Source organism: Polypterus senegalus, chromosome 14, assembly GCF_016835505.1.
Source record: "Polypterus senegalus isolate Bchr_013 chromosome 14, ASM1683550v1, whole genome shotgun sequence".
Taxonomy (NCBI): domain Eukaryota; kingdom Metazoa; phylum Chordata; class Cladistia; order Polypteriformes; family Polypteridae; genus Polypterus; species Polypterus senegalus.
In genome coordinates, this window is record NC_053167.1 from 12,323,447 (window position 1) to 12,590,559 (window position 267,113).

General features: G+C 39.4%; 2 protein-coding genes across 4 annotated transcripts; both read right to left on the minus strand.

The window, feature by feature from the left end:
* Window positions 1–53,976: 53,976 nt before the first annotated feature.
* Window positions 53,977–99,629, minus strand: LOC120515014 (osteoclast stimulatory transmembrane protein). 3 transcript variants are annotated; one of them, XR_005630565.1, is made up of 5 exons: window positions 99,575–99,629; window positions 66,502–67,513; window positions 61,475–61,548; window positions 61,231–61,290; window positions 57,258–57,345 (listed from the first exon to the last, which is right to left on the minus strand). XR_005630565.1 is itself a non-coding variant. In XM_039735701.1 (4 exons), exons 1-3 carry the CDS (start codon window positions 99,607–99,609, stop codon window positions 61,507–61,509), a joined length of 1,089 nt encoding a protein of 362 aa, XP_039591635.1. In that variant the 5' UTR covers window positions 99,610–99,629; the 3' UTR covers window positions 57,258–57,345; window positions 61,475–61,506. The 3 variants fall into 3 exon arrangements, 2 of the variants coding, with proteins under 2 accessions (XP_039591634.1, XP_039591635.1); XM_039735701.1 differs by lacking the exon at window positions 61,231–61,290; XM_039735700.1 differs by lacking the exons at window positions 61,231–61,290; window positions 61,475–61,548 and having other exon boundaries at window positions 53,977–57,345.
* Window positions 99,630–114,699: 15,070 nt separating this feature from the next.
* Window positions 114,700–243,239, minus strand: slc13a3 (solute carrier family 13 member 3). Its single transcript, XM_039734979.1, has 13 exons — window positions 242,993–243,239; window positions 221,313–221,578; window positions 208,366–208,529; window positions 198,298–198,361; window positions 194,047–194,226; window positions 192,763–192,888; window positions 190,847–190,939; window positions 175,724–175,828; window positions 168,852–168,949; window positions 142,346–142,458; window positions 138,203–138,364; window positions 121,427–121,564; window positions 114,700–115,496 (listed from the first exon to the last, which is right to left on the minus strand). The coding sequence occupies exons 1-13, from the start codon at window positions 243,101–243,103 to the stop codon at window positions 115,308–115,310; spliced, it is 1,809 nt and encodes a 602-aa protein (XP_039590913.1). The 5' UTR covers window positions 243,104–243,239; the 3' UTR covers window positions 114,700–115,307.
* Between the last annotated feature and the right edge of the window lie 23,874 nt (window positions 243,240–267,113).

The window sequence follows — 267,113 nt, forward strand, 5'->3', positions numbered from 1 at the left end:
TTTCTTTGATGTCTTACTGTCTCTGTAAGCTTGCATGGATTTTCTCAGGTTATTCTACTTTCCACCTACAGGTCACTTTCCATTAACCCGCTGTGTGTGTGTCTAAGCTTATGATCTGCTAGTTGACCACCTCAGGATGGTTCCCATCTTTCATGCTGCTCTGAATGGCTGCAGTCCCTGCAATTATTTAATGTAATAAGTGAGTTCAGCAGAACATTGGAGGATAGACTGCCATACACAACTTGCATAATAAAAAGAATCAATTTTATTATGCAAGAATCTACTTCAGAAAACCACAAGTAATATGGCATAAATTTTAATCTCATGACATTTTCCATTTTCTAAGGAAAATATTTTTATAAAATAATTCATAAGTTGCCCTTTTGGATAATTTGCTACTCCTCCAGTGCTACTTACTTTCTTCTTTGACAACATCCTGTAACTGGAGAAGAACTGACAGCTAATTAATTTTATCTCATCAGGGGCCAATTACCACTCCTGATGTCTGTGTGCTATTAGGAAGACCATGGCACTAGCGCTGATATCCTTGGGAATACTAGGATTAAGGAAAAATGATGTTTTTAAAATTATGAATCTTTTTATGTTGAGTAAACCCAGCTTCAGTAGTTTAATTCAACATATTTATTAAAGAGGTTTAAAGTCACTTGAGTATGCCAATTGGGGAGAATATGATGCACTGGCCTGGTCTGTACTGCAAATTCCAGTTCTTAGTGTTTCCATTTCCATTACATTTCATATTTGAAAGCCTGGAATATGCTAATCAGTGTCAAAGAATGCCTTCAGATGTATTTTGCCTGAAGATGATTATCTCATTAAGGAAGTTTAAAAACTCTTTTCATTCTTTTGTGTTTTGGTTTCCTGCTTCCTTCTCAGTCTTTCTCAAGCAGAGATGATTTTGCCACACTGAGGCCTAGTGGATAAAGAGCTGGGGCCTCATGTATAAACGGAGCGTGCGCACAAAAATATTGCGTACTCCAGTTTCCACGCTCAAATCGCGATGTATAAAACCTAAACTTGGCATAAAGCCACACACATTTTCATGCTAGCTAGAACCCTGACGGTTTTGCAAATTAGCAGTACCGGGCATTAAAGCAGTGCTATTGTTCCAGCGTAGTTTCCCTTTCTTTTTTAGATCCACATTCCTGACACGGCTTTATAAATACACTGAAATTAACCACATACTGTTTTTTAGCTTAATGCATCTGATTGTAATTAACCTGTAACCTGTGGTCCACAGAATGGTCAAACTATTCTAAATTCCATAGCTGCTTTAGCATTGTTACTCTCACTGCACCTTCTTCTTCTTCTTTCAGTTGCTCCTGTTAGGGGTTGCCACAGCGGATCATCTTTTTCCATATTACTCTCACTGCACCACTCGGAGTATTTATATCACTGATTCTGAGTGGGGAATCACAACTCTACAGCAGCTGATTGAAAAGAGAATTATCGGTATATGGCATCAAGCACATGCTGCCTCAGCCATGTTGTCTATTGAACTGCTCTCATATGGCAAACACTTCACAGCCTTTCCTCACGGTTCAGAAACAGTTTCATCCCAAGAACTATAAACGCACTCAATCAGTCCATCAAGTGCTCCTTGTAGAACTGTTTGTACTTATAAGTACAATTACCTCACTGTAAACTTGCGATACGGTTATAATATTGCACAACCTGAGCCACTTTATAAAGCGCGTATTTAAAAATGACGACAATATCATTTTTAAGATGAAATGCAGCAAAATAGGTTTATTATGTTATACAGATAAAACTTTAACTTCATTGAAGATCGCGCACAATCACTGCGCTACCGTGTTCCCATGTTTAATAACATGATTTAACTCCTATCATCATGAAAATTATATCAAGTATACATCTCAGTATTTTAATTATTCAGAGAGCTGTAATATTACAAATGTAATGGATTCTGTGTCCTGTCGGAGGAAGACAAAGCACGGAAGCACATACTGATTCACACACATAGAGCACATACAAGATCAAATACAAAACAAAGCATTTAACACGCTGCTTTAGTTACAATGGGATTTGAGAAACTAGTAAATTAAACGATTTCAAGATGAAGTTTATGATGTTCTACTTTAATGACAAAATAAACTACGTGATTAAAGTGGAAATTTCGAGATTAAAGTTGACATTTCGTGCTTTTTTCCCCACTGTGTGCCTATTTTTTTTTCTCTGTACTCTAATAAGCTTTCATATCAAACTCAGATGGTGGGCTACGACTCGCCATTTTATGGCAAATTTGATATCTGCCAACTTCTTTTTTTATTTTGGGCACTGTACGATTTTGTGAACTTGAGCTTTCGAGTTTCTCCGACACGCTATGTCACTCGATCAACTTCCTTTTCTTGTTTATACCATTGTTTAAACCAACAAATAGTATGTTTTCCTTTGTCTCCACTTGGTATTCGCTGAAATTATTCTATTTTTCCTCGTGGTTTTGCCATTGTCTTTGCACAGAACACTGAGCTTAAGGGCTATTTATATTGATTTACAGTACTTATTCAAAGAGGCGTAATTCTGGGAGGAGACGGGGCGGGACAGCAGGCATGTGCACATGCGTTACTTTTCACGCTGACCAGGATTTATGTAGCAGAAGAACATGGAAGTTGGCGAATGCACAGATTTATGCATCTGGATTTTTTTGTGCGTAAGTACATTTCTGCTTTTGTCCTTACGTCATGTTATAGTGCAAATTCTATGCACAGTGTTATGCATGAGGCCCCAGGACTTTAGGAACATTCAAATTCTGACTTGACATGAATGGGATGGACATGCTTGTTGAGTTGAAGGTCCTGCTGTTGTCACAATTGTTCTAACTTTGTAATGTGTTGATTTCTGCAAGGACACTGAAAAAAGAGTATGTCCTTTGTGGAATGGCCATAATGCTAGGTGTTATGTTCCATTCTGAGAGTCGGTAGCAGTGCTTTCACAGTACAGATCAATAAGCAGTACAGATCATAACAGTACTGTGATATGATGATCAGGGTGCATTCAGCGTCCTCATGTATAACACTATAACACTTTTTGTAGAATTCACACTAAAACATGGTGTATGGAAAAAAAAACAAAAATGTGCTTATACACAAAAAAATCCAGATGCATAAATCTGTGTGTATGCCAACTTCCAGGTTCTTCTGCTACCTAAATCCTGCTCAGCATGAAATGTAATTCACGTGCACGTGCCTGCCACCCCATCATAACTCCTCCCAGAATTAAACCTTTTTGAATATGCAAATAAATATAAATAACCCCTTAAGTTCAGCGTTCTGTAAAAAGACAATGGCAAAAGCATGGAGCAAAAGAAGAATTTCAGCAAATACCAAGTGGAGGCAAGGAAAAACATACTATTTGTTGGTTTAAGCAGTGGTATAAACAACAAAAGGAAGTTGATCAAGTGACACAGAGCGGCGGAGAAACTCGAAAGTTGAAAGTCAGAAAGTCGTATAGTGCCCGAAATAAAAAACAAGTTGTCAGATATCAAAATCGCTGTTAAAAGACAAGTCGTAGCCCACTGTCTGAGTGTCATATGGAAGTGCATTATGTTACAGAGAAAAGAAAAAAAATAGGGATACAGTGGAAAAAAAAGTTAAAATGTCAACTTTAATCCTGAAATTTCCACTTTAATCACGTAGTTTATTTTGTCATTAATGTAGAACGTCATAAACTTCATCTTAAAATTTTTTAATTTGCTAGTTTGTCAAATCAAATTCTAACTAAAGTAGCACATTAAATGCTTTGTATTTTATGTTTTCTTCTATGTATTCTATGTGTGTGAATCACTATGTGCTTCTTAAACAGGCTTTCTCTTATACCGACAGGATACAGAATACATTACATTCATGATGTTAAAGCTCTCTGAACAATATAAATACTAAGATGTATACTTTATATCATTTTCATGATAATATGAATTAAAGCATGTATTAAACATGAGGGCACTGTGGCACAGTGGTAACGATGAGCTGGCACCCCGTCCAGAGATTGTTCCTGCCTTCCGCAAGATGCTTAATGTGTCATGCATGACCCTTAATGATAATAATTTATTGCAACAGTACTGTCTCTTTCAAATGTACTAACTCCCAATTCCTGTCCTTCCTTTTCTTTCTCTAACTAACCAATCGCCACACAATAAGCTCTGTAATAAATGTTAAGCCATCTGTAAACTTAGAACGTTGATTCTTCAAATCTTTTATGGTACATTGAAATATCTTCGTAGTACATGTTTAATTTTTCCATCCATCTATCCATCCAGGGTTGCGCCAGTCCCAGCAAGCATACAGCACGAGACAGGAACACTCCCTTAATGAGGTGCCAGCTCATCGCTACTGCTGCACCACCGTGCCTGCACGTTTAATTATTAACAGTATGCATTATTTAAATGAAGTTCAAAATGTATCTGTATAATGCAATATACATACTTTACTTTTTTCATCTTAAAAATTATAGCAAGAGCTCCAGGAAGATAGCGCTTGGAAATCTAAATCTACTTAGAAGCCAATCATCATCTTTAAATACACACTTTCTTCTATTGAATTAAATTTAATTCCTTTATTGTTATTTTATGATACTATGAGATTCAATATGCAAATTCTCCATAAACTTATTTTCCTATAAAATGATAAAATAACAGTAATAATAATAATAAGTATAGAGGTCTTGGGATGAAACTGTTTCTGAACCGCAAAGTCCCTACAGAAAAGGCTTTGAAGCCTTTGTCGTATGGGAGAAGCTGTAGAGCTGTGATTCCACACTCAAATAGAGTGGGTTATAATACTCTGAGCGGTGCATTGAGAGCAGCAATGCTAAAGCAGCTATGGGATTTGGAATAGTTTGGTCATTCCGTGGATCATTATATTGTTACAGGTTGATTACAATCAGATGCCTTAATTTAATAAATAATATGTGATTAATTTCAGTGTTATTGATAAAGCCATGAATCTAAAAAATAAAGGGAAACAAACCGGTACAGTAGTACTGCTTTGACGCTTGGTGCCGCCAGTTTGCAAAACTGAGCCAAAAACTTGCATACGCAATGGATTGAGCTGGTGTGAGAATGTGCCTGGCTGTACGCCATTTTGTTTTTATACATTTGGATGGGAGTATGGAAACAGGCATACGTAACATTTTTGTGTGTACGCACTGTTTATACATGAGGCCCTGGAAGCAGACAAGCCTGTTGCGATCTGTGTACCTCAATGAAAGTGATGGGTCACTACTGTTATTAAATGACCTGGCCAGCTGTCTGGATTTGCTCAATCATGTCTAACATCTATGGTGGAGAGCTCTTTATTTCACAAATACGCTACAAAATACATGAAAGAAGGAATATGTGGATGACATTAAAACAGAGCTAGAGTGGGATATAGTGCAACTTTTGGAAAGGTGAGAACAACTGTGGAATGCGCACCTCCCTAGGGAAATACGCACTAGCTTCCGATTGTCTGGCTCTTCTAAAGAACATTTAGAACTGTGGGAAAGGTCGCTTATTTGTCCCAACTTTATAACCCTCTCCACTTCAACAATTCAAGTGGAGTCCCCCAAGGTTGGTGAGTCCTATACTATGGAGGATATAACCAGATTTGTGGTTATTTAGCCTTGATAATGGTTCTGTTCCTGCACTTCATAAGGAACATTGTGCAAGAATAAAGTAATTTTTACTGCTATATTGTACAGTATTTCTAGGTGGCAAAGATAGATTGACCATCTAGGTCTTTAAAGAGGATTGCTTGTGTTCTGTTTTGTGTATTGCATTGCACCCCAAAAACGACGCTGAGTCTCAGTCCTTTAGCAAAACCAGCTTTATTCAACTGGAAGAATGAACAGCATGATTATTTATTGTAGCGGAATCTACCACTCTCCTATACACAGACACCCGCTTGCATCTGTTTGCAGAATAAAGGGGAACAAGGATAAATTGACTTTTAGTTCCGAGAAGGCTCTGTCACAGGCGTCAGTTTTTCAAGTCAGTGAGGGGGATGGCCTGATGCGCAAAATTGGAAAAGAAATGCCTGTAGTATCCCGCGATCCCGAGGAAGGCATGAACCTGCCTCTATGTTTTGGGATGGGGATACACAACCACCTCCCCTACTTTGTCCATTTGAAGCTTGAGGAAACCCTTCTCCATGGAATATCCCAGATAATGGCTTTCCATCATACCTAGCTTGCACTTCTTAGGGTTAGCCGTCAACCTGGCCAGCTGCAAACTGTCAAGCAATGCCCAAAAAGTAGACGAGATGAGATTCTTAGTCATTACTGAAATGACAAGTTCATCAAGATAGGCAACTGTTTATGCAGAATGGGGATGCATGATTTGTTCTGAAAAGTCAACGGTGCAGCATGGAGACCAAAACGATGTGCCATAACTTCAAACAGCCCATCTGGAGTGGCGAATGCGGTGTTCTTGCAACTGGACTCTTCCAAGGCCAACTGCCAATAACTCTTCGTGATGTCCAGGGTGTAAATATATGAGGCCTGCCCAGGCTTCTCCAACAGCTCATCCACAAGCGGCATCAGGTATGCATCAATCTCGGAAATCTTATTCAAACACCTAAAATCAATATAAAGCTAAATAGAACCATTGGACTTTGAGACAAGTACAATTGGGCTCCACCACTCAATTTTGTTGGGATGAACCATGCCTAACTGAAGCATCTTTTTGTATCACCTTCTTCATTACCTCTGGTAGGCGATACAGGGGCACCTGTACAGTAACACTGGGCGGAGTTATGATCTTGTGTTCCGCAATGTCCTAAAAGATGTCGGAGTTACTGTCGATCAGAGATAACAATTCTGCTTTCTGAGTGTCAGTTAAATCATTCCCCAAAAGCGACCTCAATCTGGGGAACCGCTGTGGACGTGACCATGACCTTGCATGGCTCATGCCACTCCTTCAGCAGGTTAATATGAAAAATCTGTATGGGCTTCCACCACCCTGGAATTCTAACTTTATAATTCACAGGGAATTTATGCTCTTCTATGACTACCGTACTATCCCCCTTTTTAAACTCATGAAGTTTACTCATCTTGTCATAATTACATTTTTGTGCATCCTGCTCACGCTGCTAGTGTTCCACTGCAATAGAAAATGATGTGGCAACCTGTTCTTGCAGCGAAACAACTAGGTCAACAAATCTCCCCCCATAGGGTGTCTCGTGAGTCCCTGTCCATTCTTCCCGAAAAATGCAACACACTTTTCGGTCGGCAGCCAAATAATAGTTTGAAAGGACTCAACCTGGTGGATGCTTGCGGGGACTACTGTATCCCAGGAGGTCAGGTTGTCATGGGCCACCTGCCAAATCATCTGTTTTAGGGTTTTATTAAATTGCTCAGTGATGCCATTTGTCTGTGGATGATAAACCGGGGAGTGTAACTGCTTAATTGCAAAACTTTCTCATAGTTGCTTCATTATGGGAGACATAAAGGTACTGCCTTGATCAGTCAAAATCTTGAGAGGGATACCAATCCGCGTGAACATGTCTGAGAGCACTTTTGCAATAGTCTGGGGGCATCCCCCAACCGCAGCACAACTACTTCTGGGTATCTTGTGGCATAATCAACTAACACAATCATATATTGAAAGACACTTTTACTCCTGGTAAGCAGGCTAACAATGCCTAATCTCTCAAAGGGGACATCTAAAATAAGCTTTGGTGCAAGGGGTCTGTCTGACGGGTCTGTGAGTGGAAACTATTTGACAGTCGGGACAGGCTTTACAGAATTGTTTCCCCATCCTGGCCCATATTCACCAATAAAAGCATTTCGAAATACATTCCCTCATCTTTTCCGCGCTGAGTTGACCCCCCAAAACATGACTGTGAGCTATTTTTAAAACCTTTTCCCTATGCCCACTTGGCACCACCAGCTACTCAATATGCCCATGCAATCAGAAATCACCTGACACAGGAAAGCATCCTTAAATAAAAAATGTGGTGTTTTAAAGTTTGGGTGCTCTCTCTCTCCAGATAGTAAGAATCATTTGTGACATGGGCTTGTCTGAAGGCGAAATCCAAGGTGCTATTGACTCGTTGCAAGTGAGCAAAGTCTGTCTGAATGGCAGGCACTGTTTCCTCTGTATTTGATGTAGCATCATGCTCACCTCCCACTGCTATTTTGTTTCCATCTGGGTCCAAGTTGGGTGTCTCGTCTGGGGAGGCTGTAGGTCTGGTGTGGAAAAGTCTGCCAGTTGTCTCTGGTCTTCACTTGAGGATTTGACCCCCTCCTGGATAACTCCATTTCAATTTTAAATCCTGTTCTTTGACTGACATTGTCTGCGGCAAACCCTTCTCTATCCACTATCCACTGCAGGGGGAGGCACTTTGCAGGTGGCCAAGACCTGCAAAAGAGAGCATTCCTCTTACCTATTAAGAGTGGCCAGGGTGAGGTGTCTGATACGGCATTGCAAACCTTAATGTTCTTCTCCTTAAATGTCAGAGGGAGTAATAAAGTCTTGTTTGTTTAAATGTCCCTTGCTCTGTGGTCTTAGGGATCTGCTAGAATGAGTTGAGACTTCCCACAAGGCCAATGTAATGTCCTCCTATAATCTTTAGAGAGAAACTTGCGAACCACATACCTTGGCCATACCGATGGTCATTGTTTGCGCAGGTGGGAGATGGAACTCCCAAGCCAGATGTCCCAGTTGATCACAGCGAAAGCAGCTGCGTTCAGTCCGCACTATGGTGTTCCCACAACAGCATCTTCCACCCGTGGCACTGCTGAGCCTAGAAGTCTGTTCCGGTTGGATTGTAAGCTGGGTTCAAGCCTGGGTAGCTCTGTTGTTTCCAGGTAGCTTGTGCGGCCTTCAGTCTGCAGGTCAGGTCTAGCAGTGAATGGAAGTTGTTCCGTAGCATTTCATCACAAAGGCTCTCGTCTAAAAGGACTGCATCAATAGCAACCTTCTCCATAATATACTCAAAAGTGTATCTATGGATCCAGCTGTACATCAGGAGTACTAATGTCCTGGATCTGTCCTCATATTGGGCACTCCAGATCAATATGCCACAGACGAAGCTGGCGCCCCTTAACAGTTATACTGTTCCCTGCATTTATAATGTTCCTTGCATCACCCATTGACGACGGTGCTTATAGCATGATCTCAATCGGCTCATAGTTGTTTCCGTGGCAGTCGAACCTACGGTTTCCTCAGCAACATACAAGCAATCTTCAACAGACATGGCAATGGGGGTTGGGGGATCCCAGAAGAGTTCAGAAACCTCACAGAATGTATCCCATTTTTTGACACCCATTGTACAACCAACCTACCTGGAAAGGGGTTTCTCTCTGAATTGCCTTATTTTCTTTCCTAGGAGGATTTTTTTTTTTCTTTTCTTCTTGTAGAGTCAGGGCTTGAGGGGCTGTCAAAAAATAAACATTCCTGAAGAATTCCTTGCGTGATTTTGGGCTATGCTGGTGAAAGGTTCTGTCTGTATGCAAACTGTGATGAGTCCAAAGAGGAGCCAACCTGTAAAGTAAGGCAAACAAGAACCAGCCCTCCAGACATTTTGCCTAGAGTGATGTAAGGCCCACTGGACAATCATCATTCAATTCAATTAGACAGTTATTTTTTGGGAAAGGCTAGATTTCAGAGCTCTTCCTTAGCTTCAACATGTTTTGCTATTTAAGGGATTGATTAAAAAGCTGACACAAGATTTGTGAGAGCCCTCCACAGCATTCTTTAAGGACCCTTCCGTTAATTAGATTAGTTCCTGGGGTTTTAAGAACCCAGTGAACTCTACAATGAAGACAAATATAACATTCTCAAACAAAGAGAGAAAATTCTACAATATAGAATACGTATAGAGTAAGTAATGCCTCCTTCTTAAATGTTGATCATTTGAGTTAAATATGTTCCAGGCAGAAAATCAAATAAAGAGCCGATGCTGCCCTTTGCTTAGGCCCTTCAGACTCAGCATCTATTCTCATAAAGCGGCTTTCAAATTAAGCAATGTCATATGAATTGAATTCTCCCTAAAGATGCCTGCGCAGTCCTCCAAATATTCTTCTTTTTGAGAGAAGCAACAGACCAAACACTTTTGTTAGTGCATTACTGCCACCTTCTGACATTAAAAGCATAGACTATGGAAGCACAATTTGTAATTCTACCCCATTTCAATTAAATCCATCCATCCATTCATTTCCTGGGCCCAATTTTATGATTAGTGTGACTACAAAAACACTAAATGATCATATTTTTTCAAGCATTCGTGAATAACACAAGCCAGTCTGTTGGGAGGGATGCCCAATGGGAGAGGAGAGCTACAGTATTTGCAGGAGCTGCTTCCTTTGATAAAGCTACACTCACATTTTATGTTCTGCTCTCTTTTTTCTGTGAAAGTAGGAAGACTGTTTATAGAAGATGTACCGAACTCCTATCACCATTTTGGGCGTGATACAAATTTTAACATTAATCTCCTTCACAACTAAACTCTTCCACAGGATGAAATCCTCATCCATTACCTCCAGAAAAGAGAGACCCAATGTGATCCTTCAGTTCTTAAAGCTTTAACCAACCCTCTAATTATGTGTTTCAGAGTGTAGCAAAACATTTCAGCCAGATTCTAAATGCCGCCCACCATGCTCTTAACAAGCCCTGTTTACATGTTAGCTATCCATTATCTTAGGTGGGCTCAACTCACAGCATTGAATTTGACATTTTGTGCTAATTAGCTCATCCCTATTACATCTCCTTACATCCCTCTCAGTCCCTGCTGCATTTTCCATAAAGGTGCCATAAAGCACCTTCCTGTATAGCAGTTTAAACACTAAATGAATGTTAGGTTTTTGCTTTCCGGAGGAATAAAAGTGAATAAAAGTGAAATCCATTTGAAGTGAGGCCTGGAGGTGGACTTTTCTATCTTTAAATTAGGAGACCATGCAGTAAATTTGAATGGCACCCTATTGATACTGAACTGTTTATTTTTCTGTTTTTTTTTTTTCATTTCTTTTTCTACCTACTACTGTATCTTCAATGGCTACTTCCAGACCTCTTGATCTATGATCTATAATCTCATGAGTTAATTCCTAACAGCGTAGGCTGACAAGTCTTTATAAACAAAATCATAATCTGTTTGGATGGCTGTTTGTTTATCTGTTTGTTTGTTCACTAATTTCACAAAAATAGCTGAACTGATTTTCACAAAATTTAACATGTGCCTTGCTGTTGGTCAAATTTAAAATATAGGCTATATGTTGTTTCAGGAAGTGGGGTTATAATGGGAGTGGGGCAACTCAAAAACCAATGCTGATGCGAGGCCTACAATTCTCATTAGGCAGCAGGAGTGCGCTGGGACTGATGAAGCCACTCATTGTGTAATCCCAGGGAACTGTGGATGCAATCATCACAGCAATGAGTGGTGGTAACAATGAAAAATGTCAGAGGTTTATGAAAACAAAATGGCATTTCAGTATAATGTATTATAAATGCTTGCAAAAGATTCCACAGGGTCAAAAACCCCAGAGATGACGTAAACTCTACCCAAATCCTTCATCAAAATCCCACAAAAAGCTATTGCATTTCAAGCATATTAGTATAAACATGGCCATAAACAAATTGAATGAGGTAAACAAAATGATAGACTGCCACATGTAGAAAAACAATTAATACATCTTTAGAAATCTTGAAACCCCAACAATTACAAGAGGAAAATCTTTCAAATTCAATAAAAATGATTCATTTGGTTTAAATAGCAGCACATAGCTTTAAGGATGCCCATCAATTTTTGATAGAACATCATCAGTTTCATATTTGGTTGCTGATTTAAAGGTGTTCCACTTTTGGTAAAAGTCACTGGGACAAACCAATACTAAAGCAACATTCAACTCTTAAGATTTAGTTCTCAAAAAAAATAAACCATAAGATCTTACACGGTATAAATTAAGACATGTGGTGAGTGATCTTGGCGATATTTTCCTCATCTGCTGTTGAAGATAAAATACATAATACTTTATAAAACTAGGGGGCTCTGCCCCCTGCTCGCTTCACTCGCCCACCTGCGGGTTTGGTTATCCGGATATACAATTTAAAGAGATTGTTATTTTCTTGGGAATTGTTACATACGCTTCTCCGTGATCATAAGAATACACCCGACCAAATTGTGTTTTTTTTTTCAAAATTAAACTTGTCGTAGCTTTGATTGTTGTGAGACCACAGATTTTCATAGTGTATAGTCCATTATTGTGTAAAATCTTCATTTTGAGCTTTGAATGATGCAAATGCGAAAAGATTATTGTAGACTCGGATATTTTGCCTGTAGTGTTTGTGGATTTCACTTTCACCAAACAACAAATCTTGTAATTATCGCGGATACGCCTCTTCATTGGGATTCAGCACTACTTTTCCCTGCTGGCAACACGAATTAGACGATGTTCATGTCTCCGACTTAAACTTTAAAGCCTTACAATATCTACATGTTTCTGAAATATCACCTATGTCCATATATTCGATCTCTTTTTGCTGTTCTGTTATTTCACCGAGTAATAATTTCCATTTGTTTGTGCTAATGCAATCTTTACTTTCTTTTTTGATACTTTCAAATTTTACTACTTTCATAATCTGTAACTTGCTCTGCATGTGTATCGCGCCAACGTTTTTGAAAATCTTTATGAAGTCTTTTTTTTCTGGACCTACTTGGTTTTCAACTCCACCGGGCTCATTATTACTTTTCTTATTTTCAGAATTTGCACATAGCTGCTCTTTCTTCTTCGCTTAGTCTTTAACGTGCCATCCAGAATGTATAATATTTGTAAGAGCTGGGTGCAAATGAAGTGTCTCTGCCAAAAGCATTCCAGCAACTGAGAGGTTGGATGTCTATGATCTTGTTTTATATAGTTTGTAAGTAGGGTGTGACATGCAAAAGTGACCATCTCATGGGTCTTGCTTCCAAAGGTTATAAAGTCTAGACTAATGGGACGTCAAAGTGTCTTTCCAAGAAGATCACATCTCAACCCAAGATTTTTTTATTATAATAGAATACTGTAAAAAATAGTTTAACATGGTACTGCATGTTAGTTAGATATGCATCCATCCATTATCCAACCCGCTGTATCCTAACTACAGGGTCACGGGGGACTGCTGGAGCCAATCCCAGCCAACACAGGGTGCAAGGCAGAAAACAAACCCCAGACAGGGCGCCAGCCCACCACAGTTAACGCGTGGCTCAAATCTTGGTGCAGGGTAGAAGGGTATAGGTTTATGGGGCATTGGGACTCCTTTTGGAACAGATGGGACCTGTTTCCCGGACGGGTTACATCTGAACCGGAGGGGCACCAATGTATTGGGGAGGCGTATGTGTAGGCTAGTCGAGGATTGTTTAAACTAGGGAATGGGGGGGCAGGGAGTTTAGGACAGGCCAGAATTAGATCTATACATGGAAGAACAAACAATGGTGTAGAAATAAAAATGCATAGTAATGTAAATTTTAAGCAAACACGTAAAGGTAGGATTAACACATTAAAAATAGCTTGCTAATGCTAGAAGTATCAAAAATAAGGTGAGTTGGAGTTGTATATAGCAGAGCATAATTATGATATTATAGCAATAACAGAAACCTGGCTAAATAGCAAAGATGGGGATGAGTGTAACATAGAGGGATACACATTTTTAGTAAAGATAGACAGAACAGAAAAGGAGGAGGGGTTGCTGTTTATGCCAAACAGGGTTTAAATGTAAGTCATCTTCAGTTGGATGATGAGCCCCATCTTAGTGAGGACATGTGGCTTCGCCTGGAAAATATTAGGGAAAAGGTCTTATTTTAGGAGTGTGTTATAGACCACCCAATTCAGACAGTAATTTCAACACACATCTTTTAGTAATATCAAAAGGCAAGTTTACAGGGGATATTATAGTCATGGGGACTTTAATTATCCAAATATTAACTGGGATAACCTTACAGATGGAGGAGCACAAGAGCAGGAGTTTTAGAAGTAATCAGCGACTGTTTTTAACACAGCATGTTAAAGCACCAACAAGGGGTGAAGCCTGTCTGGATTTAGTATTCTGTAATAATCAGGATAGAATTGAGGGTGTAGAGGTGATTGAACCACTAGGGTCAAGTGACCATAATGTAATACAATTCTCAGTATTTTGTAAGAGTACAGATGCAAAGACTAAAATTGTTAAGTTGAACTTTAGTAGGGCTAATTTTGAGCAGATGCGACAAAGTCTAAGTAGGATAGACTGGGATAAGCTTTTAAATGTGGAGACAGTCGAGGAGCAGTGGAACAGGTTTAAAATGTTTTACATGTAATGCAGGACAGATACATACCTAAATTTGGAAGTAATAGGAAACTAAAAAACTCCACGATGGATTAATAAAGATTTAAAAAGAAGTTGCAAAGGAAAAAACTGCTGTATAAGGCATATAAGACTAATGACTGCAAAGAGAACCGTAGCACATATAAGAACATGAGGGCAACCATTAAGAAGGATATCAGAGAGGCTAAAAGACAGTTGGAGAGGAATATAGCAGATAAGGCGAAAGAAGACCCCAAGAGATTCTTTCAGTATTTTAGTAGTAAAAGAACAGTTAAGGAGGAGGTCAAGTTCATCAGGAATAGTAAAGGGAATTAAAAGATACAGACAATGAAATAGCAGATGCCCTAAACTTACATTTTTCTGAGGTGTTTACAAGTGAGCAAGTGGATAACCTGCCAGAGGTAAACACAACTACTAAGGAGGTACTGAGGGATTTGGAAATTGTAGAGGGAGAAGTGCTGCTCAGATTAAATAAGATGAAATCAAACAAATCACCAGGCCCAGATAATATTTATCCTCGTGTTCTTAAGGAGGCTAGTGAGTACATATATAAACCCTTGACACATATTTTTAGGAAGTCACTGTGCACTGGAGAGATTCCAAAGGACTGGAAAATGGCAAATATCATCCCATTATATAAAAAGGGTGACAGGGCAGATCCAAGCAACTATAGGCCAGTAAGCTTAACAAGCATCACAGGAAAATTAATGGAAGGAATTATTAAGGATAAGATTGAGCAACACATGACAAGGACAGGAGTTATTCTGAACAGTCAGCATGGGTTCAGAAGAGGGAGGTCGTGTTTTACTAACATGTTGGAATTCTATGAGGAGGCAACAAAAGGATACGATCAAAGTGGAGCTTATGATATTATTTATCTGGACTTTCAGAAAGCATTTGATAAGGTGCCACATGAGAGGTTGGGCATCAAGTTAAAAGAAGTGGGAGTTCAGGGTGATGTTTTTAGATGGGTGCAGAATTGGCTCAGACACAGGAAGCAGAGGGTGATGGTGCGAGGAACCTCATCAGAACTGGCGATGTTAAGAGTGGTGTTCCACAGGGGTCAGTGCTAGGGCCGCTGCTATTTTTAATATATATAAATGATTTAGATAGGAATATAAGTAACAAGCTGGTTAAGTTTGCAGATGATACCAAGATAGGTGGATTAGCAGATAATTTGGAATCCGTTATATCATTACAGAAGGACTTGGATAGCATACAGGCTTGGGCAGATTTGTGGCAGATGAAATTTAATGTCAGTAAATGTAAAGTATTACACATAGGAAGTAAAAATATTAGGTTTGAATACACAATGGGCGGTCGGCAAATCGAGAGTACACCTTATGAGAAGGATTTAGGAGTCATAGTGGACTCCAAGCTATCAACTTCCCAACAGTGTTCAGAAGCTATTAAGAAGGCTAACAGAATGTTAGGTTATATAGCACGATCTGTGGAGTACAAGTCCAAGGAGGTTATGCTCAACCTTTATAATGCACTGGTGAGGCCTCATCTTGAGTACTGTGTGCAGTTTTGGTCTCCAGGCTACAAAAAGGACATAGCAGCGCTAGAAAAGGTCCAGAGAAGAGCGACTAGGCTGATTCCAGGTCTACAGGGGTTGAATTATGAGGAAAGATTAAAAGAGCTGAGCCTTTACAGTTTAAGCAAAAGAAGATTAAGAGGTGACATGATTGAAGTGTTTAAAATTATGAAGGGAATTAGTACAGTGGATCGAGACTTGTATTTTAAAATGAGCTCATCAAGAACACGGGGACACAGTTGGAAACTTGTTAAGGGTAAATTTCGCACAAACATTAGGAAGTTTTTCTTTACACAAAGAACGATAGACACTTGGAATAAGCTACCAAGTAGTGTGGTAGACAGTAAGACGTTAGGGACTTTCAAAACTCGACTTGATGTTTTCTTGGAGGAAACAAGTGGATAGGACTGGCAAGCTTTGTTGGGCTGAATGGCCTGTTCTCGACTAGATTGTCCTAATGTTCTAATGTGTCCTTCAATCGGCTCATGTGAAGTGACTTTGCAGGACTGGGAAAGGTAAACCCGTGCATGCAGTGTGTGATGTCTCAGATAAAGAGGAAGACGAGCTGTTTATTGATGCAGTAAGAGAGGAAGAACCCTCTGACGCTGAACAAGCCTTTGTAGACATATCAATAGGAAAGCAAGGTGTAAAGCTTAAGTTTAAATTACGTTCATAGACATGCTGTCGCTTAATACTTGCAGGCAAATCCACAACTTCATAGAGACGCTGTCGCTAAATACCCGCAGGTGATTCCACAAGTTCATAGACATGCTGCCGCTAAATATTCGCAGGCAAATCCACAACTTAATACTGGGAATGCCTGTTAAACATCTTAGATTCACGAGTACCGATTTGGGTAGTGAACACTTCGATGAATGAAACCGATTATCTTTACAACGGTTGACAACGAAGATGAGATGGTCAGGGATAGACAAGACAAACAAAGAATGTAACTTGAACACAACACGTCCTCCAAATACAAACCTGATTGAAAGAAATAATGATAATCAAATCCTTGATGACAGCAACACTCCTAACAGTCACAAAACAATTACATTGACAATCATGTCGCGTTATTTTTAAAATGTTTCCTTTTCGTTCTCATAACTTCTTTAACACACTACTTCTCCGCTGCGAAGCGCGGGTATTTTGCTAGTTTTTAATAAATTTTGACTTGATAAACGAGCGAGGTCTTGCAATACGAGTGGTACGTCTACGCTTTGTCTGCCGAGCGTCACGTGATCACAACTGAGCTGAAGGTTCTTCTCTCTCTTGCTGCGGGATTGTGGGTAATCATCAGTCGCCGTGCCTCACTCGTATAGTCAACATCCGTATGAGCGTATACAGTTAGTTGGCTATGCAAGTGATAATTTACTGTTGTCTGTACATCAAATGCAAAACTGAGATGCATTGGTGTCCAGTCCAGGGTTGGTTTCAGCCCTATGCACAATGCTATTGTGCAGTGCTATGCTGTTCATTGTCCTGTACTGAAGTAAATAAGTTCAAAGAAGAAAAAATTACAATTTTATGTGAAGGCATATGAGCCCTTCATTTATTTCTGTATTGATGCATAGATGGGCCACAAAAACATCCTGGGCTTCAATTCAAGCCAGGTCACTGTGCAGGTACAGACATCCAGTTTTCTCCTAGATGCCAAAGATGTACATGCTATGTTGATCAGAAGCTTTGAAGTAGTCCGGTGTGGGAGTGTGAAATGATGTGCCCTCCAATGCACTAGTGTCCAGCCTTAAGTTGCTTCCTGATTTCAGTAAAGTGCTGCCTTTATTTTTCTAGTTTCCCTTCACAAGAAGCTCAAGAAGCCATTATTTTGGTTGTCTTTAAGCCCATAACCCTCATTGTTTGAAGGGCACTTCAATCAGCCAAGAATGTAGCAAGCTCGCAAATCTGTACTTGAACACTGAAGTTGCACCAGTGCTCGTTATTAGTTAGGCATACATTTATCTTTCCATGACACATCTCCATCAGGTCTGTATAATTTTCTTTCAAGTAGCTTTCCTCAGCGACATGTAAAAAGAAAATATTTCATGGTTGTACTATTTAGAAATTCATACTTTGCACTACAAAAAGGTCATTGCTGATGTTCTTGGCAAGAAATTAAAAATAGATATATTTATTGAAATGTTACATTGCCAATAATTTTCACAAAGACAGGGAGACAATAATGAGTACTGCATATAATTACGTCATATAATTACGTGTTATGATGCTTGCAACTTTATTATTTTTTATTTCCAGTAATGTGTTTTTCTCTTTAAATTTTTTGATTTTCACATCTGGTTTTTGATTTGTGCATCTTTTATTGTTTGGATTTCTGCCTTGACCCCCGTCTTTATGATTTTTTTTCAATTATTTTGCCCTTTTTAATTTTTTTGCTTCTTTATTCGGCTTTGCCTTTTTTGTCTTCCCTGTTGATTCCTTAAATAAACAAGCTTTAACTGTTAAAAAGAACACTGGTTTTGTTTGTCCTTAAGATCAGAGGTTTTTAATGGTTTTCCTCTCCTCCAATTCTGATCATTTTTTGACATTTTGAGTTATAAAGGGCTTTGCCCCTATGCAGACCACAAACCTGCCTCTTTGATTTGAGGACAGGCTTTCTGTGGTGAAGGCTTTTAGTTGTCAAGCCTGCTCAACCTTTTTGCTTCTGTGATTTTTTTTTTTTTATCAGATTCTGGACATTGTTTAATTTGCTTTCCTTGTAACTGTTTTGGTTAATGATTCCATTTTCCTATTCCCTTTTGCTCTTGTGGATTGCCATTTTTCAACAGTCCTGGCAGAATAATAAGGATATCTTTCGCAGTTGTAGAAGGCTCAGAGAAAGAATGGACAGATGTTGAAGGACTTCACAGAGCAGACATACCTTGAGCACCCTCAGCCTAATGTCTCCAGGTCCAGCTGTCTTGCAGTGTAGAGCTTCTCTAGCTATTGTCCAACCTGATCAGCCAAGATAAATGGCCTATGAAAAAATGCGGTTGTGCACCAGAGAAAATACCCTTATAGGGGGAAATGGAGAAAAGTGAAGCAGCAGGCATTAAAATTAATACAAGGCTTAGGTGTGATCTTCTTATATGTTTCAGCAGTTTCCAGCAAAGTGTTCTGCATTCCAGCCTGAAAATTTTCTTCTAGGTCTAAGACATTTCTAAGGAAGGCTTTTTGATGTTCTTAATGACGTTTTACAGATTAAACATCCAAGTCTTTTTTCAGTACAGTACAATATTATTGTTTCACATTTAAACTATTAATAAGACAGTCTTGCTTCCCAAGAGGTTATCTAATAGCATCCCAGCTGATGATGCTGATCAAAAGCCATCACAAGTGTTGTCAACTTTATTAAGTTTACAGTAAAGGCACTGCATAAAATAATCATGAAAGCGAAATACACTTAAGCCATTTCATTTGTTGGAAACTGTAAGAACATCTGCCCAGTTTGGTTAAGTGTATGCTTAGTCTGATGTGAGCATAAATGGCAGTAATAAATTGAGCTTCTTGATTACAGTCATTCAAAATGGACTTGAGAAATTGATACCTTAGGCCAAAGGTCGCCAACTCCAGTCCTGGAGGACCACCATGGCTGCAGGTTTTCATTCTAACCCTTTTCTTAACGAGTGACCTGTTTTTGCTGCTAATTAACTTCTTAATTGACTGGCTCTTGAATACTCAGACCCCTTGTTTCTTTTTTCCTTAATTAGCAGCCAAACAATAATGAGATACAAAATGAGCCAAAACAACTGGTGTCCATCATACAATATCTGAAAATAAAGAAAGATGAAGGTCTCAGGAATGTTGGTCTGCTCAGGTTATCAAAACATTTGAATAGCACCCTTAGAAGAGAGGAAATCAACAATTTCAGAAATGTCTGCTATTGCACAATCAGAGCTGCAACAAGCCATGGAATTAAAGAACGAGTTTAATTAGCGACAAGACCCAGTGGCTAATTAAGCAGCTGGTTGGAGTGAAATTGCTTGGAGTTTGAGGCCCTGACTTAGTTGATCTTCTGTTGGCTCACTCACTTCACATTTCATTTCTGTTTGGGTGCTGTTTAAGGAAAAAATGAAGCAATTCAGAGGAACGATGAAAAGAAATTCAGGGGAACAAATCTTAAAAAAACAAGTCAATTAAAATGAATTCACAAGAAGTTAATTAACAGCACAAACAGGGCACTCATTAAAAAAAAAAAAGGTGAGAATGAAAACTTGCAGCCACAGTGGTCCTCCAGGACTGAAGATGGTGACCCCTGCCTTAGAGCAGTCTCTGCAATGCATCTCATTCAAATAAATATTATTTGATCTAAAATGAAATAAATAATCAAATGGAAAAATACAGCAATATATATAAATGGGTAGATAAATTGTGCAATAAGCACATAATTAATTAACAGTCACCTAAGTATTATGAAATATAATGTCTTCATTTTATTTTGGTTTAACAATGTATCTATCTTTCATTTAACTATTGTAGATTTTGTTTCAAAATGGTTTTATTTTGAAATTCCTTTTTTATTTAATAATTAAACTTTTTCAAATGGCACATTTCTAAATGACCATTTTAATGCCAGCACAATTCACTTCCGAATGTCACTTTTCACTTGTCAATCAAAACCAAAGGTCTAAATCTCTTACTATTGGTTTGTCATTTTCTGCCGGTTACTTTAAGTTACTAGTGCTACTTTCGTTATATTCAGACTGGCAAAAATATCAAGTAAACAGTTACCATCAATCAACATTAATTGTTCTTCTATGTGATTTCTTCACAATCACCTTCTGTGGGGACATGGTGCTCAGTCAGTCTTAAGCTGCTGCTCTTGTCCATGTGAGAATCTCCAATATACTGTATTGTTCATTCATTTCATAATGACACCACTGTTTTAAATTATCTCTATCTATTTTGTCTGCAAACCTAACTATCCCAGCTCTTAACTGTCTCCTGCTACCTGCAAAGCCTTTCTCAGCTGGAATGCAAGTAGTACTATTGATATTTGAAAGCCTGCTGCCTACAATCAAGAAAAGTAATCAACTGCAAAGGATAAACCAATGGGAACAGGTTCAGTCTTTTGGTCTTTGTCTTGATTGACAAATAACAAAATCATCATAGAAATTTGACAAATGAGAGGAAACCATTCAGTAGTGAAAAGAGGCGTTTTGAAATAAATAGTACTGGCATTAAAAGTGCCATTCAGAAATGTGCCATTTGGAAAAACTGCATTGGGAAATAAAAACTGACTTAAAAAAAAGCTTTTACAAAAGAGAAACTGCAATAATCAAATGTAAGGTAACTACATGAATAAACCAAAATAAAATTATGACATTGTACCTTCTATTCTCATTATTGACTGGTGTTACATTCCTGAAAAACCTAAAGGATACAAAAATTGCATATATTGAAGCATTGATCCCATGGGAAAAATAGACTTGGGGGTAGAACCTGCAGGGAGAGACAAGTTCAGGCAGACATAATGGCCTGTCACTGTTGCTCTTCAAGTCACAGTAATGTCTGGTTCACCCACAAAAACATGGTTTTATCTTTTACTTCCTCTGTAGTCAGGCTTGCCAAAGGCCACGAGCAATCGCAGCGAGGATGATCTGAGGATTTCACTAAACCTTCTAATCAGTAGTAGCGATGGGTGGTGTGCACAAAAGGCAGTGTGAGCTTATGACCTCACTGGGGATTCTCGTTCATGGGGAATTGCAAGCCCTGGTCTCCATCATTAAAAAAGTTCAAAAGCTTACCCACACCTCACAGCACCAGGTAGACACATTTGATCCATTCAGTATAGTGAGAATTTATTAGCTAAATTTATTAACCTCCATTTTGACCTTTGCTTTGCCCTGCCAATAATTCATGTCATGGGCCTCCTGTCTAAAATATTTTCTACACCCGCTCTTAAACATGTCAGGACACTGTGCAGCCAACCCTGTGGAGGCCCCATGCCCATTGGCTCAACATAAAGAGGAAAGGGAGGAACATAATTTAAGGAGAACAAAACCATTCACACAATAATTAATAAAGCAGAACAAGCCCAAAGAAAAATGGCTAAAAACAAAAACACAACTATTAACAAAAGTAACAAATCAATTTACAAAAAATCTTCAAAGAAAACAGGCTTCAAAGAGCAAAAGTCAAGGCAGGATCAGAGCCCTGGAAAAACCATGACACAAATATGTGAAAAGGTAAAAGCATGACATTAAATCATATGCTGGTCTTTCGGTGCTGGGGATGCAGCATTTTCTGTTTTCTTTGATAGGAGTCTTTGAACGCTTGTAACAGAACAAAACAGAAAGATGAATGTGTCTGTGATTGAGAGTAAGTGAAGTTTGTTTGCTACAGAATACCTGGGAAGGTCTTTGATCATCACGACCCTGACATATTGCCGATCTGCAAGCTGCCTACTTGGTTCGCCTTCTTAACTGAGAGATGATTTCTACAAAAGTTACGGAAAGTAAGGTTTTTATATGTATCGGTGAATAGCTGTAATGTTAAAGCATTCTGAGGAAACTGAAATGGCTTTATTGTTGGAGATAAAATTACATGTGCCGCAACATACAGTATGCTGTTGCTAAGTATATGCTGGTGTGGGCATTGACTCCACATTATAATGTTAACATGCACAAAGTGTAGGTTAGGTGCTCAGCAGTGGGAAATCAGGGATGAATAAAAGTCTCTCTAAAATTTAACTTCTCTTCCATATGGCAGTGAGCCTTAACCTCAACTTTCTCTAACAAGGTTTGGCCTTTTAACCTCCCCGCGTTAAACCTGAGCGTCACTTGGGGTGTGAAAACAGTGCTAAAAGCATTAGTCCTGGGTGTCAATCGAACTGGTATAGACGTGTCTCACATAAGCGTTAGACGCAAGGATTACCCAGGCTGTGAAAGTGTTGACAGCATCATTCCAGAGTGTAACTATTACCATTCATTTAATATTATTATTAATATTATTATTACTGTTACACTCTTCACTCTTATAACTTTGCAATTTTTGTATTTTGCATCTTTCTGACAGGTGTAGATGCCACGTGGGCTGGATCAGCATCCCGGCCAGAAGAAAACCCGGAAGCAAGGACTGGAAAGGGTGGACGGACAGCCCATTAAAAAGAGAAGATATCGTTGGGGTTTTTTTATTCCCCCTGCATGCTAGATGGCAGCAGCCCTGGCTATCAGTGCCCCGTGGGAAGTCAGCAGGGCATGCTGGCAAATGTAGTCTGGCAGGGCAGCCCTGCTGGGGTCACAGGGTACCGCAGGAGGGTGCTGCAAGGAAACAAGCTAGCTACTGTGATGAGGGACTTCCAGGTGACCCGGAAGTACTTCCACTGGCCAATCGCCCTGGCACTGGAAGTGCTGCCAGGTCTGTAATAAAAGGGATTGCACTCCCTTCTCCAGGCAAGTCAGAGCTGGGAGGTAGAGAGGCAACTGGAGGAGGTCAGTGCGGTGGTGAGAAAGAGAGAGTTATTGGGAAGAGAGAAAACCTGTCGTTTGTGCTTTTGTACCGTGTTGGAGGTTGTTAATAAATAACCTTTATTTGAACCAGGGAAGTGTGATTCTGTGTTCATGTCGGGGTTTGGACTTGCTGACGCCCGGGTATCCATCACACAGGATATATTAGCATCATTGTTATTATTATATTTATTAATTTCATATTATTATTATTATTATTATTATTACTATCTGTATCATTATTATACCTTTTACACTTCTGACTTTGTACTTTTAGTGTTTTTGAAGTTTCTTGATGTTATATGGTATTAGCATCATCATCATCAACATTATTATTATTATTATTATTATTATTGTTATACTTTTTACACTTATGACTTTGTACATGTAGTGTTTTACACATTTTTGACAGAAAATATGGGATTAGGATCGTCATTAATATTATTATTATCACTATTATTATTATTTGTGTTTTTATTGTACTTTTTATACTTTTTACTTTGTACTTTTAGTGTTTTGCACATTTTACAGTGGACAGATGAGATTTAATAAAAGTGTTGTTTTTCAAGTCAAAAAAAGGGAACATTTATTACATGTTTTTTCTAGAAAAAAAAATGTAATGCGAAGGAGGTTAAAATCTTTCCTGGGGTTACGTTCAGGACTATTCCAGGACTCGCTCTCCACGGTCAAGTCAGGGTGCTGTTGCAGATTATCCTTTAAAATAACAGCCAGAAAATGCCAGAGTTAATTGGGAGAGCTGAGTTTGTGAAGTGTGAGATAATTTGCATGACACAGTTGCACATTACACACGTTACATCATCTCACACCATGCACCTCCTTAGGATAGGCAAGTTGGTGGACACAGTTATAATCATTTAAGAGCCTCTTTTCAATGGACATAATGCAGGTAATAGAAGAGTTAAATTCTTTAAGAAAAACACCTCATTTGATTTTGCCAGCTCCATCTTTGATGTGGCAGGCATAGGAAGTGTTTTTGTGACACAGTTAATTATAAAAGCATAATGTATGAAAAAGGGAATGTTAAAGTTTAAACATGTATCTGCCTTACCAATAGGCACAGCCTGATTTATATTAAGAGTGGATATTGTGCGGTCCTTCCATTGTAAATCTTCGGCAATGGGAGTGGATTTCATAACTCACTAATTTATGTGCTCCTTAAAATGTATGTGTATGCTAAGCCTTAAAAAATTTGTATGCCTTTGCATGTGCACACCATAAAAGGAACTTTGCCAAGAGTATCAAAAAAAATGTACCTTGACATGAAAAGAATTTTTATGAACATCACATTTTGAAAAATGTGTTATGAGTGAGATACAATTTTTTAAATCAAAAAGCATGCAAGTATATACTGTATAGTGATTTTTAATACCCAAGAGCATTTCTGGATACCCATGATGATGTCATTTTACTTCTGGATATTAGTATTCATTATTTGCATTCTGCCATGTTATGAGTCCCATTGTTTGGTAGCCAGGGGGCGTGGTTTCAGATGTCATCAGGGTGACACTTTAAATGTTGACATGACCTTTCATTTAGGACCTAGATTAGAACTTTGTGTGTGTTTCTTTTTGAATTCTGTGTTTTTATGTTATGATTTTCCACTTTTGGCTTTGACTTTTGGTTTCTCTTTTACATAGATAATAAAATTAACTTCCTTTTGGCATTGACCCATTTCTGACTTTGACTCATCTTCTAGACTTTTAAACATTTTTTCCATCATTCTTTCAGCCTTTGTATGGAATAGGAATGTGCAAGCGACTCACTCACAGTGACCATGATGGCATTTAAAACCAAGTCTCTGGAGCTGCAAGGCAAAACTTTGAGCCACTGTGCTGCTCCATTTCCTTTAATGAATTTGTGACTCATTTTCATGGCTGTGAAAATGCACAGCCTGTCCCAATCAAAGTAAGTGCTTGGCAGAAAGCAGGGCAATTGAAATATCCTATTTGGCAAATCACTCTGGTCAGCTAGAAATTTTCAATGAGAGTCTATTTGGTGCAATCGACCTCCATCTTATGTGCAGATGCACAAGTGGTTTTTGCACTGCCAGGACATTTTGAGGTGTGTTAATGCCTTATTTGTAATGTGACATAAATCAGTTATTTTACTTCATTGGGAACATTTTTAAAAATGGTACAATATATGCCACTTCAAACTCCTGCATTGTGGATTCAGGACATTCATCACTGAGTGCTGAAAATTGTTCTGCACATGCCATCTTCTTTATAAGCAGCAACTTACAGCAAGGCCCAGAGAGGCACAATCCGATTAATGCTGAAGGATAATCAGTTTTGATGAATTGCTTTTATCAGCTCTGGCCTTTTAAAATAGTCTGGCTTGTTCTAAACAAGATTTTCACCTGCCATTACAGAGAGCTGAATTTATGGGAAATAAAAGGTTTAGAAGTCCACTTACCGTAGATGCCTGCTGACTGCCTGGAGCCAAAAACCTGGCATGGGACATGGGATGGTTATGCTCTATGAGAATGTTCTGCAATGCCAAATCAGTCTTTTTGCTGTGATAGTAACTCTTAAAACATAAGTGAACTGCAAAATGAACCCAAGTGTGTGAAGGGTTGTGTCGTGGGGTAATAGATCATTTCACTGAATAATATATAATGCTAATATTACACAGTATTTGTGTTTCCTTAATTGGATTTAGTCAGGGTGAAGTGCCTAGAATGCTGAAAGTATGGCCGACTAACACATAGGTGAGATTGCTGATATCCAAGGGGGACCTTCTTCCCCGCTTTGGTGATTCCATATGTGATCTACAGGGCATCAGTCTCCAAGGGGAGAGGCCCATCAATTTTATATGCGATCGGGAGGCACTCTTTTTGGGTGTTTATAGCTGAATCTGCCTATGGAGACAATGAATCCTTAAACCAACCCTGGCCAAAATAATAAGTGGCTCCATAGCAGCGAAGACGCTAGGGCTCATGACTTACCTGCAGCAAGCATCTATCTGACACCTACCGATGACCAATTCAGTTATGAGTTTCCAAAAGCCAGTGTTCGGTTGCCACTATGAGAAAGAGGAGTCAGGGATTAGGTGCTCATACAACAAATGGAGGAAACAAGAATGAGAATAGGATCCTAGTATGAGTAGCAAATGAATGCAGACTTTACCCGATGAGAATGTTAGCTCTGGAACACGTTCTCGTAGCACTTGCACACCTGCTTGCATCTGGGACACATTTTTACTTGATATTTACCTGCTGTAACTTCCACGTAGGTAAAAGAACAGGTGCTGGTTATAACAGGTTGAGGTTGCTGGTGTCTGGTGTGATTGGACAGGCCAGATTTGGGTGGTCCAGAAGAGGTCATTATTTCACAATGGAGAGTTTCGTTGTTAGTTTTTGAACTGTAGCAAATTTAATCATTTACAGTAAAGAATAAGGCTTGTGTTCAAAATACCTCTACATTCATTTGAGAGGAGAAATATTTTTTATTTATATTTATTAACTTTCTGTTCTTACTATTTTTACTTAAGGATTTCACTTTTCATTTTTTTTTTTTTGCTTAATTATTTTATTTGGCATTCATCATGCAAGCATATCTGTGATATGCCTTCTCATCTGAGGTAAGCACTACCACTCCGGGACACAAGGGGGCATGGTCACTAATGGTAACATCTCTTTTTTGTCCCAGATCCCTCGAGAAACCACCCACAGAGGGAAACTGTCTCCATCCCCTGCAGTCCCTCCATTAGAAAAACAAGACACTCTCAGAATGGTGTGTCTCACTCAGGAGAGAGCAGACTGGTGACTGGAGCTCCTGCATGAATATGAAGCACCCATGAAAAGAGTGAGGAGGCCTCTTGTTTCATTTTTAGTTAAGCTGTTTTTTCATTTTGCTTTATTGGACTTGCCATCGCGTGCCTGTTTCTGTGTAAGGACTGTTCCAAAGCGGCGACCCGGTTGGTGCCTCTACACTTCCAGTGACTAGTGTATTCCTTCGGTTGACATATGCAAATTGGTCCCGCTTGGATTTTTTGGTATTTTTGGAGGAGGATCGTTTTGACTTTTGGTTTATTTTTGACATTTTTTTCCTTCGAACACAGGGTCACGGGAGTCTGCTGGACTTCAAGATATCTTTTAATTTTGAAATCACTGTAAATATTTCAACTATTCATTCATTCTGCTTTCTTACATAAGTATTGAAGGACAGAACATTGGTTATTTATGACACAATATTATTTTGGACATTGTTTATCTTTCTATATAATAAAACAGAATTACTGTTTTTTGCCAGATACTCTGTGTGTGTGTCTCTCTCTCCCTTCCTAACTGGTTATGTTTGGTAGAAAACTACTAGGTGCCCTTTAAACCGTATGTGTTATCTTCCCACAACAAAGGGCACCACAGGTTGTCATCTAAATCTTCAAAGCTCCATCTACAGACAATGGGATAGGGCCAGGTAGACAGTAATAGCTGTGAAGAAGCGTGAAGAGAATTTGGAATAACAGGGCTTTCACCCAGAGATTTAAAACATTGCAAAGCACTGAGGCTTAAAGGTTCAGAACAAGTGACTGGAATTGACTGGCCTCCCACCATACCCACTAATCACACTATGGTAAAGTCAATACTGTCCACTTTGATATTTACCAATTTTCTGAGCTCATTACATGGCAGAGTCAGAGGGAGCTGGAGCCTGAAGTGGAAGTCATTAACCTTGGGCAGAACGTCCACATTTTCACTCTCACAGGAGCCACTTTGGAGATCAATCTAACATGAGCTTCTTTGTGATAAGATCATTAAACAAGAATGGCCAGAACACTGGGATTTGTATGGAGAACCCTGGTGCTTCAAGACAAAAGTGCTAGCAGATGAACTACCATGCCACATCTTTCCAAATTTATATTGCCAAAAGTAACTTTTAATAAAGACAGACTGTCATTGAGTTAAACTGTTAAACAGGAAAAATGTAAAGAAAAAAGCAGATAAAACAGCTGCTTGTAATCTTCAGCTAATGGTGATATACGTGACTGCTATAATTCTGTAGCTCTCAGTTGGAAATAAAACATTAGATGGATTGGAGTTTATTTTAACGGACTGTGCCTCATTGTCTTCAATATATTAAATCAGTCACTTGCCAGATATATCATATTGGTGGTTTAATATCAGAAAAAGTAAGATAAAGCATGGGAAACATTTTTTTAATAGAAAAAGAAAGGGTTAGGGATATGATATTTAAATTAGATGCCTCAGCTGAATTTTTTTATCCATCCCATCCATATATCTTTTAATAATTTTACAATTCACTTTGTCAAATTCAAGATCGGAGGAATACACAGCCAGTCTTGACAACATTAGACGCAGGATAGGAGCAGCACCAGCATGAACACAGTTTCATCACATGACACACTCATGCAGACAACCACACTCACTGTACTCACTGTGTCAGTTTAAACTCTCCAATCACAGGGGGATGTGAGAGGAAACTGGAATATTGGATTCAAGTTAATGAAAACACAGGGGCAACATGCAGATCAGAAACTGAACCCAAATTGTCAGGTTGTGAGGCAACAGTGCCACTCAGTGTGCCACTTTGCTGAATAATTCAGGAAGAAAAATCAGCAAAGGCCTTAGTTTTGACCTGAGACGCTCACTTGAAGCATTTCTTCAATGTGCACTTGGCATGATCAGGTCACAATCGGTGGAGTTTAGTAACTCACAGACTCAGAAACAAAGTGGCCAGAACAGCCGAGAATAATAACTTCACTATAGTTAAAACACAGGTGAAGACAGAGAGTAAGCTTAATGTATGAATACAAGTGATAAGTGAAACAATTTGTGCAAAATCTAATGCGCAGCAAAGACAAAAAAATTGAGAAAAAAGGAGTATTTCGCTTCCAGCAAAATCCATAAAATTGGTATAAGAAGAAAGGTTTTTCTTTCCTGAAAGTATTTTCATGCATTAATTCTGTATGTGAGAAAGAAAAAGCACAGGACTCATTTGTTGTTGTTTTGTTGAGCCAACTGACACAACGGATGCCCATTTTTACAAATTACGATGACAATAGTAGTGATAATAATCCTAAAGATACCTCACAGACAGAAATTAAATTTGAAACTTGAGCATGCATATCCGAAGCAATTCTATTAATAAACATTGAGAAGTCAAGCAAATTACACCTTTTATCAGCTGTGGCAGTAGGGGGCGCTAGTGCTCCCTTGAACCCTCAGGGATGACTCCAGACACCGGGTAAAAGTCCAAGACTTTTTATTCTTTTCCACCGTGCACAAAGCACCTTCCACACTATTCATACACTATGAAATACAACAAATAAACAATATTCTCTCTCCTCCTCACCCAGACACTTTGCTCCTCTCCCACCCAGCACAGCTCAGTGTCTGGACTGAGCCACAGTCCTTTTATAGCCCCTGACCCGGAGGTATTTCTGTCCCATCAGTCCATAGTTCTTAATTCCTTCCGGGTCAGGGCAATCAATCCTTTACTTCAACCCGGGAGCACGACATTTCTTCCCGTCACGTGACCGTGACGTACTCCCGGGTCATACGGCATCACAGAGCCCATAAGCCCCCCCACAGCGACTCCTGGTGGTCCCCAAGGTATCCAGCAGGGCTCTGTATAAACACTACAAAGTCCATAAGGCCCTGCTGGAACTCGGAGCACGATCCTGCTGTCGGGAGAGCTCCTCCTGGCGGCCTGGGGGTGAGGACCGGCATAGGAAGCCGGCGATCCTCCACACAGCTAACTAAAAAGATTACAATAAGCAAGTTTTCATGGCAACTCAGGCCCCTTCTTCAGGCAAGATGTAATACAGCAACCGGAGTCCCCTCTGTTCATATAGACACTAAGACGCATACAACATTGGAAAACCTTTAAGTGAGACATCTTAGATGTAAAAAAATGAATAGATCTCTCCAGGCTAAGATTCATTTAGCAAGAGAGGAGAACAATGTATAGTCAAGATCTTTGGACAGTTTTTTGAGATTTTTGATGAGTTTTTCAATACATTGTGGATCTGTAGTCAGGTTGTCTGTTTCAGTCTGAGAGATGTAAACAGTCCTCATATCTTGTTATAAAACTCTTGTCTTTGTTCAAACCATGTTGTAATGTGTTAATTTTTAGCATGAGTTTAACTTCCCATTCTTTTCTCTCTTGCTGTGTTCTGAAGTTGCCCATAAATCCTTAAAGTCCTTCTCACAGTGTCCATGGCTGCTGAAGTGAGCTGTTACAGGAACATCCGTATTGTGAAACCGGTGTAAGTTCATTCTTAGTTTCTCCCACATAGAATGCAGTATCAGGACATTTCATACAGAGAATTAGGTAGACCACATTAGATGATCTGCAGGAAAATGATCCCTTTATGTGATGTTCTAGCCGGCAGAGTGGTATACAGTAACTACACAATCTGTATCATAAATATAAGTACACGTTTTTCACCTTTTCTGTAGGCAGTGAGATGTGCCATTTTCTGTTGCCTTACTTAGGGAGCTGCAGGTTTGGCGGTTTTCTGTATGCCAGTAGGGGTGGTTCTGGAAATACATTTTTCTGCATTTCTTCATTATTTAGTATTGGCTATTGGGTATTGGATAAGTTCTACTATTATTTTATGAAGTGTTCTTGCTGTCCTGTGTTTGTTTCTATATTCCAAAAGGTTGTTTCTGGGAGGATTCTGGCAATCTTGTTGTACCCCACACTAACTTATACTTTTTGGGTGACAAGGCCTTCATCTGTATAATACCCAGGCTTTGAAAATTCTTTAAAGAAAAAAAAAAAAACTAAAAAAATTAAAACTCATCTGTTCAGGAAGGATTTTTACTTAAACTAACATTCTGCCCCTTCTTTCAATGTATCTGTCTGTTCTGTTCAGGATAACTTGTGTGTGTGTTATGCCAGGTTATGTTATCTGTTCAGGCTTTTCTTCTAGTATTGAATTTAGTATTTTACTTTTTACTTTTATATAGCACTTTTCTCACTCCTCAAAGCATTTTTCATAATGAGAGGAGAACCACTTCAACCACCACTAATATGTAGCATCCACCTGTATGATGCGATGGCAGACATTTTTGCACCAGTATGCTATGCTGTTAGGTGGAGAGATAGTCAGCCAATCAGAGACAGGGAATGATTAGGGGCCAGAATGACTAAGCCATGGTGGGCAACTTAGCTGGGACACTGGGATAAACTCTGCAATTTACGAAAGATGCCCAGGGGTCATTATAGAGAGTCAGCATCTCAGTTTTATGTCTCATCCAAAGGACACCGCCATTTTTACAGCACATTATTCCATCACTGCACTGGAGCATTGGAGTCCACATTCAGATCACAGGATAAGTGCCCTCTTCTGGCCTTTCCAACACCTGTTCCAGCAGCAACCCAAGCTTTCCTAGGTGGTCTCCCATCCAAGTACTGTCCAAACATGCTTAGCTTCAGGTGGGTGATCTGTGCTGAAGTGCAAGTGGTATGGCAATGACTTTCCACCACAGTTTCACATTTCCAAAAGTATCTCAAGCTCACCTTCTTTTGTGACAGCCAATAATGTGCTGCTGATTGAGCCGATGCCATGCAAAGTGTTTACAGGTAAGGCCAGTTCAATTACAATCTCAACCCTTGTTTTCCATTCAGTTCAGTAGTATGTAAAACACCAGCCATCAGACAGACCAGCCTCTGTTCGGTTCATGATTCCTCATTGCTGTATTATATGCATTGCACTTGGTGGTGAGTATTTATTTAATAACAGAGGTCACATGCACACAAACCCACCCTATTTGATTTTATCAGGGCTAGTGACAGACGACAGAAAAACATTGGAAAAGTCATTTAATGTCACATGGCTTTTACTCACACCAGGTCAGCCTGAAAGTTGACAATCAGCCTGTTCATCTAAAGGCCATGAAACATTACATGACTCCTCTGGTGACCCTCAGCCACAGACCCCACACACCAATCATCTCAGAGAGTCAGAGGCAGTCAGACACAAATTCCTGTGACTCCCACTGACAAAATCAAATTGTATCTGTCTGCTTTTAGTGTTGTATCCAATGTTATACTGTATATACCCTGCTGTTCTTTCTGAGACTCTGTGCAGCATAGTGAGCATAAGAAAGTTGTTATACAAATAAAAGGTATTATTATTATTATCCTCATCTGCGAAAATCATAAAAACGGCAAACGGTGGCTGCTAGGTAGGGAGGCAGCTTTCTATAAAATGAGTTTTCCTGTGAAGCTGACTAAGTATTGTACACAATGGTGTATTTTATTTTGTCTTTGTGTGTAAAATATGCATCATGTCACATTTGTGTAGCGCTCACTGCACTCCTCCATGGGGAAACGAAAAAGGAAGGATAAATGGAATTGATTTGACTGATGTGCTGCCAATTACCTGCATTATACAGCTGTGGAAAACAATACAGGTAAAGACAAAAGTGTGAACGAGGCTTTAGGGAGCAGTATTATTTGTTATCCACCCCAAAAATCTCTTTTTTGCAAGACTTGCATTTTACAATTGCCAAATCACCAGCACAATGAACGTTAGTGTCAGTCTCATGAAACGGTTTGCAAGGTTCAACAGTCCTGTTTGACTTATCACTACTGCTAACTGATTAAGTGGGCCCACCCTTTTTAAAGAAACACAACCAGCGAGACAGCTTGCCCACCTGCCCATAGCAAAACATTTTAGCACTTCCTCCATATTTCCTTAAGCTTTAGCCAAGCAATAACCTTCTCATTATGTATCTGCAGGGGACAGCTACTTCTACCTCATGTTGTGGTTAAATTACTTTATTATTATTAAGAATAATAATTTTATTTAGCAAATGCCTTGACCTTAGGAGAATTACAAAAGCAAACCATAATACACACAATATGAGTGATTTTAAAGTTCAAGGTAAAAAGCCATAGATGACCAAAATTCAATGTAAAGCACAAGTGTATTACAGCACCTACCTGGTCCCAATGTTAGATGAACATTTAGAACTCAAAATATATTCAAAATTAAAGTTACTTAAGTCAGAGAAATTACTTAAGGAGAGCACAGAAGAAGAACATCTAAGCATTCCCAAGATGCTTTGCACAGAGGCATGTCCTCAGGTTGTGCCTAAATGTTATTTGACTGGGAACAGTTCAGATGGTCAAGTAAAGCTCATTCAGAAGCAGAAAACCGAGGAGCTTTGGCCTCTTTCATTATGTCTGGGCAGAGAAGGACCAGTAAGAAGCAGGTTGAAACAGAAAGAAGACTTATTACATGGACATACGGAGAGACTAAAGGCTGAATGTATTGAGGAACAGAGCCATGGGGAGAGCTGTAGGTCAAGACAGGAGTTTTGAATTGAATTCTACCTGCAGATGAAAACCAATGGACAGAGCAAAGCAAATGAGTAGTGCGAGTGAAATGACAAACAGAGCACACCATTCAATCAGATGTATTATGGGTGACTGGACGGATTTTACAACAGTTACAGGAAGACCTGCAAGCAGGTAATTAGAAGCCTGAAAGGAAACAGAGTGAGATAAGGAGTGAGGAAGGGTGAAATCCTTTTCCCTTTCTGAAGAAGGAAACAACAGTACGAGTTACCTAAAAATGTACTCTTGGAACAAGAATAAATCATCTGACATCACAAACAGTGAAGGTGTGACATCATCGAGGAGAATACTTAAAGAGTTCTGTGGAAGATGAAATAGAAGGTAAACACAAGATTTAGAGAAGTTTAAGCTTAGAATGATGTTCATTCAGCCATGATGAGATGGCAGAGAGGCACATGGAGATCAGGCTTGAACTCTGAGTGTTGAAGTAAATTAATGAAAGGATAGTCAGTATGTTGGTAGCAGAAGCCATGAAAGTAATAAAGTGTGCCTATGGAATAAATGTAGGGAAGGAAAAGTCTCCAGCATAGATCCTTTAAGAAAACTTGTGTGGAGTTTCAAAGGAGAAAATACAGTTAAACCATTGTGGCCTGCAGGAGGCGTACCAGCGACCCAAACCCGACACAAGCAGACACCAGTCACGAGTTTAGCAACAAACCACGCATTTATTATGAGGGGAAACGCTTCTCGATTGTTCCATTCTGTAGCACATTACAAAGCACCAATAAATCACAGCACAATGCACTTTTCCTTGACTTCTTCTTGGCATTCCTTTCTCTTTCTCTTTCTCTCTCTCTCTCTCTCTGTTTCTCTATCTATCCCTTCGCCTCCAAGCTTCAACAACCTCCTCCTGATCCTGGCTCCTGAATTAAGGCAGGCGGCTCCTTTTATGCTGGGTGTTCTCCTGGTGGCTTGTTAGTGAGGTCTGGAATCACCCCAAGGTGTGGTGAAAGCCCAACAAAGCAGGGCTATGCAGCTCCCCCTGGCGTAACCCCTTGGAACCCAACAGGGCTGTGCCAAACTCCAAACTTCCATGGAATCCAAAGCGCTGCTGAAACCCAGGGGAGCTGCCGTCCAGTGCTCCCCCAGTTCTTCCTTACGATGGGAAAGGACCCCAGCTGTCCATTACACCATAATACATAGAAGTATCATTCAAATAGGTAGATAAACAGGGTATGGTTAACAGCATTTTAACCTGATAATGAGTCATTGGGACAAGGAGAGAGGAGTGAGACACAGCTCAGTCATTGCCATCTGTAATTTAGAGTAGGTGTGCAGTGATGCAGCAACACAAAAGGGGGTATTGGCCAACAAATACCACCAGCAAGACCAGTGCTCAAATTTATAAAACATTGGGATTTATAAAAAAAAACTTGACGATAAAATGTGTGCATATTTACAAAATATCTAACTCATTCATACACAACATTTTGGACAAACTGAGAAATGAGGACAACCTTGATCAAGTAGGAAACTGCAGCCAAACCAGCTAACTGACGACTCATGTATATAATAATTCCTATTACCATTCATATTATAATGTGTGTTAATGTGACAAATATATTATACTTCTAAATTGATAATTATTATGTACAGACTATTTTTAGTTTCTTTTTAAGACAGCCAATGCTGCATATTCCACTGAAGACCTTTTTTAGGTTATTTGTTACCCATTGTCACTTCTCAGGGAATTTGCAAACAGGTCATGAATATTTCAGGCAAGCTTCACTCCATTATGTCCGCTGTGCTGGAAGCCATTAACTGACCCATGAGATGATACCTAAATTTCCTATGTTGTTGGTGTACATACATAAAGCATAATATGTTTTTGCCAATATAAAAAGGAGATTTGCAACCGTGTCCATTTCTCCTAATGCAATCAGAGCCCTTTATGGTACTCATTTTGCAATAAATGAACCTAGTGACAATGAAGCTGCTTTTGTTAACCCTGAGCAGTTAAACTCCATTAATGTACAGTACAAGCCATCTGCATGTTAATGTGATGTTGCCATTTTCCTGTTTTTGGCTTTCACATTATTTAATACTCTAATCCATGCAAAGTTTATAAGTGAAACCCCGTGACTTCACTGAGTTTGACCTCAAACTAGGCTTATCCCAGGTAGCTGGGGCACCTAAACTCAACAGGAAGACTTTCAAGCCTGCACAGGCCCAAGATGGGGGCACAATATTTTAAAGTTCAAAAATAGACTAAATATTGAAAAACAAACAAAATCGACCTTCAAGAGAGAGGGTGATCATAAACCTCTGGCTTTATAAGACAAAGGTTATCCAAGAATCTTTATAAATGAACACTTTATTAATATAAAAAAGGAGAACAAAATTGGTAAAAAGAGCAATATAAGAGTGCAAGGAGATGCCTTAAAGGGAAACCCAAGGAAAAGAAGGCCATATCTAAAATCTAGAACTCAGAATCCAAGAATAAAAGTGCAAAAGCCATCAGAATCAAAAACAATGCTTAAAGAAATGATCTTCACCTCAATCACTGAACCTGAGGGACTTCTCCCAAGCCACATATAGTATTTACAATATGCAAATACTAAACCATGAATAAACAATGTTACACAAAAATACACAATAATACTGGAAGTCTTAGAATCAACGGATGTCAAGATTCTGTTGTCAGATTAGATGGCCCAGCACAGACTTTACTTTAAAATTTCCAGGAGGGAATGGAAGGCCAGATGGCCTAAATTGGATACAATTAGGATCCTTATACTGTGTAGTTTTGAACTAATCCGTACTTTGATTTGCGTGTTTTGAAATTTGAAAAGTTTGTAAGTGTATTTAACCTATGAACTCTTTATTGCACTCTGAGGTAGCACTCAGCAAAGATAATAAATTCACTTGACTTGACTCTCATGGAGGAAGCAGAGAGATTCACTCACCTGGGCAGTGTAATCTCCCAGAATGGAGATACAGAGGCAGCTGTCAAATACCATATTGGAAAGGTGGCAACCATTTTCTAGAGGATCTGGTCCTCACTGTCCACATCACTGAAGATGAAACTCCATTTGTTCACCTCCATTGTGGTCCCTAACAGCCATCTACGCTAGTGAGACCTGGAAGACGTCAGCAAACTTCACCAAGAAGCCTGACGTCTTTCAAAAGAGGTGCCTCCACCGAATCCTAACGATCAAATATTCTGACCACATCACTAATGAAGAGAAGATTCAAAGCAGTGGCTCATTCAAACTCCACAACATTGTTGGACGCCGACTGGCTGGCCACATCCTTCACATGGAGGACAATCGGATCCCTAAGGGGGCAATGAGGTAGACACCTCTTGGCACTAAATGACCATGTGGACTTCCTCGAATTACTTGGAGAAGAATTTTCATACAAGACCTGAAGGCTCTGACAACCACATGGGATGACGCTGAAGCACTCGCTCAAAATTGGAACAACAACAACAACATTTATTTATATAGCACATTTTCATGCAAACAGTAGCTCAAAGTGCTTTACATAATAAAGAATAGAAAAAAAGACACAATAAGAAAACAAAATAAATCAACATTAATTAACATCGAATAAGAGTAAGGTTCAATGGCCAGGGGGGACAGAAAAAACAAAAAAACTCCAGACGGCTGGAGAAAAATAAAATCTGTAGGGATTCCAGACCATGAGACCGCCCAGTCCCCTCTGGGCATTCTACCTAACATAAATGAAACAGTCCTCTTTGGATTTAGGGTTCTCATGGAAGGGCTTGATGATGATGGTCACGTAGACTTCTGCCTTTTAATCCATCCATCATTGTTGGAGCATCATGAAGCTTTGAGTAGGTGGTGGTGGCGCAGGCAAAAAAGAAACAGAAAAGAGAGTAGGGGTCAGTACGGATTTTAGAGCCACCATGAGTAGTTATTATAAGGAAATTGAACATACAGAGTATCAGGATTAAGTTAAATTAAATTAAATTGAAGTTATAGAAAGGCCATGTTAAAGTAATGTGTTTTCAGCAGTGTTTTAAAGTGCTCTACTGTATCAGCCTGGCGAATTCCTATTGGCAGGCTATTCCAGATTTTAGGTGCATAGCAGCAGAAGGCCGCCTCACCACTTCTTTTAAGCTTTGTTCTTGGAATTCTAAGGAGACCTTCATTTGAGGATCTGAGGTTACGATTTGGAATATAAGGTGTCAGACATTCCGATATATAAAATGGGGCGAGATTATTTAAAGTTTATAAACCATAAGCAGAATTTTAAAGTCAATTCTGAATGACACAGGTAACCAGTGTAGTGACATCAAAACTGGAGTAATGTGCTCGGATTTTCTTTTCCTAGTTAGGATTCTAGCAGCTGCATTTTGCACTAGTTGCAAACGATTTATGTCTTTTTTGGGTAGTCCTGAGAGGAGTGCGTTACAGTAATCTAGTCGACTGAAAACAAACGCGTGAACTAATTTCTCAGCATCTTTCAGTGATATAAGAGGTCTAACTTTACTTATGTTTCTTAAGTGAAAAAATGCTGTCCTAGTGATCTGATTAATATGCGATTTAAAATTCAGATTACAGTCAACAATTACCCTAAGCTTTTTACCTCCGTCTTGACTTTTAATCCTAATGTATCCAGTTTATTTCTAATAGCCTCATTGTATCCATTATTGCTAATCACTAAGATTTCAGTTTTCTCTTTATTTAACTTGAGAAAGTTACTATTCATCCATTCAGAAATACAAGTAAGACATTGTGTTAGTGAATCAAGAGAATCGGCGTCATCAGGTGCTATTGATAAGTACAGCTGTGTGTCATCAGCATAGCTGTGGTAGCTCACGTTGTGCCCTAAATGATCATCTGACCTAACGGAAGCATGTAGATTGAGAATAACAGCGGACCCAGGATAGAGCCTTGTGGAACACCATATCGGATATCATGTGTCTTCGAGTTGTAATTCCCACAACTAACAAAAAATTTTCTCCCTGTCAGGTAGGATTCAAACCAATTTAAGACCGTGCCAGAGAGGCCCACCCATTGACTAAGGCGATTTCTAAGAATGTTGTGATCAATGGTGTCAAATGCAGCACTCAGATCTAAGAGGATGAGAACAGATAAATGGCCTCTGTCTGCATTCACTCGCAAGTCATTTACTACTTTAACGAGTGCAGTTTCTGTGCTGTGATTTGTTCTAAAACCCGACTGAAATTTATCAAGAATAGCAGGTTTATTGAGATGGTCATTTAACTGCATAATGACTGCCTTCTCTAGAACTTTACTTAAGAAAGGCAGGTTAGAGATGGGTCTAAAATTTTCAAGAGCCGAGGGGTCAAGATTATGTTTCTTAAGTAGGGGTTTAACTACAGCAGTCTTAAGACAGTCTGGGAAGACCCCCGTATCTAATGACGAATTTACTATGTCAAGAATATTGTCAATTAGCACGCCCGATACTTCTTTGAAAAACATTGTTGGAATTGGATCAAGGATGCAGGTGGAGGATTTTAATTGAGATATTATTTTTGTAAATCAGGTAAATCTATCCTAGCGAAAGAGTTTAATTTGTTTATAACAGAATGCTGGGGTTTAGGAGGATCCTTAGTGTTGGAGGGATATATTATGTTATTTCTAATATCATTAATTTTTTGATTAAAAAATACAGCGATAGCCTCACAGGTTTTACTGGAAGTACTTAGGAGGCATTCCTTTGAGTTACCTGGGTTTAGTAGGCGATCGATTGTAGAAAATAAGACTCTGGGATTACCTGCATTGTTATTTATAATCTTGGAGAAATAACAGCGTCTCTCAAGACGGACAGTGTTATTGTATTCTGTTATTTTGACTTTGAACCACTGGAGAACCCTTGCTGCCCAATCTGCCACATAGTATGGTAGGATCTAAGTCTAAGTGACTCTTATGAGGCATCGCTGAACCCTAAACCCCGCAATGTTACCCTTTTATCCACACCAGATTCTGAAAGAGGTTCTTCTCTAGTCAGGAAGTTGTTGAGACCATCTTCTACATTCTGCTTTCCCTTCTGCATACTCTTTTCTATTACTGGTTGAAAGTAGTGGATTGTAAATTGAAAGGTTTCCAGAAATTCTAGGATAACCTGCAGGACACCAAATGCAAATTCACCTGCATATATCTGAGCTTATCACTTAACAGGCTTGGCATGATGATGTTGAATGCCCTGGAGAAATCCATTAACAGAACCCTCTTAATACTGCTGGCTTTGTCCAGATGGGAATAAGCCTTGTGGAGAAGACTGATAATTCATCCTTCATTCCAACCTTTGACCAAGAGTCAAACTATAGTGGATCCAAGTGTTCTGATGTCAGATGTAACAGCCACTGGACTATAGTCATTAGGTGAAGAGGCACCTGCCTTCTTTTGAAATGGAACAATACAGGATGTTTTTCATAGCAGTGACACTGTCTGAAGCCTTAATGACAAATTGAACAGGTAGCAGAGAACACTACAAAACTGGTCAGCATAGGCATTAAGAACATGAGGACTGGCTCCTGTGTGTGGTCTCCTCAGTTGTCTCCTCACTTGGTCATCAGTTATCATAGATATGAAAAGCACAGTACAAATGATAGATTTGAAAGAACAACACACAGAAACATATAAAGTGCTCTATTTAAAAATTACATTAATCTGAACGGCACTGTATAATCGGTAAACTTAAATAGCACTGTGTAACAAATAGATCTGAGAGGCAGTATATAATAAATAGATATGAAGAAACTAATAAAACATAAATCTGAATGGTGCTGTGTAATACTAGGCAGATCTCAAATAAATTATATAACAAATATGTACACCCTGAACATCACTATATGACAGATATATATATATATAAATCTTAAGGACACAATATTTGATAGATAGATAGATAGATAGATCAGCATGCTCTCTTTACAAATAAATCAATAATTCTGTAAGAGAAATATTGACTGTAACGGAAAGGTTTGTATGAATTAATCTCATGTCTTGTGAAGAAGGCTGGCTGGAAAATGAGATCATGCTGCCACCTAATGTTAGTTTCTAATAATGCAGGTTCTTCATGTGATTTAATTCTTGCCTTACAAAGCATTCTTTTCAGAATTGTGCTAGTGTCAAAAAGGTGTTTTACATTTTCTGAAACAGTGCAGTGATGAAAAACAAGATAGAGCTTTTCCAATGTTTGTTTGCTAAGGAAGCTGTCACAGAATTTAGGTAAGAGGTTATACTCTGGCCACTGTGACTGGAAACAAGCAGCTTTATTATTGAGTTAAGAAATGGACTAATGGATGACTGTTGATGTGTGGCTCTGCTACCAGATTTCTTTTTGCTTTTCTTATATCATGACACAAAGTTCTAGTAAGGAATCTGACCAGATTCCATAATGCCAGTTTGTCCCGCTGATGCCCAAATGATGTGTGTACTGCAGCCTCTTTAGTATATGAAACTGGTGTGTCAGGTTTCTGTCCTGGTCCCTGTGTCATAGTTCTCCTTATTTCAAGATATTTTATTCACTTTAAGAACTTAACTAAAATAATAATGGACTTTTCTGACCATAATTTGCTGTTTCATGTTATTTGTAGGTTCATTAGTATTGTTAATGGTGCAAAATAAATTTAAAATGTACCAGTAATTAATTCTCTAAAGGTTATAGCATTGTTCGCTTTTATCTTCACTATGCAGTATATGCACAAAGTGGCTCTGTTTGTGCTATAGAAGAAGTGTGCACTGTGGACACCAAGGGGGACCTATTCCCCAGACAGATCATCAAAGTCTAATAATACTAAGTACCCGCTATGCACAATGAGCGGCAATGTCTACCAACCCTGCCTAGGGCTCCAAATGAGCTTCACCAGCACTAGATTCAGATACACACATTGGTTCAAGTACATTGGTTTGAATACATCTGTTCAGATATATACTGTACATTTGTTCAGATACATTGGTTGAAATAAATATATATATTTATATATATTGTGACAGATTAGGGTTTTCTCGCACCCTTGTACCCTCAGACCACACGTCAGACACCAGGTAAAAGTCCAAATAATTATTATTTATTATAATAATAAGTGCACAAAGCACACTCCTCTCCACAATTCCCAATAACAATAAACAATCACAAATAACAATCCTCCTCTCCCAGACGCTTAGCCAACCTGCCTCCCAACTCAGCTCGCTGTCTGGGAGCTCCCACAGTCTTTTTATATCTCCTGACCCGGAAGTGTTCCTAATCCCCAGTCCATTTGGCTCTCAATCACTTCCGGGTCAGGTACAAGTTCTTTTCTTCACCCCGGAAGCACACGTGGATGTCCATTACTCCTCCCTGCAGCGTCCCCTAGTGGCCCCCATGGCATCCAGCAGGGCTGTGCATAAAAACTCCATTGTCCATGATGCCCTGCTGGTCTTCTGGGGACCTCCATACTGCAAGGAGGGCTCCACCTGACGGCTTAGGGATATTGGCCGGGATAACCATTCTCCACTATATATATATATATATATATATATATATATATATATATATATATATGGTTTGGTATACATTGGATTATATATATATATATATATATATATATATAAAATGTTATTGTCTGAAATCTGTGTGTAGTTGGCATGTTCTCCCTGTGTCTATGTGGATTTCCCCAGAAGCTGTGTGTGTGTTAGGCTGACTCAAATCTCTGTGTTGGCCAAATATGAGTGAATGTGAAGGCGAACCTGTGAGTGCATCTTGGCCAGGCTTGTATCCAGTGTTGCCAGATTTAGAAAGTGGATAAATATCTGAAGTGGGGTGGCACTTCTTTCGGCCAATACCCAATTCACAAAACAACTAGTCAGGTGTCTAGTTAAGAAAATCAGGAGATAATAACAACACATAGAGATTAAATTTGTTTATAAATAAAAACAAAAGAATAGAAAAGTATTGAACTATAATAATGAAAGTGCAGTGAAGTGAAGTGCATGAACATGTGTGAAATGCATATGAATATCAATTTCCATTAATGGAAATATTACTGATAGATATACAGAAGTGTTTAGTAGAAAAAAGGTAAATCTAATGGACTGGTGCCCCATCCAGAGCCAGTTCCCATCTTGCACCCATTGCTACTTGGAGAGGCTTTGGCTCCTTGCAAACTTGAACTGGATATGAAAGTCAATATAGGGATGGATGGATTGACTAGGAAAGTATGGCAGGATGGTCCAGTGTCACGGCTCCACATGACTTGTTTAAAACATTGGCCTGCATGAATTTGCATGTTCTTCATATTTTTTACATGTTTTCGCCTGGCAACTATAAATTGTGCTTATGTGAGCATAGGATTCAGCTCTCTGTGATACTAAAATGGGATTAAGCAGCTGCAGGAAAGAAAGTCCTTCATTGCTACTTTGCAGTGAAAACAGGAGGGACACTTGACTTGAGCTAAAAGCAGCAAGATTTTTAAAAACTGAGAAATCAGCAGGAATTACTTCTCTGGGTCCTGAAGCAAACCAGGAAAAGGATGTGGGAGGAATTCATCATTAAACGGACCAATGTGAGACGATGCAGACTTTAGGAACAGGCGGACAGGAAGTGCTCTTCGGTTTTTCATAAAAGGGGCAGGAAAGCCAGCCAGCTAATAAGGCCAACATCAGCACTCAGAATTGTCACTGAGAGGGGATCAAGGTTCAATTAAATTCAATGGTGCTGAGCAACAGCCGTCGTAGCAAACCAACATGGTTTTAAGAAAAGGTCACCGCTGACAAACAGATTTCATTGAATTCTTTGAGGAGTGCATAAGTGGAAACCATTTAACACAATTTAATTGGATTTTTGGACTCCAATAAACAGATTGCTACTAAAATTATTCACCATGGGAATTGTCAAGGATTTTGACAGACACCCTGCTGGAGGAGCCAAAGCAATTAGTGATTATAAGGGTCTGCCACAGCCAGAGGATGTCTACTATAGTGTATAGAAGTGATTGGATCAAAGAGGGTGTGAAGGCTAGGGCGCACCACAGAGCCCCAAACCCCAAATACGAACATAAAACAGTACCGGGTTCAAAAAAAGGGGTGCTTATTGCAAAATACCTTGTATAACAATATGTAAACAGGGCATTTCTTCTCTTCTCCTTGTCTTTCCCTCTCTCTTTCTCCACCACACCACTGTGCTACTCCACAGGTCGAGTGTTGTCTATCTCCACTCCCAGCTCTGACTGTGGCTCCTGGAGCTGAGGCAGGAAGGTCATTTTATCTACCACTTGGAAGTACTTCTGATGCTCAATACACATCATCTGAAAGCATTTTCAGGTAAGGCAGAAGCCCCAAGAAGTATGGCTCCCTGGTCCCTGCAACACCTCCTGGTGGCAACCACAGAACTCAAATCCCCAGTATCTAGACACCACAGCATCCCAGGTGGGCTGTCATCAAGCAATCTGGGATGGGGTGTGGGGGATAATGCCCTTTGCATGCTCTCTACCTGTCTTGAGGACAACCCGGCCGGGTATGGGCGCCAGCCTTCGATCACAAGAGTGATTCACAAAGCTCAGCAGTGCAGTAACTGCTTTCTACTGAACACTTGATGTCATACACTATATTATAGTATATAAAACAACAATGTGAGAGTCCTGGAGTGATTAAGTCAGATTCCAGATCTCAATCCAATTGAGAATTTGTGGCTGGACATGACAAAGGTTCATGATCCCCATGCAATCTGACTGGACCTGAAGAGTTTTGCAAGGAAGAATGAGGAGGAATGTCAGTGTCCAGATGTTCAAAGCTGACAGAGACCTGTGCACACAGACTCAAGGCTGTCACTACTAAATACTGATGAGAAGAGGGTGAACACTTTATACTTGCAATTACATTAGATCACTTTGTACAGATCTGTTTTTCATTTTTAAAACAGTATTCTTTTGTTAATCAGTTTTAGAAAGCCAAATTAAATCTACAGTGATTTAATATTTTGTAAAAAATTGTTGTATGCCTTGAATGTCTGCCTCTCTGTGAGCAATAAACATTTTTAGTTCATTCATTTTAAGGAGCCAAATTCTTACTTCAGTGTAGAGATCTAAGCCTATCATGGCAGTAGGAGGTGCAAAGCAGAAGCCAGCCCTGATCGGAGCATCAATATGTCACATTCACACACACACCAAAAACAGTCCAGTCAACATAATCAGTCTGTCTTTAAAAAGCACCTGGAGAAATCCCATGTAGAAATGGGGGAACGTGTAAACTTCACTCTTGCAGCCTTGAATTTTAACCCAGGACACTAGTACTGTGTGACAGCAGAGATCAGCCACTCTGCCACCACTCCCCTCCTAAGCTAATGTTCCTTTTTGGTGCTCCAGTTCAGAAGAAGTTCTCTGAATAACATCCATCTGTCTGCCCCATCTGCAAAAATGGATCTATTACTCACTTCCTCTTATGTAACAGTTTAGCACAGATTTCTGATACTTACAAAACACCTGTAAAGTGTTTATTCATCTCTACAATGTGTCCGACTAACAGAACGTCACTTTGGAGTGGTCTGAGGTGGCTTAACTGAGACATCTTTCACTTGATATTACATATTTACTATAAGGCCATTGAATCCTTTATTTTGTAATAACCTGACAGCAAAGAAGACTGCTGAAGAGACACCAGTAATTTATTGTTAAAAGCTTTCTTTATTGTATGCCCTGCTAGATGCTAAATCACCATCTTGAATGCCCCTTGTATGGCCTTGGAAGACTCCTCCATCAATGATCAAAAGGACTTCAGGCATTTTGCGCTCTACACCAGCGCAGTACCAATTGAGTAGTCTCTCCTCCGCAGACACTCTTTGAGGGTGGTCTCTAGATAGCTGTTGTGGTCCCCTTTTTATGTCACTCATTGGTCAGAGCTCCACCCCCTTTCTTAGCTACTGCATGGACCTCAACTGCATGGTTTCCTCAAAGGTCCACCATTAGAATATTGTCAAGTAATTTTACCATCATGACAATATGCCACACTTCATAGAGATGAATAACCAACCTAATGATGTTTTGGAAGTGTTATGAAAACCCAAAGAAGTCTTTGTTAAGGTCCTGCTACATAAGAGTAAATGAGCAATGAGTACCTAAACTAAAATGTTACCAAATATTTTTTTCATGTATGCTGTGTTCTGAATTGTAATTGCTACCATTCTTTAAATTACAGAGGTAAGGCTGATTCATTGCACATGTAGCAGCTCTGATTGTATGAATGCTAGCCATGGGGTAAAACCATTGAAGGGGCTTACGGTAAAGGGGTGGCTAACAATGTCTTTGATACTTCATTCTGTCTGCAGATCAGAGAGAAGAGTAGGAAACTATGACTGTCTAAGCCATGGTACGGGGGAGGCAAAGCAGAAGAACCTATGGGTGATATTTAAAGACCTGACCATCCTGTGCATTCAGACCATGTTCAGGCCCCTTCACTTATCCAAACTTTACTGTGTTGTAGCTTTAATTTTAAATAGATAAATATGCCACTTGTGCTCATCAATCAACACTCAATATCCCATAATGACAAACTTAACACATGCTTTAAGAAAGGTTTTGTAAATCTCTCTATTATAAAAGAAAATCTTGAGACGACACTATTGCCAAGAGATTTTTTCAAGTCCCGCCCTCATCTCAGCCATTTTCAGCAACGGTCCTCTCACCTCTCATTCGTGTGAATGCTTTTGTCAGACGCAATTCCTGTGCTCTCAGCTCTTATAAATGTTTATGTTTTCCTCACTTTTAGTTCCCAATAAAAGAAGACGTATTATGTCCAAATCTTATTGAAGAATTTCATCCCGAAGGGTTATCAACAGAAGAGTACATGGGCAATCCTCGTACAGAGAAATGATGAAGTCAAACGAATTAACGTGAAAATTATTGATCTGTAACACGGTAAATTGGTTTGTGTATCAATAGACTGTGCTGAAACAGTTGGTGGTGATGTTGTGGAAGATGAAAACATCAACTTACAATATCCCACAGAATATCTACAACCATTAACACTGTCCGATCTTCCACTGGCCGAATTACTGTTGAAAGAAGACTGTATCGTAATGTTATTGTGTAATTTATGTATGAGTGATGGGCTATGCAATAGGACAAGATTAGCTGTATTCAAAATTGTTTGAACAATTCTGACATGTCAAATTTTTAAAGGCAACAAGAAAGGTAATGTAATACATCTTCCGCGGATAACATTAGACACTAAAGGAGATCTTGATATGATATTCGTATTAAAACATTTACAGTTTCCCGTTAGAATAGCTTTTGCTATGACAATTAACAAATCACAGGGACAAACATTCGAAAAAGTTGGTTTATTTATTAGAGAGAAAGAAACGATATTCACTCACGGGCAGTGATATGTGTGGTTGCAACGATGTAAGTCCAAACACAGAATCAAAATTCAATGCAATATTGATGAAAAGTTAATTCAAAAAATTGTTTTAACTGAAGTTTTACAGTAAAAGTGTAAGTTTTAAAAGTATTTGTGTGGTAATTTCAAAGCCAAACAAAACGAAAATGTGTAGCACAATGAATATCTCTAATACAACATGAAACATAATTTTCTTTCAATTGATTAAGTTTTAATGTTTTTTTACTATGGTTCATTACTTGCTGTAATATGGAATAGTTAGTTCTATTAAGCATATGTAAAAATGCTTCTCAATACGCAAATGGCAGATCTGCGAAGTGGCTAGAGTGTAGCGTCCGCCCGCGGGTTGGCGAGCGAAGCGAGCATGGGGGCAGAGCAAAATGCAACACTGAAATTTCTTATTCATGTAAATATTCAGATCTCTGGTTCATGTCTTTGTAGAGCCCCTTTGGCAGCAATCCCAGCTTCAAGTTTTCTTGGTTAAGTCCCTAAAAAGTCTGCACATGTGGATTTGTGCAGTTTGTCCCATTCTTTCTGGCAGGTCCTCTCAGTCTCTGTTGGACCGGATGGGAATCTACCATCTTCAGGTGTCTCTTTGGCTGAAGCCGCTCAAGGACATTCAGAGACTTCTCCCAACGTTCCTCCAGCATTGTCTCGCTGAACGGTGAGCTGTCACCCCAGTCTAAGGTTGTGTGCAGTGGGGGGCAGGTGTTCTGCAAGGACTTCTCTGTATTCTCCTACATTTAACCTTCCCTCAATTCCAGCCATTCTCATTATCCCTGCTGCTGAGAAGCCCCAATAGCAAGATGCTGTCTCCACCTTGCTTCATCTTAGGGATGGTATTAGGCAGCAGGTGATGAAAAATGCCTGGTCTTTGCATGATATATTGTTTGGAGTTCTGTCCAAGAGTTCCATTCTTGTCTCATCAGACCAGAGAATATTTTTTCCTCATTCTCTCAGTGTCCTTTAAACCAGTGTTTATCAATATTTTTGTTTCATGGCCAAATGTGAACTTTTTAAGATTCTCTTATTTTAGCAGGAGACTTCTAAAGCTCTGTTAGATTGACCGTTGAGCTATTGCTCACTTTCCTGACCAAGTCCCTTCTCCCCCAGTTAGCCAGTTTGGCCAGATATCCAATTCTAGCAGGAGTCCTGGTGTTTCCTAATGTTTTCCATTTAACAATTATTGAGGCTGCTGTGCTCCTATGAACGCTCAAAGCTTTAGAACTGTTTTTATCCCCTTACACTGATTTATGGCTCCCCACAATTTGATCACAGAGGTTTCTTGGACTTAATGTCTTGGTTTTTGTCCTGACATGCAGTGTGAGTTGAGGACCTCATATATGCAGGTGTGCGCCTTTCTAAGCGATGTCTAGTCAGTTGAATTTGCCACATGTAGACTCCAATCAAGACACAGACACATCTTAAGGAAAATAAAAGCAAACAGGATGCACCTGACCACAATTTGGAGCCTAAATTCTTATAAGATTAAGAGATTTAAATTTTTAATAAGTTTGTAAACCTTTCTGAAAGTGTGTCTTCACTTTGTCATCAGGAGTTATTTGGTGTAGATTGATGGGTAGTAATGGCAAATTTATCCATTTAAAATTAAAGCTACAAGACAGTAAAGTGAGCAGAAGATGATGGGGGTCTGAATACTTTCTGAATCCATTGTAGATATTTTTTGAACAGCCATGTCTCAAGGTCAATGGGATCATTTATTCTCTCTACTGAAAATTAATTAACAAACTTTAGACTATCAGGATTTTTTCACTGTAATGAAAATTAGAAAATCTGCATAAATTACATTTTGAAAGTAATCTGGTTTGATCATTTTGAATAAGCTTTACATTCTGAATAATACATTCTGGTTATAGTATTTCATCATGTAACGTGTTTCATGACCAAAAAAGTTGCTTTTCTTCAAAAATAATGCATAGAAATTGAAGAATTCTCCTTATTTTTACAGCAGAAGTGTACTACTCTCTGAAAATTAAACTAACAATTTAAACATTTATTTTTTAATGACTTTTATTTCATATACTGTATGTAGGTGCCCTCCAACCTTCTGGTGACATATGGGAGATTGGTGTGGGACATTGGAAATGAATAAACAATTTTATCCACTATTTCATTTAATACACTGTGGTTTAAGATATTTCAGTATTTTAATTAGTAGTTGATATAATAAGTTTCAATGACAGGTAAATATATTTTGAAGTTTCAATGACAGGTGGACCCAGGAAAAATATTTATTGGATGGATGAAACGGCCTGTGGCCTTTCTAATGCAGTGACCAGCTTGGCTTTCTGACATGGTCACCTGGAGATGTGACAAACCCCATCATGTCCCGCTATTAATTTCCTTTTTTAACATGTGTGACTGAGATGACATAGATTAATTTTTGAACAGAATCAAGTAAAGACTGCTGATGGAGATGTTACGTATTTTGAATCTCCCAGACTGCCACTGAAAGACAATTTTCCAAAGAGTACCTGATGGCCAGTCTCTCGTCAGCACTATAGGGGTGTTTTTGGGATTTGGAAAATCCACAAGATTTTCAAAACTTTAAAACATTTTGATGTCACAAAGCTGAGAGTTTACTGCACCAGAATGCAGATCCACTAGCCAATGCCCAGTACAATGAGTCATAAATGAAACCAGGGTGACAACACTGTTAAATGAGCCACTAAAATGGGCCAATAAAATAGATAGAATCTTTTGAAATGACATGGCTGGAAACCACTGCAGTGTTCAGCTCAGTAGAATGAGCAAGAAGGCCAAAAGAAAATAAGCAGTGAATATCATGAAACTCATAAGAAAGGGGACCACCTGTAGCACTTCACTTACCAGCCTATCAGAGGTGAGAACTGCAGATGATAAGTGGCATGATTCCAAAGGCAAGTGACACTCACACCCAGGTGCCTGCCAGCATATATACTACAGTGTTTTTCTATCTGCCGTTTCCAAGTGTGGGCACAGAGCTGCTTCTCCTTGGACAGTCTCCTTTGACTGTTTGCCCTGTGACTATGGCCAAGCAGATCTTCATCATAATCCTTTGTAATTCAAGCAGTGGAGAAAACATTTCACCAGGCATAATAAAGACAACTGAATTCTAGTGTTAAGGGAGATAAACGGAAGTGAACCATTTTGTGTATATGGAGAATTTTTATAATTAAACGTAAGATAGCTGACTTCATTATTTGTGACAGTCATGAGTAGGCTTTTTATCAGAGATCATAAGGAATTAGATTTTCAGAAGTTTAGAGGTCTTTGCTATCCAATCAATTAGAAATACTACAAGCATGTGGCATAAAATGCAGTTGCATTAGATAACATCTCTTTAACGTTCCCACAAAAATGAAGAACTCTGGGTACAGGTAAGGTAACTGAAACATTAACTTAATTGTTAGTTAAGGTAAGAGAGTTCATTACAAAATGTAAATGCACACACATTGACAGTGTTACACAATAAGCACTTCATATAGCTGAACCCACAAAAATCAACAAGAGCTTTGAATGCTTTAGCAACTCAATGGTGACAAGTGTTTGAGTAGCTAATCAGTTTTTTGATATTTGTATACATTAGGAATGCTTCTTGTGAACTAAAGGCACTGCTGGCCGGTTCACATGTTTCAAATGGCAGTGCATCTTTAAGTCATGTCGCTTACTTATTTAACTGCTGAATTGATGGTCATTCTCATTGTTTATTTCCTTTTTATTCAAATACTGAAAAGATGTGTGGGTGTTATTTTTGTACTTTCCAATTAGTACACATTTGTGTGGGTTTAATGAGTAACACAAAAGTACAGTAACTAGTAATTGTTAAAACATTTTTCCAGGAACTAATCAGTAAAATAATCCTGTTATAACTTAGTAGAAATAATTAGTCAATTGTAACAAAATGTTTTTTTTTCCAGTAACTACCCCAACTCTGCTGATGCGAAGTCCAGAGATGTTTCTGGCCCTCCACTCAGTTCTGATTTGACTGTCACCCCCCAGATTCCTGATTTGGACTAATGTATATCAGTTGTGGGGAACTGCAACATGTTTATTTTACAACTGTTTACAATAGTGAACACACACAACCCAGTGCCACAGCACCAATCACCCTCAAAGGTCCAGGCACTCTTACTCTTCAGGCCGCCTCCTTGCCTCTCCTCCCGAGCTCTGTCCTCTTCCACCTGACTCCAGCGCTGAATGAAGGGAGGCGGCCCCTTTTATAATTTTCTGGATGTACTCCAGGTGCTTCCCGGCAATCTTCCACTGTGGCGGAAGTGCCGGCTTTATCCCTGGAAGTACTCCGGGTGTCCCTGCTCCTCTTTCCCCCCAGCACTTCCGGGTGTGGTGGAAGTGCTGAGGTCCACAGGCCCCTACAGGGTTGAGCTTCAACGCTCTCTACCCATGGTCCCCAAAGCAACCAGGACGGTCGCACCCTCATGGTCTGGAGGAGGCGCAAGCCCTCCTACGGTCCTCCTGGGCGTCCTGGCTGGGTAACAGCCCCAGCCACTCGCCCCACAGTTAACACAACTGCAGGGTTTTTCTGCAATACACAGCTAAGACCTGTACTTATTTCGCTCTTATTCAGACTCCCTCATTTTGAATAGTGATCTGAACAAATTTAGAAAAAGTTTATAAAACCTGTGGACTTTAAGGGGCATTCTCCAAATCAGGCATTAAGACAGGGAGGAAAAAAACATACAAATAATAAAGACCTATTATTCAAATTAGCCTACTGTCACACACGTGTGACAAGGAGGGAGCTGAGTGGACCAAGTGGAGGTAATTACCCGCCAGGCCAGGGGGTGACGGGGTGCACTAAAACTACCTCTGTTATCTCCGCAGGCCAAATATGAGAAAACCTGCCTGATTCAACATTACTTCTGGTTCCGGCACCCAGACTGAAGTCAGTTCTGGTGCCCAGACTGATGCCACTTCCGCTTCTGGCCAGATGACATTGCTTCCGCTGTTCGGCTTATAAAGCTGCCATCTTTTTTCAACTCTTCATTTAAGTTCAGGACTTAAAACAGTGCACATGAGTGCTATTTCAAAACCTTTTGCAGCCAGGGACAATATTTGGGTGGCTGCCCCAAAGCTTTTTGTGTGTGTGTCGATGCTGTTCATTTCACACTACCCATTAGGGTTACAGTTCCTGACTACCATACTGGGTGACCAGTCCACTTGCTCACATTTAAAAGATTGCACACTCCCGGCTGACTCCTTTTTCATGTGCTGGCCATTCTTTATCCCATTAGCCAAGTCCTTGTCTCACCACCTGACTTTAAATTTACCAGACTGCTGAGAAAAAGGTGCCCTTATAGCCCAGGTTTAAGACCACCCCAACTGCAGTGATGTTTTGTGTACAGAGTTTTCTTGTGGAGAAAGCAGAGTAATATGCATAACAGTGGGTGTTAGTGTGTTTTCATTTGGAAAACTTTCAGCATGTCATGTGTTTTAATAAAGCTCGATGGTGAGTTCACCAGTGTGGTACAGATTGCAAGCTTTACGCAACTGCTAAAAAGAACTCTGGTAAATACAGAAGTGTGAGTGAGTCTTTAGGGGGTTATATTTATTATTAAAAAAAAGTACACTTCTCACTTGCAGAATGAAGTTTAGTGTCAGTTTCATAAAACGTCTTTCACTTGCTCTAATATTTCTATCCTCCATGATAATCAGCAGGGCTAAATTATGGACTGCCCTGCAACAGGTTGGGGAACGTCTATCAGGTTGGTAGCCATAACCCACTGTCATTCTGCTGTCCCTGGGTTCCCTTCTTTTCTTGGTGGGACTGATACCCCATTATCAGGGTCTTATTCTTCAAGTGGTGGTACAACATTATTTTGCCACAGCCAGTTTTTTCTTTTCAGAATTATGACCTTTTATTGTCCTCTCTTTGCTATTTCATGGGTTCTTACATACTCTGATATCACTAAGAGATAACTACAACATGTCGGAGAGGCTGAAAATATTTCATGATAATATTTGCTGTACAGTAATCCCTCGCTATATCGCACTTCGACTTTCGCGGCTTCACTCTATCGCAGATTTTAAATGTAAGCACATCTAAATATATATCATGGATTTTTCGCTGGTTCACGCTTTCTGGACAATGGGTCTTTTAATTTAGGTTACATGCTTCCTCAGTTTGATTGCCCAGTTGATTTCATACAAGGGACGCTATTGGCGGATGGCTTAGAAGCTACCCAATCAGAGCATGTATTACATATTAACTAAAACTCCTCAATGCTATAAGATATGCTTCCCGTGCGGTGCTTGTTTGCTTCTCTCTATCTTTCTCGCTCTCTCTGCCTGACGGAGGGGGTGTGAGCAGAGGGGCTGTTTGCACAGAGGACACGGGCGCTCCTCTACAAAATGCCACTTTATCGCGGTGCTTCTGCATACTTAAAAGCACGTATTGATTTTTTGATTGTTTGCTTTTCTTAGCGAGCGCTCTCTCTGACATTATCTGCTCCTGACGGCGCTCTTTTGAAGAGAAGATATGTTTGCATTCTTTTAATTGTGAGAAAGAACTGTCATCTCTGTCTTGTCATGGAGCACAGTTTAAACGTTTGGCTAAAGGGTGCTATTTCATGTTTAGAGGGCTCTAATAATGTTAACAGGGTGGGAGAGTTTATAAGGACTTAAAATATATAAAAATAACAATACAAACATATGGTTTCTACTTCGCGGATTTTCACCTATCGCGGGGGGGTCTGGAACGCAACCAGGTGGTGTCCTAAAAGATGTCAATTAATCTCGTGGTCGTGATTTTCTTCAAGTCCTCCCCAGGTGTGATTATGTGAGGTCAAATGATCCTTTCAAAGATTTTGGACAGGTCCAGTTCACATAAGGAGATCTGGATCAGAGGTTACATTTTTCTCAAAAGGAGAAATGGATTGTATAGAAAATGTGATTGCCATTTCCTCATAGAGAATTCTGTAGGTGGACAGCCCCACTGACTCCTTTTTACTAAAGCATTTAAACCAAGTTGAACCTATATGAGGCAGCCAAGATTTCTAGCTGTACACCCTTTTCCTTTGCTCTCCCATTGTATTGTGTTGTATTACTCCCAAACCTCTCTGCTTTAAAGACGCAAAGTTTCTAATACCACTCCTGGGGCATACAATCTTACAATAATACATTCTAGATATTTTATTCAGGGGAGGATCTACAATTGGGGTGTTTTGGGTTTACACCCAGGGTCCTGTGATGGCAAGGGGCCTTTTCACCAACACCCCTCCACCCCACATGATGAAACAATTGAGTCTCTGTGCATGGAAATGACCAAAGCCACACCTGTTTAATGAAACAATGGAGAATCTGCACAGCCAACTGTGGAATATCACATGCCATTAAACTCTTTGTGGTGCTGCTAAGACACCTTAATCCTGGCTTGCTTTTAATACATTTGCTAAGTTAAAGCTTTGTAGAACAATGTAGCATTAGTCAAGCAATATCACCACTGATAATGAGGCGTGACTTATAGGAGTTCAAAAGCTTGCATAAATCAGACAAAACTTTTATTGTTTGTAAGCCAATATGGAATGTTTACAGTTGATATGGCCAACAGGGAAGTCAAAGTTAAAAACTAAATCCTAATGATATGGAGAGAAAGGTTTAATTAAATTTGGGCAGGTACAAGGAGGCACACAATCTTCAACAAGCTTACTGGTTGCAGCACTAGCCTTTAGGGAGAAACCATATGGGTGACTATAAGAAGAACCCTCACTTCTGTAAGTTGAAACTATGCGGTCTATAAACTAACAGCAATGGGATAGAATATAAAGCACAGCAAAGTGCTTTATTTAAAATAAAAGGACAAATGCAACAAATTGCAAAACACAGTGCAAAAATGTAACAATATGGTGATTAATAATTAATCAGTAGAAGTGGCTTACAGTACTATCATGCTTCCAATTCACAAAGGAAAAATGGTCACAAGGATGTCAAATTCAGACTCAGATCATCACACCTGGATATTGAATGACCCCCCTCCCACAACCACCACCGAGCCCCCATATCCACCCCAGTCATTTTTGTGGATGTCTTTGTTCCCTGAAGAGAAAGTAAGATTGTCAGTAAATGAACAGACAAACAAAAAAAAAAAATCTAACACCAAGTCTAAACTACCAATACCCTTTTTTTAAAGTTTTTTGAATAGAAGTAACTTTGATCCCTTGTATCCCATTAGAAGGCAAACCCCTGGGTTTAGCTGATATGGCACATACAAGTTCAAGTCCTTTTGATAATTTTTTTCTGGTTTACTCTTTATCATAAATGTGCAATTTTCTGCACAACACAAGCCTAAACATTAGGGTTTTTCAGGAAAAGAGGGCCAAAAATAAGAGAGACCCCCCCAAACAGCTTGACATCTTGCATAACTAGACATTAAGACAAGTCGAACAAGATGTCATATGTGGAGCATTTCTTACCCCAGTGATTCAGAAGGAGCAAGACTAAAAAGACATTCTTATAATCACAAAATGCTAAAAGCCTCAAAAAAGCTAGAAAACTGACTACTACATAGTCACATGAGACTGACATCTGGAAACACTCTGCTCAGATAAAAGCATAAGAAGAAAGCATTTATGGAAGAAGGATTCAGGTCACTCAGATCCAGTTAGGTCCCCCAGTTGCCTCCTGTGGACAAAATGCTCATTACAAGGAGCCACGGAGCGGTCTCAGTGGTAACAAACAAAATGGCAAGCTAAGAAACATCCAGTTGGGTGGCCACCATAGTGAATTTCCTTAGGACCATAACAATAAAGGGTTATGAGACAGTGAAGTGAAGAATAAGGCATTACTCCAATGGACTTAATCCAGGCTGCACTGGCCTGCTTTAGTCTTTGCACATTCAAAATGTTTTAAGCCAAGGACATAAACTTAAATGCCCTAAAATATCAAAGCATTAGCAATAGAAATCATGAAGAACCTTTGGTTGAAGAGAGAGTCCATCAAAGAATTCTTTACAAATAAATTAAAAAATCTCACAAAAGACTCAAAGAACGCAAAATGATTTTCCAAAACAGTAAACTGGTCCAAAACATAATACAAAAGAATTCAGGAACAGACAAAAATTCAACAAAGCATAAAAAATCAATAAGAAGACAAAGATAACACACAATGAATACTCTGAGGTCAATGTACCGCTGACCTGAACTTCCTGCACTCTGACCAAAAGAGTCAGGGGGCGGTTCAGGGATGGTGATGTCAGGGTGGCCCCACTTCACAGGGTACCACCCACAAAACACAAGGTACATAGGATAACATAGTTTTACACATAGAAACATAATACATAAATGGAACACTATTAATATAAAATGAATAATTACACTTTAGACTAGACCAGCAAGACATCAAAAAGAAATACAAACGTAGGTCAGGGAACCCAGTCTGGCAGACGCATAACAGTGATGATCCATGTCGAGCTCCACAGTGAAGTAAGGGTTCTTGTAACATCTTTCCTTGCAGCTCTAGAGAAAGTTAGAGCGTGTTTTCCTTTAGAAACTGACATTTAGATCGACTAGCAAACTAATGATGAGAATTCTCTTCAGGTAAGCATTCTGAAAGACCTAATTAGCAATTACCGGTGAATGACATGCTGTCACATGTGTGGTGTCAGCAGACTACAGTGAAGGACCAACAATGCTCGATTCATGAGGTGGGTGAGTTACAATCAGAAGCTCACAGTAAGGTGGACATGCATTGGCACATTCATGGTAGGCGACACAAATACATCTTCAGAATAAAGGGCACGTTGGAAGCCAATGATCTAAAAAGGCCTTGAATGAAAAGACAATCCAATAGACATTATTGTTTTTTTTTCCAAGGACAGCACAGTGAATCAGTGATACATCTTAGGAATTGATGGCAAGGTAAGAGCATGAGACAAATAACACAGAGAACAGATCCTGTGCTGATTGATCAGTTTCTTCACTCAGTCATTTTGTGCTTTACTGTATATCGTACCTTTTAGTAAAGGTTGAATAGACCAGCATCACCTATAGGCTTCTATACTGGAAATGTCCAGAAACACAAAACCCGGCCATTTGTGTGAACTCATAAACGAAGATCTGTGACTCTTGTCTTCTAAGACACAAACAGGAACAGGAATGCATTTGCTTTCTTTTCAGCTGCATTATTCATTTTGCCTTACTGGAGTTCACTTTTCTTCTTTTCATGTGAAAAATGAAGCAACAATTTTATTATGCAAGCGTGAAATGAAAACTTCCAATGTTGTAACAAGACAAGCAATGATGTAGAGGAGGACAAGGAGCACAGGAACAGTAGCGTCGGGCTCTGATGGGCTTACTATACAGCTCGGGGATGTGACAGTGAAGTTCCAAGTGATTGACTTCATGTGGGTGGTAGATGGCAAGTGGATAATCATTGGTATTGATATTTGTTCCTGGAGGGAGCACAATAAATAGGTTTAAATGAACAGCTCACTCTGTCTACTTGCTCATTATAACCATTTGCTGTTTTTTTCCTGAATTCTCACACTTCCCTTTTAATGTGCGAGGCACTGGGGTGCAGCTATTAATACGTTGTAACCGGCAGTGCCCATTTCTGGCCTGAAAAGATGGATGATTAGCACACTCCACATCCCCTATTGTGTATCTGTTTTCTTAACCAACTTATTCCATTATAGAAGAGCTAATCCTAAGCCAAGAACCTCAGGTTCAAGAAAGGAAGCCACTCTGAACTGAATGTCAGTCCCTCATAGAGCGCAGTCAAACACTTCAGTTTTAGATCAATTCAGAGACATTGATTAACTAACACACAAATGTTATGGACATGGAGGAAATTCAATCCTCCAGAGAAAAACTCACATTGATATATGGAGAATGTGCAAACTCCACACGGACAGTGTGGCCAGTCTAACAATGGAATCCTGGTAGTTGGAGCTATGAGGTAGCAGAACTAATTCCTGCACCACCAGACCATCTAGATGTCTGGTTTGATCCAAAATTTGTGTTGCACTGAAAATGTTTGTCTTCTCAGCAGCTTTTGTCATGGTGTGTATATGGATCAAATTTATGTATTGGCCATTTGGTGGTCTGGATAGCACATTGAGCAAGACTGTTGTAAAAAGGATTATACAATAAATTGAAATGATTAATTCTGTCTATCTATCCACCCATCTTTAAATTCATTTCACGGTCATGAGTGGCTGGACCCTATTCTGCTAGCATTCTGCCAGCTCTCATTCTCAATGTGCTCCTGCATTTTTGTTGTTTTGTTTTGATAGAATTTTTCCAGTGTTTTTCATTTCCATCCATCAATTTTCAAAATCTCTTCATTCAGTTCAAGGTTGCAGAGCTAAAGCCTGTCTAGCAGCATTGGACTCAAAGTGAGAACAAGTTCTGGAATTCTCATCAGACCACTGCAGCACATTCACTCCCACGAGGTCAATTTATAGTCACCAATTAACCTAAAATACATGCAGCTTTGGGACATGTGGGTAAAACTCACACAGACAAATAGGGAAAGCATGCAAATTCAACACAGGCAGTGACCAGACCTTTATTTGAGGAGCTATGAGACCGCAGCAGGCATTCCTTAACACTATCTGGAGATCCTCTAGTGGAAGAGCAATTGCAGTTTTTGTTACATTGAATATTATGGTATATTATATTACATCAACCATATGTGTTGGGGTGCATGGAGCTTCCTAGAATTATATGGATTACTCATTGCTGAGGTCTTTACTGTTTATTCTTAAGTAAACAGTTAAATTAGTTAAGTATTAGTAAATGAAATGGACAACAGGGGTCTCAGAATGTTATGTTACTGTCTTTTTAAAATATCTAATCTGAGACTAGCTGACTTTAATGAATTTTACATAAGTACTGTATATACAAAAGAGTAGGATAAATCTGAATAACTGAATGCTGGTGGACACTTGAAATCCAATGTATGTGAAGATGGAATGACTGAGGTTGGAGCAAGGCTTCACATCGTTCACAATGGTCAGGTCCAATGAACATGACTGAAAGCAGACTAGTTCATTTTTACTTGTATTTATCTGGTCCAAAACTATAAAATATTGCTTTAAGAAGCCATTCTGTATAATTGGACAGAGGCTAAAAAGGGTAGCTACAGTTCATCCATCTGTTTAATGAACACAGTTAACTCTAAGGGATGCTCGCAAAGATTACACCAACTTTGAGCACAACCAAGGGGTGAAGTATGTGGGGTCCTGGAGGATATTTAACTCTTTGGACAACCTTTAGGCTTAAAAATCAAAATTGCAAGGGGCTCTGAAAATACATTTTTAAAAGATATCTACTCTCTCTCTCTCTGTATATATATATATATATATATATATATATATATATATATATATATATATATATATATATATATATATATATATAAAATCCTAAGCCTAAAAGTGCAACGATTTTGTGCAACGATTTTATGTGATGTTTTTATGCCACTTTTTTCTCATGCTTTAAATCTGGCTTATTGTAAAACCTACATATATTTGTTTGGTATCATTCTTTTCAGAATTTATTGAACTTTAATATGATTTGGTTAGATTTTCAGATTCTTATTCAGTTTTTAAATTAAAAACTAAAAAATGTCATGTCCCACGAGATGAGACTTTGTGCCAAAAGATTTAAGCACGCCGGGGGGCGGAAATAAAAGACAAAAAGTAGGACAACTGATGTACAGGCTTTTAAATGTTCGATGTGCTGCGCAAGGTGCAGATCACATGGCATGGCAGTAGCAAAAAAAACTGTATTTGTTTCCCATTGTATCACCGTTTAAGAGGAGGGTTTTGGAGGAGTGACCACATTTCCTTGGGGTGTGTTCAGCACCCCTCTTCATAACATAAGTAGCAGAGATGCAAAGTGGCTGGCGTGTAGCGCAGGCTGGTGGGGTTGGGGGACGAAGCGATCATGGGGCGAACGCCCTATAAATAATAATTTTTCTTTTGTACATTTACAGATTCTGCAATGGGCTGGTGCCCTGCCCGGGGTTGGTTCCTAACTTGTGCTGGCTGGGATTGGCTCCAGCAGACCCCTGTGACCCTGTGTTAGGATTTAGTGAGTTGGAGACTGACTGACTGATTTTACAGATTTTCTTACAGATTTTACTGATATTCTGGCCGCAACTGGGGGTTTGGCGCCGAAGGAGCCAGGGGAGCACCTAATGGAGTTATAAATTGCTCTATCTCCTTTACTAAGTTCCCAAGAAAGTATTGAAGCAGCCAGTAACAGATTATCATAGACTGCTGGGTAGGTAGCTGTCTGGAGATGATACAGAAGTCTGGTGGAGCAAGACACTTGAGTGGCAGCAGACCAGCCACCAGGGAAAATGACGATAAATCATGAAAAAGGGGGGTATAGAAAAAAAGTGTACACATGAGTCCCACATAGCCATTAGCTTTTTTTCCCCTTGGTAACAGGGGTACTGAAAAGTGTGATTGTGGATAGAGAAAAGTAAATAGAGACTGATGTTCATGTTGCAGAGACTCTTGAAACATCTTGCTTCTGGCCCCTTTGCTCTTGGTTAACTGTAGTCCAGCTGCAAAACTGGTCTGTTGCAGGGTGGAAAATTTGCAATAACCTCATCCACATGATGAAATAGCCATTTTAGTGGCATATAGCATCTAAGTATAAAAGAAGACATGTGAACAGATTTGTTGGTAACCTTGCAGCTCATTAAAAAGTGCTATATGCCTCCTAAAAAGTGATGAAATGGAAAGGAACTGCACCATGTACACCTGCATGCCTTTAATATGTCAGTGAGTAAAGCAAAGCCAGTGTGAAAAGAGATAAACTATTGCTCATTCTACAAAGATATTCTAAAATGGCCTGGACACATTTGTTGGTACCCATAGAAAAGATCAAATCTAATTGGATTAGAGTGATTTTTGAAACTAGCTGTTGTCTTTAATCAGTATCACAATCAGTCATTCAGATTATTTAACTGGAAAAAATAGTCACTCTGCTGTTAGGGTATCACACTGAACATGGACCAGAGAAAGTAAAGAGTTGTCTGAGGAGAACAGAAAGAAAATTATACACAAACATGTTAAATGCAAAGGCAATAAGACCATCTCCAAGCAACTTGACGTTCCTGTGACAACAGTTCGAAACATTATTAAGAAGTTTAAGTTCCATGGGACTTTAGTCAACCTCATTGAACATGGCTGCAGGAGAAATATTGACCCCAGAATGACCAGAAGGATAGTGAGAATGTTAGAGAAAAAGCCAAGGGCAACTTCCAAAGAGATACAAGCTGAACTCCAAGGTAAAGGTTCATTAGTGTCTTATCGTACCATCTCTCTCACTTTTTGAGTGAAGTTGGGCTCAATGGAAGAAGATTTGGGAGGACTCCACTGTTGAAAGAAAAAACATAAAAAAGCCAGATAGGAATTTGCTAAAATGTATACTGACAAGTTAATTTTTTCTGGGAGAATGTCCTATGGACAAACGAGACAAAACTAGAACTTTTTGACAAGTCACGCCAGCTTTATATTTAAAGACGAAAAAATGAAGTTTTCAAAGAAAGGAACATCATACCACTGTGGAATATGGAGGAGGCTTGGTTTGTTTCAAGGTTGCTTTGCTGCGTCTGGCATGGGGGTGCATTGAGTCTGTGCAGGGAACAATGAAATTTCAAGACAATCAAGACATTCTGGTGCAAAACATACTGCCCAGTAACAGAAAGCTGTCTCTATCACAGTTCATGGATCCTCTAATAGTAGCTGAAAGTACCCAGGAATGGCTAAGAACACCACGTTGGGCTATTGTGAAGTATAATACAATACAATGCAATTCATTTTTGTATAGCCCAAAATCACACAAGAAGTGCCACAATGGGCTTTAACAGGCCCTGCCTCTTGACAGCCCCCAGCCTTGACTCTCTAAGAAGACAAGGAAAAACTCCCAAAAAAACCCTTGTAGGGAAAAAATGAAAGAAACCTTAGGAAAGGCAGTTCAAAAAGAGATCCCTTTCCAGGTAGGTTGGGCATGCAGTGGGTGTCAAAAAGAAGGGGATCAATACAACACAGTACACAGAACAGAATAAATCCTCAATACAGTATAAAAATTATTTTACAAGTACGGAGCAGAATTTACCAGTAGATGATATCACATAATATGATTTGGATTTGTTTAGAGTCCTGGAGACCTCAGCCATCAAGCTGCCTCCCACATTTAGGCAGTGCTGGGCCAGCCAATCCGATGAAAGGACCCCTCTACCCCACGATTCCTGCAATCCTCCATCAGGGATGACTTTACAAAACAACTTGGCAGGTGGGCCATGGCACCAAGTGCCACATTTGAGTATCGAGAAGAGAAACAGAATAAGTGAGGGTTAGTAACAAATTATAACTATCATGTTGCTTATGTTTTAGTGCTAATGACTAACAACAGAGATGAAGTCTGTGCAGTTAATCAGCAGCTTTAGTCAGGGTATGCTAAACTGAAGTAGTGAGTCTTCAGCCGGGATTTAAAAGCTGAGACCGAAGGGGCATCTCTTATAGTAGCAGGCAGTTTAGGGGCCCTGTAACTAAAAGCTCAACCTCCCACTGTTATTTCATTAATTCTTGAGATCTTAATGTGCACTCTGGTTTGTAAGTTATGATAAGTTCAGACAACTTAGCCATTTAATGCTTTATATGTTAAAAGGAGGATTTTGAAATGTGCCCTAAACTTAACTGGGAGCCAGTGTAAGGAATTAAGAACTGGATTTATGTGTTTGTATTTTCTTGTTCTTGTAATAAGTCTTGCAGCAGCATTTTGAATTAACTGGAGGCCGTATAAAGAACCGTTTGAACATCCAGTGAACACTGCATTGCAGTAGTCAATCCTACTAGAAATAAATGCATGAATTAATTTCTCACAATTTTGTTTATTTAGAAAGCGCCTTAATTTCCCAACATTTTTAAGATGGAAGAAACATGATTTGGACAACTTTGTAATATGTGCTTTAAATGACATGCTAGAGTCAAAGAGAACTCCTAGATTGCGGGCTGATTCAGTAAAATTAATGGGGATTCCTACTGAGTTAAATGATGACAAAATATTGTTGTGATCAGCGCCATTCCCTCCAACAATTAACATCTCTGTTTCATCTGTGTTTAAAGACAAGAAGTTCTCATCCATCCACTCCTTTATTTCACTAACACAACTAATTAAAGATAACATCGGAGAAACTTCATTTGATCAAAAAGAAAGGTATAACTGGGTGTCATCTGCATACAAGTGAAAATTAACAATATGTTTCCTAATGATAAATCCCAGTGGAAACAGGTAAAGTGAAATCAGTAAAGGTCCCAGTACTGAGCCCTGCAGGACACCATATCTCACTTCTGTGTATAATGATGGAGTCCTGTCAGCACATTTCTGTACATATTGGAATCGATTTGATAAATAAGAACTAAACCAAGCGAGCACAGTACCTGTAAGCCCAACATCATTTTCTAGCCTGTGCAGTAAAATAGAATGGTCAATGGTGTCAAATGCTGCACTTAAGTCTAACAACATAATTACAGTGGAGTTTCCTTCATCAGAGGATATCAGAATGTCATTTACAACCCGCATTAGTGCCATTTCTGTACTATGACCAGTGCGGAAACCAGACTGGAATTTCTCAAATAAATTGTAATGCGTAATTGGCGACTACTTTTTCTAGTATTTTAGAGAGAAAGGGTAAATTTGAAATAGGCCTATAATTATTTAGTATGTAGTAGACCCACTAGGTCTGACTTTTTAAGTAATGGTTTAATGACTGACACTTTTAGTGCATCAGGTACTGTGCCATGCAATAATGAACTATTGATAATGTTTAGAATAGGTGTTGCAAGAATATCCATTGCACTTTTACTAGTTTTTACTAGTTTTGTTGGCACTGGATCTAGGGAACAAGTAGTGGGCTTCATTTTAGAAATTAAAGTTAAGACTTCCTGCTCAGTTACAGGATTAAAATTACTAAAGTGCTGAATGCAATGTGAGACAGGGTCTGCTAAGCTAGTATTTGGTTTGTACTGTGATGCTGAGGTTTGGGATCTTATATTTTTAATTTTCTTATTGAAGAAGTTCATAAAGTCTGTACTGCTAATATATGTTGGTATTTTGCACTGTAGATCTGAATTCCCATTTGTTAATTTAGCAACTGTTCTAAACAGTACCTGAGGATTTTTATTATTGCTATCTATTATTGTAGAATAGTATTCTGAGCAAGCTTTGAAGAGGGCTTTTTTATATTTTTTAACACTCTCTGTCCATGCAATTTGAAAGACATGTAGCATTGTTGTTCTCCATCTGCGCTCCAGTTTTTGACACTCTAATTTAAGAGCTCGAGTGTTTTTGTTAAACCAGAGAGAGTTTCTATGTGCTTTGATCACTTTTGTTTTAAGGGGAGCCACTGTGTCCAGAGCATCTATCAAGGTCACATTGGCAATGTGATGTTAGCTGATTGTTTTCCACCTTTACACTCGACTTACTCAAAGTATCTATAAATTTTGAAGCAGAAGTACAATCTAGATGTCTCACTGTCTTTGTTTTAATCTGTGAGTGTGTTGGCAAGGGCAGGACTTAATCAAATGTAATTAAGTGGTGATCGGAAAAAACTTCATTTAATAGAGTAATATTAAAATTTTGAATTTCAAGTTTGTAAGTTATAATTAAATTTAATGTGTGGTTATGATTATGAGTTGGACCATTGACAATCTGACAAAATCCTGCTGAATTTAACAAATAAGTAAAACATTTGCTAAAAGTGTCAGTTTCCACATGAATGTGTACCTTAAAATCCCCCATCAGTACAACGTGATCATAATTTATAGCCAAATCAGATAAATGGTTGCTAAATTCAGTCATGAACAATGAATATGGCCCTGGTGGTCTGTAGACTAGCACTATAATTGTGTTGGAATCTGTTTTAAATATTTAAAATGAATGCCTCAAAGGATGTAAAGTCACCTACATTTTTAGATGTGATTTGCATTTTGTTACAATGAATTATTCCAAGGCCTCCTCTTCGACCAGATTCTCTAGACTTATGAAGGAACGAGTATTCATCTGGTGACGCCTCAGCTAGGGGAACAGTGTCACATTTACTAAGCCAAGTTTCAGTGAGAAGACACTGATCAGATTTTGTACTTAACATAATATCATTTACAAAAACAGCTTTACTGCCAAGAGAGCAAATGTTCAATAAGCAGCATTTAAAACTGCATGGTTCTTTCTGAACTGGTGATATATTTTTTGTTTTAATTTGAAGTAAATTTCTATTACAAATGCCACTGGTGGAGGGTCTGGTTTTATCCCTTGGTCTAATTATACTCTTTATTGTTTGGTTATTAAGTAATTTAAGGTTTGCATCAAGACTAAATTTACTGGATGCCCCACAACAGGGATTATGGGTAACAGCTTCAGGATAGTAACAGGTGGGATAAACAACAGCCTGTGATTTAAGATCACATGACTGCAGCCTAGATGGTGCTCTAATCAGTCAACCAGGCAGTTTTGCTGTCATATTTTGGGATAATACATAAGATCCCCTCCAGTTAGGATGAAGACCATCTCTTCTGAAAAATCCAGGCTTTTCCCAAAAATCATCCCAATTGTTCACAAAGGCTATGCTTTCATGTTAAGTGACCTTCTAGGAGCCCTAATATGAATCCTATCAAACATCTATGGAAAGACCTGAAACATGCAGTCTGGAGAAGGCCTCCTTAAAACCTGACACAGTTGGAGCAGTTTGCTCAGGAAGAGCAGGCCAAACTACATGTGGACAGGTGCACAAGTTTCAATGAGAGCTACAGGAACAGCTTGTTTGCAGTGATTACCTCTAAAGGATTTGCACCATAATTTTAGGTTAAGGGTCCAATCATTTTCTGCCCATGCTATTTTCATCTTTGTTATTCTTAAATATATTGAGTATAACCAAAACTCTAAAGCATAGCCCAATCAGTACATAATAATAAACAATGATGGGTGCCAATTACTTTTGTTAGTTTCAAGCCATTTCAGAGACAATTGTGGGTTCTTCTTTTTTTGTGGAAGGGTACCAACAAATTTTTCCAGATCTGTATAAATGAAAAACGGGTTGTTCTATCTAATCCTGGACAGAAGCACAAGATGGCATGGATTTAGTTGGCAGATTGCATATTCATGTAACGTGCAGTTCGTCTATTTAAGATTTATATGTTTTAATGGAAAGCAGTTATTGATTATTCCATATTACAAGAGTGATCATTTAGTGTTCATCCAACACTTGAGTATTAAAGGAAACTCTGCTTATCATGAGGTATTTCACACACTGGGCACAACCCAGGAAAGGTGACTTCTCTGTTAAAGGACATGCACTATCTCACAATTCCTCAGGCCTCCTCAAACAACCTCTTTGCAATAATATGGTATCCAAATATTTTCACTGCTCCTTCTAAGCCCCCAAGCTAATCCATGGCCCCTTGTGCTCACAGCCCCACCCCAATTTGGAGATTCAACTAATGGATACCATTGCTGTCATCTATTATGGTGGTTCTGTCACTGCTTTGTTGCAGACTCTCACATCAATGATTCTTTTCTTTGGCTCTTACCTTCAGCGTCACAGTCAATGTCACAGGAAGACTTGGAAAGTCAGACATCACATGTGTAATAACAGCGGTGACATGGTAGATGATATGATCCATGATAACAACACAGGTCACCGGCAGGAAACTTAGGGTGATAGTTGCGGCTGTGGTCAGAACACCAAAGGCTTGCTGTGGAGAGACTTTGCAGCACCATGGCTTTCTGGGCTTGTCTGGTTTGAGACTGATGGCTATTTTGCTCACTCTGCCTTCATTTTCTAGATATTTTTTCTCATGCAGGTAATTTTTCAGGAAGAAGGATGTTTTAATGAATGGGTAAAATGCAAAAAAGACTGAGAAGACACGTTTGGCATTCAAGCTGACTTTCTGAAAAAGCGACTTGGCCAAAGAGATGTCCTGTCTAATCTTTTCATCCACGTTGTTAACTTTCTCATTCACTGCTGTGAGATTAATGGAGGAGACAATGTCAGCATAAGAGAAATGTGTTCTGAACAAGTTTTTCGGCATTATTTTTGTTAAATCATTATTTATCTTGTGTATTTCATTCCTGAGAACTTCTGTGGAGTTCATGAGGCTCTCAGTGTAGGTAAGGGAGTTGCATTTCAGTAAATACAACAGTCCACTGATGTTGGCCGCAATGACAGACAATACTTTTAACACTATCAGCATTAATAAGACTGACTTTATAGATTGATAACAGTGCTTGGTGCCAAGAGTCGGTATCATTAGTGTAAAGACACAGCGGAAAGGGTGAACTAAGAGCAAAAGTAGAAACAGCAGGGAGCCACAGGCCCCTGTGATGATGCCAGCTACCTGGTGATCTACCTGTAAACTGTTGAGTAGCCAGATGAGCAACACACCACTGGTCAAGAGGGCAGTGGTGATACAAAGTAACAGGAGCACCATTAAATCCAAAGGGCTCTGAGGCCTTGACTGACAGTAAACCAGACACATATACCGCAAGTATTGTTTTTCTTTAAGTAGAAAATTCTTGGCCGCTGTAGACAGGGCTGGAAATCTGAAAAGGAGATGAGATTCAAAGTTTAGATAAGAACAACTTAGAACAAATAATCGATAAACAGATATGAAAAGTAGTATATGCTAGATAGATAGATAGATAGATAGATAGATAGATAGATAGATAGATAGATAGATAGATAGATAGATAGATAGATAGATAGATAGATAGATAGATAGATATGCAAAAACAAACCACAAACCCCAAGAACCACATTAAGACACTCTCAAAACAAAAGTCCAGTTTACCTAATGATGTCTAAAGTTTGAAAGTGATGATTTGGAACCTTTGTCCAACTGTAAAACTTCAAATGTCTGATGCTGGTCTGTGTCCTTGGGAGCACACTCCATGCAATAGTCACTTCAAACTGACAAACCAAACACTCCAAGGATTAAGTACATGCATCTTGTTTCAAACTGAAATCCTTAAAGTCAATTAAATAAAACTGTAAATCCATCCATCCATTATCCAACTAGCTATATCTTAACTACAGGGTCACGGGGGTCTGCTGGAGCCAATCCCAGCCAACACAGGGTGCAAGGCAGGAAACAAACCCCAGGCAGGGTGCCAGCCCACCACAGGGCACACACACACACTAGGGACAATTTTGAATCACCAATGCACCTAACCTGCATGTCTTTGGACTGTGGGAGGAAACCGGAGCACCCGAGGAAACCCACGCAGACACGGGGAGAACATGCAAACTCCACACAGGGAGGACCGGGGAAGTGAACCCGGGTCTCCTAACTGCAAGGCAGCAGTGCCACCGTTCCTGCCCAAACTGTAAATCCAAACTTGAAAACTGCAATGCTGCAGCCTTCTTGAACAAATGGAAAAAGACCTCTCCTCTGTAAACTGCGTATACATTTAAATCTTGCATTTTACCAGGCATCTTCCCGGTTAGTCCCTGTGCAGCTGGCAGAAACAGTCAGAAGCAGTCTGGAGGTGAGGTGATCCCACCATATAATGGGAATTTGTGTCCCTTCAGATGGTGAATCTACAGTATAATCAACAGGGATGTTCATATACAACTCAGAACAGAATTTGCATACTTTGAGTTCTAATTTAACAGGAAATTTAAGGTATGTACTGTAAATGAAGGTACAATGGGAGGATGATGTATTATCACAATTATTACACCTGAGTGGGAGGAGGCAGAATTTATAATGGAAGGGAACCAGAAGTTAAGATGTAGTTTTTAACCTGCCAATGTTTGTTCCCAGAATTTCAATCCTATTTTTTTGAGGCAAAACAAAAAGCTGAAATGATGGTCAAAAAGATTTTGCCTAAAGACAAACTAAAGAAATGCACTTTCTAGCACTTAGGGTTTAATCCAAATGATGAGAAAGTGCATGATGCCAACCTTTAAGGTGTCACACTAGCAACATTGTGTGTTACGCACTGCCAAAACTATAGCAAAAGGAAATAAAATGGTCCACAAAATGACAGTGCCCATCTATATATATAATTCAATAAGGCAAGACACCCATGGAAAGGCAAGACAACCATTAAAAGCGAATTCACTAAGCCGCTGACAAGTGAGACACCTATGGCGCACGCAGGAAGGAACCACGCCCACCAACTCCAAGACCATTGGATACGATGACAGCTCACAGGGCCACCGACCACCAACTCGGACGCGATGACACAGAAAAAATGGCGTCATTTATATTCGTCTGTTGTAGAGGCCACATGCAGTGCAGGTCAGGTTAATGTCATCTGCATGTCATGCACCTCCGAGCTACCTTGACTGTTCATAGAGGCATGTTTCTCGCGGAGGTGAATCGCCATATGCAGCGTGTGAAACGATTTGCGAGGGGTATCCCATGGGATCCTTAAAACAATCCTTTACAACTGAGGTTAAAGCACAATGAAGTGAGCAGTCTTTAAAAACTGAGTTTTCGGTTATGACGCACGACTGCATGCACCATTGCAAACTGTTTTACACGCTACATACAGCAATTTGCATCCACGACAAACATGCATCTTCTTAGATGCTCCTGCAGGAACACAGAAGACGTTTCCCTGCCCATCAACAGTCCTTTTTCACCGGCCAGCGTCTACCCTCGCTCTCTAGGCATTCACACTGCCTGCCCATTTACCCGGACGCAAAAACTCACCGACCACCCAGTTAGTCACTTTCGTCTGTGGTAAGAGTCCACATGCACATCTGAGCCACGCGGTGTTTGTTATGCCGCAGGTTCACTATTGTGTTGCATTTTGCTCTCTCCAGAGTTCCATCTTTTCATTCACTTACTGTTGTATTCTTACACCAACCCGTTTTAGACATCCGTGTCTTTCCAGAAGTGTTTAGTATTCAATAAATAATTATGCATGAGATTGACCGTGTGTCTACCCAGCGCAGAGATGCGTGGGTAAACCGTAAACTCCATTCGGGCTGCAAGCCGTGGAATTCCCACTAAGTGTGACTCATACGCTCCCCTATTCTTTGTACACACACCCCTCCTACCGTGGTCGGGTATCTTGGTGGATTATATATAGAAAAGCAGCCAAAACCGAGAAGTATCCCATTGGATCCTTAAAACATTCCTTTACAACTAAGGTTAAAACACAATGAAGTAAGAAGTCTTTAAAACCGAAGTTTTCGTTACGCACACCACCATGCACCATAGCAAACTGTTTTACACGCTACATACAGCAATTCGCATCCGCGACAAGCATGCATCTTCTTAGATGCTCTTGCACTTTGTACACACCCCCCTCCCACCTCGCTACTACCGTGGTCGGGTGTCTTGGTGGATTATATATAGAAAGGCACCCAAAATCGCACAGAGCAATGAAAAGTCTAGAGTTCCATCTTTTCATTCACTTTCTGTTGTATCCTCAAATCCTCGCTTTTTAGACAACTGTCTTTCCAGAAGTGTTCAACCATCAATAAATAATTATGCAGCGTTTGTTATGCCGCGGGTTCACTATTGTGTTGTATTTTGCTCTCTCCAGAGTTCCATCTTTTCATTCACTTACTGTTGTATTCTCACACCAACCCATTTTAGACAACGTGTCTTTCCAGAAGTGTTTAGCATTCAATAATTAATTATGCATGACATTGAGCGTGTGTCTACCCGGCGCAGAGAGGCGTAGGTAAACCGTTGAACCCCATTCGGGCTGCAAACTGTGGAATTCCCACTAAGTGCGACTCATATGCTCCCACTGCTTGCACCCCTACCCTTTGTACACACCACCCTCCCACCTCGCTACTACTGTCGTCGGGTGTCTTGGTGGATTATATTTAGAAAAGCAGCCAATGACTCAAGTGATGAGTTGGAGGTGGGCACATGAGCGGGCAGTGCATACTGAACGAGAATTCAGCAGACTAGCATGACGGAGGGAGCTGAATGGACGTATTTCTCCTCTCCTCCCGTTCCACACTCCGCGCCGTGCACCCCCATCCCTCCGTCTGGCAAGAGAAGGCGCGATTGCAGTCCTCCAGTTTTCAGTCACAGACGATTGTGTGTTGGTTCGTTCCGTGCATTGTTACAATGTTGCTTTTCTTGCTGATTTATTACATTACCGATTTTTCAAATGTTAATTTTCTCCCAGTGCTTAAAAATTATTAAAAAACCGGCCTGATTATGCGGCATATGGTACGCCGCGGGTTGCCTAGTAAGTAATATTAATAATAGCTCTGCAGTAACACATTAAATATTTTTAACATTCTTACAACATTGACTGCTGGACCATTTATTACCAAGATGCTGCAATATAGTTCCATGCATATACTGTATGATAAATAATGAACATTATCAAAAGGTGTAAAAAATGTAAAGAAATATATTAGATAGCAATGGTTTTGCTATCAATAGTAACTCTGTCAAAAATAAAAAAAACCTATGAATTATTTTACTTGAACGATCAATAACACTATAAGTCTCCAATTGAATGTGAGTCCCAGAAGCATGGCACCTTGCAGAATTCAGGTTAAAAAGCTCATGTGCTGTAAATGTAAATTGTTGCACACAACATATCTGGTAGTTGGTAACTGTTTGTGCTCATCGAATGTCAGAATGTCCAAGTAGTGCTGTCCTGACAGTGTGACATGTCAGATAGCTTCTGATGAAGAAATGCCTTTGAAGCAGCTATCCATATAAGTGCCAGAGCACATAGGCTCCACATCATCCAATTGATTGTCACTGTCATTATCATCAAAATATTTATTATGCAAAAAAACAATTGTTTCAAAATATCTTTTTTTTTTAATTTTATTTAGTTCTGGGCAGCACATTGGGCCCCAAGGATCACCATCAAGCTCAGTCAGCAGCAGCAGCCTTGGTTTCTTCCCATGCCAAGTTGACTGCATGAAGATAATCGAAAAAGGTACACCGTCAGGTGTAAGAAATAGCCCGGCCACAGACAGACACGACAACGCAGTGTCCACCACATACATGTTTATTTAGAACTATTATTTAAATATATTTACAGTTCACAGTCCTTGGTTCTCCTAGCCGTCTCCACTCCTGTCTTGTAAACTCTGTCCTTCTTCCACCCGACTGCAGCTACCTGAATGGGGAAAGGCAGGCCCTTTTATCCAGCCCCGGATGTGCTCCAGGTGCCGACTTCCGGCAGCACTCCCCAGTGTGGCAGAAGTGCTGCCCTTGCACCCGGAAGCACTCCAGGCATAAACCATTCCTGGTCTGTCAGAACTTCCTGGTGTCCCAGAAGTGCTGTCCCTCAGGGATCAAGGACCGGCCGGGTACCCAGGGAAAAGAAGTACCGCTCTCCCGGTCCCTCCTTCCTCCAGGCATCCCGGTGGGGCAGGGTTCCTATCCTATCTATCACACAGGCTTTCCTTTGTCACCCTTGTATCCATTTCCTATGCACTGGCGTCCACAGTATGGCCACTGGTAGGTATTTTGGGGCAGGCTAAGAATGTGGCCCGTGAACTGAAACCGGCGTTCAGTGATAATATCGGCTAGAGGGTGAATGGAGGTTTGATGACATACTTCATATCTGTCATGGTCACTGTATGAGATACTAAGGATACATCGGAGGCACCATTTCTGAAGCACATTCAGGCGTTTCATGTTTCACTGGCATAAATAGCGGTAGATATTACAGTCGAATCTGAGATGCTGTTGGATTTCGAGAAAGGCCCCAAGTGATGCATAAAAGCCATCGCCTTTCCAATCTGACATAGGGTGTTTTGATTGGACTTACCATCTGCCACCACAGTACTACTAAGGTAGGTGAAGTGATCAATTCCTCGAGATGCTTTTAACCAATGTAGACGGGGGTGCTAATGTTGGAATTTCCTACACGTACAATCTTGCTTTGCAACCCAAATTTTGCCTTTTGCCATTTCATGCTCTGACGCTGCTGTGTACCCACTTGACACTCGGTGAGTGGCTCCAAGCAAGGCGATATCCACAGCGATGTCCACTCAGGATAAATGGGTTAGGAAGATGGATGGATGCTTATAATGTCTGTTCAGTTCTCATCTCTTGATTACCTGATAAATATTTTCTCTCACTGATGCACATACACTTTATTACCAGCGTCGGTAGGCAAAATCTTTGTGAAATAATAAAATAGGCTTCAGTATAGTGTAAAAATATAAATGATTATATTATTTTTCACAGATGTTATTTTATACTTGTCTACAGCACAGAGACAGCACTTCTCAATTGGGCATCAAATAAATCGTCAATAATGGAAACCAGCAATGACTTTCTGGTGTGATTCCAGACCCCTGGCACTAAAGGGTGCCGCGGAGCAAAAAAAAAAAAAAAATGTATAGCTGGTGTCCTTTTAAGATGGCTGCAGAAAAATGGTCTGCTTTTAGCTTTTTTTTCCTTCTTAAAAGTGACATGGATACACTGACCTTATCATACATGACTTGTCATAATATTGTGATAGATAGATAGATAGATAGATAGATAGATAGATAGATAGATAGATAGATAGATGTGACTTTTGATAAGCTGTTATTGACTGATACATTGAAATATGTGTAAAGGTGAATGATAAGTAAGGTAGATAGACAGAACGAGCACTAAAAGTAGATAGAATTTCTAAAAGGATACATACTCATATGCATTCAAGTCAGTCACTAATATTAAAACACCCAGCACACAATTACTTAAATCAACACAGATACAACAAAACTAATAAATTGAGTTAAAGAAATGTTAAGCAGGTGAGTGGACGGTGGCTTTATTTGAAATTTTGAAATTTCAAAAGTCACATAATGTTACAAGCCAAACTGACCTTGTTATGTTATAGTCAGAGTTTGTTTACAAAATTGAAAGGCACATTTTATAAAGCCATTAAGGATAGATTTCTGTGACCCCATCATAAATGGCAGATCACCTTTTAGATTCAAATATATTCAATGACAAATTAAACCAAACTCAAATTTGTTCTCTTTCACGTCATTGTGACGCATACTCTAGCTTATCTATGTAAAAGCTGAAACCCGTGTGACACGGCGTCACTCCTAAGGCCACACAAGTGGGGGTGAATGCTGGATTAGGACCAGCTGAGCACTGGTACTGGCCGACATTCACTATCTTGACGCTGACGTTTCAGAAAGTTTATGTCATTTAAATCATTTATCAGTATTTGCACAAATTCTGACCATACTCTGTTAAATGAATTCATCTGTACCCCTGGAGCTCTTTTACTTAGAGTCAGTTCCGTAGTGACTGGCTCAAGGGCAGGAGAAAAATGAACTGCAAGGAGTTTAAGAAAGAAGGACAGGTGTAACATCAAACAAAATTCAATTAAAACTTTTAAAATAATCACAAAACCAGAAATATTCATTAAAGAAAGGCACAGGAGAGGCTCAGGTCAATAAAACGTTCAGATCTGAATGCAAGTAACTTAAGGAACAGTGATAAGTGAAATGCTAAACTCTGTGCCACAAGCAACAAAAACACGGAATGAAAACAACAAATGCCTACAAGGTAGCAATTAGTACAAAAATATTAGTTTATATCACTGTTTTCATGGAGTTACAAATTCAGGGCACATATTCACCTTGCGATGAAGCACTGGCTTATCCCACTGTCTAAAGTCACAGCTCCGTGTGCAGCTGGAACATTTTGTTTCCCATCAGTCTTTACAGATGCTTCACACTTTTTTCTACCAGCAAGAAGAAAAAATGCTTATAAAATAGTAATAAATCTTTTCTTATTATTATTTCATAGGGTCACCTGTGTCTTTAAGTGAGGAGAGAAGAGGAGGCATCGAAGGGTTCCTTTAAGACTTGTTTTGACTTGCAAATGCAATTTAGCCACGAGGTGCTGCGCTGCCAGTGTAGAGGGATTAGTGTTGCATATCCAGTGGCAGAATTCACAATATGCACTAAAAGTGTCAGTCATTAAACCATTACTTAAAAAGTCAGACCTAAATCCACTCATACTAAATAACTATAGTCCAATTTCAAATTTACCCTTTCTCTCTACAATACTACAAAAAGTAGTCGCCAATAAGCTTCAGTCACACCTTACACATTACAATTTATTTCAGAAATTCTAGTCTAGTTTTTGCACTGGTCATAGTACAGAAACAACACTAATGAGGGTTGTAAACAAGATTCTGATACCCTCTGATTAAGGATATGTTGTTAGACTTACAGTTAGTGCAGCATTTGACACCATTGACCATTCTATTTTACCGCACAGGCTAGAAAACGATGTTGGGCTAACAGGCACTGTGCTCGCTTGGTTTAGTTCTTATTTATCAAATCGATTCCAATATGTACAGAAATGTGCTGACAGGACTCCATCATTATACACAGAAGTTCAAAATGGTGTTCCGCAGGTCTCAATACTGGGACCTTTACTGTTTTCACTTTTGCTTCCACTGAGTTCTATCATTAGGAAACATAATGTCAATTTTCACTCGTATGCAGATGACACCCAGTTATACCTTTCATTTAGATCAAATGAAGTTATCTTTAATTAGTTGTATTAGTGAATTAAAGGAGTGGATGAATGACAACTACTTGTCTTTAAACACAAATAAAACAGAGATGTTAATTGTTAGAGGGAATGATGCTGACTACAAGAATATTTTATTATCATTTAACTCAGTTGGAATCACCATTAATTTTACTGAATCAGCCCGCAATCTAGGAGTTATCTTTGACTCTAGCATGTCATTTAAAGTGCATATTACAAAGTTGTCCAAATCATGTTTCTTCCATCTTAAAAATGTTGGGAAATTAAGGCACTTTCTAAATAAACAGGATTCTGAGAAATTAATTCAGGCATTTACAGTATTTCTAGTAAGATTGACTGCTACAATGCGGTGTTCACTGAATGTTCAAACTGTTCTTTATACAGCTTCCATTTAATCCAAAATGCTGCTGCAAGAATTACAGTATTACAAGAACAAGAAAATATGGACACATAATTCCAGTTCTTAATTCCTTTCACTAGCTCCCGGTTGAGTTTAGGGCAGAATTCAAAATCCTCCTTTTAACACTGTAATAGATTACGGTTTGCTCGCACCCTTGTACCCTCAGACTATACGTCAGACACCAGGTAAAAGTCCAATAATGATATTTATTATATCAATAATGTGCACAAAGCCCGCTCCTTTCCACAATTCTCAATAAACTATACAATAATTAATAAACCAATCCTCCACTCCCAGACGCTTAGCCACCCTGCCTCCCAACTCAGCTCATCGTCTGGGAGCTCCCACAGTCCTTTTATATTCCCTGACCCAGAGGTGTTCCTGCCCAACAGTCCACAAGTCCTTATTCCTTCCGGGTCAGGGTAAATAGTCCTTTTCTTCAACCCGGGAGCACGTCGTTTCTTCCTGTCACGCGGACCGTGACGCACTCCCGGGTCATAGGGCACATAAGAGCCTACAAGCCCCCCTACAGCGACACCTGGTGGCCCCCAAGGTATCCAGCAGGGCTGTGTACAAATACTACATAGTTCTTGATGCCCTGCTGGACCTCGGGGCATGATCATGCTGTCGGGAGAGCTCCTCCTGGCGGCCTGGGGTTGAGGGCCGGAGTGAAATGCCGGCAATCCACCACAACATATAAAGCATTAAATGGCCGAGGTCCGGTTTACTTATCTGAACTTATCATGACTTACAAACCAGAGCGCAGATTAAGATCTCAAGATGCTGCTCTGCTTATGATTCCAAGAATTAATAAAATAACAGTGGAAGATCGAGCTTTTAGTTGCAGGGCCCCTAAACTGTGGAATGGTCTGCCTGCTACTATAAGAGATGCCCCTTCGGGCTCAGCTTTTAAATCCCGGCTGAAGACTCACTACTTCAGTTTAGCATATCCTGACTAGAGCTGCTGATTAACTGTACAGACAGCATCTCTGTTGTTAGTCATTAGCACTAAAGCATAAGTAACATGATACTTATAATTTGTTACTAACCCTCACCTATTTTGTTTCTCTTCTCGGTACTCAAATGTATCACTTGGTGCCACGGCCCACCTGCCAAATTGTTTTGCCTGCATAAAGTAAAGTTATTCCTGATGGAAAATTGCAGGAATCGTGGGGTAGAGGGGTCCTTTCATCGGATTGGCTGGCCCAGCACTGCCTAAATGTGGGAGGCAGCTTGATGGCTGAGGTCTCCAGTACTCTAAACAAATCCAAATCATATTATGTGATATCATCTACTGGTAAATTCTGCTCCGTTCTTCTAAAATGTTTATTTTTATACTGTATTGAGGATTTGTTCTGTTCTGTGTATTATATTGTATTGACCCCTTCTTTTTGACACCCACTGCATGCTCAACCTACCTGGAAAGGGGTCTCTCTTTGAACTGCCTTTCCCAAGGTTTCTGCCATTTTTTCCCTTCAAGGGTTTTTTTTGGGAGTTTTTCCTTGTCTTCTTAGAGAGTCAAGGCTGGGGGACTGTCAAGAGGCAGAGCCTATTAAAGCCCATTGCGGCACTTCTTGTGTGATTTTGGGCTATGCAAAAATAAATTGTATTGTATTGTATTGTATTCTCATTGTGGTCAAATAAAGTACCCTTGTTTTTTAATACAGTATTAAAGTTCTATGCATGGCTGCTACAGCTCTTTAATGTTTTACAGGCATTGCAAACATCATGGGACACTGTGAAAAAACAAGCCAACTTCAAGGTAAATTCACAGGAAAATATCTACACTAATAAGGAACAAATGACAAAGATGGACTCTCATCTAACACCCTGTAAATGTGATTAGGTTAAGCAACTTTGAAATCAAAGTATCAGCAGATGGTACAGCTGGAAGATATGACATACGTTATGAATTAAATAGATGATGTGAAGGATAGCCGGGGCCCTTGCCTGGCTGGGACGCCTCTACGCTGGAAGGACCAGGGGAACAAGTGTGACCAGAATGTTACCTCCCCCAGCACGCTAGACTGCAGACCCCCTGGGTTGCAGCGGTGCCTCGGACTCCCTCAGGGCTTAATGGGAGTGAGAGTTTGGTGCTGCCCTGTTGAGATCCGTGGGCACCACCAGAGTGTGCTGCCGCTGAGGTAGATGCTGCTGAGCCTTGGAGAGCAGCTCTTATACCACACACAGAAGTTCTGCCAAAAGTAGGTCAATGAGCACCTGGAGCACTTCTGGGTGACCTATATAAGGGGCCAGCAAGCAGTATTCCTAGAGCCAGAGTCGGGAGGAGGAGGAGGAGGAGGATGAAGCTTGCTGAGGAAGAGTGGAGGAGAAAAGAAAATGACTGAGAGATAAAGAGAAAATAAGAAAGTAAAGTAAAGAAGGTGTGTGTTTGGGCTGTTGAGGACACTAAATAAAATTCACATGTGCTTTTTGGACTTGTGCCTCTAGCATCTGTCTGTGTCGGGTTAGCTCGTTATAGCACTATCGTCCACAATGAGTAGAAACATTAAAACAGTGGAGAATGAGAGCAAATTCAGTTAGAAGACTTTATTTGTGCAGGACTGGTTGCAATCATTGGAAGACCATAACAAAAAAATAAACTGAATATATCAAATTTTCAAAAGGAAAGCTTTACATCATTTTAGGTAGAATTGGATGACTTCTATTAAAAATGAGCAGCAGTAGAAGTGAAACAAATTTTTAAATATTTATGCTGAATAGGCTCCAGCTTCTCCCTGACCTGGCTCTGGATAAGTGGGAATGGAAAACTGATGGATGGATGATGAAATTAGACAAATATGTATGGAGAAGTTAGCATGAGTTGGGAGTGGCTTTAATTTCCAAGAACTTAAGTCCAGTTGGCCTTCAGAGGTAGGAGCTATAAAACAAAGATTGACTGATCCATTTTTAAATGAGCCTTTCAAAGCACTGCATGGAGACATGGATACTACCAACAGAAAGTAGGGATCAGAGTATGGAGAACAGCTGTAGGCTTTCACTTCACATGGCCTTATTACAGATGAGTAACAGTGGCATATCACTACTTTGTAGAATTCTGCAGACTGGGGTTCAAATGTAGGTTTAACAGTTGTCTGTGCACAATCTTTACATTCATGGCCTGGTTTTTCTCCAGGTTCTTTAATTTTCCTCCCAACTACCAAGTCCAAGCACATTAGGCTAATCGTTTACTGCGTATCGCCCCTCTGTGGATGCATGACCTGTAATGGACGAGTGGGTTGGATCCTGTTATGTGTTCATACTGTTGCTCTAAACAGGATTAAGCAGACCTGATAACTACTGGATGGATAACCTTGTATTCCTGTTAACATGAAGTGTTAAGGTGACACAGTGGGAACAGGCATGTAGGTTATTATTTATTTATTATTTATTGCAGCTGCACAGCTGTTTGGCTTTGGCTTTTCTTTGGTAATGTCCAAATTGGACATTGAATTTACCATTTAAACTACTAGAGACATACAAACCAGGGATCCTTCCATTTTACCCCATTATGACTTTATTTCTCCTTTAAGCTACACATATGTACGAAAATGTTGTTATTTTTGAAGGATGGTAATGTATTTCACTTTTTATTAAGTGTGTTAAACTATTTATTTTCAATTTGCAGTCATTGTTTGGTTATAAACTTACAGTTATGACACAGCTGAACTTTCATTAAGTGTTGCAATACTTTAAAATTGAAAAACACTTTTTGTTATTATTTTTTCTATCTCTGTGCTTGCAGCAAGTTCATGAAATATCGAAGTTTGGTGTTCTGATCAAATGTGGCTTTAATATTTCACCATCGAGTTCTATGGCATTAAATTTTAATGAACTATCCTTTTTTGAGGTGACCATCATTCAGCTGAGGTGGCTAAACAGCTCCTGGCATCCACAAGTGAAACGGAAGAATGAAAAAATATCATAGCAAACACTAGCCTGTCATCATCAGTTGAAGATAAAGATGAAAGCCACCTGTCAGGAAGCAAAACAGAACACAATGAGAAGAAAAAAAATGAATGAAATGTAACTGCAGACTTCGAACGAAAAATCTTAAGACACTCAAAATCAGCTCAGAGCTTGATAGCAAGCTTCCAAGAGTTGCAGCCAACATGAAAGCAGGAGGCCTTGATATGAGCTAAGAAAGCAGAAAGTAAATAAGATGAAAAAAATAAAAGAATGGCAAAGGTGAAAGTAAAATACCAGTGAAGAAAAAGAACAAAAGTCAAGAGAAGGGTTCAGTTTGCTCTCAAAAAAGGATGACTCGTCCCATTGGAGCAATGCAGCAGAAACATTATGAAATAAAAGATCACAGAAATAAAAAAGTAAAACTTTGAGAAGGAGGTCTGAGATGTAAAACATAAGGGGGCATGGGAGATAGCTTTAACACTAGAATTACCAGAGCCTACGAAAAAACTTGTAATTCCGTCCCACCTTAAATCGCTTCTTAAATCCCTTCACACCTCTCCGCCAGCGTCCTTTGTCTTTTAAATGTGCTGATAAAGAGAAGCTAGGAGCAGCCGGCTATTCCATCCCCCCAACAATTTAGAACGTGCACGAACTTCTCTCAGCTCATGCCTTGATTGTGTATCTGGGAGTGAAGTGGAGTTTTAGAGTGGAAATAATAGATTGTTATTTGGAACACACGCATTTCATGTCTGTTCCGTTTCTACAGTAATCTGTGTAAACACATTGTTAAAACAGAAAAGTTTTTTATATTATAGTAGTAGATGACAAAATGTAGGCATAAACTATATAATGTATGAAGCCTGGAGTCCAAATATCAAAGAAACATTGTCACAATAGGATACAGATATAAGACAATTGCGCTTTTATTCAAAAATATAACTGCAGAAACAAAATGCCGCCTTAACAAGCGACATTGACAACCATTTATTGTAACGACCTCTGTGGTGCAATAGAATCATTTCCCGCCTGAGAATCAAAAGGTGTAGAAGGAAAATTTTTTATTAGCATAAGAGAATAGCAAATTAGCACATAAAGTCATAAAAAGCAATTAAAAGCTTCTAATACATTAGATTAAGCATAAATTAGAATATAAAAGCAAATACGATAGGTCTAGCAAATGGTTAACAAAAAAATCAGTTATATTGCATTATTTTATACATTATTTTACATTAAATTTTCCAAAGTAAAGAAAAGAATAGCTAATTGATGCAGCGAAACCAGTTTTGGACAGGATAAGAGTTTGAGGACACCTGTGATTCAAGGCTAGGAAGAGATAACATGGAAAAGAGGCCTCTAAAAGCAGCTGGATTGATGAATCAGCAGAAAGGCAACAAAAGGCCTTTGCTGCAAACAAGGTCACACTGTAATGCATGAAGAGAAAATCTTAGCAAATTCAGGCTTTAGCAAACATATTAAAAGAATATATTAGCAATTAACTTTAGTGTAGAAGTTAAGACAAATCAAGCATGCCAAGCAATGATCAAATGAAAGCACATACTACACTTCTTTTTAATTAAAGCTTAAGATTCAGATCACTATAGTAAAAAGTTTGGAAAGCCTAAGAGAGGAAAACCCATATATGGATTAGAAGCCTTGGCCAGTTAGAAAAAATGGGAACAGAATAGAAAGATAGCACATTCCACAAGGAGACCAGTCTAAGGAGATAATAAGGGTTCCCATGGAAACTCAAGATTTGGTCGGATGGGAGTAAAAGGGAGTCAGCGGAGGTAAGCAAACAAGCTCATTAGAGCAAGGTTAGAAAAGATAGGAAATTACATCAGAAAAGCCCAAAGATGGAAAGAGGAAGTCTTCCACCCAGTCTTAGACCAATCAGAATAAGCCAAACAGACACCAAGAGGAACAATGGACAGTTGAACCAGGTGTAGAATGAGCTAATTGAATGAGCCAAAATGATAAGAAATTGTTATAAAAGCTTCAATGGCTGTAATGATCGTCGCTCAGCTCAATTTGGCCGTATTGGGTTGAGTCCTTGTTATTTTTTGTGGTTGATTTATTGCAATAAATCCTTAAAACTCTGTCTATCTCGAGTCCTAATAGCCTTTATTTTTAGGTAAAAATCCTTCTGATGATGAATTTTTCGCCACAACATATTGGTGGCCTTCCGACGTGATAGACTAATAAGCGCTCTGACTCAGACGAGTCAGGGAACTGTATTGTAACGGGTAGTGTTGAAATCCTATCAAATACGAGGGTTGCCCTAGTAACGGCGAACCAAGAGTATACTAAAGTTGCTGTAACGATGGCTTTCCGAGTATAGATAGGTGTGGAATTCCTGAGCTGGCATCTCTTGCTGTGGCTGTATGTTCTCCAGTAAGATGAGCGAGATGTCATAAAATTCCCGCTTGTCTCGAGAGGGAGCCAATCTTTGGGAAAAGCTAACAGCAATTCCTTCTGATTGTGCTGCAATAAGAAAGTCAGTTCAGGTGCGATTGGAGGCCTATCATTATCGCCCCGGAGTAGAGACGGGGGTCTGACATGGTAGGCGTAAATTCCTGTTTAGGTACCGCTTCCAGCTTGCCAATAGGGAGAGCAAGGGGAAGGACTGCTCGATGGAACAGGTGGAGTGAGTGTGCTAGTTTTAAGGGACAGATAAGGGAATAGAACTTTTTGTTTATTATTTTATCATTTTTATTTCATTTTTATTTTTACCTTTGGATAGGTTAGGGAGGCACACAAGTGCTGTGTGAATGGAGCGCTTTTTAGAAAAAGCGCATGGGCAATCGTTGAAGCACATAAAGATGCAGAATGCTTGGAGCGCTTTAAAAGGCGCAGCGTGAAGCACACAGGTGCAGATTGGAGAAGAATGAATGGTACAGAGGTACAAAAACTATTTCAGGGCAAAACAGGGCATTAGGGATTAGTACACTAGGTGCTAAAAAGTGTGATTGAGTATGAATGTGGATTTTTAGGGTATAACTTTTTTATGTGTAAAATAAACTATATTGATTAAGAGAAGATAGAGAAACCTAAGCGTATAAAAGTAGCTGTAAATAAATATCACAGAATGAAAGGAGGAAGTGTAGAGCTAAGACACTCGGTAAGGAATTGAGAAAGAGGTCTTTTGTTTAGATATACTATATAGTTTTGACCTTACAGTATATACCATTTGGAGACGTGTATGGAGAAAATATTATTGCGGAAGATATAAGCTGTGAAATAAAGAAGACAGAATAGGATCGAACATTTTTTACAACGTGTGTTCGAAGGAGAATAAAAGAACAGTGCTATAAATAGATAAATACAGTATATACGTAAGAGTGGAGGAGAAATAAAAATATTGCAGATTATTGAGAAGAAACAAGAAAAATAGCAGGAGCTGTAGATCGAATTACAGGAAGAGTGCTGTGTAAATACTGGAAGGTTGACACTCAGGAGAAGGATAGTACAAGATTTATTACTGTGGTTGTAAGTGGTGGAAAAGTTAGGCAGTAAAATCTATGGAACAAGAAAGGTCCTGTGTGAAATCAAACCTAATTTAAATAGGAAATCAAAATTAAGATTGGCGATAGGAAACCCACGGCTACAGGGGGTTAAAATGAGTGCGAGCAAGTTGCCCGTGGATATATTGGGGCGTAACGACCCCCTCCACAAAGATCTTATTGAAAAATCATCTCAAAAATGGCATACCGTAAGAGAACAAAAAGTTTTCAAAACCGCTGGCCCCGAAAAGGTTCATTTAACTTGGAATTATGCAAAGAAATGATAGAGCACATAAAAAATCATAAAATAGAAGATGTTAGCAAACAAAGAGAAAATAAGAGGAGAGTCGAACTGAACATAATGCAAATGTTTATGGGGGAAGCAATGAAAAGAAACATTTTAGAAAGAGCGAGTTGGTGCTTTGGGAACGGAGAGATAGGGGGTGAAATCTCATTGACACTACCTTTAGGTGTGTCATATGAGTTTCCCCTGATAGAAGGAAAACAAAAATTTAAAGTACAAATAACGGTGACAAATAAGGAGGAAGAATTAGGAGAAAAGAAAGAAACGGGACAGGAAGAGCATTTGAGTATAGGGGATGAAACTGATTTTGTGACCAAATTAGAAATAACAATGAAAAACAGTAATTAGGATTGAATCATTAAATAGCAAAAGCAGCTAGGTGAAGTATAGTCAGACATACATATATATATATATATATATATATATATATATATATATATATATATATATATATATATATATATATATATATATATACTAGTAGAATACCAAGGCCGCAGATGAGAAGTAGTGTGTTAAAGAAGTTATGAAAAGAAAAGCAAACATTTGAAAAATAATGTAAGATGATTGTTAATGTAATTGTTTTGTCATTGATATGAGTGTTGTTGTCATATCTAACTATTTATATTATATATATATATATATATATATATATATATATATATATATATATATATATATATATATAGCAAAATACCTGCATTGGCAGCGAGAAGTAAAAAGAAAAGGAAACATTTTAATAATAACGTAACATGATTGACAATGTAATTGTTTTGTCATTGTCATGAGTGTTGCTGGCATATATATATATATATATATATATATATATATATATATATATATATATACACACATCTATACACATACATATATACAGTTATATATATATACATATACACATACATATATATACATACTGTATATACAACATATACATATCTACATATATACTGTATATACACATATATATACAAATCTACATATATATATCTACATATATATATATTAGGTGGGACTCGATTAAAAAATTAATCCAATTAATTAGAGGCTGTGTAAGAATTAATCTTGATTAATCGTATGTAATCACGTAAATTTGCCCCAAATCGCAAATGTTTTTTTTTAATTTAAAACGGTTTTAGTGGGCTTACAGAATCAAATAATAGACATGGACATGAATATTGTAAACTGAAGCTGTTTTAATTTCTGAAAAAAGCTTTTAAACTGCATTTGAATTCAAAACAGAAACAAAAATATCATCCCTGGTTAAAATTGGGCAGACTTAAAAATAAAGTGGTAGTTTAAGTACTTTAAGTACATTTTCAGAATAGTATTGTCTTTAAATAATAATAACCAAAATTTCAACATAAAGTGCAGTTTTCTTCTTAAAAAATAAGTCAGAAACATAAAAGGTAATTTGACCAGCTTACTCTTTAAACTCTGAGTAACATTAGCCAAAATTATTTTGTACATTAGGCTAAAACAGTGTGATCATTGAACATTTTGTAATTAGATGTATTTAGAATTACTAACGGTCACGGAAGTCCAATGATCCCCAGTAAGAGCCACAAAGTCCGCTTTCTGTAATGCATCTAATTTTGCTTGCTTTTCAGTGTGCACAAAACCATGCTTTTATCAAGGCTTCGCTTGGGTAGTCGAAATGATCAGTCGTAGGAACGCGCTTTATTCCGACTCTAACATTTTTGTAGCTGTGATGTGTGCATCAGTGTAATGGATGTACCAGGAAATCATGCATTGACAAAAGTTCCCGCTTGCTTGGAATTGAAAGTGTGATTAAATGCGCTATTTTTAACGCGTTATGGAGTACATGCATCGAAGCTTCTCAGCTGTGCTTGTGCTAAGAAAGGGAAAATTTTAAAAATAACGTAACATGATTCTGCTAACCTAATATTTTTCATACGTCCCAAACCAAGGAGATCGAAGGTAAAATGAATCAGGTAGCGTACATAGTCAGTACACCCTCTCGAATCAACCTCAATGTCGGCGTTAGAGGCTTAAGACTCTACAATTAGCCACAGCGTGTGGCTTGTCTATGCTAAAGTATGTATTGTAGATCGGGTATATATATACATTTTATATATATACCCGTACGCAGTGGAGAAGTAGAAGTTATGAAAAGAAAAGGGAACATTTTAAAAATAACGTAACATGATTGTCAATATACAGTAATTGTTTTGTGAGTGTTATTGAATGTTGCTGTCATCAAGGATTTGATTATCATTATTTCTTTCAATCAGGCTCGTATTTGTAGGATGTGTTCAAGTTACATTCCGTGTTTGTCAATCGTTGTAAAGATAAGAGGTTTCATTCATCGATTAGTTCCTTACTGCATCAATAAACAGCTCGTCTTCCTCTTTATCTGAGATGTGACAAACTGCATGCACGTTTTTTTACACTGTCTTCCTTTAGCAGGACATTCACTTTTTCCACCATGTGCTTTGTTTCCGCAGTAGCTGCACTTATGAATATGATTGTATGTATAAGACGCTTCATATTTTTTGCTGCCTTCTCAATTGTGTAATTCGGTTTTGTTCAGCACTCTTTGGAACTGTTGCTTTTGTCTGCGCATTGCGCCAGTTCACGTGAGCCGCTTGGTGTTCTTGCATCGAAGGTTCCCAGCTGTACTGGTGCCATCTCGTAATGTCAGCTAAGACCCGCACTTAAAAGTTTCTCTCGCAGTTTCAATGAGTTTGTGCCAAACACCACCCTGACCATCTCATCTTCCTCTGCATAAGCACAGTCCTTCACCCGTGAACATTTACCGCAGTGTTTGTATTGGATTGCCGCTGATGGACGGCCTTATATGGGCAGGCACTAAATTACAAACGCTAGTGGCAGCCTGTCTATGAACTTAATTTAATATAAACTTACGGTTCACGCCGTGCTTTGTTTCCGCAGTAGCTGTACTTATGAATATGCTTGTATGCATCATTTGCTTCATAATGTTTTTCTGCCTTCTCAATTGTGAAATGGCGTTTTGTGCTCATCGCTGTTTGGAGTTCTTCCTTGTTCTCTACGCACTTACGTAGGAGGCGTGATGATGTCACACTAAACTCCCCCACGCCATCTCCAACTCAAGACTCCATTACATTATATGGGGAAAAATAGCTTCCAGTTATGACCCTTATGCGTAGAATTTCGAAATGAAACCTGCCCAACTTTTGTAAGTAAGCTGTAAGGAATAAGCCTGCCAAATTTCAGCCTTCTACCTACACGGGAAGTTGGAGAATTAGTGATGACTCAGTGAGTGAGTGAGTGAGGGCTTTGCCTTTTATTAGTATAGATATATATATATATATATTAATTGCCCCACCCTCGAATAAGGAATGAATGATTGTGTGAGTGACTGCATAAGCTCCGCTATTTCTTAGTGATAGTAAGATAAGCCACAAGATCGAGACAAGTGTGAATGCGAGCGAGCTCCGACCAAAATAGTGGGTACCGGGAGACACAATAAAGTAATCAAGCACATAACGAGTGTTAGTGAGATTTTATAATCAAGCACTTTTTACATAAAGATACATTGAGAGGTTTTTCATTAAGACGGTATCACTGTTAGGAGGTACAGCAAATAAATATATAAAAGCCAAATTAGTGAGTTAAGAGGAAATAAATTAAAGATCAGAGAAAGAGTATATTACAAAAATATATCCAGAAAAGCATTAACGTAGTTCAAGTGACATAATTTCTTAAAAATAAATTTAATGCCATGATTTAAGTACTTTTAGTTGGCATGGGTTTCCTTCCTTGCAGCAGTAGGATTTCGTAAGATTATCAAGAAAGCATAATTAACGTAAATATAGACAATTAGAAGAAGTGCGAGCATTTGGTAAATTAGAAAAATACTATAATAAGAATTTGGATATTAAAATGTGAAGTTTTGAAAAGTTGTGCTTCATGTTACTCCCTGTTAAAAACAATTCGAGCTGTATTTATAGTCTGATAAGTAAAGCAGCCTTCAGAAAAATGTAGGAGGATAGCACCAAAAAGAAAAATTAAGCGATAGAAAAATGTTTGAGTATATAGATTTGTGTGTACAGTAAATATGTATATATCTGTACTTATATTTGTGGGGAAAGAATAACAAGCGTTGAAAAGAATATCATGCGCGAAAAAAGAAAAGTGCACTGTATTTAACTTCAAAGGTACCTGGCGCTCGCTAATGTCTGTGCGTGTGAATATGTCTGTGCTGAACTTATTCAATGTGTGTGCCTGTATATTATGTGTATGACTAAGCATTAATTATTCTCTCTGTGTGTGTAAATATGTTTATGCTAAAGATGTGTGAGCGTGCATGTTGTTTGTTCTGTGGGTGTGCGTGTGTGTGTTTGGGAGTAAGAAAGCAAAAACATGGAGACTTCTGGGTAATGTAGTTCAATTATGATTTGCTGAAACGGCCGTGTGCATATACATTTCCAGAGCTCTGAGTAAATATGGGTTAAAATAAATTTCAGTATGTGAAACATTTCATAAAATGAAAAATGCGTTCACTTTTAATTATACAAATGTTTATAAAATATGCGAGGCATCTTTCCTTCAGACCCTGATCAAGTCTTAAGGAAAAGTGCACTTTTGATAACTATAACATTCAAGGGAAACAATGTCTTTCAATTTCCTTCTGTCCTTTTCTTTTTCTTGTGGTGGGTGTATGTGAAATTGTGCTCTATAGGGAATATTACAGTGGAATGTGTGGTGGCGCAGTGGTTAAGATTCAAGTTTATTTGTGATTTGTGTTGAAGCTTACATGTTATTTGTTTTGATTCGTTTGTCCTGATTGGTAATGTTAAGTGAGAATGGAATTTTCTCTTCTTCAGAATTCATTTTCTCTTTCTGATTCCTTTGCTGTATTGTTTCCAAATATAGTATGTAACAATAAATAATAAGTAATAATAAGTAACAAAACTGGGGTAAGATTGAATGTGTTAAAACAATGGTTTGGGTGATTTTGTGTATGTTATATAGTGTATTAAAGGGATCCCTATGTGTGCATGTTAAATAAGTTTCAATGTGTTTGAGAGTATGTGTAAAAATATGTGGTGTTGTTTGCAAGGATGAAATAATTGATATTAATGTATGTGAGAATGTAAATTTAAATGTTGAAATTAAAAGAGCTCTTAATTCTAAATTAAAAAGATATGAACAGGTGGTGTAAAGTCTCCAGATTAGGCATGATACTATGTGAGCACCCCTTTCATTTGAGTACTGGCCAGACTCTGATAAAAGGGAGGATCTGAATTAAAATGAGTAAATTTCAATTGAAGGAGACATTTTTTAATATAGTAAATGAAGTTGAAGAAAAACAGTGGCTTCCAGTCCAGGTAGTGTTCCATGCTAAAATATGCTAAAAAAAAAAAAAAAAGGGAAAAAGAGGGGTTTAACTAAGAGAAAAACAGACTGTGCTCTTTGGAGTTAACATTCTGAAAAACATGTAATAAACATCTGAAAGATAATAATGAAAGAACGTGCAAGATGAAGTGACTTTAGCAGTAGGCTATGAGGAAACGAAATCAGTGTATGTAACTGAAGTAGATTTAAAGTATTTTCTTAGTTTGTGATTCTGGGAAAATTTTACCCGATAAAGAAGTGGGTTCTTCATTCTAAATATGGGTAGGAATGTGCAAATTTCTTAGAGGGCCTCATAATAAATAAATAAAGGCACATTTTGCATTATAGGGCATTCTGATATATTGATTTCTTTCCTCATTTCCTTTGTGTGTAATATTGACATGTTTGTGTGAAATATAGTGGAATACTGGTATCACAACAAAACTAATGGAAGGTTCACTTTTATATTTTTGATGCATTAATGAAATATTGAATGAGACATTTTAATAATAATAATAATTTTATTAAGATTCTAAACTAAGATCCAAATGTATGTGGTATTTAATTAAATAATTAGTAATAAAAAGAAAGAAAGAAATATTATTTGGGATACATGTATAGAAACCTTAAGCTTTTTTATAAGGGGTTAGAAATGAAGTCCAAGATTATTTTTTGCTGCAAAATAACCTTTGAAATAATTTAAGGGCCTTTGATTGGGAAGGGATAAAATATTTTACTTCACTGACCTTGTTAATCTTAGATATGGTCCAAATGTACTCAAACGTGAACACCTTGTGTAAAAAGAAAAATGTTTTTAGGACTTTGTACATTTGAACAATGCTTTATGATTAGATACATGGGAGAGGAAATATGGAGCCTAATTATTTTTTTATATATATTTAATGTCAAAAAGGAAAAGATTAAGAATTTACCCGTCCAGATTGTGGATTTCTTTCTTGACTCTACTTGCTATGCTAACTATGAGATGTTCTCTGGAGGTTGCTGGTATACTTGACGATCATATAAGGGAGGGGTACAATGAACAGTATGACAAATTTATTATAATTGACTGAAGCCTTCTTGCATTTTTTACACCAACCTCCACGGAGCATGGCTCTTTAACTAATAAATACTCAACCTTCTCTTTGGTTTTGTTTGTTCTCTATCCTTGGACGTATTTGTCTTCCCTGTAAGGGAGCTATAAAATTTGGCTTTTAATGGGATCAGTTTTAGTTACCCTCTTGCTCCACATCTCCTCTACTTGTGAAAATAAAAACAGCAATATTGACACAAGTGTCAATAAGGGGGGAAGGGTTGGTATAATAAGTATTGGTATAAGTGTTTAATTTTGTTTAAATTTTACATTTTGAAACAAGTTTAAATTTTGGAACTACAGTGGTGTGAAAACTATTTGCCCCTTCCTGATTTCTTATTCTTTTGCATGTTTGTCACACAAAATGTTTCTGATCATCAAACACATTTAACCATTAGTAAAATATAACACAAGTAAACACAAAATGCAGTTTTTAAATGATGGTTTTATTATTTAGGAGAAAAAATCCAAACCTACATGGCCCTGTGTGAAAAGTAATTGCCCCCGAACCTAATAACTGGTTGGGCCACCCTTAGCAGCAATAACTGCAATCAAGCATTTGCGATAACTTGCAATGAGTCTTTTACAGCGCTGGAGGAATTTTGGCCCACTCATCTTTGCAGAATTGTTGTAATTCAGCTTTATTTGAGGGTTTTCTAGCATGAACCGCCTTTTAAGGTCATGCCATATCATCTCAATTGATTCAGGTCAGGACTTTGACTAGGCCACTCCAAAGTCTTCATTTTGTTTTTCTTCAGCCATTCAGAGGTGGATTTGCTGGTGTGTTTTGGGTCATTGTCCTGTTGCAGCACCCAAGATCGCTTCAGCTTGAGTTGACAAACAGATGGCCGGACATTCTCCTTCAGGATTTTTGGTAGACAGTAGAATTCATGGTTCCATCTATCACAGCAAGCCTTCCAGGTCCTGAAGCAGCAAAGAACCCCAGACCATCACACTACCACCACCATATTTTACTGTTGGTATGATGTTCTTTTTCTGAAATGCTGTGTTCCTTTTACGCCAGATGTAACGGGACATTTGCCTTCCAAAAGTTCAACTTTTGTCTCATCAGTCCACAAGGTATTTTCCCAAAAGTCTTGGCAATCATTGCGATGTTTCTTAGCAAAATTGAGACGAGCCCTAATGTTCTTTTTGCTTAACAGTGGTTTGCGCCTTGGAAATCTGCCATGCAGGCTGTTTTGCCCAGTCTCTTTCTTATGGTGGAGTCGTGAACACTGACCTTAATTGAGGCAAGTGAGGCCTGCAGTTCTTTAGACGTTGTCCTGGGGTCTTTGTGACCTCTCAGATGAGTCGCTCTCGCTCTTGGGGTAATTTTGGTCGGCCGCCACTCCTGGGAAGGTTCACCACTGTTCCATGTTTTTGCCATTTGTAGATAATGGCTCTCACTGTGGTTCGCTGGAGTCCCAAAGCTTTACCAGACTGATAGATCTCAATTACTTCTGTTCTCATTTGTTCCTGAATTTCTTTGGATCTTGGCATGATGTCTAGCTTTTGAGGTGCTTTTGGTCTACTTCTCTGTGTCAGGCAGCTCCTATTTAAGTGATTTCTTGATTGAAACAGGTGTGATAGTAATCAGGCCTGGGGGTGGCTACGGAAATTGAACTCAGGTGTGATACACCACAGTTAGGTTATTTTTTAACAAGAGGGCAATTACTTTTTCACACTGGACCATGTAGGTTTGGATTTTTTTCTCCCTAAATAATAAAACCATCATTTAAAACTGCATTTTGTGTTTACTTGCGTTATATTTGACTAATGGTTAAATGTGTTTGATGATCAGAAACATTTTGTGTGACAAACATGCAAAAAGAATAAGAAATCAGGAAGGGGGCAAATAGTTTTTCACACTACTGTATTTTTTAATTATTATGGAACAAATGCAGATAATTTGAATATTATGTTTATTGAGTACATTTCCCTTTGTAATACATTGATTGACTTTATTTTTATAATGACTTGGGACATGTTTTTAATTGAGTGGAAATTGCAACCGCAGCCAAACTGGAAACAGCTATGAAGGAGGACTTGAACATTGTGCTTATCAATTTAAACTTTTACTCTGACTGTTTAAGGACAAATTGACTTAGACAAGCACAGACTGGATTGAAATGACCGTTTGTTTCACTGTTAGCAATATTTTTAATAGGGGTACCCCCAACAAAACAGATCTGACATCTTATGACATATTATTTTTTGGATCCATAAGTAGCTATCAATGAAGAATTAATATGCTGACTATTTAAATGAGCGTTTTTAAGTCTTTACATCTGCAGGTGAAAGCTGTTTTTTCCTAGTGCATTGTAGATGACAGCATTTGAAGTTGAACCAGAGATTGGCCTGTGATAAAGGTCTGCAGATAAACTAATCATCTGACTCCAAGGAGAACCCAGCCATACCAGAGAGGAATCAAATCGTGAATCAGGCCATCGATCAGCTGACTACTGGACAATGCACTTCAATTCCAGTTCCAGGCATCATGGATACCTGCTGCCAAGAGCTCAACTATGCTGGTGATGTTTGAGCCCAAAAGATCATCGTGGATTCCGAACCATAGATGACATCTGCCTACTTGGGTTCTTTTTACCTGGGATATTGGACCCCAACACCTGCTTTAATCCTTATCAGAGAAGAAAATCTGTCATACTTTTACTCTGCAGGGCTCAATGTTCTTGCTGGAGCCTACTTTGACTGTCCACTTGTTTGACAAATAGCAACATCTTTTAAATAAAAATATTTCAACTGTAAAGTTATGAAAGGTATAGAAGGGAAAGCTAATCATTTGTAAGCAAAGCAGAATATAGGGACTCCTAAATAATGTGTGTAATGAATGTTTGCATTAATGGGAATACTACATGATTATTATGAATTTATAGTGGTTAAGAATAGATAGTTTTAGATAAATGTTTTGATATGTCTTCTGATATTTAGTATAAGATAATAAGTTACCTTTAAGGACCAATGATTTTGTTATTTGTAAAGTTAATCAGAATTGAGTCTAATATAACATAAAGGGATCTATTAGAGATTGTTAAGTGGTTGTCATTGCAGGGAAAATGTACTATTACTAGTTAGGGTCAGTCCAGTTTAGATATTCTAGGTTATTGATTGTAGTATTATAGCAAATAATGTAGAGCTTAACATTTAGGTACATTTATTTAATTGAAAGGAATAATAGTAAGCATATGGGATGACACATAACTAGTATTTTGGGGATAAGGGACACCTACTATAGGTCAGAACATCCATAACTTTTAGAATAGGATAAAACAGTTTAGGCTAGCATGTTGATGGTGATACAGGTCAAATGATTAACATCATGGCTTGATGAGTATATATGTTATGGAAATTAGTGAAATTAAGTAATAATTCGGCCCATAGGAGATGGTGTGTCTTATACATACAGTGGTGAATGTGTGGTCTGTGAATTAAAAAGCCCAGATGAAGTCTGAACATCTCTGTTTTGAAATCTGTAATGAGAAGCTTGCGTATAACCCTTGAAATTGAAATTGAAATGGATGTGACCATAAAAAATGACCCAGTGATTTGCATTTTGGAAGGTAGTGTTGACATCTTCCGAAGGGAGGATTGACACCTACTGTCCACAAAATGGTTGCATTAATGTGATAAAGGTGGCTCAAGGTTGAGACCACAGCTGGGTATATATTTGGGCAATTTTATGAATGAGTGTGTTAAGATGTGAGCATGGTGAGGTGTGTAAGGACTTTATCTCTGATTATCATTGTGCACAGCGGTGGCAACCTAAAACTGAGAGTTATTTAAGATAAATATTTATGTCATCTGTATCACCACCAACAATATTATTTGTAGTTTTGATTGTAGATGAACACAAAGAATTAGGTACATTAAATAGTTATTTCGCCATATTCAGGAATTGGGACATACATTATGTGTTTAGTGCAAATCCATTTTAGAAAGGAAAGGTAAAACCAATATAATTAGTATTAGCTTTATTTGAACCTGGGAATCATGGGGATTCATGTTAGTGAAGCAGAAATTACTCTCTTAATGGTATTGTTATATATTTGAATGGTATTATGTTGCTTATTACCAGTTTTCTAATTAGTTATTACTAGAGTTTCTGTCAAACAAGTGTGCATTCAATTTCTTGAACCATGGACGTCTTCAGTTACAGATTTTTATTCTTTTCTTGATGACAATGTGGAGGATGAAATATCAAATCAGAAGAAACTCCTTGGGTGAAGTGCTAGTAACCGCTCCCCAGGGAGGTGACCCTCTACGGTGCGCAAAGTACCTGGGTTGAAGAAAAAATAATTTCACTGGAAAAATATTTCTCCAAGTGAAGAAAAAGCACTTATTATGGACAATTGTTTTATTACTATTATTATTATTTTCTGCTTTAAAATAACACTATTTTGTGACTTCCATGGATTATATGATACTCCTATGATGTTTAAAATTTATATGCACCTGTCATTGATTATGCATATGTTTGACTGTTAGGGTAGGGCCAGGAAGTCTTTTACTCCTCTTAGTTGATTGATGGGGGAGATGTTTGGCTCCTGTGCCACCAGAGGAGGGGTATGGGTGTTGAAGATTGAGAAGAACTGTGAGGGGTCCGTATTGGGCTCTGAAGAAGAATTGAATCAACATCCCATACCTTTCTTTTGGAATCAGGTTAGATGTTGAGGTTTGATTAAACCTCAAAAGGGAGGAATGTAGAAGGAAATTTTTTTATTAGCATAAGAGAATAGCAAATTAGCACATAAAGTCATAAAAAGTAATTAAAAGCTTCTAATACATTAGATTAAGCATAAATTAGAATATAAAAGCAAATACGATAGGTCTAGCAAATGGTTAACTAAAAAAATCAGTTATATTGCATTATTTTATAGGCTTACATTACATTTTCCAAAGTAAAGAAAAGAATAGCTAATTTATGCAGCGAAACCAGTTTTGGACAGGATAAGAGTTTGAGGACACCTGTGATTCAAGGCTAGGAAGAGATAACATGGAAAAGAGGCCTCTAAAAGCAGCTGGATTGATGAATCAGCAGAAAGGCAACAAACGGCCTTTGCTGCAAGCAAGGTCACACTGTAATGCATGAGGAGAAAATCTTAGCAAATTCAGGCTTTAGCAAACATATTAGAAGAATATATTAGCAATTAACTTTAGTGTAGAAGTTAAGACAAATCAAGCATGCCAAGCAATGATCAAATGAAAGCACATACTACACTTCTTTTTAATTAAAGCTTAAGATTCAGGTCACTATAGTAAAAAGTTTGGAAAGCCTAAGAGAGGAAAACCCATATATGGATTAGAAGCCTTGGCCAGTTAGAAAAAATGGGAACAGAATAGAAAGATAGCACATTCCACAAGGAGACCAGTCTAAGGAGATAATAAGGGTTCCCATGGAAACTCAAGATTTGGTCGGATGGGAGTAAAAGGGAGTCAGCGGAGGTAAGCAAACAAGCTCATTAGAGCAAGGTTAGAAAAGATAGGAAATTACATCAGAAAAGCCCAAAGATGGAAAGAGGAAGTCTTCCACCCAGTCTTAGACCAATCAGAATAAGCCAAACAGACACCAAGAGGAACAATGGACAGTTGAACCAGGTGCAGAATGAGCTAATTGAATGAGCCAAAATGATAAGAAATTGTTATAAAAGCTTCAATGGCTGTAATGATCGTCGCTCAGCTCAATTTGGCCGTATTGGGTTGAGTCCTTGTTATTTTTTGTGGTTGATTTATTGCAATAAATCCTTAAAACTCTGTCTGTCTATCTCGAGTCCTAATAGCCTTTATTTTTAGGTAAAAAGCCTTCTGATGATGAATTTTTCGCCACGACAAAGGTCGCGAGTTCGATTCTGCACCACTCCGTTTTGAGAAGTAAACTGCTCTTAGTCTTACTATTTTAGAATAAAAGCATACATTTGATTTCAGTCTGTAACAGCCGGTGTAATTTATAATCCTTGTAAAGGTTAGCTTTTTTTTTTTTTTAATTCACTTTTCATTTTCTCAGTCGCGTTCAGAATCAATCCATACAACCCCATCTGACACGGCTTTTTCACATAAAGACGCGCTATACCTCTGCATTGTACCACGATGCATACTAAAAAACATCCCCTAAGGTTGCTGACACACAAACGCTGGCGAAGCTGCCTTCTTCGTATCTCATCGTCACTTACTTTTCTTTTTATTCAGTTTTATTGAGTGTTCCTGCCAGTCCCCGCATGTTGCTGTATGCTGTTTCTTTTGTACTCCAGGACATGCAGAGGACATGCATTCAGTACAACGTTTGAGTCTTGACTTTCTTTAATCAAGTAAGACTGAAATAGCATGACAAGTACCAAATAATATACCTTCAACCTGTGTTATGTAAGAAATAATATGTTTACAACTGCCTTGACACTTGCTACTCCACACACAGTTGCCAAGAAGTGTTTCAAAGTTTAAAGTAAACCCACTTCATTCTCCATCATCAACACTACATGGTTCCACCAACTTCACATACATTGTCATCAAATCTGACAAAAGCTGACATCCTCATTTCCCAAACTACACAACTCCTTTTGCGCTTTAAAGATTTGATTACAATTCAAAGGGCAATATAAAACTACCATCATAAAACATTTACCATGTTACAAAACTTCTCCAACTCCTTCATACCTTGAAAGAATATTTTAATGTATCTAAAAGTTCAGAATCTCTAAATCACAAATTGCTTTTTATTTTTTCTCTGTCCAAAGAACACAAGACCTCCTTCTATTACCACATACTGTACTTTCAGTGTTTTCATTCTAGTAAGGAAATGATTTGTCTATCATTGCATTTAGTCCGTTGTTCTGAATTTTCAAAAGAAAATATAAAAGCTGATATTTTTATTTAGGGATTTGGCCAAAGTAAAAAATATAAGTTTGATTGCAAAAATTCATGCTCATTTTTCCCTTATTTCTTGAAGATGATAAAATACTTTTAATGCACTGCAGTGCAAGAATTGAACGAGACTGTCTTTTTCTTGCAACAAAAAAACACTTTATGTTTGTCTTTAACACCTCTCTGAGCTCTCTCTACAAAACTCTTTGTTTGCAATAACTGCATGTGAACTCTTCTCTTACTTCGAGGTTTATGTAATTCTTCCCAAGCATGTACTTGGAAGGTCACTCACTGCGGATGTCAATATTTTTTTAAACTTGCGAGATAAGATGTTATAATACAATAATAATACAGATCTTTTCTTCATTAATATACCAAAGCTCTTACCCATTTTTCAGTGAAATTATAAGATTGAGTATTTCTCAAGAAAAAATAAAGCAACATTAGTTAAGACCTCCAAATAAGAATAAATAAAAAAGAATAAAAACATTTTTCTGTACAGAGGTTTATGATTCAAAATAATTGCCATATATCTGAAAGTTGTTTATAATGAAAAGAATAAGAACAATTAAACATTCTCAAGGATCATAATCCTAACATAGCCTCTTAAGAAGTAATATTTCTGTTATCAAAAATTACTGAAAACACAATTATTTTATGTTAAAGAGTCACAAAGCTGTATCTAAAAGAGAAAAGAACAAGTAAAGACTGAATTATAACATGAGCCCGGAGAGCGTTTCACCCACTGTCCTGTTGCATATTTTTTAATGCTATAATTCTGGAGGTGGAAATTCACACTTATATTTGTGCACATCACAGTAACCACTAATGAACATTTTCACATTTCAATGTCACTTAGTTAATCTTACTTCAGTTTGTTTAAGTATTCCATCACAATTAACACTTTCTCTGTACTCACCAAACAAAAAACACGTTTTTGAAATCTCTCCTATTCCACATTAGACATTTTTCATCTCTATCCAAGTCTTTTTTTTTTTAATTCTTTATGTGCATTTGAGGGCAGTTGTTTTTCTATAGTTCCTGAGATTCTGTAAAAATTTCCCCCTTGGGAATCTATCTATCAGAAGGGATCCTACTCCATTAAGCCCTTGAGTTAGGCCCTTAAACTGAAAATTGCTCCAGGGTGGAGTACACTGGCTGACCCTGTGCCCTGACCCCCAAATGTCATGCGAAAAGACAATTTCCCCTCAAGGATTAACAAAGTATATAAAAAAATTAAAATAAAATCTATCTTTCTGATATGATTGGGGGACTGGTGGTCATTTATAATGGAATGGTGTTTGTGTTTGGGGTAAAGTGCATTAAAAGAACAAGGTCAAGTACAAACCTGGTTATCTTTATTTTAGGACAGGAATAGTTGGGAACTCAGAAAATAAAGTTAAGCAAGCAAGCCCTACAGATCACAGTGTATTATTTTAAATGCTACTTGAGAGTAGGATAGTGGTGGATTTGAATTTTATAAGTCTACTCAGCATGTTGTACAGTTCCAGGAAAAGTGATGTGTGAGTCATATACTGTGTAAATAATAAAATGGTGAACTGCAATTCATATTCAAATTGATCTGTATTAGGATATTTATGTCAAGAAATCAATAAAGTACAGTATTGTAAGGAATGAGAGGAATTGGTCAGTGGAGAGGATGAATGGGAAAGATTGTGGCAAAGATGTGGGTGGGTATATTTAACCAATGAAAAAGGGACGGAATGAGATGGTTAAGAAGTTCTCATTGTGGAATTATGTGTAATGTTATTTTTTTATTTGTTTAATCAGTGTTTTGGTCTTGTGGTTTTAATGAATTAAATAATGCATTTAATAAAGTTGGGCGGCACGGTGGCGCAGTGGTAGCGCTGCTGCCTCGCAGTTAGGAGACCTGGGTTCGCTTCCCGGGTCCTCCCTGTGTGGAGTTTGCATGTTCTCCCCGTGTCTGCGTGGGTTTCCTCCCACAATCCAAAGACATGCAGGTTAGGTGGATTGGCGATTCTAAATTGGCCTTGGTGTGTGGGTGTGTTTGTGTGTGTCCTGTGGTGGGTTGGCACCCTGCCCAGGATTGGTTCCTGCCTTGTGCCCTGTGTTGGCTGGGATTGGCTCCAGCAGACCCCTGTGACCCTGTGTTTGGATTCAGCGGGTTAGAAAATGGATGGATTTAATAAAGTTTGTTTTTTTAATAAAAATCTGTCAATCTATGGTTAAAACACTGGTGGTGCACATTCCAACTATTAATTAACCTAAGAAAAAAGGCATATTTCTTCTCTCAACCAGTGTTTGACAGTCACAAAGATCTAATCAACACACATCACATCATCTTCACTAGGCAAAGTTACATTTTGATTTTTAACAGGAAGTGATTATCAAACCTTCTAAACTTTTAGCAATCTGTCAAAGAAAAGGCTCAATAGAAAAAGCATACAAAATAATCTAAACAGTGCCCAAATAATTTTAGCACAACAAACACATTCATACACAACAGCCTGATCAAACTGATGAAACCATCACCAAAACCAAAAAATTTTCCATTTAAGTCACATAATCATTTCTTGTTCCAGTCCATTGATAATCAGAGCCAAATAATCAATAAAGAATAAAATAGAAGAGAAAAGAAACTTGATAGATAGATAGATAGATAGATAGATAGATAGATAGATAGATAGATAGATAGATAGATAGATAGATAGATAGATTTAAGAATCATTTCTTACTGTGCTATTTTAGGCCAGCTGCTCATCCTCTCCATATTTCCTGCTCTCTTGTGTGAGTCTGTTAAAGGAAACTGTTAAGTGGTGTGCAGCCTTTTATCAGGTGATTCTTTGTCAAAGGGAATGCGTGTATGTTTGGGGTGGAGCCATTAGTTATCATCTTCTTTTTGGTGATATAATGTTCCTGTTTCTGATAAACAGCACTTGCTGGAACGCAAATTCTTAAAAGCTCTTCTTGATCTGTTTCTGGGCTAGTATTATCTTTTCTTGTATTTTGTTAAATGCTCCCTGATGACAGGTCCCCTTTATTATTGATTTGACCTGCTTATTCATGTGTTTTAAACCAAAACAATTTTGTTTGTAAAGTTCTATCCGTGGTATCTTAAAGGTCAAGGTATTTTTTTTCACATCTTTAATTGTTAATTTTATTATGGCACACTGGAAATAGTGCAATAATAAACCATTACGATTAGGCTGAATTAAACCTCTGACATTGCTGATGTTAACAGATAGATGATTGTAACATTGCACAATTCTTCACAAGGCCACCAGCAGACAACGCTGAAAACCCACAACTGCAAGTCATCATCAACCAGCGCCTGTCCGAGCCGCATGGTTTAGCGGTGAATGGAATCCTGAACGGACCGTCCCTTGTGTCTTAAAAGCAATGTGGTTCCTGGGTTGTTTATTCTATGACTGTTCAGACTATTTATTTCTTATTATTTTGTTTAAAAGATGTTGTGCACTTAAATGGGCCGGCACCTCGACCAGGGCTTTCAGCATAGGGGACACTGAACTGGATAAATGGATCAGAAAATGTCTGAATGTATGTATGGAGGAATAGAAGGCTGTTATCAGTGGTTTTTAAATTGTCGAATGTGTATTATGGCAGGTGGCACTTGCTGTTCTAATCGGTGGTGACGTGTATGGGTAAAGCTTATAATATACAGTATACTGTAAGTGACTGAGGCAACAGCTCACCTCATAAACCAAAGCATAATGCTCTCAAAACCTCTTAATCTAATTCAGGTTAATGTAGACTGGGGCCTATCCCAGCAGAAAAGGGTCTAAGACATGAAACAGTCCTAAAAATTGTACCGATTCAATGCTTGGCCCCTCATACATATACATATACATATTGCCAGTTAACCCAAACTGCATGCCTTTATGACTGTGGAAGGAAAACCTTGCACATATGGCCAGAATGTGCAGTTTCCACAAAGACAAGGTCCAGACACACAGTACAAACATAGAACTCTAGGTCTGTGAAATAGCCATACTAACCACTGCACCACTTGAAATCATAAGACACCAAGGATAAAAGTGGCCGGTGTTAAAGTTTAACAGGGGAATTTATTTAAAAGAACTACAGGACTCCAGCCATTCACTGTTGAAGACAAGTGGACTGCAAACTACCAAAGGCGCAGTTCTGTTAGCAGTTGGTTCTGTAGAAACGTAAAGACATCTGCAGGGCTTTAGAGGGCATTTTCAGGATTACAGGGCTTGAGGGCACTGGCTTCAATAAATAGTAAGAGTGGCACAGACTCATGCTGTCGTGTACACAATCAAACTCTTTATTCAGGACCAAGGGTGGACCAAATCCTTTAGAGTATGGCACTCTGTTGGGACCATTTAAACCCAAAATCCAACCTGGTGGGACAGCGGCATGGCCGTTATCTCTGCTGCCTCAAGTATCCTAACATCCAAATCATGTTTGAGTAGGGTTTTGGTGTTTACTTCCTTTGTTCCACCGGGTACTCTAGTGTGCCTTCCACACCACTAGATGTGTACATTAGCTTAAGTGGCACCTTTAAACAGTAGTCCTGTGTGTTTAGGTGGGGAAGAGTGGATCAGGTTACAGACTGGCACAGTGCCTTACTTTAGTTCCTGTCTTGCTCACAGTGCAGCTCAGATAAATTACTGCCACTGAGACCCTAAATTGCATTATGGGAGTCTGGCCACTATCAATGTTCACTTTTCCCAATTTAAGGTTTGGAAGAGCAGGACAATAAGACAGCGGACTAACCCTTGAAAGAGCACCAATAAATTGGAATGTATATGTAAAATATTCTCATGTACACTAGGGGCACAAATTAGAACTTAAGACTCTTAAAGCTAGGCCGGCATGGTGGCACAGTAGTAACTAAGTAAGAAGACCAGGGTTTGTGTCCTGGGTCCTCCCAGTGTGAAGTTTGCATGTTCTCCCTGTGTTTGTGTGGGATTAACCTGGGTGATCTGGATTCCTCTGGCATCTAAAGACGCGTAGGTTAGGAGGATTAGTATTTCCTGAACTGGTCCTAGTGTCTGGTAGGGATGTGTCTGAGGATGTCTGTGTTTGTCCTGGGATGGGCTGGTGCCCTGTCCAGGGTTTGTTTCTTCCTTGTGCACTATGCTGTCTGGGATAGACTCCAGCAGACCCCTGTGACCCTGTTCAGGACTAAGCAGGTTAGAAAATGATTGACTGACCTTCAGAACTACTTAATCCAATTTATATTTGCAGTGGAAGCCTCAGCCTTTCCAGGTGGCATTAGTCACAAAGTAGGAACCAATCCTGACTGGGACTGCCAGTCCATCATTTGTGCAAACTATTCACATGCACACTTGGACGGCCGAAATGGAAATGAATAAGAGCCAAACACAATGCAAGTAGGGATGACAAAGGTAAGATAAGACTGTTGTACTCTCACGGAGGTCCCTGTGGACTCCCTTTGTGTCTACATTCGTTCTTTTGTTTCTTTTTTTTTTAGAAATTCAGTTTCTTCACACATTTCAGTTACTTTACTTTCACCCTGTGACTTGTTTGCAATGCTCTGGGTTGATTCCTGCCTTCTCCTTGACACTACCAACATGAGCTTTGGCTTTCTGACACTGAACTGGATTGAGCAAGTTTGAAAATCTATACTAATAAAAGGCAAAGCCCTCACTGACACAGTGACACCAAGGCCCGCGTCCTAAAGGGTTTTGGATTTTTGTGCAATTGAGTTTGACACCCCTGATTTAGTCGACACAAATATCTTTGGTTGGAATGTAACGCAAATTTACTCTTTACATTTGTATGGTGAAGAAAAATTTATGCAATGATGCCTACATTTAACTTACATTCCTACCAAACATATTTCTGTCGACTAAATAAAAATTCCTTCTATTTAAAATTTAAATAGAACTTGAACAGATACGATAGTTCATAATATCCACGTAGACTTGCACATTAGAGTGGGAGTCATACGTTTTAACAAACAGCGTATTGCACTGATACGAAATAGCCTGCCCATTTAATTATTTCGGAATGGATAAATAAATTAAGATTTTGTAAAAGTAATGTTTTTAATTTTTCTTCCTTGATGGATTCTGCCACCCCCAGCAACAGTTGCTCACACCCCAAAGAGTGTATGTATGTGTATATACAGTATATATATATATATATATATATATATATATATATATATATATATATATATATATATATATATATATATATATATGTGTGTGTGTGTATGTATGTGTGTATGTATATGTATGTGTATATATGTAGATATGTATATATATGTGTATATGTCTATATGTATATATGTATGGATATGTATATATATATATATATGTTTATATATATGTGTGTGTGTGTGTGTATATATATATATAGTCACGCACGCGCGAGTAGGAGACCGCGGACGGATTTTAACACACCTGGGAAGACTTGGTACTAACTTTCTCCCTCTGCTCTCTTTTAGGAAAAAAGACGCTCCACCACCATAAGCCGGGATTGCCCGCAGTACGTTACTTCCGCCCTTCCTCCTCCATCTTTTCCTGACGTCACTGATCCCATCCTCCTTCACTGTTCCTTCCCAGCATTCCTCCACTTCCGGCTCCTCCCTCATAAAATGGCCGTCAACGCCATGTTTCGGCGTCGTGCTTATGAACTGTTTAGTTTATATTTTGACCAGTTTTCTTTATTAATTATTGTGGATCGTCTACAATATACGGGGCCGGAAAACCCCAAACCTTTATGTTGTGTCCTTCTCCGTCTTTTACAGTGGCGTAGCCGGCAGGATAGAAGATCCGTACAAATGACCGAAGGACAGGACCTGAACACCGTGCTGCAGGGGATGAACGCCCAACTCCAAGCCCTGCAGCAAGCGCAAGCCGCTACCACCCAGGAGTTGGAGGCTACGAAGGCTAGGTTGGCAGAGGCCCAGCGAGCAAGACCAGACCCACCTAGACCGACGCCTCCCCCTCTGGTACCTATGACAGACATGGACGACGTCGAGTCATACTTGGGCATATTTGAGCGGACGGCCACCTGGAACGAGTGGCAGCGGTCCGAGTGGGCGTCCATTTTAGCGCCCTACCTGAAGGGACCAGCGCAGCAGGCCTATTATGACCTCCCCGAGGAGGAGGCCGCGAACTACAACCTTCTCAAACCGGAGATCCTGGCCCGCTACGGCATCATGCCGGGCCAGCAGGCGGCAGAGTGGGGGAACTGGCAGTTCGACCCGGAAAAACCTGCCCGTGCACAGGCCTTCGAATTCTGGGGCAAGATGGGGCGCTGGCTACAGCCAGAGGGACCCCAGGCCCGGAGAGTAGTGGAGCAGGTGGCCTGTGAGGGCCTGGTCAATGCCATGCCCAGTTCCCTTGCCCAGCAGGTCCGGAGGCATCCATACAAGGAAATGCCAGGTCTCCTGGAAGTCCTCGAGCGTCAGCTCACGGTCCTCCGAGTTGGGGGGGTCAGAATGGTCTGCTCGTGGGAACCAACAGAGACAGGTGGCTACCCCCGAGCCCCCTGGATACGCTGCGGAAGCGCCGCCAAAGCCAAAAGAAAAGCCGGCCTCTCTGCGCTGTTACAAGTGTGGCAAGACCAGCCATCTGCTGCCAACCTGCTGCCAACCTGCTACTTCTGCCAGTCCTGTCCGGAGTGTCAGACCCGCCAGATTCCTAGAAGGGACCGTGCTCCTCTCGTCCCTATACCCCTGATCGACATCCCCTTCGACAGAATAGGGGTCGTCTTAGTAGGACCCTTGGAGCCCTCAACCCGTGGCCATAAATACATATTGGTTATGGTGGATTACGCCACCCGATACCCAGAGGCGGTTCCCCTGCGCTCCGCTAACACAAAAGCCATCGCACAGGAATTAGTTAACTTGTTTTCCACCTCACGGACCAGGGTACACCCTTTACCTCGGATACGTTCAGGGAAGTGGCCAAATTACTCAGAATAAAGCACCTGAAAGCGTCGGTCTATCACCCTCAGACAGACGGGTTGGTAGAAAGATTTAACCAGATGCTTAAGCAGATGCTCCGCAAAGTAGTCAGTGCGGAGGGTAGGAACTGGGTCCAGCTCCTCCCGCTCGTGCTTTTTGCCTACCGGGAGGTACCTCAGGCCTCTACGGGCTTCTCCCCTTTCGAGTTGTTGTATGGGCGACAACCCCAAGGCATTTTGGATATACTAAAAGAGGGCTGGGAAGCTGAGGCCCTTCCCTCCTCTAACATATTGGAGTATGTGGCGCAACTGCGTGACAGGTTCACAAAAATCAGGCCCCTCCTAAAGGACCACGTGAGTCGTGCGTAGGCAGCGCAGGCCCAGTGTTACAACCGCAACTCCGTCCTTCAGGAGTTCCGCCCAGGGGACCGAGTTATAGTGCTCGTTCCTACCTCCCACTCCAAGTTGCTTGCTCACTGGCAAGGGCCGTATGAGGTTAAAGAGAGAAAAGGTCTGGTTGACTATTTGGTGAAACAACCCAATCGTCGTCCAAGTGAGAGGATCTATCATGTAAACTTATTGAAACCCTGGAAATATCGGGAGGAGCTTCCCGACTCCCATAGGTCCCTCTCCCTCTTCTCATGCGCGACTGCCCTTAACCTCGGTGATGAGCTAACACCCAAACAGCGGCAGGAGTTAACGCATGTGATCCGAGCCATCCCCGAAGTAGTTAGCGAGTCGCTCGGCCGGATCTCGCTAATTGCACATGATATAGTCACAGACCCTGGCGTGATCGTCCGGGAGAGACCCTATAGACTCCCGGAGGCAAAACGCGCTGAAGTGGAATTAGAGGTGCAACGAATGTTGGATATGGACATTATAGAGGAGAGCCATAGCCCCTGCTCCAGCCCTATCGTCCTCGTTTCCAAGCCAGACGGCTCCTGGAGATTTTGTAACGACTTTAGATGTCTGAACCAGGTCTCCAAATTCGATGCCTGCCCGATGCCCCGCATTGATGACCTGCTTGAGCGGCTGGGTACGGCTCGATACTTGACTACTCTTGACATGACCAAAGGGTATTGGCAAATTCCCGTAACGGCATCCGCAAAAGACAAAACGGCCTTTAGCACCCCTAGTGGACACTGGCAATACAAGGTCCTCCGATTCGGACTGCACGGGGCCCCCGCAACCTTTCAAGGTCTGGTGAATAGAGTGCTGAAACCCCACCAGTCCTATAGTGCCGCCTACCTGGATGACGTCGTCATCTATTCCGGCACCTGGGAGGAACATCTATTGCAGGTCTCTGCTGTCCTCATGACACAAGCTAAAGCCGGCCTCCGCATAAACCCTCGAAAGTGTTTTTTTGGCTTGAAGGAGGCCAAGTATTTTGGCTACCTTGTGGGACGGGGACAGGTGAGACCAGTGTTCAAAAGTTAAAGACATCTTGAAATGGCCCCATCCAAATACCAAGAGGCAGGTGCAAGCTTTCTTGGGGTTAGCGGGGTACTACCGCCGGTTCGTACCCCGTTTCTTCGAAAGGGCCGGACTCTTGACCAATTTAACAAAGAAGGGCGCTCCCTTATACGTGGTGTGGAATGACTAGGCGGAACATGCATTCAGTGACCTAAAGAAGGCCCTTACATCGGCACCTGTATTAAGGATGCCCGATTTTGGGCTCCCTTTTATTCTCCAGGCCGACGCTTCGGACACAGGCCTAGACGCCGTGCTGAGCCAAAGCGTCGATGGTGTCGAACACCCCGTAATGTACCTAAGCCGGAAACTGATGGACCGGGAGACCCAGTATGCGGCGGTGGAGAGGGAGGCCTTGGCCATTAAGTGGGCAGTGACCCACCTCCGTTATTACCTGCTGGGTTGCGAATTCACTCTGGTGACTGATCACGCTGCACTTCATGTCCCTGCATAAAAAGTCGAACCCGCGGGTCACCAGGTGGTTTCTGGATTTACAACCGTATAAGTTTACTGTCACTTATCGGCGGGGTACCCTTCAGGCCAATGCCGATGCTCTCTCTCATATCCACGACCTCTCGGTTAGGTCCGCCCGACCTGACGGTCTTGGGCTAAGGAGGGGATCGTGTCACGCACTCGCGAGTAGGAGACCGCGGACGGATTTTAACACACCTGGGAAGACATTCGCTGGCAAGGAATGGCGGGGTACTAACTTTCTCCCTCTGCTCTCTTTTAGGAAAAAAGACGCTCCGCCACCATAAGCCGGGATTGCCCGCAGTACGTTACTTCCGCCCTTCCTCCTCCATCTTTTCCTGACGTCACTGATCCCATCCTCCTTCACTGTTCCTTCCCAGCATTCCTCCACTTCCGGCTCCTCCCTCATAAAATGGCCGCCAACCCCATGTTTCGGCGTCGTGCTTATGAACTGTTTAGTTTATATTTTGACCAGTTTTCTTCATTAATTATTGTGGATCGTCTACAATATACGGGGCCGGAAAACCCCAAACCTTTATGTTGTGTCCTTCTCTGTCTTTTACAGTGGCGTATATATTGTCACACATGCACGAATAGGAGACTGCGGACGGACCTTAAAACGCTTCGGAAGACGTTCGCTGGCAGGGAGTGGTGGGGTACTAACCTTTCTCCTTTGTTTTCTTCCAGGAAAAAAGACGCTCCGCCACCATAAGCCTTCCCGCAGTACGCTTACTTCCGCCCTTCCTCCGCCATTTTTCCTGACGTCATCAGTCCCATCCTTCCTCACGGTTCCTTCCCAGCATTCTTCCACTTCCGGCTCCTCCCTTATAAAATGGCCGACGCCTAGAATGGCGTCGCGCATATGAACCTGTTTGTGTTTGTATTTGACCTGAGTTTTCTTTTTTGAATTGTGGATTGTCTACAATATACGGGGCTGGAAATCCCCAAACCTTTATGCTGCTTATTTTTGCATCTTTTACAAAATATATATATATGACAGCAACACTCATCACTCACAACAGTGACAAAACAATTACATTGACAATCATGTTACGTTATTTTCAAAATGTTTCCTTTTCTTTTTCATTACTTCTTTAACACACTACTTCTCCGCTGCGAAGCACAGGTATTTTGCTAATCTTTAAATAAAGCGTGGGCATTCAGATCTGAAGGCGAAATAAAGAGACCCTTATAAACCAACCTTGGGAGAGGGTCTCAAAAAAGGAATGCACAAGCTCAATGATCGTTTATGTGGGACTGTACCATGTACTGAGGGAGCCTGAACCTAATCTTGCGGTTTTCAAAAGCACTTTATTGACTGTAGACAATACTGCATTCTGGGAAGGCGCCTTATAATATTAAGATTTATTGCAACCATAGTGCTGCTCACAAGGGATTTTCTAAATCCATTAATAAAATTGCTTTTCAGTAGGCTTCTTTTGGTTCAGTTTTACTCACATATGGCTTCATTCAGTTTACTCTTTTCCCCTTAAAGAAGATCGACTAGCAGCACTATTTATAATTTACAAACACATAATAATTAAATGTAATGGCATGCACAATTTTGATCAATTTTCAGAAATTGTTTTTTCCAATACTTGGTCAACAGAATCAATCAAAATCAAACATTAGTAAGTTTTTAATTTCTGCATTGTGTAACTTGAATGAGGTAGAAGGTAACATCAATCCATTTCTGTTAGTATTTGGTGTAAGTGGTCTACTTAGATATTTCATTGTGACAGTCTCACAACTGGGGATGCACATTGAGACCTTTTGAATAGTTTTGTGAAAAACCCACTAAACTCTCATTTCATGTTTGATTGGCTTAGTGGTTGGTGCAGATACCTTGGAGCTCCAGGTATTGGGTTCAAAATCCAGGTACTGTAACTGATTGTGTGTACAAGTCTGCATATTTTCAATGTCTCTGCTTCACAAGGTCTCTGCGTTCTTTTCACATTTCATAAATTTGCAACTCACGTGTCCACTGTGACCAAGTGTGTCCTTTAATGGATGGCTGTCCCATTCTGCTCTTTTCGCAATTCTAATGAAACATGTTGGGATACATGGAAATTGTGAATGTTTATACTGGGGAAGGAGGGGTGCTTTATGATTTAGGAATAAACCTTGCATTGTACACTGGAGACATCTTCCGATTTAAACACATGCAAGACATTGAGGACCTTATAAACCTATGCATATAATATTTGGGTAGTCCTGTGCTTAGCATGCCAAATTGAACCTTGCACCCAGTTATTGCCCTTTCTTCCCACGTCTCTGCAGGCTTTCCACTCCTACTTCCAAAGATGTGCATGTTAGGTTGACAGGAGACTCTAAAACGGCCTAGTGTGAGTGTGTTCATGAGTGGGCTTTGTGACTGATTGACGCCCTGTCCAGCAAGGTTTCCTGCCTTTCACCCAGTGTTGCCATGGCCATGAAATGAATTAATGAAGTTTGAAATAACTAACTGACTGGTTGATATGCAGTGTTATGTCTGATGTGAAAAAAAAAAGTGTTTGAAAAGTTCAGGAAAAAATCAAAGGGAAACCTGGGACAGATCAGCGGTTTTGAATAGGTAAATGAACATTTTAATCTTATCCTTCCATCCATTAATTATCAGAATTGTACTTGTCCATTTTTTAGTGGTTAGATTGGTGGTGAACTGTAATGCAGCAATGAGTCACTTAATGTTACATAACAAAGGATTAGCTAAGACTTAATGTTAAATGCAGCAAGACCAAGTGACTAATAGATATGCTATAACAAGCCTTGAAGCCAATAGTTTATTACAGGATTTTTTTTATTTTATTTTAATTTTCTATTTTAAAAATGTATTTGTGAACTAGCATGATTTTTTTCTCTTGTTATATTACATTCTTCGCTAAAGAGCGTGGGGCATTCAAACACACTTATTAGTAGAAAACCGAAAACCGAAACGTTCAAAACCATTAATCGTTTTTACAAATAAGAAACAATTTCATATGTTAAAGGCGAAATTAGATTTTAAGATAAACTAGTTTAGCCCAAGCAAGAGAAAGCTACAAGAAAAATAATGAAGGTCTTTCAGCTAGCAATTACCATAGTCATTAAGAAATAGCAGATAAGGGGAACTGTGGGAGTCAAGACAAGATCTGGAAGACCAAGAAAACTGACAGACAGAACAGCTTGTATACTGTGCAGAATGGCAATGCAAAACCCAGACAAGGCTGCAAGGGACCTACAGGCAGGTTTCACTGAGAAAGACATAGTGGAGCACTGCTCTGTTGTGTAGTGTTACTTACATGAATATTGCCTTTATGGAAAAGCTGTGATAGGGGACCTTACCTGTGATCTCATCACGAAATATGACAGTATACAAACCAAAATGTTAATAAAACAGAGACATTTTAGAACCTAGTGCTGTGGACAGATGCAGTTAAAATCAAACTCTTTGGCCATAACCACAAATGATTTATTTAGAGAAAAAAAGTGTTGTGTTCAGCAATACAGGGGCGCCGCAGGGGACTGTACTTTCTCTGGTCCTGTTCAATCTATATACATCAGACTTCCAATATGACTCGAAGTCCTGTAACGTGCAAAAGATCGCTGATGACACTGCTATTCTGGGCTGCATCAGGAGTGGGCAGGAGAAGGAGTACAGGAACCTAATCAAAGACTTTGTTAAATGGTACGACTCAAACCACTTACATTTTAACACCAGCAAAACCAAGGAACTGGTGGTGGATTTTAGGAGGCCCAGGCCCCTCATGGACCCTGTGATCATCAGAGGTGACTGTGTGCAGAGGGTGCAGACCTATAAATACCTGGGAGTATGATAAATTGGACTGGACTGCCAATACTGATGCTCTGAGCAAGAAAGGTCAGAGCAGATTATACTTTCTGAGAAGGTTGGCATCCTTCAACATCTGCAGTAAGATGCTGCAGATGTTCTACCAGACGGTTGTGGCGAGTGCCCTCTTCTACGCAGTGGTGTGCTGGGGTGGCAGCATAAAGACGAAAGACGCCTCACACCTGGACAAACTTGTTAAGAAGGCAGGCTGTATTGTAGGGGTAAAGTTGGACAGTTTAACATCTGTGGCAGAGCGACGGGCACTAAGCAAACTCCTGTCAATCATGAATAATCCACTGCATCCACGGAACAGTGTCATCTCCAGGCAGAGGAGTAGCTTCAGCGACAGACTAAGAAGATCGTTCCTCCCCCACACTATGTGACTCTTCAATTCCACCCGGGGGAGTAAATGCTAACATCATTTTTTTTACTATTTAATTTAATATTGTTTCTTTGTATCAGTATACTGCTGCTGGATTATGTAAATTTCCCCTTGGGATTAATAAAGTATCTATCTATCTATCTATCTATCTAGAACACCTTGACAACTTCTAAGTAATGGAGTGGATCTAATGTGTTTGTGGCAGCTAGTGGCATGGAAAACATTGTGCAAGTACAGGCAAGAATATATTCTACTGAATATCATTAAATCCTTGAGGAGAACTTCAGACAGTCACTCAGGAAACTGAAGTTAGGAAACAGATGGCTTCTACAATTAGTCAACAGTTCAAAACACACTTAGAAATCAACTATGAAGTACCTCCAGGAACGTAAGGTGAAAGTTTTTAAATGAGCCACACAGTCCCCAGACTTGAACATTATTTAAAATCTGTGAGTAGATCTTAAATATGCTGTGCCATACATGCAAGATGGCACAAACATATCATAAATGACTGAAAGTGATTTGCAAGGAAGATCAAGGCAATAATTCTAAAACATATAAATCTACTCTCTATATATAAAACCCTAAGCCTAAAAATGCATGTGGTATAGCGGTTCTGCAGCTTGGTGAGGGGATGTGGTGGTTGTGTGGCTGAAGCAGTTCTCGGGGCGATTCGCGATGTGGGCGTTTTTCACCTAAGTGCCCAGGTGAGAAACCGTCTGCATCCGTAATTGTTCCTGGGGCCGCTGATTTGCCACAGCTGCCATGCCCTCTTGATAAAAAGAAATGTGAATTGGTTAGAGGAAAAAGAAAGAAAAGAGAAAGAGAGACAAAAGAGAGACCAAGAAAGACGGAGGTTGTTGGAGAACAGGAAGCAGTGTGGTGAGAGAGCCAGTGTGAGCGAGCGAGTGGGTGAATGAGTGCAGGCTCGCAGGTAGAATAAAAGGGCCATCCCTTTTATTCATCACCAGATGAAGTAAACGGAACAAAAAAAAAGAAATGGAAAGACGTGCAAATTCGCTGCTCCCCGGTCTGGGGTTCCCCCTATACAGGAGTCAGTCTCATGGTCCACTCTGCAGCTTGCTCTGGCCTTTCAAAAGGCACATCTCTTTATACCCATCCTTTATGGTGAAACCACTGGAAGGGGTGGGGCTAGGTGCCCTTATTGTGCAGTTTCTCAGAGTTGTGAGGTAAGAAGAGTAACAGGACAAAGTCAGTGGTAGCCCCTACTCAACCTCCCTGCCAACCCCATCTCAGCGGATTAGTACATACCTTTACCAAGCCCTTGGACGGGTCCTCCGATGCTCATTCATGACAACATATATCTATTGAAAGTTTCCATTAAATATTAAGAATGTCCCATTTTCTTGATGGCCAGTGGGGTGGAAGCTGGTATAAAAATCAGGTGACCTCAGATATATATAACCATTTGCACCACATTCCTACCTCTGCTTAGAAACATGAGTTCTAAGAAGTTCCTTCTTCTCATTTTGGTTTCTATTGCTCAATCCCTACAAGTCTCTGCTATGTTTCTTAGAAAAACAAACAGAAATATTCTGTTGGGGGAAAACAGTAATCTTTTCTTCTACTATACATTTACAAAGCTCATCAGAATTTCTTATGCAGAAAGCCACAAACCTCTCAAGAATGTTCCTTTTATAGAATTAGCACCACATCCCTAATAATCCACTCTTTTTTCCTATGATACACAAGCTTTGTTTATCCTAATGCATTTTCAACCTATACAGAAGATTTCATGTCAATGTGCATCTTAAAACCAATGTTGTATCTCCGTTACATAGATGACATCTTCATAACCTGAACTGCCAGTGAGAAGGACCTCCTCCATTTTCATAATGAATATAAAATTCTTTTCACCCCAACATAAAGCTGAAGTTGAATTACTCAAAAACAGAAGTCAGCTTCCTTGACACCACTGTTCAACTGAAAAACAACACCCTTGTAACTTCTGTTTTTCACAAACCAACAGACAGACGGACCTACCTAACAAGTGACAGCTTCCACCCCAAGCATATAAGGTGTTCCATTATTTTTAGCCAAGCAATATGGTACAATCGTATTTGCTCAGACCCGACAGACCGGGATCAACAACTGTAGGAGCTCAGACAAGATTTCATCAGATAAGGTTATACCCCCAAAACAACAGACATTCAAATAAGAAGAGCTCCTGCCATACCCAGAGGCAAACCTTCTGGAATATAAAAACAAAGACAACAAGAACTGCATCCCCCTTGTTGTCACCTACAACCCACATCTTGAAACACTTGGAAAAATTATAAAAGAACTTCAGCCCATGCTAAACAACGACCAAACACTGAAAAATGTATTTCCTGAACCTCCCCTCCTGGCATACAGACAACCACCAAACCTTCAGCAACTAATTGTCCGAAGCTCCCTAAATGAACCGACAGAAAATGGCACATCTCCCTGCCTACAGAAAAGATGTAAAACACGTGCACATCTACAATACAGACCGTATAGTTATACCACACTGCTGACCTGAACATCACATAAAGGGAAAATTTTCCTGCAGATCATCTAATGTTGTCTACCTAATTATCTGCAGGAAATGTCCTGACACTGCACTCTATGTGGGAGAAACTGGACAAACACTCCGCAAGTGAATGAATTTACACAGATTCCACATTAAACATGGCAACACAGATGTTCCTGTAGCGGCCCACTTCAACAGCCATAGACACTGTGAGAGGGACTTTAAAGTCACAGTGCTTATGGGCAACTTCAAAACACAGCAATAGAGAAAAAGGGAAGTAAAACCCATGTTAAAATTTAATACATTACAACATAGCTTGAATAGAGACAAGAGTTTTATAGCCAGGTATGAGGACTGTTTGCATCTCTCAGACTGACACAGACAACCTGTCTACAGATCCATATTGTTTTGAAAAACTCATTAGAAACTTTGTTGGACAGTTATCTTATCCACAGATCTTGACAATACATTGTTCTTCTCTCTCTTGTTAAATTAATCTTAGCCTGAATGAATCTATTATTTTTTAACATTTAAGATTTTTCATTTAAAGATTTACCAATGTTGTTTCTTGACTTAGTGTGTGGATATAAACACACAGCATCTTGCCTGAAGAATGGACCCGAGTTGCCTCGAAAGCTTGCATATTGTAATCTTTTTAGTTAGACAATAAAACGGGTCATTTTGCTTGGCTTTTCTCTGCAACCTCTACAGAGAATTTCATTAACAAGAAAATTCCACAAGGGGGCAGTGATGAGCTAGACAGAGACATAGTAAAAAATCAAGGGAGAAAACTCCATGATTGATGGAGGGGTGATGCACCTTATTATCTGAGTATACAAACAGTATGGTCAGCATAATGGTGCTACTGCCTCACCATTCTAGGAAGACTGGGTTTGAGTCCTGGTCTGGTCACAGTCTGTATTGCTTTTTTTTTTTTTTCCTCCAGATACCTCCCACAGATGTTTGAGGATTATTTACATCTGCAGCTTCACTCTTACAACCATGTGTGTCTAACCACTGCCTCCAGTCTTAAAGTAAATCAGGATCTTTATATTTTTAGAGTCATAGCAGCATTGGGGCAATTATGTCACATTCTCTCTCCCCATTTGGAGTCTCCTGTTAACTCATGAATGTAGAAAGGCTTCAGAGGAAGGCCAAGCCACGCATATAATGGGAGAATGATAATACAGCACATTATTTCACCAGTTCACAAATATGGTCCACAGATGTACAAAACAATTTTTAAAATTTATTTTAAAGCAGTAACATTATAAAAATACTTCATACAGATTTAATAATAATAATCAGCTTTATAATTCAGAGTTGCATAATAAAACATTCATTTTCTAAATTGAAATGAAAAGATGAGGTATATTAAAAAGGACACTCTACTATCAAAACTAGCCTCTCATCCACAACTGGCACCTCAAGAGAGCAGCACTGACATTTCATTCTTATCGCAACAGACATATTAAGACACTAACAGTTCTGAACGAGCTTTTCACATTTTTGGTGATGACCCACATTTCAAAACTGAGGAAGACCAGACAATGTCAATCCATTTTGGCACTTTGATTGCAGATGATCCACAGTGATCTTTCTCCTCTGTCCAACTTTATTTCAGATATTCATTTTTGAAAATCACATCCTTTTGCAATGTATGTTGGCACTATTTCAGTGTTCAATATTTCTCCCCGGATGAATGAGCCTGCTGCCTGGCTGCCCATGTTTTTTGTAAATTAAAGATAAATTAAGCATTTAGTATTTGGGCTCAGCTGTCAGAAGCTGGGATTTTGACATTTGGCTGCCAGGTCCCAGCTTTTTTTGACTGATCGTTGAATTGCTCCATTCTCCCAGTTGCACACAATTGTCAATTTGTTACCCGGACACATTAAAGGTCACCCTTGCACTGTTGCTCACATTGAGCTCCAAGGCACTCACGTTAGGAGTGGTAGTGATTGCCCACGTGGGGAATGTGGATAAGTCAAAGATGAATTGGGCCCAAGTGTTCATGGCCAGAGAGAGTAGCAAGACTCCAATAATATTCATGACGATTCCAGTTCTCACCTGTAAAATGAAGAAATATATGAATGGGGTTTATCCAGGTCCTATCGACTGAAATAAGCTAATGAACCCAATATAAGCAATGAAATGGGAAGAACAAAATGAGAAAAAAACTTCTTTCGATAGGTAGGCGCACCTCCACAAGGCAAGCAGTTGCTTCTGAAATTACACAGCTAAGTGTTGGCTCTTCCCATTTTTCAACATTGCCCTCCCAATATAATCCCCCTCCCCGATGAATTTTTTGAATTACCTTAAATTGCACCAATGACAACTGACACGCAAAATTTAGTGAAAATCAGTTGAGCTGTTTTTGCATGATTGGCAAACAAACAGACACACAGCATGTGCCGATCACTTCGCAAAGTCCCTGCCTGTTTCAAAGAATCCACAATCGTGTCTGTGCCTAAGAAGTAAAACTTTCCCAATCTAAATGGTTACGGGCCTGTGGCACTGACCTCTGTAATGCTGAAGGCATTTGAACGTCCGATTCTCCATCATCTCTACATCTGTAACAAACCCTCTCCGTGACCCACAATAGTTTGCTTACCATGACAAAAGGTCAGTTCAGGATGCAGTAAACATGGCACTCCACTACATCTTACAATACTTCGACACCACAATTACTTTGAGGATCTTATTTGTGGATGTCAGTTCTGCATTTAACACAATCAATCATATACCAAAGCAAACGGCTCAGTATGAATACGGACTATGCCACATATCTCTGAATCTTTGACTTTTTAAGGAACAGATTTCAGACAGTGGAGTGTCTGCCTCAAGGCTGTGCTGCAACTCCTCTCCTATTCTCACTCTGCTCCAATGACTAGACTAGATCACAGATAAGGGATGAAATGCCATATGGGAGGAAGGTAGATGGATTGGTGTACCCTCAACAATCTTAACTTGAATTCCATGAAAACGGCAGAGACACTCCTTACCTGCTACACCCCTGATTATAAATGATGGCAATGTAAACAGGGTGGAATCATTTAAATTTCTTTGCACAACTATCACTTATTGTCTGAAATGGAATGAAAACATAATTGCTCTTGTTAAAAAATCTCAGCAGCAGATGTCCCTTAACGCGCACACGTACCGGTCCCGGGACATAACAGCGTTTTAAAAACGTTACAGTAATGTGTGCATGCCCATCTGCCATGCATCTCGACATACTACCCATCAAATGAAACTTCAAAGTCTCATCTTACCGATGATATAAACCATTTTGACACACAACAACCACAGCACTGACACTAAAGCCTTTTTTACAGAGAAGTACATACTTTTAAGAGTTGACTTTCCCTACCTTTGAAGACCCCCTGCAAGTCAAACATCAATATTTCCGAGCAGTATTGATCCCATTGTGTCCGTAAGGCTCCAGCGAATATAATCCAGTAAAACGATTTAGGTCCAAAGCACACGATATATCCTCAAAGGGACAAAAACTCCAGAAAACGTTTCATAACTTGAGACCACCTACGTAATTTTTTTTCATTTATATTGCTCATATCAGACGTAATTTGTTTCTGTCGGCGATAACCATGCTACTGCATGAAACACAGAAGTGTTAGCTTCTGATCGACACCTAAGTTGGCCAATTACGACGGGTCTGGGGTTGACTGGCACCTCGTATAGCCAACGAGTGTCACAGACAGCTTGAAGGATGACGTAAAACTCCAAACCCTGGTAGAATCTACCAGTTTGATTGGACACTGTGACTGACACTCAAAACTTACAGCCAATGAGCAGCCGAGCATTTTGATATGTAACTTGCCATACTAACTTGTAAACAAACGATCGGAGCTGCGAAGGTGGCATTTGTGCCAGTCTGCAGAGTTGGTGCGTGGTTGTTTATTGTGATTTCGCCAAGTTTTTTCGCATTTTAAATATGAATAAACATACCGATAAACATAAATAAACGCTCGATTAAATAATAGATGCATGTACGCGTTGTGAAAGTAGTCAACCGGCCCAGGTGACGTCTAATGGCAGAGAGCGACGTGTGCCACGCCCTTGTGCTTTCTGCTTGCTAGTGATTGCTGCCATCAAGTGGCACATGGAAAAACGCTGAGCTGTGTTGTAACAGTTTGTAAAAGAAATGTATATAGTTTGTGTGCATTTTATAAAAAAAGTAAAAATAAAAATATAAATATATTTTTGGCCCATAAGACTTGTATTGACTATTTTTACATAGAAATGTGTATTTTTTATTGTTTTTATTATTTTTATAACTAATAGAGTGACACTGTATGTAGATATAGATTCCTTTAGGTGTAAGCTTTCAGTAGAGCCCTCATTGATATCTGTGGGTTGAAGCATTCAAAAGTTATTACACTTTTCCATACGTTCCAAAATGTGGATAATGGTCCCTCTAAAAAGCCCCTGGGCATGCCCACATAAAAACTGGTGTAAAAAATGTCATTTTTACAAGTATTCTTTTCAAATTTGAAATTTGAGTAGTCAACAAGTTATTCTGTTGGTACATAGTGTGTTTCTGTCCCCACCTACCTACTGCAGCTTTATTTTCCTTTATTTTCATTAACAAACTTAGGCGAGAACAAAAAAATTCATTTTTTTTGTGAGTTCTAATGTGCATAACTTTTGATCAGTCACACCTACAGTGATTCTGACTACTAAGGGTGAAACTAGAGAATGTTACCTTTACAAAGAGACCAAACATGTGTTTATACTCCAGATAGTTCAATAACAGCAATGATTCTAATTTGGAGAGGTCGAATTACAAGCGATTTAGCAAAAATGACCCAGCTTGATAAGGGATTTAAACTCCACCAGCTTAACATTTGTAATCTCAGTCAGTGCTGGTCCATTTTTATAGAGCTATTGTTAAGAACATCCATACTTTCTCTAAAACAGTCTGGAATGACAATGCATCTGCTCTATTAACAGATAAACTGCAGCATGTTATTTGGACAGTAGTCCTGAAAATGAACTCCACTGAGGTCCTGTCTACATCATGGGTCAGGAATCAAGCATAACCAAAGACTGCACTCACCCGGGCAGCCACATCTTTGAGTTGAACTGCTAGACATAAACGCCCTACTGTAGTCACTCTGATTAAACACAGTCATACTCTTATTCATCTCTGTCTTTTGCTGATTTCTAAACTGCTCCATCCAATCTATGTCATTTTTATTTTTAGAGACTTGCTTGATATATTGGTGGGGTGGTGGCTCAGAGGCTAGGGGTTGCTGGTTCAAACCCTGTAAATGCCAGAAGTGATTCCACTTCGTTGGGCCCTTGAGCAAGGTCCGTAACCTGGAATTGTCTGTCCTGGTTATGATGTCAATCTGCATTCAGCCCTGCAAGTAGGTCCTCCAACTTACAGAGGATCCTAATTTGGGATCCTGAGGGGGCTCATCATGTGGTGTGTGCAGCAATACTCCCAACCTCTTACTTGATATTATACTAGACAGGAGAGCACTTCTCCTTTACTATATTGTTTTATAACAGTATATTTGTGTTTTGTGCAATGTAGTTGGAGCAGTGGCTCTGAGGCTAGGGATTTGCACTGATAATCGGAAGTTTGCCAGTTCAAATCCTGTAAATGCCAAAAGTGACTCTACTTCGTTGGGTCCTTGAGCAAGGCCCTTAACCTGCTATTGCTCCATCCTGGGTATGACATTAATCTGCATCCAGCCCTGCATGTAGGCCCTCCATCCTGCAGGGAATAACCTGGGGGTTGGTGGCAGAATTGGCACTCCGGCCACCATAAAAAAACTCACACTGGTTCCATTCCATCTGAACTTGTGTGGTGCTGAGGTGTCACCCTTTGCATGGCCACACTCAGGTGCGGCAATGCGCTGAATCAGCGTGTGCTCCTAACCTTTCTCTCTCTTTCAGTATTACTGTATATAGTGTTGTGATGGTGTCAAACATCCCTTAGTATTATGTTGTTTAATTGTATTTACCTTGATCTGTGTATGGGTGGAACTATGACGCCTGGCAATAAATACAGTTCAAGAAGTGACGTTGTAGCCGCCAATGTATAAGGCGAAGTCAGGCATGGGTAAGACGCGTGTCAAAGAAATCTCTCAGTCCAAAAGTTTGTTTTAAAAATATTTAGTGAAAGTTAAAAGCAAATAATCCATACAAGAATAAAACAGAAAAATAGTTACATACATAGAATTAAGGCAAAAAAAAAGGAAAAATGTATCTTCTATAAACTTAGCTTTTCTTAATAAGCTTTGGCTATTTCTGTATTTAAAGGTTATTTATTTCTTCTTCTGTATGCTTTAAACATACGGTTCAACTCTTAAATCTTTTATTTTACGTGTTACTTCACACTCAAAAGGCCCGTAGGCCGTTGGCACATAGGACATGCGCAAGGACTAAGGTGAACACAAACAAGGACACGGTTAAAAAACCGTATGCCTCTATACCTTATACAAGGCGAAGCCAGACACTAACTGAAGAACATTCTTTACTCAAAACTGTTAAGAAATGACAGGAAAATACCAACTCAATTCTATTCACGGGGGTTATAGGAACCTCCCATATTTTATGCATTATCATCTAATAATTATTCATACATTTTATAGAACTAGGAAAATGGCTCTTACAGACGTCCTTATTATCCAAAACAGATAAATAACATGAAACAAAGGTGAAAAAGCCAGACAGAGGCTATTGCTGATTTGATTACAAGGAAATAGACCTTTTCAGGAATCAGGGACTTTTTAGAGATTCAGGAACTTTTGTAGCATTCGCACTTCAGGAACTTGGGCTATTTGCAGTTCCTAGTAGTTATTTCCAGGTACTGTTTTTGACCAGGAACTATCATGGTGGGGATTGGATGATGAATTATGCTGATCGGTTAATTACAAGCTCTGGTGCCATCTTATACTGTAACTCTATTAGTAGTTTGGAATTGGCAGACTACTTGATGATGATGGATCACCGTACTTAGCTCTGCATTACTTTTCATAGCTGCCTCCCTGGTGTGCCATGCCATGCACCACATCAAAGCAATAATCTCCCCCGTGAAGTAGTGATCACTTCAAAACAATAATGTGTGGGAGTACCCCATGAAGTCCCAATCATGCCACATTTCACACTGCATCACTCTCCAAAGCCACCTCCCTGGTACATTATGCCATGCACTGCATCAAAGCAATAATCTCCTCTATGATGCCACAATCATTTCAAAGTAACAAGGTGCAGGGTTCCCCTTTGAACTGCCAATCGCATCACACTTAGTACTGCATTACTCTTCATAGATGCCACCTCTCTGGTGCACCATGCCATACCCCACATCAAAGCAGGATTTGGCAGGAGGTCTCCCTGTGATTGCATCTTGCTTTGCACTGCATCACTCTTCTTTGCATGTCACACATTTTCCATTAAGGTTACAGTCCCTGTTGTGTGGTGGGAACACAACACACTAAAGTAGCCAGGGACCATAAGAGGCCCAGGGCCTACATCATACAGGAATTCATTGGTTCCATAGTGGTGAGGGTCCACATTTACCTCTTACCCAAGATGAGCTTTCAGCATTATGGCAGAATTAACTACTGCATTCATTGATAAAAGACTGAAATCATTATTTACAATGTGGTCAGAATGGGGCAGTGGCATGATAGGCGATGTCTGCACAAGAGCATTGATAACTACAGTTTGTGGTCCCCGCATTTTGAGTAAAACACCAATTAAATATTGCACTTTAGAATGGAATTAATGAAAAGTTATTATAGTCTGTCACCACTTACACTAATCGTCAAGTTTGTTAACACCACTGATGATAACCTACTGAAGCACACACAGGGCAGTCAAACTGGCACCAATTGGCCTTTTCTTTTATAATAGGCAGTGAATGATCAATCCCATTCTGTCCTTGAATTTGTAAAGATAAGGTGCCATAATGCACACTCCTTAGCTTGTAGCATTAAGATGTAATGGAATAAGACAACACCTACCATGTCTTTGACAGTCAGATGCCCAGAAGCAAACGCAATTGAATTGGGGGGTGTAGAAACTGGCAACATGAATGCATACGAACAGCCAACTGTGCCAGGGATCATCAGATAGAGGGGATTCACCTTGAGACGCACTGCCTGCAGAGAGAAGACAAACATTATCCATCCATCCATCCATCCATTATCCAACCCGTTATATCCTAACTACAGGGTCACTGGGATCTGCTGGAGCCAATCCCAGCCATCACAGGGCACAAGGCAGGAACAAACACCCGGGCAGGGCGCCAGCCCTACTGCAGGACAGACATTATAAGAACATCAATTCATCCATCCACTGTCTAACCCACTTTTCCAGTTCAGGAACACAGAGAGGCTGCAAACAGCTCTGGGCAGGATGCCAGTCCATCACAGGGCACACATGTGCACCCACTCTGAGACAATTCAAAGCAAAAGGTAAGCTGAGTGAGGAGGGGAAGCAAAGATTCAAAACGAGGACTCTGACGCTGTGAGGCCATAACTCTAAACACCACCAGTGGCCCTCCAGTAAATCCTCCCCATCTGCTACATCGCAGAATCAGGTTACAAAACCCACCCTTGCCCACTTCTGTCAGTTATTCTAGTATTGCAATTCCAATTCCAGTTCTCAGTAATAACTACTATAGATGTCCTGAAGCATGAAAATGTAGAAACCTGTTCTAGTTGGTGGAAATTCTGCAAATGATTTTCAAGGAGCCTGTTCCTTTTAATCTCAGAGGGTGTAAATATTCGTTTTATTGAATCCATGCAGTACTTAGAGTTTTGTTAAAAAGAATACCCATCATTGGATGCTTACATTACTCAATACTGAAATTCCATATTTCCTGCTAAAAATACTGGAAAATGAAGTCATTTCTCATTATGTATTACACATGGTAATTAATACAAACTTCAAGAAGCTTATCTACATCAATGCCTTGCTCACAAACTCCTCAAATCATTTTATAACAAGGTTGGCAGCACTGTGTTTATTAGTTTGCCTATAGTACTAGGGTGTTGTACCATGTTAGCCATTATGAATGTAGAGAAAAGCCAAGTAAAATGACACCTTTTATTGGCTAACTAAAAAAATTAGTTTGCCTAGAAAGTACAACTAAGTACAACTACATTGGTTTCCAGTTAAGTTTAGGACTGATCTCAAAATAGTGATTCATATACTGTATAGAGCCTTCAATGGCTTGGCCGCACATTATTTAATAGAACATACCATTGCATACATTACAATCATTAGTCTGGCCAGAGGTAAAGATCAATGATATTCAGTGTGTCACTGTGTTCTGTTTATTTTACAAGTGTGTGGTATATAATATTGGTAGGATAGGTGAACAGTGGTCAGTTAGCCAAATTCTCACCTAGGACATTCGAAGAAGAAGAAAAAAGACAAAAACATTTGATATAAGAAAAGACAACACCAAGTTATCCCAATGTTACATCCAGATACCCTTTAAAAGCTGTCAAGAGTCCTGCTTCAGCTATATGACTCAGTCATTTGTTTCAGATTTCTGCGACCATATATGTAAAGAAGTATATCCTGGATAAAGTCTGAAATGCACTGATCCTTAACTTTCAGCATTATCCATCTGTATGTTATTCACTCTTTACTGGAAAAAATCTGCTAGATCTACTTTATCCATGTCTTTGAGAATTTAGATGGTCTGCACAAAGCTAATTATTCTTTAATTCCTTTGGCCTGTCAGAGTAGACCATGGGGAGCATCGTTCTTGCATTTGCCTCCAGTGGATTCATTAGCTTCAGATCCAGTTTTGTAACTTAGCTCTGAAGTCCATAGCGTCAGGTTTCAAAATGAACGTTCTTTGTGATACTGTGGCAAAGCCTTCATGAAAGTCTAAGTAAATGATGTCTACTACTTCAGCTGACTGTTCCAAATGTTTAACAGATTGGTTTGGATGGATCTCCCTCTCATAAACCCTTGGTTATCTCTCTATTATATAAAAATATCCTGGGACGAGACAAGACTTTTTTTCAAGTCCCTAAAGACGAAACTTTGGCAAAGAGATTTTTTCAAGTTTCGCCCTCCTCTCAACCATATTCAACCACGCACACGGTACTGTTATCAAAAGAAACAATTAGTACACAGGCAACCCTAGCACCAAGAAATGATGAAATCAAATGAATTAACGCCAAAAATGATGATGGGTTACACAGAAAATTGGTTAAATACATATCAGTAGACAATGCTGAAACAGTTGGTGGTGATTGTGCGAAACATGAAAACATCAACTTAAAATATCCCAAAAAATATCTACAACCATTAACAACGTCCAGTCTTCCACCACCCGAATTACTGTAGAACGAAGGATGTATCCAAGAAAGGTAATCTAGTATATCTGCGGATAACATTAGACAACAAAGGAGATCTTGATATTCCATTCATATTAAAACGTTAACAGTTTCCCGTTAGAATAGCTTTTACTATGACAATTAACAAATCCCAGAGCCAAACAATTGAAAAAGTCATTTTATTCAAAAGAGAGAAAGAAAAAAAATTCAATCACGGACAGTTATATGTTGTGTTGTCATGATGAAAGTCCAAACACAGAATCAAAAATCAATGCGATAATGACAAAAACTTAATTAAAAAAATTGTTTTACTGAAGTTTTAAAGTAAAAGTGTAAGTTTAAAAAGTATTTGTGTGTTAATTTCAAAGCCAAACAGAATGAAATAGTATTATACAATGAATAACTCTAACGCAACATGAAATATAACTTACTTTCAAAGTATTGTGTTTTACTATTTTTAATATGGTTAATTACTCGCTGTAATGTAAAATAGTTAGTTCTATTATGCATATGTAACAATTCCCATGAAAATAACAATCTGTTTAAATTGTACATCTGCATTCCAATACGTGACTGGCAGAACCACAAGGAGGCTAGTGCGTAGCTCAGACCCAGGGGTTGGTGAGCAAAGTGATCAGGGGGCAAAGCCCCCTAGTTTTGAATATTATTTTCACAAAATTTTCTTTTTTATGTCTGATTATAGCTTCTCCAATTTTGCATGGGACGGGGACAAGGCTTATGGATTATTACTCATGGAATCCATTTGGTCTTCTTTCTTGTGGATTGGAGTAAAAGGTCAACTTTCTGGCCATCAGATACCCATCTGGTAAAATCCCATCATGCTCAGGGGTTGTATTAGTCTACTATGCATCGAGGGCCTGATGCACATGTGCCTATTCTATTTTAAAATCTGTACTCTCTGATATTGTTTTTAACTTTCATTCTTTTATTTCTTGTAAGCATACTTGTGTAAAGGCTGACCCACCTAGAAGTTTAGTTTTTCTTTCTCCAGGAATGTTGTTACCTTGAGTTTTTATCTTAAACACCTACATGGTGTCACACATGTGTGCTTTAGAGACAACTTGAGGGCTTATATGATGACAATTCCACCCCAGGTCAAGAGTTGGTGCTGTTGCCTAATGCTTCTCCTTCTCTCTACCTTACAGACCTGATGATAGGTAGCACAAATGCTGTCACTTCTAGGTGAAGATCTCCTGACCCTGCTTTTTTCACTCTTGCTTACTCCTAAGGGGTTTCACCATCATTCTGAGCCAGTCTACATTTTGATTCTCATCTGAAAATATATCTTTTGTTAATTTGTGACTTTTTAAATATTTTTCCATCAAATATATTGGATTCGCCTTCAAAGTGCCCAAACTCTTTATAAATTTCCTGTGCTTTCCTTAGAATGGCTACTACAGTTTGTAAACCTCTCCATTACTGTTCGTTGTTTTTCACATGTCTGATGTGCTCCAATGTGCTGTGTGCTTTTTTGTTTTGTAATTTCACACAGCCAGCCAACAAGTAACTGACACTCTGTGATCTACTCATTCACTCATTCTCTGCACAAAAATTGCATTAATGCATTCGGTTCTTAGGCTTATATATCTATACTAGCAAAATACCCGCGCTTCGCAGCGGAGAAGTAGTGTGTTAAAGAAGTAATGAAAAAGAAATGGAAACATTTTGAAAATAACGTAACATGATTGTCAATGTAATTGTTTTGTCACAGTTATGAGTGTTTCTGTCATATATATATATATATATATATATATATATATATATATACACACAAACACACACACACACACACACACACACACATATATATATATATATATATATATATATACATACATATATACACATACATCCACATATATATACATATATATATATATATGTACATATACACACATACATATACATACACACATATATATAAACTAAAATATAAACTGCTCAAAAAAATTAAAGGAACACTTTGAAAACACATCAGATCTCAATGGGAAAAAGAAATCCTCCTGGATATTTATGCTGATATAGACTGGGTAATGTGTTAGGAACGAAAGGATGCCACATCGTTTGATGGAAATGAAAATGATCAACCTACAGAGCCCTGAATTCAAAGACGCCCCAAAAATCAGAGTGAAAAAATTATGTGGCAGGCTAGTCCATTTTGCCAAAATTTAATTGCAGCAACTCAAAATTGTACGCAGCACTTTGTATGGCCCCTGTGTTCTTGTATACATGCCTGACAACATTGGTGCATGCTTCTAATGAGATGACAGATGGTGTTGTGGGGGATCTCCTCCCAGATCTGGACCAGGGCATCACTGAGCTCCTGGACAGTCTGAGGTGCAACCTGGTGGCATTGGATGGACAAAAACATAATGTCCCAGAGGTGTTCTATTGGATTTAGGTCAGGAAAGTGTGGTGGCCAGTCAATGGTATCAATTCCTTCATCCTCCAGGAACTGCCTGCATACTCTCACCACATGAGGCCAGGAATTGTCGTGCACTAGGAGCCACTGTACCAGCATAGGGTCTGACAATGGGTCCAAGGATTTCATCCTGATACCTAATGGCAGCCAAGGTGCCTTTGTCAAGCCTGTAGCGGTCTGTGTGACCCTCCATGGATATGCCTCCCCAGACAATCATTAAAACACCACCAAACTGCTCATGCTGAATGAAGTTACAGGCAGCATAATGTTCTCCATGGCTTCTCCAGACCCTTTCACTTCTGTCACGTGCTCAGGGTGAACCTGCTCTCATCTGTAAAAAGCACAGGGCACCAGTGGTGCATCTGCCAATTCTGGTATTCTATGGCGAAAGACGCCTGGCATCTTTTTTTGGCAACAAGTTTGTTTATGTTTGGTGTGAGGTTCTGTGTTGTGCAGATTGTCAGGATGGACTGCAGGTGCTCATCAGTGAGGCGACTCCTGTGTGCTGTTTTGTTTGTCTTCATGACTGAGAAGAGCTTCTCACACAGATATGTGCTACCAAACATGCACAAGGTTCGAGACGCATGTAGACGGAGCTGGAGCATTTGTGCGGGAATGGAGTGAATAAACTGTGCGGGCCGTGCAGTATCGTACTTTGCCTTCAGTGTGCCATTACACTGCAGCTCAATCACCTCCATCTGAATCTGCACAGGTGCAGTTTCCACATCGACGGCAAATGGTTTACGAAACAACTCAAAATTCTTTTTTTGTTCTTCAAAGTCACCAAAGCGGCGTGCAAACTCAGTGCGCAGTGCGCTCAGTTTATCAGCAAAGTGCGTATTTGGGAACACCGTTGTGCCGACTTGGTTCAACACTACTTGGCAACAGGGAAAGTGGGGCAAGTTGCACTGGTGCATTTGTGTCTCCCATAAAAGTAGCTTCACTTGAAAATTACTTTGTGATTTTGCACGGGTAAAAACGTCTGCTGAAGCATCAGATTCTTCTTTAACTCTTCTGCTTTCTGTATCTTCTAGATTGCATTCATGTCTTTCAGGTTATCTTGATGTTTTGTCTCATACTGCCGTCTTAGATTAAATTCTGTAATTACAGCCACATTAGCTCTACAAATGAGACACACGGGCTTACTGGCAATGTCAGTAAACATATACTCAGCCTCCCATCGGTTTTTAAAGGCTCTATGTTGAGAATTACCTTTTCTCTTTGGCATCGTGTGGGCTAGCTTCACAATAACTTGCAGCATCATAAGCTGGACTTGATTAACGCAGTAAGTGTTCGGCAAGGCAGCTGAAGCGCTGCATTATGGGATCTGTAGTTTATTGTGTTACCAGCGCTTCATATCCCCGGGCCATTAATAACAATAATATGGTATATGAAATGATCTCGCGGGCCGGATATAATTACATGCCGGGCCAGATGTGGCCCGTGGGCCTTGAGTTTGATACATATGGACTAAATAGAACTTGAAAAGAAATATTTTTTCGAATGTGATCGCGCAATTCAGATCAAGTTGACGCGCACTACAGTACATCGAGCCCGCGTGCTATTGTGGTTTTGCCTGCGTGCCTCAGTAAGTTACCCTCCCCTCGTTCTAACTTTTTTACCGTTCATCTAATGAATACACTGAGTATGGCTTTACCAAAACAACCATTGATCGCAAATAAAGTATCCATTATTCATGAAGATTCAATTGATGATCTGTCTTTTAGCGTTAACCGCATATTTTTTCATGGTTTTTCTCTCAAACCAAGGGGATGCAAGGCTAAAATGAATCGAGAAGCGCGCGTACATACTTAGTGCATCCCCTCTCGGGAATCGAACCTCGGCGCTAGAGGCGAAGGCTCTACTATTGCGCCACGGCGTGTGGTTTGTCTATTTGAGCGTAGCAGTATAATTCAGTTTTTGTTCAGCACTCTTTGGAACTGTTGCTTTTTGTCTGCGCATTGCGTCAGTTCACGTGAGCCGCTGAATATGGTTTTATATGTCACTCGCTCGCTTCTAATTGTTTCGCTACCTTCTTAATTATATAATGCATGTTTTCTTCAGCGCTTTTTGTAGCTCTTCCTGGTTTTCTACGTAATGCGTGATTACATGAGAGGTGTGATGATGTCACACGAAACTCCGCCCCCCACAGTTTTCAAGCTCAACTCCATTACAGTAAATGGAGAAAAATAGCTTCTAGTTATGACCATTATGCGTAGAAATTCGAAATTAAACCTGCCCAACTTTTGTAAGGAAGCTGTAAGGAATGAGGCTGCCAAATTTCAGCCTTCTACCTACACGGGAAGTTGGAGAATTAGTGATGAGTCAGTCAGTCAGTGAGTCAGTCAGTCAGTGAGGGCTTTGCCTGTTATTAGTATAGATACTACCTTTTAGTTATTATACATCTATCCTCTAAACTGCTATTCCTTTTCAAGGCCAGGTTAAGATGGTGCCTATCTTGGCGCGTGATAGAAATGAAGCCTGGACAGGAGATCAGCACACCACAGTGCACACTCACACAGTCAACCATGGTCACTTACACAAGGCCATTGTTGAAAGGTCAATTAACGTAACATGAATGTCTTTGTGATGGGAACAGAGAACTCATAAGGAAGAAACTGGCACCAGCATTTCTCTGGTATGGTATTCATACCAAGGAGTCTGGAGGTGTACTGCAGTGTGACAATATTTCCAATTAACATTATTGATTACACTTGCTTTCTCTTCATCTTTCCTCTCCAGACGGTCTATTCTTACACAATTTCCTTCATTACACACTGATATTAAATTATGTGTCCATTTTGAAGACCCATTTATTCATTTTAAAAGCTTTATCTCTCCACATTTCTCTGCTTTCACAGCCCAAAACACCAGAGTTGAAAATGCTGCACTTCTTTGGTGGGCCCAGTGATATTTCAGTTCTGATATTAATTGTAGTTTTAGTGTTTATTTTATTTTATAAAATATATTTTTATTTTTATTTCGTTTTAGTTTTAAGTGGAGTCAACAATTTTTATTTTTATTTAGTTCTGTGTTAAAAATTTTTGTTTTTATTTTATTTAGTTCTGGCCTTTTTACATAATATTGGTACAATTTTAGCTTTGTTTTTCTTTTGTAAGACCACAAACACCAGCCTACACATATTTCAATGCAAGTTATATTTCAGTCAACAAAATACACTCGCAGTTCATAATGCCGTTAAACACAGCTTGACTATCAATAATCAAACATATTAAGTGGTCTAATGAGCATAGTCAGCAGAATCAAAGGTTTCAACCCAAGAAACCAGACTATTCAAGCACGTTGCAGTTAATATTTAAACAAGCACGCATTTCGAGAGATTTGTCTCGATGATGATGTCCGTTGCATAGGTAGCCACACAGTGAAAATATTCACTGGACAAACGTCTGTAATGCAGGTGCACAGACGAGGTCCTCAGCCACTGGCACCAGCAGAAAGTATGTGGAAGATTTCTGCTGCCAATACTGAAGTGCAGTCCTGGTGCCAAGAGAAATGCTGGACTTCCACTAAGTACTGATCCAGCTGGCCCTTCACTGAAACTCCAAAACTATTTTTCTTCTTCTTGCATGCTATATTTGCTTTTATTATCATCTGTGCTGTAATTAAAGTATTTCCACACATTACTTTCTTGCTTTCTACCCACAAACATCTGTACAAACCTCGCCATCGTCAAGCACACATGCTTACTGCTTCAACCCGATGAGTCAAATGTGCTCAACAGCTCAACAAACAAACAATGGTCTTTTACGGAAGCTGAAAACCACATAGTAAACAACTCCTCTGCATGACTGAACCGGACTGAATGAAAATGCTTTTGCTTTTTTTTTTTTTAATTTTCCTGCTGGTTTTTAAATCACAGCTTGGGTATGCTCCTATCTATTTATCTGAATTATGTGTTATATACCAGCCATCCAGAGAACTTAGATATACCAGTCTACAGTTACAGTGGTGTGAAAAACTATTTGCCCCCTTCCTGATTTCTTATTCTTTTGCATGTTTGTCACACAAAATGTTTCTGATCATCAAACACATTTAACCATTAGTCAAATATAACACAAGTAAACACAAAATGCAGTTTTTAAATGATGGTTTTATTATTTAGGGAGAAAAAAAATCCAAACCTACATGGCCCTGTGTGAAAAATTAATTGCCCCCTTGTTAAAAAAAAAAAATAATAATAATAATAACTGTGCTGTATCACACCTGAGTTCAATTTCCGTAGCCACCCCCAAGCCTGATTACTGCCACACCTGTTTCAATCAAGAAATCACTTAAATAGGAGCTGCCTGACACAGAGAAGTAGACCAAAAGCACCTCAAAAGCTCGACATCATGCCAAGATCCAAAGAAATTCAGGAACAAATGAGAACAGAAGTAATTGAGATCTATCAGTCTGGTAAAGGTTATAAAGCCATTTCTAAAGCTTTGGGACTCCAGCGAACCACAGTGAGAGCCATTATCCATAAATGGCAAAAACATGGAACAGTGGTGAACCTTCCCAGGAGTGGCCAGCCAACCAAAATTACCCCAAGAGCACAGAGACAACTCATTCAAGAGGTCACAAAAGACCCCAGGACAACGTCTAAAGAACGGCAGGCCTCAGTTGCCTCAATTAAGGTCAGTGTTCACGACTCCACCATAAGAAAGAGACTGGGCAAAAACGGCCTGCATGGCAGATTTCAAGACGCAAACCACTGTTAAGCAAAAAGAACATTAGGGCTCGTCTCAATTTTGCTAAGAAACATCTAAATGATCGCCAAGACTTTTGGGAAAATACCTTGTGGACTGATGAGACAAAAGTTGAACTTTTTGGAAGGCAAATGTCCCGTTACATCTGGCGTAAAAGGAACACAGCATTTCAGAAAAAGAACATCATACCAACAGTAAAATATGGTGGTGGTAGCGTGATGGTCTGGGGTTCTTTTGCTGCTTCAGGACCTGGAAGGCTTGCTGTGATAGATGGAACCATGAATTCTACTTTCTACCAAAAAATCCTGAAGGAGAATGTCTGGCCATCTGTTCGTCAACTCAAGGTGAAGCGATCTTGGGTGCTGCAACAGGACAATGACCCAAAACACACCAGCAAATCCACCTCTGAATGGCTGAAGAAAAACAAAATGAAGACTTTGGAGTGGCCTAGTCAAAGTCCTGACCTGAATCCAATTGAGATGCTATGGCATGATCTTAAAAAGGTGGTTCATGCTAGAAAACCCTCAAATAAAGCTGAATTACAACAATTCTGCAAAGATGAGTGGGCCAAAATTCCTCCAGAGTGCTGTAAAAGAATCTATGCAAGTTATCGCAAACGCTTGATTGCAGTTATTGTTGCTAAGGGTGGCCCAACCAGTTATTAGGTTCAGGGGGCAATTACTTTTTCACACAGGGCCATGTAGGTTTGGATTTTTTTTCTCCCTAAATAATAAAAACTGTCATTTAAAAACTGCATTTTGTGTTTACTTGTGTTATATTTGACTAATGGTTAAATGTGTTTGATGATCAGAAACATTTTGTGTGACAAACATGCAAAAGAATAAGAAATCAGAAAGGGGGCAAATAGTTTTTCACACCACTGTTTCTCTCATACTAAGGGCAAAACTAAGGGGCACAGGGCTTTTGGAGCTGCTGCACCTCATCTGTGGAATTCTTCACCTCATTACATTAAGGAGTGTCCCTCAACTGAACTTTTTAAAACAAGATTGAAGACACATTTCTGTACTCTCGCTTTCCGTGACCTTCAGTGATACTGATGTTTCCCTCCTTTTAGTCACTTGTTTGTTTTAATTTACTGCTGGTTGCTTTGTGTTCTATTGTATCTTTTTCTATCTATTTATGGTTATTGTATGTTTTAATGTAAAGCACTTTGGTTACAACATTAATGATGTTGTTTTAAGTGTGCTCTATAAATACATTGACATTAACATTGGCGAAGGCCAGTCACTGCTCACTTAATGCCAACCCTATGATAAAGCAGGGTGGTGGCAGCATCATACTAAGGGGGGTTCTTCTCAGTGACAGGGACAGGGAAACTAGTCATAATTGAGAGAAGGATGAGTGCAGTCAAATACGGAGAGGTCGTTGCTCCAGAAGCTCACACTTCGACAACGGTTCACCATCAGCATGACAATGACCTGAAGCATCCAGCTAAGATAACGCTGAACTGGCTCCAGGACAAGTCTTTGGCTTTCTTTCAGTGTCTCAGCCAATGCCCAAAAAACATCCATGGAGAGATCTAAAGATGGCAGTTTACAGATGCTTCCCATCCAATATAATGGAGCTTGAGTGGATCTACCAGGTAGAATGGGAAAAACTGGTCAAGTCCAGGTGTGCAAAGCTTGAAGAAACGTACCCACAAAGCGTTAAATCTGTAATTGCTGTCAAAGGAGCTTCTACAAAGTACTGAAGTAAAGGTCTGAAAATTTATATGAATGAAAGAGTTTTTTATTTAGTTTGCAAAGTTTTCCAAAAACCAATTTTCACGTTGTCATTATGGCGATATCAAGTGTAGATTGATGGTCAAAAGTGGCAAATTTATCCATTTAAAATGAAATCTAAATATAGTACAGTGTGCAGAATGCAAAGGGGGCCTCAAGACTTTCTGAATCCTCTCTATATCTCTTACTGCATCAGTGGTGATTTTCTACAACTAAACTCCACTCCATCCAAGTATGCCCACATAATTAAAATGCCTTCCAATATCCAGTAACATTCACTGCCTTTTTCTCCTTAGAGTTCCTTAGAGTTTGCACTTGGCATGACAGGAACCAAACATAAGACCCATGGCTGATTCCCAGTCAGAACAGTTTGACGGCCAGAAATGTGTTAATGTGTGTTGACCTAAGCTTACTTTGTTTGATTGCTTCCCAAGCAATTTCTCTTTTGTGTTCATCTGCATTTGTGTATGGCCTTCTCTTGGTGCTTCCATCACACAAGTCTCTTTGCAGTGTGCCCCTGTTATTTTGGATTCATCCACACATCATGCATGTGGCACCTGCCATGTCTAGGTGTAATAGAAGGTAACTACCATAAGGCTGCCAGGCCCAGAATAAAACACAACTTGTTATTCAGCTGGCTATTTCAGGTGTTACTTTTTCTTACTTAAACAGAGAAAAGTCAAGCAAAATGACACATTTTATTGGCTAACTAAAAAGATTACAATATGCAAGCTTTCGAGGCAACTCAGGCCTAGTTAGCCAATAAAAGGTGTCATTTTTTTTTACTTTTCTCTACATTCATAATGGCTAACACGGTACAACACCCTAGTATTACCTAAACAGGTAACTGCACTAAGACCAAGGATCCACTTACAATGGAACTCTGGGCCCAGAGAAGCATGGAGAAAACAGTTAATAAAAATATTGACACACTTCAATGAGCAATCTATTCAATAATGATCTAAAATGACTTAATGATACTAAGTACCTCAGATAAATTCAATGCATTTTTTCAGTTTTCTGTGTTATTAGATTAAATAGAAAGTGTATGCAGTTTGATTTGCTTAGATTTAGCTTGTTTGTCTTAATGGTTTCTTTAATTGTAATCATTGAATGCTGCAACATGCAGGCTGGAAGAGCAACTGAGAAGAGCTTAGCGTGAAGCGTGAGGCTATTCAGTTAGTTACTTTAGTGCAGTATAGTATGTCATAAAAACATCTGAGTTCTTTTTTTCGTACTTTTCCTCCATTAAGCCTGGAAATATAAAATACATATAAAGTGAGCAAATATTAATGAATATGGTAACCTCGTTCAAGGCCAGTGCATCTTCTGCAAATTTACCTTTATTACTGGTGCCATCGTGTACAAGGCTTAAGAGAGACTGAGATATTCCAAGCAATACACACCTCTGAAGGGAATAATGAAAAAGACTAGATTCTGTTTTAATTCAGTGTAAAACTGCCAGATCATCCAAAAGACGCATCAGATAAAATGATTTAGAAGATGCCATCCCTATTCTGCTGAAGTAATGCTTTAATTTATCAAATACATTTATCCCAACAAGACATCATAATGTTTCATTGTGCAAAAGTAATCTGTTGTGGTCCACCTCACCATAGAATAAAAAATGAAAGGGTGTTCAATGGAAGTCTGGTGTTAGATGCTTTCCCATTCAGAAGCAGTTTAGCATTTCTATTCCTTTTTTAAATAGTGTGTGTTTATTTTATTTTATAATCATTGCCATTTCATAGATTCATATTGGCTTCTTTGAGTGGTTACATGAGGATGGAATGGTGCTACAGCCTCATGGATCAAGCACTCTGAGTTTGAATGCTGGACTTAGTCTTGGTCTGTGTGGGGTCTGCATGTTTTCTTCATGTCTTTGTGGGTTTTCCTCTAGCTGTTCCATTTTATTGTCCCACATCCCCAAACATATTTGTGGATTATGGACTGGTGATGAAATTGACCCCTGGGTGAATGTGGGTGTATTTCTGTGTGCTCTGCCATGAACTGCCACACCTAGTGTTACCAGGATTGACTCTGGCCTGTCAGGTTTGAAACTATGCATGTATGTAATTCTATTTTGTCTGTTTTCTCTTTCTTCATCATGCAAAGCACCTTGAGCTACATTATTTGTATGAAAATGTGCTATATAAATAAATGTTGTTGTTGTCTATAATATCACATTTATTTGTAGTTATGTACTAATACAGTTCAGCATTTTAACTCTAATACTTGTATCATCAAGGCTATGCTATGTATACCGTTTCCCTACTGGTTATTAATTTCAGCCTCATTAACTTTTTGCTTACAGACTCCATACTCATTTACAGAATATTCCATTCAAAAATGGCATTTTGTTTAAATGTTTTTTACCCAATGTGCTTTATTAAAAATTCATAATATCATGTTTTCATGCAGGATAGACAGAAAATAGTTTATCACAGTGACTAGTTCTGTCAAACAACAAACAATGTGTAAACATCCATGGGAAAAAAGAATACAAATTCTCACATAACTCATGTCACATAATCCACATGTCTGTTATCTATTCACATGGTCGAAACTTGTATGCATTTTTTGCTAAAATATTATAAATAGTTATTGTATTTCTGGCAAACTCAGCTTTGAATATCAAGAGAAATTTTAAATTGAAGATTCACCTCTCCCCCTCAACTATTGGTCAAGAGTCCTGTCATCATTAAATGCATGAGATCTTGAATTAGAAGAGGAGGTAGGCTCACATTTCCTGGTCAACAATGAAAATACCAGAAGTGTTAAAGATATTTTAGTAAAATAAAAAAAATGCACACATTTTGACCATCCGAATGAATAATGGACTTGTCGATTATGCAGTATGAGTTATGTGAGAATTTTTCACTTTTTATCCCAATGGATGTTTTTGTATTGCTTGTCAATGGACAGAACTAGTCACCATTACAATCTATCCCTTGATAAACTATTTTCTGTCTATTCTGCATGAAAATACATTAAGAACTTCTTTTGGCCATCACTGCAAAGCACATGAGGTAAATAAAATTTGAAAAAATCATTGTTTTTGTGTAGAATATATGAAACAGCAGGTCCACGGCTCAGAATAAAATCCCAGTTTTTAAATAAATAATTCCCACACTTGCAGCTAACAGAGGGGGCGTGGCCTGGTAGTGTAGCTGGAGCGGTTCTCGGACGTGACGTGCTGCGGGCATTTCCTCACTAATGTGCACAGGTGAGGAATCGTCCACATCCATAATTGACGCCGGAAACTGCTAATCACCACACCTGAGCCAAGTCCTCAGGAAAAATAGGAGACACGCAAGGCGGAAGAGAAAAGACAGAAGATGAAAAGAAAGGAAGAGGCAGAGCGCGAGAGAGCAGCATTGAGGGAAAGAAAGTGGATGAGCTAGCCAGCCAGGAGAGAAAGAGAAAGGTCAGCGCAGTCGGGGTCCCGGATGGAGTGAGTGATCGGCGCTCATGGGACATAATTGTACCCATTGAGTTAATACAAGAGATGGTACGATTGGGGAAAAGTCCACCCTAGGGATCCAAGGGACGACTTCAAGTGCGAAAAGGAAGAAGGGAGGACAAGCGATCCCAGGTGGTCTAGTAGACGCTTGTGGAGGCAGCCGGGACAGGGGTCTGTAATATGAGGACCACAGTGGCTGAAGTCTATCCCGCTGAGCATACCTTGAAAGAGCTGGAGAGACTGGGAAGGAGCAGAGCTTGGCTTGTGGGACCCCAATATCGTCATCAGGATTTTAGTCTCTTTTAGTCTTGTTGTCCACTGTAATTATGTTGTTGGACTTAAGTGCAGCATTTGACACCATTGACCATTCTATTTTACTGCACAGGCTAGAAAACGATGTTGGGCTTACAGGCCCCGTGCTCGCTTGGTTCAGTTCTTATTTATCAAATCGATTCCAGTATGTACAGAAATGTGCTTACAGTACTCCATCATTATACACAGAAGTTCAATATGGTGTCCCACAAGGCTCAGTACTGGGACCTTTACTGTTTTCACTTTACATGCTTCCACTGGGATCTCTCATTAGGAAACATAATGTTAATTTTCACTCGTATGCAGATGACACCCAGTTATACCTTTCATTTAAATCAAATGAAGTTTCTCCGATGTTGTCTTTAATTAGTTGTGTTAGTGAATTAAAGGAATGGATGAATGAGAACTACTTGCCTTTAAATACAGATAAAACAGAGATGTTAATTGTTGGAGGAAATGACGCTGATCACAGCAATATTTTGTCGTCATTTTACTCAGTTGGAATCCCAATTAATTTTACTGAATCAGCCCGCAATCTAGGAGTTATCTTTGACTCTAGCATGTCATTTAAAGCGCATATTACAAAGTCGTCCAAAACATGTTTTTCCATCTTAAAATGTTAGGAAATTAAGGCGCTTTCTAAATAAACAGGATTGCGAGAAATTAATTCATCCATTTATCTCTAGTAGGATTGACTACTGCAATGCGGTGTTCACTGGCTGTTCAAACTGTCCTTTATACAGCCTCCAGTTAATCCAAAATGCGGCTGCAAGAATTATTACAAGAACAAGAAAATATGAACACATAACTCCAGTTCTTAAATCTTTACACTGGCTCCCAGTTAAGTTTAGGGCAGATTTCAAAATCCTCCTTTTAACATATAAAGCATTAAATGGCCAAGGTCCGGCTTACTTGTCTGAACTTATCATGACTTACAAACCTGAGCACATTAAGATCTCAAGATGCTGGTCTGCTTAGGATTCCAAGGATTAATAAAATAACAGTGGGAGGTCGAGCTTTTAGTTACAGGGCCCCTAAACTGTGGAATGGTCTTCCTGCTTCCATAAGAGATGCCCCTTCAGTCTCAGCCTTTAAATCCCGGCTGAAGACTCACTACTTCAGTTTAGCTTATCCTGACTAGAGCTGCTGATTAACTGTACAGACTGCATCTCTGTTGTTAGTCATTAGCACTATAACATAAGTAACATGATAATTATATTTGAATACTAACCCTCACCTATTCTGTTTCTTTTCTCGGTACCCAAATGTGGCAATTGGTGTCACGGCCCACCTGCCAAGTTGTTTGCCTGCCTATAGTAAAGTCATCCCTGGGGGGCTGTCAAAAGGCAGGGCCTGTTAAAGTCCATTGCGGCACTTCCTGTGTGATTCTGGGCTATACAAAAATAAACTGTATTGTATTGTATTGTATTGTTTTAAACTTCTGGGATTTTTACCTGTTTTTATGGATTATTTATTTATTATGAATGTTTTGTATGAACTGCACCATTTATTTTGAACTCTGTTGTTGATTTCACTGTTTTTAAATAAAACCACTTTGACACCTTTATGCACCATTCCCTTGCTTCATTGTGTCCTCACTGATCAGCTCATCCGGTTATATTCCTTTAAAGACTGTTTCGTAAATTAAGTGAATTGCTCAACCCTGCCCATTATCTTCTCTCCCAGTTCTCTAAATCAAACAGTCCACAAATAACTTGTGTACCCAATTGTCCACACATGGCTATCCTGAGGGGAACAGCAGCCACTTACCAGCTCGGCCAGAACGGGTAGAAATATTATGATGGTGGCCGTATTACTGGCAAACTCTGTGAAGGAGGCGATGACCAAAGTGATGAGCAAGACTGCCACTCCTGGCGGCACACTTTCTAGTGGTTGAAGACGGCTGCCAATCCACAAGGATAAGCCAGATTCCTTTAAAAAACAAGAAAAAATTGTCAGAAAAGACAGACTAGCTTCAATTCTATGTGAATTTAATGTGGAAAGGAGGATTCAGAGTCTTGGCTGTCATGTCTACTAAAATGAATTAAGCATCTACTATATTTAATGCCTTCACAGTTCAGAAAAGATTCCTAGCCTCCAGGGACACTAGAGCAGACTTTACCAAGTGTAGATGATGACAAATAGATGGCAAAACAAGAAAACAGGAATCTAGTCTCCATTCTGTGGGCGTTTGACCATTTTAAGTCTTCAAGAGCACAAATGATTCATTCACCTTGGAGGATTTTCATTAAATAATTGTGTAGCAATCTCTGGATGTGCATTGTATGTTTGTCAGTATTTGTCTAAATTAATAAGAAAAATAGCCCATGAACCTTAGTGACTATTATCAAGGGGGTACTTTTTCCTTTACATAAATTTACAAAAAGATAAACATTTGGTGCTTCAGCACCTCCTTAAGTAAAAAAGGGATTTGAAATCTACAACCTCACAAACATGCATGCATTATGGATTTATTGCTTTGTTATTTCAGTAGGCAGGCTTTCACTCAGGTTTGGTATGAGAGCCTAATTTAAAAATTGTGATTCACGTGTGCTTTGGAGAATGACAAGGTGAAGTCAGACTGTGTGGGTTGCATTGAATTTGAGCTGTCATTTAAAGGAGGCAGAGGGGAATAAAAGTACTGTACTTCAGCCCCCTTAATTAGAAGGCAGTCCCTTTCATGGTTGACTTCTCCATGTTGACTTTTCTAAGTCAGTATTATTTTTTTTATAAATGTCAGATTGCCTAATGTTCTGCTATCTAGCTGCTGAGTTTAAGTTCCAGTTCAATATTCTCTGTGTCAGCAGCAAGGAGCAAAACAGAAATAAAACAACTCAATAGACACAGGAACACAGAGGCTGAATATCTTACATGCCATTTCATTTAAAAAATAGCACCTGAAAACTGAACTACTAAGCAGGTAAGCACGACTGCTTTTTGTTTATAATGCTGAACATTAGAAATCTGACAAATAAGAGGAGACTGTTCAGTTCATCTCATTTTTTGGTATGCTAGTAGCAACAAACTGTTTAAAAAAAGTTTCACTTCAACTACAAGAAACGGTTCTTTGTTTCTTTCATTATTTTGAATGCATCTCCCCTCATCTGCATCAATGTCTTTGAAAATCCTGGATACCTCAGGACATTCCTGTTTTCATGACATGACAAAATTCTCACTCAGGTAACTCATGCATTTGTTAAGTTATGCACTAGCTGTACACCATTACACTAAATGTAATCATCAGAACATTAATTTTATTTAAAACAGATAAAATCCGACCAATCAGATAGCCTGTGTTTGTGATGCTCAAACCTATGGCATTGGGCACATCGGCAGAACAGCTGAGTTTAGATGTGTGTGTGTGTGTGTGTGTGTGTGTGCACTGTGTTATGAAGTGAAAAAAGTAGTCACCAAGCAGTTAAGGCCCACGCCTCCTGTATAAAATTAGGCCTTTTGACAGAAAGTAACTATGCATCTTTCAGTGATGCGGTCAAGATTACGTCTGGCTTGTTATGATGTTGAGCTTTTGACGACACCACTCTATTAATAAGGCCTAAATCATTTCAGAAACTCTTGTGGCCATGCAGAACTCTCATTGTCTGCTGTGTTGCTATAGATGTGTGCAGTGTTAACACAGGGAAAACATACGGGTGTGTGTGTGTGTTTGTTATACTGGCATAACATTAATGAAGTTGAAAATATGAAGTTATATACGAGTATTAATGTTAAGTATGGTTCATATAGATAGATAGATAGATAGATAGATAGATAGATAGATAGATAGATAGATAGATAGATAGATAGATAGATAGATAGATAGATAGATAGATAGATAGATAGATAGATAGATAGATAGATAGATAGATAGATATCCACAATGGGAGTTTTTAAAAAATTCCTGAGGTTTCAACATATATATATATAAATACAGTGAGAAAAGAACAGCCATCCCAAGAGAGGCCCAAGAGGAACAAAGGATGAATTGACCAACTGAATGAAAAGAGAACTTTGTGACCAGCCAGTATAAAATAATGGAAGAACTAACAGAAGCCGGAACTTGGGAGTGATTCAATTTCCCATGCTGGGAACTGTAGTCCCCTAGACTGGCCCAGTTGGGTTCCAGGGGTGCCAACAGGAGGTGCTGCAGGAACGTTTTCTCCCTACTTTTGAGAGGTTTCTGCCTGACTTGAGATTATTTCCTATGAACAATGCCCAGGTACAGGAAGTACTTCTGGGTCTTGTATAAAAGAAGTAGCTTTGTCTCACTCAGATGGAGTCGGATTTGGGAGAGGAGAAAAGAGAAATAATTACACTGTTGTGCTGTGTTAATAGAGAGAAACCTGTTAGAAGTATTCTGTTCAATACATATTCATTTTTTAAACCCTGGACTCTATGTGTGAGGTTGTGTTTGGGGTTTCGGGTGCTACAATGCCTTCTAGTGGTCACAGCTCTTGTAGATTAGCTTTGCGGTTATGGCCAAATACACCCGGTTTAGTTAACTACTACTACTGGCCTTCCAGCCTTTTGGGAGGACCATTGCATCACTTCATGAGACAGCAAACTAGGTATAAAAAGGGTAGCTATTGTCAACTTAGCAAACATGCACCTGGTTAACAGGCACAATCAGATTACAAGGAGAGAGAGAGAACTTGGATTTGTGAAGAATAACAATGGAGGTAGTTCCCATGTGGCTCCTAGTCAAGTATTTGTTCTTCTCTTTTCTGCTTGTATACTCCCATTGTGACAGAATATGCAGTGAGCTACACACCAAAGAGAACAAAGCAGATTTTGCCAGGCTTAACTGCTGTTGAAGTAATTCTCTATTATATTTGGCTAAAGGGAACACTGCTTGTACTAAATTGTAATATAAACTGGGTTAAATGTTTTGAGGGGGCAGTTGCCTTGCACATTCCAAAGACATGCTGCTAGGTTAGTTGGCAGTGCTAAACTGGAGTGCCATGAATGAGTATGGTTGTATGCATCTCCTTTCCATTGTTAACCCCACCACACCAAACACAGCTCTGCTACAAAAGATACAGGTTCAGAGAATGGAAGGATAAGTCAATTTATATAAACAAATGAAACATTGCAAATAATGTTATCAATAACAATTAATTGCCAAAGGGCAATCAAAATTCAAGAAATCCTTAAAAATCTAAATACTTCTGCCCATCAGCACAGTGGGACACAGATACCACTGCTTTCTCACAGTAAGGAGACAAGGGTTCGCGTTTTAGGTCCTCCCTGCATGGGGTTTACATGTTCTCTCTGTGTCTGTGTGAGTTTCTTCTGGATGCTCCAGTTTCCTCCCACTGTCCAAAAAGACGACACGCCAAAGAGTGTCCCGAAGTGCGACCGCTGTGTCTGGGGAAGACAGCCTATCAGTTGCCGGGGCAACCGCAGGCTTCTACCGCTGTAATGGCTCGCAGCGAAAGCAAATCCGAGGCAACCGCAGTCACACTTTAAGTGCTGTCATCGATGCGCGGAACATTATCATTGCAGGGTACTTGGCCACAACCCTGCCTGATTGCTATGTCTGTATACAGGAGAGTAGCAGATCCCGCTACAATAAATAACTGTGCTGTTCCTGTTTCAATTTGAATAAAGCTGGTTTTGCTAAAGTACTGAGACTCACCCTCATCTTTTTGGGTGCAAGACAGGGACTCACACATCACACTATGTGAAATGGTGATGCTGAATTGACCCTGGTATGTCTTTGGTGTGTAGGTGTGTGTGTGTGTTTGCCCTGCAAACCCTATCCAATGTTCGTTTCTGCCTTGCGCCCTGTGCTAGTTGCAGCAGGGTCAGGCCCCCCTTGCAACACTGCCCTGGATTAAATCAGTCAGAAAATGACATGCCATGACTTCTGCCTATTATCAAAAATTAAATTCTGATCAAAATAGCGATATCTACCTCGCATCCTTTTGCCATAGCAAATCCTCCTCCCAGAAGAATAATGATGTTCCAGGGAACAGTTTCTTGTGCCTTCTTCCAAGATAAAAGTGGTTTTGTTGCAAAATTTGGAGCTGTAAATAATAAAATGAGCAAAAGTTATGCACTGGTATTTACACCAACAACAAAACAAGGTGGAATGATAGAGTAGTGGATGCTGATGCTGCTGCTTTTACAGTTCAAGCTAACTGGATTCCAGTTCTAGCCCATTCACTGCCCGAGTGGAGTTTGCATGTTTTGCCCACATCTATGAGTTTTCTCCACTTGCTTCCACATAAATATCTAGACTTGGTGAGAAAACAAGATTAACTGGCATTTCTGAATAGGTCTGGTGTAAGCAAATGTGTGAGTTTAATGTTTACAGAGAAGAGCAAGCGCCCTTTATCTACCATTGATGCAAACCGTGGATCTTGTTGAAAGCAGACAGCAAGTACAAAAGGGCAAACAGTCAACATGTCCCGTGCTAATCCAGCTGTGAGGTAGGTTTCCTTAAGGCACACACCTGGCTGATATTACAGATCCAGTTTTATCACTTTGGCTGTCCACACTCCCATTTTCCCATTCCCACTAAATTCTGGACAGGCTGTTGTGCTACCTTTGTGAGTATATTTGTCTATGTATTTAGAAATTTGCTTTCTTAAAATCACACTTTTTAAATTGTAGAACTGATCAGGGAATGTCGCAACACTTGGATTGTTAATATTTTAAGAAATTACTTTTATAGCTTTTGGATTTCCTATACTGCATGTACAAACTCAAACTCAAGTCACCTCTTTATAACAGTTGTGTTTGTACCATTCCTATTTTACTTTATTGCCATTCACAATTCTCCTCCATGTTCCTCATCTGATGCATTGGCATTTTCTTCTTTCTGATTCCATTACCCTCCCAATATCTGTATTTACCCTGTGTCATTTGGTTGTTCCTTTTCAATATTCAGTCCTTATATCTCCTTCTGTGAATACCTACCAATACCCATGTGACCCCAGTCTTATATGTCAGCACTTTGGTGATCTAGTTTTTTTTTTTCTTTCTGTATTTCACAAATTATTTGTATTACGTTTTAACCAGGGCGTTAACCCTGACTTAAATGCAGTTTCATTTGTGTTGAATTTAAATATCTCTACTGTGCATATTATGTGTTTTTTTTTTTCATTTTTGAGTAATGTATTTGTTTATTAGTTACTTTTGCATGTTTTTGTTCAGATTTGTATGAATGTATTTAGTTATGTGCCCTGTCCCCTTAAGACACTGATTTAGGGGATAGGGCCACCATGATTTACAACTAGTGGACCATCCTCTGCTTTTACATTTTGGATTTTGATTCTTGCTTAGTGTGTGTGTGTGTGTGAATTTTGAGATTTGATTTGTCGACTGGACTTTGTTGTTACAGTATAATCCCTCTGAACCGGCCACCTAGGGACGGGACCCATGGCCGGTTGCCGTTTTTGCCAGTTAATCCGACACATACCTATTTTCATGTAGAAAAATATTTCTAAGGTATGTACTATACCTTTTCGACGTTCCGGAAGAAACCACATCCACAAGGGTTCATTCATGATTTTGCACATGAGTTTTTTTCTCGTACAATGACTAGACAGTGTGGTGTAGCAGGTCCACAGCTCAAGTCAAAAACGGCATTTTTTAAATAAATAATCACCGCACTCGCGGCTTAGCGAGTATGTGTGGCCGATCGTAGCTTAAGTGCACAGGTGAGGAGTCATCCGCATCCACAATTGTTCCCGGGAACTGCTAATTGCCACATCTGATCCACATCCCCATGATAAATAGAAGCGCAAGGCGGCTAGGAGGAGAACAGGAAAGAACGGGAGGTTAATGGAGAAGGAAGCAGATAGAGGAACGCTGGTGCACGAGAGCGAGCAAGCGAGAGAGAGAGCAGATTCGATGGAGCAAAGGCAGGCAGCTGGGAGGTGAACACCTGCAGATGAGTGTTTGGCCGACACTCGGTGGGGCTGAAGAAAGCGGTCGCTCCAGCTGAATGATCACGGAACCGGAAGTGACTGGTATTGAAGACAACTGGCCATCAAAAGGTAGCGGCAGTCGTGGAGGCTTTGGGCTGGTTTAGCCCCAGCGTGAGCACCCTGGCCGCTGAGGAAAGTACCCAAGTCTCTGTCTGGTTGGAGCCCGACATAGCCAGGGATTGAAGGGCTACCGGACCAGTGTGGAAAGCAGCTGCAGCTGCAGGTAGGGCGACCTCCCTGTTGCGAAGCCCGGTGGGAGAAGCAGGGGAGTCACCAGATAGAAAGAAGGCACCATGGAAAATTCATAAAGAAATATGTAAACGGAAATCACTCTGAGCATAAGTGTAAGAGAGGGCGTAAGAGCCCTCTCACCTTCCAAGAAAGAAGGAAGTGCATACATATAATACAAAGAAGAACTCAGGATTAAAATAAATAATTATTTTATTTTAACAGGCCAGTTAATGCGAGGCCAGTTAAGAGGGATTGTACTGTAGTTTCATCTTATTTTTTTGCTCTTGTTCCTTTTAGATAAGTAAATTTTATTTACAGAGAGCTAAAAGCTTTTTTTTTTACAGTTTTTCCTTCTCTTTGTTAATTTTTGCTTCAGAAGATTATTAAGGATTGTTTTTTATTGGCTCTCCCCTTTTGTGCCAGCGTAAGCTAAATCCTATGTAATGTTAATGGGAGAAGCCATTTGGAACAGTAGGCCTCAAGCCTAGGCCTAGAGTTTGGAAGGTTTCATATCATTTTGGTGTTTTTGGCAGGATTTTACAAGCAATTTGTCTATAAATAATACAATCCTTAATGCCCAATCCAATTTAATTTTCATATCTCATACTGAAATAATTACTCCTTGTACCATGTAATTTCATCTCTGCTCAACAGTTTTCATTCAGACACTGTATGCTTCAAATCTGTGTTATCATCTTTGTACCTCAATATTTGCACTAATTTTGTTTAATATCAATTTTCTGGGTTTACTCAGATTTACTGGTTACCTACAAAATCCTTTATTGTCTATTCTCTGTGATTTTGAACATCACAGGCAAGTTGACAGTAGAGGCCGTAGGATTCTCAGTTAACCTAAAAAATGGACCTTAGGCCAACAGGAGAAAAAGAGTACAGATTAGAGGAGGATACTCTATGTGGAGTGATGCCATCAGTGGAGTCCCTCAGGGGTCATTCCTAGGACCATTACGTTTTCTGATTTTATAATAATGACATCGATTCCATTTTAGTTAGTAGACACTAATGAGGAGGCAAAATTAATTCAAAAAGATCTGGACAACCTTCAGAACTGAACGAACACCTGGAAAGTGCAGTTTAATGTAGAAAAGTGCAAAGTGCTACAGGAGCATCAATTATACATTGTGCTAAGCAGCCCAGACACAGACAGGCAGACATCGTTTGTCACCCAACACATGTTTACTTACAAGAATATATACAAGTATGACACACACAACCCAGTGCCACAGCACCAATCACCCCAAAGTCCTGGCCCTTTCACAATGCCTTTTGTCTTTGTCTCTGACCGCCTCCATCCCTCTCTTCCGAGCTCCGTCCTCTTCCACCCGACTCCAGCCATCGAATGTAGGGAGGCAGCCCCTTTTATAGTCACCCGGATGTGCTCCAGGTGCCTCCCGACAATCTTCTGCCACCACTCCCCAGCATGGCGGAAGTGCTGGCTGAGCACCCGGAAGCACTCTGGGTGTCCCCAATCCTCTTCCCCCCAGCATTTCTGGGTGTGGCAGAAGTGCTGAGGTCCAGGGCTTTAAAGGCATTGGGGTGCCCCATGGCGGTGGCCACGGGCCCCTATAGGGCTGAGCTTCAAAGCTCTGTACCTGTGGTCCCCATAGCCACCAGGACAGTTGCCCTCACGTGGTCTGGGGGAGGTGTAAGCCCTCCTCCGGTCCTCCTGGGTGTCCTGGCTGGGTACTACCCCCTGCCACCTGTGACAACATACACAATGGGAGACACTATCCTAAAACAGATATCCTCTAAAAATAACTTGGGTTTAAATTGATATCTTTTTATTGCCCAAGCAATGTTCAGAAGTAATTAGAAAGGCAGATAAATAAAATGTTAGCGGTGGCATGGTGGCACAGTGGGTAGCGCTGCTCCCTCGCAGTTAGGAGACCCAGGTTTGCTTCCTGGGTCCTCCCTGCGTGGAGTTTGCAAGTTCTCCCTGTGTCTGCCTGGGTTTCCTCTGGGTGCTCCAATTTCCTCCCGCAGTCCAAAGACATGCAGGCTAGGTGCATTGGTGATTCTAAATTCTCGTGTGTGTGTGTGTGTGTGTGTGTGTGTGTGCCCTGCCCAGGATTTGTTTCCTGCCTTGCGCCCTGTGTTGGCTGGGATTGGCTCCAGCAAACCCCCGTGACCCTGTCGTTAGGATATTGCGGGTTGGATAATGGATGGATGGATGGATAAAATGTTAAGTTACAGTGCATCTGGAAAGTATTCACAGCGCATCACTTTTTCCACATTTTATGTTACAGCCTTATTCTAAAATGGATTAAATTCATTTTTTTTCCTCAGAATTCTACACACAACACCCCATAATGACAATGTGAAAAAAGCTTACTTGAGCTTTTTGCACACTTATTAAAAATAAAAAAACTGAGAAATCACATGTACATAAGTATTCACAGCCTTTGCTCAATACTTTGCCGATGCACCTTTGGCAGCAATTACAGCCTCAAGTCTTTTTGAATATGATGCCACAAGCTTGGCACACCTATTCTTGGCCAGTTTTGCCCATTCCTCTTTGCAGCACCTCTCAAGCTCCATCAGGTTGGATGGGAAGCGTCGGTGCACAGTCATTTTAAGATCTCTCCAGAGATGTTCAGTCGGACTCAAGTCTGGGCTCTGGCTGGGCCACTCAAGGACATTCACAGAGTTGTCCTGAAGCCACTCCGTTGATATCTTAGCTGTGTGCTTAGGGTCGTTGTCCTGCTGAAAGAAGAACCGCCGTCCCAGTCTTAGGTCAAGAGCACTCTGGAGCTGGTTTTCATCCAGGATATCTCTGTACATTGCTGCAGTCATCTTTCCCTTTATCCTGACTAGTCTCCCAGTTCCTCCTGCTGAAAAACATCCCCACAGCATGATGCTGCCACCACCATGCTTTACTGTAGGGATGGTATTGGCCTGGTGATGAACGGTGCCTGGTTTCCTCCAAACGTGACGCCTGGCATTCACACCAAAGAGTTCAATCTTTGTCTCATCAGACCAGAGAAGTTTGGTTCTCATGGTCTGAGAGTCCTTCTGGTGCCTTTTGGCAAACTCCAGGCGGGCTGCCATGTGCCTGTTACAAAGGAGTGGCTTCCGAGTGTCCACTCTACCATACAGGCCTGATTGGTGGATTGCTGCAGAGATGGTTGTCCTTCTGGAAGGTACTCCTCTCTCCACAGAGGACCTCTGGAGTTTTGACAGAGTGACCATCGGGTTCTTGGTCACCTTACTGACTAAGGCGCTTCTCCCCCAATCGCTCAGTTTAGATGACCGGCCAGCTCTAGGAAGAGTCCTGGTGGTTCTGAACTTCTTCCACTTACGGATGATGGAGGCCACTGTGCTCATTGGGATCTTAAAAGCAGCAAAATTTTTCCTGTAACCTTTCCCAGATTTGTGCCTTGAGACAATCCTGTCTCGGAGGTCTACAGACAATTCTTTTGACTTCATGCTTGGTTTGTGCTCTGACATGAACTGTCAACTGTGGGACCTTATATAGACAGGTGTGTGCCTTTCCAAATCATGTCCAATCAAATGAATTTACCACAGGTGGACTCAAATTAAGCTGTAGAAACATCTCAAGGATGATCAGGGGAAACAGGATGCACCTGAGCTCAATTTTGAACTTCATGGCAAAGGCTGTGAATACTTATGTACATGTGATTTCTCAATTTTTTTATTTTTCATAAATTTGCAAAAATCTCAAGTACACTTTTCACGTTGTCGTTATGGAGTGTTGTGTGTAGAAAAAGTGATGCGCTGATCCGCACTTTCCGGATGCACTGTACATCGTAAAAACTGGTGAATGTAATTTGAGGGATGTTATACTAGACTATGTAATGCAGTAGTGAGACCATATCTGTAGTATTGTGTGCAGCTCTGCACACAACGTTACAAATAAGACACAGCAGCACTTTAAGCTGTGTGAAGGAGAACGACCTTCTTCAAAGGCAAGTAGATTGAGCAGAATTCTTTGAGTTTAAAGGTAAAGCATACTCTTTTTGGTAAAAGGTTTGGTAATAGCACATAAGACTGAAGCCGGGAAGCACTTCTTTATGCAAAGAGTTACGGGAAGCTGGAACAAACTACCAAGCCATGGAGTTGAAGCAGAAACCTTGACAACATTTAAGGAGTATCTGGATGAGATATTAGGAGAGCACAGCTATTAGCTGAACAAACAAGCTTGATGGACTGAATGGTCTCCCTTCTTTTGTCCAATTTCTTATGTTATTATGTTCTGTAAAGTTTACCACTGAAGCACAGAATTCACTTGTAATGAACATCTAATTACTGAATAGCAAGGTCAACAGATTGCTCTCTAAAAGTCTCCCTTGGCAGGGCTATTGGAGCAGTTTAAATTTATCGGGAGTTAAAAAAAAAGGCAAACTCAAGTTCTTTGTAATCTCACAAAGGTTGCCATATATCTAAACAGCTCATTATGAAGAGGTAAACATAAATGGACAACTGTTCTTTAAATGCTAAAATGGATATTTTTCAAAATAAACAACAAATCAGCCAATTATAAGACAATTAAAACCACGTAAAGACTCTTACATTGTTTACCTCTAGAAAGCACATACCAAACAGCCCTATCTTTTCTGATGTATGTTAGCTCAGTAGCCATGCAGTGGAGTCTTGTAATTCTACACTTCCTCAAATATAAAATCCCTTAGGCAGGTAAACAATTAATTAGGCATTTAAGTCGGTCTTGAAGCCACACTGCTTTGTCATTAAAATGTCTTCTGTTAAACCACATGGGGCCTGACAGCAGCAAACCTTAAACCAGACACTAATCAGATCTTATTTCCTTAACCTGCAACTTCTGATTATTCCATTTCCAATATTATTAGAGCACCCGCATCAAAGGCATACCTCACCAATTTTCTGTATTTTCAGAAGAATGTGACCAATTACTTTTAACTACAAACATAATATTTAAGGCAGACAATGAGGCTTAGTCTACTTTGTTAGTAATATAAATAGCACTGCTACACTCAGAATCTCATGCTTCAAAGGTAATAGAGCAACACTGAGATAAGCAAAGCTTCTGCTCCCGATATTCTTTTGCACCCGAGTTTTAATACACTGGCAAAAACTGTGTGTGCGAGCACTGTAATGAAGAGGGTTGCCTTATGAAGAAAGGGAACTGCAAAACTAAGCAAAAAGCACTTCAGAATTCAGGGAGGAGCAGCTGAGTGAGAGAAAGAGGATCCTGTGTTATGTACAAGTGGTTTTCCAAAAAGAAGGGTTACCCCATGAGGAAGACTGAATTTAATGGAAAGATGAACCAGATTATAGGAAACTAGAGGTGTTGGACTCATTGAGTTTACGAAAATAAGGCAGGTAGGTAGTGGCTAAACCACGGGCACAGTCCGCAAACAACTGTAACTGTACCCAAAGCTTTCAGGGATCCCTGGATAAAAGTGTCATATACAATTAGAAGAAGAAAGGCTTGTTTTGAAGAAGTGAGGAGCATAACTGAACATGTGAACATACACATTTAGAGGTTTTTGAGGATCTCTAATTATTTACAACTATTAACATATTTATATTGTACATATGTGTTCAGGCTTCCTCCAACATGCTTGAACTCTCCACCACTCGAACTCTCTACATGCTTTTAGAGGCAGCCCTGTTTTTCTTCTGCAATGAACAGCACATTCATTTTAATATTCACTGCACTGCGTGTTAAGCTTCACTAATGAAGGTCTCACTACTCAGTTTCCTCTGCAAAACTTACATAACAGCAAGTAATTTGTTACACTCTCTAAATAGGCTCGTTGTTCCTTCTATAAGTGTAGCTCATGTCTGTTTGGGTCTTAACACAGTTTGCTTGTGATGTGTTCCACTTTCACAAGGTACTTTAAGATATATATTTGTGAGCTGTCAGCAAGCTACTGGAGGCTTCTAACCTTTAGCCGATTTCCAGTTCACTTCAGAAAGGCACATTATTGGGTGAGTGGCAAATTAAAAACAAGAGTTATGACTAGAGACTAAACCCCCCACCGACTTGTGTTCTTGCATGTTAACTTGTGCCACTTACTGTATATAGCGGTCCTAGCAAGCAGTAAATGGGGAACAAATCTTTGAGGCTGAAAGCTTGCCAACCCTATAAAGAAGGTCTTTAAACATTGTCATCGGAGATATGTGAAATATACAGTGCATGTGAGAGACCGCTCTCTTCAGTTAATGCTGAAAAGGCCTGTGGCGTATTTAATATTCATTAGGTGAAGTCTTTTTTTTCATAGGTAGAGTCCCTTTTGGGACATTTTGCTTTTATCACAAGTCAGGAAATGTGTGAAGATTCATGCTGTATTTTAAGAGGTCATTGGCAAAGTATTAAAACACCAGTCAGACCATTCTCCTGCAGTAGACGTACAGGTTTTACTTTTAATGTATGCATCCTTTGATGTTAAAGTTTAGCATCTGAAGAATTTCATTTAAAACGTTTATACCGAGAGCTGGGACGCATGCTGCTGCTGCTGCAGTGGTCAGTGTTGTTTTCATATCATAAGCTAAAGACCCACATGTTGGGATAATCAGTAACTCGAAATTAACTCTTTGAGGGCTGAATATATTTTCCAAAAAAACAAGTTTCTGAAAAGCAATGGTTTCAACATAAAATGTCTGTTGCTGCATACTGTGGCTGCCAGTTTGCCAAGAATGTGCAGCAGGTTTGCAGCCAGGCTGTCTTCGCGTGGCTGGGGCAGCAGCAGCGATCACGGTCGCAGTGCATTGCAATGTGGTTTCTACCTCTTATCATTGTTAAGTGGCAGTTCTACCTGGTGAACATTGTCAGTACCACGATTAGCTGGGGACCAATCAGCTGAAGCTGGAACTTCACATTTGTTTTTGATCACTTCTATCAAAATCACAGTCCAACAAGTCATAGTCCAGTTCAGAGATAACAGGCAAAATGTCATCTGCGGAGTATTTTGCTTTACACATTCACTTTGATCTCTTGCCAGATGTCAGTCCCATTTTTGCCATTGTTTGTGCCTTGCTACTCACGCAAGCGAAGGAAATCTCGGTCAAACCAATGAATCTAACGTTCCTTCAGGCAAAAAGAGTCCAACTAAAACATAACAGTTGGTTTTCGCACAGATTACCATCGTCAACTTCTCCTTTTGACAAAAGTCGACATCAGCCCTGAAAGAGTTAACCCACTACAAGTGATTATGGGGTGTATGCGTTTGGGCCTTTTACTGACCTGCCGTCCCATCCATTGTTGTTTCCCAATTTCTGCCATGATATAACATTGGCGCCATGAAACACTGAAATGGATAACCAGTTTAGAAAACTGATCGAAAGACAGAAACAGAGAACTGTGAAAACTCATACTGGCTCAGACCTAAACTACATTATAGAAATAACAGCCCGACAGCAATTATGGGAATCAACATCTGTTAAGAGGAAAAACAAATGTAGACGAAAGAGTGGAAAATTATTGTATGGGATTAAAGCAGGACTAGCACCATGAAAATCTCTGTAGGTGTTTTGTTACAGCCAGGGTTTGTTCCCTAACTTCTGGTTATTTTCCTTTTAGTTGTTATTCCTGCTATTGTTGAATTATTAATTTGAAATGTGTTTTTTGTTGTTATATAATTTTTGTTGCTATTGTTTTCTGAACATAATGTTTAGTTATTACGCATTGTGTACACAAGCCTTAAGACTAAGTTCATTGTGTTTTATGGATGGAACCCCAAGATGTGGAGCCACCAAGGGAACTCTCTTAATTAATTGTTGTAAAGTTAGCATCAGTAGCCAACAGTTATAAAATGTGGCATCTGTTATCTGTGAATTTTATTCCACATTGCATTATTTTACTTAAGATGGGCAACTGAGCCCATGAATAGATTCAGATAAAGCCTTCAAGCCACACAAGTGAGCTGACTGAGAGAAGGCAAAATAGAGATAACAACAGACAAATGGAGCAGAGCAGGGGTACCTTTGTTTGTTTTGACAGTCAATTTATGGTCATCATTTAACAAACGATTGTGTCCCATGTTTGGAAATTGCATGTTCTTATTTTGAAAAAAAAAAGACTGTGAGAAAAGTATAAAGCTCTGGCAACTGCACTAAAATCTGAACTTCATCTACAGACAGAGGGAAGACATCACTCCAGGCCAAAACTACAAAAATGTGTCCTGCACTCTCGAAGTGGTCAGAGCCGACTACAGAAACCCCACGACTGCACGCTTTGCCAGGAGTTTCCTTTGAAATTGTATTGTTGCGAATGTCAGCCAGTTTTTAAAGACGCTAAGTGTATCCATTCTTTAGTGTTATTTGTTTTCCTTTCTTAATCTTAGAATTACAGTTGTACCACTAGGGAAGGATATAAAATACTTTTGACTTAGTAAAAGCTGGAATCTCTAACAAACATATTCCAAAGGAGATGTATTTGTATTCAATCTGCTGGATTCAGCATCATCATTTGTGAGTTTTGGATTTAATGGCTATTGCAGATGTTTGCTTGTTTTTGGATTCATATTTTCTGTACAGCAGATTAGACTTGTTAGCAAAATAAGAAAAAGGCAAAAATGAGGCAAAAAAGTTTGCAAAGTCAAGGCTATTTTTTGTACTGGTTTTGGTATTTAATAAATTATTTTGTCTTCATCTTTATAAGTCAGAGATTTTTCAATTATTCTGTCCTTTTTTGCGAATTAGCAGTATTCTAAACTACTAATGCAGAGCTTAAACTCTGTCATTTAAGCTTGAGGTTAGGCTGCCTGGGGTGAGTCCTGTTTCAGAGGCAGACTAGTAGCATTCTAGTTTGAGTTTTGGGTCATTCTGAGGCTTGTTTACATTCTTGTTTTACTTAATTTACATTTTATTTTCTACTAGCTATGTTACCCGACTTCACACAGGAAATTTTGTAAGATAATAGACATCAGTGTGATGTAGTAGTGAGGGTTTTGGATTACAAATTCTGAGGCTGTGGGTTCAAATCCTCCTTTTGACACTGTGTGACCATGTGCAAGCCACTTCACCTACCTGTACTCCAGTTGGAAAAAACAAATGTAACCAATTGTATCTCAAATGTTATAAGTAACCTTGGATAAAGGAATCACTCGAGTAATGCAGTATAACCTCTGGTAACGAACATTTCCGAACACGTACAATTCTGGTTATGATCAAAAAGTTTGCCAAAATCGTGCATCTGTTCACGACCACATGCTCTGGTGGCGAACAAAAACACTGCCGGCCAGTTTCCCAATGATCTCTTATTCTCCGTTTCCCATTTTCTTTCTTTTGCGTATACAGGGCCTAACAAAGCAGCTGATGTTGCAAAAGGAATTACAATGTTAACTAAGCAGAGGCCTCAAGTGCTGAAAGAGGTGGAAAAACTGTTGCTAGTGTGGTTGAACGAGAAGAAACTTGCAGGAGATAGCGTAAGCGAGTCAATCATATTCGAGAAAGCCAGGAAGATTCATGGCAATTTGCTGAACTAAAAATCCTTCTTCGAGTGGCAAAGGTGAGGAATTTAAAGCCAGTAGAAGATGGTTTGAAAAGTTTCACAAGAGAAGTGGTATTTATTTTTTTTTGCCCCTGTGCTTAAAACTCATAAAAAAAAGTGTTTACCGCGAGCGGTTCATAAGCATCTAGCACAAACTCTGAAAATGTTAGTTTTCTCTGTTGTTCAATGTTTTCTCAGTGTTATTCAATGTTTTTTACATTTAGTTTACTATTACACTGTGCATTCTATGCTATAATTAACAAATTTTATGCTTAAAAAAAATATATTTACATACAGTTCATATGGTTTGGAATGGATTAATTGTATTTACATACAATCGTATGGGGAAATTACGTTTGGGTCGCGAGCAAATCGGGTCGCATCCAGAGTTTTAGAACGAATTACGGTCGTGACCAGAGGTACCACTGTAGTTATAATATTTTTAGGTTACTGGAGTTACTTTCTCTTAAACATGCTATACACAAATGTCCATGAGAAAAAACGTTACTTTCATAGATCAATTTCTGCTTTTCTTACTGACGGCTTTTGTTCGTAGTCAATGCAAACCTGTCAAGTCATTTTTAAGACTTTTTTTTATTCTGTTTTCTCTTAAATATTAATATATAGAAATGTTCTTTCTTAGCTGATACCTATTGGCCTAGATGTATCATTCTGCCAAACTTAAGCTTTTTAACTAAAAAAGGAATAAAGTTTCTGTTGATGAGTGATTGAGTAACTCTTCTATGCAATAAATACAGGGCTATTCAAAATGAAAGAGCAGAATTCAAAAATGTATTTTAAATAAACTGTATAAGACAGAAACACATTCTGCAGATCCCGGGATAGAGGAAAGTTCAAAGTTTAAAAATTCAACTTCAAGAAGATTTGAATGCAAGATGGTGCCCTGCCTCATTTCCACTTGGAGATCTGGCATTATTTGAACGACACCATTCCAGGACAATGGATTGGAAGAGGTGGACAACAAGATCTTCCTCATCGTCTATGGCCTCCCAGGTCTCCACACCTTACGCCCTGCGATTTTTATCTATGGGTGTACATGAAAGCAAAGAGTGTTTGTTCCACCTATGCCCACTAATCTTCAAGATTTGAGACACTGAATTGAGGAAGCTGTGAATTCAGTAACTTAGGGACCAGTTGACTTGTGTGTGGCAAGAAATGGTCTACCATTTCAATGTTTGTCGCTCTACACATGGTGCTCATGTTGAGTGCATGCAACCTCAAGGAGCATAGAACCAAACTTTGACCTTTCGTCTATTCAGTTATGTGTGGAATGTGTTTCTGTTTTATGCAGTTTGTTTGAAATAAATTTTTGAAATCTGCTCTTTCATTTTGAATAGCCCTGTATATATAAATAAATATATATAAATGAATAACCTCTTCTCAAATAATAAAAAAATCTTGATGAATCTTCTATTCCCTTCTTCATAGACAACACATGATCATAGATGTTCAATATAATGCTCAATATTTATAATTATTATTTGCAATAAAATTGTGCTAAACAGTATGTGGAAGATCTGCAACTATGGTGATTAGGATGCTTAATTCACTTATTAAATACATATTAAAAATACAAAGGCCAGTAATGTATTTTGCACCATAACTGATACATGAACTTTGAGAAATGTATAAGTAAGTGATTAATGTAGTGATCTGACCACTGAACAAGTACAACTATTTTAGGGAGTAACTTAAATAAGTACAACTTTTTACTTAAAATTGAGGAGGGTAATACCCCCTGTTGCCCTGTGTGGTGCCAGGCCTGGGCCAAAGACCCTTTACGGTATATGCTCACATGTAGTGCTACTAAAATAATAAGATTGTACTACTAGTTATTGAACATCTTCTCAAATACAAGTTACATTTGGATGTGTTGTTTCCATAGTAACTACTTCACACACTGCAAAAAATGAAATCTAAGCCAAGTATAAAATATTTAAATCATGATTTTAAATCTAGTTATTGAAAGAAATATTAAATTATCCAAAAAATTGTATTTATGATTATTTGGCTTACCTTTAGAAATTGTGTAAAGTAAATTTTGCTTACCCATTTAGTAAGGCTTTAGGCGAAATACAAGCAAAATGACTCCCATTTACAGCTTTTTTTTGTCTGGTTTTTGCCTATACTTTTTTGTGCTGTATAACAACAAATAGTTACAGAAGCAGAGTGCAATTACTATAATTCACAACACCTACACTGAAGTGCTAATAAGAAAATACTTTAAGCATTTATAAATACTAAATGCTTTACTCACCCACCCCCAGGTTTGGTTTACCGAATATACGATTTAAAGAGATTGTTATTTTCATGGGAATTGTTAAATATGCATTATCTTCACTTTTAGTTTAAAATTTTGTAAAAAAAATATTTCAAATTAACTTTTCTTCAAGATTGCATTGAATTTTGATTCCGTGTTTGGACTTACATCGTGACAATGCAACGTATAACTGCCTGTGAATGAATATCATTTCTTTCTCTCTAATAAATAAAATGACTTTTTCAAATGTTTGTCCATGCTCTTTCTTCTTTGCTTTGTCGCTGACATGTCATCTAGCACGTATAAAATTATTGTCCTGATAAAATACAGGGTGTCCCAAAAAGAATATCGGAGTTTTAAAGAGCTGTAACTTGGCGCCCATTCATCGGAGACTGCAGAGCAACATAGTGGCGTCTTGAGGAATTAAGCTAGTTTCATTTTGTTGTTGGTAGATGGTGTTAGTGCTTACCAAAAAGCTAACAGTGTGTTGTTTCGATTAGTTACGTTTGTAGTTATGGCTGTGCCACAACAAAAAGCTTTTTGCGTTTGCGAATTCGCCAGAACTCAATCAGCTGTTACTGTGCAGGGGGCATTTCATCAAAAATATGGGACTGACCCTCCGAATGACAATAACATCCATCGATGGCACCGGAAATTTAGGGATACTGGGTGTATCTGCGAAGGTAAAAGCATCGAGCGACCTCGAACTTCCTCCTCTGCAGAGAATGTCGCCTGAGTGCAAACTGCGTTCACTCAGAGCCCATCGAAATCAGTTCGACGAGCAAGTCATGAGTTAAAGATACCAAAGTCAAGTATATGGAGAATTCTCTGATGACGGTTGGTTATGAAACCGTATCGTCTGCAGTTGGTTCAGGCCCTTAGACGAGGGGATAAGACGCGTCAAGTTGAGTTTCGTCCTGCAAAATTTGGAGACCAATGAAGATTTTTTGTTCCTTGATTATCTTAAGTGATGAGGCCACGTTTCACATTAGTGGGAAGGTAAATCAACATAATGTACGAATTTGGGGTGAAGAAAACCCTCATGCAGTTGTCGAACATGAACAAGACTCCCCCAAGACTAATGTTTTTTGCACACGAAACACATGAATATAACAGTTTTTGTATATGCTTGTATAATTCAATACATACACTCACCTAAAGGATTATTAGGAACACCTGTTCAATTTCTCATTAATGCAATTATCTAATCAACCAATCACATGGCAGTTGCTTCAATGCATTTAGGGGTGTGGTCCTGGTCAAGACAATCTCCTGAACTCCAAACTGAATGTCAGAATGGGAAAGAAAGGTGATTTAAGCAATTTTGAGCATGGCATGGTTGTTGGTGAGTATTTCACAATCTGCTCAGTTACTGGGATTTTCACGCACAACCATTTCTAGGGTTTACAAAGAATGGTGTGAAAAGGGAAAAACATCCAGTATGCGGCAGTCCTGTGGGCGAAAATGCCTTGTTGATGCTAGAGGTCAGAGGAGAATGGGCCGACTGATTCAAGCTGATAGAAGAGCAACTTTGACTGAAATAACCACTTGTTACAACCGAGGTATGCAGCAAATGGCTTTCAAATGGTAGAGTCAGAATTTGGCGTAAACAGAATGAGAACATGGATCCATCATGCCTTGTTACCACTGTGCAGGCTGGTGGTGATGGTGTAATGGGGTGGGGGATGTTTTCTTGGCACACTTTAGGCCCCTTAGTGCCAATTGGGCATCGTTTAAATGCCACGGGCTACCTGAGCATTGTTTCTGACCATGTCCATCCCTTCATGACCACCATGTACCCATCCTCTGATGGCTACTTCCAGCAGGATAATGCACCATGTCACAAAGCTCGAATCATTTCAAATTGGTTTCTTGAACATGACAATGAGTTCACTGTACTAAAATGGCCCCCACAGTCACCAGATCTCAACCCAATAGAGCATTTTTGGGATGTGGTGGAACAGGAGCTTCGTGCCCTGAATGTGCATCCCACAAATCTCCATCAACTGCAAGATGCTATCCTATCAATATGGGCCAACATTTCTAAATGCTTTCAGCACCTTGTTGAATCAATGCCATGTAGAATTAAGGCAGTTCTGAAGGCATAAGGGGGTCAAACACTGTATTAGTATGGTGTTCCTAATAATCCTTTAGGTGAGTGTATAACTCTGTGAAACTCTGTTTTTTTTTTATATAAGAAATGAAACTAGATTAATTCCTCAAGATGCCACTAGGTTGCTCTGCAGTCTCTTATCAATGGGCGCCAAGCTACAGCTGTTTAAAACTCCGATATTCTTTTTGGGACACCCTGTATACAAGAGCTGAGAGCACAGGAAGTGTCTGACAAAAGCATTCACACAACTGAGTTTAGATGACTGTGGTCTTTTTTGAAAATAGTTGTAAGTAGGGCATGACTTGAAAGAATCTCTGTCTCACGGGACTTCATACTGCGCCAATTTTTTTGGAATCTTTTAATTCTTGCTGGCAACATGAATTAGAGGATCCACAATATCTAACTTAAAGTTTAAATCCGAACAATATATTCGATCTCTTTTCGCTGTTCCATTATTTCACCAAGTAATAATTTACGTTTGTTTGCGCTAATACGATCTTTCTTATTCTTTTTTTGAGGCTTTTGAATTTTTGTACTTTCATTATCTCTAACCAGCTCTGTATGTGTATTGCACCAACATTTTTGAATTATTTACGACATTCTACTTTGTCATCTATTCTTTGTCCTTTACTTCTGGCCCCGGGTGTGGTGAAATCTCTTTCTCACGGGATGTATAAGTCTCTCTCTGAGAAAATCACGTCTCATGTCCTTCCAAGATTTTTCTCCTTCCCAGATTTTTTTTTATAATAGAGAGACATTTGTTACACATCACCTTATACAAATGTGTCAGACATATAAGAACACTCATGCCCCCAACACAATAGCTGCCTTGCTTGTCATGGCACCAGATAGTAGCAACATGTTGCATATTGTTTAGACATGCAAGAAAGATTTCACTGAACTCTGTACACGTGACAATACTGCTCCAGTACTCGAGTATTAGTAGTAACACATTCAACTGTGACAAATATTCAGTATTTTTCAAGTGAAAGTTATTTCTTCACAATCATGTTATCTATTAGTTTGCCCCATGAAATCACAAACATATTTTATATATGCTTTACTCATAGGTTTTGTCAAATCTTTACTAAAGTGCAAGCAAGAAAACAAGTCAAGTAATAAAATCTAAGTAGTAATTTTGGTTTATTAGAAGTTTTTTATTTTTTTTTTTTTTTAAAAAGACACTGTATAGCAGATTACCTATTAGGAATAATGACACGTAAATTAATCCCCTTTTGCATAAAAAAAAAAAAACATTTTTGAATATCAATAGAACTATTTCATTTAGGACGCACAGTAAAGAGGTGAAACCACAGATGCCAAAATTAGCCCTTTTTAGGACTGTACAAATGATGCCGACATTTTAAAAATATGTATACTGTTTTTTTATGCAAAAAGATTTTATTTACTTTAGTTATTAATGCACTAAAAAGCAAAAAATAATTTTTCTTTAACTACAATTTTTGTGGTTATATGTGACTAAATAAAATTGTGCAGCTCACATACTGTAAATAAATCGATTCAAACAATTTTTGAAACTTGTTTAGCATGGTGGGCAATTACAATGTTTTTTTTAATTTTAAGATGATTGATTGAATTGAATTGAATTAATTAATTTTTATGTGTCCCATAATAGTATTTAATCACATATAACCATTAAAATTGTGTTAAAGAAAAATGTATTTTTTACTTTTTAGTGCATTTATACGGAAGCTCTGAACTGCACAGTGAAAAAAATTATGGGATAACTCTTATCTTGTACGTACGAGATACTTTCATGTATGTACAAAGTATTTTCATGTTTGTATGAGACAATGTAAGATTAAAAAATTACAAAAGTGCACATTGGGGCTACCTAATTACTCCTTTACCAAGGCCATGGCGCTTCAGTTTGACGTCACTTCCAGCTCTTATAGCATGGTGATATAAAAAAGCAGAAGGGTTGGCTTTTATTTATTAAAGGAGTGTGGGATGGTTGGAGATGGGTTTAACAGAAGCTTGCAATACCTATGACGTACATCAGGTAATGCCCAGAACGTCAGTCACAAAATGCCCATCGCATACCCCGTTACACTATACTTAAGATTAGGCTTGTGGGACGTGTGCGACGACCCTGCTGCATATGTTCCGGGAGAGCAACCATGGACAGCTCAATACCTCCCCCGGGACACTTGGTGGCAGCCTCCCTGGCCGATGGTGATTCCCCAGCCTCCTGCATGGCTCCATGGGAGATGGAGTCCTCCACAGCTTGGTTGGGAGCTGGGGTGGCCGCTAGGGGGTGCTGTCTTCAGCCCCATCCGGAAGGGCAATTGGGACCAGGTGGCCAAGCACCTGGAACAGTTCCAGGTGGGCTTAAAAAGGGGCCAGCCACCACCACTCATGAGCCAGAGTTGGGAGGAGGAGGACTAAGCTTGAGGAGGAGTGGTGGTAAAGAGAGGGAACTGTTGTGGGTCTTGTTGTGCTTTGGGACTGTGTATTGCCTGTGGGGTTCACAGGGAAGACATGCCCCATAGGTGAAGAAAATAAAAGTTTGTTTATTTTTATACGTGCCTCCATGTCCATCTGTGTCTGGTCAGGCGCCTATATAGCACCTTTGTTACAGAGGGTAAGGGTTTAGGTACGTGCTTTATGTTTACAGGTATCCGTCTACACACTTGTGCAGAGCACCTGAGGAGATATGGTGTTTTTCTTCCTGGGAAATAATTTGGTGCATAGAACTTACTATCTCATGCCCACCATATATATATCTCGTGCCCACAACTTACCATAGCCTGCGCACCAGGTACATTAAGGTTGCACCGGCATACATTCAGATGAGCACCAAATGCCATCACATGCTACTGTACATCATTTTCTGGAAGCAGGTCATATCACTGAACAGTTTGATGTTTTCCTCACACAGTTACAGTCCACAGAAATGGATATTGGCAAGTTTATAAAAGCAGGCTATGCATTCAAGCCCAGATCGTTAAATCCGCGAAGCATCAATGCTAACCACTGCACTAATTTATAGTAAACGGAAATGACATTAGTTAGCCATCTACTTACTAACCCGCAGCCTCTTATTTGCACAAGTTATTAAATGAATTCATAGTTCACGTATTTAGTGCATGTGAAGTTTACCCAGTCCAATGCGGGTTCACTAATTTAAATTCTCTGGTAAACCTGGCACACTTGATCGCTTATCTTCATCAATGAACTATGTGATTTAACATGCATCTAAAGAGTTAAATCCATATCGGGCCACTTTAACTCCCACTGTTTTCAGACAAGAAATGTGCCCTTGTTAAAAAGCCAAACTTGAATATTCTAGTCAAATCCACTGGCAAACCTAGCACATTGGGTCCATTCATTGCATCCGGTGATCTTTAAAGGCTCAGCAGAGATCTAAATCCTGTTGCGGCGGATTTTTATTGACTGTTACACAGTCTGATTACTTTTTAAAGTTACAAGTAACATTACAAAATACTTATTTTATTTAAGAAAAGGTGTCAGTTGAGTTTTAATTTAACAATTTGCTATTGATATGTCAAAATAGTGTGATCAAGGGGTACAGCTGCCAGTGGTTATACTACAAATCATTGGTGGCTCAGGTCAGTCGAAGATATAAATAGGTGATAGGTAATGTTATTCGCCATATATACTCACATATAAGTCAGGTCTTGAAACTCGAAAAGTCAGTCATAAAATCAGACCCCGATTTATGCACCTGTATGCAATGCTTACATTTTTTTTTTTACATCTTCTTGCCTCCTCCAATCTTGCATCAGTTTGTTGCAGTGGAGCAGTTACCAATTTCTTTCACTAATTCAACGATGTTTAATTTAAAGCCAGCTTCATATTTTCTTCTGATCAAATGCTCCATCGTATTTAAGGGATGCTCTTATGATAAAGGTGTATGAGGGTATGAGATACAAAAAACACAAAACAGTGCAAACGTCACTTCGGAATAGTTCAGGTATTACCGTGTGGTCACGTAGGCACAGTAGAGAGAGAGAGAGGTTAGGAGCACACACTGATACAGCGCATTGCCGCACCCACATAGAAAAAAAAGGCAGTGTGCTCAGTGGTTACTTTCTCAGGTTAGCGTTAGCATATCATAATATCTTGGACCAATAGCGTGAGTTTTCCGTATTTGACTATGACAGATATTATAAAATACCAGAAATTATACTGTAAAATCAACTTCCAACTTATCGGAGGGAGAACTTACCCGCGAGTATATACGGTACATTACCAAAGATGAAGGACTAAACATATCTATAAAACTCAAAAAATGATCAAAGACTGCATGCTTGTTTTCGGATTCTTGGATTTTTATTTTTTATTATAAAATGAAAAACTGAAATAGCTGATTGGCACAAGTATTCAGTCTTTTTCGTATGACCCCTGAAATTTGACTCAGGTACATCCCATTCTATTGATCGTCGTCTCTACACTTTGTTTGGAGTCTACTTGTGGTCACTTTAATTGATTAGATATGATTTGGAGAGGCATACACCTATCTATAGAAAATAGACAATGTGTATCAGAACAAAAACCAAGCCATGAGATTGAAGAGATTGCCTGCAGAGTTTAAAGACGGCATTGTGTCATTACACAGATACGGTGAAGGCTACGAAAAAATGATGCAGGATTGAAGGTTTCCAAGACCACAGAGTCCACCATAATTCTTACTTGGAAGAATTTTGGAATGACCACAACTCTTTCCAGAGCCAGGCACGCGGCCAAAGCGAGCAATCGGGGGAGAAATGCCATGTTAAGAGAGGTGACCAAGAACCTGATGGTCACTCTGGCTGACTTCAACAGAAACTGTGTGAAGACTAGAGAAACTATCAAAAGGACAATCATCACTGCAACATGGCACCGATCTGGGCTTTACGTCAAAGTGGGAAGACAGAAGCCCCTCTTCAGTAAAGACACGTGGAAACCCGATTGAAGTTTGCAAAAGGCATTTAAAGGTCTCAGACTGTTGAGAAACAAGATTCGCTGGTATGATGAAACCAAGATAGCATCAAGTCTGGACAAAACAAAGCAACACTCGTCACCTGTGCAATGCCATTCCATTCGCAAAGCATGGTGGTGACAGATTTATCCTCTGGGATTGTTTTTCAGCAGCAGAGACTTGGAGACTAGACAGCGTTGAGAGAAAGCTGAATGGAGAAAAGTATAGGGTACTGCTCCAAACAGCTCTGGACCTCAGACTGGTCCAAAGGTTCACCTTCCAACAAGACAATGATCCTAAACACAAAGTAAAGACAACACAGGAGTGTTAAAAGTGCAGGTGTGCAAAGTTAACTGTCAAACACAAGAAGACCCTCAGCTGTAATCATTGCCAACTATGTACGGAGTAATTGAGTCTGAATACTTGCGTCAATTGGATATTTCTGTTGAATATTTTAAATAAATTTGCAAAAATTACTAAAACCATGGTTTTGCTTTGTCATTCTGAATGAATTTAAATAATTTTAGCACTAGAGCTGCCACATAACAAAATGTGCAAAAAGTGAAGGGGTCTGAATACTTCCTGAATCCACCATAAGTCCTTTTTACATTGCCTTATCAACTTTAAAGTGTCTTATTCCAAATCAGTTATATCATTTCTCTTACCTTCATTTAAATTTTGCTGATTCTGTTCAAGTTCATATGCGATTTGGAATAATATAAAAATTGCGAAAAATGATACTGTCTTATAACATTTAGCAATTTACTAGCAATGCTGCATTGATTGCCTTGAAATTTATAACATTCATTACTGGCTGAGCCCAAGGAGTGATCTACAGCTTCTAATGAGATCTTTCTATTCCTAAATGATACTCCAATTTAAGCAAAAGGCCAGAAGGGCTGAATGTTGTGTGCTCAATATTTAATTTATCATTACATGAACTGCACAGGTCAGGCATAGATGGAGGGAAAAAGCCAAAGGACAATGGGTTCATATCACTGGCGGTTCAGTGCTAAAGCAATATTGACATCTGATCTCTAAAGATTAACTACATGGGGCCTAAGAGGAGTTTTTTGCTTCTGCAAAAAGTAAACAAATGCAGTTTCCCATCTTTTTTTACCATTGAGAACAAGCTTAATTTTAAAAGCCAAAAACCTTTGCACTTAAAATACCTGTAAGTAATCGAAGAGATATTGCCTTACTAGAACTCCCACATACAAAAATCAAAGCACTATCTTCCTCTTATTGCTAAGCTACCATGAAGAAGAAATTAATTTTTTGACATTTACATGCTTAATCATCTTTGCAGCTATTTTCCCGTTTAATTCCATGTGTTTGTATTATTTTTCCAAACTCAGGCATTTGCCTGATCTGAGAAATGTGGGGCAAAGAGGAGAACATCACATGGGGTCTATAAATATAAGACGCTAAAAAGAAGAGTTCCCCATTCAAAGTGTTTCTTGCAGAATTCAAGCAGAAGGACGGCAGGGTCAGAACAGGTCACAGCAGCCTCCTCCATCAGAGGGGTCATAAATAGTTGGAATACATGCCACAGTCTGCCGTGAAATCGGACACCTTTGAGAGTGCTCGGGATCACATTGAATTTATGGATTCCTAATGTTTCAATCTTTGAGTTCCAGAGGGTTTTATTTGCCAATTTTATAACTGGCCTAGTTGATCCATACTGTATAGTCATGAACTGGAATTCAGCAGCACAAACTACTAATATGCCTTCATTTCAGAATGTATTAGAAAAGAGTCTGAGCAAACTACTTCAAATAAGACATATTTAATTTGATTGAATGTTCCAATACAATATTTGTAACAACTCAAGGACTGGCATCACCAGGTCATATCATAACAGTAATTTTATATTGCTTTTTTGATAGTAACATTGAGATTGCTTGTGTTACTGCGTCTTCAGTTCATTTTGTGTGTGAATGCATGTAGATGTTGTATAGTTTAGAAGTTTATTTTACATGTATAATCCCTATAAACTGTGGTGGGCTGGCACCCTGCCCAGGATTTGTTCCTGCCTTGCACCCTGTGCATGATCCTGTGTTAGGATATAGCAGGTTGGACAAAGACTGACTGACTGAATCCCTATAAATTTGTGTAAGCGCTCTAAGTGCCTGTATGTAGTGAGATGAATTGTAGCTTATGTCCACCCACAGAAGACTTGCGACAACATTTTAGGGTTTATTGGAACGACACTTGACAGTTTCGGGTAGATTAGGCAGATTGAACAGATTGTTTCTTTTGAAATAACAGCTATAAGTTAAAGGTAAGGTAAAGACAGTGGTAAGACCAACAATAATATATGGAGCTGAGACATGGACGGTAATGGGAACGCAGGAGAAGAAATTAGATGTGGCAGAAATAAGAATGTTGAGGTGGATGTGTGGAGATAAAGACAGAATAAGAAATGAGACAATCAGAGGTACAACAAAAGTGGGAAACATAGCTAAAAAGTACAAGAAAGTAAGTTGTAAGTGTTATGGACAAGTGATGAGGAGGGACAAAGCAGAGGTGGATAGATAAAGTAAAAGAGGATCTGAAGGAAAAGCGTCTGACTGAAGAGGAGGTGCAGGACCAAGCTATATAGAGAGTGCTGATCAAGAACATCAACCACATACAGAAGTAAGAAATGATGAATAGAAATAAGAACTCACTGAGAAAACTTTTAGGACCACTATACTAATACTGGTCAGGGTCTTCTTTTGCCCTCAGATCTATCTCAGTGCTTCATGCTATTTATTCTACAAGATGTTGGAAACATTCTTTTAAGATTCTGTGTCCATCTTGACATGATAGTATCACTCAATTTGAGTAGATTTGTCATTTCTTTATCCATATTGTGAATTTCCCATTCCACCACATCCTAAAGGTCATCTTTCTAGTGACTGGGATGGTCACAGAAGAACGCTGAACTCATTATCATGATCATGAAATCAGCTTTGTGACATGGTGCATTATCATCATGGAGCTAGCTATTAGGAGGTGGGTAAATTGGGTCCATGAAGGGATGCACATGATCAGAAACAATGCTCAAATAAGCCGTGGTATTCAAGTGATGATTGATTGGCATTAATGGACCCAAAATGTGCCAAGAAAACATTTTCTACACAACCATAACCACTGCCAACACCAGCCTGGACTGTTGACACAAGGCAAGCTTGGATTCATATTGGCACCAAATTCTGATTCTACCGTCTGTGTGCCTCAGCAGAAATTGAGATTCAACAGACCAGGCTACATTTTTCCAGTCTACAGCTGTCCAGTTTTGGTGAGCCTTTGACCACTGCAGCCTTGGCTGTCTGATTTTAGCTGATAGAACTAAAACCCAATGAGGTCCTCTGTTGTTCTTACCCATTTACCTCAAGATTGTGCATTCTGAGATGCTTTTCTGCTCACCACAGTTATACAGAGTGGCTATCAGAGACATTCTCCTCTGAACTCACTCATTAATAAGGCATTTACCTCCAGAGAACTGTCATTCACTGGATGTTTTTAGCTTTTCTTACCATTCTGAGTAAACAGAGACTGTTGTGTGTGAAAATCCCAGGAGATGAGCAGTTACAGAAATACTCAAACCAGCCCATGTGGTACCACAGTCAAAACCTCAGAGATCACATTTTTCCTCATTCTGGGGTTTGATGTGAAGCTGATGACATAAATCTGCATGATTTTATGTATTGTGGTTTTGTTAAGTGATTACTTATTGCATGGAAAATCAGGTGTACAGCTGTTCCTAATAATTTGTCCAGTGAGTGTACACGAACATTGCAGTTACAGTATCTCAATAAACATAATAAGGTAATAATACTTTTGGATAGCTACCTAAATCTATTAGTCAATTATTCCTTTAAAATAATGACTTAACAAATGCTTTGTTTAGTTTTAAAAGAGCCACAAAGCACTTTAAAAGAAAGGCAGCCTACAGTGCATCTATTGGTAAGTTACTGCTGTGTAGTGGATCCTTAATAAATGTTTGGTTTAAATTAGAGTATCTAGCAGTAAATGACAAACAGATGCCTGTAGGAAGTCCTTAAAGCACCATAAAGGTTCCATAAAGGCTTGCCCAGGTTTGTCCACCAGCTCATTTGGAGGAACAGAAACGTAACTTAAAGATCAAGCGGACTGTGAAAGGGAGTACATTCATTAGAAGACATGTCTCTAAACCAGGGGTGTCCAACTCCGGTCCTGGAGGTCTACTGTGGCTTTCATTCTAACCATCTTCTAAATTAGTGACCATTTTTGCTGATAATTAACTGTTTTGGCTTACTTTTTATTGATTTTCTATTTAAGACTCAGGCTGCCTAATTGTTTCTTTGGTCCTTACTTAGCTAACAATAATGAGATACAAAACAAGCCAACACAATACCAGTTAACCTGCGACATTCATATGATATTTAAAAATAAAGAAAGGTGAAGGTCTCAGTAATGTTGATCTGCTCAAGTCCTCAAAACATTTTGACAGTGCTCCTAAAAAAAGAAAACAGTTTTGGAAATGTTTGGTGTGGCAGAATGAGAGCACCAAAATGCCATAGTATTAAATGACACATTTAATTAACAAAAACAAGATCGAACTTCTAATTAAGAAAGTGGTTGGCGTGAAATTGGTTGGATCACCTGTTGCCTCACGTCACATCTGTTTTGTTTGGAAAAAAGAAGCAATTCAGAAGACTCAGTCTTAAAAAACAAAGCAATTACAATAAATGGAAAAACAGTCAATTAACAGCAAAACTTGGTCATTAATTAAGAGGATGGTTAGAAATTAAACCTGTAGGCATGGTAGTCCTCCAGGACCAGAACTCAACACCCCTGCTCTAAAGAATATGAAGAAATTCATTGAGCGGGAGCTGCATGTAGATTAACAATCAAAGTAGTGCTCACTGGGATGTGAATGCAAAAAGATGTTAAAATTGTGCACTCGTCAGTCTATTTTGTACGGTTTTCAGATTTCAACAAGAAAATGATTGATTCTTTGTGCATTTCATGAACTTTTCAAATTTCAGATATCTTAAAGGACAGAGAACAACCAATTACTGACCCACATAGCATTTTTGCTCATCAAACTTGGAGTTAACCGCTCACTGGAAGGTCAAGTGATTATTAATCATGTCAAACGGACTTACTCAATGATCTGTGGCAACAATAAACACATAAAGCGGAAGTCAACTTCCTTCTTTATTTCAGCAGTCCTTGTTTTGAAAATCAGTACTTTTTTCCTTGCTCAGTCATAAATAACCAGTGACAAAGCAGACAGCTCACACTGCATGTGCACTGTGGTCAAGCACACGTTATTACAGTATCCAAAAAGGACATGCTCACTTCACCTCCAGATGGTGTCCTGCTGAGTCACACGTCCTCTCCCTGCCTTCACATCAGCATTGGTGCAGTTTAAAGCAAAACAAACAAGGTACATTTTTTTTTCAGAATTACAAAATGGATAGGCACTTACCCTTCATGTCAAACCACCACTTAATCGAAGGCTTTTGGGAAGGAAAGAAGAATAAAATTGTGATGATGGTAATACCAGTGACAGCATCTGTGACAAACCTGAAGGCAAGCAGACAATTATTATTATGCAGGGTGGTCTTACATGGCACATACCATCCCAAGATATTCCACAAAGCTGTATTTTTCCATATTAATTGAACTGGTTTATGAGTCACTCAGGGTATCAATGAGGACTGAAAACCCTTGCACAATCATTTTCTTTCAGCTAGCTCCTTTAACCAATAGGCCATATGTTTAAGTAAAGAGAAATCATCAGGCTAATGGGTTTCCCGATATATCTTATTGGTATAAGTATGGAGTGCTGGATAAAAGAAGCCATTATGGGTATTCTGTAGTTATTCTGTTTAACTAAAATAAGGTCATCTGGTATTTTTTTCTGCACATTTCTTTCAGTTATTTTGGAATGTTCTCGCATTTTGAGACAAGCATAAAAAAGTCAAAGTGAGCTAACAGACTATGGGTACTCCCCTCTAGCTACACATACACCGGGTGGACAACAACCGCAGCACACCATGACTTAAAATAGACCTGTAGAGGCAGATTGCCATTTTGTTCCTACTTAGACATTTCTGTGCCCTTATATCCTGTGGCTTATCTACCTTAACACTCTCTTGTTCAGCTCTTCTCCTCTCATAGGTTCTGCTCTTTCACAATGCAGGCCATTGCATTAACTCCACTCTAGATTTAAGCCTATTTTACAATCGGGCGATTTACAGCTGAAGTCTTTATTTACATAACATTAACATTACTCAAAGTTATTGTCTGCTTTTTTAATTTTTATATATATATATATATATATATATTTTTTTTCATTTTTATTACTATTTAATTTAATATTGTTTCTTTGTATCAGTATACTGCTGCTGGAGTATGTGAATTTCCCCTTGGGATTAATAAAGTATCTATCTATCTATCTATCTGTCTATCTATCTATCTATCATCTTAGTGAGTGCAAGAAATATGCTCCTGTGAAGCTAATCGTAGCCAGTGTCATAATGTAACATAGCCAGTGACTCACTTCAACTAGTCCATGACTCACTATGATAAAATCAAACATGTCTAACTTTGTCTTTAGTCGTAGGAGCAGGCTCTGTGTACAGGAGAGTTGACAATGAATGCTCATCGGGTAGTACAATTCATTTAGTGTAGCGACGAGGAAAAAGGAATACTGGGACTTAGGACCTCACAAATAGAAGAGGAGCTTGGCTGTTTGACGTCTCCTATTTTATGTACTAAAACGTAATGGAAAAAGAGACTAAACCCACTGCAATAATTAATTCTCCGCACAACGCCTGCTTTGTCTGGCAGCACTGGAATGTGGACCTCACAAAACAGAAGAGAAGCTCATCTGTCTGATGTCTTATATTTTACATTCCATAGAAGAAGGTAGGAAAGAAATAAAGGGCCAAAACTGCGGCTTAACTCACTGCAGCAGTTTAGTGTCTCTCAGGCAGCACGCCAAGGGGTGAGCACGACTGCACTGGAAGATTGATTCACATTTGGTAACTGTTGTGGAGCCTCAAGACCAGCAACTGCAGCTGGCAAATCTGACATACCCCATGCGAAAAAGTTGAGTAATGTGACATCCAGTATGTTGCCTTTTCAAGTACATTTTTGTAAAAGTATAATGGATGCTGAAACTGCTTTAGGCCATCATACAGACCAGCCCCTGGCTTTCTGTGAAAGTTAGGTTATACTCATTTAAAAAGTTTAAATGCTCAAAAAATGGTATTATTGTCTTTAGTATTATATAGCAGCTGCAATGGTGATGGACAGGTTGACAGACAAGATTAGACAGGAGTCCCTGTGGACTATGATGTTTGCTGATGACATTGTGATCTGTAGCAAGAGTAGGGAGCAGGTTGAGGAGACCCTGGAGAGGAGGTGGAGATATGCTCTAGAGAGGAGAGGAATGAAGGTCAGTAGGAACAAGACAGAATACAAGTGTGTAAATGAAAGGGTGATCAGTGGAATGGTGAGGATGCAAGGAATAGAGATGGAGAAGGTGGATGAGTTTAAATACTTGGGATCAACAGTACAGAGTAATGGGGATTGTGGAAGAGAGGTGAAAAAGAGAGTGCAGGCAGGGTGGAATGGGTGGAGAAGAGTGTCAGGAGTGATTTGTGACAGATGGGTATCACCAAGAGTGAAAGGGAAGGTCTACAGGACGGTATTGAGACCAGCTATGTTATATGAGTTGGAGACGGTGGCACCGACCAGAAAGCAGGAGACAGATCTGGAGGTAGCAGAGTTAAAGATGCTAAGATTTGCATTGGGTATGACGAGGATGGACAGGATTAGAAATGAGGACATTAGAGGGTCAGCTCAAGTTGGATGGTTGGGAGACAAAGTCAAAGTGTGATTGTGTTGGTTTGGACATGTGCAGAGGAGAAATACTGAGTATATTGGGAGAAGGATGAGCTGCCAGGTAAGAGGAAAAGATGAAGGCCTAAGGGAGATTTATGGATGTGGTGAGAGAGGATATGCGAGTGAAGGATGTGATAGAGCAAGATGCAGAAGATATGGAAGATGATCCACTGTGGCAACTCCTAATGGGAGCAGCCAAAAGAAAAAGAAGTATTATATAGCATCTTCCCTTCTGATTATTCTACTGATACATTAGTTAGTATTAGTTGGCACTTTGCTCTCCCTAACTAAGCTTTGGATTTCTGAAGTAGTGGGGCAGGTTACTTGTCTGTACCCGTTTTGATGCGATATTCCTTTCACATCAGTGTTACAATTTCAAAGCTTTCTTGTTGTAATTTGTGTGGCATTTGTTTCATTTTCTTTCTTCAATGACACCTACTCCCTGAAATAATAAATATGAGTAAGACAAAGACATATCAAAATAATGCAGAATTTGTTTTATTCTTGTCCATATTTTTTGTTTTCCAAACATTTACTTTTCAGACGTTGGCCAAATGGATATTTTGTAGGGTGCATTGTTAATCTTGGTGAGAGTGGTGATGTGTTGCTTGTTAGTTGTGCATGCAGTACTACTACTTCTACTTGGCTGATATCTGGTAAATCATCTTAACTAAATAACAGTATATACACTATACTGCTGTTGCTGTTTATTATATGTTTGAGCTTTTGTGAAAAGCTAAATTTCCACTTTGGAACAAATACACAAATAATTGTGTATACGGTAGATATTTTTCACACAGACACACAGTGAGTCACAGACAGAAATTGTGGTTTAAAGCTCAAAACCACAGCCAATCTATTCTGTCCTATTTTCTGTATGGATGGGCACCCATTATATTCAACAATAACAAAAATGCTCTTTACCTACTGATGCTGACTCACTGCCAAGTCCCAGAGAAGTTAATTACATTGTAAAATATCTTCAGGCAGACCCCTCTAGTGGGTACTTACTGACTACACCAAGTTCTGAAGTTCTCATTTTAGGTTTCTATTGCATATTTTGTCTGTATATTGTTTATTATACTCAGAAGTATTTAACTGCAGTAGGGCAGTACATTCCTGTCTGTGGACATGTGGCAATACACAGTGTACACAAAACGCATGTAAAAAGCTGCATACAAGAATGTTAAACACATACATGTATACTTCATACTGGAATCTTTTTAAATGAATACAAACACTTTATAAATCTCAACTGATTTTATCAAGATGGAAATGTTTAGTTTATAACCATAACTTATCATCAGGTTTGGCACATGAAATAATGTTGCCAGAAGCAAGGCATATTTATGTCACTCTGCCTCACATCCAAATTTCACTAGACATGAGTTGCTACGTATTGCATGTGGGTGAAGTGTACTTGTAATAAAACACCCCAAGGATATATAAAGAGTAATAAATAAACAAACAAACAAATAAATATTTGGAAAAATGTGAAATTAAAAAAAAAAGTTTAAAATCAATAAAACACTGGAAATAGGTATTTAAACAATTAAGATGTGGATGTAGAAATTCTTTGTTGCTTGTTTAAGCCAAAGACATATTTTTAATGTGTGTTGCAGTGGCAAAAATGAATACAAAAGGAAATTGGGCAGCTTTGCTCCTCCCACACACTTCTCTTAATATCTTGACGGGTTTCAAACTCTGTAATGCCATCTTAATAGTGCCTGCCTTTTCTAACTAAACACAAGAGACATTTAACAGACATTGAATCTGTAAGAACCATTTTCCTAGTTCTATAAGATTCATGAATATTTTACTAGATGACAATGCATAATCTATGGGAGGTTCCTATAACCACCGTAAGTAGAATTGTATTGGTATATTCTTGCCATTTCTAACATCCATCCATCCATTATCCAACTTACTGAATCCCAACTACAGGGTCACGGGGGTCTGCTGGAGCCAATCCCAGCCAACATAGGGCACAAGGCAGGAACCAATCCTGGGCAGGGTGCCAACGCACCGCAGAACACACACAAACACACCAAGCACACACTAGGGCCAATTTAGAATCACCAATCCACCTAACCTGCATGTCTTTGGACTATGGAAGGAAACCCACGCAGACACGGGGAGAACATGCAAACTCCATGCAGGGAGGACCCGGGAAGCGAGCCCAGGTCTCCTAACTGAGAGGCAGCAGCGCTACCCACTGCACCACCATGCCGCCCCCCCATGTCTATCAGCTTTGAGTAAATATTATTCTTCAGTTAGTGACCAGCCTTGCCATGTGTAAGGTGTGGAAGGCATAAGGTTTTAAACCATGCCAACCGGCCTATGGGCCTTTTGAGTGTGTGAAGTAAATATATAAGAAAACAGCACTTCATTTATGTGCTGTGCCGTACGTTTAAAGCATACAGAAGAAGAAGCTGAGAATCTTTAAGTATATAAGAAGTTAAGAATCTTTAAGTAAAGAAGAAGAAGTAAAGAACTTTTAACTACAGAAATAACTAAAGTTTCTCAAGAAAAGCTAAGTTTAGAGAAGATACATTTTTCCCTTTTTTTGCCTTTTATTCTACGTGTGTAACTATTTTTTCTTTTATTCTTGTGTGGATTATTTGCTTTTAACATTCACTAAATATTTTAAAAAGCAATCTTTCTTTCAACACGTACCGGTGCTTGACATCGCCTTACGCCTCAGCGGCTACAGCATCTATAATTAAACCTTAAAGACACTCTTTAAAAGGAGTATATCAATTAGGCACTTGATTTGTATGTAACTCTTGTGGTTCATAGTTAACTTTATTTTTAATTTATAATTAGTGGCCTTTGCCCCCTGCCTCTTTGCTAGCCAAAACCATATTAAAAAATATTAAAACGTAATAATTTGAAAGTAAATTATGTTTCATGTTGCGTAAGAGTTATTGGTTGCATAATACGATTTTGTTCTGTTTGGCTTTGAAATTAACACGCAAACACTTTTTAAACTTACACTTTTACTGTAAAACTTCAGTAAAAACAACTTTATTTTTTTAATTAAATTTTTGTCAATATTGCATTGAATTTTGATTCAGTGTTTGGACTTTCACTGTTACAATGCAATGTACTGTATAACTGCCCGTGATTGAATTTTGTTTCTTTCTCTCTATTAAATAAAATGACTTTTTTGAATGTTTGGCTCTGAGATTTGTAAATTATCTTTGAAAAAGCTATTCTAACACGAAACTGTTAATGTTTAAATACAAATGGCATATCGAGATCTCCTTTGCTGTGTAATGTTATCACCTGAAGATGTACTACATTACCTTTCTTGGATACATCCTTCTTTCTACAGTAATTCGTGCAGTGGAACATCAGACAGTGTTAACGGTTGTAGATATTCTTCAGGATATTGTAATTTGTTGATTTTATCTTCCACACCATCACCACCAACTGTTTCAGCATAGTCTATTGATACTCATTTAACCAATTTGCTGTGTAACCGACAGTGGCGTAGCGTGGGTGTCAGCCGCCCCCTTATTTAGGTATTTCAATTTAAAAGACTAAAATATACAGTAATTCTTTGCCGCCCCCTAAAAGTGCCCGATCAACATTTTTCGCGTTAATTCATTTGACTTCATCGTTTCTCATGCTAGGATTGCCCGTGTACTCATTTCTTCTGTTGATAACCCTTTGTGATGAAATTCTTGAATAGGATTTGGACATAATACGTCTTTTTTAATTGGGAACTTAAAGTGAGGGAAACAAAATTTATAAGAGCTGAGAGAGCAAGAACTGTGTCTGTCAAAAGCATTGACACGAATGAGAGGTGAGGGTACTGTAGGTGTGGTTGAAAATGTTTGAGAGAAAGGCATGACTTGAAAAAATCTCATGGCCAAAGTCTTGTCTTGCGGGACTTTAAAAAATCTTCCAAAAAGTCTTGTCTTGTCGCAGGATTTTTTTTATAATAATAGATGTTAAAAAAACTGATATTGCATGAAAATGCCATCCTTACCAAAGCTTCAGTTTTCATAACATGCTAAGGTTCTGTTAATGTGGGTTTTTTAACTAGGGCAGGGTCTTCCCAGATTCCTAACCTTTTAAATACCTCAGCTGATCACCAAAGGAATTCCAGCTATCCAAATATATTTGGAGCTTGTCAGTAACTTCACACTGAAACTCAAGTATATTTTTACCAGGTTGCAGGGTCACAGAAAACAAGAATTCTTGACTATCTCTCTGCACCTATTCACATACTCTGACTAAATTTTCATAATATGCTAAGGTTCTGTTGATGTGGGGTTTTTCTTAACTTCCCCCCCTTCCGACATTCCTAACCTTTCAAGTGCCAGCCCCTGACAAGAGATTTGTTGCTCAGGGTGTACATATGTTGTGACAAGACTGCAGGAAAATGCCTTCCATTGTTCTACAACACAATTTATATTTTGATATGCTCATTCTTACCCTGATTTAAAAAGCTTTGCCCAGCCAGGAAAGAATTTAGGATCTCGGGTAAAAAGGAGGAGTGCAAACAACACGAAAAAGACACCGATGGCTCCTTCAGCAAACCTGAGAAAAAACAGAAACATGTTAGGTGTGAACCATGACTATACATGTGTATTTATTTTGACATCTGTGATCTCTTCACTGTGGTAATGTTCAAAGAGGAGAAACATCAACACCCCAACGCCCCCCCACATACCTTCCAGCCCCTCAAAAAAAGGTTCAAAGCAGATTTATACTCATTCATTTGCGAGAGGGACTAGGCCACTCAGATAAAAGAAGTGGTAACACCATGGTCCTATCACTTTTTTGCCCTTGTGCCCATTTGATCGTAAAGGCTCAACTTACTTTGGTCAACATACTAGGAAAAGCATGGATTTTGACAAATGCAGACGAGAATGTTTATTAGTAAATTTTTATGGTGCATATTCTGGTAGCTTTTTGGTTTTACATTTCTTCTTTTATCATTCTTCTTTCACAGTTTACAAATTAAAATTAACTAAAATAGGCAAACACTGAATATTGGAGAAAATATAAAATGTAATATGTGGATGTCTATTAACACTTCAAACGTAATATTATGTGGACATAATATAAAAAGTACAACAAAATTCTTACTTTGATGTCTGTTCAGAACTGTGACAGTAAGGGCATCCACATGCACACACATAACCAGATCAAGGTGAATAACCCGTTAAGACAGAAATCGGATTTCTCATTAATGTGCATTTACAGTACATTCACAAGTAATCTTCTGGAGTTCTTCTTTGTCAAAACACTCTGACACCATTGAAATGCACAAAAAAAAGAGTTAAAACTTATCATTGGCCACCGTGAATCTGAAAACAAACATGGTGCCTGTGATAATTTTCTTGTGTTTATTTACAGCACACTATTTTCTACTTGGCTGTAAGATTGAGCCTTGCAGTGAATCAGTGTACCAGTATGTGTGTTTCTTGCCTTGTACACAGTGCTGCTTCAATAATAACAACACAGGTATTTTTACTTCAGTAAGATAAGAACTGCATTAGGGGAACTCATTACTTTAAAAAGTAATCGGAGTATATAACGTGTGTTACTCTTAATGCATTATCCTACTGCTCTTCAGCTTGTGTTGCCGAGTTTGGCACTGTACTTTTAGCTCATCAAATTAATTTAGCAGTTTCTTAAATATTGCGACAGATTACTTCAGCCATGAGACAGAATAATGCGCTCGCCCAAAGAGTTGTATCTGAAAATGGAACGCTTCTACCCATGGCTGCTGAAAGTGAGTGTGAAACAAATACATGCCCAGGCTGACAGAGCCTCTACAAATGGACATGCGCAGACTACAACATCCTGACTAACAGTAACGTGGTTAAGGGTTTGCATGGCTGCATAATCAGATTATTCATAAAGAGATTTACCTATGGTAATCAGGTTTCTCAGAGGCCAACATCATGATTTCTTTAACTGGAATAAGGATTTAAAAGGTATTTGAAACATTAGGTTTCTGTGAGTAACTAGGTTATTGAGGCACACCTAGTAATATGATATCCACAAAAAGACACACATACAAAAAATAGTATAAAGTAGAATGTAATTATATACAATATATATTTGCATGTACTTGTTTATACACATATTGTATTTAAGTAATATTTGTTATTAAGACTGGCTGTACTCTAACACTGCTGTCTATGAACAGAAACTCTCTGAATCTACTAGTGTGAGCACCAATGGTCCTATCTGTTGCATTAGTAACATTTTCATGAATTGCTGCTTAGAAGTTCCCTGTAATTTGTCCACAGCCAGTTTTCATTTCCAGTGCATGCCATTTAAATGGATGCTTAAAATCCATCCATCCATCCATTATCCACTGCTTATCTGAGGTCAGGTTGCGGGGACAACAGCCTAAGCAGGGAAGCCCAGACTTCCTTCTCCTCGGCCACCTCCTCCAGCTACTCTGGGAGGACCCCGAGGCGTTCCAAGGCCAACCGGGAAATATAATCCCTTCAGCGTGTCCTGGGTCTGCCGCATGGCCTTCTCCCAGTGGGGCATGCCCAGAACACCCCCCCCAGGGAGGCGTCCAGGGGGCATTCTAAACAGATACCCAAACCAACTCAACTGACTCCTCTCAATGCAGAGGAGCTGTGACTCTACTCCGAGTCTCTCCCGGATAACTGAACTCCTCACCCTATCTCTAAGGGAAAGCCCAGCCACCCTGCGAAGAAAACTCATTTTGGCCTCTTGTATCTGCAATCTTGCTCTTTCAGGTCACTACCCAAGGCTCGTGGCCATAGCTGAAGGTAGGAACGTAGATCGACTGGTAAATCGACAGCCTCGCCTTTCGGCTCAGCTGTCTCTTCACTACGACAGACCGTTACAGAGCCCGCATTACTGCGGATGCCACACCGATCCATCTGTCAACCTCCCGTTCCATTCTTCCCTCACTCATGAACAAGACCCCAAGATACTTGAACTCCTCCACTTGAGGCAGTAATGTGTTCTCAACCCGGAGAAAGCATTCCACCCTGTTCCGGCAGAGAACCATGGCTTTGGATTAAGAGGTGCTGATTCTCATCCACTCGGCTGTGAACCGCTCCAGTGAGAGCTGGAGGTCACTGTCCAATAAAGCCAACAGAACCACATCATCCGCAAATAGCAGAGACGAGATTCTGAGGTCACCGAACCAGACCCCCTCCACTCCTTGGCTGCGCCTAGAAATTCTGTCCATATAACTTATGAACAGAATCAGTGACAAAAGGCAGCCCTGGCGGAGTCCAACCTCAACAGGAAACGAGTCTGACTTATTACCGGCAATGCGGACCAAGCTCCTGCTCCTCCTGTACAGGGACTGAATGGCTCATAACAACGAGCCTTGTACCCCATACTCTTGGAGCACACCCCACAGGATGCTTCAAGGGACATGGTCAAATACCTTCTACAAATCCACAAAACACATGTGGACTGGATGGGCAAACTCCCATGCCCCCTCCAGGATCCTGGCCAGGGTGTAGAGCTGGTCCAGTGTTCCACGGCCGGGACAGAATCCTCATTGTTCCTCTTGAATTTGAGATTCGACCATCGACTGAACTCTCTTCTCCAGCACCCTTGAATAGACCTTACCGGGGAGGCTGAGGAGTGTGATCCCCCTATAGTTGGAGCACATCCTCCGGTCACCCTTCTTAAAAAGGGGGACCACCACCCTGGTTTGCCAATCCAGAGGCCCTGCCCCCAGTGTCCATGCAATGTTGCAGAGATGTGTCAACCAGGACAGACCCACAACATCCAGAGCCTTGAGGAACCCAGGGTGAACCTCGTCCACCCCAGGGGCCCCACCAACTTGGAGCTTTTTAACTACATCAGCCCCTGTTATGGACGGGCTCCCCCAACCCCTCCACCTGGAGTCCTCGAGCTCTGGTTCCTCTAAGGAAGACATGCTGGTGGGACTGAGAAGATCCTCGAAGTATTCCTTCCACCGGTCAATAACATCTCCAGTTGAAGTCAGCAAGGCCCCATCTCCACTGTACACAGTGTTAGTGGAGCACCACTTTGCCTTACTGAGGCACCTGACAGTTTGCCAGAACCTTCTCGGTGCCGACTGAAAGTCGTTTTCCATGGCTTCCCCAAACTCCACCCATGCCCGAGTTTTTGCCTCTGCAACAGCTGATGCCGCCACACGCTTGGCCCGCAGGTACCCCTCAGCTGCCTCTGGAGTCCCACTGGTCAAACAGACCCGATAGGACTCTTTCTTCAGCTTGACAACTTCTCGAACCTTAGGTGTTCACCACCGAGTTCGTGGATTGCCGCCATGAGAGGCACCGACAACCTTGTGGCCACAGCTCCGTTCTGCTGCTTCAACAATGGAGGTTCGGAACATGGCCCATTCAGACTCAATGTCCTTCACCTCCCTCGGAATGAGATTGAAGTTTTGCCGGAGGTGGCAGTTAAAGATCTTTCTGACCGGTTCCTCCGCCAGATGTTCCAAGCAGACCCTCATTATACGTTTGGGTCTGCCTGGTCTGTCCGGCAGCCTCTCCTGCCATCTGATCCAACTTACCACTAGGTGGTGATCAGTTGACAGCTCAGCCCCTCTCTTCACCTAAATATCCAAGACATAAGGTCGCAGATCTGATGACACGATTACAAAGTCGATCATTGAGCTGCGACCTTGGGCATCCTGGCGCCAAGTGCACTTATGGACACCCTTATGTTTGAACATGGTGTTCGTTATGGACAATCCATGACCAGCGCAGAAGTCCAACAACTGAACATCACTCAAGTTTAGATCAGGGAGGCCATTCCTCCCAATCACACCTCTCCAGGTTTCACTGTTGTTGCCAACGTTAGCGTTTAAGTCTCCCAGCAGGATGATAGTCCCCCAAGAAGCTGCACCTCGCAGCGTCTCTTCCAGGGACTCCAAGAAGGCTGGGTACTCTGAACTGTTGTTCGGCGCATAACCGGGAGAACCCCAACGTGCAGGCCTCGAGCCGGGGGGGCCATAAGCAAGCCCACCCCTGCCCGACGCCTCTCACCCACAGCATCTCCAAAGTGGAACAAAGTCCAGCCTCTCTCAAGAGGAATGGTTCCAGAGCCCAGACCGTGCGTAGAGGTGAGCCCGACTATATCTAGCCGGTACCTCTCAACCTAAAATCCATATAACTGAATTTGTGCCAAAACCTGACTACAATTTCAAGTCAGTTTTTAGTACTAGGGTGTTGTACCGTGTTAGCCATTATGGATGCAATGAGAAGTCAAGGAAAATTATTTCTTTTATTGGCTAACTGAACAGATTACAGTGTGCAAGCTTTTGAGGTAACTCAGGCCTGTTTTTCAGGCAGGTCAGACAGTTTTTGATGAACAGTGAAGCGAGACAATCAAATGTGATATGTTTATTCAACTGCAATTCTGTGCCCAATTTTCAGTAAATGTATTTTAATCTCCACAGGCAGAACTCTAGGAGTCTTCTTGCTTATGTATAGAGTGATCTCCCTGCAGTACTTTTATTAAATTAAATACTGCTTATTGCAGGTATATTAAATACTACACATAAAAAGAAATGGAAATGATTTTCAGGCTGAGGATAATCCACATTAACAGTGAGACTTTCTTTAAAAATCTGAATCTCTGTTATAGGCTGATGAATCTTCAAATTGTATTATTTGCGTTTTTTCCTTTGAAATATGTTAGTGGCCATAGCGAGGATCATATAAGAGAAATAGTGAACTTAATAATAATAATTCTTTACATTTATATATCAATTTTCTCACTACTCAAAGCACTTCAGGGAGTGGGGAGTCATTCAGTCACCACTAATATGTGGTATCTACCTGGATGATATGACAGCAGCCATTTTTGTGCCAGTACACTCACCACACATGAGCTATAAAGTGATGAGAGATAGTTAGCCTTGTGTATGGATGAATAGTAACTTTCTCAAGTTAAACAGAGAGATAACTGAAATCGTAGTGATTGGCAATAATGGATACAATGAGGCTATTAGAAATAAACTGGATACATTAGGATTAAAAGTCAAGACGGAGGTAAAAAGCTTAGGGGTGATTGTTGATTGTAATCTGAATTTTAAATCGTATATTAATCAGATCACCAGGACAGCATTTTTTCACTTAAGAAACATAGCTAAAGTTAGACCTCTTATATCACTGAAAGATGCTGAGAAATTAGTTCACGTGTTTGTTTTCAGTCGACTAGATTACTGTAACGCACTCCTCTCAGGACTACCCAAAAAAGACATACTGTAAATCGTTTGCAACGAGTGCAGAATGCAGCTGCTAGAATCCTAACTAGGAAAAGAAAATCCAAGCACATTTCTCCAGTTTTGATGTCACTACACTGGTTACCTGTGTCATTCAGGATTGACTTTAAAATTCTGCTTATGGTTTATAAAGCCTTAAATAATCTCGCCCCATCTTATATATCGGAATGTCTGACACCTTATATTCCAAATCATAACCTCAGATCCTCAAATGAGTGTCTCCTTAGAATTCCAAGAACAAAACTTAAAAGAAGTGGTGAGGCGGCCTTCTGCTGTTATGCACCTAAAATCTAGAATAGCCTGCCAATAGGAATTCGCCAGGCTGATACAGTAGAGCAGTTTAAAAAACTGCTGAAAACACATTACTTTAACATGGCCTTTTCATAACTTCATTGTAATTAAAATCCTGATACTCTGTATATCCAACTCATTATAATAACTATTCATGGTGGCTTTAAAATCTGTACTAACCCCTACTATCTCTTCTGTTTCCTTTTCCGGTATCCTTTTGGTGGTGGCTTGCACCACCACCATCTACTTAAAGCATCATGATGTTCCAACAATGATGGATGGATTTAAAGCCAGAAGCCTGTATGACCATCAACATCAAGTAACTCCGTGAAAACCCTAACTACAAAGAGGACTATTTCATTTATGTGAGGTAGAATGCCCAGAGGGGACTGGGCGGTCCCGTGGCCTGGAACCCCTGCAGATTTTATTTTTTTCTCCAGCCGTCTGGAGGTTTTTGTTTGTTTTTTTCTGTGCACCCTGGCCATCGGCCCTTACTCCTTTTCTATGTTAACTAATGTTGTCCTATTTTAATTTCTTATTTTGTCTTTTCTTCATTATGTAAAGCACTTTGAGCTACTTTTTGTATGAAAATGTGCTATATAAATAAATGTTGTTGTTGTTGTTAGCCAATTAGAGGCAGGGGATGATTAGGTGGTCAGAATGATTAGGCCATGGAGGGCAATTTAGCCTGGACATCAGGATACACCCTACTCTTTACAAAGGATGCCCAGGGATCTTTTATGACCACAGTGAGTCAGGACCTCGGATTTAGGTCTCATCCAAAAGGACGGTGCCATTTTTAGAACACATTGTATCCATCACTGCACTGAGGCTTTGGGATCCACAGACAGAACACAGGGTAGGTGCCCTCTGCTGTTTCACTAACACCTGTTCCAGCAGCAACCCAAGCTTTTCCTAGATGGTCTCCCATTCAGGCACTAGCTGGGCCCTGGGCCCGAACATACTTAGTTTCAGGTGGACAACCTGTTCTGAAGTGTAGGTGGTATGGCTGCTGGTTGTGATACCTCTAACAGCATACTGTGCAAAGAAACGCAGCAGAGGTTATGAAAAAGGTGAAGTTTGTTATATTGTAAATGAAGTCTTGAATATATGGGAAGAACACAGCGGTTACAGCTGCTGCTTCTACTCCAGGGTCTTGTGTTTAAATACCAGCCTGGGAGTTGTCAGTGTATAGTTTGAACTATTTGAACAAAAACACATGCATACACAATGGGAGCAAGTGGTGTTCCTCAAACATCTGTGGAACAATATGTGCTCAATTTGTATTATATTTATGTGGATATACTTACTGTATGTGTCTAATCAGGGTTTGCATTCTGCTCTGTTAATTTTAAATCCTATCACTAGGAAAATATAGGTTGGTGTTTAACAAAAAGAAATGAACTGGGTTTCATGTCTATTAAATTATTTCACACTAGTTATTTTCTTTAAGTTGTAAACAAATCTGTATCTTTATAGGCACAGAGTATTTTGGTGTTTCAAGGACATGCAGTTACTGATAAGAGAATTCATGATCTCTATAAGCAGTAAAACCAATAAATGATTGCTAACCAAGGGTCACCAGACATGACCTAACTCTTGCTGGTATGAAGTAAGATTTATGGAAAGAGTGGTGTTAAGATTTCCAAGCTATAAAAACAACAGACTGCTTTAACTGGTATTCAGAATGTTAACGTAAAGTTCTGGAGTAGCATTAATGTTATTAAATACCTCCTTTTGTTAAATTAAAATATTGTGGCTTATTTTCTTCCACACATCCCAAAGAATAACTTTTTTGGTTAATTGTGGCCTCTAAAATTGACCTGTATGATTTAGTAAAGGTGAGAATGAACCCTCTGAGAGGCTGGCCACCCCAGCCAAATCTTGTTTTTGCATTGTGCTCAATGCTGCTAGGCTAGGCTGCACTCTGGTTTTGGTATGGGATGTTCGGGAATAAAAGCCTCTTACAGGTTTACAGAGCTGGTGTAAAGGGGACCGGCAGACTGAAAGTTTTTTCATTTCTCCCAAGGTGCTTAAACAAAGGACACTTTAAGGCTCCAGGGGCTTGAATTCTTGTTTTTGTGATCTTTCCCCTCTAGCATCAAAAACAATAAAATAATGGACATAACTAGCTGAAGACAAAGAGGACCTACTAAAGTTAACCTTGGAAACTATCTAAGGAAATGAATAATAGTAACAGACCAATGAGTAAAAATTATAACTGAAACAGAAAACTGTCTGTAAAATGAAAAACCACACACTGCAGGGTTTGACCCAGAACTTAACAAACATAACACCAGGAATATGTAGCACGTTCGGGAAAAATGTACTAGATAAATAAAACATGCTCTTCTATAATCTTTGACCTTTACAGGGCCACAAGTCTATTTTGTGTCTAGCCAACCAGTTGGCAATAAATGTAAATCTTATTGCTATGACAATTTCCAAAAGGGTGAACTTTTAAGTAGGAGGGTAAAGCCAGCCATTTTATAATCAACCATAATCTAATAATAACAATAATATCTATAATAATATTATTATAACATATGCTACAATACTACTAATAATAATCATTACTAATTATTAATATTAATTATTATTAAAACTATTCCTACGGTTATTAATTACTATTAATAAATAATAATTACTACTAATAATAATAATAAGCAGGCATATTTTTTACTTTTATCATGATTAGGGTGCGTGTGAACATCTTCAGTGCTATTTTTTAGGTCCTTCTATCGCTGCCTTTTTGAGAAGCGTCATTGATGCCACTTCTCACATTGTGGCTTCTAGGGTCGTGACCCACAGGTGATCAGTGTGACTGGATAAAATGTCTGCTGGAGCTTCCTTTCGTTATCTGACCTATGGACACAAACATCCTAAAATAATACTTAAAAGAAATCTTTTGCACTTCTCACGAGTTTTGTTTGGTTTGACTTCTTGCCTGTTTTTCCAACTTCAATTTGTGTCTCTTATTAGGAACTGATAGATCGGCTTAATTTTGTCTGTTTCGGTTTCTTTTTTGCACTTCTTCTGGTATAGCTCTGTACATATTTACCTATCCACTCTATCTCCTTCATCTCCAAATTAAATTAGGAAATAATTAATTTCACTTACTTTTTTAGCAATAATTATACTCAGTACATACGTCTGTGACTACTAATTAGTATAAAATTCAAAAAAATTCTTTTACTCTGATGGGTTGATAGAGAAAGAAAGTCGAAAATTGTGACAAGCCAAACTGAACCCCAACCCTCACAAAGACATTAGCAGCCCAGGATTCTGCTTGTGCCCAGTAAGATACCTGCACATTCGCTGGTGTGAAAGCAATCAAACCAGTTTTGGACTTTCACATTCTGCTTTATAACGTCAGGTGTTAGGGACCCTGTCTGCAAACAATTGCTTGCCATGCCAAGGTCCACTTGGAGATCAAAGAAACACACGACGGAAGGGTTTTATAGCAGGACCGACCCTTCTGTTATAAAGTAGTCCTTCACTCTAAGAAATTTTGGGCGATAATAATATTTATCTCCTTAATTAAAGCATATATTAAAATAAATACAGATTTTACAACTATAAATTGACCAGCTAAAAAATAGAAAGAAGCAGCTGAAGGAGTTATTTACGTAGCAAATTATATGACATTTAGCACAGATAACAATGTGCTTGTAGAGCAAACTCTATCGATGCAGCAGACCAGCGCCAGGCACACAGACATTCCCAATGGCAAAGAGCCTGTACACAACTGGCCCACCAGCGGGTTAGTTAAACACCACCCATTGAACTCTCAGAAGGCTATTCAAAGTCTAAACAAATACAGAATTAATCTTTCGCAGAGAACTACAAATATATGCCTTGCAAAGAGAAGGTCATCAGAATGCCACTCTGCTTTTAATGTGATTCAGTTTCATTGTTAAATTTATCAAAGTCTATTATAAAAGAAGCATTTTGTGGATATCATACAGTTTATGCAAAAGACATCTCTCATCTTGCATTTTATGGCCCTAGTCTTGGATGCTTATTGTATACAAAGGGACATAAAGCTTTTCCCTGTTGAATAATACCATCCTCTTTGAAAAAGTATGTAATGGGGGACCTAGGTATTAAGTCCCCAGATTGTATGAGGTGTTGGAAACGGCTAGCTTGAAACTTAAATATGTACAGTACTTTAAAGCAAAATAGCTGATTGCATAACTATTCAAGTCAGTTTTTAGTAGATGAACCTTTGGCAGCCATGACAAGTTTAAGTCAGTGTGCACAGATCTCAATCAGCTTTACACATCCTGAGACTGTCATTTGCCCCCATTCTTCCTTGCAAAGCTGCTCAAGCTCTGACAGGTTGCACAAACATCTTGTGTGAACAGTCTATTCCAAGTCCAGCCGCAAATTCTTAATTGGATTGTGATCTGGACTTTGAATCAGCCATTCCAGGACATTAACACACTCAACACAAATGAATAGGTCATTGAAAAAACTTTGTGTGCAAGGTTACAAACAACAATAGAAGTTGCAATTAAAAAATACATTTAAATATCAATTCACCAGTCACACAGTGCGCAAAATAAAAACATTACATAAGTAGACAACTTAGACTTACTGACAATCCTTACACTATATAATGCATAACAATAACACAAATAGTTGTGGTGTAGTAGAATGTAGAGGTGAAGGAAAAGGAGCCTGAATGTTTGGAGTGATAAGGGTTACTACTGGTCATTATGCAGACTTCAGCATCCTAACAAGTGTGATAGAAATACTGTATACCATCTGAAGAATAAAGTATTCAAACTCACAATATTGAACTTTGAATTAAGCAATATATAAAATAAATAAAATCAAGACATTTATTTAAACTCCTAAACCTCAAAAAGGTCCAGAGAAGAGGGACTAGGCTCATTCCAGGGCTACAGGGGATGAATTATGAGGACACATTAAAAGAACTGAGCCTTTACAGTTTAAGAAAAAGAAGATTAAGAGGTGACATGACTGAAGTGGTTCAAATTATGAAGGGAACTAGTCCAGAGGATCGAGATTGTTATTTTGAAATGAATTCATCAGGAACACAGGGATACAGTTGGAAACTTGTTAAGGGTAAATTTCAAAAACATTAGGAAGTTTTTCTTTACACAAAGAAAGATAGACACTTGGAATAAGCTACCAAGAAGTGTGGTAGACAATAAGACTTTGGAGACTTTCAAAACTCAACTTGATGTTTTTTTGGAAGAAATAAGTGGATAGGACTGGCGAGCTTTGTTGAGCTAAAAACATGCCTAAATGCTTAAACAAGTCATAATTTTACCTGTTGAAATCTTTATTTGATGTCTTGTATCTTTAAATCAATATTAGTGTACACTGCTATGTATTGACCCAAATTTTGAATCTTTTATTGACTTGAATCTTTACCTTTTGCTTAATTTCTTTGGAATGAGAAAAACTAGCTTTATTATTGGCCCCATGTAACAATCAACCCGAGAAAGACCAACACTTATCGATTATTCATGTAAACATTTTGAATTCTGCATGATGTGAGGCCTTTGCATTTGGGATGCATACTGCACATAGAGGGGGGAGCAGAGAAGAGAACAATTAAAGAAAGAAAGAAAGAAAGAAAGAAAGAAAGAAAGAAAGAAAGAAAGAAAGAACACACCCAGACAAGATGCCTGGATTCCCAAATAAATTGGGCATTCTTTAGAAAAATACAGCACTTTGTTTTCTTCAGTTAGTATAAATGTAAATCAAAAACATTTTAGGCTTCAACTTCATAAGGATATACTATGGGGCTGAGTTTGAAATAGAGCCGCCGTTTTTTAAAAATTAAATCACATAGAGCACATGGGGCCCATGATCAGAGGACTGATGTGGTGGGGTGAGGGGGCTGTTGAGCTTATTGCATTGTCCATTTTTGTTGCTTGGTTTACTTGACTTGAGTCAGATGACTCATCCCACCCTAACCTTAACCATAGAGTAACTAGGCATATCACATAATATCATTGAAGTATAATGTTAAGTGACCACCTTCACAACGGAGCAAAGTTCTGGAGATCTGCAGCTTGACTCTATTGGTGTTATTGTTGTTTCATGAATTATCACATTAATACCATTGACAGTCACTTTTTGTTATAATGTTCCATTAGTGAGCAGAGATAAATGGCTTCAAGTCAACACCAGCCAGGAGCACAGAAAATATGAAGATTGTGCTGCACTAGTTGTAGCTGTGTTTACAAATCTAAATTTGTCTACCTTCCAGCAAGCTAGCTAATGATACATTAATTACGACTACACTAAAGCTAGTGGTTTGCGGGAGTAACAATGGAGTAGTATTATGTTGATACTGTGTTTAACAGACATTATCCAATGTTACAGTTCCTAGCTGACGCATGGTTGAGGACTATTTATTACCACCATACAGACCTCAGGACTTCTACATGCTGTTAAAGGCTGCCAACATTAGTCAACATATAAGGAGCTCTGCGAGTTTCTGCATTGATGACACATTTTTAAACATCACCAAATACACATGAGGCTTTCTTACCTGCTAGTTAGTTATTATGTGAATTGTGGAAAAGCCCCAAGCAAGCAACACGGACATACAGAAAGAGTATTGAGCTCAGATGAACTTCAACTGTTGGCTAATTTTATTTTTAGGTAACATCACTGATTTAGTTAATGTCTTATTGCTATCCACTGTCATTGAAGAACAATATGAAGGTTAGATAAATTCATAAGTGTAGGGGATGCATTTACATGTTCATTTTTCTTAATTCTCAAAAATATGCAAATTCATTTTAACCCTGTATTTACTGCATTAAATTTATTGAACAAGTTTAGTACTAATATTAGTAGTTGTCCTTGTACTATATAATAATAATAATAATAATGATAATAATAATATAACTAGTAGCAGTAACAGTACTAGTAGTAGTATTAGTATTAAAATTGTTTTTGTTGTCATTCTATCACATGTCACAAGTGATGCTGTTGGTTATACCAAGTAACAAAGATTAGCAGCACGCTGACATTCTGGACTATTATTATTATTACTTGCTGTGTACGCCCATGCTGTAAAAAGCCTGGGCTCCTAGAAACCATGGATTCTGGTACTTCAGTCAATTGAAGGTTCTCCTTCCTCGGAGGTTTTGTTTTGCCGTTGTGCTAGCCTCCAATGTCTATCAGTTGATAAGTGAGTTCCTCTCTCCTCAGAGGTTTCATTTTGCCGATGTGCTCGCCTCGCTTGTGTATTAGCAGCTAAGTGAGTTTGTCTTTTGTCGGTGGTTTCACTTTGGTGACAGAGTCGATTTCTTTGAGCTTCATGCTGTACCCTTGCACTTCCGGGCCGGACAAACGGACACACACTTCCACGCATAGATGTTTATATATAAGATTATTATTACATTAGTTAGACCTTCATTTATAAAGGGAACAAATCAATTGGTATATCTTTGCCCTTAAATTCCATTAAAGTCCAGATTTATGGATAGTCCTCTGATTGCAGCAACTCTCGTGTTTACAGCTGTCAATTGTAGATGGAAGGTTTTTGTAAACTTAAGCTCATCACGACAAGCTGGAAGTTATCTATGACTCAACAGGCTGACATCAGCATTAATTCCAATGATGCACAGAAACTGTCGTGAGATGTCCTCATAGAGGACTTTGCCTTAAGAAAATGTAAATATATACTGTTGCGATATGCAGCAAAGAGAGTGAAGAAATCCCTAAACATTAATTTTTCTAGTTGTGATTATTTTAAAAAGGCATATGTATTAGATGTTTAAAGTTATAGTTACATTTGTAATGTGTGCTTCTTTATTTATTTTTGTGTACATTATATATACATTATACTGTATGTGTGTATATATATATATATATATATATATATATATATATATATATATATATTTTTTCTTTTTTTTTTTCCAGATTAAAGCTGTTATAAGAAGTACTAATGCGGAGTATTCAGGAAATCCCCAGTTTGGCCAGCGGTGACACTGTACAGAAGCAGTACAGTGTGTAGATGCTGGATAACCTGAATAATAATAAGTATCACACCTCTGAAGATTCATTCCTGCCTAGTCGATGTGTACCAGAATCAGGTTGATACCAGATATTTTTGTCTTTTAGGCATCCTTGATGACTTAGCTCAGAAATAAGAACTATGGACCATAAAGGTCAAATGCTAGAACCTTGTAATTCATATGTTTTACTATGCAAGAGGTAATCTTTAGCCACATATAAATATCACCCCCATGCAACACACCTTTTAAAGGTTATATCACATTACCTCACTTTTCCAGTGATTCTCAGTTATAGTCTTCACTTAGATAATTTAAGCAAGTAGGATGTCATCAGAAGAAGCTAAGCACTTCGAGCTACATTTTTTTGTGTGAAAATGTGCTATATAAATAAATGTTGTTGTTGCTGAGAACCCAGTCCTGTAATGTGACGTGCCAGGCTCACTCCAACTAGTCCCTGACTCACTCCGACAAAAATCAAATGGACTTGATTTTGTCTTTAACTTAAGGACCAATGAATACTCATCTGGAAGTATAATGGATATAATACAACAACCAGGTATTAGGAATGTGGAGGCTTTGGACCTCACCAAGAGAAGTTTGTCCGTTTGATGTCTTGCTGCTTCCATACCATGACAGAATGGAAAAAAGGGCAGTGGCTGCATCTGAACTCGCCATACCTGTTAACCCTTTTTAGAGCACCGCCTCTGTCAGGCAACAATTGGCTATCAGAATAAATGCTAGCACGACTGTTCTAGAAGATCAGTGCTAAGACAGCAATAGTGACAAGGGTAGAAATTTTTAAGTCATGTAAATTAGACAGTTTTGCAATGAGATCAGCAAAACAGTGGGCAAGTCTGACATCCGCCATGATAAAAGTATCTTAAGCGCAGGATTAAAACTTTTTGAATAGCACTTGTAGGCGTAGGGAAACACATCAAAACAAGAATCCACTTGTGAGGGTCATCTTTGTGAAATGATTTGGGCCTGTCAAAAGCCACAGCCATCCAGTTGTATACTTACTTCACAGGTCCAAGCTTTTCATAGTCCTCTTTAATAACTGCTCTCGCTCTTTCTTCTGCCTCCATTCTCACATTTTTCTTCTTGAAGCACACACTTAAATTAAAGAAAAATATTTTAATACATACTCTTCTCTTGAGCTTCATAAACAACATATATATGGAATATTTGCATGCAAGTGAGTGCACCATGCCTTCATTTCCACTGGTGTCCTGGAGTGTGCAATTCACTATTAAGTTGAAAGAATTATGCTGGATTAATTTGATCAATTCCTTTGAAGAATTTGAAGACCTGGATTAAATCCCCACACAGTCTACTCTGTTTGAAACTTTGAGTAGGACATGTCCTTATATCATGGAGTGCACTTGTTTCACCCCTCTGCACAGCTTCAAGTGCTGCTCTGTCATTTTTGTAATATGGTGAACAGAACTGCACACAATACTCCAGAAGTAGTCTCAGTAGTGCATTTAATAATCTGAGCATAACCGCTCTTGATTTTTATTCAATTCATTAATGAACTAAGTTTCTTTTTGAAAGTGGGTATCTCCTCATTCCTCTCTTTAAGTTGAGGCCTTCAAGAGTTGGTTACTGTTTAACATCCAATAAAAGTTGGGCAACATCATTCTGTCCATTTGACAGGCATATGCTGTTGTACATGTAAATCAAATCTGCCTGGGTTTGAACAAACGTACTAACATATGAGACATCTCTCATTCAAAAGCCTGAATTGTCCATCATTATTTAGCACAGCTGACATGAACAGCATACTATTGGCTGCTCTGTGGAGCACATGCTTGCCACCTCTAAGTGTGCACCATGGAAGTATAATAATGGTGGCAAAGTACACATTCTGTCCAAGTCCACCACACAGGATTATATCTTGCTTAACATCTACATGTCTTCTCTCTTTAAAATAATCACACCTGAGAGGATTCATCATGGATGTCTCAGCAATTGCACATTTTATCATTCACTTCAATATCTAACACCTCCCATGGTGTAGTTTCTGTTTTAGATCCAGTTATCAGTACTTGTGATAGTACTAGCTTCAATGTCTGCAAGAACCTCTTTCTTCACAGGGCTCCAGCGTAGGCAACCATCAACTTTGCCATAAACTGTTAAACTGGACATATGTTTATCTGTTAAACTTGTTTAAATTTTTGAGAATCAGATAGCATTTATCATGAGGAGTATACAGTATATAACTAATACTGTCTCTCCAATCACCATTCTTCAAACATGTCTTCTTGTGAAGCTTCTATGAACAACTCTGTTAACAAATCACCATTTACATCTTTGACATTGGATGCTAAAAAATTTGTGCTCTGTAGACTGCATTCTTCTAGCAAGTTTCAATTCTTTTTTATCATTTTCCTTAATTTATTTGCAGTGAAAATTGTTATAGTTTTGCTTATGAAAAAAAAAAAATCAATCAAACCTTGATTGATGGATGAAAAAGATTCATAATGGGCCATGCTGGGCCAGTTCACCTGAAAACATTTTACATTAAAAGCTAGAAACTGAATATCACATCCAGCTGCCTTCTCCTCTATGTTTAAATGCATTACACTATTGGAATAGCAATACATGTAAACACTGCACCAAAGCTCTGTAAGCGTAATTCATCTTGAGATGGGGGCTTCACTACAGATAAGTGCCACATAAAAGCCTCATGCATCCTGTTTACATGAAAGTGAAGTTAGTGGATTGTTTGTTCAAGGCTCATATTTCCAGCCTGTTTAGAGGCATGCTGATGGAATGTTTAAATGTGTCTTCCACAGCTTACAAATTGTTCAACAGGACTAAAGTCATATATCTAATGTGTCTCGAATTAAACATTGATACAAGCAAAGAGAGTCTAATGTGCCATCACATGGTGTCAACACTCAATCACGTGAATGCAATTTAAATTTCTGTACCTTGGACTGAGGCCCCCGTACAGGAAAGAAATCCAGATCCATCCCAGAAACAGAAAGATGACCATCAGGGGAAAGGCAAAAATAAACCAGGATCCAAAGTTAATCATGTCACATTTTGGGAAGAAGCTGAAAATCAAAATCAGTTTTGTGACGTAAGCTTCAAAATCATAAAGAAGGAAATAAACAACAAGGCATGATGGTTAAGTCCAGATGTATAAAATATTTCTGATGTATTGATGTAAATAAAAATCATTTGAAAAAGTTATACCGAGTTTATTACTTCCTTATCTCATAAGTTTAAAGACAGTAACATCACATTTTCTTTGCAATGTGAATTTTAACATAAGAAGAAACCAGTAGGCAATATTAAATTTAGTTACCAAATTGCTTTTGAAACTAAGCATTGGTAGCTATAAAAACAATGTGTCTAAATAAAATAAGTAACTTCATGAAATGGCTATTATGTGGTAAACCTAAAGCTTGTATCATGCCAGCTCCCAAGTCATTCTGCTCTCTTGTTGAATAAGTGCTCTGTGGTGGTGAAGTGCAGGTAACCAATCACACCCTCTCAGGACTTCTAAAGAAAGGTGTCAATTATTGCTATCTTGAAACTAGAAAAGCAAACTAGGGAAGAGCTATCTGGACCCCCCCAAGTCTCTATGGGACAATAGTGGAAATCGACAATAGCAAGCACAGCCAAGAACCTCTGGGCTAAAAAAAGACCTTCATTTTCTTTAATCATAGATGACATGCAGCAGCTAAACTTTTATACTCCTCTCTTCCTGATTGATTTACGCTATGTATAATCATCAGTTTAAAATTCCCATCCACATAGAAATTTATATATAAGGTGGTCCAGATCTAATTATGCAAATTTCATTACGCTATAACTTATTAACTTTATTACATTGAAAATCACCTGAAATATCCCAGACCATTGAGAAGTGCACAAACTGACGACATGAAGAATTGTCTTTGCGCCAAACTGAAGTCGTCCCCACATAAATCAAAGTCATCCAGACGATCTGGATCTGCATAATTAGATCCTGACCACCCTGTACTAATAGTTCAGCTTTTTTATTTGTGTTCGAATGAAAGCAAAAAGAGGAAACAATGCAAAATTATCTGACACATCGCTAGCATAGACTCAGATAAAGGGAGCTATCATGCAAAATCAATAGCAAAAATCTTAGAAATTCTGTTTTAACCATTGGCCATTTACATTTTAGGAGAAAACTCAGTAATAACACAGTAATATAGAAGGAGAACAAGCCAAATACATACCTACTGAGCTGTCCCACCAGGATGAGGTTGGGTGATGTCCCAGTCAAGGTAGCAGTGCCCCCAATGCTAGCAGAATATGGGATGGCGATAAGGAAGCCCTTCCAGACATTCTTTTGGTATTCTGCCTCCTGGCGGATTTCCAATGATGATTGAGTGTCAGGCATTTCCTGAAAATCGACCCTTGAGAGAAACATTTGAGAGACACAGTAGCTTTGTTATGATGACATTTAGCAGTTTGGCCTTAGGGAAAAAACAGCTTAGTGGTAATGCATTTTTCTGTGTTTTCACCAATATGCTGAAATTGGCCCCTGACAAAAAGGGCAAATGTCTATCCAAAGTCACCTTCTGAGAAGAACAACAATAATTACTGCAGAACAAGAAACTAGAGGTGCAATTGCAATTACGTTAATCATGAAATTAGTTTTGGGTGATTGCCATGAGTTCAAGGTACAATGAGATTCTTACTGCACAAGGCCAGAGCTCATTCTATCATTCATGTGTGGGAGAGAGCAATAGAAACTTAATTAAGGACTTGATGCTGAAAGGAAATAAAAAATGAAACTGCTGCTGTTATCCAGTCAGGAGATCAGTAGCACAAGGTAACTGAATCTTGATGATTAATTTGCACATGGTAATGACATAGGAGACACACTGACCCACATACATAGACCACCATTGCTACACACATTTGAGAAGTGTTTCTCCCATTTTAACTATTGCGTCACTATATGTCATAACAACAGCAAACTGAGTCTAGATAAGCATTGTGGTCTATGGATACACTATGCGTTAAAACACTGCGGCTATATTCTGACATGGCATGTTTGTATTTCCAATTAGAGAATAATGTTAACTTCCTTCAGTTATTCCTTTAGATATGCAGTCATCCTTTATGATTTATTGGTGTTGTTAGGCTCATTTTGTGATTCATGTGTTTTGAGTACTGAAATCTGCATTTCCTGTGGCTCTTCATTATCAGCTCTCTTTAACGGCAGGCCTTTTGAGTGTGACACACCATTAACTTTAAATGCATATATTTATATCTCTCTATTATAAAAAAAAAAAAAACTTGCGATGAGACGTGATCTTTTGAAGAGAGAACTTTTGAAGAGAAACAGAGAGACACTTTCTTGTCCCGTAAGACAGGCAGGTCACGTCATACTTACATCCTTTGGAAGCAAGTCCTGGGTGGCACGGTGGTGTAGTGGGTAGCGCTGCTGTCTCGCAGTTAGGAGACCAGGGTTCGCTTCCCGGGTCCTCCCTGCGTGCAGTTTGCATGTTCTTCCCGTGTCTGCGTGGGTTTCCTCCGGGTGCTTCCTCCCACAGTCCAAAGACATGCAGGTTAGGTGCATTGGTGATTCTAAATTGTCCCTAGTGTGTGCTTGGTGTGAGGGTGGGTGTGTGTGTGCGTGCCTTGTGGTGGGGAGGCGCCCTGCCCAGGGGTTTGTTTCCTGCCTTGTACCCTGTGTTGGCTGGGATTGGCTCCAGCAGACCCCCGTGACCTTGTAGTTAGGATATAGCGGGTTGGATAATGGATGGATGGATGGAAGCAAGTCCGTGAAACACATGCAGAGCATGTTAGAGATAAAGGAAGTAGGAAAATTCAATAGTTTCAAAAAAATGAGAGTAAATATTTCATTAGCACAACCAAACGGAAAATATTAATCAGTGAAATAACATAACAGCAAAAAGAGATCGCATAGTGTTTAAGGATATCTGGGGGACAATAGAGATGAGGCATTTTAAACGTTCAAAGCACCACAATGGCGCATAGCGCTGGCGGATGAGGGAAGGGGTGTGGTGAGCAAAATGCAGATCATGTGATACAGCAGCACCAGCAAGCCAGCACCTGATCGAGAAAAGAGGAGGTAAAAAAAATGTATTTGTTCCCCATTGTATCACCATTTAAGAGGGGTTTCGGAGGAGCGGCCGTGTCTCATTGAGGTGTGTTCAGCCCCCTTCTTCACAACGGCACGTAGCGCTAGTGGTGGGAAAGGGGTTGACGAGTGAAGCTAGCAGGAAGTTTTTAAAAATGAAGCTGGCAATTCTTTCACGCTGACATCAGCTCCTACAGTATTGCTGCAATGCTGAACGACAGAGAACACAAACAGCTGAGGTTAAAGAAAGGTTTGTTGCTTGCAACTATTCATGTTTATTTTTAACATGTGCTTTGTGATCTCTACACACGTGACACACATTTAATAGGGCCATTTTAGGAGAGTTTGACTATTCATTGTAAACAGAAGCTCTCTGCTCTCTGTTGGACCAGGTTAACAAGAGCACCCATGAGCTTTGCAGTTCAAAATCTTGTTACATTTATAGCCCCTACTTTGAGCGTCGTCTTCATGAGGCATTGGATTGCTGTAAAAATGTGACACCCAGGGAGCTGTGTAATCGCTCCTACTCACTTTTAAGCAAAATTCACTCATGGTTGTCTATAGATGTATATATATTATACATCTATATGTCCAGACATATATATATTATACATCTGGCTTCGGCGAGACTAACACCAATAGACAACGACTAGAATACTAAATTTTAAATGCAGCATCACGCAACAGATATAAATAAGAAACACAGTTAGCAGGATAAGTGGTGCTGAGAAACCTTATAACCAGAGACTAAAATCTATCCTAGAATCTTGTGATGTCAGTTCTGACGGTTCTGTATATTCTGGCAAAATCAAAAGGGAAGTGGCTGTGCAGGATGGCTGATGTCTTTAAAAATATTGTTTCCTTTTTCTAAAGGCTCCATCATATTACACAACTTTTCCCACAATTTTAAATCGCAGTCTTCATAGATATAACTTCAGCATGTCGTGAGCTGTCACGGCTCACCTCATGATTTATACCCATGTAATTTGACATCCTCAAGATTTAGTGTTTGATTTGTTCTAAATCATAAGGGTGGGCTCAGAGAGTGTGAGAGCTGACAACCACACAAGGCACAAGGAATAAGGAACAAAGTGGTTTTCGGCTGCATGAAAAAATGTCAGGCTTGTCTGTCTGATGTGTCATGTATGTGGTACTATGATAGAATGGAAAAAAATAAAAAGATAAAAAAAATTGGGCTGAGATTGTGACTGAACTTGCTGTACCTGAAAGACTTTATACAGCACCAGCCCTGTCTCATAGCACGTGATTTATTGGTACAATACTTTGGAAACTTTGCTGGAAAGTCAACATAGAGTCATATAATTTGTCTTCTTATGATATCTAGTTGTGTAATTTGAAATCCTCTTCCAACAAGATCAACAACTGCAGTTCCCTCTGACCAGAAGTTGTGAAATGTGTCATCGGTTTAAGGCAGTGTGTGTCGCTGTGTAATATTCTAAGCCACCTTCTTCACTGCTTTGTGGTGGTGAGCAGAGCACATATAGTACCAGCAGTGATGCAAAGTAATGAATTACGTTTACTCTCATTAAAGTACTTGAGTAATTTATGGAGGAAATTGTAGTTTTTAAAGAATTTTAAACACAAACACTTTTGTGTTATTTTGCTCTTTAAAAATGATATTATTTAATAATGATTCTACTTTGTTACTTTTTCAAGACATGTCTTTACAAACTACAATTGACTGCCTAAATCCAAAATCCATAGTTCACAGTGGCTAGAAAAAAAAAGAGATGCAAACATTTTTGGGTTCGTAAGTCATGATCCTGACATTCAATGGCCATCCTGTTCCCTGGCTCTAAGTGGGCAGATCTCAGTAAACTGCAGAAAGAAATCTTCAAGGCTCCAGACAGGGACAAAGAGATGCTTAATGTAGTTGATCACTTTCAGGTTAATACACATTCACAGCACATCATGGTGCTAATCTGCCCTTCATCACAAGTACTCTTCAATCAGGCACATTATTAAATGTGCAGAAAGCACTATGGAAAGTATATGGCACAAAGGCAGGAGCCCAAACATCCTTTGTGTGTGTGCTTGTGTGTGTGTGTGAGAGAGAGAAAATGAGAGAAAGGGCAAGTCAGAGGGATACTAGGCAATAACATGCATCTCAGTGGCTTTGAAATAGGAATGGCTGTGGTCACCACAATATACTATATATCCAGAATAAGGAAAGGCAGTCCTGTTAGGGTTTTCATAGTGTGACAAGTGTAGGCCAGCACTTCAAATTCTTTCTGTCAGCTGTTAAGAGTTTATGAAAGGGGCTGATATGACTCATGCAGAATAATGCAATCGAAGCAAGCAACCATTATAAATTGTAGAATTAATTGTTAGAAGAAAAACTTTCTTTCTGTACCGTTCTTCCAGATTGAGAAATTGTGCTTCAGTTGGCAAACTGTGTAACTTCATTGGTACAATATCTGAAATGAAAAAGGAATAAGTGCAGGCAGTTAAGAATGACCCTATGAAAAAATGAGTATACTTTGAAAAATTACAAAGACTGACCTCCAGGTATTTATGGGAATGATACAATGATTGGAGTTGACAATGCCACCACTCTAGGTCACCTTGTTCCATTTTCAGAAAACTGTTACATGGAGGAGCTAACATTTTTATTAATTCGTGAATGGGTAAACTCAACATTTGGTGAACTAATAAATGGGGAATTGTCATTGAAATATGCTTGAACACATTGCTCCGAAGAGTCTCTTTATATTCAAAAGTGCTAGAATGCATATGGGGGATTGCCATTAAAAATGAATAAACAGAAGAAGAAGAAGACCACTATCACTTACTAAATGATCACTACACACACATTATATATACAGTGGATATAGAAAAGAATCACCCCCTTCAAAATATTCCCATTTTTTTTTTTTGCTTTACATCCTTAAATGAAAACACACAAACCGATTTCTTTTCCACCTTTACTTACTCAATGCAATCTATAACATCCAAGTGAAAGATATCACAGCTGCAGTTCAAAACTTGTTCAAAAACAAGAAATACTGAGATGAATAAAGGATCAGTGCCATGCCAATGTCATTTTGTTGACCCACCTTTTGCTTTAATGACAGTCTTGAGCCTGTTGGGACACTTCTCTATCAGCTTTACACATCTAGATTGAGTGCCCACTCTTCTTTACAGTTTAACTGTTCAAGTTTGGTCAAATTGAATGGTGAGCATTGGTGGACTGCTATCTTCAAATCTCTCCACAGATTTTCAATGGGATTTAGGTCTGGGCTCTAACCACCATATCTACTCTATACATATAAAGTCCTAAGCCTAATAGTGTAACAGTGACGTTTTTATGTCATGGCTTTAAAATTGGGCTTATTTTAAAACCTACATATATATGTTTGATATCATTCTTCTCAGAATTTATCAAACTTTAATGTGAATTTGTTAGATTTTCAGATTCTTATTCCATTTTTAAATTATAAACTAAAAAATATCAAGAACACACATCTCGCAAGACAAGACTTTGTGCCAAGAGATTTAACCATGCCACAAAATAAAAGACAAAGAGACAAAGAACAAGTTGCTGTACAGGTTTGTTCGAATGTTCGAAGCGCCGCACGAGATGCAGATCATGTGGCACATTAACAGCAGCAGACCGAGCAAAGAAGAGGTAAAAAAAAACTGTATTTGTTTCCCATTGTATCACTGTTTAAGAGGGGGTTTCGGAGGGTTGACCGCCTCTCCTTGGGGTGCGTTCAGCCCCCCTCTTCACAACACGAGTGGCAGAGACGCAAAGTGGCTGGCGAATAGCACAGAAAAGTGGGGTTGGCGAGCAAAGCGAGAAGGGGGTAAGCCCATTAGTATATATATGTATATGAGGTGAGACACAAAAATAACCCGACTGGGCTTAGGGCTTTCCTGGAAAAATGTCTGGAGGTCGGCCAGACATTAATCATAGAACGATATACCCTCCTTTCATACCGCCGACCGGCATAGGTATATCCTATGAATAGCCCAGTCAGTATTTGCCCAACAATCGCTACACAAGATGCTGCAACAATGTCGGTTGAAAAAAATCGAACAGTGAGACAAGACAAGACAAGACAATGCTCCCGCTCACAATAAAGCAGTTTTTGAATGAGAAAAACATTCCTGTCCTCGATCATCCTCCCTACTCGCCTGATTTAGCTCCCTATGATTTTTACTTGTTCCTGAAAATCAAAAGTGACCTGAAGGGAGCACATTTTTCTTCGATTGATAAAGTGAAGATGGAAACGGCAAACTTGTTGAAGAGCCTCAAGAAAGAAGACTTCTTGCACTGTTTCAATCAATGGAACATACATATGGTGTAGAGATTGGGAGGATATAGAAGGTGTTTAGAATGTTGCAATTCATCAATAAATATTTTTTTTTTACCAATCCGGTTATTTTTTTGTCTCACCTCGTATATATAATGTACATTATCTCTCTATTATAAAAAAAAAAAATCCTGGGACAGAAAGACGGGAGATGAGACATGATCTTCACGTTAAGATCACAGAAGATACTTAAAAGACCTGCGAGACAAAAGAGATAGGCAATAGAGCGTCTTGCGGAGACCTTAAAATGAGACTTTGTGACAAGAGATTGACCCAGGACTGTCTTGCAATGACGCAGAATATGAGATTCTTGCAAGACACGCCCTACTTACAACCGATATCAAATGAGACCACGGGCAGTTGTGTACAGGCTTTAAACACATACAGATCCAGGGTCTCAGCGGATATAAAGTGTATAAGGACAATATGTTATAAATGAAACGTCGATGACTAAGCGAAGAAGAAAGCAACATGGAGAAAATAGACTCAAAAGCGTTGGAGAGAAAAAAGACCAAAAAAGAATAATCTAGGTGCAAATTCAGAAAATAAGGAAAGTAATTATCAGCCTATAACTACCCAAAAGAAAGAATGTCTGACTTGCCTAATGAGATAAATACCAAAACCTGCCCAAAACCTATATATATATATATAGTTTTTTTACTGTCAAATAATGCAAAGAGTACACGTACTCACTGTACTGTCCGAGGTTTGAATCCCAAGAGGAGGTGAAGTGAGTGTGTACGCCTGATGAGCCTAGAATTAGGGCGAGACATGTGTTGCATACTCTTTGCATTATTTGACAGTAAAAACTATTCAACTATTCTATGATCTGCTTCTCGCAACTGAAACATGGCACCGTGGTGGATGTTTGCCAACTTGCAAACCAACCACAAGCGTTACCTGGTAGGTAACCACCCATACAATCAGATTGTGAATCAGACTACGAATGCCATTTATATATATAATAAGAATAATGCAAAGATTTCAATTTCTCTAGGAGCTGCACATTCTTCTTCTGTCTACATGGGCTTTTCTTTTTTTTTTTTTGTATATTTTTGCTTTATAAACTACTCATCCAGTTCAGGGTACATTCAGTGTCTATCCCAACACAACCAATAAGGACACATCCTGGGATGGGAAAGCAATCCATCAAAGATCACACACACAACCATGCCAGGCTAGTCCTGAGTCACCTAGTCACATAACACACAGAATCCTGCAATGTTGGTGGGAAATCAATGAAAGCAGGGAAACCCACACAGATATGGGAATAACATACAAACTCCACATAGGTAAAGCTAGGCCGGGAATTGAACACAAGACTCTTGGCCATGCTGACCACTGTGTCATGAGACTAAATACTGTATTATTAGCTTGACAAGCTGACAGACAAACCGTGGTTAATCTACACAACTTCCCTGAAAGCTGGAATATCCATTAAGGATTCTAATTCCAGCAAAAACAACAGGAAACTCCCTTAGTTTCTTTCAACTGAACTAAAACAGTAAAATACAAGGATTAAGCAAATAAAGAAACATGGATGAGGTGGACTTGATGTTGCATTTAGTAGTTAGGATGTTATGCTTTAAAATCTTAAAAGATGTATGTCAGAATTTGAACTTAAATTACATGAAAAAACAAGAACAAAGAGCATGACAAAAGAAGTAATGATGAATATAATGGTGAATTGACTGAACAATGGATGGTTGGGTGTAAAAATAATGCTATGCCAGAAAAGGGCTCACTAGATTAGAAGGAGGAATAAATGAGAGCAGTAACAGCCATCATGGATATAGAAATGGAAAACAGAGATAAGCACAGACCAGCACAGTAGCTGATATACTGTACTACAAAATGTAGAAAAAAATACACAGTATATGAGGAAATCAGGGTGATGTGCTGATGATGGACTAATAAACCAGATAGGACATACAGTATGAGTCAGAAGAGAAAAAAAACAAACAATAGCAATGATGGAGTATCACAATCTCAATGAATTGCCAAGCAAAAGTCGTAATGACAGTTGTCAACCAAGTGATGGCAGGCAACAAATGTTATCAGCTTTGAAATAACCTGATAACAGAAATGATTATGGCTGAATGAAGGCACCAAGAGAGTTGTCAATAAATACACAGTGAAACTGCAAAGGAGCCAATATCAGATCAGATTACTAACACCACAATGAAGACATCTGCTCATCAACACTATGCAGATGATCAGATGAGGCAAAGTAAGCAAAAGGAAAAGGCAGCCTGAAGAAGAATCCCAAAAAACATCTAAAAAACACACACATACAGAGTACAAAAGGTGGAGATGACCTGGAAGACACAATAAGATTAAATCAGGTTATAGACAGACATAGACAGACAAAAGTAACATTGAGTGTGTTTAGATGCACACACAAAACCAGGATAAGGTAAATAATCAGGTTAAGGCAGAAATCTGGTTTCTTAAAAAATCCTGTTTATATGTGGGAGTTCACTAATGGAGTTCTTCTTTGGCAAAATGTTACAGTGTCATAAAAATGCACAAAAAAGCTTAAATGTCATCAGCAATTGCCATGAATCCAATAGCAAGCATGGAGAGATGGTCTGAGATTGTGCTGCTGTTCATATTTTCAACATACATTTAGCAATTTCTGAAATGCTGAGAGAGATTGCTTCAACCAGTAGAAGGAATAATGCGATCACCCAAGCACTTGCCCCTGGATCTTTGTGGATGCTTCCACCATTTTCTAACTGTGATGTGTTTGTGCGCAGATTACAAAATCCTTAACTGAAACCTGGTTAAGGGTTTATACAGCCAAAATAACGGTTATTTGTGGAGAAGTCTACATGTGTTAAGCTGGTTTATAAGACCAGCATCCCAGTTTCTCTAAATGGAAAACCTAACTGGTTTACATGGCAATGTATAAACCAAGTCTCTGTGACTAACCAGAGTATTCAAGCACATGTTAAAGCATTGAATGACTAAACACGAAAAGGATAAGAACAGAGCATGCTCGTGTGACATGGTGAAATGTGACTAAACTAATCCAAACTCATTTAAGGAACTAGACATGAATGAGGGTCCAGATGATAAACAGCTGGAGGACATTGACTGGGGAAGACTGAATAAGAGGGAAGGAACACATGAAACCCTGCAGTTTACATAAAAAAGTCTGAACTTAAAAAAGAAGAAAGCATTAAAATTAAAATAAAAGAGCAAGACAAACAAGTGCTGTGGCCTCAGACAGTAAAGAAGTGAGTTGCGTATTGCTACTCACTACTCCAATAAGACACTTACTCTGCAAGTTTACTGTGCAATGCATCATTTGAAAGTGCTTTCAGATAAAAGCATTGAGTGCATGCACTTTCCAGAATGTCATATGTGTGGCCTGTGATGGGCAGGCATCCAGTTCAGAGTTTCTTCCTGCCTTGTGCCTGAATCAGCCATTATAGGCGTCAGAATTCTACAATCCTGAAGTGACTTGAACTGGTTAGTGAAAATGGATGCAATGAATGAACAGACTTGTGTTGTATTATTTTTCTGTTGATGCTGCCCATCTAAGCACTGGTCTGATCCAACACACATTGACACAAAGTTTAAAATTTCAATTATACAATGAGATTATCTAATTGACCGTTCAGCACTTGTTCATAAGTTTGGCTGCATGACAATCTTTATTAGCTGCAGTTTCGTTACAAGGCTCTACTGAGAGCACAGCAGCCTTCGCCGAATGGTACTTGGCACAAAGTAAATCCCAGAGGATTGCAGGGACGGCACAAGGTCTTACATAATAAGATTTATTGTATAACCCCAAGAACAGCAAGGCAGAATACGGCAGACTGGTGACTCTTTGTTTTAATGGCTAAAAGAATCTGATCATAACTTTACAATTAAAAAGTAACATTTGCTTTTGCTTACAATACATAATTAAGGAGAAGGGCCACGCTGGCCTGCAGTCTTCATAGAGAAAACAGGACCGAAAAGCTTGTGGGATGTTCATGACAAATTCACCCTAGTTGCCAAGTCTCCTGCATCCCATCATCCTCATCATCACAAGCATACACTCAGCTAAAGGATTATTAGGAACACCTGGGGGCTGTTCCACGAAGCGAGCTAACCTCAAAATCCAGGTTTATTTCGATAATCCCGTTTTAATTTCTCCAAATTCGGTTCCACGAACGAGGCTAACCTGAAGCTCTGCCTAATTACTATGCCAACATATGCTCTTGGACAAGCCTGCTCCGTGGCAGGTTAGTTGTGAAGCTTATCTTAGCTTGATGAATATGATTGGACAAGCCATGTGATGTCACAGCACGACATTCTGCGGGGCTGGGATTATTCTGCTGCTGTTCTCTCCCTCTTTCGCACACATCGACCCTCTAATATAAAATTATTACAGATTACATGCAGGCGATTCTAATTACTTAGAAAGTATAAAATGACAAGGAGTGCATTGAAGGCTTTTACATGAATAACCATGGCGTGCCCATTTATTCATAATCCAGTTGATGAGGGAGCGAGGCTCATTCGTAGAGCTTTAAGGCAACAGGTTCCACAATTACTTCGGCCCAGGATAGATCCGTTGCATTTTGCGGATGATTATTTATACGAGCGCTATAGATTTAGTAGACACAGTATTGCATATTTGTGTCAGTTATTGGAACCTTACATTTCTAAAAACACACGTTGCTCTAAAGCCCTTACGGTTGCACAGTCTTTGTGTATCGCTTTGCGTTATTTTGCCAGTGGTTCATTTCTGTACAGTGTGGGGGATGCTGAACATTTAAGCAAAGCTACAGTGTGCCGTGAAATCAGGAAGGTTTGCGTTGCATTAAAGTCCTTTTTAAATATATTCATTACCTTTCCTGGCCACCGAGGAATTCTTGCCATTAAGGAAACTTTCTTTGGAATTAATGGTGCTTAATCTTTAAACATCTACTCATTTACAGCACATAAATCATTACCTGATAAGTAACTGAATTTAATTTGTCAGGCTTTCCTAACGTCATTGGAGACATTGACTGTACACACGTGAGGATAAAGGCTCCAGCAGGTCCAACAGAGCCTGATTACATAAACCGCAAATCATATCACAGTATTAATGTACAGGTAAGTACTGATAATATCTCACATTTATATACAAGAGGTGAAAGTGTAGTCGTCCAACATTAGCAATGTATGTCATTACCATTTCCTAAAATGTTTCAGATGGTATGCACTGCTGAACATCTAATTTCAAACATTGTGGCAAAATGGCCAGGATCAGTACATGATGCCAGAATTTTTCGAGTCTTCACTGGCTCAAAGCCTCAGACAAGGCAAGTCAACTAAAATTCACAAATATACTATAGTTTATTATACTACAGTGTAATGTGTCTACTTTCCATTATAGGAGTTTTTCCTGGTGTGCTGCTTGGTGACAGAGGATACCCATGTCTACCGTTTCTTCTCACACCATATACAGATCCTGCAACACAAGCAGAAAGACATTTCAACCATGCCCATTGTAAGACAAGGGCACGCATTGAAATGACATTTGGACAGTTAAAATCCAGGTTTAACTGCCTGCGGCATCTCAGAGTTACACCAGACAGAGCGTGGGACATTGTAGTAGCCTGTGCAGTTTAAAGTACCTTACAACTGGTAACAAAATGCATATGTAAAAGGAAATTTTAATGACTATACATTTTGAAGGCTTGAAACTGTTCTCATTTAGTTGTTAAATAGTTTGACATCCTTAACACAAAAGTTACTAAAATCATGTTCTTACGCATTTAACTTGTCAGCTATTTTCTGCCATGCAGCCTCACGAGCTTTGATAATACAGCTCGTGTTCCTCTTTCTAGTTATTATAGCTTTGTAGTCCTCATAGGCTTGTAATAATAATTCTTGCTCCGCCTGCGAAAAAAACGCAGCTCTTTTCTTAGTTTCCATTCTTACTTATCCAGCATCGATTAACAAGGCTACCTTTTATGTCGCGCGGACGCGCACAAGCCTCGCTTATCAAGCTTGGCTTGAATTAGCGGAGATTGAATACACCTGAATTTTGTTCGTGGAACTCAATGAGCCTGAAGTGAACTGTTAGGCTAACTCAAGCGAGGCTATTACAAATAATCCTCGATTTTATAAGCTCGCTTCGTGGAACAGCCCCCTGTTCAATTTCTCATTAATGCAATTATCTAATCAAAAAATCACATGTCAGTTGCTTCAATGCATTTAGGGGTGTGGTCCTGGTCAAGACAATCTCCTGAACTCCAAACTGAATGTCAGAATGGGAAAGAAAGGTGATTTAAGCAATTTTGAGCGTGGCATGGTTGTTGGTGCCAGACGGGCCGGTCTGAGTATTTCACAATCTGCTCAGTTAATGGGATTTTCACGCACAACCATTTCTAGGGTTTACAAAGAATGGTGTGAAAAGGGAAAAACATCCAGTATGCGGCAGTCCTGTGGGCAAAAATGCCTTGTTGATGCTAGAGGTCAGAGGAGAATGGGCCGACTGATTCAAGCTGATAGAAGAGCAACTTTGACTGAAATAACCACTCGTTACAACCGAGGTATGCAGCAAAGCATTTGTGAAGCCACAACATGCACAACCATGAGGCGGATGGGCTACAACAGCAGAAGACCCCACCGGGTACCACTCATCTCCACTACAAAATAGGAAAAAGAGGCTACAATTTGCACGAGCTCACCAAAATTGGACAGCTGAAGACTGGAAAAATGTTGCCTGGTCTGATGAGTCTCGATTTCTGTTGAGACATTCAAATGGTAGAGTCAGAATTTGGCCTAAACAGAATGAGAACATGGATCCATCATACCTTGTTACCATTGTGCAAGCTGGTGGTGGTGGTGTAATGGTGTGGGGGATGTTTTCTTGGCACACTTTAGGCCCCTTAGTGCCTATTGGGCATCGTTTAAATGCCACAGGCTACCTGAGCATTGTTTCTGACCATGTCCATCCCTTCATGACCACCATGTACCCATCCTCTGATGGCTACTTCCAGCAGGATAATGCACCATGTCACAAAGCTCGAATCATTTCAAATTGGTTTCTTGAACATGACAATGAGTTCAATGTACTAAAATGGCCCCCACAGCCACCAGATCTCAACCCAATAGAGCATCTTTGGGATGTGGTGGAACGGGAGCTTCGTGCCCTGGATGTGCATCCCACAAATCTCCATCAACTGCAAGATGCTATCCTATCAATATGGGCCAACATTTCTAAAGAATGCTTTCAGCACCTTGTTGAATCAATGCCACGTAGAATTAAGGCAGTTCTGAAAGCGAAAGGGGGTCAAACACCGTATTAGTATGGTGTTCCTTGTAATCCTTTAGGTGAGTGTAGACTGATGCTTTTCATGTGTGAGTACCTTAATGAGAAAAGGAAAGGTCCACTGCAAAGTCATCATAGAGGCTGAAGGTCCCTACAAATGTAATTCCGGGTATAACTGCTATTTACACATTCACACATTTCATTTGAAAAACCTGCTCATGGGCTGCCTGGAAGCAAAGAGTATTCTTGGTGCATTACACACAACAAATGTAGCAAATCCAAGTGAGCCACATCCATGCACACCACTGACCAATTTATAACTGATAGCCTTCAATTTTTGGACAAACTTGGTGAAACCATCCCAACTCAATGCAGAAGGATCCCCAGTGAGGATCGTGGTCCTTAAACACATGAGCCAAGCTTCTGAATCATACTTTTTTGAATAATTAACATACAATATGTAACGCAGTTGCAATAAATGAAAAAAAAGAAAAGAAAAACAATCCCTAATTAGACTTTGTGCGGGCCATGGCATGAGACTACATCCATCCATCCATTATCCAATCCGTTATATCCTAACTACAGGGTCCACTGGGGTCTGCTGGAGCCAATCCTAGCCAACACAGGGCACAAGGCAGGAAACAAACCCCAGGCAGGGCGCCAGCCCACCGCAGAAATTTAAGTCATTCTTCAGAAAATATCTTATTTTCCCTTGACACATATAAGTGTGCATTCAAGCTGAAGGCAAGTTAATTGCATTTCAGGATTAGAAAGAAAATCAAAGAAAATCACAAGAATGGAGTATTGCATTCATTGACATGGCAAAGAAAGGGCAACTTACGGGTGTTTGTCTCAGTCCTCTTGCACTTTTCTTTAAGCGTCTCCAAGTCTCCAAAAAGGCTTTTAAGGATGGCACTGGCAATTGGTAGCATCATGGCAGTGGTTGCAGTGTTACTAAGCCACATTGACAGAAATGCGGTTGTTAACATAATTCCCAGGATCAACCTGTAGTGAGCAGAAACAGTAAAAATAAGAGGGGTGCATAAACAAGGGGCACATGATAAGAAATGCTTGCCTGATGTTCTCATCAGTTAAAATGGCAGATGTCCTTTTCTTGAGGCTAAAGGCATTATCATAGTCCACTTTCAGAATGAAAAAGACAGTCTGCTGGCAATTCAAGGAATCCTTTCTTTTCTGTCAGGAATTGCAGCTCCTTTAAAGAGCAAAGATCAAGTAGTTGAAGGGTCATGGCAATGTCACAGAAGAGGCCACACACAATACCCATTTATGAAACACCACCTACCCTCGTCTTCCTCCCCAAGTGCCACTTTCCTAATTATTCTGGATTAAGCAGAATTGATAATGGACAGATATATGGGACCTGTTAATCATTGACATTTACTGTACTGCATTACAACTAAACAAACAAACAAACAAGAAAACAAAGAACACTGGGTTATATTTTAAATATAGAATCAACCTATTTTAAATATTTTCACTGTACACAATGGCTGTCATACTCAGGGAGTAGCTGTTGCTGTAGCGGATTGGCTTCTTCTGATGGTGTCCGATGTCACTCCTTTCAACAAGCGTATTATGAGGCTCAGATTGCTGCATTCCCTGGGTGCCTTGTCTGTTGTCTCAGTGTATGCTCCGACTACGGTGAGTGATGGCTCGGTGAAGGAGACATTTTATTCGCAACTTCGCTCGGTGGTTGATGGGTGCCTATGGGGTGACACTCCTCTGGTCATGGGTGACTTCAATGCAGCCATTGGCACTGACAGGGCTGGCTATGAGGATTGTCTTTGTCCCAATGGGTGTGGTGACCGTGGGGAAAGTGGCTCCATGTTCCTTGTATTTGCAAATGATCCTTGTTCCTTGACTTTGGTGATCACCTGGATTGCAACAACTACAGGGGGATAACACTGCTCTCAGTGCCGGGTAAAGTCCTTGCTACGATCGTCCTCAATAGGATCACTTGTTCACCTACCAGCGACTGGAACAGTCTGGTTTTACACCTAAGAAGTCTACCATCAATCACAGCCTGGCACTGAGAGTTCTCATGGATCGCACAATGCGAATATTGGCAGAGTTTCTTTGAAGCCTTTGTTGATTTTCGTAAAGTGTTCATCATAGTTGATCGAGCTGCCCTGTGAGATCCCCTTGAAGTTGCTGGATATCATGGCCAACCTGTACACTGGTACTGTGAGTGCTGTGCAGAGTGGAGGCAGAACCTCTGTGTTTTTCCCAGTTGATTCTGGGGTTTTTCAGGGGTGTGTTATTACTCCTACTCTGCTTGCATGGACTGGGTGTTGGGCAAAGTTGTGGGGTCCAGCGGCTGTGGGGCATCTGTTGGTGAAGAAAGATTCACGGATCTTGACTTTGCTGACGATGCTGTTATCTTTGCAGAGTCAATGGAGGTTCTGATTGGGGAGCTCGAGAGACTGAGTGAGGAGTCTGAGTGTTTGGGCTTGCGAGTGTTCTGGATAAAAAACAAGATCCGGACCTTTAATGACCTCTTGGGCACAGCCATCGGCAGTATGTCTGTTTGCGGAGAGAGTGTCAACCTTGTCATGATGTTTACTTACCTTGGCAGTGACATTCATGTCTCTGATGACTCTTCCTATGAAGTCAGTTGACAGATTGGGAGAGCATGGGGATCATGAGGTTGCTGGAAATGGGTGTGTGGTACTCCCGATATCTATGCCAAAGGACGAAGGTCCAAGTATTTAGAGTCCTGGTGCTTCCTGTATTGCTATATGGTTGCAAGACATGGATGCTAGTCAGTGACCTAAGATGAAGACTGTACTCCTTAGGTACTGTGTCTCTCCAGAAAATCCTTGGGTACTGTTGGTTTGACTTTGTGTCGAATGAGTGGTTGCTCATGGAGTCCCAAATGAGGCACATTACCTGCATTGTGAGGGAGGGTCAGTTACGTCACTACAGCCATGTGGTGCGTTATCCCAAGGGTGATCCAGCTCGTAAGATCCTCACTGTTGGGGAACCGAAAGGCTGGACCAGGCCAAGGGGTCGCCCACGTAATACCTGGATGCGACAGATAGGTCATTTCCGAAGGGTGGAACTGGACTGTGTTTCTGCCTGGGGGGTTACCAACCGGGATCCCGAGTTGTTTCGTTGTGTAGTGGGTGCGGCAACACACTGTACCATTGCTTGCTCCCCGACTTGATTTGACTAGACACAATGAAGCAAACATTACATTATTTTTAAACAAATTAAGCAATACTTCACATTATCTCATTCATTTGTCAATTTACAAACCCCCTCAATCCACTTCACAGGTACAGTAAATGAAAGCAGCACTGGGCATAAGATAGGAGCCCACACTAGACTGGACATCTCCTATATTATTAATGAAAGAAATTAATTCTGCACTCCATTTTCATAAAGACTTGGATGACATTATATTACATTAGTGGCAGATGTTATGTTAATAGAACTTACATGCACATTCTGGCCTCATGTGAACAAAGTAACCCTATCAGGACAATGAAATGTAGCAATACATACAGTAGAGTTAAGCCTTTTCAACTTCTTTCTTTAATAAGCTTCCATGTGTTTATACCTAAACCCATTAACAATAAAAAGAACTAAAATTTAAAGTATTTCATAATTTTGACTTGCAGTCTTACAGTTGTTTCCAAACAATACAGCAGACTTCCATAATGTGAGACTCTTTTTACTTCATGCATCTGCTATTTTTGTAAAACATGCCCCAAAACTAAGAGTAAAACCGTGTCAATGGCAGGGTCAAAATCAAAGTCAAGTTTCTAGCAGACACAGGAACGCTGGCCAGTCATTCTTAAACCTGTACATTACACTTTGGTTAGACAAAAATCACAAGTGCACTGGACTAGCTATACTTAGCAACGTGTGGTCTGCAGTTCTTCAAATTAGGTTGTCATATTGGCAATCCAGTTTCCCCAAAGGTAATAAGATTCTGGTGGTTATGTCTGTTACTGGGTTCAGACTTTTACAGTACCATCTTCTTTTTGCTAGCATTTGCTTTATGGTACCTACTCATGGTAATTTGAAATAGAGTAAACTGTATTATGCCACTATTTATTATAAGAACACACCACTAATATTTATATACAGCCAGGAAGATGCAGGACACCAAATAAATAATCTACAAGGAGAGATCAAAGGGATTCATCTTATGACCATCATAAGCATGCTGGCGAGTTGCTAAGCTTTTAAAAGCAACATAGACACAAATGCAGAAGACCGCATGAGGTGTAGAAATCCTTGAAAGGCTCTATATATCACTAGTCTCAATAAAAGCCTAAATGATAAATGTTTTATGTTCAAATTCACAAGGATCTGCTTTCCTTACCATGGACAGAAATAAGTGTCAGCGTAACATAAAACTAGCTCTGATATATTAATACCAAACCAAGACCTGAAAAAAATGGAATGGCAAAACACACAAAACCAAGCAAGGCTTAAAAATACAGCGTGTGTCCTCCATTAAAAAGCACAGGCAGAACATCAAACGCAATAAGTATATGCAGGCAAGTTATTGGTCAAATAGGCAGGGTCTTGCTTTTCCATGTAAAACTGACCCAGATATGGTCATGGAGACCACATATGTATGTTCATGTGAGCAGACCAACACATTGTGTAAACACACCAGCATGATTTCTGGAATGAGGCTTGATCACCAGCCAAACAATGCAAAATTAAAATGAAAATATCAATAAATAAAAATATGATACAAACACATACAAAATGTGCTTAACCGACTATGAAAAATCAAAAAATCTACTATCTAGAAGACTCCCAACAAAGGATATTGCCACCAACAATGTGGCAATTTCACACATTACAAATAGAACATTTTTATTATACATTTTATTTTCAAAAGTAGTGCATTACAATGACATACTAATAAATCACATAAATAATAACTTACCAGATACAACCATTTACTTTAAAATCAACACATTTGCAATTGCACAAGCTGCTCCACTTCCATTCTGTACTCTGTCTCGTTGTCTCATCATTATTGCTGATGAGACCCACTACAGTCAAGTCATCAGTAAACTTTATAATGGTGTTTGAGCTGTACATTGCAGGAAATCATGGATTAGCAAGGTGAACAGAAGAGGGCAGAACACGTAGCCGTAGGGGGCTCCAGAGATGAAGTGCAGCAATCACAGGTTTCCAGTCAGGTTCTGAGGGGTTATTTGTGTTGAATGCTGTAAAGAAGTCAAGGAAATTGCCTTGTCCATTTCCTGCAAATTCACATTGCTGGCTATGCCTCTCACTCTTTTATGGCCGGCAGCAACATAATCTACACTTCATTTTCCCAGCTTTATAAGTCAAGTCAGGATGTTTCCTCAGACATGCAGGTAGAACAAATCTAATGGATTAAGCAGAAGTGTAGTTCTCATAAGTGGTCAGAAGTATTGTTATTGAAGAGCTTATTCTATATGAATTATGGACAATACTGTTTATGAGTTAGAATATTTTATTTTATCTAAATTTATTTTAACTTTGAAATGTTGATTGATTAAAATCTCATGTTCTACATTTCATTTGGGTATTATTTTCTCATCATTATGTGCAAAAATAAGATTACTGTATATACTCATAGATAAGTTCTCCTGTGGATAAGTCGGGACTTGATTTTACAGTAAAATTTCTGGTAAGTTATAATGTAAGTATAATATAAGTCAAAATGTGGAAAACTCATGCTATTGGTACAAGGGATTATGATATGCTAGCGCCCACCTGAGAGAGAAACCACAGAGCTCACTGCCTTATTTTTCTATGTGGGTGCGGCAATGCGCTGTATGTGTGCTCCTAACCTCTCTCTCTCTCTATTGTGCCTACGTGACCACACAGTAATACCTGAACTATTCTGAAGCAACGTTTGCACTGATTTGTGTTTTTTGTATCTCACACCTTCATACATTTTTATTTAGCTTCTACAGAGTGCAGAGCTATAGCGCATCTTTATGTGAAAACAGGAGTGTCAGATGGGTTGGGTAGGATCGTGAACACGACTGAGAGAATGAAACCGAACAATAAAAAAATAAAACAAAGCTAAACTTTACAAGTATCATACATTTACACTGGCTGTTACAGACTAAAATCAAATGTATGTTTTTATTTTACAATAGTAAGAATAAAAGCTGCTGACTTCTCAAAACGGAATCATCGGGGATCGAACCCATGAAGTGTTGATTACCAGTCAACAGCTGATACTGTTGCACCATCAAAGCACTCTTAACAAATGTGTGTCAATGTCGCACCCTAATGCAGGTTGTTTTCTGCAGTTATATTCTTGAATAGAAGCGCACTTGTTCTGTTATATTTGTACCTTTTGTGAAAGTGTTTCTTTGATATTTGGACTTCAGGCTTCACACATTATAAACTTCATGCCTACATTTTGTCAATTATTAGTAAAACATGAAAAATGTTTCTTTTTTAACAATGTGTTTACATAGATCGTTGCAGACACGGAACACACATGAAATGCATGTGTTCCAGATAACGATGTAGTATTTATAAAAGGTGTGATTTTGCTTGACTTCTCACTCTATAGAACTCCAAGCAACTGACACACAGGAAAAGAGACTTCAGCTGAGAAAACTGTGCACGGGTGGGGGATGTGATAGCAGACTGCTTGCTGCTTATCAACACATTTAAAGGACAAAAGACGCTGACGGAGAGGTGAGAAGCGATTTAAGGTGGGACGGATCTACAAGTTTTTTCGTAGGCTCCGGTAATTCTAGCGTTAAGTGAAATTCAAAGCAAGATGTCCACATAAAAATTTAAAAAGAAAATTGATGATATAAACAATAAAAAAGTAACTTTTCTTGTCTATATTGTTTCGTTTAAAGCTTAAATGTATTGGTTACATTTCTATATGTTATCTCATACACTAGGACCATATGCCTGTAACATACATACAGTCAGAAAAGTATACACCTTGCTGTCTAACAGTTTGTGGTTCTTTCTAGCTGCCTTCCTACAATATGAGTGCATTGTATTGTCTAAATACAGGAATACAGCAGAACATTAAGGCTATTCCACTATAATGCTAGCTTAGAGGAGGAAAACCAGAATCATCCATTATCTAAGCTACTCTGAGAAATCTACATTCTACTCAGATAAAGTAAAATCTCATGTGAATTTACCATAAACATTATTTTAAGAGGTTTGGCTCTGATGGGATTAACACAGATTGTATGCAGAATGCATGAATTTGCTATGAGTTTTTTTTAAATTAGCTGGTCTAATGCAAACAAATGTTATTTCCCAAGGCTTTTCATTTATTAAGTTACCAACAAAGATTTCCTTAATGTTTACTCTGTGGGCCAAAACTCTCATTGATATCAATTTAAAAATTCAAAGGCCTTTTTTGTCAATCTTAACCACATGGATTATTAAAAGAAACCCAAACATAGTGACTGTTTAATGGCTTTGTAATCGAGGTATATAAAATAGCGGACAATATTAAATTATGTCCAGTTTCTCAAGAACAAGGTATTAAAGCTAGCTGTGTACTAGACAGTAATGGAACATTTTGTACCTCAGTTCCCATTTGGTTTGTTTTTTGTCCCATTATCCCAAGGATTATTTGAGATAAATGATTGCACACTGCTTCATAAAACGCAAAGCCAAAATCTGCTTACAAAAAAACAATTCTGAAGATAAATCCTGTTTCTCCTGCAATTATCTGTCAGCTTGATTTTTTTAAGATGCATATGAAATTGAACCTAAGACAGCAAACTTAACAGGTTTCTACTTTTCAATAGTTCTGGACCTTTAAAAGTGCATCAGGAATAGTCATATATTGCAGGCGAATAAAAATATATATGACTTAATAAAACTCTCTCGCATTGTCTTTTCAGATTTTCTTTCATCCTGGGTAAAACATTAATCCAAAGAGATAAAAATAGAGATATAGAACTGGACAGATTAACAATAAAGTGAAAATCTGGGGTCAGAAGTACAGGGTTTACTGACCTGCAAGTCATTTTTTAAGTAAGTCTTCTCTAAGGTTGAAATAAAACAAATACAAATTCCATCTATTTCACACTTATTAATTCAAACCTAAAATTTCCTAAATTTAAACATTTGCATGAAAAAAATTTAACATTCTTAATATGAAACGTGAAGACAGTGTTGTATACTGTACAAATGCAGTCGACTATGTTAAATTATGTCCAGTTTGTCAAGAACATGGCATTAAAGCTAGCTGTGTCCTGGACAGTAATGGGACATGTTGCTCACTTCATTATGTACAGGGAACTACATTTTCACTATATATCCACTTTTCAAGAAGGTTGACTATTGCTAATTTCTGAAAACCTGCAAAAGTCACAACATGGAGTTAAAATTCAGCCTACCTTGGTATCCTCAAATAGGAATAAGTAAGCAGAACATCACCTAAGATTCAGAAGTCACACCTTTACAGTGCTTTCAAGCAGAAGGTTCACAACACAAAGCCCTGAAGCTGAAGCTCAAGCTCAGATAGAAGCTCCTCCACTGACTCCTCTTAAATAGTGGCTATCATGGCTTGTTTATGTGATATGGATTTAAAATTACAAATAATTGCAGGCACTTTTTATATTGCATTTCCCCAGGGTCTTTATTTGTGTGTGTGTTGCTATGTTTGTCCTGTGGGATGTTGAACATATAGAGTTGTCAACTGACATTGCACACAGTTTTACATCTTTAGAGTCATTCCTTAACTTACAGTTGGTAGGAACAATACACAAATTATAGAGCTATGATCCAAATAGGACTACACCAAACTGGACTAGAGCTTTTTATTTATATCTTACAAAAATTTGTTATTTTGCTTTTGTCCCACCAAACATGGACTGCAGAAAGCAGTAGGGAGGCCCAAAGGCTAACTGCTGCAGAACTCTGTATTACAGGAGACATTGTCAATAGTGCTATTCTGTAATTTTATTGAGTCGATTTAAAGTAGTCAAACTTTAAAATTGCTGCAATAAAAGCTCTGTGTTGGCATCAAAGTCTAAAATTAGAACTTACTCATCATGCAATTAATTCTTACCAGTAAGAAACTGTAACAGTTACTAATTACTTTTCCTTAATTAAAAGCGCCATTCTTAGTTGTTCTCTTTCAATGAAATTCTGAAAAAGATCGTCTTTGCTTGGTTTTAGCTCCATATAAAGAGAAGTTTAAACAAGATTTTCATTCCAAGTCTAGTTTTGAAGGTCCCTAAAGTCCTATTGTATACCACGCTACTTGGTCATTTATTCCATGTGTCTGTGGTTCTCTGTGTGTGAAGAAAAACTTCCTAATGTTTGTGCAATATTTACCCTTAACAAGTTTCTGTGCCTTCATGTTCTTGTTGAACTCAATTTAAAGTAACAGTCGTGATCCACCGTATTCCTTTCATAATTTTAAAAACGCCAATCAACTTTCCTTTTAATCTCCTTTTGCTTAAACTGAAAATTCTCAGCTCCTTTAATCTTCCCTCACCTATACCCTGCAGTCCTAGAATTAGCCTAGTTACTGCTATGTCTTGTTATTGCATGTTTCTGTGACCAAGGTGGCCTCCCCAAACTTTCTCATGCTGCACCTAAAACCTCTACTCTTACTGTTATTTTTGACATTTGCACTCAGCTTCTAGCCATGCACTCACACAAAAAAGAGTTATAAACCAGAAATGCAAAGCCATGCTACACCAGACCAACAGCTTCCTTCATAACTGGAAGCAGGGTTTTCACTTTGTTTCATGCACTTTATGTGTTCGTTGCAATGAACTGCCAGCTTGTCTAGAGTGGACTTTTTTTCTTCTATGTGATACTTTCTTTGCCCACACATTTTGCATGTGTAGTCTAATTTGTTCAATAGTTTCTGTAGTCCTTCGTCATTGTTTGATGTTATTGCTTAATCATCTGTAAATCTTGTCAATATAATTCATCTTCTTCCAACTTTCACCCCCAACTCATTGTTTGTCAGTGCTGCTTTAATTATTCACTCAACGTAGATGAAAAACAGGATTGGCGAGAGTGAGCATCCCTCTCTGTTACTTCTCCCTATTTGACATGCCTTTGCTAATCCATATATGCTTCTTACTTTTGCCGACTGGTTCATGTATAAGTTTTTAATTAGTCTTCTGTCCCACCAATCTACTCCTATGTTTCTCAAATGCCTAGCAGTTTTGCCCAGTTTACTCAGTCAAATGCTTTCACCAGGTCCACAAAACAGACATATAGTATATGCTAGACTTCTTTTACTCAGCATCCTCAGCACTCTCGACAGTGTCTCTCATTCCTCTCCCTTTCCTAATTCTTCCTTATAGCTTTCTGCCTTCATTTCTATTCTTTTTGCTATCAACTTTAACATTACCTTTGATAGATCTGATAATACGCTTATTGTTCTGTAGTCTTCAGAAATCTTTGCACTTGTCTTTTTATGGTATTTGTACCTCTGTGCCCAGAAGACTGGCTTTATCACATTTAGTAAGTAAAGGTTTGGATGGGGTTCTTCATTTCTTATCCAGTGTTCACTGAAACATCAGTCATTTCTGATACACCATGGTCATTTCAGTGGCATCTGAAAAAGTATTTACAGACTCTCAAGGATGCCCAAGAGTGCTGCCATCTGTAAGAAGCTCTGTGTCACACCAGAACACAAATGACATCAATGAAAACTGCACCTGTGGCCTTCTTTCTACAAGTTTCTGATTACCTCCAGAAAATTACAAAGTGCTAAATTTCTGTTTTTATTCTTAGGAAATCATTTGCACCCTAGAGCTTACTGAATTCTCCATTTTCCTGAGTAAGTTTTGTTAGGTATAGAGAGAGATGCAAGTTGTTTTACCTATAGATTAACACACCTTTGTAGTCGTACTTGTGAGTGCCACAGTGGACAGACAGGCATCGCGATGATAATGGAGGAGGATTCCTTGCCCAGACACAATCTTATATATAAACGCCTATGAATTGAAGTCTGTCTGGCCCGGGTGGCTCCATTATCTTTGATTAGATTTAAATCATTCCAAGGTGCCCCCAAGTTAACAAATTGGAAGAAGAAAGGAGTGCGAGGCTACAGCACGAAGCTGAAAGAAAGTCAAAAGTCGCCAAAGTGAGATTTACTTAGCAGCTGATACACAAGCGAGGCAAGCACATCGGCAAAATGAAACCTCCAAGGAGAGAGAAACTTGCTTAGCTGCTGATAGACAAGGCAGGCAAGCACATCAGCAAAATGAAATGCAGAGGAAAGAGAAACTCACTTAGCCGCTAATGCACAAGCAATGATTGATTGAAGTGCCAGAATCCATGATATGCAATGGTTCCATTGTTAATGAAATATCTGGAGACAGAATCTCTAAGGATACGGCACAGTCCTTTGCCAAGCGAGCCATTCTGTGCCGAAAAATGATGTCGTTGAACATTACTTATCTAAGTGATAACTCCATTGCAACTAATGATGACCAGGAAAGATACAACTTTCCTGTGGAGTTTTTGAACAGCATTACACTGGAATTACACTATTCATTACATCTGGAATGCCAATCATAGTCTTACGTTGAAAGCAGGATGTTTTATCAAGCTCCTTCAAAACCTAAATACAAAGCATTGACTATGTAACAGAACTTGCTTGGTTATTACAGATTTGAATCAAAATGCAATTCAAGCGGAAGTTCTTACTTGATCAGCAGAAGGTGACACAGTGTTGATTCCTCAAATCGATTTTTGTCCATCTGAAACTGGATTGCCTTTCATATTGAAACGGAAACAGTTTCCCACAAACCCACCCTTTGCAATGACTATTAATAAGTCACAAGATCAAACACTGGATCACGTTGGAGTTTATTTGCCGGAATCAGTTGTTGGGCATGATATGTGGCATTCTCCACAGTAAGACAAATGGAAAGTGTCAAAGTAAAAGTAGAAGAATCCTCAATTAAGGGTAAGTTGATTAAAGACTGTGACAAGGTTTTTATATGGAATGTCGTTCACCGTGAAGTTTTTTAAGGTGTATGACATCGAATGTAAAACCTGCAGGGACAATGAAAATAATATCATGAGTGCCTACTTAACTGGTCCAGTGGGACAACATCAGAGATAAATCCTCATCCCTTGCCCAGAGTAGTTCCTTTCAATTACCTGACATCTCTGCATTTCATTTTTCTTTTTTCTGATGAAGATTTCAATAGTTTCTAGGATCCCGAGCTAACACAGCTAGTGCTGTATAATAAAGGAAAACAGATTGACTGAATTTTCAGCCAGGAGAAAACAGTAACTCTTACATAGCTGGGAGACCAATATAGTGGAAAGACTGTGGGAGACAACAATGTGTTAATCCTTTATGACTTGGTACACTAAATGGCAACATCCATGAGTTATGATTCTCATGTGGACACCCTGCAGGCATGATGGGACTTGTAATCCCATGGGGAAGCCCCCTTAGGTTTCATGGGTGCCACCAGGAGGAGCTGTCAGGATTAGTCATTTCTACTTTCAAGGACTTCAGTTTAACCCAAACAGTCTTCAAGGGGGCTATGTCCTAGCACTAGAAGTGCTCCCAGGTCACAGATAAAAGAAGCTGCTCAACCTCATCCAGGTGAGTTTAAGTCGAAAAGGAGAGGACGACACTTGCTTGGAGGAAGAGGGGTAGGATGGAGAAGAAGAAAAAGTCTTCATGGTTGCAGTGTGTTGTATGAAGTATTCTATAAGGGCCTGGATGCTGGGTACTGAATAAAATAAAATCATTATATTTGAAAAGAATTAATGTGTATATGTCAGTTATGTCCAGGGTCTGGGGCTCAGTGACTCCCCCTATCATTCACACACTGCATAGAGGATTGATTCTGTGAAAAGGGTTATTAAAATGGCCCAATTCATTGCTGGTGCTATTCTTACACCAATAAAGAATATTTATGACAAGTGATACCCTAAACAAAGCTCCTGCATTATACCCAATACCCAAAAAACTGTTTGTCCCTTGCCACCCAGAAAATTACATTTCTCATTCATTCAGCTTGCACCCTTGAACCATTTAATTAATTACCAGAAACTTTGGCAACTTTTAAAACTATGACACCTGGATGAGATATCAGACACAGATTTTGGCATGACCTATGACCAGGACCTGCTTGGCCAGTCAGATTACACTAGTGGAATAGTTCCACATGCTGTATTTTTGTTAGTTTGTGTCAGTAGAGTCATTCTGCCCTGTACTGTACTGTACTGTACTGTTTATGCATTTATCTGGATGAGAGGGAATGACAACATATGCTTTTATTATAATGTAGGTTAACCTAACAATAAATTGATATGAATTCTTAGAGTCATTTAAGAAATCAGTCAATAGACAGGTACAGTACACGGACAACCTGGGTGATATAAGGGAGCCATTTAGAAGTGCTGATGCATGCAAACACCTTGTACAATTCACAAAAATGGATAGCCTGATATTCAAGCAAACCCAGAGAGTGGCATTTCATTCAGAACTCAATTGAATGAAGGTCATGTGTCCCACATTCCAAATGTTTCAAGTGATCTTATGGCTTGCAAGAAGTATTTGAGCTGGAAAACACATAAGAAACCAAAACGGTGCAGTTTTAACATAAAGCCGATCTTCAGATTTTTCAGTTTAAAATCATCTGCAAACCTCACTTGTGAGCATTTAATAATCCTCACTACAGCAGAGTGTTGACTAGAATGTTAATGCTGATTTGACATTAATTTCAGAAATGAATTTTTTCTGTATCCTGCTTATCCCTTGATCATTAATCTCTAAAATTGAAACACCGAACAAATAATTCTTACCAAGCTGGTTTCACTCCAACAATCATGAGGACCTTCAGGGCAATTCTCCGATGAAGATTCCACTCCTCAATGGCTGAAGCCATCACCAGACCACTGAGAAACAGGAAGTTGGTATCGAGGAAATATTGTGGACACACTTTACTTGAGGGCAAGATTCCAAAAAAAGGAAACAAGAAAATGGGGAGCATGGCTGTCACAGCCAGAGGGAGAGCTTCGGTGCACCAGTACATCGCCATGATCAGAATTATATAAAGGCATTTTCCTTCCTAAAATAAAATAAAATAAAATAAAAAATAATCAGTGGGGTGAAACAACTGTGAAACTGACCAAGAAACAAAATGGTTAAACAGCAGAATAATCATTTCAACAATTATGATCATGACTGAAAATGTCATTCCCTAAATGTACCCATCATATACACTATCATTCTACAGTAACTACGGCAGAGAAAAAAGAAGTGAATTTACAATATCTCTGTAAAACAAAGGAAAGTATTACCTCCCCATCTTTCACTCTCCCACTTTATTCTAAGGTAAACCCTGAAATTTCTCACTTCCTTTATTTAATACAAATACACATTTCAAAACCTTGATTAAGCATTTTATACCCTTCCAAAAGGGTAACACACTGGTGGATCACAGCCATTTACGACAGTGTCTCTCTCACTGGGACAGTACAATATCTTTGGGCCCCCCGCAATAGTGAAAAAGACATTTACAGAAGAAGTCCGCTAGTGCTTTCCCATATTTCACTTGAATTTGGGGGCTGTTGTTGTCATAAAGAGTTTGTTTGAACAAGTGCAAGTCTGTTAAGACTTTCCTCACAGTATTCTATTTTGACTCTGTTTGCCTTGTATCTAATTTGTTTTTTATCTTATGTTCAAACTAATTTTGCGACTGAACAAAATCTCACACGAGTAGAGATGCATTTTCTGAATGTACATAAAGCGAATAAAAGCAAATCTGTCAGACAGAAGCAAACTAATAGAAGTTGATTACTGCACTACTTAACATTGTTTCGCTGCAGGATGTCTGCGAAGCTGTGAGATGATGATGGCAAGGAAGAGAAAAAGAAAATGAAAAATTGTAGCTGCTGGTTTGAGCAGTTAGATACAATATAATACAATTTTATTTTTGTATTTCCCAAAATCACACAAGAAGTGCCGCAATGGGCTTTAACAGGCCCTGCCTTTTGACAGCTCCCCAGTTTTGACTTTCTAAGAAGACAAGGAAAAACTCCCAAAAAAACCTATTAGGGAAAAAATAGAAGAAACCTTGGGAAAGGCAGTTCAAAAAGAGACCCCTTTCCAGGTAGGTTGGGCATGTAGTGGGTTTCAAAAAGAAGGGGGTCAATACAATACAATACAATACACAGAACAGAACAAATCCTTAATGCAGTAATAAAACTTTTACAAGTACAGAGCAGAATTTAACAGTAAAAGATATTACATAATATGATTTGGATTTGTTTAGACTCCTGGAGACCTCAGCCATCAAGTTGCCTCCCCCATTCGGCCATTCCACAGCTGAAACAGCGCTGGGCCAGCCAATCTGATGAAAGGACCCCTCTACCCCACAATTCCTGCAATCCTCTGTTAGATCTGTTTAGAGACCCCTACAGAGACAGGACTCCATGTTTCCAATCACACTTCCACAATTCCAATCACACTAATTAGATCAGAGGTTTTGTTATATATGACTAAAAACATGGGAATTAAGCTCCAGTGTGACTGTAGCTGCAATCAGGCCTCAGTGTTCGTGAGTAAAACAATGGAGCGCTTGTTATCAACATGAAAAGGAAAAACAATCTGAAACAACAAAGGGGACAATAGTAGTTCCTGAAAATAATTATAACAAATTTAAACTGCCTCATAATTAGCAATCATAAAAAAACTACAGTGAAATTATTAAAATAAAAATACAAAATTAAACATAGTGAACCCAGACCTGTATTAATGGGATCCTGTCGAATCAGTGACATTTCTTTCAGTTAACACACTTCCTGCATTTACCATTTATTTTCCCGTTATGCCAATTAAAAATGCCAATTGGGGGGGTTCTACTGTATTTCAAACCCCGGCACTCTACTGAAGTCAGAAACTATTCAAATAAATGTTTTTTTCAGGGATCGAATTAAATTACACATGTGTTGTGTCTGGCCAATTTATTGTATTTGATGGTGGAACTGGTATGGTGTTACACAACAGCCATGAAGCATTTTGAGACCCATATACTGTATCAACATCCCCATCTTCTGCTGATAATTTAAATGTACAGTAGATGGTATTTTTGGTAGTTCAGCAATGGCTTTTTGTGCCAAGTGGTCGCTTTAAGAACCAGTTATATGTTTTCTATTTTCTTATCATGAAGTAATTCTTTGTTGAATACTAACTTATAACAAATTCAAGTATTATCTCGCTCACCTGTTTGTTACTTTTAACATCACACAACACTACATACCAAAGTCTCACTCTTATTTACCCTGAAAATACACTTTTTTTTTTTATTATTTTCAAAAATTAAATGCATATTTTTTTGCCTGGTTTTGGCCTTGTGGAGGTCAGGTGTTGTACACTACACCAGTGGTTTTTGCCTTCTACACCCATTCAGCTCTGAATTTCCCACCAACAACATATCTTCAAACACCCTGATATACAAAGCTTGATGGATGAGAATGAGAATCTCATTCCAGGATGATCTTAAGGTTCATTACAAGCACTCAGGAAGAGGAGGATGGGAGCATGCACTGATACAGCATGTTTCCGCACCCACCACATAACAAACTGCCTCAGGATCCCAAATTAGGACCCGAGTGCAGCCGTACAACCCTGCATCAGCACACTAGATCAAATGGAATGGAACAGTGTGAGGTCGTTTCCAGTGGCTGGGGTGCCAATCCTGTCACCAGACCTTCACAAATACTCAACTCATTCTGACACTTTTCAAAGCCTGACGTCTGACATCAGAACTTTAGTCAAAAAGCATTCCCATCACAATATCTGCTTCAGTAGGTCTAAAGAAATATATATTAAAATGGCTGGCATTTTAGGTTCAACAGCAAAGAAGACTTTTGTACACAGGTACCACGCTATGGCTATATTCACATTGCACCGAAGAGGGCCTCAGTTCTTAGTTCTGGATCATGTCTGATTTTAATGTTTGATTCTTCAAATTTATTTTGTAAGTGACCCAAATCCTATATGTTGATTTATAGAGATGGACTCTATGTTTCCTGCATACACAAATTCAATAAAAACAGATTTGTCAGATAGATGTAACCTATTAGACCACTATAAACACCAGGAGCATGCTGATTGGTTTTAGTGTAGGACATCTACAGATTCTTCAGCTCATGGTGACAAGGCAGAAAAATATAAAAAGGTCACAATCGCTGCTTTGAGGTCGATTATCACTGCTGTGTCTTTATATAGAAATCTGTCAACATGAGAGAGGAGCCACGACTAATGGAGGTGAGATGTGGAGATGTTGAAAGCATGCAGAACAGTTGCTTTACAATTTCAGAAGGTCATCTGGGATGCTCAGTAAATTAGGTCCACATCTGTTCATTGGGTCATTACGGGTTTATAGAGTTATTATTGTCATATGTACAGTACCAACTAAAACTCTCTTGGAAAGATCAAAGCTTGGGACCAGTCATTTGCATCATTTGCTTGAGCAGTCCCTGTCTCCCACGACCCATGCTTATTGAGTCCATGACCTCAGTTGATTCCATTGGCACATTGAGTTGGCACTGTAGGTCATTTTTTCAAAGCAGACATATAACAAAAGGTCATATAAAAACTCAGGAAACATTAACGTCACATTATGTCCGTAATGACTTAATTACCACATACAGTATAAAAGTAGTAGTACATTGATAGTGATACTGCCTCACAACAAGGAGACCAGGGTGTACATCCCAGGTGTTCCCTGCATGGGAGGTCTGTGTGAAAATTCCCTGGGGGCTCTAGTTTTCCTCCCATAGTCCAAAGACATGCAGGTTAGGTGAATTGGTGATGCTAAAATAGCTTTTGTGTGTTTAGCATATATGCCTGGTCCCAGTGAACCTGCTCCATATAAGCAGATATCAAAGACTGATGAATAGATGGATGGATACGCAAGAGGCCTAAATCTCATCTGACAAGTAGGCCTGGTCACATTACATGACTTTTCCAGTGTAAGTGTTTGGAAGTTTACAAACATAAGAAGGGCTTGTCTGTCTGATGTCTTGTGTTGTACATACCCCAACAAAAAGAATGATGGATGAAATTGATGCATCAGTAAAGCATCTATACAGCACTGGCTCTGTCAGGTAGCATCTCACCAGCTTTCAGAAAAAGGGACGCACCCACAACACTTTGGAAATGTGAAACAGTGCTGGAAAGTCGTCATGGATCTGTGTAATTTATCATGCCCAGCAATTTCTAGTCGTTTAATGTAAGATGTTCAAGGCAACAACAAGAGTCATTAAGTCTGACATCTGCTCTGACTAGAAGTCATGTCATGTGTTACCAGCTTAAGACTTCGTCATTTTTTGCTATTCACATTTCTCTAAAGAATATCAGAATTCAGCTGCAGAGTGAATGTAGTTGAAATGTTATCAGAGATAGCCACATACACAACAAGGCCACTGAAAGTGTTGCTTAAACAAAGCCAAACTTTTCACAATTTTCCTTTAAGCTCAAGTGTTTTTTTTTTTTTTGCATCTTCATTTTGTGTTATTATATTTCTAAATATTCAGGGAGTAAAACCTAACATTCCACATTGTACCTCAAGTCGCATGGAGATACACAGTAACTGGGCATTTTGTTTGTAGTGTTAAGGCAAAAGAATGTTAAAACATTATACATTTGGGCAAATGAGAGGAGACCATTAGTCCATCAAGCCTGTTTGTTTAGCTAAGCTGTCCCAATATAACATTCAGATTCTTCTTAAAGGTTATCAAGGTTTCTGCTTCAACTTAATGTCTCGGTAGTTTGTTTCAGAGTCCCACAACTCTTTGCGTAAAGAAGTGCTTCCTGGCTTCAGTTTTAAATGCACTTCTCCTTAATTTTCACTGATGTCCTTGAGTATGTGGTTCACCCTTAAGCTGAAAGAATGCTGCTGGATCTACTTTATCAATGTCTTTCAGGATTTTACATACCTGGATTAGTTCCCCATGCAGTCTCCTCTGCTCAAACTAAACAGATTTAATTCTCTGAGGCTGTCACAGTAGGTCATGTCCTTAAGTTCTGGGATGCACTTGGTTGCTCTCCTCTGTAAAGCTTCAAGTGCTGCTAGGACTTTCTTGTACCGTGGTGAACAGTATTGCACACAAAATACTCAAGATTTGGTCTCACTAGTACATTGAATGGTCTGAGCATTAGCCCCATATCCCAGTTGGTGGGTCCCTCTTAGAGTTTTCATGTTGTTGAAGCCAGGAGGCTTTCCACCTTGAAGATTTTGCACTGCTGGCAGCCATTATCTGAATGGTAAATGGGAGAAACTACAGCTATCCTGTTGAAGATAAGGGACTAATGGCATAGTGCATTGAACAGGTTGACGGAGGCCTCTCAAATGTCAGGGGCTACCTGCCTAAGATCAGGGACTAAAACCCCAAAAGCCTTTCTAAAGATGCCACTTCACAAAACATCCCTTGATTTATATCCAACAGTTTTCATCAAATAACCTAACACTTTATTTGCTTTTTTAATCACTTTGGCACATCGCTTATGTGACGAAAGGTTGTGTCAACGTAAAACACCTAAATCCTTTTCAGAGGCTGCTTCTTTTAGGACAGTGTCCTATATGCAGAATATCCTATATATACAAAATATGTTCCTTTTGCCCATGTGAAGCATTTTTCTACATTAAACTGCAAAGGCTTCAGATGTAATACTGTCATACCACTAGAAATCTGATTTGGAGGTCTGTGTGGATTTTGTGCAGGTCCTCTGGTTTCCTACCACATCCCAACAACATAAGTGTTAGAATAACTGGCAACCCTAAATTAGTTGGAAATGATTTAAGAAACAGTACACAAGGTCACCCTGTAATGCACAGGTGCAGAGTCAATTTCTTCCTTCAGCGGGTCCAGATGGTGTATCGCCACGATTGCTGAAGGCCTGTGCGTTGGAACTGGGGAGTCCAATACAGTGCATCTTCAACCTGAGCCTGGAACAGGGGAGAGTCCCGAGGCTTTGGAAAACATCTTGTATCACTCCTGTCCCAAAGGTATCACGTCCTAGTGAGCTGAATGACTTCCGGCCTGTTGCTCTGACGTCACATCTGATGAAGACCATGGAGCGGCTGCTGCTTCACCACCTGAGGCCACAGGTCCGTCACGCCCTCGACCCTCTGCAGTTCGCATACCAGGAGAAGGTGGGAGCGGAGGATGCCATCATCTATTTGCTTCATCGATCCCTCTCCCACCTGGACAGAGGCAGTGGTGCTGTAAGAATTATGTTTTTGGACTTCTCTAGTGCCTTCAACACCATCCAACCTCTGCTCCTTAGGGATAAGCTGAGTGAGATGGGAGTAGATTCACACCTTGTGGCATGGATTGTGGACTATCTTACAGACAGACCTCAATATGTGCGTCTTGGGAACTGCAGGTCTGACATTGTGTGCAGCAATACAGGGGCGTCACAAGGGACTGTACTTTCTCCGGTCCTGTTCAATCTATATACATCAGACTTCCAATATGACTCGGAGACCTGCCACGTGCAAAAGTTCGCTGATGACACTGCTATTGTGGGCTGCATCAGGAGTGGGCAGGAGGAGGAGTACAGGAAACTAATCAAGGACTTTGTTAAATGGTGCGACTCAAACCACTTACACCTTAACACCAGCAAGACCAAGGAGCTGGTGGTGGATTTTAGGAGGCCCAGGCCCCTCATGGACCCTGTGATCATCAGAGGTGACTGTGTGCAGAGGGTGCAGACCTATAAATATCTGGGAGTGCAGCTGGATGACAAATTGGACTGGACTGCCAATACTGATGCTCTATGTAAGAAAGTTCAGAGCAGACTATACTTTCTGAGAAGGTTGGCATCCTTCAACATCTGCAGTAAGATGCTGCAGATGTTCTACCAGACGGTTGTGGCGAGTGCCCTCTTCTACGCGGTGGTGTGCTGGGGTGGCAGCATAAAGATGAAAGACGCCTCACGCCTGGACAAACTTGTTAAGAAGGCAGGCTCCATTGTAGGATTAAAGTTGGACAGTTTAACATCTGTGGCAGAGCGACGGGCACTAAGCAAACTCCTGTCAATCATGAATAATCCACTGCATCCACTTAACAGTGTCATCTCCAGGCAGAGGAGTAGCTTCAGTGACAGACTTTTGTCACTGTCCTGTTCCACTGACAGACTGAGGAGATCGTTCCTCCCCCACACTATGCGACTCTTCAATTCCACCCGGGGGAGTAAATCGAACATTAATTTTATTTTAATTTTTTCATTTTATTACTATTTAATTTAATATTGTTTCTTTGTATCAGTATACTGCTGCTGGATTATGTGAATTTCCCCTTGGGATTAATAAAGTATCTATCTATCTATCTATCTATCTTGTGTTGCCCTCCAGCCCAAACAATTCTCACTTGGAATAACTGGGATTGAAAAATAAAAGAATTAAAAGTAGTGAGTGCAAGGGATTTATGGAACTTGCTAACGTGCACCGTACATTTACTCTATAAAAGAATAGAAACTGAGCCTTTTAAGTCATAATTTATTTGGTGGGCACAAGTGTTTCCGTGCCTGGTGTGCATTAAAATACACTAAAATTAGAACACTGGTCAGCACAGTGGTGCAGCAAAGAACTTTCAGGATCCTACACCCGATTCTATGTGTTATAGAGTTTACATAAAAGGCACACTTACCTAATTTACCCATGGTTGTGGTCTATCTGGACTTTATACTGTGTACTAAAGTTTTACTCCCATATCCATGTATGATAGACTAACAGTCAATTCTAAACTGGCCACAGAACTGAGACTTGCCTTCAATTACCATACTTTGATTTCCTTTCATATCACAAAGTCATCCATTTCAAGTTAATTCGGAAATGTAAACCAGTTTAGTAAGAGGTAGAGGGTGTGTGCACGAGAGAGTGCTGCAATGGACTGCCATCCCATCAGGAGTTGCTTCTTGCTTTGTATCTGATGTACAGTACATGGAATATGATCTGTCAGTAAAAGAGCAAAGGCTGACCTAAAAGTGTTTGTTTCAGCATAGGGAAATTAAAATGACGGAGTTGCTATTACCAGCAATAATGTTATACGGTGTGATGCATTGGCATCCAATCTGGGATAGATGGGGTTTTCTTAGTCCTTCAGGAGGCCACCAGAATGGACAGTAAAGTATGCAACTCTGGTCCTGGAGGTCTGCAGTGGGTGCAGGCTTTCATTTCAGTCAGTTTCATAATTAGACGCCAGGCCTAGTGGATAACGAAACTTGGTATTTAATTGTATGGCTTTTTAGTGCTTTTATTAGTCCAAGACAAATCTTTATTAAATTGTAGATGTTTGGCTTTCTGACAACATTATCCAAATGTTTTTTGGTCTGGAAAACATTTTTCACTTCTTGATCCTTCCCTTCTCTCTCATTTATTTCAAAACATTGTATTAACACAGATACTTCATAAAGCAGATACATTTGCACCTCATTATTAACTGATGGCTGGTTAAGAAAACAGGTAACAATTATAACTCTAATGTAGCTGTTTAAATTTTAAATGCATTATGAATGACTCTGAATAGTAACCAACAAGTCCAAAAAACGTTAGTTGTAAATAAACAGGTTATAATTAAAATTTTGGTTAAAGCAAAAGCCTGCAGCCATTAAGGCCCTCCAAGACTGGAGTTGAGTACCCCTGGTGTTGATGGGTTAACATACCTGAGGTGGTTCCTTTCCCTTTCCCAGTCAAGAGGAAGATTACAGGAGGCTCTTTGCTTCTGTTCATCCAAGACCAGCTGAACATAAACCCTGTATGATAGGTGGCAGTGTTCTTCTGGCATGGCTCTGTCTTGGGAACCAACAGGACAGCATGGGGTTTGTAGTTTTGAAGGGCAGCCCTTTTTGAGGTTGCCAGGAGGTGCTAACAGGAAAGGATTCCCTTGTTTTATGGTGGTTCAGCCCGACCCAGAAGTGCTTCCTATGTGTTATGATCTGGCATCAGAAGTACTCTTGGGTCTGGTGTAAAAGCAGCCACCCCACCTTATTTAGGGTGTTGGTGTTGGGAGAGGAAGAAGAGATCTCTCTGTAAGCAGTTATCTGGACATGGGACTTGTGTCTGTGTGGTTGATTCTGGTTTTTGGGGCTCTGAGATGCCACTTGGCACAAGCTAGAAAGTATTTGATATTAAAAGCATGTAGGGAAATTCTCAGTAAAATGTTTCAATATATTCTAACTCTAGGTCTAACTTTCTCACTCTTCATCACTTCTTAATTAACAGCAGCTCAGCTATCTTTCAGTATGTGTGTAGGTTTATTTTCCAAAGTAACTAGCTACCAAATATCATCCAGTGGAGCGGCTGAATGGAAAGCTGCAGTGTTAAGTTATATAAACAGGCCATTACTGTTCAAGGTGTGATCCAAATTCAGGAACTGCCTGTATGTTTACAAGGCAATGTAATGGTGACTACTCCAGGGACAAGGCGCTCATAGCTCACCAGTTAGCTGCAGTGGCTCTGAATAAGCTCTGTGCTTATTCAAATTTTAAAAAGAGGGTTTTTACTGATTTTCAAAGGAATTACACTTGCGGCAGGCCATCCAGCAATGGCAAAAGCCTTCAGACTGACTTTGGTTTTAGAAAGTAATGCTTTCTTGTGTTTTAGTAAATATAGGCAAGTATTTTGGGAAGAACAGTTTGCTTGATTTAGAAAAGGCAACCGACAACAGGCAGCTAAATGATTTTGGTCAATCAGAAGGCTATAGTGTGTTTCACTTTACAAATGTTGAGTGAAATGCAGTGAAAGACAGCTTTAAACTAAGCCTTAACCAGACCTTAAAAAATAATAATAATCAGGTGAGGAATATGAAAACCATTGGGCTTATTTGTTTGTTGCTTCTTCATAAAAATCTGTAGAAACAGCCTCATCACAGTGTTTACAGGTTTATGCCAACTATTTTCTTATTTGCTGTTATTTTTTTCAAACCCGGTAATGTTTTCCCACAGTACCTGAATTGGTGTGCAATCAGAGTGGTGCTTTCACAATAGAGGAACTAGATACTCGCACTGTCTTAGCGTCTCTGCACATCCATTATTTTCAATTAAGAACCTTTCATAGGAGAATTGAGTTTCATAAAGTTGTCTTTTACATTCTAAAATCATGAAGTTACTTTGACTGACAATATTCAATTATTAAAAACGGATTGTCACTATTATTCACTAATCAAATATTTTGGTACAAGTAATTGCATATGTGTGCATTAAATGTGTCCTGGGGGCTTGCTGCCTTATGTCCAATGCTGGCTAGAAAGGCTCCAACTCTCTGTGACCCTGGCAAAATGCGAGCTAATCAAGTTGATTTGCAAGACGTGCTAGAAGTAGAAGATTTTAGGGTGCTTCTTAGCTGCCATGATACAAAAAACAAGTCATTGCAGTCCTGTAAATGTGTCGTTTTTAAAGTGAGCTGCAATGTTGAGACACCATGGCTCAGTTGCAGTGTACATTCAGCAAAGGAAACCTGCCAAGATGACATCATCTTGGAACATATTTACAGTAACACGGCTTTCTGGAAGGTTTAGTGCTGTTGAGCCCCTTACTGGAAGAGTAACTTTTCATGCCGACTTAAATCTTCTAAAATTATTCTACAGTAGTGGTTTTGGTGGTGACACAAATGTTGTGTTTTGCAAACTTTGCTGCTTCACAATTTTCAGATTATTTTCTTTTTACATTTCTATGCCATATTGAAGAACAATTATAAAGATTTCATAAGTTTTAAAGGCTTTTATTGGCAAATACATCAAATTTATCTAAAGAGTCAATATTTACAGCATTGATCCTTTTTCTTCATAACGTCTGCAATTCACTCTGGCATGCTGGATATCAGCTTCTGGGCCAAATCCTTACTAATATTGATCCATTTTCACCTTTTCAGTACTTGGAGTTGATTACAATTTGTGAATGCTTGTCCACCCATCTTTTGAGAATTGACCACAGGTTCTCAATGGGATTAAGATCTGGGGAGCTTCCTGGCCGCGGGTCCAAAGTTTCAATGTTATAATCTCTGAGTCACTTCGTTATCACTTTTGTCTTGTGTCATGGTGCTGCATCATGCTGGAAAATGTACAGATCATCACCAGATTGCTTCTGGATTGTTGGGAGAAGTTGCTATTGGAGGACATTTTGATACCTTTCTTTATCTATGTCTGTGTCCTTGGGAGGAATTTAGAGTGGGCCCATACCCTTGGGTGAGAAGGAACCACACATACAGTATTTATTATCTCAGGATGCTCCACTCTTGGCATGACACAGGACTCATGGTAGCATTCACCTTTTCCTTCTGTGGATAATCAATTTTCCAGAATCCCAAACAATTGGAAGAAGGATTCATCTGAAAAAAATTAACCAGTCTTCTGCCGTTCAATCCTTGTACTTCCTGCAGAATTCCAGTCTGTCCTTGATGTTTTTTTTTTTTGGAAAGTAGTGGCTTCTTTGCTGCCCTTCTTGACACAAGGCTGTTGTCCAAAAGACTTCACCTCACACCCACCTGCTGCCAATACTGAGCAAGCTTTGCACTGGTGGCAACACAATTATGTAGCTAAATCCTCAGGAGGAGACAGTGGTCCTAGTGCTTGCTGGACACGTTTAGCTGATCATTTTGTGCCAGGGTTTTTGTGATAACATTTGTGTCACTGCCAAAACCTTTGGCCACTACTGTATCAATAGATAGATAGATAGATAGATAGATAGATAGATAGATAGATAGATAGATAGATAGATAGATAGATAGATAGATAGATAGATAGATAGATAGATAGATAGATAGATAGATAGATAGATAGATAGATAGATAGATAGATAGATCTGTCGCTGAAGCTGCTCCTCTGTCTTGAGATGATACTGTTTAGTGCAGGGATGGCCAACTCCAATCCTGGAGAGCCACAGTGGCTACAGGTTTTTATCCTAACTATTTTCTTAATTAGTGGCTAGTGTTTGCTACTAATTAACTTCATTTACTTTATTTGCTATTTCAGACTCAGACCCTTTAAATCAGGGATGATCAAAGTCGGTCCTAGAGGGCTGCAGTTGCTTCAGGTTTTTTTCCAACCTGATTGCTTCAAGAATAATCATTCATTGCTGATGAAGCACTTATTGCTCAAGTGAGTTTTTTCTGCTTCATTTTAGTTGTCTCGTTTGTTAAGATTTTGAACACTTAATTGCTTATTTTAGTCTTAAACAGCTCCATTCGCTTCGTTTTTATTTGCTCCTTATTAGCAATTGGATGCAAATGACAAAGGAACCAGCCATATTTCATCTAGCTTGTCTCCATTTCCATCCGTGTGAATTCATTTACTTTTTATTTATTTAAGTACCCAGAAGGAAACTGAAGAGAAAGTGAAGAACTGAAAATTACTTATCCGTATAAAGGCTTCAATTCACTTGGATGATACATGTATCATTAAAATGGGAAAAAATCTGAATTAAGAAAGAACTGACATGGTAGAATTAAAACAATAACAAGTCATGAAATTAAATAAGCTCTGCTATTGGTGAGGATTGACTTCTGATTAAGCAACTGGGTTGGAACAAAAGCCTGCAGCCAGGATCATAGTTGGCCACCCCTGGTTTAGTGGATGCAATGGATTGTCCATGAATCCACTATGTATGCGACTACAGGTGTCACTAGTTTTAGCACTAATTAGGGCCCCTCTACCAACGTCAATGCCACTATTTGAATATTGGGGGGCCTCCTTTGAGTTTTCCACAGTTAAAAAATCTGGAGGTTCGCACCAGCTGGGAGTGCATATTCGACACTGTTATGGCATGGCAGGAAGAGAGGCAAATGTCTTGAAGATCATTGGCTGAGAGTCTTAGGTCAGGGGCTACAGTTCTGGAAGCCACACTTTAATGTAGCCACTGCACGTGACTTATACAAGTTTTTTTTTTTCCAAGCCACCATGGCAGATTTTTCAAGAGATGATGATCACAGTTGTTAACATAGACAGACTTGTTCATAAAGTGTTTTGTTTGACCAGTGACAATTCATTGAAAAGCTGAGGCTTCTAAAGGAAAGCTTTAGGAAGAAAACATCTGTTGCAAAGGCACACCCAAAACTGGACTGTGCATTGTGACAGTACACCTGCACACACTGCATTGTCAGTTTTGAGAAATTTACCAGATCTTGTTCCCTGTGACTATTTTTGCTTCTGAATTTTAAATTGAGGCTATAGAAAAGAAGAAGATTTGCTACTGTGGAAAAAATCCAAGAAAAAAAATGCAGCAGTAACAAAAGATGAGCACAGGAAATGTTTCCCGCAATGGGAGAAGTGCTGGGACAAGTGTATTGTACCACAAAGAGAATATTTTGAAAGTGACTATAAGAGAAATGCTGTTAAGTTTTATAATACATTTTTTTCTAACAATTCCAGAAATATACGGATCCCCGCTCATATATTGTGTCTATCCAGATTTGGGCTGAAGTATAGTGCTGCAATTAATCAAAAATGAAAAGTGTCATAAAAAATGATAAGCAATGTATGTAAAATGAAAAATGTATTAACTCAAATTGTCAGGCTGCATTGTAAAAAAGATATACATTAACTCTTATTGATTATACGTTTAACTATTATTGATTCTGCTTGTTAACCATTATTGATTCTTCAATAGAAAAAGAGCAAGGAAGCTGCCATGCAGAAAAATGGGGATCTGGTCATTCCAAGTTGCACTGGAAAGATAAAGTTTGCCCTGATTAAGTTAATCACAATGTCCCCCCATGCCAGGTTACTACTATTATATTTCTTTTTGTTTGTCTTAATTTCTCACTTACTGAAGAAAAGATTTCCTGGTAATGGTGCAGCATTTAATAAAGCAATAATATAAAATTTACATCATCCATATCCTCTGCTTATCTGTACTTAAGGTAATGGGTGAACAGGCAAATGTAGTATTACATTCTTAATTTAATATTTTCTAGTCGATGTGTTTACTATGATCTGCATTCATACAAGAATTTCAAAGCTCTTCATAAGCCACAAAATGAGTATTTACAAGAACCCTGAAGTTTACATTGTTATGGAAGCATTGTGATATGATTTAATGTAGAATTTGCAAGAATATGGGTTTAGGATGTACTGTAAGATTTAAGGTATCAAAATGTGAGGTATTTGAATGTCACTTACAAAGAGTATTTACTCTTTACAAGTTAATAAAACATGCTGTGCCATGCACGTGCAGCTTAATAGCTGCCAACTTCAGTCTCCCCAAACATCGTGGATTTACTTTTATGCTACAGGACGCAGTGACAGGCCATACAGGATATCATACTGCTTTCATGTGCTATAGAGATGATTTCTGAGAGAAAGTCAAGGATGCAATTGATTTACTACGAGCAATTAAAGATTAGCTCTGAAATCTTTGTGAAAATACAAATCTAGGTATTCCATTGCTTAAAATACTGATCTTCTTATATAATACGCTACCGTGGCTGTTTGTTTGTCTGTCCAGGATTTTAAATCACCTGTAGCTCGGAAACAGTTTGAACTATTGACCTGAAATTTGGTACACATATACTACGTGACATCTACTATCCACTTTCGGGGTGGTGATGGTGAATGCTTTTGTCAGACACAGTTCTTGCGCTCTCAGCTCTTATAAACTTTTACATTTTCTTCACTTTAAGTTCCCAATAAAAGATCACTTATTATGTCCAAATCTTATTGAAGAATTTTATCCCGAAGGGTTATCAACAGAAGAAATGAGTACATGGGCAATCTTAGCACCGAGAAATGATGAAGTCAAATGAATTAATACGAAAATTGTTGATTGGTTACACAGCAAATTGGTTAAATGTGTATTAGTAGACTATGCTGAAACAGTTGGTGGTGATTGTGTGGAAGATGAAAACATCAACTTACAATATCCCGTAGAATATCTATAACCATTAACACCATCCGGTCTCTCACCGGCCGAATTACTGTTGAACGAAGGATGTATCATAATGTTATTGCATAATTTATGTACGAGTGATAGGCTATGCAATTGGACAAGATTAGTTGTTTTGAAAATTGGTCTAAAAATTCTAACATGTATAATTTTAACAAGAAAGGTAATGTACAGTAGTACATATTCTGTGGATAACATTAGGCACCAAAGGAGATCTTGATATGCATTTCATATTAAAACATTAACAGTTTTCTGTTAGAATAGCTTTTGCTATGACAATTAACAAATCACAGAGACAAATGTTTGAAAAAGTCGGTTTATTTATTAGAAAGAAAGAAATGATATTCATGCATGGACAGTTATACACTACATTATCATGATATAAGAACAAACACAGAATCAAAATTTGATATTGAAGAAAAAACAAATATTGTTTTTACTGAAGTATTACAGTAAAAGTGTAAGTTTAAAAAGTATTTGCCTGTTAATTTCAAATCCAAACAGGAAATCGTAGAACTCAACAAATACCTCTAATGCAACATGAACCAATTTTCTTTCAATTTATTACGCTTTACTATTTTTTGCTATGGTTAATTACTCGCTGAAATGTAAATTAGTTAGTTCTATTATGAAAATGTAACAATTCCCATGAAAATAACAATTTGTTTAAATTGTACATCTGCTTCCCCATATGCAGGTGGCAGAGCTGTGAAGTGGCTAGCTCCCGCCCCGGGGTTGGCAAACGAAGCGAGCAGGGGGCAGAACCCCCTAGTAATAATAATAATAATAATAATAATAATAATAATAACAAAAAATTAAATTACCATTTACAAGGCATTTTGTTCTAATTGATAGAAGAAAGAAATGTGAACAATCTGCACAGATTGGCAGCTGCGTGAAACGTGATTTTAAAAGAATACTGTTGCCATGGCCAATCAGTGTCCCAAATATTAGAACTCTAGTTTGTGGCCATTTATTGGTTATAGCATCACTAAAGGAAGGCAGACAGCCAAGAGACTACTGCCTCTGCAGCTCCTCCATCTCTTCCCTCACTGCTTCTATGCAGAGTGCATCATTCTATAGCTGGCATCGCCACAAGTACAGGATGAACAAAAGGCATATGGCCTCTGCAGCCTCTTACGGCTGGATCTGGCAGTTTCTAGAACATTATTATCATATTGTTTTTCTATGGCCTTTGGCAATAAGTACAAATGGCCTCAAATCAACTCTGTGTCTCTCAGTCAGTCATTATCCGACCCGCTATATCCTAACACAGGGTCACGGGGTTTTGCTGGCGTCAATCCCAGCCAACACATGGCACAAGGCAGGAACAAATCCCGGGCAGGGTGCCAGCCCACCACAGTCAACTCTGTGTATATATTTTTATCCAACAGCTCTAGTGGAGAGAGGCAAGTTATGTAATTCAATAGTTATTTAAGTAAGTTATTTAATCATTTAAATCAATTGATTTAATTAGTTATCCATTATTTATTCAAGTTAATGAAGATATTTAATCAAGTTAATTAAGTAGATCTGTTGGCTTATTAGACAAAGATATTCCTAAAAATCAGAAGACAAATAAAATGTAATAAATCGTCCTGTAGACTGTGGAAAGTTATTAGAGAGTTAGACTTAAAGTTCACAATTTTTCACATGATCAAATCCATGCCATCATTTGAATTAGGCTGAAATAAATCCTTTGGTCTCTAATACCAACATATAGGAGTATCCATATGTAATAAACTAGCTACAGTATATATAAGGGGTGTCCCAGTAACCATTTCCAGCTCCTAGCAGTGGTGCACAAATTCTTGAAACGCCAAGGTGCTCTTTTCTCCTGCTGTGGGTTGTGTTGTCAGTAAGAAGGTTACAACTATTGAGTGCTGTGTTGCTGGGAAGTAAACTTGACTCTACACTGTGGTGGTAAGAGGCCAACCACTCATAATGCATCACCACGGCTCTCTGTCCTATACACTATATATCCAATACACCAACTCATGCTGGTTCCAGTCCTTCTGATGCTCCACTATTACAATGGAGAACTTGTTGACCAGGATCTTGTAAAAACAATCCACAAGTCTGTTGCTCTAAGGTTGTAGCATAATGGTGTGAGTAAAGTGGATTGGAAGGAGCTGGAATAACTCCTTCATTAGTTCTGACTTGAATTTCCATTCCTTGTCACAGTGCAGGTGTTCTGGTGCCCCAACACGGATAATGTCTCCTTGACGAGCCTCTTCATAAAGGTGATTGTGCTCTGTTATGAGATAATGAACACCTTAGGCAACTATGGTGGGGCAAATGTAACAGGCAGCGTACATAGCAAGACTGAGAGAGCAAGTTCTCTTAAAAAGCCATGTCATAAGGTAAGAAAGTCAGATTTGCAGATGACTAATCTTAACCATAAATGTGGGGTACAAATGGCAGCTTTTTGTCCCAACATGCTGGGTTCAAGTCTCTCATCTCGGCTTTCTCAGAGAGGATGACCAGAGATAGTGTGGGGACATAGACTTGGACAAATTGCTTGCCAGTGACAGCTGGAGGCTCATCTGGGACTTACTCAAACAGGTACCATGGTCTGGGTTTCCTTGGCCTTCCTTTGCAGAAAGCGGTCTCATACCCTGGCATCTAAAGTGATTAGTATATGTATTGGTGCTGCAGTGTCCCACAGATTTCTCACTACCCACTGATAGTAACCCACTAAATCTAGGAAAGTAGAAAGGTCCTGTATGTTACTGGGTCTACATGATAAGCTATTGAACCCTGCTAACATATATATTCACAGCATGACACAGAGTGTCACATGATCAGTAAAAGGTATAGCAACTATAAAAGATATCCAGAAAATATGATTAGCAAGCAATATAAAATATACAGTAACTATAGAACTGAAGCAAATTCCATTGAAGCCACAACAAAGATTTGTTATTAATCCACTGTCATCAGAAAATACAATTTCAGGCCAAGTAGGAATTATAAATCTATATGAAAAAAATGGTAAACAGTTTCCACTTGATATTTCTTTGTTTGTTAATCATGGAGTAAAGGCTGAACTGATTTTAATGAAATTTTGGCTTGTGCTATACCACTGTTCAGGCTTAAAATACAGGGTATATATCTCATATCGAGGAGATTGGTTATAATGGGAGGAGAGGCAACCCAAAAACCATTGCAGATGTAAGGACTACAATTCCAATCAGTCCTCCATCAAATATTTTTACATATTCTATAACAGGTACTGTTCGGTTTTACTTTGGCAACAGGGTTGCTTTCTTCTTTCGACTCGTTAACTGGGGCCACCTTGCTGGTTCTCTGTGCTTCATGCTGTAGTCACCTTAAACTTACGAGCAGGACAAACAGACACACATACTTCCATAGACGTTTATATAAAATTATATATATAGTAACAACTGTAGGGGACATGCCAGCCATTCAACCTGTCAGACAGACGTTAGAAGCACTCTTATAAAACAAACGATACTTTTATTTTCTTCACCAGGTGGGAAACGCCTTCCCTGTTTCCCATTGGCACAACTCAGTCCCACAAACATGAAAGCACACAATACTTATAATTCTTCTTCTCTTTTACTCCTCCACTCCTGCTTGGCAAGCCTTGTCCACCTTCCACCCGATTCCGGTTCTGAGTACTGTCCACTGGTCCCTATATAAGGCAACCGAAATGCTTCAGGTGCTCGTTGCCCTACTTCTGGCAGCAGTTCCAGGTGCGGAGGAAGAAGAACCCACACAGGCTCAGGAAAAACTGCACCCCCAGATCCCAACAGGGCTGTGTCGGGAGTCCATCTCCCATGAAGCCATGCAGGAGTCCGAGGTATGGCTGCCACCCAGGGGGCGAACATCATCTAGTGTTTCGAGGGAGGTAGTGCTCTATCCACACTGGCTGCCCTGGTCCTTCCATAGCAGAGGTGTCCCGGCTGGGCAAAGGCCCCGGCCATCTATGACAATATACTGTGAATATAATGAAAAGTGTTGTTTCACAGCTCCATAAAGGTATTACCAAGTGACCCCAATACCACATGGAAGAGTGTTCAAATGAAATTTGCTACTATGCAGCTTGTAATTCTTATAGCAAATAAAAGCTGTAAATCACTATGCACTTGGCGTGATTTCCATTTCTGCCAAGTATTTTTGCCTACTTGGCAGTGCAGTGTATTTTTTCATTTGCCATGTCCTAACTAATGCGTGTATCTCCAATTTGTGATAAAATATTCACACTCTCAGGTGAAACTGTCTGTACTTTCTGTGTAACTGTAGTGCCTTGGCACTTGAGTCATGCGCCAGCAGAGGGTACGGTACTAGCGTGTAATGGATACCTTCAAAAGTCACCAAGCATTTGGTGAGGGATTAAGAGTGACATGCAGGCGGTAATGGTGAGAGGCACAAAACTGGAGCAATTGTCAAATATAACATGGAAGCACAGTATAAACATGGAAATGTGTCCCAATATTTACATCAAATGATGCAATGGTGAGATAAGCATACAGTCAAAACAGAACATCTAACTGCATATGTTTGTGAACAACTGCAAATATTTTCACATGTCTTTGTTTCAGGTTGCACACTTCTTGTATACTATGACATTCCTCATTGTAGGCAGCTACAGTAAGTGCTCTTTTTATTTCTAATTACACCAAACTTCAGAATGAAATTGTCAGTGAGTTTCATTATCAACTCATTTTTACTTTTTGCCATCAAGCCCCTAACTTTATGGTTAACGGTTTGATGGCAAACACAAAATGGCAGCAACCGCAATCCTAAACAGAATACAAAATGGAGGAATGGAAACATCATGAATGTAATAAAACCATACTTAAACAAATACAAATCAAAGTTCTAATTGAAAAAGACGGGTGAAATATAAACCAGAAGTGTCCAAATATAAAAATCATGAAAGTACCCTTATGCTGATCGTTTGCAAGCCTTTGATAATCTTTTCAAAAGCAAAGCCTGTAAGTTGAATTAGAATAATAAAACATTATTTGAGGTAACATAGTATTAGAGTATTGTACCATGTTAGCCATTAGGGATGTCATGAAAAGTCAAGCAAAACAACACCTTTTATTGGCTAACTAAAAGATTACATATGAAGGTAACGTATGAAGAATGAATATAGCTATGTAATATTAAACTAATTCATCAAGCATATTTGCTAGCGCGTTGTTTGTTTGCACACAGCTTGTACTTTCCAGCATAATAACCTATCTAGTATATAGTATATGTGTATGACAAATAGATCATTTCTTATAATTTATTTCTTCCTCATTTCACTCTGAATCCACATGATCAAGACAAAATAAAGTTAGAGCAAGGCATCACATACGAACTGTATGAACCGTTGTGAATAATGTCTGCCTGTGGTTTTCTCTCAGTTCTCAATATCATGATAAGACCAGCACTGTGTCAGTTTCAGGGTGTGATACAGAAAAGCTGAAACTTTAGCCAGGATATGAATCTTGTGATTGGACGAGGTTAGGGTAATGTAGGAAATACAACAGAACAGCTCATTATAGTATACCTTTTGATTTCATACTGCTAAAATTACGTCATTTTATAAGCATAAGAAAGGTATGTTACAGACGATTCCAAGAGATAGTATCAAATCAAATGTACAAAAAAGTATGAGCCTTCTGCATACTAATTCAACTAGAACCCTCCCTCCATTTTTCTCAGTTAACCTTTTTTCTCATTTAATAGAGAATGATGAAGTGAAAATTTGCCCATACAAAGTAATGCCAGTTCTACCAAGGAAAAGGCGCCCGAGTGCCAGGATGCACAAAAGATAATAAAAGGTAAATGCAGCATAACCTCAAAAAGGCAAAACAAAGGAAGAAAAGCTTTCATTTGAAACCAGAGCACATGGAAGCAAAATGCAATAAGCATTTCATTATTGTATTCCCATTTTAACTTTCTTCTTGACTTGCTTTATGTATCACAAAGTCCAAATTGCCTCAAACTGCACACTATTTCACAACCCCACCAATCAACCTAAAATTCATCAGAAAAAAAACAAATCTGAAAGTGTTACTCCAATCGCTGCGCCACCCTGCTGCAAAAAAATGCGTGAATGGAAATGCACTGAAAAAATGAAATACTTAAAATGAGACACTCTGGAAATCGTGTTTATTTATGCGCGTGGCTTTTTAATCCATTAAAACATCGTGTGTGTTCGCATTTGAAAGTCATCTGTCATTTTCTAATGATGAAAGGTTAAAATATCTTGTTAAAATTCATTAATCAAAATAAAACATCGTTTTCAAAATTTACTGCAATGTAAATAAATAGGCCAAATTGGTTTTATTTTCCTCAATCGTGTCAAACCCGTAACACTCTGGGACTCTTAATACACTTTTAGGATATGAGCGCTCCGCCTGACCTATGCTGCGCGTTGTCACTCAGTGCAGCGAAATCTCACTGCAAAAACGTCAAAAATGCATTACAAGCCAGCATTGTCAACTATTAGTGTTGATCATTATTAGTATTGACCATTGCTTTACTGCCCCCAATAGTAGAGACCGTGCGGACACTTCAAAAGCGCTCGGACTGAGCAAACGGTACTACGGACGGACGGCAGTGAACTCACCCGGGAGGGCAGCGTGAATAGAAGCGGCAACAGGACGAGAGGTGTAACGAAGAGCACCAGGAGCCTACGGACGCTCCACACTTTCTTGGCGAATTGAAGCAGCAAGTCCATCGGGAATGAGAGCAAGTTATAACCAGAAAGTGGTCGCGCCGCTCCGTACTAGACCATTTAAAGGTCCTTCTGCAGAAGATTAACCACTGGAGCCGCACGCAGTCAGAGGGAGAGGCGCCACTTGGTTACACCCCGGCACGGGTTAATTAGTTAATCACTTTCGGAGATGAGATTTGCGCTTCTGTTTGTGAGGCAATGCTGGACAGTTTTATTCCATACCAATAGAATTTCCTAAATTTCTGAGACAGTATGTTATTTTGAAAATTCCTGGGTTTAAGAATACTTTAATTTTTATTGTAACGGTATTGTTTAGAAAGGAATCTGTGAGGGGCACATGGGATGGAAGTGTACATTTTATAATAAAAATATTTTACATCTTGCCTGAAGAAGGGGCCCGAGTTGCCTAGCCCGAACTTGCATATTGTAATCTTTTTTAGTAGGCCAATAAAAGGTGTCATTTTGCTTGACTTTTCATTAAAATAAAATTATAAAAGCTGTGTGAGGGTTTCTGTAAAATTTGCTTTTGGTCAGTTTGAACACGCTTTAACCGAAAGGGACCGCTCTGAAACACTTCGAGTTCTGGATTCTAAAACCCGCAGTTATACCTGATGCATGTCATCTTAGAACATTTTATTAAACTGCTAACCGCGTTTACTGGACCGATTGTTACGCAAGACAAGACAAATCGGACATTGTACTTCGCGAAATGCGACTGGCAGGCTGCTTGCTTTTGGGTTTGAGATGGGGCAAGAATGCAAGATTAGTTAAACAGAAAATGGTACAATGTCCATTTAAACGTTCAGATAGCTGGACACCTCCTCAGCCTTCCCCGAGACATGGGGAGTAATTCAAAAATACGAGGTATACATATATATTACACAAAAAATAATTTCTCTACTACAGGTGTTAAGTCTGTCACATTACCCCAATCTAATCTTATTTACAATCTAGATAGGCTCATCATCTTTCGACACCCTTCCACATCACCAATAAAAATAAATCTAAATGTCGTCACTAACTCCATCCATCGTAGTGCATTTCCAGGATGTTTTTACTCAGATCTTTGAGTATTCAATCGTCTTTATTTACTTGAGGGAGGAGATGAATGGGGTGTTAGAGAGGACACGTCCCTCTCATTTCAACTGAAGGCGGCGGGGTGCCGTGGCAGTGGAATCTAATTTGCAATGAAGAGGTGGAGACTTCTCAGCTGACTGAAGGATGTATTCCTGCCGCCAGCAGACGAAGGTAGGGGTGACTGGAAGAGAACATTTTGCTAATCATGCCCTTTTCATGTTTGTAAAACCTGCCTGCTTTTGCATAGTGTTTTCAGGGTGTCCTGCGTGCCTCCACACACTGTACAGGGTAAGGAGTCACCCACTTTTTTGAATGATATTGTTCTCTGGTTGCCCAAGTGTGTCCGCTGTGAGTATTTTAGATAGATAGATAGATAGATGCAGGTAAAACAGACAATAGCTTTGTATAATGTTAACGTTTACCCCCTCGGGTGGAATTGAAGAGTCGCATAGTGTGGGGGAGGAACGATCTCCTCAGTCTGTCAAAAGGAGCAGGACGGTAACAGCAGTCTGTCGCTGAAGCTGTTCCTCTGCTTGGAGATGATCCTGTTCAGTAGATGCAGTGGATTCTCCATGATTGACAGGAGCCTACTCAGCGCCCGTCGCTCTGCCACGGATGTCAAACTGTCCAGCTCCGTGCCTACAATTGAGCCTGCCTTCCTCACCAGTTTGTCCAGACGTGAGGCGTCCCTCTTCTTTATGCTGCCTCCCCAGCACACCACTGCGTAGAAGAGGGCGCTCGCCACAACCATCTGATAGAACATCTGCAGCATCTTATTGCAGATTTTGAAGAATGCCAGTCTTCTAAGGAAGTATAGTCGGCTTTGATCTTTCTTACACAGAGCATCAGTATTGGCAGTCAAGTCCAATTTATCATCCAGCTGCACTCCCAGGTATTTATAGGTCTGTCCCCTCTGCACACAGTCTCCTCTGATGATCACGGGGTCCATGAGGTGCCTGGGCCTCTTAAAATCCACCACCAGCTCCTTGGTTTTTCTGGTGTTCAGGTGTAAGTGGTGTGATTTGCACCATTTAACAAAGTCCTCGATTAGGTTCCTATACTTTCCTCCTCCTGCCCACTCCTGATGTAGCCACAATAGCAGTGTCGTCAGCAAACTTTTGCACATGGCAGGACTCCGAGTTGTATTGGAAGTCTGATGTATATAGGCTGAACAGGACTGGAGAAAGTACAGTGCCCTGCAGCACTCCAATGTTGCTGACCACAATGTCAGACCTGCAGTTCCCGAGACGCACATACTGAGGTCTGTCTGTAAGATAGTCCACGATCCATGCCACCAGGTGTGAAACCTACTCCCATTTCTGTCAGCTTGTCCCTAAGGAGCAGAGGTTGGATGGTGTTGAAGATGCTAGAGAAGTCCAGAAACATAATTCTTACAACACCACTGTCTCTGTCCAAGTGGGAGAGGGATTGGTGTAGCATATAGATGATGGCATCCTTCGCTCCCACCTTCTCCTGGTATGCGAAATGCAGAGGGTCGACGGCGTGGTGGACCTGTGGCCTCAGGTGGTGAAATAGCAGCCGCTCTATGGTCTTCATCACATGTGAAGTCAGAGCGACAGGCCTGAAGTCATTCAGCTCACTAGGACATGATACCTTTGGGACTGGGGTGATGTAAGATGTTTTCCAAAGCTTTGGGACTCTTCCGTGTTTCAGGCTCAGGTTGAAGATGCGCTTTAGAGGACTCCCCAGTTCCAGCGCACAGGCCTTCACAAGTCATGGCGATACTCAATCTTGACCCGCTGCTTTGCTGGCACTAAGTCTCCTCAGCTCTCTGCTCACCTGCTCTGCTGTAATTGTGGGTGGGGATGTCTGTCCTATGCTAGTGTCAGCAGAAGGATGGGTAGAGGGTGCAGTACTCCAAGGTGAGAGTGGGTTAGGGTGGTCAAACCTGTTAAAGAAGTTGTTCATTTGGTCTCTTTCGATGGTGGCACCCCGCTTCGAGCTGCAGCCAGTGATGATCTTCATCCCATCCCATACTTCCTTCATGCTGTTATTTTGCAACTTCTGCCCCAGCTTTCTCCTGTACTACTCCTTCGCCGCCCTGAGCTGGACTCGGAGATCCTTCTGCACGCGCTTCAGCTCATGCTGATCACCGCCTTTAAAATCCCTTTTCTTCTGGTTCAAAGGCCTTTGATGTCACTTGTAATCCATGGCTTGTTGTTAGCATAGCAGCGTACTGTTCTTACTGGAACTACAATGTCCGTACAGAAGTTGATGTAGTCAGTAGTGCAGTCAACAACCTCATCAATGTTCTCACAATGTGACCCCTGCAGGATATCCCAGTCCGTAGTTCCAAAGCAGTCGCTCAGAACCTGCCCTGCCTCAGGGGACCACTTCCTGTATGAGCGTGCGGTTGTAGGTAGCTCCCTTACTCTTAGTTTATAGTGAGGCTGAAGCAGAACCAGGTTATGATCTGCTTTCCCAAGCGCAGGCAGCAGGGTGGCACTGTATGCGTCTTTAACGTTTGCATACTGTAGGTCAATAGTCCTATTTCCCTGGGTGTTACAATCCACATACTGGGAGAAGGCAGGTAATGTTTTGTCCAGTGTCACATGGTTAAAGTCTCCAGCGATTAGCACAAGCGCCTCAGGGTGCTGTGTTCTGTAACAGCAGAATGGAGTATGTCAGCCGCTAGCTCCACGTCCGCCTGAGGAGGGATATAAACAGTAACAACAATAATGTGTCCAAGCTCTCTGGGCAAGTAATAGGGATGCAGATTTACAGCCAACAGTTCAATGGCCCTGCAGCAAGTGGAGATTTTGATGTTTACCTGTCCAGAGTTACACCACCTTGTATTTACATAGACAGCGAGTCTTCCTCCTTTCCACTTCCTGCAGGTATTTGCATCTCTGTCCGCTCTAACTGTGCTAAACCCAGGTAGATCCATGTTAGCATCTGAAATGGTAGTTGTTAGCCAAGTTTCACAAAAACAAAACAAACTGCATTCTCTGTAGGTCCTGACATTTTTCACCAGCGTGGCCAGTTCGTCGATCTTATTTGGTAGTGAGTTCATATTTCCCAGTATCACAGAGGGCACCGAAGGTTTGAAACATCACTTTCTCACAAGCCGCTTCGCTTTTACCTTAGTTCCAGCTCTGCTGCCACGATACCGCCTTCTTACCTTGTCAGGTAAATAGGGAACCACACCGGCGCGGGCATTTGTTCTCAGCGCTTGAAGTTGACTACTTGAATAGATACGTCTACGAGGCTATACTTTACTAATCCCCAAGGAGAAATTGAAATGCACACCTCAGTAAAAATATAGCATACACAGATACCGAATCAACATACAGTATAAGATCAGGTGGATGGTATGTGTTAGTGGTGGTTGAAGTTGTCCCCCATTGTCTAAAACGCTTTGAGTAGCAAGAAAAGCGTTATATATCCACCTAAATAATCAGATTCAGAACTAAGAATGTAATGTTGTACTCTGATCTTCACCCTGTCAAATATGTGAACCAGGTGCCATTGTGCAAAGACAGAGGCTTCACCTCAAGCACTGACGTCCAAGAGATGCAAAAGTGCATACACCTGATGAGCCCCTATATGGGTGAAACACATGTTGTGTAGTCTTTGTATTATTTGGCAGATACTGTATTATACACACACACACACACATATATATATGTATACAGTATATATCTACTCTCTATATATAAAATCCTAAGCCTAAAAGTGCAGCGATTTTGTGCAACAATTTTATGTGAAGTTTTCATGTCACTTTTTTGTCACACTTTAAATTAGGATTATTTTAAAACCTACATATAGTAGTTTGGTATCATTCTTTTCAGAATTTATCGAACGTTAATGTGATGTTGTTAGATTTTCAGATTGTTATTCTGTTTTTAAATTATAAACTAAAAAATATCAAGAACTCACATCCTGCGAGACGAGACTTTGTGCCAAGAGATTTAACCATGCCTGGGGCTGGAAATAAAACACAAAGAGTAGGACATCTGCTGTACAGGCTTTTAAATGATCGAAGCTCCGCACGGGATGCAGATCACATGGCACGGCAGCAGCAGCAAGCCAGCAGCTGATCGAGCAGAGAGGAGGTAAAAAAAATCTCTATTTGTTTCCCATTGTATCACCAATTAAGGGGGGTTTTGAAGAAGTGACTGCCTCTCCTTGGGGTGTGTTCAGCCCCCCTCTTCACAACAAAAGCAGCAGAGACGCGAAGTGGCTGGTACGTAATGCAGGCCAGGGGGGTTGGCAAGTGAAGCAAGCGGGGGAGAAGCCCCAAGTATATACAGTATATATAGTGACACACGTGCACATTGGAGGCAGCTAAAGGGCTTGAGTAAGGGCAATTCTGAGTCAGACCAGGATGTGGCAGTGTGCACTGATTCTTTTTCTCGCTTTCCTGCAGACCATCTACAGGAGATTCCACCTGGCCCTGTTGACGTCACTTCCGAGCCCAAGCCTATGGAGGAAGACCTTGTTGGCTCCGGCCCCTTTGATGTCATATCCGGGCTCGAGCCCATGGCGGAAGACCCTTATTATCCTGACCCATCTGACTTCACTTTCTGTCTTCCCATTTAAAAGCCTCCACTTTTTCCTTATTCCCTCAGTTCTTTTATGAACTCTGATTTGTGCACACCAGTGCTATCTTTTTTTTGCAATTTTGCAGCCAGGAAACCAATTATACAGGTGGCTGCCCCAAACCTTGCTATGACTTGTGGTCAAGATTGTGACATGTCGTGCCAGGGGACAACTGCGGGGTACTAACCTCTCTTTTTTTATTTCCTTAGAAAGAATGAAGCACCGAAGCCGTGTCTTGATGTCTGCCAGCTCCGCCTTCATGGCTACCTGCTCCAGCTTGATGGACTGGAGCTCGTTCATCATTGTTGTTAACACTGTATTCAGGTCCTGCCCTTCTGACATTCTTTGAGCTATGTGTATCTTGCCGACTATGCCACTCTAAGAAAAGACAACAAAACATTCGTAAAGGTTTGGGGTTCTGTCCCCATTTACTGTAAGGAAATCATGGTCAGTCAGGTTCTTGTACAGCATAACAGACCCAGGAGGAGTTGACAGGTGGACAATTTATGAGGTGGGACAGAAGTGAACAGACAGAATGCTGGGTGGTGGATGGGAGAAATGACATCATCTGGAGGAGACCAGAGGTAAGGAAGGAACCAGGAAGTGGCTGGTTTCTTTAGGAGTCCGGGTAAACTCATGGCGGCGGTGCTTCATTCTTTCTAAGAAAACAAAGAAAGAGAAGTTAGTACCCTGCCAGTGTCCCCTGGCACGACATGTCACGGTGTGCGTCGGGTCCTTAAGCTGCTCCCTATGCGCTCATGCATGACTATATATATATATATATATATATATATATATATATATATATATATATATATATATATAAAGAAAGCACCACCTGGAGCAGATAGATAGAATTTGTCATGATGGCATCTAATTTTGCCAACATCCCCTTTTCTTTAGCAGTCTCCCGAGTGTCCAGGGTCAGTCCTGTTATGGAGATGACTTTTCTGATAAGTTTGTTCAGGTGTTTTGGAGCATCTGAACTCCAGCTGCTTCCCCAGGAGACCACCTTATAGAACAACACTCTGGCAACAATGGACTGGTAAAACATTTCCAGTAGCTTGCTGGATACATCAAAATACCTTTTCAGAAAATAAAGTCTACTTTGCCCCTGTTCATACAGCTCCATTGAGTTGTCAGACCAGTCCAGTTTGCTGTTCAAATGGACCTCCAAGTATTATAGTTTTGCACCACCATCACTTCCTCCACCTGGTTAATGACTTGTCTCAAGGACTTCTTGTCATTTTGGAAGTTCACCACCAATTCCTTTTTTTCTTTTTGATATTGAAGTGCAGCTGCACCAAAAACAAAGTCCTCCACCAGCTTCATGTAATCTGCCACATCTCCATTATCAATACAACCTTATGATGTAGAAGTCTAATGAGAATTTCTGTAAATGGCAACAGCTGATATTTTACTGGAAGTCAGTTGTGTAGAAGGGAAACAGCAAGGGAGACAGAAGGGTTTCCTGAGATGCCCCAGTATTTCATATCACTATCTCTGACACTCAGCCCTCATTTTAATTCTACTCACATGCTAAACGTCATATTAAAGAGAATCATGAAATGTTACAGCCACCTGTAAGATGTACAGTAAACATAATAAACAGTTAATAAGTTATTTTGATTTATGCTCTGATTCTTTAAACAAATGCTTTTTTTTTTTCAATATTTTTATAATGTGATGCCCTGTAATCAAATTTAAGGTTGATGACTGCCTGCCAAATATTAGGGGAGCACACGTCTGTTAAAAGATGTTGCTTAATTACTGTATAGATAGCACTGAACAGAAGCATAGCTGGAGTTAGTTGGGTACTAGTTCAAAAACAAATTATTCCCCCATGTGTAGGCATATTGAATCCAATTACAAAAGACCATCATTAACAAGATACAACAACATAAAACAGGGGTGCCCAATGTGTCAATCGCGATCGACCGGTAGATCGCAAAGGTAGTGCAGGTAGATTGCATTGCATTCCAAAAAATTTTTTTTTTAAACGGTAGACTATCATATATCATGCCTATGGCATTTGCCACTTGATTGACATACATACATACAGTCTGAGATCTCTTTTCTTCTAACACACTGGTCATCCCACACGCACGATGAAACGCGCGAGCTACTGCAGAACTCCGGCTGTGATCTAGTTAGCCTTCCAATTTATATCGACTAAAGAAGGGATTTAAAAAAAAAATGTTTGGGGAGGGTATGGACTGGATCTGGAATTGGAAGAGGATTTTTTTTTTCTCACAATGTCACAATTGAAGTGCGTTTGTCTGATCTGTTAATCTATCATTGCTATTCCAAAGAAGGAAAATGTGGAAAGGCACTTTCGAACTGTTCATAAAAACTACGAAACTGACGTCCTTCTGAAAAGCGATCTGAGAAAGAGAAAGGAGAGGGAACTAAAATCACAGTTAATCGGACAGCCGTCATTTTTCACTCAGCTGAATTCAAAAGCTCCTTGACTGCATTATTCGGCTCTACTTATTTATGCGAGTCAGCCTTTTCCCACATGAAGATTATTAAATCCAAATACTGCAGTGACCATAAATGTATTGAATTGTTATTGTGCCATAAAGGTTATTCAGTTATGCAAGGTACAACAACATATATTTTATGTATAAAGTATACTCAGTATATATATATAGTACATATATATATATATATGCTGAAAAGGTGTGGGCACCCCTGACATAAAACATCAATAGTCATAAGTAAGTTATATGGATTTGTGAGAATGATAACACCATTAGCCTTTTCATTCAGATATCAGATAGGCAAACATGTTTATAATTAAGTCTTGTGAAACAACAATTCCGTATTCACAATTGGCCCCTGGGCCTCAATTTACCCCACTTCTAGAAGGTTGTAGCCTGCTTGCACCTCCTATAGTTATTCTACTTGAGGGGAAGAAGATGTGCACACCAGGGGGAAGAGCAGCATAGAAAAAGAAGTAATGAAGAGGAGATGAAGGAAAAAGAAGGGTGCATAAGGGCATGGATGGAGAGAAACGGAAATAGCAATTCAGAATCAGAGGGTGAAGCATATAGAAGTCAAGCTGGAGGAGTGAATAGAAGGAAAACAATATTGTGTTCATAAGAATGACTTATAAATGCTTTGAAACCCCTTTACTTTTTTTCCAGTGCCTCCTGACTCACTGGTGTGAAAAAATCCCTACATATGATATACTACTCAATCTGTCTTGATCTGTAGTTATGGAAGACCTCAAATGTTTGGAGTCTCTCACTTATTTTTGGTCCACTAGACCCTAAAACTCCTCTTTTTTAGTCCATTTTAGAAATAATAAGCCTTATAATAAAGAATAAATCAATAGATGTCTTCAGCAAAAATGATCTAAAAGATCTGAAGTTATGCATAAACCAGCCAACTTTCCCAGGGTTCACCCCCAAATGGGATATGAGGGATCAAACAGAGACTCCTTTTCAGGAAACTTTGAAAAAATGGGGATAAGTAATATAGGCACGTGGAATGTCATTTTAATGCACTTTTGAGGTTGCTGACCATGAATATAATTATATATTTTTTTGGTATTTGGTACACAGTATTGATATTTGGTTCATTACTAGTGTTAGACTATTTAGACCAGGGGTCAGCAAAGTCATTCTAAGAGGGCTGCAGTGGCTGCAGGTTTTTGTTCCAACCCAGTTGCTTAATAAGAAGCACTTATAGCTCAAGTAACACTTCTGCTTCATTTAAATGGTCTTGCTTGTTAATATTTTGAACCCTTATTACTTATTCTAGTCTTTAACATCTGTTTTTTTAGTTTTTAATTGCTCTTCATTAGCAATGACATGCAAATGTCAAATGTCACATTTACACAATGTGTGCATTTATTGTACACTATTTGGTTTTATTAAATACTTGGAAGGAAAGTGAAGAGAAAACAGTGAAAGACTGAGCATTACTCATCCATTTTAGACTTCAAATCATTTGGATGACTAGGGGTCTCTGAACCCTGCTCGCTTCGCTCGCCAACCCCCAGGCGGCTCCAATGCGTTAGCCACTTCGTGGATCTGCCGCTCTCCACATGGGGAAGTGGATGTACTGTACAATTTAAACAGGTTGTTATTTTCATGGGAATTCTTACATATGCATAATTGAACTTACTATTTTACATCACAGTGAGTAATTAATATTAAAAAACAGTAAAATGTAATAATTTAAAAGTAAATTATGTCACATGTTGCGTTAGAGTTATTCGTTGCATAATACGATTTCATTCTGTTTGGCTTTGAAATTAACATGCAAATATTCTTTAAACTTACACTTTTACTGTAAAACTTCAGTAAAATTTTTTTAAATTAAATTTTCGTCAATATCGCATTGAATTTTGATTCTGTGTTTGGACTTTCATTGCGACAACGCAATGTATAATTGCCTCTCTCTCTATTAAATTAAAAAAGCTATTCTAACGAGAAACTGTTAACGTTTTAATGCGAATGGCACATCAAGATCTCCTTTGTTGTGTAATGTTATCCATGGAAGATGTACTGCATTTCCTTTCTTGGATACATCCTTCTTTCAATAGTAATTTGTGCGGTGGAAGACCGGGCAGTGTTAATGGTTGAAGATATTTTTTGGGATATTGTAATTTGATGTTTTCATCTTCCACACGACCACCATCAGCATAGTCTATTAATACGGATTTAACCAATTTGCCGTGTAACCAATCAATGATTTTTGCATTAATTTGACTTCATCTTTTCTCGGTGCGAGGATTGCCCGTGTACTCATTTCTTCTATTGATAACCCTTTAGGATGAAATTCCTCAGAAAGATTTGGGAAGTTAAAGTGAGGAAAACGTAAAAATTTAAAGGAGCTGAGAATGCAGGAACCGTGTCTGACAAAAGCATTCACACGAATGAGAGGTGAGAAGACCATGGGCGTGGTTGAATATGGTTGAGAGGAGGGCGGGACTTGAAAAAATCTCTGGAAAGTCATCATTTTCTTTAATAATAGAGAGATATCCTTAGAAAGTAAAAAAAAAATCTAGGATATGAGAATGGCCTAACATGGTAGAGTTAAATCACTAGCAAGCCATAAAATTGAATTATTAGCAAGGATTGTTTTCTAATTAAGCAACCTACAGCCACTGCGGCCCTCCAAGACTGACTTTGCCCACCCCTGATTTGGACTATTTCAAAGTCAATGGTCATAAATATGACGTTATGCTTGATTTTTAATTCTCTACCAGGAATCTAGTCTGTGGATCTCTATCAAAGGAAAAATGACAAATGTCTATCAGAACTGAAAATATTTAGACTTTGAACATTTCAACTGAAGCAAGCACATGTTTTAATATTTTAAAAATCTGACATAACTTTTCTTGTTTATTATATATGCTGCCTCTTGAAGTAAATCATTACATTTCTTATGAACACTCTGAATTACAGCATCTTACTCTAATTGAGACATTCATTTATTTATTTTTATTTTAGACATGTGACTCCAAACAGTAGACTACAGGTAGGTTATTAACTGTTTCAGCTTCTCAGTGTTTCAATAAAAACATACAAAAATGTGAGAATGACAGACTTTGTGTTTCTTTTTCCTTAGTTGCTACAACATTTTGCAAATAGATTTAGCTTGTATTTACACACATACTGTATATTAAAGTTATTTATCTTCTATTGAGAATAATGGACACAGTATGAGCTGCAAAATGGGCCATTTTCAAACATAAACATTAAAAGAGAAAATAAAAAAAACAGTTTGAGAGCTACAGGTCTAGAAATTTGAAAATATTCTAGGCTTTGTAAGAAACAGTGGGTAAGGGAAGTATAAGAAGGCCACTCATGTACTGGGCAATTGTAAATACAACTTGAATAAGATGATGAAAGGAGAAGGTGTTATCAATGGCGCCTTCATGGTCTGACATTTGAGCACTACCTTATTGGAAGTCATCAGGCTTTGGACATTTTTTTCTGAAGCAACTTACTTGACTACAGCTGAAGAATCAAGTATTATGTTATGCAGATATACATTAAACAAGGCAAAGGGTTAATACCAGGTAATCATTCCAGCTTCTACTGCATTCAAAACCAGTGGCTGAAGAGGGCAGGTACTTACTGGTAATCTGTACCTCCACTTGCATGCTTAGATTTTTGCTGTGCCAAAAATTTTTCCTTGCATCCTTGTAGCATCTTGCAGTACTCATTAGTATACAGTACTGTCTTTTGTGCTTGCTGAATTTCAGGGTATGGTCACTTGTTCGTTCAGTTTTCCATCCTGGCACTTGTTACAAACTCTCGGTACTATACGTGATAACCAGGAGATAACTCCTTGAAGTAATAGCAAAAGGGATGGTGTGTTGCCTGCAATTTCTCCTCCTGTTTCTTTAATGAATTAACTGAAATCTTGTTATTTCTTCTGGGGATTGGTCTCCTAATGAAAATATCTCTCTGTCTTCAAGTTTATGTTTTACCATTAAGGGAATGTTTTGGAGGCTCTGCTCGTGAGGTAAACTGGGGATCGTTTTGGTCCAACACAGTTTCTAACCTCTCTTCCTCTTCCATGCCAAAAGAGAAATGATGACACTTCTGGTTCTCCCTGGGATTCCAACCCCTTCCAGTCATCCACTTATACAAGAAACGATGGGACTTTAGTCAGCATTCATTCATCGGACCGCATCTGATTGAACCAGGCGGCCTACAGAAGCAATTCAAACCAGATCGATGAAACAATTCGATAAGACCTTGTTTGCTATTCATTTATTTTTGTTTTCCTTCACTTTAATAGGATTAAAGAGGGTTCTCATTTGGGACCCCAACACTTTTTTTTTATTTAGGGTTAGGATTAGGGTTTCACAATACAATATGTATGAAGCCGAAACACTGTGAGTGCCAACTCTTCCTTTTATTTTAATTCATCTGCTGTTCAAAACACTAACCACGTAATTACAGTCAAGAATAGAAGGAGTCAAAAACAGTAATATTATTTCTGAAAATCACAAACCAATGAAGAGAGTTTTTCTTTATGATATTTGCAACCTTGGATACTTTCTGGCCTGCACTGCTGACGATTTAAATTGCTGCTTACTTGAAGTCACGTTCTCCATTCTTCCAGCTTCCTGAGCTTAGTATTTATAACAAAATGGCAATATCCTTAACAAAAGCAGTGATTTTCTGTAGGGCACATTTATTGGTACCAGTTGGGATAGGGCAGAGTGGTGGATATGAGGCTAGGGATTCCGCTCCATTCTGCCCTTGAGCAGGGCCCTTAACCTGCAATGGCTCTGTCCTGGGTATGACGTTAACCTGCATCCAGTCCGGCAAGCAGGTCCTCCAACTTGCGGGGTAAGCCCGTGGATTGGGGGCAGGATGGCACTCCAGACACTGTTTAAAAACTCACACTGTTCCATTGCACTTGAACTAGTCTGATGCTGAGGTGTCAACCATTGCGTGGCTGTGCTGTGGTCTTAATTTGGGATCCTAAAGTGGTTCCCTGTTTGGAGTGTGTGGCAATGTGATGTACAAGTGTGTGCTCCAAACCTCTCTTTCTCTCTCTCTCTCAGTTGGCTCTCCATATGAAAAACAATCAGTCTGGATTTTAGCAAAAATGAAGCAGGAGTGAGTTAAAAATTAAACAAATATGTTATTATATTACCAAGAAATTCAGTGACACCCAAGAAGCTGGCCTTGTTCCTCCTGCTGTGGCACAGACCCTTCTTCAGTGATGACGTGCTGCCCTCACAGCACCTTGATAACACATGTCATCATGTCTTAACTGCTACTTTTTCATTAATGTTTGCAAGTTTTGCCTACCTCTACATGTTTTGTGGAGTTTTTGGCTAACATTAGGCCTTTTATAAATCACCTAGTTTTCTAGTTTGGCTTGCCCTTTGAAGGATACAGAGACCATGCATCCTTCCATTTTCAAACCAGAGCCACTGGGCACTGGTGCCTATTCTGGCATCAATGGTCCATCACACACACACACACACACACACACACACACACACACACACACACACACACACACACACACATTTAGTCAGTTTAGTTACGGTGTTGTCAGACATTTTAATAGGGTGGTCTTTGGGATATAGGAGAAAATCCAGAGGGGGCAGGGGTAAAAAATACCCAAGTGCCCATAGAGATAATGTGCCTGTGCCACCACACAGCTAGTGCCCATTTGAACCTTGGTGCATGCAGAAAATGAGTCAGCTTGTACAGCCCCATCATACGGCGTCCAGAGGGTCACCAAGAGCTTCTGTGTTTCTGTAAATGCAGTTAATTTCTGGAGGCTTGTTCTTGCCTTCAGTTAAATTGCTTGTTTCCTTCAATGTCCTGTTTTCATTGACATTTACTGCTGCTCATGAATTTAAAATGTACTGCACCTTTTCAAATCATTCGGTAAATGTGTACATATTTCTTTATAATCTGTTCCTTTTGTGTAAATGATTCATTCAGAATAGAGAAGAGAGAAACAAAGAAAATAAAAAATGTGGTCAGCTGCGAGTGCAAAAACATGCATTTTTATTACATTGTGTTTGAAAAAATGTATTTGTGAAAGTGGATACAAAATGTAAAAAGGGAACTCAACTACAAAACTTTCATCCAGTATCCCAAACTCATTTTTTTTTTACTTATGATTTATAGGAGAGCTTGTGCTTGCAGCATAGGGTGCAACTCAGTAATCAACCCTGGACGTGTGTCCATCAGAAGCCTGAATCGTGCATTCATTCCAATTTACTCATAATACTCCAGTTTACTGTGGGAGAGCATGCAAACTGCACAGAGGAAGAGGGCTGCCATCATGTTAAATATTCACTTTGTTTTTTTGATGCTAAAGTTTTCCACAATAAGGAAGTATTGACATACAGTACATTTAAAGTACATTGAAATTTTAACTCGTAGGCACATTGTCACTCTTCAATAGTTTGGTAAGCAAGACCACATTCAAATGCAAAATTATATTTGATAGAAAACAGACAAATCACCTAACATGATGTACTCCTTACACCGGTCCAGTAATGCGACCATTTCTATTAATCAAGGCTACCTTAGTGAAATCAAAAAAAACATCAGCTAAAGATTAAACAATCATTTCAAAGGTTACAAGTGCGAATTAGTAGGTATAGACAACATATGGATAGAAGTGATGTTCAATCAAGAAGCTGCTTCAGTCATCAGACTCCTCGGCTTTAAGTGGCATTTTTAGACCCTATTGGATGAGGAACCACTGCTGACTATTGTGGACCATTAATTGAACTGCCTGCCTTGCACCCCAATGCCACCCAGGACAAGCAACTCTGCATGGTAGAAGCACATTAGAAATGGATGAGTGAATGCTACTTTTATTCTAACTGTGTGCCATTAGAATAAGGCAGAACACTGTTTTTTTACTCTTAAGAAATGATAAAAATGAAACTGTCAAATGTTAATTCATATGAGCACTTCTTTGTTTTATCTACCCATTACAATTGTAAAAAAATAGCTTTAGCTCATTTAGGGGTCTGAAGTCTGTTCTGAAATTAGTGGACAGAATGATGTATCTCCCAATGATCGGGGTGTCAGCCCATCGTGGGGTGCACAAAAAAATACAGTTTCAGTTGGTTTTGGATGATTCAAATAGTTATTAGGTGTTATTTGTATCCGTATGACTTCATAATACTCGAAGGCAGGTGGGAAGCTGATCTTCAATGTAAGATGCCAAATCCAAATGCTAGATAATTGTCAGAGCTGTTATATGCTCAAACAGCAAGACTCAACACATTGTGTTATAAGTAACATGCTTATTGCTATCTATTCACTTTATGTATTATTTATTTTTAACTATTTATTTATCTAGTTAGAGTATAGTAAAAATCTTTACCTGTCTTGCACTTGTCCTGTGTTTGTGTATATTTTGCAGAGCAGACCTAGGGAACATTATTTCATAATGCTGTGTGCTGCAATACTGCGTATGAATGGTTTGAACAATAAAGTCACATGACTTAACTTTGTTTATGCTAAACACAAAGTGTTCCTTCTCCAAGGTGTCGTAAAGCTCCATCAAGCTCGCTTGCACTTTCTTGAACAGGCCATCCTTCACAAAGTATCAGCAGATTACAGCAGGGTCTAAATGCTGTCTTGCTGTTTTAAAGCCCTATTGCACAACTCTCCATGTGCACTTGTCAACCTTTGTGACTCCCGCTCTCTAAGTCTGTTATATCACAAAGTTCACATCTGAAAACACACCTTTTCTGTGTTGCTTTTTACGTCTGTCATTTGAGCATTTAACTCTTTTATAACTGATTCTTGTATGTTTGTTGCATCAAGCTCAGAGTGTATAATCTGATTGAAAACAAGCCAATTCCCAGCTGAGTTACTGTCTGTGTTAAGTGCTTTCAGCACAGGATGGGTGCTATATTATTATTATTATTATTATTATTATTATTATTATTATTATTATTATTATTATTACTGCAGTGGGCTGGCTCCCTGCCTACGGTTTGTTTCCTGCTTTGTGCCCTGTGTTGAGTGGGATTGGCTCCAGCAGACTCCCGTGACCCTGTAGTTAGGATATAGCGGGTTGGATAATGGATGGATTATTATTATTATTATTATTATTATTATTATTATTATTATACCCTCCTCTCAGCACTCTACGTTACACTGGTGCATTTACCAGAGATCAACCAGACCTCTCAGGCTTTGAATTCAGCTTGTTGTTTAGCTGAGAACTCATAGAAGAATAAAGGCCACACCGAGGAGTGCAAGCTTTTGGACTGCTTTCATGCCGACTCTACACAAGAGTTTGTCCAACTGCTCTTGGAACCCAGTCTTGCTGGTTCTCAGTGTGTCTATGACTACTGGAGCCACTCTTGTCTTTGTGTTCCACATGCATCTGATTTTGATCTCTAGGTCTTTATATTTGATGAACTCTCTGCCTCCTTGCTCAGGATGTTACTGTCATCTGGGATTGTCACATTGATGAAGACACACAACTTCCTCTTCTTACCATGGAACACGATGTCCGGCCTATTGGCGGTGATAGTACTGTAAGAGCCAATCTTAGAAAGTTAAAGTTTTAAGTTAAACTCATATTGATGTTTGCTTAATTTGAATAGAATATAAATTTCTTTCATAGTCATAGCTTATGGTATAGTCATTTCCCCCTATAAGTTAACAAGAGATAGAACCTTCTTACTATAACTGAGTAACAGTGTGATAATAAGCTCAGTTTGTTTAAAACAGGTCCCAGTAAAGAGGGACTTGAAAGACCCATTTTAAGCTTAGAAATGGGATAAGCATACAGTTTTCTGACCGTTTAGAAATGGTCCAGAAACGTTTTGAAATGGTTCAGAAATGTTAAGTAAATAGTAACGATTTGAGATATAACAAGGTTAAGCTTAGAATTGAACTTTTCTTAACATTACTTTTCTCTTTTTTGTGTGAACTGTTTTACTTTGAAACTTAACTAAACTTTTAAAAGCGAAGATATTTGTCTATACATGTACAATCTGTAGGAAGGGTGTCGTCCTACATGATGACACAGCCTCCAGAGTCAATGAGCGCATCAGGTAAATATTATTATTATTATTATTATTATTATTATTATTGTGTGTGTCATTTGCATGCTCTCCATTGTGCTAATGTGGTTCCTTCTTCGCTCCAGAGACGCAGGGATTAGGTAAATTGCTGGTGCTTAAAGAGAAAGTGATCTCTGCAATGGACTTGGCCTTTTCATGACCCTGAATGAGAACAAGTGACTTCAGGCACCAGATGGATGTATGAATAACCTTGCAACAAATTTGCTGTTTTTTGTTCTTCTGTAATCTTAAATTAAGCTGCTACAGTAAAATAAGCTGAACACTTGATGGATGTTTAAACATCAATCCATAGTGGCCATGAAGTATTTAGAAAGGATCACAAGAGCAAAATCTTAGGTTCAAAAGCATTCATTCACTCCCAGTTGACTCATGTTATTCATTGAAAAATGAACCGCGCACTGTTTTTAATCTTTCTTTGAAGATCAAAGCCTGATGTAGGCTGTGTAATTTTCAAGAGCATCAGTTAAATGTGTAGGAGAGTGTACAGTAAGGTGAAGTGATTAAGAGAATGTTAGCAGCCTGAGGTGTTTATGACAAAGGCATGAGGGATCCTGCCCTGACGTGCCACAAGCAGCACTTCTACTTGCATCTGCCTGTTTGGTGAGCCCACCATTGAGAGTTGTGACATAGCCGGGAAGACATACATACAGTAAGCACACGACTACACCATCAAAACATCTACGGCAGAATGCAAATAAAGTTTGACAGACATATAGGAATACAAGCCTTTTTGGGATCAAAAACAGAAGCTTCAATGTTCTAGCATGTAGGATGCCATGCAAAGCAACGTCCAGTGGTGACATGTGTACTGTGTATTGCAGGACGGTGACAGCAGTCTGTCGCTGAAGCTGCTCCTCTGTCTGGAGATGATCCAGTTCATTGGATGCAGTGGATTCTCCATGATTGACAGGAGCCTGCTCAGCGCCCGTCGCTCTGCCACAGATGTTAAACTGTCCAGCTCCATGTCTACAATAGAGCCTGCCTTCCTCACCAGTTTGTCCAGGTGTGAGGCATCCCTCTTCTTTATGCTGCCTCCCAAGCACATCACCGCGTAGAAGAGGGCGCTTGCCACAACCGTCTGATAGAACATCTGCAGCATCTTATTGCAGATGTTAAAGGACGCCAGCCTTCTAAGGAAGTATAGTTGGCTCTGTCCTTTCTTACACAGTGCATCAGCATTGGCAGTCCAGTCCAATTTATCATCCAGCTGCACTCCCAGGTATTTATAGGTCTGCACCCTCTGCATACAGTTACCTCTGATGATCATGGGGTCCATGATGGGCCTGGTCCTCCTAAAATCCACCACCAGCTCCTTGGTTTTGCTGGTGTTCAGGTGTAAGTGGTTTGAGTCGCACCATTTCACAAAGTCCTTGATTAGCTTCTTATACTCCTCTTCCTGCCCAACTCCTGATGCAGCCCACGATAGCAGTGTCATCAGCAAACTTTTGCACGTGGCAGGGCTCCGAGTTGTATTGGAAGTCTGATGTATATAGGCTGAACAGGACCAGAGAAATTACAGTCCCCTGTGGCGCTCCTGTATTGCTGATCACAATGTCAGACCTGCAATTCCTGAGACACACATATTGAGGTCTGTCTGTAAGATAGTCCACGATCGATGCCACCAGGTGTGAATCTACTCCCATCTCTGTCAGCTTGTCCATAAGGAGCAGAGGTTGGATGGTGTTGAAGATGCTAGAGAAGTCCAGAAACATAATTTTTACAGCACCACTGCCTCTGTCCAAGTGGAAGAGGGATCGGTGTAGCATATAGATAATGGCATCCTCCGCTCCCACTTTCTCCTGGTATGCGAACTGCTGAGGGTCGAGGGTGTGGCGGACCTGTTGCCTCAGGTGGTGAAGTAGCAGCCGCTCCATGGTCTTCATCACCTGTGATGTCAGAGCAACAGGCCGGAAGTCATTCAGCTCACTAGGACGTGATACCTTTGGGACTGGGGTGATGCAAGATGTTTTCCAAAGCCTCAGGACTCTCCCCTGTTCCAGACTCAGGTTGAAGATGTGCTATAGAGGACTCCCCAGCTCCAGCACACAGGCCTTCAGCAGTCGTGGCGATACTCCATCTGGACCCTGGACACTTTGTTAGCACAAAGTCTCCTCAGCTCTCTGCTTACCTGGGCTGCAGTAATTGTGGGTTGGGGAAAACACTCTCTTTTGTTGGTATCAGCAGAAGGATGGGTGGAGGGTGCAGTACTCCAAGGTGAGAGTGGGTTAGGGTGGTCAAACCTGTTGTAGACGTTGTTCATCTGGTTTGCTCTCTCCACGTCTCCCTCGATGGTGGCACCCTGCTTCGAGCTGCAGCCAGTGATGATCTTCATCCCATCCCACACTTCCTTCATGCTGTTATTCTGCAACTTCTGCTCCAGCTTTCTCCTGTACTGCTCTTTCGCCGCCCTGAGCTGGACTCGGAGATCCTTCTGCATGCGCTTGAGCTCATGCTGATCACCACCTTTAAAAGCCCTTTTCTTCTGGTTCAAAAGGCCCTTGATGTCACTTATAATCCATGGCTTGTTGTTAGCATAGCAGCGTACTGTTCTTACTGGAACTACAATGTCCATACAAAAGTTGATGTAGTCAGTAGTGCAGTCAACAACCTCCTCAATTTTCTCACTATGTGATACCTGCAGGATATCCCAGTCCATAGTTCCAAAGCAGTCTCTCAGAGCCTGCTCTGCCTCAGGGGACCACTTCCTGAATGAGCGTGTGGTTGTAGGTAGCTCCCTCACTCTTGGTTTGTAGTGAGGCTGAAGCAGAACCAGGTTATGATCTGCTTTTCCAAGCGCAGGCAGCGGCCCAAAACATGAGCTAAAGAAGAGTTATTACAAAGAAGAACAATTTGGTTCAGTTTTCATGTTGATTTAACTTCTTTCATCAAACACCAGATCAGGAATCTCCAATGCAACAGGATCGTTGGTCGAGCTTCTTGTCTGTGGCTGACGTTCTGGTTCACCAGCTGCATCAAGGTGGCCTGGTGAGGAGAAAAGCTTCAAATCCTGCCTACCATGTTGAATACCAACAAGATAGTTCTGAAATATAGAACTATCATGACAGATTAACCTCAACAAGCAAGAGAGCACATGAACAGTAGGTTGTGTGACCTGTGCTTTTTGATTTTCCTATTTAAATATAAGTTATATAGTGTACTTATTGATAAATCTTCATATCCCTCTCCGTAAAGAGAATATTTTGGCACGTTCTTGGGTAACATTAAAGATGTTGTACTTGACCTGCAACTCCATCTTGGCTCTGATCTTGAATGGAGACCTTGTTTCCAGGCTCATATAGAATCTCATATTCCATTTTCAAGCTAAAACACTTTAATATGTAGGTACAATTGAGAGTTAAATTTAGCTGTAAATACAGAAAAAATAAGATGTTTTCTGCATAACAATTTAAAGCATAAATCACAAACATATCCTAAATACTGATTACAGTTTCTGCTCATTACATGTGGCATATTTTAGAAAGAGCTAATTTAGAAGTGCTTTACAACTTCTTCAAGGAAAAAATGTATGTCTATTTTTGTTAAAACTGCTTTATAAACTTCAGGATCACAGCAATCTGGAGCCCATCACAAAGTACAATCCAATTCAAGATACTGTGCCACTCTGTCAGTGAGCAAACTCATGCATTCTGGATATATAATCATGCAAGTTGACATCTTTATTAGTTTGGCTCACCAATGCTACATTGTTATAGCTTACCATGGTGTGTTCATGAATGCTAGGTACAGGGTGAGCCAAAATGAAGTTCCACCTTTCTCAAGGTCATTGCGTGAGGTAGAGGCAGCCGAGTGGGTTGGGGTGGGGGTCCTTTGATAGGCGATCCCTTGTAGTTTTCAGTCGGCAACATGCTTTGGACCGTGCTTTTGTTGTTGAAGCGTTCTTAAAAAAAAATGCATCCATCGTCACTACGCAACGCACCTTCCGTACATACTTCAGCATTCCTCCTAACGGTGACGTCCCAAATCGTTAAACAAATCTTCAGTGGGTGGCTAAATTTAGACAGACAGGTACAACATTGAACAGAAAATCTCCAGGCTGTCCTCAAATTCTAGAAACTACTGACAACATCCAAGCTGTAATGGCATCAATTTTGCAATCTACTAGATGTTCAGCGTGCAAACATGCTTCTGCCTTAGGCATTTCCAACACGTCTTTGAGAAGGATTTTGCACAAGGACCTTAATTTCCATTTTACTGAGGGAGATTGGGAGAGCTGTGGAGAGTTGTGCGTTAACATTCTGCAAACCATTCATCGAAATGCAATTGTCATGTGCAGCGATGATGCACATTTCCATTTAAATAGTTGTGTAAATAAGCAAAACTTTTGCTATTGAGTTGAAACCAACCCTCATGAATTTCATCAAAGATCCCTGAACAGTGAGCATGTTACAGTTTGGTATGCCATTGCAAAATTTGGCATTGTAGGCCTTGTAGTGGAGCAACAGTCAAAATCACTTTAGAATGTCACATTGAAATGCTAGAGAACTTTTTGTGCCCCCATCAAAGAAATGGATGTAGTGGTTTCCTGGTTTCAACAGAATGGAGCAGCAGCTCCATGCAAGTTTTACTGGAGATGTTTCCAGGGAAGCTGATATCCCTGCGCGGTGATGTTGGGTGGCCTTCACATTCGCCTGATCTCACTCCGTGTGATTTCTTCTTGTGGGGTTATCTCAAGTCAAAGGTAAACACACACCAACCTCAAAACCTTGAAGCCCTCAAGGACGCTATTCACGAAATACCCCTTGAAATGGCCGGACGAGTCATGTGAGCATTCAGAAATCGTCTTGAAGAGTGTATCGCTAATGATGGCCACAACCTTGAAGACATCATTTTTAAAACACTGAGAAAAATCTATTTTGTATATCCTTTTTTGTGTCATAATGAAATTTAGTTTACCTGGAAGTGTTTTTGTAGAATGAACATTTGAATTGTAGTACTTTTTTTGGCTCACCCTGTATATTAGTTTTATAGCACCCGTGTATGCTGGGGACTTAAGCAAAATCAGACTTCTGTGTGTTTGCTTCACAGCAACTGATGTGTACAGCTTTACCTGAACATGGACAATTGCTTTAAACAAGCCGAGACTTCCTGTACAGCTTTATCTGCTTGTAGACAGCTCCCTTAAGCAAACTGAGTCTTACATTTATATTTATTCACTTAGCAGACATTTTTATCGAAAGTGACTTAGAGAAATATAATCAAGGAATCATCAGTCTGAGGGACTGTTTTGAAACAAGTGTTACAGAACAACATTAAAAAATTGACGATCACAAGTGAAGAACTCTAAACCAAAATCATTATCAATTAGACAGATATTCACAGATCAAGAGAGTCTTCTTAAACACAGTACTTGAGTTTGGTTGGTTTTTGGCAACTTGTTTCACCAGCTAAGAGATGCACATGAGAAGAGTCTGGACTGAGATTTGATGCCACACAAAGGTGGCATCACTAGATGCCATTCATTAGCAGACCTGAGTGGGTACAAAGGGGCACAGGGACTCACAAATGTCTCCTTATGGATAGGTGCAGATCCATTGACTACTCTGTAGATAAGTATCAAGGATTTGAACTTAATATTTGATTAGATAGATAGATAGATCCCCTGTGGCGTTTTTTGACCCACTTCTGAATAATTTGTTGGCTGAAAGTCCTTAGTGTTAGTTTGTCTGAGAGAGGATGTGCAGCACTTTATTAGCTTGTTGATTCAGTGGGCCTTTCTTGTAATGATATTACTGACCCAGCATACCAAAGCATGGAATATTGCTCTGGTCATCAGAGAATTGTAGAAGATGTGAAGTTTGCCACATTCATGACATGCAGTCTCCTAACTAAAAAGAACCTGCTCTGCCCTTCCTTAAGGAGTTCCTCTGTGTTCTGAGACCAGTTCATCCTGTCATTGACGTTGACCCTCAAGTACTTGTAGGAGTGGACCACTTCTTATCCATTCCGTGAGCAATGGGCGTTGAGGTTGTCTGGAGTGATGAGAGTCAATGACAAGTTCCTTGGTTTTGCTGATGTTAAGTTGCAGACAATTCTCTTTGCACCAAGAAACAAAGTTCTCCATCTGAGTTCTATACTCTGTCTCATCCCTCTTGTCAGTATACCACAATATTAGAGAATCATCTGTGAAATTTGGCAAGCCCCATGTCCTAATTTAATTTTTATATTTGTCTTGGCTAGTTGAACACAAGACATTGAGCTGCACTTCTGTCATTTGCAGTGGCGTGGTAGCACTTCTCAGATGTCCAGACATGACAAAACCAGCAGGAAGCACCAACTCCAGACGAGCAATATTTAAATCCATGAGTTCTAGGAAGTCAAGGCTCATTCTGGGACCACCACTTGAAGAGGACAGAGAGCTTCCTCAGAGAATTCATCTTTTTGTTTTGACAAGGTGCCAGTTTTGCATCTGCAAGTGCTATTTATTTTACTTCTTTTTGACATTACAATTAGGTGACACTACTGGCTGGTTTCCTCCATTTGCACATTTACAATATCTACCAGTCAGGTTTTTTTTTTTTTGGGGGGTATTTTTTTATTTTAAATTTCTCAAAGTGAAAACTAAAACATGCTAAGGGAAAAACCGAACAAGGCCATGAGAACTTGCACACCACACAGAAAGTGAACTAGCTGAAATTCAAACCCTGATTGCAGAGCTGTGAGACAATGGTACTAACCATCAAGCCCCATGCAAACCCCATCAATCAACTCTTTCTCAAGTAATTATTCTGTTCCACAATCGCATTAACCAGGATTCCAGTGCTACTGTCTGATGGATCCAGCTTCCTGGCT

Coding starts and splice junctions, on each gene's coding strand:
- LOC120515014 (XM_039735700.1), bottom strand. CDS start 99,609: ATGGAGAGGATGAGCAGCTGGCCTAAAATAGCACA. Junction 67,514..99,574: donor AGCTGGCCTAAAATAGCACA/GTAAGAAATGAT, acceptor TCTCCTTTTCAG/ATTTCCAGCCCTGTCTACAG. Junction 57,346..66,501: donor CATTGACTGTGACGCTGAAG/GTAAGAGCCAAA, acceptor TGCTCCCTCCAG/GAACAAATATCAATACCAAT.
- slc13a3 (XM_039734979.1), bottom strand. CDS start 243,103: ATGGACTTGCTGCTTCAATTCGCCAAGAAAGTGTGGAGCGTCCGTAGG. Junction 175,829..190,846: donor GAAAAGCTTGGACCTGTGAA/GTAAGTATACAA, acceptor GTTTTTTCTCAG/GTTTGCTGAAGGAGCCATCG. Junction 121,565..138,202: donor TACCCGTTCTGGCCGAGCTG/GTAAGTGGCTGC, acceptor TTCTCTCTGCAG/GCAGTGCGTCTCAAGGTGAA.